This window comes from Falco cherrug, chromosome 6 (assembly GCF_023634085.1).
Source record: "Falco cherrug isolate bFalChe1 chromosome 6, bFalChe1.pri, whole genome shotgun sequence".
NCBI classification, from domain to species: domain Eukaryota; kingdom Metazoa; phylum Chordata; class Aves; order Falconiformes; family Falconidae; genus Falco; species Falco cherrug.
The window spans coordinates 79,297,746-79,557,973 of record NC_073702.1 but is presented as its reverse complement, the minus strand read 5'-3'; the positions used below and the strand labels follow the sequence as shown (position 1 = coordinate 79,557,973).

The 260,228-nt window shown below is 42.1% G+C and overlaps 9 protein-coding genes and 2 long non-coding RNA genes across 23 annotated transcripts; 5 read left to right on the top strand and 6 right to left on the bottom strand.

Annotated features, from left to right (window-relative positions):
- Positions 1-3,725: 3,725 nt before the first annotated feature.
- TTC13 (tetratricopeptide repeat domain 13) lies at positions 3,726-46,021 on the bottom strand. 4 transcript variants are annotated; one of them, XM_055713919.1, is made up of 23 exons: positions 45,787-46,021; positions 42,220-42,314; positions 39,245-39,320; positions 36,363-36,433; positions 34,167-34,232; positions 32,022-32,114; positions 30,802-30,918; positions 29,891-30,001; positions 27,441-27,523; positions 24,720-24,861; positions 23,237-23,411; positions 22,630-22,786; positions 21,423-21,553; positions 20,951-21,083; positions 20,358-20,450; positions 16,173-16,256; positions 14,604-14,688; positions 12,171-12,280; positions 10,658-10,793; positions 9,872-9,951; positions 8,640-8,718; positions 6,625-6,704; positions 3,726-3,876 (listed from the first exon to the last, which is right to left on the bottom strand). In XM_055713919.1, exons 1-23 carry the CDS (start codon positions 46,004-46,006, stop codon positions 3,753-3,755), a joined length of 2,541 nt encoding a protein of 846 aa, XP_055569894.1. In that variant the 5' UTR covers positions 46,007-46,021; the 3' UTR covers positions 3,726-3,752. The 4 variants fall into 4 exon arrangements, with proteins under 4 accessions (XP_055569894.1, XP_055569895.1, XP_055569896.1 ...); XM_055713920.1 differs by having other exon boundaries at positions 12,171-12,277; XM_055713921.1 differs by lacking the exons at positions 36,363-36,433; positions 39,245-39,320.
- Positions 46,022-46,186: 165 nt separating this feature from the next.
- Positions 46,187-61,221, top strand: ARV1 (ARV1 homolog, fatty acid homeostasis modulator). Of its 3 annotated transcripts, XM_055713555.1 has the most exons (6): positions 46,202-46,338; positions 48,594-49,145; positions 55,990-56,109; positions 57,779-57,932; positions 59,805-60,029; positions 60,499-61,221. In XM_055713555.1, exons 2-6 carry the CDS (start codon positions 49,029-49,031, stop codon positions 60,603-60,605), a joined length of 723 nt encoding a protein of 240 aa, XP_055569530.1. In that variant the 5' UTR covers positions 46,202-46,338; positions 48,594-49,028; the 3' UTR covers positions 60,606-61,221. The 3 variants fall into 3 exon arrangements, with proteins under 3 accessions (XP_055569531.1, XP_055569530.1, XP_027662619.1); XM_055713556.1 differs by lacking the exon at positions 48,594-49,145 and having other exon boundaries at positions 46,187-46,338; XM_027806818.2 differs by lacking the exons at positions 46,202-46,338; positions 48,594-49,145 and adding an exon at positions 49,164-52,124.
- FAM89A (family with sequence similarity 89 member A) lies at positions 61,067-89,131 on the bottom strand. 2 transcript variants are annotated; one of them, XR_008732736.1, is made up of 3 exons: positions 88,810-89,131; positions 84,626-85,051; positions 61,067-61,445 (listed from the first exon to the last, which is right to left on the bottom strand). XR_008732736.1 is itself a non-coding variant. In XM_055713557.1 (2 exons), the coding sequence occupies exons 1-2, from the start codon at positions 89,059-89,061 to the stop codon at positions 84,893-84,895; spliced, it is 411 nt and encodes a 136-aa protein (XP_055569532.1). In that variant the 5' UTR covers positions 89,062-89,131; the 3' UTR covers positions 83,028-84,892. The 2 variants fall into 2 exon arrangements, 1 of the variants encoding a protein (XP_055569532.1); XM_055713557.1 differs by lacking the exon at positions 61,067-61,445 and having other exon boundaries at positions 83,028-85,051.
- A 25,041-nt stretch (positions 89,132-114,172) lies between these two features.
- On the top strand, positions 114,173-150,578 carry TRIM67 (tripartite motif containing 67). 2 transcript variants are annotated; one of them, XM_055713984.1, is made up of 10 exons: positions 114,173-115,470; positions 121,602-121,697; positions 125,685-125,807; positions 127,057-127,167; positions 129,400-129,553; positions 136,202-136,347; positions 139,271-139,409; positions 140,466-140,769; positions 148,018-148,180; positions 149,681-150,578. In XM_055713984.1, exons 1-10 carry the CDS (start codon positions 114,541-114,543, stop codon positions 149,744-149,746), a joined length of 2,232 nt encoding a protein of 743 aa, XP_055569959.1. In that variant the 5' UTR covers positions 114,173-114,540; the 3' UTR covers positions 149,747-150,578. The 2 variants fall into 2 exon arrangements, with proteins under 2 accessions (XP_055569959.1, XP_027662625.2); XM_027806824.2 differs by having other exon boundaries at positions 114,174-115,470; positions 129,400-129,559.
- Positions 150,579-151,832: 1,254 nt separating this feature from the next.
- LOC129736338 (uncharacterized) lies at positions 151,833-158,768 on the bottom strand. Its single transcript, XR_008732799.1, has 2 exons — positions 157,855-158,768; positions 151,833-157,763 (listed from the first exon to the last, which is right to left on the bottom strand). It is a non-coding gene; the product is annotated as an uncharacterized LOC129736338 (long non-coding RNA).
- Positions 158,769-158,967: 199 nt separating this feature from the next.
- C6H1orf131 (chromosome 6 C1orf131 homolog) lies at positions 158,968-171,655 on the bottom strand. The gene is made up of 8 exons (XM_055713988.1): positions 171,528-171,655; positions 171,208-171,351; positions 171,053-171,168; positions 168,436-168,492; positions 167,243-167,338; positions 161,039-161,125; positions 159,981-160,030; positions 158,968-159,309 (listed from the first exon to the last, which is right to left on the bottom strand). Exons 1-8 carry the CDS (start codon positions 171,586-171,588, stop codon positions 159,180-159,182), a joined length of 741 nt encoding a protein of 246 aa, XP_055569963.1. The 5' UTR covers positions 171,589-171,655; the 3' UTR covers positions 158,968-159,179.
- On the top strand, positions 171,641-193,536 carry GNPAT (glyceronephosphate O-acyltransferase). 2 transcript variants are annotated; one of them, XM_055713987.1, is made up of 16 exons: positions 171,641-171,887; positions 175,180-175,368; positions 177,723-177,899; positions 178,725-178,854; positions 181,410-181,537; positions 181,993-182,068; positions 182,662-182,813; positions 182,904-183,034; positions 183,719-183,942; positions 186,433-186,678; positions 187,378-187,457; positions 189,959-190,099; positions 191,024-191,123; positions 191,217-191,310; positions 192,539-192,600; positions 192,900-193,536. In XM_055713987.1, the coding sequence occupies exons 1-16, from the start codon at positions 171,651-171,653 to the stop codon at positions 192,941-192,943; spliced, it is 2,211 nt and encodes a 736-aa protein (XP_055569962.1). In that variant the 5' UTR covers positions 171,641-171,650; the 3' UTR covers positions 192,944-193,536. The 2 variants fall into 2 exon arrangements, with proteins under 2 accessions (XP_055569962.1, XP_055569960.1); XM_055713985.1 differs by having other exon boundaries at positions 175,177-175,368.
- Positions 193,537-193,692: 156 nt separating this feature from the next.
- On the top strand, positions 193,693-199,707 carry PDCD2 (programmed cell death 2). Of its 2 annotated transcripts, XR_008732796.1 has the most exons (7): positions 193,693-194,024; positions 194,105-194,356; positions 195,555-195,740; positions 197,113-197,228; positions 198,501-198,617; positions 199,271-199,511; positions 199,604-199,707. XR_008732796.1 is itself a non-coding variant. In XM_055713980.1 (6 exons), the coding sequence occupies exons 1-6, from the start codon at positions 193,724-193,726 to the stop codon at positions 199,430-199,432; spliced, it is 1,134 nt and encodes a 377-aa protein (XP_055569955.1). In that variant the 5' UTR covers positions 193,693-193,723; the 3' UTR covers positions 199,433-199,707. The 2 variants fall into 2 exon arrangements, 1 of the variants encoding a protein (XP_055569955.1); XM_055713980.1 differs by having other exon boundaries at positions 199,271-199,707.
- Positions 199,708-202,017: 2,310 nt separating this feature from the next.
- Positions 202,018-212,405, bottom strand: TBP (TATA-box binding protein). Of its 3 annotated transcripts, none has more exons than XM_005440252.4 (8): positions 212,143-212,405; positions 209,734-209,977; positions 208,748-209,088; positions 207,445-207,532; positions 205,306-205,397; positions 204,011-204,178; positions 203,599-203,693; positions 202,018-202,695 (listed from the first exon to the last, which is right to left on the bottom strand). In XM_005440252.4, the coding sequence occupies exons 2-8, from the start codon at positions 209,785-209,787 to the stop codon at positions 202,616-202,618; spliced, it is 918 nt and encodes a 305-aa protein (XP_005440309.1). In that variant the 5' UTR covers positions 209,788-209,977; positions 212,143-212,405; the 3' UTR covers positions 202,018-202,615. The 3 variants fall into 3 exon arrangements, with proteins under 3 accessions (XP_005440309.1, XP_055569957.1, XP_014136251.1); XM_055713982.1 differs by lacking the exon at positions 212,143-212,405 and adding an exon at positions 211,574-211,659; XM_014280776.3 differs by lacking the exon at positions 212,143-212,405 and adding an exon at positions 211,008-211,279.
- Positions 212,406-212,544: 139 nt separating this feature from the next.
- Positions 212,545-219,257, top strand: PSMB1 (proteasome 20S subunit beta 1). The gene is made up of 6 exons (XM_005440254.3): positions 212,545-212,704; positions 213,741-213,848; positions 215,290-215,371; positions 215,809-215,938; positions 217,471-217,577; positions 218,981-219,257. The coding sequence occupies exons 1-6, from the start codon at positions 212,604-212,606 to the stop codon at positions 219,164-219,166; spliced, it is 714 nt and encodes a 237-aa protein (XP_005440311.1). The 5' UTR covers positions 212,545-212,603; the 3' UTR covers positions 219,167-219,257.
- Positions 219,258-219,388: 131 nt separating this feature from the next.
- Positions 219,389-248,649, bottom strand: LOC129736337 (uncharacterized). Of its 2 annotated transcripts, XR_008732798.1 has the most exons (6): positions 246,432-248,649; positions 246,229-246,331; positions 241,693-241,879; positions 235,454-235,517; positions 229,893-234,893; positions 219,389-229,506 (listed from the first exon to the last, which is right to left on the bottom strand). It is a non-coding gene; the product is annotated as an uncharacterized LOC129736337 (long non-coding RNA). The 2 variants fall into 2 exon arrangements; XR_008732797.1 differs by having other exon boundaries at positions 219,389-234,893.
- Between the last annotated feature and the right edge of the window lie 11,579 nt (positions 248,650-260,228).

The window sequence follows — 260,228 nt, the reverse complement described above, 5'->3', positions numbered from 1 at the left end:
CAGTTCTCCAAGTCATCACATACCAGCCCAGTTATATAATCCTGTTCGTTTTGTTAAACTTGTTTGAGAGTGTTTGACTTGAGCTCGCTTTCTTTCTTAGTCATCTGTATCACGCCCAGAGAAACAAGCCTTTGAAACACGTATACACACACACACACACACTCATGGAGGCGTAATCCATGTCACACCTACCCTCCTTGACCTCCCATTAATATCATCTTTTTGTCTGTCAGCAGGGGGCTGGGTATGAAGTCAGTCTGAGGAATAAGAGAAAAGAGGGGAAGGAAACCTGGACAGCTGTACATGGTCTACCTGTCCAGGGAATTTTCTTCTTCCCCACCACCCCTTTTCCGCTACCTCTGGTCTAACCCCTGAAATAAGAAACCTTTTATTTTATGGTTCTATGAACTGACTGGTCAGTGCCAACAGAGTTCCCCTTTGACAATGAATAATACAAGATCTATTAAAAAAGCAACTTACAGGCTTAAACAAAAGAGCATACTATTAGAATACAACCGAGGCATAAGTTAGGCATCTCTTCCTGGCTACCGTTTCCTTATTAGGTAGGCAGAAAATAACGATTCCTTTCCTCCATAATGAAATCTAACAGAAGTTTCTAAAAATTCTAGAGCTTTAAATAGAAGATACCATAGAAACAAACACTGCTTATTTCTAGCGGGGTAGGGGAAGGTATTCAGGCACAAGAATGGCAGGAAAATACCTTTGTCACAATTGGATAGTAACAATTCAATGAAAACTCCAGCCTCCTTAATCCTTACTTGGAAAGAAATGACTGCTTTCATCCTTTACATAAATCCTGACCATGAAAATTTAAAATGCATGTTCATTAGTACCAGACAGACAGGTGGTCAGATGTGCCTTTATTATGGTTTGGTTAATGAACCTTAGGTCTGCATATGAAATTCTGCTTCTATTGTTGGGTTTTGGTTTTGTTTTTTTGTTTTTGTTTTTTGTTTTTTTGTTTTTTTTCTGGTGAGTGTTACTTGCTCAAAATTATACTCATCCCTCCAAATGGTTAGCAACACTACAAAGTGCATTAGTGCTCATTAATAGCTAACAACTTGATTTCAAACAGGTATTTTCTATATATTTCCTTGCATTTTGCACACTCATCTGTTACACATCCCCTGATCAGATAACCTATGCCTGAACTTACTTAATAATTTCCCCTGGAAACAAGCAGGAGAAGGGAAAAATAAGCTTTATGAAAAATGAGCTCAGACACGGGCATACCATTTACTTTCCGTTATTTGCAAAAAAAAATGTTTATTTCTACAGTTTGAGATAGCATTAGACCATTCTTCCCTTGGCTGGGATTTGGGTCGCTACTTTTTAATGAAATCTAACCATGTTATCACTGTAGCTCCAATACAGACCAAGAAAACTTTGAGATAGATTCTAGACCTAATCTCAGACATACCAGAATCAGGAGTAAAAAAAGAAAAAAAAATATCTAAAAAAACCCTCTGCTTCCTGTTCCTTCCCCTGCCTTCATACAGCAGTACTTCTGCTGTGGTTAGTCTGGTAACAGTACCATAAGTTAGCATGGCAACAAGTTAATACTGTAACAGCACTTTACTCTTAGGGAGGAAGAATTACTACACAGAGTAACATTTGTTTCTGCAATAGATGGTAAAAGATGTTAAGTGGAAGCAAAGGACATTCTTTCCCTACCCATGTACTCTCAATATGCAATCTTAGAATGCAGGAAAAAGTTCCCACAGGTATATATGCACCACTGATTTAATTTTAATTGGCAGCACACTTTTGAGGTGCATCTCCTAATTTTCTCCACTTACCACGTTTTGGTTCACAGTGCAGAGAGGTTTCAGAATACAAGTTGTTTCATCCAAAAGACATCCAAACTGGAAGATGCCTTGCTAACATGCACTCCAAATGCAATAAGCAGCCAGTTTCTAAGCTAGACAAGCAGATAAAAGTAAAGCCTCTGAAATACATATCATGTGGGAAGTGAGCTACTCATACTGGGTGGGATGCACTGCTTGCTAATGTAGGCATAGTATGCATCTACTTTCTGGGATTCATTTTCTATCTCTGAAAATCCTTCATACACGTAAACACTCCGGTCTCTAGGTACCCATAGATGTCTTATTCTGCCAGTGATCAAGGTGACAAATAATGAAATCTAACTTTAAATCAACAGGGCTTTTCTTACAATGGATGTCAGTATTCACAGCAGCTTCTAACTTAACCTGTGGCACTCTGCCCTCTCTCCCTCCACCAAACTCAAAACACACAAAATAGAGAGTCCACTTGGAATACTTGTGTGGAAGAACCAAGAAAAGACCCTCCATTCAATAAATCCAACCTGTTTTCAGTTCCGCTGTTAAAGTAGGTCACCTATATCAACATTCTTGATGTCTTGCTGCGTTTTTTCTTCCTGCGTTAAAGAGGGGACTGAGAGAGCCCTGTGCTGTAGCCAGAGAACAGCGATCACACTGCTGCTACTGGTACGCTTGCAGTATGTGGGATGTTGTCCCCTCTCCCCTGGGAAATAACTTATTCTTTAGCATATGTTGTATTACATGGTTAGGCCAGATATTTACAACTACCCTACAAGGCCCTAACCTCTGGAAAATCGGAAGCAAGCAAAGTAAAGAATAGACTATTTGCATAAACGATGACAGCAACAGAATCACAGTTTAGATCATCAGTATTAAACAAGTTAAAAGCTATATCTAAACCAGAAAAGTTTTGTAGATTTTCTGAAATGCTGAATATTAAGGCAGGAAAAAAACATTGATCAAAACCACTGAAGAAACCAGAGATCTGCCCCACCGTTGCTTGCTGTTTCTGAAATCACTTAACCTAATAAAGAGTATTAAAGTCACTGAGCTCAAGCTGAAATGAGTGTAATTCAGTCAGAACTCACCAGAAATACCACCATCACTATTACAATCAGAAATTGGTTCATGGTGCTATCCGCGTTGTTTGAACTGAATTAGCCCTGCCCTGCAGGAAGCCTGCCTTCCCAGAACGCTGCCAGGCCCTCCCAACAAAAACAACTCAAGGAGCTAGCTTGCCCAATATACTGTCATTGATGTCTCTGCCAGCCACCACCACCAATGGGTACTTGGAAAGGGAGACTGATGTAGAGTTGCTGTGTTTCTGGCATTTACTCACCAAGAGCCTAACTCCAAAGATGTCATATGTTTGTTTGGTTTTGTTCCCAAACGATATTTTCCTGAAACCCATTCTTTTTAAGCTGACATCTGTTCCTCACTGGATTGCATTACATGAAACGCTTGTGCATTTACCAATTACTCACACATGTACAGTTCATGAAGTTTCCCATGCAGAAGACAGGCTTGGAAAAAAAAAAAAACCCAAACCCAAAACACCCCACAAATAGGAAGTAGTCTAATGGTATTCCCAATGCAGATTAAAAAAAAATAAAAAGAGAAAAGTAAATAAATTTTCACCTGCACTATGTTCAGACCATAACTGTGATCAAGTTTCTTAGTGCTCTTCAGTGTGGCCCCTGAACAACTGTATTTCCTGTTAAGAGTATGTTTCAATACAAGAAATCAGCTGTTCTGTTTCTTTTTTCCTTTTTACCATTATTGGTCACAGACAGACTCTTTTTATTCTAGTGATAACTAGTCAAGTAAGTTTACTCTATTAAAAACCAAAACAAAACCGTTCTGATCATAATTTCCCCTTCAAAATAATTTACGAAGCAGTACCTCTTGGCCTTTTATTTGTATAAATCATACAACAACTATAGTTTTTTTTAAACAATGAGACGAGTCTGTATTTAGTACTTCAATCATCGTTCTCAGGGTTGGAAATGTCTCCGATACTGATGGCAGGCTCTTGTAAGAAGGTGAAATACTGAAAGAGAAGGTAAAAAAAAAAGTTACTTATCTTTTTCTGAGCTTTATGATTTACCTGGAAGTTAACACATTAGCTTATACTTCTCTTCATCCTCTTCTCCAACAAATCTGGGACCTGAAGTCAAGAATCTGTTGCCCACAACCAGCTCCTGCTCCTCTGACTCCTCACTCGCTATACAGAACAAAGATAATGACTACATAAAAGAGCCTTTGGAAGTGGCAGAAGTTAAAGCAAAATTTTATTGCTTTAAGTCTTCAAGTTTTACTTGCCTTACCCGCTATTATTCTTCTAACACAGACAAATTAGCCACTCAGGTTGATTACCTTCATAATATTACTTCAAGTCCTTTGTGCTGTAGTTCTACAGATATTTTTCTCAGCATCATGCAAAGCCAACTTCAGCAATTTTCGCGACTCTCATTCTTGCCCATTATACATCTCTCATTTGAGACAGCAATACTATTGGTGGGACTATGCTACAAAATGGTCTCAGTTAGAAATAAATTTTGGTTTTAACAAGCTTATTTTAAACACAAATCACTTCCCTGATCTGGTTTGCTATGGATTCCCATAAATTTCAACAGTACAACTGAGAGGGTCAGAAACGCATCAGTAGGGTTCAAATGGCTTAAGCTGACTTTGCTCTCAAGAGAGCAGTTCCCCTTTGGTAAAGTTATGTCTTAAGGAAAAAAAAAGAAGGAAAAAAAAAAAAAGAAAAAAAAGAGACACATGAACAGAGGACTAAGAAAGAAACTGAATATATAAATTGGGAGATTTACAGTAAAAAATTGTGGGAACCATAAATATTTTGTATTTCCAAGACAACCAAGTCACAACATTGGCGCAGACTACTTTTAATAAAAACCACAACTTGCTACACTGTAGGTTAAAAATCTTATTCCTTAATAAATTAATTTGACTGCATTTACATGTAGATTTTTAGCCTAAGCCCAACAAAGGTGCCCATGAGTCTTCTTAATAGCCATCTTCATTCAGGAAGGATTTTATATCTATTGAAACTTACCAGGGTGAGAACCACCGACAGGGAAGTTAAGCAAGGCTAAGCAGTATGAGATATTCGGCACTAACAGCAGCTGCAGAGTTCCTCAGGCTCTCAGAATAACTCGGGTTGGACCAGACCTCAGGAAGTCTGTGATCCAACATCTTGCTCAAAGCAAGGTCAACTGCCAAGTCAGACCAGGGTGTCAGGGTTTTATCCTGTCAGGTCTTGAAAATCTCCAGGGATGAAAAATGCACAGCCTTTCCAGGCAGCCTGCCCTGCTGCTTGACTACCCTCTGGGTGAAAAGATTATGTTCAGTCTGAACCTCCTTTCAGCTCATGCATGTTGCCTTTTGTCCTCCCACCAAGCACTGCCCAGCTCCATTTTCTTAATACTCGCAGGTACTGTGAAGCTGCTGTTAGGTCAAAGCCTTTTCTTCAAGCTGAACAAGCCCAATTAACTCCTGATAAGGCACGTGGCTCCAGCCCTCCGACTATCTTGGTGGCTCCCTACTGAATTTGCTCCATTTTATCATAGTCTTTAACGCAGCTGCCCCCAAACTGGATACAGTATTCTACGTGTCGTCTGAAGGGCTGAGCACGCCCTAAATCTGATTATCCAAACCAGCTTTTTACCCATCTAGCTGTCCATTCATCCAGACCATAATGTGCTATCTTGGTATGAGAGTATTGTGGGTGTCCCTCCTGAAGTAACTAAGCAACGTCCATTGCTCTCTTATCCACAAATGAGTCATTTTATCACAGAAAGCGATCATATTGGGTCTCACAACATTTAGTAAACCCATATTGACTGTCCCCAGTCACCTTCATATACCCTGAAATGCTTTCCGAGAGGACCCACTTGATGACTTTCCTAGGGACCAAAGCAAGGCTGACCAGCCTATAGTTTTTTTTCCCTGGGTTGTCCTTCTGGCTTTCTGGAAGACGGATACCAGATTTCCTGTCTTGCAGTCACCAAGGATGTCCCCGGATGTGCACCACCTTTCACAGATTACAGGTGGCCTTGCAGAGGATATCGGCCAGATCTCTCAGCACCCTTCAAGTGTTTTGACCCCAAACTAAAGGATACTGAAACTGATTTTTTCTGGCCTGATTTTTAGATTTTGTATGGGGAATAACTGCTAAGGGACAAATGAAATGCACCAGATTTGTAACATTGACAAGGAATCAGTATGTTCAGTATTCAAAAATCAATTAATATGAAAAACAAAGTTTTAAAGCATTGTACAAAAGTTATACTAAGTAACATAATTCTGTATATTCGTAACTGCCATCTGCTTTGAAAATACTTATTCTCCAAATTAAAATAGCACTAGAGGATAAGTAAGTGACTTTTGATATATAGTTTGAAGAGATCCATGAGAATGGGAAAAAGTTAAAATTTTCCCTCATTCAATCACCAAATTTACTAATGATAAAAAAAGTAACAACAAAAAGGCAAATCTGACCGCCAGACAAAGAAAGTATTAACCCAAATAGTTTATCAGAGGATAACACTCACATTACTGAATATCTAGTCTACTAACCACTCCGTTAGACTAGAAATATATTACTCTGTGTGTAAACTCAAATCTTTTCTTATCAATTCCTAAACTGTTAAAAAATTCACTGAATCATTTAATAAACTTGTAATTTCCAAGTACCTTTTTTAGTATAAGTTTACATTTTACATATAAAGTCTTTCATATTTTATTTTCCCATCCCCACCTGAACAGAAAGACTTACCTTTTTAGATTCATCCAGCTCCTTGCTATCTTGCTAAAAGCTTCAGACCCTGGTGCTGTCATTGCTTCAAAATCAACCAGCTGAAAACGCAACAAAATAAAGGTCTTAAGTTCTCTCATTTCAGGAAGTTAATCCTCAAATATTCTTAACATATAAATTAAACTTTCAAAATATAACCTTCCTTTTGTGAGAAAATCCAGGGTTTTTTTTTTCTTTTTTAACAAGGTGTTTATATTAATGAGTTAGTGCCAGAAAATATTGACTGTCTTCAACCTTTTATGACAATGTTCAAATAAAAGGGGGATATTTCTCATTTCTACATACGGAATTCTGCAAAATACCGTATCACATGAGTGGTAGATTTATATTGAACTTTCCAGGCATTCTGTATTACTTCTTTCCACAGTGGGTTTTCAGACAAGTTTGACTACATATAGCCAAGAAATGTGTGCAACTTCGTATCTACAGCTGAAAATAAGTTTTCAGCAAAACAATGTTTTTCAGTTAAAAACCTTAGTTCACTAGTCCTGAAACATTTAGGCTGACACATTTGTAGTTCAGTGAACTTTGCCTGAATGCAAGGAGGGGTTCTGAGAGCATGCTACCTACATTCTTGTAAGACAGGAGTAAGCTTACTAACTAGTCTGTGCCCAGACTACTTTGTCCCTCATCACCAGTTTGAGAGTCAGCATGCATGCCAGGCACTAAAAGTCTCTGTGTGTTTGCACACTCCACCACAACCAACACCAGAAGCTACACTGGCCATGGCTACCGACTAACCTGCCAGGCCATTACAGGACTCTTGACTACTGGGCATCTTTGTCTTCAGAGCAGTCAGATAATACATGCTGTCATAAGCTTGGGACCAGACAGAAATACCCTTCTAAGAAATCTGGCAAGAAAAACAATTTCCCAGTTTCATTCAACTGGGGAAAACTATTTCTTCCAGCTGGTGAAAACTGTTCTAAAAAAAAAAAAAAAAAAAAAAAAAAAAAAAAAGTTTTGTTCCAATTCAGGCACTCTGTTTCAGAAAAAAACCCTCAAATGTAAAAATGTTCACAAAGCTGCCTGTAGTCAGAAATCCTGCGTTTTAATAATGCTGAAACTCTGCTTGCCTGCATAAAATCAGACAAAATGTACTACCCTAGTAAGTCCTAAGAAGATCCATGAGAAAACCCACCTAAGTCTTTTACCTTAGCTTGAACTCCCACAGAATGGTGAAGATACCAGCTTAACGGCATCTTGTTCTTAAAAGCTACTAGCTCATTGTCCTGAAAGGACAAACTTCGTTGTTTTCAGAAATTTCTAGAACAAAGGGAAAGCTGCTCTTTCTTCAGTTATCCACACAGGGTATTTTCTTCAACAACTTCGATTCTCACTGGAATTTCACTGATTCTTTGACGATATGTTAAATAGACAGAGGTGCTCTCACTCCTTTCATACGGAAAAGGTAACAGCTAACAGACCAATAGTTGAATACCCTTTATTGAGCAAGGTGGTATAATATTCAGATGTAGTCACTCAAAACTAGGACTTATTTTAAATTTAGCAGAATACAGAGGGGAAGGAAAAATCAAGAAGAGTTGCTAATACATTTCTATTTACCAAGCCCTAAATGCTCTGAAGGACACTGACAGCAAAGAGAGAAAATTTCTGCTGTGTGCCAGAAGAGTCATTAATTCTGCCCAAGTATTCTCAGAACCCTTCTCAAAGTGGAAGAAAGCAGCTCGGCACACTAGAAATGCTTTAGTTACAAATATGTAATTACTGTGGGACACAAACTGCTACAATTTGACTAACCAGAATTATCCCACATACTATATCTAAATCTCACTTACTGTCATAACATCAATGAAATTTTCAAACCTCTCTCTGGCTGCAAGACACCATAGTATGCAGCTAATCCATCTCCAGTTAACAACTGTGGAACTTCTGTTCATTCTTGCAGCTCCTTCCTCACGTTTACAAGTGCTACCTCCTCCATCAAGGCTGAACCAGTGTATTTTGATACTTGCCTTTCCTTTAGGGATTTTTCCTGATACTTCCTTCCCACTTGCCATTAGTGCTCCCATGATCACTGAATAAGCTATCACACTAAAAAAAAAACATCAAAACCAAAGCAGTACAGTAAAAGTTTTTCCACAGTGCCATTTTAGACTACAAAACAAATACAGTACTGTTTCATAGAAGGCTAGTAAAAATTACTGTGCTAGTTACTATTTTAGAAATTTAAACAAGCATGAAACACTTAAAAAGTGAAATCACTGTTACTTTGCAACACCACTGGAATGAAGTTATGATCCTATGGAGTTTAACTACTGAAAAGCATTGTTTCTACAGTAGTCAGAACCATAATTTCAGACTTAGGAGTTCTTAAGACTCCATAGAGCTAAAAACCAAAGCAAACTCCTGTTCCCAATGAGCTTAGCTGTATCCCAGAGAAGCCGATGAACTCTACTGCAACAGAGCTAGAGGCGCTGTAAAGCTATTCAGTTATTTAACTTTTTCTTTATTTAACTTAAATTTCTAAAAATTGTGAAACTCAAGACAGAATTTCTGTTAATTTTTACATTCTGTAAGATAAAGGCAAAATCTGATTATAAAAAAGTCTCAGGATTTCTTTAAATTTTGTTTTCTACTGAACTATGTTTAATAATAAGATCAAAGATCTTAAGTGCTTTGTGGAACAGGGATTCATAATAGTCTTAGATGTAGCCAGGTTTGAATTAAACTAGAATTTCAGTTAAGGATATCTGTGATATGCGGGGCTATTCTAGGGTTTCATCTGGTGACCCTAACAGTTGCAAAAAATTACCAAAATCATTTTATTAAAATATACTAAAATATAAGTTATCTCAAAGTAAACTTTATCTTAAATATATGTTTCAGTAAAGCTTCTTGAGTGAGATTACAGTGGTGTAACATAATACGGATTAGGAGCCAAATCACTGCAATTTTAAAATGACACTCTTCAATCTGTGAGCTGAAGTCTATAAACACAGACTACTCAAGATTTTCAATATACATGCAGCTCCAAATAGTTATCATCAGCAACTACAAACTAGCTTTTAAAACAGTACTAAGTCAGTACCCATCATCACAGCACCACAAGATGAGCGACTGTGCAGGACAAACAGCTCAACCCAGAGCTTTTTTAATATTAAAAAAATATCCTAAGATACTCCAACAAATTGACATTTTACAGCATGCATCCAAGATAACAGACATGATCAAGACAATCACTAACCTAGATCCTCTCGAAAGTGGCATTAAATTATAGAAGTAATAAACTAATGACAGGATCAAATTGCAAACAGCATCTACTTCCTAAAAGGAAAAAAAATAATTAAATAGCCAGGTAATACACTACGAAGAAACACATATAGGAAAGTGTTACGGTACTGTGATAATTTTTTTTAAAGAACCATTTCAAATGTGAAAAAAGTCAACTTGAGAAGATGAAGTCTGATTAATAGAAGTTTAAGCAAATTATTTTGTTACATCTTTAAAATGTAGGTGAAACAGTTCACCCACACTGTGTTAAAGGGTGAAGAACGGAAAGCACAAGCTCAAATGCAGTCAGATTCTCATTGCAATACAGATCAACAATGTGTTGATCAAAACCTTCACAATTCTAGTGCTTCTCATGAATTCTTGTTACTTCTGATCTTATATGTAGCCACCATGAGCCAAATCCTAAGCAATACTTTATAAGGATGATGAAACAGTGAATATAGACCCATGAGAAAAATAAAGAAAATAAGAGGAGAGAGAAAAAAATAAGAATACACTGCAATATTGAGACCTTGTCTGCACTCTCCCTGTAACTGCAGCAAAGCACAGCAAATCTTAAAAGTAACAGGATTATGGCAACTTCCTATGGTATTTGTCATAAACGTGTTTAAGTAAACAGTCAGTTTTATTACTTAATATCTCTGTCAAAAAATATGAACCAGTGACTGTTATACGGAAGGTATAAAAACATAATAGAATTTTATCAAGGAATCCATAATTTCTATTAAAACAGCCTTACCCCCAGCTCTGCAGACAGAATTAGAATTTTTCCTTTAGCTGTTAGATCCTTATATAGCGCATCTATTTCTGCATGATACAGCTGTGTTCTCTCTTCTGTTGTCTGGGTTTCTACTGAAAATAGTATGTTCCCCACTCTATGAAGTGGGTGAAACAAAAAATGAGGTAAGACATTGCTGAACAGAACTCGATGCATAACCTAATATGCAGGGTAAGTTACAGAGGTACAGATGTTAAATACCACATCATAACCTTTTTCCTATCATTTTTCCTTAAGCAGGAGATTATGCGCATTGCCCCCCTTTTAATAAAAAAGAAACACCTAAAAAAACCTCATTGAATTAAAAACATTGTCATGTTGTAAGTTTGTCTGAAAGAATACATAAACATTGCTGTTTAATCACAGATGAAGTATTTCTACTGAAGAATACCTGACAAGCATTAGTGTTTCACTTAAAGCATAGTAAAAAATTAAGAAATATGGAATTTTAAAAGATTTTCATGGGCTTGAGATTTTTGTACTGAGTGTAAAGTGTAGTTTTGTTAACTTTTAGACTACCAAAATTGAACTGTTTTGGTATAAAAGCATAGCTACAAATTATGGATCAAAACAGACTGGCTGATACAGAACAAATTTTGTGCAGAACAAAATTAGACTGTCTTACCAAGACCAAAATATTTTCCCCAAAATGGTGAGGCCATATATTTAATGCCTTTTCACTGTATATAGCCATATGACTTAGAATGTAAGATTGAAAACCAAGAGATATGTTAACATTTTAGAAGAGAAGTTTGGCTTCCATGCCACTCATTGGAAGCACACAAGTTTTGGGAAGAATTCCAATGCATAGACTTTTAAATCCCGTAAGTCCAAGTTTTTAGTTAGTAGTAGGACAGCACTTCAGAGCTTCAGATTAATGCTCATTCTTCAGGAAGACAAGGAGCCAGTATCCATAAAGTGAGAAATTTACTACCACACCCAAAGAGTGGCCCAAAGCCTGCTGTTTATATCCTCATACATTCGGGTACTATCTAAATTGATATTTGCAGATAGGTCTGCAAACATTTCAAAAAATAAACATTAAAAAAGGCTAACAATACAAATAGAAGGAAGTCTCTTCCATTCTTAGATCACATAAATTTCCATTCCATTTAGGATTTTTTCAGTCATCAGAGCAGATAAGAGTCTCACAACAAGAAATGTATTTTGATATGGATAAAGACAGAGATTTTCCCACTTCAGGCACTTAATCATATAAGCTGAGTAACAAGGTCTCTCCTCACTTTTGTGCTATATATTAGAGAATCATCTCAACTGGGCCTACTCCATCAACATTATCCATATTCCCTCTTTGTTAGGGAATGCAACAAAAATCAGAAGTTCTCAAATGAACCAGTTTTTCAGTTATTTACAAAACCCACTTTATGCAAGTAGAAATGGCATTTGAGAAGATTAGCTGCTAATACTTCATCATTAATTAATGTACTTGAACACCTGAAAATAGCAAACGTACTTATCTCCTGTTATTGTGATTGTGAAGCCATCATATTCTTTCCCTTGATCCTTAAGGCTGGGGACTTTTGTGTTCACAGTAAACCCATCTCTTGTTTTACTGTTAAACTGCTTTCAAAAGAAAAAAAGGTAACATTAGTGTGAACAGAGACAGACTGCCTGCCTAGCTATTGTTTTGAAACACCTAAAAATACATGGAGCAAAAATGAAAATGGGCAAAATGAGGGAAAAGAACAAAATGTTACTGTCAACTATATTATTTCATTTATTCTTTATTTCATACTGAAAAGAAATCAGATATTGAAGGAGGCATATTGACATTCAACTTTATAACCATATAGGGAATATAAAGTGGCATTGTTTATGAAAAGCAATTGTACATTTGAGCTGTACAGATTTCTTCCCAAACTGCATGTTGATAGCAACCTTTTGGTGTAACAATGTAAATGCAAAAGCAGGGATTAGAGAGCCTGTTTTATGTTTACACTAAGCAGCCACATTAGTCTAAGTATGGATTCCAGAATAGAGCTCACAGCAACGATTTCTTGACTGTGATCCAGTTTCAGTTAAAGTTCATCATCATCAGAAGGAAAAATATCGCAAAGTTTAAGAATTTTACAAAGCTACATTATCTAAGTGTACTACTGTAGCCAAAGAGTTGTATAAGCCAGGTATTGAAGTAAAGCCAAGAGCCCAGCTTTTGATATTCAACATTCACCAGCTACACCAATAGCCAAACTACATCAGTATTAGCAGACTTTCATTTTATTACAGGCACTATTAATGACTATTATGCAATAGGATTGAATGAATTACTCAGGCTACTATTTATTTTAAGAGAGAACTTGTGATCCAGGATGTTTTCTTCAAAGAGAACCTGCATTTATTTTAAAGAAACAAATTTAAAAGCCTCTAACGAAAGACAGCATTCCACTTTGATACAATTTGGAATGGGATGCAGGAGATTCAAACCAGAGGAAAACTTAGAGGTTATGACAACTAGGAAGAATATTTGCTGCTAATTGAGACATTTATTTTGAAGTGTCATGTATAGTCCGCTGTTTATATATTTTCATCATCCTCTTGAAGTAACCTATATTTTTAACTCCACTAATAACATTTTTATGGTCTACAATTCCACAATAGCCATATTAGGTGACCTACAGGGACCTATTTGCACATTTGTCTGTCTGTAGAGAACACTTCATTGTCTATCCACTCCAACACCTACTACCTGTTCATCACAAGTTTTTGTTTAGCCTCAGTCAGCATCAACTTGGCTTTATCTTTCAAGGACAAGGACAATACAGGAATACAAAAAGGACCTCCAAAATTATGGTACGTCTTGGAAGACACTTATGTTAGTAATATATATTAAAAAATATATAGAAAAATTTAGTGCTTGAGCCACGTAGCTTCTGTAAAGGTATCTGTAGTGCACAAGTGAGCACTACTACTGCAAACAAATCCAAACCCAGTCTATCAGTAGTAGCAGCAATAAATCTCCAGAGAGCTCTGTTCTATGGCAATCTGTCAGCTTTGCTTAGATACAAAATTGCAACGTGGACACACCCGATAAGAAAGCAATGCCTTTGTCTTTATTTAGAACGACTTGCTTCCCATTTTTGTTGTAGTCTAAATAAAATCCTGTCCAATTCTTAAAAAAACAAGCAAACAAAAAAAACCCACAACAAACAAAACCCACTTTGTAACACTGTTTCCCCAAATGCAAACACTTACACACTGCTCATCCTAGATGAATTTGGGGAACTCAGGGGAGAGAGGCAAGAACTTTACTTAAACTTAGCTCAAGCCTTATGACTTAAGTTGAGATAAGAGTATAAATAACTTTGCACATCATATATCCAAGGTTTTTCTGAAGACCACCACCCAGCAGGTTTCCCCATTCCTGACATTCTTCCAAAGCACCAAAACAAACCAAGATTTCATTTCAGATTAGCTATTGTTCACTAAGGGCAATTATTTCCCCCTGCCAGCCCTACTATGTAGTGATCTGCACCAACAAAGCTAAGGTAAAAAGAGCTTCCATGTTCCTACTCTCCGACACACACCTTCAATTTTCTCCTTCGTACTGTACAGACATACCGCGAGCCCATTATGGTGGATCTGACCACAAACCCTCCCCGCTGATAAAGCTGGCTTCAAAGAATTACATTCAGTGTTCTGTTTTCCCATCATTTCTTTACCAATTCACAGCTAGGCAAAGCCTTGTCAATATACATCACATATATCAAAGGGAAAGTCATACCCTAACACATGCAGATTTGAAATAACACGAGTTATTTAAAAAAACCTAGTGTTTGCAGTTACTCATTTTAAACTTAAGCACAATGGTTATATTCTGAGGAACTGGGTAGCTCCCAGAATAAATTTTGTTATTTTCATCATATTTTAAAGTTTTTCTTTAATTTACCTTCATTATGGGAAGAAGATCTTCTACTTTATGTACCTTTTCCAAAGCTTCTCGAACCTCTAATAGTCCTTTTGGATTATTAGCACTGGAAAAAAATTAAATATGGAATCACAATGGTTGAACACATAGCATTTCTGGAAATCCATCTAGCTTTAACCTAATTAGCCATAGCAGAGTAAGTTATTGAAAGTTATTTAATTATTTCTTTTCTGAAAATTAGTTTCTTTGTACTTGGCCACATGCTGTCTTGCTCTTCAAAAAGTAATTTCCTCCTATTTTATGTCAGCTTTTTTTTTTTTTTGGCTTCAAACTTCAACTTCAGGTTTATTTTAGTCATTTGCTGTTGGCCACTGCAAAGCATTAAACTGTTTGCATGAGTGCATGTGAGCAAGGGGTTGCTGACGAGGAAAGACAGAAGATGACTAGTGTTAATGTTAGAAATAGTCTTCTCAAAATACATGCATCTGTGTAGCCTCAAAGGTATGTAAATACTATCAGATGCAGGCACAGATGGTCCATGAAGAAACCTATTGAACTAGTGCTGTAATACTTTTTTTTTTAATTACTGTACACCTAGATTTTAAGAACAGAATTCTTTTCAAAAAAATCACAACACAAATTGCTCTGGCTTAAGATCAAATGCTGCTGGCTCACTCCAAACAAACTTTCTCCCAACAGAAGAGGACAGACTTCCCAGTTACTACAGAACTTACACATCTCAAGCAACTATCATAAATTTTCTAAAACTTAAATGTTTTCAACTGTTATAAGGATTTTTTGCACTTTCATTTTTTTTATATTTAAGTAGCATAATGAGATTGAAAAACAGAACTCAATATTTAATAAAAGTTACCAGGCCAAAGAAAAATTAGAGGGTTTAAACCTCAAAGTTTCTTAATTTTTAATGTTATCAGAACACTGTTGCCACAAATGATCCACAGGTGGGCAAGACATTTTACTCATAAAAATCTGATCACAGTTTGAAATAGAAGCCAACATCAATTTTCAGCTTGAGTCACATTCCTTCATTCAATATTCTACAACTGTCTTCTGTTCCTGGACAAAGTCTACCAACCCATCTACGTAACAGGTAGTAAAGATTCTCTGCTCCTTTAAAACTACTTGTCAAACACCAGTTTCAATTAAAATTACCTTCCATATATTCTTTTCTCTTTTCTCCTCACTCCTACTATTTAATAAATTAACCTCAATATTCACAGAAATTGTACTCCATTCTACCAGGAGGAAACAAAATCTTTAATAAAACGCATTTTTAGAAAGAATTGAGACACACTCATGCCAAAACTGTGGCTACAAATTCAACACTGTTAATAGTTTTTAGGTATACTGTAATTCACAATGGTTTTTCCTATTAGTTAAGTTTCTTTACATAGCAATAGACAAGATTTGCATTTCTAGTAGGAAATAAGACAATTATAGATACTAAGAAAACTAGAACTTACTAAAATAAAGAAAATAGCCCTCAGATTTTCTGAAATGAGTATTATGTAAATTTCAGATCAATATTATCAGGGGAGTGAAGCAGGGAGAAAAATATCAGTAATTTACCCATGATAAACAAGGATCCTATCTTTAATAAAATGAAGAATTTTCTCAAAATATTCCAGGTACCGCATGTTAATGACTTGTCCCCTACAAAGAAAAGGAAAGGTTTTTTTCAGGTCTTGTTTTTCAACCCAACATTCCAGGGCTAAGACACAAATATTACTTACTCATTAATATTTGAACGACTTTTATTCACAGATGCTTTGTAAATTAAAGGAATGAACGAGAGGTTTGAAGTGATGAATTGCCCATCCCCCATTTTAATATAGCTTCTGCAGTGAACTTGCAAACGCTCAGTGCTGTTGTTCTCTGATAAACTACATTTCATACATATTTCCCCATTTTCAGTGTGCCCATGTCCAGTAAGTCTTATCTAAATTATAATTATCAATTTGTACAAAAATGTAATCTTTCTTAGTTATCTGCACTTGTAGATATTGCAGAACTAGGACAATTCTCAATCTGCACATTGGTTTACTTTGAGAACTGACACTCTTCAGTTTACCATTTTTTTGCCAATACATATGCCTATCTGTTCTGACAGTCTACATACATTTTTCTTTATTCACTTATGTCCCTCTATTAAAGCAATTTTCCTTTGACTCCTAACAATTACAAGTAGTAACTGTTAAACAAAAACATCAAAAAGGTGTTGTTTTTTTCCCTTGGATTACTATGGGAAAAAAAAATAGTAAAAACTTGAAACAGTAGAAACCTGCTAGGATTATAGCCACTCTGAGAGCAAAAATTACATACCATTATTGCTTTTGTAGGAGTCCTTCCTCTTCTCCCAGTCTACAAAACAAGATTTTATAAAGCAAATGTTATCGCTCTCTGACAAAGCAAAACCACTGTCAATCACAGGAAGGTGTGTACACCTAGCTTAATTCCACTCTGCATGATCTTTGCAGCTTAAGTCCCTGTCTAATGTCTCACTCTACAGTCTCACACTTCAGTAAGCCTAGTCTCAGAACAATGGCAGAATCAGTCTTTAAAAACTGAACAGAATTAGAACACATACACATATCTGCACATAGGAAAGGGAGGTAGGGAAAGCGGAAGGATGAAGACAAATGTATATACATAATTTGCCCTTGTTGTACGTCCCATCATTTTCCATCTGTTTTAAAAAAATATCTGTACAACAGGCAGAAGCGTGTCAGTATAAGAAACTGGATTTTCCTTTAGTGGCATCGTGGAAAATACATCAAAACGTGACCTAGCATTCTGTAAGGACATCCAGAAGCAGCAGTACCAAGAAAAGACTTTTGGTGGGTGGTCATAAGTGATTTGTGCTTATTCCCACTCTTTCTCCTTGTTTAATAAACACTACCACCAAGAATTCAAAAGTAGCAGTATTCCAGAGAGCATCTTCATTTTTTTACATAAGAATATTGAGTATATTATTAATGTTTAGCTGATCCCAAATCCTTGTTTTGCCTATGAAAATAACTTAAGCTTTCAAAAACATTTTCTCCACTTTAAATGAAACTTGGTAGCTTCGATCATTTAAGCCAGAAAGGAGATAAGCCAAAGTTGCACTTGTCTATAGACCCACGAAAAGTAGTGACAGACAATACACTTGCACCTTGAGAATATTAAGATCTGGAAGCCCACGAAACACTGCAAAGTGCAAGATGTTTCTAATACACCTTTAACAAGAGATCCCCAAACTGACTCAAAACAAGAAAAGGTTTTGTTTTCTGAGACTCTCCAAACATCTTGCCTCTCTGGAAAAGAATCTTTGATCCAGTAGTCACCAAATGCTAGTGTCTCCGTGCAAAGATTCATTTGACAGGAATCACTGAACAATAATGGACTTTAAATGCAAAGAATTCTGAGTAAAGAAAAAGGTTAACAGATATCTAATTCAAGTATTTTTGCACACAGAAATTACTGGTGTACAATTTAGATCAAACAAAACCTAGAGACAGCTTGAGCTCAGCATGACAAGATCTGTTACAAATACTAGAAGAAACTCAATTGCTATTGTTACACTTCTTATTTGACTGAACAGCTTATTTGTATATTTAATGACCATGAAGGCTGCCATTTGTCAGCCTAAATAATCTACTGTTACACCTGGTTTTCAGGTAGCCGTGCTACAGAACTTACGACTAAGGCTGAATTCTTTATGAGAATAACTTTGAAATTATAAACCAAATATAAAGCAATGTGTTTCTTCCCGAAAAACAGTCAAAAGACCATAAAGTGATCTCAATTACTAACAAAAGGGTGTCAGCTTTGTAGTCTTAGTATCTTCATTCAGCAGCCATTTTACAGTTGAGTAATGCAAGAAGGACATTATACAGATCTGTATAATCCATGAAGAGTAAGCTGTCATTTAGAAATCACAGTGGACTAGAACATGCTTCAAAAGTGAAATAAAATAAACTTTAAAAAACCTATTACCACTTCATATACTAATTTCATTTATCCCTCACCTCATGTGAAATCATCAGCAGGGAATCCAAAAGCAGAAACAAATCACTACAGCAAGGTGACCAATGAAAGCAGCTACTGCTTGGAATGCAGAATGATCAAACAAATACAGGTTTCCAGAATCAAAAAATAAATGCAATCACTATCCGGTACTAAAGTATGATTAAATCGTGGGGCAGTAGTATGTAGACTGCTTCCCGAAAGTCAAAGCTGAACAAACCCAAAAGACTAGAATTAGATTCACTGTGTGCCTACCATTCTGAATGTTCAGGAAGCTTATTTCAGATCTCTATGAAATCACCAAAATAGCTGGAACAGTAAATCATGAGTTTTGCTAGCATTCTCTGATGAGAGGAGAGTAAGTACCTTGGCCAGTGAAAAACAGAGTTGCTAACACAGAGATCCTGCACAGGGACATATTTCCCTAGATTAAATGTTATTTTCAGCATGGTAATCAAGTGTTGTGACATGAATGTCCTTCTGCCAGCACAGGTCACCTAGGAATTAAGCTTTTACTCTCCAATTTAAAAGTAAACTAGGAAGAAATAGATGTATGGAAAGCATCTTTGTCTCAAAGTACAGATAGGTGTGGCTTCTGCTGTGTTGTACGTGTGATAAGAGAGAAATGCAGCAATAGCAAAGATGGATGGAGCTTGGAGCCCAAATGTGATACCTAGCTTGAGAGAAGACAGACCTGAGCATAAGACTGTTCAAGAGGCAGCACATCCTGCAAGGCAACTACTGATCTGCACTGGAGTTTGATGCTACATTGTAACCACTCCCTAAAGTAAAGCAGAGGCTGCTGGTGTCCTCTGTGGAGTGGAAGGCAGAGTGTCGACTCATTCTCATCAGCCTCTGTATGTAAACATTACAGTATCACTTTTTCTCTGCCTGAAATAATTCTTAAGTCTTTCCTTACCCTCCTTTTTCCACACAGCTTCTCAAAAGAGAAAGAAAGAGATATAAAAGCAGAATGACAGACCGAAGATGCAATACTTCCCATGGGGGGATGGGGGTGGCTAAGGTGAAACCTGGCTACTAAACCTATTTACTTACACAAACACACTTTGCTCCTGTGATTGACAGTGATGTGGCCACATTGAGTCTCTCACTTTTACCGCTTCATGGGAGGTAGCACTGTCATGACCCACAACACTGAGTCTTGCAGCATGGGAGAAGATGGAACGTACAACAGTGGTTGAATCTTAAATTTTACCTTTCTTTGGAAGTGCAAATGTTACCTTCCACAGGTTACTTATTTTGTCATTTTTGCTTTACTTTGGTCTGCTTTGAAAACAACTACAAGAACTATGTTTTTCCTCTCCACTGTAAAGTGCTACTAAAACTAATTAAACAGCATTGTTTCATTAGTGCTGCCACTATCTTTGAGAAGCAGCATTTGCAAAAATTACAGCTGTGATGAACGTAATCTAATCTTCACATTTAAAGTAATGTGGAGTTTAAAACAGCATGTAAAAATATGCATCTTCTGGATCCTAGTTAGATCTTGCTATAACCCAGCTGTACAACTGAAATCCAGGAAAAAAGAGGAAATGTCACAAAGGAAAATTTGAGGTGCACAAAACACAGATGTTCCATTAGAAAATATAAAATAAATACTAAAGCAAAACAATAAGCACATATACATTCAATAAATACTGTAATGTGCTGTTTCATAAACAGCCAGGAAGTTTTGGTACAATCCTTTAGTGGATGTGGGAAGGCTGTTTGGTAAAACTCTCGTACCTGATTAAGTTAATGTGATTATTGAAACCTCTGCTAAGGCTTCGGGCAGGCATTTGGTCCAACCAAAGCACAGGCTGGTCAGGGTCAGCTATCCTACAAGGACAGAGAACATTAATATTGGCACACATTTCACTCCATGTAATATTTTTAACTGAGCTTTGTTTAAACAGAATAATTTTAGGCAAAAAATAGAGTTCAGAGACTACAAAAAAGAACTTTTTATTGAAATGCATGTACAATTTTGCTAAGAAAAAACCCAACCCATAACCATTTTATGTTGCTGGAGTTCAAAACTGTTTGTTTTTGTCAGCCTAAGCTAAAAGGTACCCTAAGGTCTTTCACAGCTTCGCCTCAACCTGAAAATGCTATTCCCAACAATTTCCCTCTCTTAAAAAAGAAGAAAAATTGAGTATTTTCAGAAGTGTACTCCCTGTACCTAAACCATCCTCTCTTATCAGAACACTTCCTAGTTAAGTGGCAGCAAGTGTTCATTTTCTCCTCTATGACTTCAGCCCTCCGGTTAACTGAAGCATGCATCATTATTACAACCAACGTAAGGCTTGCTCTCTTTTTTGGTTTTTTTTTACCATTACCTTCGCCACTTCACAGCAATATCAAACATATCTCTCCACTGCATCAGTCTGGTTTTCCCATTCATACGAACTTTTGAGTTTGCCCAAGTCCGCTGCACAGCTTGCATTACTTCTAAAGTGGCCAATCCCATTGCTGGGGGTAGGGGAGGAAGAGAGGGGGGCAAACAACAACACGAACAGAGAATCAGTTAGAACCAAACATTCATTTCTGGACAGACCAGAAAATTGAAGCAGCAAAGCGATGTATTTCTAGGAAAAGAATTGCCAACATCAATAAGATATGGGAAATGATCATTTCCAGTCCCCAATTAGGTCAAGAAAGTGCTGACATAACGATTATTTTAATTTTAAACTTTTTTATCTGACTTGAAAGGAGTGTAAAATTTGCAGGTAGCAAAGATACAGCATTAAATTATCACCACATTGACTTCCCCCCTGCCGCCCTCAAATTTACCAAGTATTTTCAGTATACCTCTATGTATTCTTTTATTTGGAAGAAATCCTGGTGTCTCATACTGCATCATGGAACCCAGATGATCAGCCACACATACAAGTTCTTGCACGTCAGGCTTATAGCTTTCAAAATTCTGAAATAACACATCTCTTACAGAGGAGAAAAACATGCATCAGACATAACTTGCCAACAAAAATCCTGAAAGTTGTAAAACACAGATTTGTTTGTATAATAATCAATATCATTTGTGTGAGAAATACTTCAAAACAGTATAAGGAACACTCATTCCTCCTCCCACACCACTGAATACACACGGTAGTTACACTTAATATCTCAAATAAAATTCCAGTCTTACCGAGTTCAATGGTGGATCTTATTACTGTCACAACTAGTATTTCATCTTTAGATTTCCTCATAATAAGTGATACTAAATAAAGTTCACAGATAATATGCTGTCCTTCAATGTTACATTCACCCTGAGGAATTTTAACATTAACAATATGTATAGAAACCAGAAGCCTTATTCCATAACTTCTCCTGTAACTCTGTAAAAACTTCTTGTGCTAAAAAGGTGGATTCTAATCTGTATACAGAAAAGCCATAAATTTTTAACTCAGCAATTTTTTACATAGATAAAGCGAGTACATCTAGAAACTAGCTTACAGCAGGAGAAATTGCTGTATTTCCTTTAACTACGTCTTTTGAAGCCTAGCCTATTAAATCCCATGCTTTGTTGATTGAAATAACCCTCCTCCTAAAATACTGGTTATCTAAATTACTGCAGAGAATTTTTTTCCCAGTGAAACCCAGCTACCATTAAAAATCTATTAAGGATCTAGGAAATTAAACCTGTAACAAAATAAAACCTCAACACACAACAAGAAACTGTAATAAGGGTGCTACACAATGCTACACTGAGCATCTCAAACTTATCAGCTCCTTAACATCAATTGAAAGAAAAAAAAAAATAGTTTATCAGTAAGGCCATAGAATAAGAAACAACATTATGTGAATATTATTCAGGTGAAGACAGAAGTGAAGAAAATCACCCCAGGCTTCATTCTTTCTCTGAGCTAAAGCAACTCCAATCCCCTATGACTTGAAAACTGTTTACAAACCACTTTCATATATTAAACTTTTATGCTGCAATGCCTCAGAATAGCACTTTAAAAAGCCAAACTGAAAAAAACATTTGGAGTAGTCTTTCAAAAAAAAAATTACTCACTTTATATGTGGCTGTAACCCTGGCTGTTCCTCATAATTTTCTATAAGAAAAGGAAGATTTTTGGCCCAGTGGTCCTTGAAATTTCCAGGAAGATCTATATCAATATTATACTCTGCAAGGGGAGTATCCAAATGTGCATGCAAGTATCTAGAATACTCTGGAGTAAAGAAATAAAATTAAATACCGTTTGCATAATTAGCCTTACTACATAAAACCAAAAAAACCCAGATTATATGTCTGCCGGTTATCCAACATGACTTTAATTTAAAGTCATTACTCTTAGATAATTTCATTTTGCTATTAGCTAATTTACAAGACAGAAATAAGTCTATTTCAACTAAGTACTCTTTACCATTACAAAGAAATGTATATTTCATTTGTGGTCCTAGCATTTAATTGTATGAACAAGTAAGAATAACAAAAAAATATGAACAACTAAAATCAGCATACTTTTTTTTTTAAACAGACATACTCAACAGTGCTGATGAGAATGTACAGAGTTTTCTTTAAAATGGCCATAACTACAAGCATACTTGCACTCTTAGGGTTCTCAGAGGATTTAAGAAAATAAATTAAAAAAAAAAAGAGAAAACCAGTTCCAACTTACCTCGGAGGTATTTCACTTTCAGATATTCTGGGCTGGCCTTCTGACCGGGTAGTGGATCATTTAACATAACTTTAGTCTGAGCTTTTATACCTTCATAAAACTGTCCCATTGCAACATGGCTGAGACCTTTCATGTATTGGCATACTTCATTGTATGGTTCTAGCTGTAAACACCTCTAGGAGATGAAAGAAACAAAGCACCCATAAATCAAGAGAGAGAATAGGTGTCTTCAAATAAACTAACCTATTTGGTCAGAAGACCGCATGGAAAGATTTACTGATTATTAAGATCCACTTCCATCGCAATTTTCTTTCAAATAAGGTGCTGAGCACTTAAATTGCTAGCAAATACAAGAAAAAAAAATATTTTCAGCTTCATTAAAGGGGGAAAAAAAAGAAAAAAGGAAGTATCCATGTAAATAAGCTTTTGATCACACTTTGCTAGGAAGATAGATCATGTTTGCTCTAATGATGTTAGCACTACATAAGTTTCAACATTAGTTGAATTAAATTAGATAAAACATACTCCTGACAATATTAGTAATGTCATTTTTAGCTAGTTCAATATATATATCATGCCATTTCTACCATCCATATCTTCACTAGTTCATGTATTAGTACACCTCATTATGTTAGTCAACTATTTACTGTATGTTAAACATAGAAAATTCATATTTATCATTCAAAAATTAATGTTCTGATTCTTCTAGCTCATCATCACGTCTTTAGAAGAGCATTGCCATCTTAAAAGTTAAAGTATCTTTTCAATTACAGCACTACCTACAAATCATGTTATAGAAGATGAACACATAGTAATTTACACAAAGTGTTCTCCTTGGGATAAGCACACACATTGAGAACGGGATGTAATCCTTTCCACAATTTACTTTGTTCCTTGTTTTAAGCATACGGACATATGATTTAACATATCCTTTGCTGTTCTGTCTACAAAATGAGGAAGTTATTTACTTTTGTTTACCTATGGAAACACACATACATTTACAAGCTCAATGAATCTCAACATATTCTGAGTTTTCAAAATAAAGAAAATCTCAGAATAATTAGATAACTCTTGGAACTTTGTATGCTTACTTTAAGCTTAAAATTACAAAGACGACTGCATTCCTTCTTCCATCAGATTTAGAAAAAGCGTTACATTTCAACACAAACTAAAAGTGTTAGCAAGAACACAATTACCAGTTTAAAAAAAAAAAAAAAAAAGATAAAACGTTTCAACCAGAGCTTGGTTTTAGAAATTCATAAAACAGAGGAAATACCTTTGTTTTAGCAAGATTCCATTTTAATTTCAAACTTTAAGGTTTTATGTATCTTTTAAGACAGACTTCACAAGAAATTAAACTTAGTTCAAATGCACATACAGATTCAGCATGAAAAAAATTGAGATTTGTCCATTTTAATGCATTTGTTGAATACTATTCTTCGTTAAAACATCTTAATTTCGTATTTACTTAGGGCCTGCTTACCTTAAAATTCTTTAGGGCTTCATCTAAGCTCCCATGATGATAAAGCATCATTCCTTTGAGCTGTAACGTCTGAACATGATTTTGATTTAGCAGCAAAGCCTTCTGGAAGTTTTCTGTAGCAGCATCGAAGTTGCCAAGTTCTCTAGGCAATTCCATCAAGTGGAAAGTGAAAAATATAGAAGGCAACAGTGACAACGGAACTACTTGTTACAAGATGTTATAACACATCCAAAGGGGATGTCATTAAAGAGGAACACAGTACTAGTGGAAAATTTCTTAAACAAAAGCAGTAATTCTGCAGCTGTTCTTCAGTGTAATATCAGAACATCCGCAGAGTTTTTTCACACCCAGAAATGTGTACTCCAAAATACAACCCCACAAGATCACAAATCTTCAAAATCCTCAGTGGATACAAACCATAAACACGCATGCCTATGGTATTTCTTCAGAAACTAAACAAAAATTTCCACAGAAAGCATTCTTGGAAAACACTACCTATCACAGGTCTTTTTCACTTCCAAATATAAACACATTTTAAAAAATAAACTACCTACTTAAAGGCTGAATAAGAAGAAAATCATACAGTCTTTGAAAGCTGAAACTAACTAAAACCATGTTGACTGGAATTGCTCCATGTGCAGGACAGCTCTTAGTAAAAATAGCCATGGAGAAACTATCATTTTAAAAAAAACACCTTATTTTTTCTTTAGTTTTTTTATCCAGTACACTGCTTTTAAGTTTAAGATCATGGAAGTTTGTCCGCACCAAATAATATTAGATGAAATTAATCCAAACAAGAGCAACACTAGAAAAAAATACAAGATTTAGTAGATTTAAATACATTTGCCAAAAAGATTTTTTAGGCAGAATAGTGATTAACTACAGCTCTTTAGTTTTAAGTAAATGCACGAACACCAAAGTCACTAAATTTGAAGCAGGAATAGGTAAAATGCTGTAACTCGCATTGCACAGAAGGACAAATCAGACTAAGAATTGTAAACCTCCACTATAAAAATAATTCTTTAAAAGGTATTTTTAAGCATTGTCTTTGAAACTTATTTCATACAGAAGAGAGAGAGCATGAACTTAAAATACAAGATTTTAGAAAGAAGAATTTGACAGCTGAAGTTAACAGTGCCCAGGAGAAACGAGATTATTATTTCTGCCTGTTTTAAGACCTGAGTGTTCATGGGAAAGTATTTCAAACTTATCATAGCTGGTGACTAGTTACAGTGAAGAAGGGAAAAAAAAAAAAAAAAAAAAAAAAAAAAAAGGGGCAGAGTTATTCCTTCTCCTATTATTTCCTGAGGATCAGAGAACTATTGGAGGTAGAGGACAGTGAGAAGGAATTAAAGCAAAAAACTTAAGCTTCTTAGGAATACTCCTGTTAAAGTGACTTCTGCTTTGTAAAACAACAATACAGTGCAAAAAGTGGCATTTCAAGGCTGGCATTTTTCTCTCCTTCAAAATAAAATTTCTTCTGATTAAGGTTTCTTGGGCACAGGGTAGAACAGCTGATTAACTAGAGAGGCAGTTCCACATCCAAATACAAAAAGTTAAAGTATTTATTGGGAATGTAAGGCAGCATCTGCCTATCTTCCAGGCTAAATTACTTACTATTATTTAGCACCTTAAAAATATCTACACACCCCAGTAACAAGTATCACAGAAAAACTCATGAGAAAATTAGTGATTCTACATCAAGTTCAGCATTCAGATACTGTAGCAACCAAGACACAAGTCCACAAAGAAAAAAACCAATTAATTGACACTGCCTTCAGTGAATATTGCAGGTTCTGTATGCTGCAGGAAGCATAAAGCCTGATCATGTAATGCTTGCACACCAGCCCTACCTAACTTTAACCCTTGCTACACAAAAGCCATTTATGTTGCAGCAGCATCTATGCTATAGATCAGTATTTTCCAAAAATAAGTATGTAAAATAGGAAATAAAAAGCCAACAAGACACAGCAGGTTGGGAAATGAACTACAATGGGCAGAGATATTCAGTTGCTGATTACATTATGTTCTTGTTATACAAAAGCTACGTATACTTTTCTCCTTAGTAATTACCTGCAGACCACCTTTAAAGTAATACATGTTATTCAACTATAAAATAAATTTTATCTTTAATATGAATTTTAAAAAAGAAAAAAGTGACTAGTTACCTTACTAAATAGAGATTGATTTTTTTAATTATTTGATTAATAGGTAAGAAACTACATGTCTGTATTAAAAATACCCTTTTAAAATAAAATAAAAAAAAATTAGCTAAATTCTTAGAACTTAAATCTCTTTGATGAAAGTAATTGATATAGGATCTAGCAGTTCTATAAGCAATACACACTGGGCAATGAGTTTCATAAATTTAAGTAGCACAAAAATCTCAGATGGCCACTAATGAGTATATTAATCAACAGATCATATTAAATGTTTCCATATTTTAAAAATCCTTTAGCATACCTAAAACACATCCTACTGAAACCCTTTGAGTCTGGGAGATTCAACGAGCTACTGGAGACTGAATTTAAAATACAAACCAAACCTAGAAAACGTGTATATTGAACATATCCTGACATAGCCATACTGGCTGTGGGAGCTACCAAATACACATATGGTTCTGCACAGTTTTGTAACAAATGTGTAAAACTTAAAAAGTGCATTTTAAAGAACACAATCAGATAGAAAACTGACGTTAAAACCATTTCCAAATGCAATTACCTGTAGGCTTGTCCCAGACTTTTATATGCATCTATGAAGTCTGCTTTCTGCTTCAGAGCTTCTTTGAATGATTCAATGGCTTCCTGCAGAAAAATATCAACAGAAAAATTCATCACTTACTGCATTCATTTAATTTTAGCATCCTCAGTAGTTACTGGCCATGGATTTACAGTTATTCATGAAAACCTTTAGAAGGAACAAACAAGGCATGAATTTATTACAAAATCTATGGAGTATTAATCACATAATAAATGAAATAGTGCAACACTCTTTATGGTAATGACAGATTTAGCTGGAATTCCTTTGTCTGATAAGCCATGGGAATGAGTGATTCTTTTAGCATTTTAACAGAATTCAGAGATGAAATCCCTTCAGAGTTTGCTTTCAAAGCTCAATCTGGTCCCTAAGGCAAAGCAGTCTCTCCTTACAGTCTTCCTTCTTCATTTGCAATACACCTCAATTTTTGCAGTCCAAAAGACTCCTTCAAATCTGTACTCTGCCTTTCACGGTTTTACTGTGCTCTGTGCTAGTTGCACAGTTAGCAAACACCCCTCGGAGGGATTACAGAGTAAGTGATCACCTTCACACAACAACAAAGTATTGCTGCTGTGAGGAATACAATGTAATAAAAATAACATAGCTAAAAATAATTACATACATAAGTTCAAACAAATCTTCCTCTTCAAAGGATTTGATTGAGAACTCAGGTTTTTAAACTCGACTGGCTATATAAATTGGCAAACACAGTACTGAGACTTAGAATTAAGGAAGGAATAATCAACTACTTTGTATTATGAAGGAATGCCTGAAAAGTACCTTGAAGTCTATAGCTCAAGAAATTAAATGCTGTAAGGAAAGAATCATTAATACCTTTAGCCAATTCAGAGATTCTTATTCAGAAAAACTATAAAATATATTCTGAGCACCACAACATGCACAAAAGCATCTACTGAACAAAACTATAAGATAATCACCTACCATTATTGATAGGCTCACGTCCTCTAAATTAAAACCAAGAAGATTATTCCCCCAAAAAAGATCCAAAAGCAACAATCTCTTTTCACTCAAAAATGAAAACTCTGCCACCCTCATCCCAAAGCTCAGTTTTCAGCAAGCCTACTAAGACCTAACAGACGATGTGTACAGCCTTTGTCTAAGAGGCACTCAGAACCTGACTGGAAACTAAAATATACCTGGGGAAGAAAAGCCACTCATTCACAATCTCTCAGGACTTGAATATTAGAAAGGGAAGACACTTCCTTTGAGAAAAGAAATTGGGGAGGAGGTAGTGGTGGTGCAGAAATGTGTTGATCTGCATATCAGGGAAAAAAAAAAAAGCTTCTATTTTGCAAATTGAGACATTTATCCTTGTCAGTTATACTTCCACCATCACTTTCTGGGCTTTCTCTGCTGTCTACACCAAAATCAGAATTTCAATCAGACTATTATTTGCAACTAACGCGTTTGACTGCAATAAGGTACAGACAGTAAGTTCAATGACAGCCTGAAGTTCTCATAGTATACACTGAGAGCATGGAGTTTGGGTACTAAGAAAGTGGAGAAGAAGCCTGTTTGCTAAAAAAAACAAACAAACCCAAACATGCAGTGATTGCCTAAGAAAGATACTGGACTGAAACTCAGGAGTCCTGGGCTGTCTCCGGGTTTTGTCAGGATTTCTTCATACATCCTTTAATGAATTTGAAGCTCTTAACGGAGGTTAAAAAAAGGAAAGGTTCCACTTTGTTGGAATTTAAGAATCACAGTTGCATCCTCACTTTTCAGACAACTTGTCTTATTACTCTCCCCTCAGGAAAACTGCAGCGATATCTCTAAACACTTTACAAGCAAAAAACAGGTGCAACATTATCACACGTAAAACAGAAGGTTTGAGTCAGAAAATGGTGAAACACTAAAAAAAAGCATGGGAAGCACTTCCCTGCTGTTTTTTAAATCTGAGGGAGAAACTATTTTCCCCCAATTTATATAAGAGCATTTCAGAATCAACATGTAACTGAAATACACATTCACAGATGCAGGGCTTTCTATCATCAGTTTCCTTGATTACCTTCTAGTTCATTTGAGGAATTTAAAATTATTTTCCTGTTTATCACACCTAGGGAGTCTCCATTTCGTGGAAAGCAATGTTGAATATAACCATACAGATATTAGCAGAGATGCCAAATACAAACATCTTCCAAAGCACTCCACAAACACATCAGTTATCACTGATTTACCAAGAACCAGCAAGACCAGCAGTATTTACATGTCATACCATTAAGTACTACAGTCAATGGCAACTTTTCATTTTGCTTGCACTCTTTTGCCTTCAAAAGTCTCCCTTATGCAATACAAAATATGTATCAATACCAATGATATTTCTGCTATTTTATATAAGTAACTTGGAATACAGGGTATTGTTCTACATGAACTATTATTTAATACAGCCTTACCTTCAAAAGTCCTCTGTGAAAAAACGTTAAGCCTTTATAAAGCATAGCTATAGGCTGATTTTTGTTCAGTTCCAATGAGCGCTGAAAATCTTCATGGGCTGTTGCGTAATCCTGTGATAAAAGTAGAATTTCGATGACAGAGGAAACATCACACAAATGAAGAGGAATATATACACCTTTATTTTCATAAAAGTACAGAATTATGTTCTACATATGAAGTCAGTCTCAGGGCTAAGCAGCAATGATTGTCAACTGTCAGTCAGAATACCAAAGACTAAGGAATGCACAATACACTTCCAACTTTTACAGCAAGCTCTATATAAAATATAGCAAAGTAAGTGAAAAAATAGGTGGAAACAGAGTGAAATCAGAAGAATAAAGTGGGAAATCAGCTTTTTAATATTCATGCTATCTTTGAAGACAAAGTTACTTATTTTACATTAAGGCATAAGAACAACACGCACCGATCACACAGCAAAATATTAGCATTCTTGTAGGGGATTTTTGTGTGTTTGTTGTGTAGGGTTTTTTTTAAAGTATATAGAGCAGTTACCACCTTGGCCATAACTGTTTTCCTGCTTAGACTGGCATTTAACAATACTACTTAAATGCAGCTGTAGGTTATAAATCAAGTCAAATTCTTTATCCACATCCTACTCCTCAAACACACAAAATCTGAGATGTGCATACAAGGTACTTGCCCTCTGATTCACTGCAGATGAAATACTTGAAGAATACCTCTGAACTGTCAAAGGTCAACTACAGCAAAATCAGGGCTTTTGTTGCTATTTTAGTTTTTAATTTAAATAGGAAAGAAGCTCTTAAACAAAAGTAACAACTGGCAAAACCAACAAAGTAATCAACAACATCCACACAACCAAAACCAAACAGAATCCCTAAAATCCACTAACCTCAGATATGAAGTAAAGGGTACCTCTGTGCCTGTAGAGCCGTGCTGATGGTTGCAGCTGAATAGCTTTGGTGAGATCAGATAATGCTTCACTGATTCGTCCTAGTGGGGACAATATCTAAGAGTATAAAACAAATGCATAGTTTAGAGCAAACAGGCTGAATAGATTTGTTTTAGAAATATGAAGATTATTTTTTTTTCATGTTCAGCTGCAACAGAGTAACTGTATTTGCTAGAACAGGCTGTAAAGTTCTACTATATAATTTTCAGTACTTACTGCTTTTTAAACCCCTATCAAAGAGAAAAACTGAAAGCATTTTTCTCCAAAAAAGTATCAGTGTACATGAACATAACCAATAACATTTGCAGAAACCTAGTATTCCAAATAAAAACAAGTCAGCCCAAGCAAAATACTCTATTTCAACACATTCAACTGAAAATCTAATTAAAATACTCTCAAACTTTTCTATTTTGAACAATATTCTCCCCAATGGAAAATGGTCTACTTTACAATTATTTGAATGCCTTTCATATTTTAGAGCAAGATTATTATCAAATGTATTAATAAATCATTAAAAACATGAACATTGTGAATTACAATTTCATATTATGGCAGTTACCATTATACAGTATGCTGACTTTAATAAATATTTATGCTTTTGGTTTGCCTACAAAGCTGCTTCTTGAAATCCATTTTCTGTAATTTAGTTGGCAAAACAAAATATCGTTTTCAAAATGAAAAATACCTGTGTATCTGAATGATATTTAACTTATATGCATTAAAAATGAAACCAAACCATGCGTTAAAAACTCATGCTTTACAAGTTCAGTGTTTTACCAACTAGTCCTAACAATACATTTACTAAGGTGACACTAAGTGCAAACAGTAAGGTCCAAGTGACATTTAGGTTCATTTTATTAAAAAAAAAACAAAACACCAAACCATACATGATCTTGCTATATATATAGTATGTCAAAAACTAAACACTTAGACATAATATATGCCATTCTATTGGCTATAGTAACTCCATATGGTATATGTTTCATTTAAAAAATCCCATTCCATCAACTACACTGAGAGCATATGTGTGTATCTTAAAAGGAGGAATGTTCACAGAAAAACACAGGTAAGAGCTTTAGTCATTAAATCACTGAAGAAATACTTGAGAACACTGTGTAATTGCACCTTCTCCAAAAATCTGAAAAGAGAAAAACACTCACTTCTGCTCGCTGTTCAAATACTTCAGGATGATCTGGTGCTAGACTAATCACCCTACTGAGCTCAAACAGAGCGAGTTCAGCATTTTTCATATCCTGAAAAGGAGAGAAATGAACAAGGTAAACAACTGTGCATACTTACAAGTAACATACCATGAAGTCTGAAGGACAACAAGATTACCTAAGTTTCTGCAAGCGTATCAGTTCAGATGAAAAGCCCTTCACACCTTTGCTAATAAAATTAAGATGCAGTATTGTACAAACAGCTAAAAAACCACCCCCACCTATCTGCTATAAACAAGAAAGCTAAACTTTGCTTGTACACATCATCTTTGTGCTGTAGCTCTAATAATTTAATAATATAACAGAATAAAAATTAGGTTTACAGCTCCACAGATACCTGTCTTGGCAGCCAAGTGTACCCTCACTCACCAGTGTTTTCATCAGTACTATCTGTAACCTAATCCAAGTAGTACTGGTGAATGTGTTGATGCCATCAGCATCTTGGCTAAGTTTTTACGTTGTCCTCAATAAATCGTAGGGTAGAATCAATTACTTAATTGGGAAAAAAAACCCAAACTGCTTATATAGCAAGTACTAGATTAGATTTCATTGATCTTTTTCAAGGCAAAAAATTTTGCGTGTTTAATTAACATAATCTTTTTGTCTTGGAAGTGTCACTCGCAGAAACTTTTATGAAGTGAAGCTGCTTCAACATCTAGCTGAACTGAGGAAACAAACTCATGCTGGTGTTTAAAACATGCAAATATGAGGGACTTCAAGCTCCTCACAGCACCACTAAATAATTAAATATTTTGCACAAAGGAAATTTTCAAGGAGTTATTCAACTATTCTTTCTTCTAGAATTCCAGCAACCATTCAGTCACAATTCAATGAGCCACAAACTCCAACTACAAGGACCATAGTCTACTTCTAAACTTGTATTTACTCAGTAAATTGAGCAGCCAGCTATAATTAAGTAATTATTAAAAAAAAAATCCAAAGTTAAATATCAAGGTGGTATATGTATCAAGAGGTGCCTCAAGAGGCAAGCAGCAATACAAAGCCCATTGGACTGAAAGAGCTGATGATGCTTCCAAGCTGCAATAGAAGACTTTTGTTTCCAGATACAGACTAGATGTGGAGACAAATTCAGTGGGACTTCATAAACCTGCCTCTCACAGGCAAGATACTGCCTGTTTTCCTATTAGATAACTCTTTACAGTGGCTGTAGCTCCCAGCCTTACTATCCACCACCCACAGCTGTGCTTGTATCATCTTTTTGCACCCTTGCTTCATGCTGCTTTGCTTCCGCAGTCTCTTGAATGAAATGTACCCATAGCTTGAGCAGTATGATCCACTAGATCCCGCTATGTTATGGGGCACCTACCAAGGGATGAACACATCATTATAGTAGTGTTGTCTCACAGAGTTCGTTATACCTGGTGTGGAAAAACCCAATCTCACACACAGAGCTGAGATACTATTTATTGCACGTCTGCGAAGAGATGGGTGCTACATGGTAAATCCACAAAGCTAGCGTGCCTCTTAACACATAGTAAAGCATTTTATACACTTTGAACAACTGTTCATAATTACATTTAGTGACACTTAACTCTCATCGGTTCTTATGGACCTCATCTCCATTTAAAGGTACAACATTCTTTTTTTTCCACCCCATGTTCTGTAGGGAGGGAGCTTTGTTAGTAGGGGCTTTCTTTGCTCCAGGGTAGATTTTTTAGTATGCTCATTAGAAGAGTTCACACATAGTTCAAGTAATTTTCTGTTTGATCTCATTAACCATTTAGTTCTCCTCGAACTCATAATGTCCCAGCTTGACATATTTATGGTGTCTACTCCTTCTCCCAAGGCCATGTTTTGTTAACTATTTTAACATCCTCTGTTTTCCAAATTCTTTCTTTTTTTCATTATAGATATTTACATAATTTGTCTAAATTTCAAGTTTAACAACAGACTGACCTTCTATTAAGCACATAAATGCAAGCTGGTTGACTACAGTAGAACTGCATAAAGACTTTGGGATGTACCTATCAAGTCCTAATCAGTCTAGCTCCTGTAAAGAGTCCTTCTTATAGTTTGGATTCAAATAATTCAGTCAGATATTAATTTAAATAATTATCTGCTTACATGTAGTCCTTTTTTTCCATATGCTATCCCTCGTCCATAAATTGCACTAACCAGCTCCGGTTCTTCCTGTTAAGATTAAAAATGAATACAATAATCAGTTGTGGTTGTTCTGGTAGTGGTTTTGTTTGCAAAAAGATATCTCTCTCCAATATGTATTTAATTCTTACTGATATTAAAAGTATTAAGCAATGAACAATCACAGCTGTCAGGTAAGGAAATTGATTGTATTATACTCCATACAACCATAGCTGTCCAAACTTCATTTCTTGTAACCTTCTTGGTAATTTTATGCCTTCTTTTGTCTAATGTCACTGAAGCAGTAATAAACAAACACAATTTTCCATTCAAAGCTTGTTTTGTTTGTAATTTAAATTTGAGATTTAAAACTGGGAAGCAGGAAGTTGTGACATCCTGATGAAATTTGTGTTCAGGCAGCAACTAAAACCAGAGGTGTTCTGCCAAAATAGTTCTGCAAAATTCAAACAAACTTTCCTTGGGTTAGATTTAAGTCCATGACTTTCCAGCCACCTAAGGGGAAGCATCTTAGATAGGCAATCTATTTCTTGTTCAATGTTATTTACTCTGGCCATTGTTTCCCATCCAAATTTGAAGAACTACAACAGCAAAACTGATCTTCTTGGCACAATGCCTATTGCAGTCAGTCTCCCTGAAAACCAGTCAGGAATCACACCATCTTCACACCTGCAAGCAACACAGCTGTGCTACAAAAGTTTGTAACATAGGCCTCCTCTCATTTAACTGGGACAACTGCCAAGAAAGAAATTCTTTCCTCCACAAAACAACAGATACGTGCCACACCAATGCTGACAGCTTGCCAGACTTGAGCAGATTCCAAGTGTATGCTTGCCAATGTCAATTTGAGGTAACTTCCCTACTTTTAATACAGTGGCTAAGCAAGGCTTTTTTGTTCTGCTAAAAGTTTTAATACTCACTTCATACATATTTAAAAGTGCTTTACAGAAGACAGAGTGAATAATTGTAACCAATTTACAGCCTTTCAGGCATACAATAAGCATCATATTCATTTCAACTCAGATGTGTGCATTGCAAAGATACTGTATTATAAACACACTTCTCACAATATCTTTCTACAGTCACTGTATCTTGCTTATCTTCACTCACATTAAGCTTCCTTCTTAATAAAGAGAAGGCAGGAAACAAAGTCCAGTGGTTTTTGAAGCTGGATTTCTCATTAGGGTTAAAAAAAAATATATAATAATTCCTCACATTAAAACCAAATGAAAGACAGATATCACTAAACATCTAAAACAAACAAACGAAAAAACCCAACAAAAAACATTCTGGTTCTTTGATAAATTCCCTGGAATAATTCCACTGAGTTGCCACACTTTCACTCAATTTAAGTACAGGCCATACGACATCCGAGTTAAAAAAAAAATATATGCTAGTATTTGCAGTATTGCTTTCAGTTTGCGTTTGTGTATTACAACCAGTTTAGATCAAAAAGCAGGTCCGTGCTTCTGATAGTTTAAAAGCTTCAGCTAAAGCTGATTTCAGAATACTGTATTTTCATGGCTAAGAAACTGAAACTATTTGGGTTGGTTTTATTTTAGAAGTTGCTATCTTTACTTCATAGAAGAAGATTCAGAATTCTTTACCTTAGTCAGAAAAAAAAAAGTTAAAGTATTAGTTATATTTTACTTATATATTAAACTCATCAAATGCTTACCACAGAAGACAGATAAACCCATCATACAAAAATCACTTAGCACTGTGAAAGCAACACAGTACTTGCCACTAGCAGTAAGTGATCTCTGTCAGGTTTTTTTCTGATATTACTGGCAACATGGTAACCGTCACCCAAAAAAATCCACATTAAAATGTCTCAGCCTACACATTAAGAAAGCAATTAAAGGAACTTCAATTTTGCACAGGTTGGATTTCTGAAAATGCTTTGGTTTTTTTCTTGTCAAAAGTGCCATAAAAAGTTTATTCCTACAGATGAGAAAAACACTCACCAAATAACCAAGACACTGAATCACCTGATTTTAAGAGTATGCTTATGTTTGGTTAGGGAAAAAAAATGAATAATAGAATAATTACTCATATTAAATTCCTTAATTGAATCTTTCAATTAAATAATTTTGAATAAAAGTGTATTGTAATATCCAATTTCATAAAGTGATTTTTTAAGGTTCCAAACAGAGAACTCACCTGCAGCATTGTTGAAAAATGTCGTATGGCTTCATCATACAAGCTGTTGCCAATCAACACGTAGGCAATTGCTAACAAAACATTACAAATGTAAATAAAAAAGCAAAAAACATCTGTGGGGATTTTTTAAATATATTTTTTCAGTTTCGTTGTATTTAATACAAGTTCCTGCATTGCACTGAAGATTTAAGAAGTCAAATGATTTCTGAACTGCCACTGAAATGACTTCCCTCAACCACTACCTACCATTTATTAATTGCTCAATTCATATTGTGCTCAGCAGAATTGTTTTGGGGTTTTGTAGTTTGTTTATGTTTTTTTCTCTTCTTTTTACAAATAGTTCAGGAAAGGCTCCATGTTTGTTTCTAAACTACCAGGAAAAGTACCATGATCCCATTTAGTAGCCCTAGTTGCTTTCTCAATTATATGTGAGCCTGGCTAATACTGGGTAACTTTTTTTTGTTAATTCCATTTAGAGAACATCTGATTTTACTTGTTTGTACACATTTTGCTAAACTTCATTAGCTCACAATAAGTTTTTCCTTCATTTGAATTATCCAGAAAAACCTCAACTAAAGTGATTCCATTAAAGATTTGAAAACTACAGAATCTTTTCCCATGTTAAAATTACGAAAAGCTTTAAAGTTCTTTCATATCCTTCTGCTCTGGAGTAGAAACCAAATGTTTGAAAGAAACAGACCATTGTTTTAGAAACATGTTCCTGTAATCTCCACAAGATATAAAAATACAGTCAAGTCACAAGACAAGAAAGCTGTGGTTGCACTTGCATGACTGAGGTTCAGTTCTCACAGCTGAATATCTCAAGATTGTTTCATTTTGCATGTTTTAATCTCTCACAGTTCTTAACTCTGGACTAAGCTCTGTCTACACTGCCCACAGAAAACAAGTATCTTGCAGACCAGAGCTGTGAAAGTTAAACTAAAACTTTTCCCCAGGCAGTTCGCACAAATGGCTGACAGTGGAACTAAGAACAGGAATTCATCGTTCCCTATACTTCTAAAGAGTTTTAAGACTCATCCAAACAGAATGGAAGAGGCACTTATCAGCTTAATTATTTACTCAAACATGAGAAGTGACAAATAAGCCAGGTAGAACAACAGTATTTTTAAAAGGACACTGACACTTAACCTTCCTGCAGGCAGAGCCACATTGTTGTTTTGGCAGTGTTGCTAAGCTCTGTTCATTAAAGAAGGAAAAAAGTTAAATGAAAGAGAAATAAGACATATATTTAATCCAAAGATTGTCTCATTCTTGGAGCATTCCTATTATGCAGAAGGCAGTATTTGTGTGCAATATAAGCTTTTTCCTCAATACAAAAAAAGCTTCACTTGGTACAGATATATAGCACTGCCAATGAAGGAAAGAAAACTGGCAGGGTGAAGGATAGGTTGAAGAGCTCTTGAACTTTCCTCATTTCAGTATCGTCCAAGACTACACAGTTCTTAGTATCATCTTTACAGCTCCAATCCCCAAATACAGAACACTTGACACATAAAGACAGTATTAAGGAAAAAAATGGAGGAAGCAAGACAAAGACGACACATGGTCTTGCTGATAAAGAGTTTATTCTGTTACTCCAAGACTCCTGGCAAAACACAGGAGGTCGTAAGACTATGTCTGTAAAACTATTGCAAGTTATTGGCAACTAGTAGCTGATATAGCATCAGCTTCTTTTAAAATAACATCTTTTAAATCTTTTCACCTTTAATTGAATACTACAAAAATAAAAATAAGTACTTTATTACAAAAAAAAAAATCTAGGAGTTAACAATTGTCCATTAGCCCAAGTATTTGGGTACCAACACTGTTCAGAACACCCCATTCACATTTTTCTTAGAACAACTAAAAGTAAAACGCATAAACAAGAAGGACCCAGGCTCCTCACATGACATACTTGAAATAAAGTGGGTAGGGAGGTGCCAGCCTACAGGCCAAAAATGAGGAAACAGACCTTCCTTCTGGCATAGTCTTCCAAGGCTACAGAGCAGATACTAAAAGCATCAGACATTTTCTGTTGGATGGAATTTCAGTATTTGCAGGATTTTATGAACATATTTAAGTATGCTATGAGCATGAAAAATGATTAAGCTCCCAAATTTTCCTGGGCAAATTTGTGAAGGCAGAAATTATGTCACAGAAAAATTGCTGACAATTTAAAACAATCATTTTAATTTCATTAAGCAATTTAATGAGTACAGTCTCCCTTTGCTTTTATATAACAGACAGTCTGCTGCCTTCTTTGACATACATCCTTAACAATCTCTTTGCTGCCTTATAGTATCCTGCTTCCTACAAAGGATACATTTGGAGAAGCAATGCAAGTAACTCCAAGTAATTTGAGAAAAGTGTTTCCCATTGCTTCCATTTTCTGCAGAGTGTGCTTTGAAAAAATGTCAAGTAGCAGCCTGTGTAAGGACATAATTCAGAAAGCCTTCCTGCTGTTTATAAGTGTTTATTGGAAGAGTACATAGAGAGGGGAAGACTAATCCAAGATCTACGCTTGATAGAAAGCATTGGTAAAATCTTCTGGGTGTTTTAATAGTTTTAGTCATCAATAATGACAGAAAAAGGGAAGGAGGAAGTAGCTGAGACTGTTTAACAAGATTAATCAAAATGGTTTTTGGACACCTGCTTAAGCAGTCATGGTGAAGAGTTCTAGTGAACAAAGCAGAAAAGATTTTTAGGAAGAGAGATACATATTTTCTTTGCGTGACCAGAGAAAACTCACTGTATTTTCAGGCTTACTGGGATCACTTTAAAATTAATGCATCACTAAGGAATCATCAGTTTAGTGTCAAAACATTCAGTGCTAATAATTAGCACGTAATTCACCTGCACAAACCTTATGTACGGCATCTTACCCAATTCTTCATTTGTGTTGTCATTATCAGTAGCAAATGGAAATCGTTTTTGCTCTGCAAGCAACTTCGCTTGACTCTGTAAAACATCATGGTTTTTAAGTGTTCAGCAAACAATAGTAAAAAATTTAATAGAAAACCTGTGTCTTAAAACCTTAAGAGAATGCCTTAAATTAAAAAGTTAAGAGTAATGCGATTGCTTTAAGGTAACTGAAAACAAAATCATTCCCAGTTCTCCACAAAGAGAAAAATTGCCCTTCAGTCAGGTGCTGCTGTTATCCTCTCTAACACAAGGCTAACCAACCTTTGAGATGAATGGACATTATCTGCCTTTTACCAGTGTCTGATGCTATATCTGCTTAACATGAAGTTTTGGAAATCTTTCTAAGACACATGCTACTTCATATGAAAGCTTATACTCTTTACTGCATTAATTATTCCTTCATCTCCTTCAAAGGGTACTACAAAAGAGTAAACACTGACAATGAAACGCTGAAAAGAATATTGCTCCAGAAACAAAGGTTAACCTTAACTTAACAGTGCTGTACTAAATTAAAAAGGCTGTCCTTTTAACAGTGGCTTTGCCAGTTACAGACTTTGTTCAGCCAATTGTAGCCTCATCTAAGATTTCTGTTCCTCAAATAATGTGCCTACAGAAACCAATACTGCCAAAGACAACACCTCAGAAATAAATAGTCTTCATTTTCACAAGTATTTTCTATAGACAGCTGTAAGCCTACCAGAGCAGTTTATGTCAGAAAGGTATAAAATGCTCATTTAACTAATAGGCCTTCAAAACTGTTTTAGGAAGCAAGAAGGGGAAAACATTACTTCTGGTACTGCTCAGTTCTCTTCCTTTGCTTCAGCTAGACAGCACATATGTACATCTTTAACTTCAGAGAAGACAGTTAAGCACCTTAAACATCAGAGAATATATTTAATTCATCATTTCCTCTACTAAGAGGACTGCACTTTGTCCTTCTCCCGTCTGCTTTTTTTTTGCTTGCTCAGTCAAAAGTAGCCTTGTTACTTGTCTGCATGACAGATATTTCAGAGATCTACAAAAAGCAAAAAGCCAAATCTCATTGCACGGTTTCTGCCCTCTTCATCCAATAATCTTAGGAATGAGAAAAATTATGATCTGCTCTAAAAATTTGGGTATTTTGTAGGGTATGAATGTTTAGCAAAATCTTGTTTTTACTGCAACTGGAGATCATGTATGAGCTCTACATTACCCTGTGACATTCTGAGTATTATTACTCCACCTACCGCTGCACCTACAGTAACAGAATGGAAAAGTTCTTTTATTCAAGGAAAAAAAGTCCTTAAAAACCAGCACAAAAATGGGCAGGGTTCAACAGGTATACCAGTTGGAAGACTAAATCTACTTTGCAGACCACATATTCATAAATCACACACCTCCAAACACAACCTTTTTGCATCATTAATGGCCTTCAGGTAATTTTCAGAAAGTGATGGTCAGTTTTTAACTCTGCAAAACATATTCTGTAATTGTCTTAATGTTAGAAAAAAAATCATTTTTACTGAAGGACAACCTCTTCCTTGGTGAATTTTACAAAAAAAGGCCTACACTTCTTTGTCTGCAGACATAAGATAACATATAGCAAGACTCTACGCTGGGTACTGGAAAAGCTATAACCAAAAGAATCTGCCATTACATTAACACCCTATGAGTGACAGAGCTGCATGTGACACTCGGCAGGAAAAATACCACAGTTTCCCCCGCCTTCATCTACCTTGTCTGTTGTGTTATCATAGAACAACAGAACACTGTTTGGTTCTTGGGGTGGTGGAGGAAGGGGATACATACTTCTTCAACAAATTCTGAATCCAGTTAGAGGTTAGAAATCCTGCAGCTCTAGATGCAAAAATGGCAAGTCATTCTGCCTTCAATAAATGAGAGAAGAATTTTCACCACAACACCAGTTCCTGATAGGTTGAATTGTTGCTTTCTTCAAAACATTTTTTTTTTAAACAGGGAAATTTCTTATAAACTAATACACATTTTGCTTACTTAGAAAGAATTGCTAGTACCCCTAGGCTAGACTAGACAGAAGGTCTGACTGGTATCTGAAGAAGTAAGGCCAAAGAAGAGTATTCAAGTGAAATAACTGATTTGGTGGAATTGCAGTAGAGTAGTTTTGTTTCTGAATACCACCTCTGGAGAAGTTGCTTCAAATTACAATATTGTTTCCATGCCCCCTCATAGCCAATAATTTCCACAAATTTGCCGAGGCTTCTTTGTATAATCACATGTGAATTATTTGAAGATTTTATATATCTGTGACTCTACTGGACTGAAGAAGTAACAAACAACCTGTGTTCTGATGTAGACTGATGATCTTGAACAAGATCAATAAGTGAACAGTAGCGTTGCAAGAAAACCCAAATTCCAAAATAATTCTCTTAAAGTCTCCCTACCAAGAGATACTCTCCTTTTGTTGGAATGTTCTCCACATACCATGTCTGTATTACGTTTAGTGAAATATGTTCTGAATTCTCTATCATCAGTGCCCAATGTTATTCCTGCAGTGATTGCAAGTCATCACTCCTACTCTTACACGCATTTTGTGGTAAACCCCCTCAGGTAGTTAAATTGGGTAAAAACTAACACACCTCTCCCTTTTTCAGCCATAGCCCCTGCACACCTAAAACTAAAAAATTAATTGGGAGTCTAATCCAGGTGACTGTTAGCTTTCAGTGGAAACATCAGCTTCAATTAGATGAAACTGCTGACCGCCCTAGAGATTCATGATGGAGTACTACGAAATCATACTTTCATGAGCAACTTCAGTTCATTCATATTTAAGCCTCTGGGGACCTATGCCTACTGATCAATAGATTCTATCTGTTGTTATTTGCCTGAACTTCATTCTAACTGGTTATGCAGCTAAAGTAATCTGCAACTTCAGCAATCTATTAAAAATTATTTTGTAATTATATTCTTGATAACATACCAGAATTTTTTCTGTGTTGAGAGAAAGCACAGATTCACAAGATGAAGATGCTCCTATGTCACAATCTGATTCATGGAAGTGCAAAAATGATGAATCTGGGGGAAGAGAGAGAAAATACTTTTATGAACTCAAAGAGTTACGTGTATGTTCTATTATAACATCTCACATTTCCTCACGTTCATCTGAACAGCTTCCCCATTGGGCACTCCACAGGGCAGAGCTTTCATGAGGTGCTTTCAGCCCACAGCACATCCAAACAGCCAGGGAAGCAATAGCTGACACAACTGCTTTTATATAATTAGTTTTATCACTACTTCTGCTTATGCTTTTGGCTAAAGATACATGAAGGGAAAAGAAAAAGTGCTGGAAAAAAAAAGGGGGGGGGGCAGGCAGGATAAAAAGGGAGGAAGCTGAAAACAAATAAGAAAAGTTTAGGGTAAACATGTCCCCATTTGGCATTATGATTCTGTTGTTTGGCCCAAGAAATTAAAGATAAAATTATCATTCCAATCCCAGAGAGGAAAGTAAATGGAATGGACCATAAAGAGTAGGGAAAGAGCTACTGCTGGAAGTCTAGGAAACAGAGGTATAAAGACTGTGAAAAGCAGACAGAACAGTAAACCATAATTGACTGAACATCTGCAAAGGTCCCCATAGGTATGTTACCAAGAAGGCCATTACAAAAATGTTAAGATTGACTGAAATCTATGAAAAGCTAAACACAGCCTGTTGGCATAGCAGAGAAAAAGTGTAATAAATGAAAGAAATACAGAAGGAACAGTAATAATCAACAAAATCCCCAAGACTGATAGACTATAGAAGTCCCTATTTTACCTACATGGTACTTTTAACTGCTACCCCAAAAGAATTATTAGCTTTCAAATCTTCAGATAAAGCTTCTATTAACTTCAAATATTTCAAGAGTAAACAAGAAAAAACAAATCTCTTTGATTCCATGTCAAAAATACCGAATTTTATCATCTCCCCTAATGTTTGTAAATGTAAGCTTGATGCCAAGTTTGAAAGGCTGGGGGGCAGTACGTGTTTCCAATTCACTTTTATAGCAGTGCTATTCTCATATTTTGATTACATAATGGTTGCAGTTACTTACTCCCCATTTCTCACAAGTACAGTGCTAAAAGAGAAAAAGAAACAGTCTTCTTTAAAGAGACGTCAAAATGGCATCTAAAATCATTCCCTGTAAATAGAAACTTGGAACTAAGTTGGGCAATAAACAATAACTGGTGGGAGAAGTTTTACAACAGAAGGAAGAGGGGCAAAAAGCAGAAGGTCAAAGTTTACAGTCAGACAGTTCCAAAAGAACAGTGTCTCATCACTCATAGTTTCCAGAAAAAAAGTTGCCAGTAAGAGGTTTCAACACTGCCCTTTGCTCTTCACCTTGGCCAAACCCTCCCGTGCTACGGCAGCATTATTAACACATTAGTTCTGTGTTGGTGCTTGGAAGTCAGTGACAGTTAAAAGCCATTTCTGTGGATTCACTGAGCAGTATTTGCTTCACAAACCAAAACAAAGTGGTGCATGCGCAGCCTAGCCTACCTCCAGGATAACTTCCTACTTAATAGCAGGAACATAGGGAAGGAAGTTTTTACTAAGGTGCCAGGGAATAAGAACAGCCTGTTACAATCTTACAAGGGGAAAAGGACCCTTCAAATCTTGCAGTTCTTGGGGCAACAATCTCCTTTACTCGTAAGGCAGAATGGATCTGTCTTTTTCTCCAAGTTAGATGCAGTCAAACCTGTACCACTCTGCCTCATTAACAACTTTATGAAAATGCAAAAACACTAACCAGAGAAATTACCCTGGACCCTACAGCAGGCTACAAGAGAAACTATCAGAGATAAAAACATTATCAGCTTTTGGGAAAGCTGTACTAAAACAAAGACTGAGAGCTTATGGGATTTTTTTCAACTGGCAATTTATTTAGCCACAGGATTTCCATAGCAAGGAGTGAACTGCTATACAGCTATTTCAGGGGAAGTATGCTGTTCTCTAATTAAGGGCTATCTTACCACCAGTGTATGCAAAGTGTCTGGGGTACCTGATGATTTAAGCAGAATTCCTTATATCAATCCCAGTTACACTGGTCTCTTTCAAACAACAACCACCATTAAATCTAAATTTAATCTTCCAAATACACTTCTGAAGGAGTATCCTGAGTCAATCATTCACGTCCAAGTAACAGAAGAGATGTAATCAAATGCTTTGCCATTTATTAACTTGTAGGGTATACAGATTTTATCTCAACACTGAGTGAAAGTACTTTTTGTTTTATGCTTAAGCTTGAATGATTTGGAGCAATGGTCACCTGAGAGAAATGCTAAATCAGATTATGAAAGTTATGTACTGTAGCTTTCAGCCACTGTAGCCACCTAAAAAAAAAAAAAAAAAGCAGCCAAAAATACCTACTTGACACAGCTGATAGAGATAAAAACCAGCCAAAGAACTTTAAGCTGTCATGACATACCGGGGGGCGGCGGGGGGGGGGGGGGAAAGCAGATGTAGGAAACTCATAACAAGCTATTTCTATAAAGTTTGTAATTTTGGTGGATTACATTAACTGTATATTGTCCTTAGGGACCCACAGCAATTGTTGATATGACCACAGGCTTTACGAAATAAAGGTAAAAAAACTAAAACCCTGCAGACAACTATGCAGACATGACACATAACTGGTTATTCTCATATAAATAATTTAGTGTTTCTATTGTATTGATAAAACCTTTTTCTTCATCTGTATTACGGGTATACTGTGATCCAGACTGGTATTTTTGTATTGCACGTTCACACTATGCTTGTGATCAAAGAATGTAACAGATCACTTAATCACATGATCCTGTTGCAACGGATCTTTAAGAACATAGAAATAGTTTTAACTGTGCCTGGATTACAAACTGTCAATTAACTTGAAAAAGACCAGAAGATCTGCTGCTTGAACTTGGTGCTCATCAAGAGAAACAGCCAGTTCACCAGCAAAATATATATATATAACTGGAGACGAAAATGAATCACGCCACATTCAACGCAACAATACGAGCACAAGGTGTCGGCATGTGTGTGTCCCACCGAGCACAGGGATTAAGCAGCACGCCGAGCCCAGCAGCCGGGCTTGGCAGGTTGGCGAGTGGGACCACAGGAATCCTGCGGGATGGCACAGGCCCTCGCTTCGCCCGTCCAAGGGCCGAGGGCTCTTCCCCCGCTCGGCGCCCCGGCGGCCGTCTCTGCTCCGCACCACACAGCGGTACAACGCGACCCGGCGTGCAGCTCACACACAAGGTGCCTCACTCCAAGTCAGCGGAACCGCCGCGGCGGCACAGCCCCGCCGCCCCGACCCCGCGCCGCCCCAACCCCGCGCCCACCCGTGGTGCCTCAGCGGGAGGCAAGGCCCGGCCGCGCTTCCCTCTCCAGCTCCCACCGCCGGGGCGAAGGGAGGCAGCGCTCCCACACCCCCTCCCCCGGGCTCAGGGCTCCGCGGGGCCGCCGGCCGAACGGTCGCCGCGCTCCCGCCCCGGGGCTGGGGCGGTCACCATAGCAACGCCCCCGACTCACCGCACTCGGCAGAGTACTGCTCTGCCCACTCCCCCGCCGAGCCACAGCCCCCCGCCGGGCCCTGGCGCTGCCGGCGCAGCTCCTGCTTTAGCAGGGACAAGGCCGGGTACTGCTCGGTCAAGGCCAGCGCAACCCGGACCAGGGCCAGCACGGCCAGCGGCACCCACAGCCCCCTCAGCGCCCCGCAGCCGCCGGCAGGTGCCATCTTCCCAGGGCGCATGCGCACCGCTTCCGCCTCGGCGGGGGACGGGGGCGCCCCCCCTGCGGCAGCGGCAGCGAGGGGGGAGCCGCCGCGCCGCCCTCTGGGACATGGAGTTCCGCGCAGGTGCCGCCCTGCCGCCGGCTGCAGCAAAAAAACACAACTCCCAGAGCGCACCGCGGCCCGGCTCCGCCCCGAACGCGGAAGCGAGGCTGTCTGAGGCGCTGACAGGCCGGCGCGTGCTCTCACCTGCCATGGCGGCCGTCGGCGCCTACCGATGCATCGAGTGCAGCAGGGAGGCGGCGGAGCTGTACCGGGACTACCAGCGCGGGGTGCTCCGCATCTCCATCTGCGTGAGTCGTCGGTGGCGGGCGAGGGAGGCCGGAGGGAAGGGGAGGGGAGCGAGGGGGAGGCCTCGACGTCAGCAGGCGGCGGCACGTGCTGCCGTGCCCGCCTGCGCGCGGGCGCCCCGGTGCGGCCTAGCCTGGCTCGCCGCGGCCCTGCGCCGGCCCCGCGGGGCTGAAGCTTCCCCGCTGCCGCCGGGTCGGGCCCTGACGCTTTCCGTGGAGCTGGGTGTAGAGTTTCCGTAGTCCCTGCTGCCTACCGCCGTTTCCTCCGGTTCCTGCAGGGCACCGGCACTGTAGCGCTGGCCTGGGTGGCCGCTGCGCGCCTGCACGCGGGCCTGCTGCTGTGCTCTGCCTTTTCCTCTGTCTTTTCCTCGCTGGAAGGCAGAGCTGAGGGAGGCTCCGTGGTTAGACAGCCTCACTGCAGCTGGGAGACAGCTGGACCTCACTGTCAGGCGCTGACTGAGTATTATTCGGGGTACGGGCGAGGACTCGTGCGTTGCTTACCCACCTACAGCGGCTGTGCTTTCCATAATGGTACCCACATGTTCTGGGTTGTTCGCTGCTCTCCCTTCCCACTCTGTCTCTCAGAGTTCATTTTTTTCACACTGTCTTTTCGTAGTGTTAAAATAAATTTAATGTCTCCTATGTTTTTTTGGAGATTTCATAGCTGCAGAAAAAAAAAAACCTTTTTAAGAAATGTTTTCAACTATTTTTAAATTACTGTTTTCAATTTTTAATAGGGTTTATTTAGACTTGTCTCCAGTGGTTAGTTTTTACTTTTTCAATGTGTGAGAAATTGGATTACTTAGCAGCCTATATTTCAGTGTGGGCGGGATTTTGCAGATCATACATCTTGACTAATTTTTTCTGTGATTTTGTTTCACAGCATCCTGTCTGCCCCTTACAAAATTGCAGAAATCTTGTGCTTGAACCAATTGTTGAATATTTTGTATGGAACTACTTGTGTATCATTCAAACTTCCTTTGTGGTTGTTTCCCCCAGTTTTCTAGCCCTTAACATTTTGAGAATACTGATAGAAGATGAGTTAATTTACTAACCATGAAGCTATAAGCATAACAGATGACCAGAGAGTTTTGTATGAAACCTGTGGTGAATTCTTTTATGACTTTATAACTTTAAGTAATTCTAGCATTTATTAGATCAAAAATAGAGATCATAGGCAACCAGATCATTGAGGCCTATGGTCAGTTGATATTTGGAGAAACAGGGGTTAGCTCAAGCTGAAAGACATACATGTTAGATCATAGCTTGTGTTATCAAGAAGAGGCTGTGGAAACAAGATACACATAAACTACTGATGATGGTAGAAAGAGCTGATTCACATCCTTCTCCTTTCCCAGCCCAGCAGTCAGTGAAAATGGCTTGTTGCTGCAGACCATAAACCAGCTGACAATGTACACAAAAATCTCTGTAGGCATTTCAAAAACTGGAGAGATCAGCAGTTTTCTTAGGTGAAAGACAAAGTAATAGAAGTTGATTTCTGCTGGCTTTAGACACGCACGCTGCATGGAAAAATAGATCTTTAGTTGCTTTTTTGTGTTGATGTATCATGTTTGGTAATACATATGAACTACATCAGATCATTGGTAGTCAAATCATGTAGTCAAAATTCATCATTGATACATGGTAATCATCAAAGATACATGATAAAATGGTGAATGGTTTCCTTTTGAGCTCTTTCGTGTGGAGCTTCAAACTCATCTTTGAAATCAAGGGCAAGTTGGATACAAAAAGACAAGTTTTAAGGCTTATGGGTGCAGCCATATCACATAAGATTTAGCACAGTTTATCAATTATTTAGCACAGGTTACCAATTCTGGTTATTAATTTGGCTGTGATAATCTCTAAAGCAAACTGGACGCCAGTAGATGGCACTCATTCCTCTTAGCATTTAACCATTTGAGGACTGAAGATCCTAGTCTTCCAGAGCTGTGGCATCCCATGTAGAATCAAAGATTTACAGCGCAGTTGCTGTGTTAATCACAAATGCCAAACTCTTACAAAAAGTAAAGAACAGAGTAAAAGAAAGGTCAAAGAATCGTATGTTCCTAGCAAACTGGAATTTTGTCCACCTTCCTTCCTGCAGGTCCAGATCGGTACCATTTTTCACTTGCTTCTACCAGTCTGTTTCCTCTAAATTGTGTGTTATCATGGTTCAGCTTCAGTCCAAGTCCTAGTTGCTCTTACATGGTGCACATCATATCACCTCTAAGCCTTTCTCTCTATTTTTGGCCACCCAGGAAGTCCTGAGAGTCAGAGTGGTTCACATGAGGAACAAGTAATACGAAGCATGTTAGTAAGAAACACATTAGCTCATAGTTTATGAAGTGGAGATGAGAATGCTAGAAGATTGCCAAGATCAGAAGATTCCTTCTGTTGAACTGATTTGAATTCAGCTTTGTCTGTGTATTGCAGGAAAGTGCTGCCGTTGTCTCCAAGACCTCTTGGGTTTCTAATAAGGCAATTCTTGTTTTACTTCGTCCTTTTAATCTGGAAGGATAGTTTTGTCACTGCACTGACCCTCTGCAGGCATTCTACTTCATGCAGGCAGTGCAGTGCTGTACTCTAGCCAGAGACCTGAAAAGCTGGTCAGCATCATGCTGCTGACAGCAAAAAATAGTCAAGTACAGAATGTCATTTGATACCCTTCATAATCTTTCACGAGCAGTATTATAATGCATTTGTCAGTATTATGTATCATCTTAACTGAAAATAATGATAGCTTAGAAGTCTTCTCCACTTCAGAAAATACGAAGATTCCACTTATCAGCATGAAACATCATTTATATCAGGTATTTATAAAACTTAAGAATGTAGGCCTCTAAAAACTTACAAAAAGATGAAGGTATTTAAGAAACTTTGGTGGTCTGAGGTGAAGATTAGAAGGTGTGATCACCCAGCCTGGGAGCAGTTTTCATTTGTCTTTGTGGAATTAGAGCACCGAGTACTTACTGCTACTCTTCTGTAGCTTAAGAGAGAAAAAGTGAAAGGTACGTAGAAAGTTTGTATAGATGATACTTAAAGTGAGGCCAATGGACATTGTCTAGGTAATTTTTTTGTTAAAAAGCTTTAGGATACTTGTGTTCATTCCCATTTTCAAGTAGTACATGAAAATACTGACACAATGAGGAGAAAAAAACCCCATCAACCCAATATTTGTTCTGTATAATATGCAACATTAAGGGCCCCAGAAAATTAGGAACAAGCAGAACATTGCCAAAATCATCACTGCTTTATACTGACCTACAGACTTGCCCTAATCCTAGTTTAAAGTTATCCTTGATGAGTTAATAAATCTGCATTTAAAAGTTCTTTGCCATTCTCAGGATGTTCCTGTCATTCAGCACTCTTTGGAATATCATCTTGAGGTTGAAGAAGTTAAGTTCTCCCAACAGCGTCTTCTATCTAGTCTTACATTTATTTTTAGGATGTGTTTAACCTGATCTGGGTGTTATTTTCAGGTGGAAGACTTAAGTTTGAATGTCTAAGCAAAATACCACGATTTTGTATTCTGTTATTAATCTGTTGAAGAGATGAATTGATTTTTTTTCCAGAGGCAAATATTAAAAGCTTCCATTAGGGAACATATGTTTCCAGCCCACAGTATTAAAGTACAGTTTTGGAAATTCAGCCTAATATGCATGGTGCTGCTTTAGTTTAGTTCCTGCAGCATTTGTTGTTGCTCTCAAGGTAATTAAAAGTTTCTTTGAGCTCCATGTTGTGATTTTAATGTGGGCAAGCATTAAAGACCAAGTGTTACTGTCCACTCTGGAAATAAATTTGCAACAGATATCGAAGAAACTAAAGAAACATTCTTCTATCAAACATAAAAGTCCATAGAGTAACATGAAGCTGGAGGTAGAAAGGCTGTGTCTTTTGTTAAGAGCTCTGGATGTTAACTGCCAAGAATTCTTCAAGTTCTGTTAACTTCTTTTTAATGTTTGGTTTAATGAAGGCCAGTTTCAGCAAAAGCCTAGCCCAGACCTCTGATGTTGTGCGTTTCTTCTTGCTTGACATTCACATTTAGTGAATGAACCTTTTGCTCATCCTGCACATATTGTGCTGTGGAAGTGCCATTACAAGAGACAGGTGGAGTATTGCTCCTTAAAAAGAACTTAAAGGTACTTAAAAATGGATAATAGAATTGAGAGGAGACACCTCCTCAGGGAGACCTGCTCAATATGCTTTTTCTTCAGCACGGTACCTGGGGTGGTGGGGTGGGGTGTGTGCGGTGTGCAGGCATGTTAGGATTGCCTCATTCAAGGGTGACTTCTGGTGGTCACTTTGCAACTCATGGGTCTGGTTCTAGTCCTATGCTGTGAACATGTTAGTGTTTTTCCCTATTCCAAACCAGAAGTGATGGTAAAAGTAAGTGTAGGTCGTTCTTTACAGAGGAGGTTTCTGTTAATTATTTTGAGATCCTTAGAATGTAAATGATCTGTAAGTAATACAGTAAATCTTCACTGAATATGTTATAAACCAACCATTGACAACAGTAACGAAAGATACCGTTCAGGTAACATTGCCACTTTTAATGCTATAGGGGGGAAAAACCCACATTCAGCTAACCTGGATTAAATACTGCAGTCAGAGTGCAATGAATATAAAAAGAAATTAGCAAACTTGACTTACTCAAAATAAGAAGGAAAAACATGCACATTTTTTTATTTGGTTTTAAATTACATATATGTTATTTTGTTTAAAAATAAAGTTTAAAAAATATTAATTGTTCCAGACCTTTACAAAGGGAAAGAAATTACTGATTGCGATATGTAGAGCCTCAGTCAGGATCCCCCTCGTGTTTTGTAATAAGAAAGCCAAATTGCCTCAGCAGTGCACACTTCATTTAGCTTTTCTGCAATTAAAAAATAATTGAAAAGCTTTTTTATTGTAGCAAGGCAGAGAGACTGTAAATGCTTTGAATACAAAGCATTTATGCGGTAAGGTAAAGAATCAATCGAGAGTACAAAGATCATCCTAGAAAATAAAGACTGTATTATTTTTCTTGTTTACGTAACTCAGCCTACAGACAACTCACTACTGAAAAATGTATCATATAGGAAAAATTATAAAACAGTATTTTAAATTTTGGTTTTCTGAAATGAAATGCATCTGAGACTTCACTGCTTTGTTTTTCAGCTTATTATGACACTTAGCTGCATCCCTAATTAAAAACCCATTCCTGAAAGCAGCACAGCTAATTACATTTTATTGTTTAAGGGTGCGACTGGGATTAAGGGCACTGTTGCAAAATGATGGGTCTGTGTGTTAGTTTGCTTTATGATCCTACGTAAATGGACCTATGTTCATGTTGAAGCTATGTAAATGCTGTTAGAATTTGCTGTATTTGTAGTCCAGCAAGAAATTATAGCTTAATTTTGCCAAACTTCAAATCCTGGAGAAAGGAATACTAAAATGAGGCTATTTTACTGGTGTGCAAACATACTCCTGGTGTGGCTTTCATGGTATTTTTAGTTCAGGATGAAGCTTGGTTATTTAACATATATTTTTATTTTCTGTCACGTCCTATGACTTCCTCTTCAAAACATTTTTACCTTCCACCACCCCCATCACAAAATACTGTTACTTAAAAATTCAGTTACATTTTAATGTTAGAGAGAAGACCCTCAAAAAGTATTGTTCATTTACTTTAGGAACTTTGCCCTTCAGTGACAGTAGGTATTTCCTCAAATATTTGTACACTTTATTGTATTTGGCATAAGTTTGTGTGCTGTGTTCGCAGCTGAGTATCTTTGATGAACAAAGAAGAGGTATGTCTTCTGAGTAGTGTTTTATAAAAGGCTGCTAAACATCCAGTCAGAATTAACATTTCAGTAGTTTGTCTAATTTAATGCAACTGAGATGCTTAAAAACATGTTACTTTCCTTAACTGTTTTGAATTGCTTTGATGAGAAAGAATCTGATACGCTATGCTGTGAAGAACATAGTTGTACTAACTTTTTAGTATTTTTTTCTTAAAGCTGCCTTTGCTTATTTTCTTAAATAATGTTTTTAAGGTAACTAAGCAAATTTCTAAATTATGAAAATGGAAGTGGTTTGTTTTTTTTTTAAACAACAGACAAGCATAGTAAAATATTACTAAATATTTGATCAGTAAAACAATTCCTAAACTAATATCCATTTAAATTCATTAGAATATTGAAATACATTCAACACCCTTTTTTAGGGTTGCACAGTATCTATTGAACTTTTGCGTGTCATTATCAATAATTTGTAATTTTCCTTAAATTTACCAGTTTAGAAGAAGATGCATAAATAGAATTTATGGTGTTAAGCTTGACCTTTCTCTTCTGCAACATAATCTGAAAGTACCTTTTAATCAAAGTAACGTCTATTTTTTCAAGGAAAGATACCACTGATTTCCTATTTCTGATTGTCAGTTACATATTTAAGGAAGAAATTAAAAACTGGTTAAAAACATAGAGAAATCTAGTTGCTTTTTTCAGTCATTTTAAACTGGTTATGATAACTGAGGCATTTCTTCGAGAAAGCCCAAAGGAGGTTGAAAAAAACTCGGTTTTGTTAAAGATGTGCCTTCTTCAGTCATGCTGAACCAGTTGTTGTCTACAGTTGTGCAGAACTGCAATTGGGAATGAGACATGAGCACCATAGTTCACTGTAAACTGCCTGCCTAAAATCTTAAAAGTAAGCATGCAAGCAGTTCTCCATAGCTGAGCTGCTTGTACTGATCTTCTCTGAAAGTTGGTGATTATCGATGCCCATAAAGTTACATTACTTTAACTAGATAAAACTATCTAGTTAAACCTATGTGTACTTAAACTGTATTAACCCTTGCTTGCATTGATTTTGCCTAAGTCAGGCTCTAGTCACAAGTTTGCTTCCTAGGCATTTAAGGTTAGTGTCATATGTTTTAGTAGTACAGCTGGAAAAAAATAACAAAAAAGGCAGGTATGGAGAACCTAGAGGTTCATCCTAGAGGGTTTATTAATTCTGTAATGTTCTCACGGTATAGCAAGTGTCATCTCATTTTGTCGCATTAGTCTATGGCAGTGCATATGTGAGGCTTTTGCCGTTAGTGGTTTGTAGGTCTCACGAGTCCCTGAATGAACTCACGCTGGCTAGATCACTGGCTGGATAAGCACAGAGGACGTTTTCTTCATACAGTCAGGAGTCAAATAGTGTATATTAAGAACAGGACTCACATGCAGCTCTAGAAGACAGTTAGACGTGTGTGTCTGTGTATGAAAAGTCCTTGAAGTTGGCTGCTTTTTTGTGATATAGGATATTTTCTTTCACTGTTGAAGTAGCACAAGAGAAATAGGATTCTTAAATGTTTGGTGGTGGTGTACTGAAATACTGAATTAAACATCACAGCTGCAGAAGATTCGGTTGTGGCTGCCAGAAGCCAAGAGCAGAAGACTCATTCTTACGGGTGATGCCACTATTTGTGTATTCATTTGTAGCAGTCTCCTTAGATATCTGCAGTAGAGTTTCTATATAGTTGATTTTGCCTGGAGGGTTGGTCTGATATATTTTAATTGTATAAAATTCACGACAGCTGGCAGTGAAATTTTTTCAGTACCCCTTAACTGCAAGTTTTTTGGTTGCTGTTTGGTTGGGACCCTCCACTTGAAAAGATCATTCATTACTCTTCTCAGAAAGATTTTCGACCCTGGTTAAAAAATGTTCTGTTACAGGAGAATTTGAGACCTTCAGAAATCCTGGGGTATGTAGGCTATTATTCATCTAACCTTCATGACACCATTGTATTCAAGAATGTGCTTGTGTGAATAAGCCTATAAAAAAAATCAGTTTTCCTATGCTACATCAACCCAGAGATTTGACATATATAAATTACCACCTCTAAGAATATCTGTTCATGATTTCCCCGTAGAAAGAAATTAAGCAAGACATTGCCTTCAAGTTGCAATTTCTATTTCACTCTATTAAATCCTGTAGCTGTGGTCTTCTGTTAATTATGTCCTTTCTTCCATCTCACTCACTTTAGTTTTAACCCTATAAAACTGTTTGACAATTGAGTCAGTTTTTTAATTCATTGCCTCTAACTTGCATACTGTTATATACAGTATTTTCTTTTCTAAATTAAGCGAGTTTGTTGGGTTGGTTTTTTTTTTGAGCTAGACCAAGAGAGAGTTATTAGTGGTGACAATGTGTCCTAAATACTCTATTCTATTTATACATTTGTTTGGATGTTTTTCTTGGTATGGATATTGGGACTTTGAAGTCAATTTGACAGTAAGATTTTGCATTCTCAGATACTCCAATAATAATTCTGGCAAATAGCAAGGCAAAGTTAACTTTGGACACAAGGAATCCCTATAAAATAGAAAAAAGCTTTGTTCCTTCCTGGGAGTTTGTCTGTAGGTGTGTGTTGTCTCATACTGCATTTTTGACTGTTACAGCATTTCAGAAAGCTCTATGCATAGATTTCTCTTCTGGCAGTGCACAGCTGTGCACTCATTAAAATGAAAATAGAGATTGTTTCTATGACTGTTGTGCTCGGAGCACGGCAGCTAATGTGAAGGCCCAGGGGAGCAGCACTAGCTGAGGACACATTGGGAGGAAGCAAGTAGCTGAACTGGAGGATCTGCAGCTGGAGAAAGCTGACCTGCAGGCGAGCACGCTTCTGCAAGTGCATTTTTTGGAGCTGAAGTGGTTGATGTGATCAGCTGCTCCTCCTTCTCAGTTCTCTGCTAGAATGAAGTCTTAACAAAAGGCTCATCTAGCAGACCGTTGTTATTTAATCATCCTGTTGAAACTTAGTATAGTAGCGTTTTGTTAGCCCTTCTCATTTAACTCAAGTCAAGGAGCAATCACCCATCCTGGTAAGTCAATAAGTCTGAAGGGGGTTGATGGCAAGCAGTTCCCAGTGGTCTGGGCGAAATAACCTCTAGGAGGCACAGCAGGAACCAGCTGATGTATTGGGGAAGTAATGATCTACTGTCTTACTACTGTTCAGTAGCAACCTCTGACTCTTTGGTTATACCTCTCTGTGAAAACTACTTTATCAGTGTTCTGAATGTATTGGTGTTCATTCAATAATGGAAAATTAGTTGAAACATCCGGACAATCTACCCATATGGAAGAACAATGCAACAGCAAAAAAAGTTTACTGTCTTCTTGAAAGGAAGAAAAAGGTAGAATAGGAGGATAAAGCATCTCTGAAAAGAAGGAATTGATAGATGAAATTAATTTTCTTTCAAAAAAATACAACACACACCCCCTCTCAAAATACCCAGTAGATGAGCCACGATAAGTTAAACTTTAACAAGGTACTGGTTCGTTTCTTGAGTCCTGGAAAGGTGGTTTGGTTTTTTACATCTGTAGGGCACAAAATGATAACTAGGTACATCCTTGCATAGTTTATTATTTGTGTTAATCTGAAGCTGGTAAAAATTGATAACGTATCTTTGTTTTATAAGGGAAGTCTGTGTGTCAATTGCAGTGTCAAGGAGGGGGGAAACATTTTTTCTGTATGAATTAAAAACCTATTGAAAAGGAAGATTATGTTAAGGAAAGACTAGTAAGAATTGAACAGCTAGATCGGATTTATGCAGTTTTGCTAAGATTAGAGGAACGTTTCATAAACTGTCTTCCCTCCCCTCCTAATTCTTGTTATTTTATGACTTTCAGAAATCCTGCCAGAAACCTGTGGACAAATACATTGAGTATGATGCTGTTATCGTCCTGATTAATGCTATTTTATGTAAAGCACAAGCATACAGGCACATTCTTTTCAATACGAAGATAAATGTAAGTTGCTACGCCCCTACCCTGTGACTTGGTTAAAGGTATACTTAGATTTGGTAAGTCGATTGTAATAGTTGTAGAGACTGTTCTTCTCCTGTCCTTTCACCAGTTCCAGCAAGCTGAACCAGTTATATCATGATCAGAACACATGAAATCTCAAACTCCAGCTGCTACTAAGAAAATTACTGTCTTCACGGTGGTGATGCCACAGTACCAGCAAACACAGCAGCTATCTTACATGTTAAAGAGAAGAGAAGGAACTGTATGGAACTGTTCATGCAGTCCTCTACACTGTCTAATTTGCCTGTCATGTTAAATGATGTTAAAAGGGTGATGTGCTAAATTACATTGGAAGAGAAAGATCTGATTTCTAATTAATTTCCAAATTATGTTTCTGTTAGAAACAATTCTTTTCCAAAATGAGCTATAGTAGTATAACATACCATAGTAATAATACCAACTAAACCTACTGTACTAATTTCTCATTACTTTCTTCGTGAGTAATTAACCATGTCCTCAAAACTATAGCATTATATTATGTATATATATATATATATTACAAAAGTGTAATATAAAGTGTTGTTGATGCAGAGTTACATGGTCAACTTGGTTGTGCTGGCCAAGCTGGAGTGTAAAGGCATAGCTTTTTTGACAGAATTGCATATTATTACTTTAAGGATTGATTTCCCAGGAGAGGGAAGATAATCTAGAGCAAACTATCCAAGCCAAAGTGTATGTTGTGTTCATGTTAACACCTCTTGGCCAGTCCAGTGTTAAGCAATGTAGATAAATATAGTCGCCTCATCTTTCAAGCATAAATCTGACTAAAGATTTTGAATTAAGTCAATGCTTCTGAAGACTGGTAATGATGTTTTCCATGAGGCTTCTGGAAGAGCTATTCCGTCTGTGGTAATTTCATGTATTCAAATAAATTGAGTTGAATTTTAAGCTGGCTTGACCTGTGCATGTGTGTGCAATTGGCAGAACTAGTCTCTTAATGGAAAAAGTATGATCCACACACAGAAATTGCATTGGTTTATTTAAATCTGTGTAAAATCAGAATTTATTCACCACACACACAAGCTTATAGACTATTTAATGTGGAAACACGTTAACTGTGGGCCCTCATGACATCATTTTTGCAGTCACTTCAGTTGTTTGGTTATATTGCTCCATTTATTTTTGGTACCTCACCCTTATCTGAGCTAAGAAATGTTTTTAGTATAACTATGCTACCAGTTTCTTCTAATCGAGATTGTCCCAGGGTAAAAAAGAAACAAGGCTATTTAAACAAGTTCGCTGAATGGAGTAGTTGCCCTTAAATTTAAATTCTTGATAGTATAATTCTTCTAGCTATGGCACAATTTTGTTTTTATATTCCTAACTGAGGCAGACTTACCAATTTCAAAAAAGCGTAGGGTAGTCTTTAGAACCCACAGTTCTATAGCTTTTTCTGTATGGAACTGTTCATGGGAGTTTTCTACACCCTCAAATTTGCCTGTCATGTTAACTGATGTTAAAAGGATGATGTACTAGTGGTTCAACAGAAGTAATTTGCTTATATTTCTAAACAAAAATAATAAACCTACAGAGCTTGTTTGTGTAGAGATGTTGAAATTTATTTTAAATACCAATTTCATACTAATGCTTTTATTATTCTTTCATTGACCAGATTCATGGGAAGCTCTGTGTATTCTGTTTGCTCTGTGAAGCTTATCTCAGGTGGTTGCAGCTACAGGATTCAAGCCAAAGTACAGATCCAGATGACTTAATCAGATATGCCAAAGAATGGGATTTTTATAGAATGTTTGGTATAGCTTCTTTAGGTAAGATTGATGATTAGTTCACGTCACTATCTACTCTTTAAGTATTGAATAACTTCACAAGTTTTTCAACAAGTCTATATTGCAACAACTAACACAGAAATAGATGTCATGTGCAACTCAGTATGGTTAAATGATTATACGCATGCTCTCTAATTTGCCTTCATTTAATGCAAATGCATATTTTGATCCTGATTGCAGTGCAGACTTGTATGATCAGCATTATATATCAAAACATTGAAAAGTGGCAATATTCAGAAATCTTCGTCTGAATTAATTTACATGATTTGAAGACCAGTGTAGAGCTCAGCCTTATTCCATATTTCACGTTGACTTCAAGGTTCATTATTCATTAAGGTGATACAACATTAAGGGTGATCCTTACAGAAGTAAACAAAAATTGGGAATAGCTGTATCTGGGGTTTTTAAATGAATACACAAAAATACAGAGCAGTGTCATCACTGGTAAAAAGTAAATACTTCTGTGCTCCAAGACTACATTTGAAGGCAGGTTTTTGGTTAATACTTTGTCCTGGTTTTGGCTGGGATGGAGTTAACTTTCTCTTAGCTAGTACAGTGCTGTGTTTGGCTCTGATGTGAGAACAATGTTGATCACCGCACTGATGTTTTCAGTTGTTGCTGGGTGATGTTTCTACTAAGTCCACAACTTTTCGGTTTCTTTGGCCCTGCCAGCCAGAGGGCTGGAGGGGCACAAGAGACTGGGAGGGACACAGTTAGGACGGGTGACCTGAATTTTAAACTGGCTGCCAAAGGGATGTTCCATACCATATGACGTCATGCTGAGTGTATAAACTGGGGGAAGAAGAAGGAAAGGGGGGGGGCGCGACACGGACGACACACACTACACACAACATTTGGCATTATGGTGTTTGTCTTCCTGAATAACCGTTACACGTGATGGAGCCTGGCTTCCCCGGGGATGGCCAAGCACCAGCCTGCCCATAGGAAGTGGTGAATTAATTCCTTGCTTTGCTTTGCTTGTGTGTGTGGGTTTTGCTTTACCTATTAAATTGTTCTGATCTCAACCCTTGAGTTTCACATACCTTTCCGATTCTCCTCCCCATCCCTCTGGGTGACAGGCAGTGAGCGAGTGGCTGCGTGGTGCTGGGTTGCTGGCCAGGGTTAAACCACGACATACTTTCATTCTCATAGTTTTTCCTCATAATAGTGTTTAAATCAAGCCCTCAGACTAAAACTGGTATTTCCCCAAGATATTTGGAGTTTAACTTCAGTCATTGATTTTTCTGATGTTGCTCTAAGCAGGTTTTCATAACATGTCAGTAAAAACGTTGGAACTCATTTTTCAGTAGTAATTCATCTATTACAGGTGTGGTGAGAGTTGCTTTGACATCTGCATTGATTTCAGTGTTACACAGGGATACAGTGTCAAAAAAAGTCTAATAGCTCAATGATACTTTTACCTTAGTGTTCTTTCTCATGCTGGATAGCAAGGGTTCATTGCTGGTAACCTTTTCAAAGGCGGCAAGTATTGACTTTTTTTACAGGCTAAAAGCCAGTTGGAAGAAAAATCTCCTTTTGTTAAAAAGGAACAGTAAAGAGGTTCTTATGCTAATCTTCCTGTGCTATATCGTATCAGAAATAATGAGTATGACAAACCTACAGATAGAATTCTGTGATAGAATTATTCTGATACTGAATTAGTTTAAGTAATAGTAATATTTGCCTATTAAAATGAACACAGGAGATGGAGGACATGTTCATATTTGCATACGTTTTTTAAGTAGTGGTGGCTCAGTTGCATTTGGGACATGCCATTTCACTGAAATTCATCCAAAAAAGGACTTGATTTTGGTTCTTTATTCTCTGTTTCCCACTCCTCTTATTTTCTCTTAGAACAAACTTCATTTTTGGTTGGCATTTTTATTACCTTATGGTGGATGAGACCTGAGATGCTGAAAACAAAGTCTGACTTCATTTTACTTCTCAAAGCACTGCTGTTGTCCAGCTATGGAAAGCTTTTGCTAATTCCAGCTGTTATTTGGGAACATGACTACACTCCTTTGTGCCTTGCGTTTATAAAAGTATTTGTCTTGATATCAAATTCTCAGGCAATTAGAGGTACGTTTTTGCTTTTTATTACTACATCAGTTGTATAGAATGTGAGAGTGCAGCTGTTAGAGAAGTCATTATTATTGCTGTTACATTTTTAATTGGTATCAGATATGTGACTGAAATAGCTCTAGCTTAAAACTGTCTTATTTAGACTAATAGAAAGTGAATGAAACAAACCACTATTAAGAAAAAGCACCTCTTATCTCACCGTAATCTCTTAGTATATGCTGTATTGTATCCATCAGATCCATCAGTTAGAATTTGAGACAATTCATTATGGGTCATTGAAACATAAAATAGAATTCTTTGTGTGTCTGGAAAATTAAAATTTCATGTTAATTTTATGCATGGCATGGAAGCAGACTTTTAATAATTTGTGCGATTTCTTATACATACAAATTAATGTGAATTCTCACATGCTTTCTATGATCTTCTTAAATGGTAAGTGATAAATTTGTTCTGTTTTCTTTTTCAGTTACATTGAACTTGAATCGAATGCTCCCTTGGTTGGCCATCTTCTTTGGATTAATTTTCGAAAATGGTGTGGTCTACTTGTTCCAGAAAACGGGATGGGATGTTTGAAACATCAGCCTGGATCTAAAGAAAAACCAACAACGTGATCATTGTTTTTTGAAGAATGATCTGTACCAGCAGGCTCCAAAGACACTATTTTCATAGTGATAAAGAAGGTGATAGATAACAAAATCTTGCATTAGTAGTGAATGTAGACAGTTTTAGGATAAGTTAAAATGAGAACCTTTGGAAGTTTGGCTCTTCATGTGGTGAGCCATAGAACTTCAGCCTTAGCTTATTTTTCCATTAAAAAATCTGAATGTGCCACTATGCTAATAGCTTTATAAATCTGGCTGCATAGCTATGGCTGTAACAAAAAAGATATACTTAAAAAAATTCAGCACTGCTACCAGTCACTGAATTTTGGCAGAAAGAGGAGGATGAATTGTTCCCTTAAGCGGAAGGAAGGGAGTTAGTGGAAAAATGTAAAAGCTAAAATTTATATTTCCACAAAAACAGATTTTCAAAGATAGAAGTGAACATGTGCAAACAGTTTATTAGAGAAAAGGCAAGTATTTCAGAGTAAAACTACAGTGGGAAAACTAGGTTGCATTCTCTGGAATGTCTATGTAAACAATCCAAAATAATAAAGTATCTAGTTCTAGAGTAATCTCTAGGAACTATAGTTTTAACTGGCTTGAGATTTCATGTGATCTCATAAATGCTGCTGCTTTGTTCTGAAAGCTGAAAAGAGTGAAAGGACTCAGATCCCCAGCATACACGGTTGTTTGGGATACTGCTTCTTCGGCATTTTTTAAGCCACATCCCCCGCAACCCCGCCCTCATCTGGCAGCAGGTTTAGTGGAAGCAAAAAGTGAAGTATGAGGCTGCTCAGCAATAGAGTAGGACCTGTTAAAACAAAACAAAACAATACAAAAACATGTTTAGGCCTAAATTAGTGAAGAAACATTTATAGAAGTTCTGTACCTTTTTTCCCAGCAAAGGGAGGGCTAGATGGCCCACAAAGGAACTGACAGCATCAGTTTCTGCAAGACAGTAATTGGGGCACAAACCAACTTCTTTTGTGCAGACCAGTTTCTGTTATGTTCCATTCAATGTTTAATTCTTCTGCTTCAGTTCTGGAAGGCTGTACTATCTATAGGTACCACTTCCGTTCTTCGTTTTCCTCAGATGCAGTCTCCTATCTGTGTTTTGCAAAATGCATCAAATAACATTTTGCAACATCTTCAAGTTAATTCCAAACAGGTTTAGAGTATGTCTAGCTTATGACCACAGAAGACATCACATTTGTCTGATGCAACTGTCCCTGCCACGGTGAGTTAGGAAAGCAGGTATTTGCTGATCCAGTTTTAATAGGTCAGAGGCTTATACCACCCACTCATGTACCATTTGCGTTACACTTCACATCTTTCTGAGCATGTAAAGTGGGCAAAAAATGCAGACTGCTTCCTCTTTAAGTACTTGAGACAGTTTAACACTCCAACTCCCCCAGCAAGCACATAGTTGTGAAGGTGTATGAGGGATCCACCTTGCTACTGGTGTGAATCAGTGGCCAATTAAGTGTAGGTGTGCTGTTGCTCGCTGAGCAGCAGCTTTGGCAACACGGTACCTAGAACATACTTTGCTTTACATAATCAGATTTGGGGATATACACCACCCTCAAAAGCTTTTTGAAAAACTATGTTGCCAAAGGTGCTTTGAGTACTGCTCACCTTCCTCCCAAAACAGCAGTACACAGCACTGAAATAGAGGCTGCAGTTTGAGAAGGTGCAAAGGCAAACAGCAGTAGCTTTTAGAAAAGTTTCAGGGATGCTGGTCTGGCTTGCTTTCATTTTCCTCCTTCACTTTCTGCCTTTAGTTTAAGAGGGAATGAAGCTGTGCTGGAGCAGACAGGATGGCAGAAGAATATGTACTAGGAAAATGCTGATGCCTGCTGAGCCAAACCCTGTTTATTATTGTAGCTGTCATCTGGCTTTTACCCAGTTCTCTGTTCATCTTGGTGCAACCTCAGCATTGCAGCTGATAAAGATTCTCACCACTCTTGTATTGATTTTGTACGGCCAGGTTTTGGTAGTGGTGAGGCTACAGGGGTGGTGTCTGTGAGAAGCTGCCAGAAGCTGCCCCCATGTCCGATGGAGCCCATACCAGCCAGCTCCAGGATGGATCTGCCACTGGCCAAGGCTGAGCCCATCAGCCACGGCTGTAGCACCTCTGGGATAACATTTCAGAAGCGGAAGATGTTGCAGTGTGACTGGGTGACTGCTACAGAGAGGAGTGAGAATATGTGAGAGCAGCTCTACAGACACCAAGGTCAGTGCAGAGGGAGCAGCAGGAGGGACTCCAGGCCTGGAGCAGAGGTTCCCCCCCAGCCCGTGGTGAAGCCTACGCTGAGGCAGGCTGTCCCCTCAGCCCCTGGAGCCCACGGAGGAGCAGATCCCACCTGCAGCCCGTGGGGACCCCACGCCGGAGCAGGGGGATGCCCACAGGAGGCTGTGACCCCGTGGGCAGCCCGTGCTGGAGCAGCTCCTGGCAGGGCCTGTGGCCTGGCAGAGTGATGAGCCCAGGCCGGGGCAGGTTTGCTGGCTGGGCTGTGACCCCGTGAGGACCCACGCTGGGGCAGAGTGTGCATGAAGGGCTGCATCCCATGGGAGGGACCCACGCTGGAGCGGTTCATGAAGAGCTGCAGCCTGTGGGAAGGACTCGTGTTGAAGATCATGGAGGCCTGTCTCCCATGGGAGGGACCCCAGGCTGGGAGGAGTGTGAAGAGGAAGGAGCAGCAGAGACAACGTGTGATGAACTGACCACAGCCCCCCATTCCCCGTCCCTGCGCTGCTGTTGGGGAGGAGGCAGAGAAAATCACAAGTGAAGTTAAGCCTGGGAAGAAGGGAGGAGTGGGGGGGGAAGGTGTGTTTAAGAGTTGATTTTATTTCTCATTATCCTATTCTGATTTGAATGGTAATAAATTAATTTCCCCAAGCTGGGTCTGCTTTGCCTATGATGGTAATCGGTGAGTGATCTCTCCTTGACCTTGTCTCGCCCCACAAGCTTTTAGTTGTATTTTCTCTCCGCTGTCTGGCTGAGGGGAGTGATGGAGCGGCTGTGGTGGGCACCTGGCATCCAGCCAGGGCCAACCCCCCTGCCCGGCTCTCTATGTCAGTCATCAGGAAACGTATTCTTCCTACTACCAATTTTGTTTTTCTAACAATGTAACAACCATGCTTTGGTTTGTTCCTCTTAGGTTAGATATATTTATTTTTTTTTAATTAATCATATGTATCATGGTTATACACAAAAGATTTCTCCCTTGTCTGCTCTGGCACTGGTTTCAGGCTCAAGGCTGAGTAGATCACGTGTAAGTGACTAATGCAAGGGGAAGTTTCTGCATGACATGTGATGTAATATTTATTACCTAGTCAGCAGCAAAAATGTAAATACAATGTATATAAATTTGTTTGGGGACAGTTTTCTTAAAGTTTAATTTTTAAAAATTTACTTCAGGACATTTTCTGACTTTTATTCAAAGACCTAGCATGGACACAAACACATTCTGAAAGAAGTAGGCTTATCTATTGTGTCATATATGGCAATAATGTATCAGTTACGTGCTCTGTAATGCTGTCAGCAGCCACCACTGTCCTTAGGCAACTTTGAGGATGGAGAAGAAAATTAAGAGCTACAGAGCTGTGGAATGAAAGCAGCTGTGCAGGTTTTCAATCTTCAGAGGCATCCTTATTGTCTAGTAATGTAGCACGTTCTGCCTTGTGTGGTTTTAGGGCTACTAATTTACCAGAACTAATGTGACAAATAAATACACTAATGTTTCATAAATCTAGGGGGAACTTAAGGATGCCCTCTGCCTGGGGGAACACATGTGAGTGCATTTTTGATGCCTTTGGAAAAGGGTCCTGTACGGTGCTGCAGAGAGAACTGAGACTATTTAAGGTCTTGCCTGCTTAGAAGTCATCTCTCAGTTTTATTCCTTTTTGTCTTTTGAGCTCCTCTTCTTTCATAGACTCTTTGTAATTGAAATAGTTATCTGCGATGGAAGAGTTACGACAAGCAGCCTTCCCTTTCTATGTATCTTCAGTTGCTTCATCAACTTGCGGGAAAGGATTTACTTGGGTTAAAACTATAACAGCCTGCAAATGAACCCATGTAAACTCTTTGAGTTTTGCTTGGTATCAAAAGGCAGATTGTGGCCTATGGGAAATTTGTGGGCCTATGGAGCAAATTCCAGAATTCTGTTGGATGAAATGCAGAGAAAAAACAGTGACGTTAATTCAGACTTGGGTTGAGCAATGGTTTAGTGATTGCACAGTGGGAGCTGGGAACTTTTAACTGGGTCCATAGGTCAGGTAACAAGTATTTAGAAATCACTCTATATAAAATTGGAGAATTAAGAGTATAAGATAGGAAGGGTTAACAGAGAATGTTGGTGTGTCAGGCAGACTTCTACAAAATTAGGAGTTGAGAAGGCTATAAAAACTAAGGGGATAGAACCTCAAGAAAAATTAATATGCAAGAAAAGATGCAGTATAGATGAGTATGAGTGTGTGATTAAGCAAATACCTGAATGTCCTACTCCTATGTTTTCAAAGGGTGAACATGAAGGAAGAATATTATTTATTGTAGACATTTTTGTAATAGTCTTAAGTGATAACGTGAAGTGGCAAATGATGTCTGCTAAACAGTCAAGTCTATGGGTTTCCCTAGAAAAATTAATGATCATCTCATTACTTTTTCAATGGTTTGCTTGCCATCCTTGAAAGTACACCTTTATACACATAATTACCAGTTGTACAGAGCTAGAATTAGTCACTGTGAATAGGAAGAGCTGTAGAAGAGCAGAGCTGCTCCCTTCAGTCTGCAATAGTGTGCGTTGCATTAGGGTTTGCGGGTGGAGGCGAGGGCTACTACCCTGTGACCTCGTCCAAGTACAGACAAGCGAGTCCTTTCTTCCACGACAAGTTGTATCTCGGGCATATAAACTGTCATTTGTTAGCCCAGTCTGCACCGTACTGAAAGTAAAATAGGACATCTGCCCTGGAAAACTATTAGCAGCTGATTTCTCATAAAACAAGAAAGCCATTGTTTTTCAGGAGCTTGCATGCTTTTGCAATTCATCAGCTCTCCCCCAGCTGGGTAGTGTTAAGCACCACAGTGCCATCTGGAGTTGAAAAGTAAAGCACTGTTGTTTCCAAGACTGGAAGGAACATAAAAGCACTCTTAAGTAGGAATTCTTTGATTAATTTTTGTGAAATCACAAATTCAAGCTTTTAAAATTAACATTCATTTTCAGTTTGGAGAAATGTTTGAGTGAAGTTGGTGATGAAAACAGGTCACAAAATACTTGTTTGGGTGCCTTGGTATCGAGGTCAATTGAATATATGCACCATGAAAGCTACAAAATGCAAATTATTTTAGCACAGCATCTCTTTGTTTAAGACATAAACAGTCCTGCAAGCTGGGATTATTCGGAGTAGCCTCGCTGACCTCAGAGGAAATTCATGTGGCAGAAGACACAGTGAATGCATTCCTCCGCTGCTAAAAATCAATAGGAATTTTGTTGCTGAATTAATTAGAAACCCAGGTTGCTGCAGTTAGAATTTGCAGGATGGTGTGTATAGCAAGATTCCCGTTTTCTTTTCTTATAATGCTGTTCTGACTTTAGTCTTTCCAATAATGCTTACTATATTACTGAGGTGACTAGAAAGAAGATCTGAACATGAGGAGCTTTGTAAAATCTTTTTCCTAAACACAATCTGCTGCCCTAAATTTGTAAAGCTCTTTTGACCTCTGTATAGATAAGTGGCAGGTCTGCAAAGCAGCTAGGAAATACTGTCAGTGATGTTTTAATTTCTATTCATTAGGATAATAGATACTGTTTGGGTTGGTTTGGGTTTTTTTTACTTCCTAGGTAAAAATGAGGTTTAAATTCCTTACATAGTAGCACGAGTGTGAACTCATATAGTTTGTACATGTGCTGGCTGCTGCAGAAATAAATCCAGATGACCCCCATAATTTCTTATCATCTCTAACTGTAATTCTGAGTACATTTTTAGGCAAAAGAACCGTTGTCCCTATGCGCCTGCCATAGCTATCTGAGCAGAGGAGCAGGAACCTGAGTTAAGACCTGAATCCTAATCCTGGCTCTAAGACCTACTGCTGCTGCGACCTTGAGCAAGTCATATATGTGGCTCCATAAAATGACCGTACTTCCACCATCACAGGATTTGGGGGAGGATTAATTTGTTCACGTCTGCTTAAAAAGATGAAAAGCATTAAGTCCTCTCAGCTGCAGGTTGTTGGGACTCAGTCAACACCATGAATGTCAGATATTGAAACATACATGCCAGGAGCCAGAGAATGTGAATATTGAAGGTGATATATTTAAAGTCTTCGCTATGTTAAGGGAAGCTTCAATTGTGACCTTTGCTGGCATACACTTCTACAATATATATATCTCTGAAGACTTTTAGGGGTATAGACAGCAAATCATTAATCCTTTATCGTGAATTTTAAGTTACTGTAGCTGCTGTGTGCCAAAATAAACATTAAATTAAAGAACTTAGAGAGGAGGGAGCTGGCCTATTAACTGATCTTACTTTCAGCTATCTGAAAGGAAAATTAAGGTATCTTATTTGACAGTTTGAGGCTTTGAGGTAGAAAGCACAGGTAGGTCTTGCATAAAAAATCTTTTTTTAAAATATTACAAACCATTGGTATCTTTTCAGTAAATGAATTCAGTAACATTGCACAAATTTAAACAAGAAAACAAAATCTCAACAACAAAGAAGTGTTTCTACTTGCCTTGCATTCTCTTCTCAGAACTACTAATTCACTCTGTAATCATTTGTGGGTGTACCTTTGTAGTGATGCCCTGCCACGCATGCTGTAGCCCTATCTGATGCTGTCATACATGCATCACTCCTAAACTTTGATCCCTTCTTTGGTCTCTCACTTCACTTCCAGTATAAAGCTTTGGTTCTAACCTTCAAAGCCTGAAGGTTAGGTTTATGATGATTTAAATATAATTTATTTATATTTGAATATCACTGATTTATCATGTCTTTGCTACAGCAGACATAGCATCTCTTTCTCTCAGTAGGACTACAGCGTTCTTTTGATCACCAGAAATCAAAAGCCACAAAAGTAATAATAACTAGGAAGAAAACATTGTCCATTGAGAGCATCCAGTGCATAATAAAGTGCCACATACCAGCACCAGAAAAAATTACTTCGACTTTGTAGGATAGAGTGCAAAAGTGAATGGATCACTTTGAGCATACTAATTTTTTCAACAGGAATCTCAGTTTCCCTATGAGGACGTGTCTCCTACTTAATAGTGTGGAAATGGCAGGTAGGTTGCACAGATAGAAAAACACAATCCATCTCTTACTCATTCTGTCCTGAGAGAGACGAAAAGCAAGTTAACTTAATTAACTTTGCTGTGGCTGAACGCAATGGTAGGCATTTGTTTCTTTACATAACCATGGCAAGACTTAGTTTGTATTAAAACTCAAATCTCTTCAAACTTTATTTTACACTCCTTTCATTTTAAGTGAACTTTCCTGTAAACACTTTCCTGCTTAACTGAACTGTGCAGTTTATCTAAATGTGTATGTGTAGATAGGTAGGAAGGGTCCATCCTATTCTTAACAGCCTGTGCATTTTCTGCCATATCCATACATGAAATTGTGCCACTTCTGACCACAAAAAAGTCCTGCACTGAAAGAAAAGGCCACCGGGGAGAAAGGCACCTTATCCTCACAACAGTTTTACTATTGTACAACAGGACAGATTGTGTCAGCTCAAAAAAACCAAAACAAAACAAAAAAGTTGTGTCCCTGATAAAACAGCATCAGAAACATGTACAGATCATGTCTTCCTTCCCTCATTGTTACTCTGCTTTTATTTTTAAAAAATGCCAGCATGGTGATGCTAATCTAGTTCAGCTGCAGAGGCGCCTTGGTAGAAAGTTCCAGGAGGTGTTTTTAATCCTCTACAGTATGTCCTGACAGAGGATGGCAAAACAGGAAGCCCTCGCGTGCGGATCCTTCCTCACTACAATGGCAGGGTGGAAGGTGCCGTCTGTAATTTCATGCTGTCGTACCAAAAAGCACTGGCTCCCCAGAACTCCTTGCAGCAGCTGCTCCTGAAGGCCCAGCTCTTTGTCCTAACCTGGCAGCTGCCTCTTGCCACCACCCATGGGAACAGTTTTGTTTTCACAGAATCAGCTAGGAGTGAACTCCAGAGGTCATCTGGTCCTTCCCCCAGCCATTGGGCTGGACGGGCACTCCTGACAGATGATGTCGCTGGCAGGCAGACATCCTGGCTCTGAGAGACCAAAGCCGAGCCACCTTTCCTAAATTAGGAGACCTGCCAGCTCCTACTGCGTCATACTTGTTTTTCAACTATGAGCATCTGTTCAAGCAATACTATATTGTGAAAATATAAGATCTTACTTGAGGAATCCATTGGGAAGATGGTGGCTTGATCTTTTATTAAGTTTGCGTCCTCTACTTTTATTCTCCAGGTTGCACACTTCCAACTCCCTGCTACCCCATGCAACAGCCTTGCTAAGCCAGCAATATGAAAATCCATCAGACAGATTCCTTGGCTGTAGGACTAAAAAGCCTTTAAGACTTATAAATAAATAAGGCAGCCTGGACCTCTTCAGATCTACTACAGGCTTCTTGTAAGGACTTACACATTGGGTTACACACAGTTAAGTTGTAAGAAAAATATGATCACTGCCTACAAATGAAACATTTAATTCCGAGAATGAAAGAATGGGCATGGTGAATTGAGATCTGTTCCTGGAGAATGAACCCATCTGTACAAACTCCCTTCTAATTTGCAAAAGAAATTGTAGTGTAGATTTCCATAGTCAGCACACATTTAAGCAGATGCTCTTACAAATTAATTAATGTCTACAGTAATAGTGAGATATGCTTTGCTTCTCTAATACTGATGGATGTATTCTGTCCATACACAACTGCATTTGAAAGCATGGAAAAGAGTAATTCTCAATGAGAAGTTACATTGAAAGCCTAGAACAGTCCTACATTTGCAACAAAAACAGAAGGACTTTTTGAATGACTGGCTATTGTAAGTGGAAAAAGTCCTATTGTGTAACCACATAAAGCACTGGAGACAAGACAAATCTATTTACATATGAAAACTCAGACCTCAAGCAAATCCCAGGGAAAAGGGCGTGAGACAGGATAAAACAAATGCATAAACCATAATGCCGCCTTCTCCGCAGAGATTACTGCAAATTTCTACCTCTCTCCTTTATCATTAAATTTTAATCCTTCATGCAATGACGGTCCCCAAAATACGCTAGAACTTCCTTCAGAAATGTCTTTCCTCTTCTAAAAATGCACACAAATAGAAGTATAAATTATATAGTGGATAGGTGCTATGTATTCCATTTCCTTCTACAGGTTATATTATATGATACAAGGTATTTAAGGAAATGCTTTGTTAAGGGTTAATCATAGATTAACAGCAGTATCGTGTAGGTTAAAATAGTAAGATCAATTGTTAGCAGCAGTGAAAACACAGGCACAGCAGTAACAACATAACCAAGTCCGTTGTATGACTCTTTCCATGATTGATTTAGCCTTCAACTACGTTCATCAGTAGGTGAAAATAAATGTGTATGTTGAACAGTAATAATCAAATAAGCCTGTCAAATGATTATTGTAAGATATAATGACTTTGATGATTTTGAGTCAAGAAGAGAACAGCATGATCTGCCCGGTCGACAGTTGGATTGAATGATGAGGATCAGCCGATGCATGAGGACTCAAAGTACTTTCCAGCTGACCAAGAAGAACAGAAGAATCAAAAAGATGATGAAACTTTAGGTGGACTCTTATGATTGGACTTTAGGGATTATGTAATTGTTTTAAGAAACCTTAAAGACGTAAAATTAAAAACTTCGAGTTGCCACTCATTGAGGTGATGCCCAACTCTGAGTTGTGCTTAAAACAAGCCTAGAGAAACCTATTCGACTTGTGGAAATTCATTAACAGAACTTGGCAGCCCAGATGGGACTCTAGGACACGAGAACTCCAATCTGAGGCTGGTGATCCTTCAGGGTAAACCCGTTACCAACACTCAACTGCTGGCAATCAAAGGACCAGGTGAGTCCAGAGTTCTTGGGCACGGGTTGATTCAGACAGATTCACTGAGCGGGTGCTCTGGTGTTTATAAACTTGCAGATGGAAAAGCTATAGCTGGTTTAGAATCTGGGAAATACACCTGGCATTGAAAGGGGGACACCCCTGGCTGGGGTTCTGGAGAACTAGAAGAAAATTACTCTGGCACAGCGTTTGCAGAAACGGAGATTAATTATGTTGTGCTGGGGGAATGGCCATTCCTAACTAGAACTAGAGGAGGAGGGCCAGTGGGTGCATGGCCCCACGAGGGAACTTTTACAGCTCATATCCTCGAGGATACTGGAAGCCAAGATATTGATTATCGGTCTATTTGGTATAATTGGACACAATCAAGAAAGAGATATATAGACAATCAAATTGTTAATGGAGAATGTCTAACTCCATCAGCATCTAGGGCTGATGATGAGCCAGAATTTTCTCCAGGATGGGTTGGAATGTAGCCAGTGCGGTTGGATTACATCCCAAACCCTCAAGCAGGAGCAGGGGCAACCTCAGTCACTGCTGTGGTAAGACATGAGCCCTGGACACAGGGAGATTTAGTAACTTGGCAAGCAAAAATGCCAAGACTATGAGATGACGCAGAAAAATGCGCCCAATTGTTATCTGACATTATAACAGATTATTTTCCTAATTGGAATGACATCCAAACTTTCCTCTGGGAATTATTTCAGGCTGAAGAAAGAGAAAAAAATTTTACAAAAAGACAAGGAAATTGCTCAAAAAGGACAGGCTCAAGGATTACAACCCTGGTCTATTTAAAATCCAAATTGGGATGTTGCAATTACTGGTGGAATAAATGCTTATCGAACTGCAACTCAACAATTAATTGAAGCAGTTCGGCAGGCTGCGGAATGCGTTACAAATTGGACTAAAGTATTAGAATATAGACAGAAATTGGATGAACATCCCAGTGATTACTGGATCCAATTAAAAGCTACTGTATTAAAATATGGAGGAATGACGCGAGATAAACTTTGAAGAGCTTCTCACCATCAGTGTTTTTGTGGATCAATCTGCCCCTGATACCAGTAAGAAACATTTGCTGGAATGGCAGGGTGAAAGTTTGAGTAAGATTTTAAGTATTGCATCCTTTGTATATGATGGACGCGCGGAGAAGAAACAAAAACAAGAGGAGGAAAGGTTGAAAAATAAAACAGAAGTAGGAAAGGAAGGAGAAAGAAAGAAAATACCCTGTTAGCCACAGCAATCACACAAAACTATAGTTTCAGGGGAAGAGGTCAGAAAGGGAGAGGCCACCCTCCTCTTGTTTCACCATATTCTAATACTCCCAAGTGCTTTTATTGTGGCAATTCAGGACATATACAGTGGGACTGTCCTCTCCGACCCGTCAACCCCACAGGAGAACCACCAACTAACAGACTACCACAACCTCATTCACAGTGAAGGATTAAAACTTTGGTTTACGATGGCCACATCACAGCAAAGGTAAATGGCATTTTGGTTAATCTTCTTGTGGATACTGGAGCTACTTTATCTTGACTCGATTTTGAAATACCCCAAATTTCTACTGAAACCATAGTAACAGATGGTGTGATTGCTGGGAGGAAATTATACCTTTCTCCACCTCTGCCTGTGGTTTTGGGAAATAAACTAGTGTGGGGAAAATGTGTAATATCTCCTGAAACACCAGTATCTTTGCTAGGACGAGATCTGTTAAAGGAGTTTGGAACACGTATATCACTGACACAAAAAGGGATACAATTCATAATGATGGGAGCTGAGCTTCCCTAATAAAATTAGAAAACAAAACCCAGAAAAAAGAAAGGATTCCCAAAGGACTGATTGATATTCCTCCTGAGTTACAGTGCACCTCTGGAGATGAAGATGGATTATTAAAATCTGCCGAGCCAGTGGTGATCCAAACAAAAGGAGGGACTCCACCCTTGATTAAACAATATCCCATTGTGTCAGAAGCGATAGCAAGTATTGGAAAACAGATTGAAAAATTTTTGAAAAATGGGATTTTGAAAGAATGTAGAAGTCCTTGTAATATTCCTGTATTACCTGTGAGTAAACATAGATTAGATAAAGATGGAGATCTTGAGTATCGATTTGCACAAGACTTACATGCTGTAAATGAAAATGTAATTTCCTCCCATCCTGTGGTACCAGATCAAAGTCTGATTTTAACTCAAATACCTGCTTGGGGACAATATTATACCATTTTAGATTTGACTGGAGCATTTTTTAGTATTCCTATTGCTGAGGAGAGCCAGGTGATTTTTGCATTTACTCGGCACGGCAAACAATTGCCTTGGACTCGATTACCACAAGGATTTACAAGTCCCCCCACTATATTTTCCCAGATTTTGAAAAATTATTTAAGAGATTTAGTATTTCCCTGTGCATCTGAATTAGTACAATATATTGATGATTTGAATTACAAGTAGGACTAAATCAGAGTGTATTTGTGACATGAGGTATTTATGTAAACAATTAGCTGCATAAAGTCACTGCGTTTCTCCTTCCGAGCTACTATTTTGTCAAATCCAAGTAAAATACTTTGGGTTCCTTCTGAGCCCAGGAAAAAGGGAAGTGGATCCTGAGCAAGTTAAAATTATACAAGAAACTCCCCAGACCTGTCACTAAAAAACAACCACAGGGAATTTTGGGACAAGTGGGATTTTATAGACTGTGGATTCACAGTTTTAGTAAAATTGCAAAGCCTTTACGTGAGGCTACACAAAACGAGGAAGCTGAACCCTTGTGTCGGGGTCCCGAAAGAGCGAGCATTTAAAACTTTAAAAGCTGCTTTGTTAAATGCTCTAGCATTAGGACTTCTGGGTGATACGAAACCCTGTAAATTATACTGTGATGAATCTAAAGATACTGCCCAAGGAGTTTTGGTACAAAGATTAGGGCCCCGTGAGAGAGCAGTCGCTTACTTTTCTTCTTCCTTAAGCACAGTGGTTAGAGGTTCCCCTGTCTGGGTTAGAGCTACAGCTACAACAGCAGAAACGGTGGGACAATCCAGATCAATAGCCTTAGGACAGGCACTAACTCTTTGTGTACCTCACAAGATTGACATTTTATTAAAACAACATGCAGAAAAATCACTTTCGCCGCAAAGGGCACATCAATATGAATTAGTGCTCTTACTGGCTGAAAATTTGAAATTGGAAAGGTAAAAAACTTTAAATCCAGCAACTTTGTCACTGCAACCTACAGACGGAGAAGCTGATGAACACGATTGTGTGCAAATTGTAAATTTTATCAGCAAACCAAGAGATGATTTGAGAAATCTACCTTTACATAATCCAGAGAGAAACCATTTGACCAATGACTCTTCTTACTATGAAGAAGCAAGGTGTTTTACTGGTTTTGCTGTTACTACAGAGGTAATTGTTTTAATAGCTATCCCTCTGTCTGCCTTGATGGGAGCTCAGGGAGCGGAGGTTGTAGCCCTCACAGAAGCCGCTAATAAATATGCTATAGAAGAGGGGGTGAATATCTATATGGACTAAATACGCTTGTGGGGTGTGCCATGCTACAGGCGCTCTATGGAAAGAACGCAGGTTTTTAACCTCTGCAGGAAAAACTGTCACTCATGGAAAACAAAGACTTATTCGAGACTATACAATTACCTAAGGAAATTGCCGTAGTTTATGTAAAAGCACACACGGGGAAAACGGATGCAATCTCGAGAGGAATTCATCTGGCTGATCAAGCGGCAGCAAAACAAAGTACTGTTACTACGGTGCTAACTTTACAAGAAGAAAAATGGACTGGAACACCAGAAAAAAAGTCAACTGTACGAATCTATCGAAGAAAGACCAACACGGGAACTACTCGGAGCTCAGCGAAAAGGCACGCAACAGACATTAAACAGAAAGCCACTGCTTCCTAAGAGGTATTTCTTTCCGCTTAGCCGATGGTTTCATAAAAAGACACCCAGTGGTTCAGAGAACTTCACTCGGAGAATACAGCGCCTCTGGGCAACACCAGTCGTCTACACAGCAGCCCGAAGAGTCTGTGAGAGCTGTAAGCTGTGTGAACAATATGCCTCCCTTTGTATTACTGCACCACCAGGTAAAAGACCTCCTGCTACCTTTCCTTTTCAAAAAATCCAAATTGTTTATGCTGAAATGCCTAAATCCATGGGATATGCTTACATGCTAGTGACTGTAGATCAAATATCCGGATGGGTAGAGGCTTTCCCCACCTGGAAAAATTATTCGAAATCAGTAGCCTAAAATTTGTTAAGGAAATTAGTTCCTAAATATAGGGTGCCAGAAGTAATTGACTCCAATAGAGGGGCCCACTTTACAGCTGCTATCTTATTCCAAATTTATAACACATTAGCAATCAAGAGTCAACTCCATACTTCGTATCACCCTGAATCATCTGGACAGGTAGAAAGAATGAATAGAACCCTGAAAAAGAAAATAATTAAAGTTTGTAGACAAACAGCATTGAAATGGCCCAAAGCCTTGAATTTAGTCCTATGGGATGTACAAAATCCACCCCGAAAGCCCCTTGGTCTCGCCTTGGCTGAAATCCTTTTTGGAAGAGTTCTTGCAGTTCCTGGAACATATGTTCCTGCAAAACCTAGTCTCTTGGAAAGAGATGAACAAGTGATACAGTATTTATTGTATCTACAAAATTCCTTTGCACAAATGCAAAATTGTGCTTACTGGTATCAAGGTGTGACACCTGAAATTCAAGTCCACAAAATTCAACCTGGAGATAAGGTGTATCTTAAAAACTTTAAGGCAAAAAACAGGTTTGAGCCTAAATGGGAAGGACCATACACTGTACTGTTAACCTCTTTTTACGCTGTTAAAGTCGCTGTGAAGGACAATTGGATTCATTATTCCCATATTCACAAAGATACTGAAGAATGACATGGTATTGTGTTAATTTGATACTATTGTTATGCAATTTGTTTGTGTTTTTTGTTACTTGTCCATCACTTTTTGTACGCGCTGCCTTTTGGTATCAAGATGCCAGTACCAATCAAGCTCACGTTGCATATAATGATGTGTCTTGTTTTCTTGAGGGACAAGTTGGGGGTTTTCAGATCCACTCTGGGAAATTCTTTGTTCAGAGCATCCATCCACAGGCCAGAAAAGGAAACCTTATTCATCCAGTTGGTGATTCTTTGCAATTCTGTGTCAGGGTATGAACTGATCTTACAGATCAATGGGATTTTTGGACCTGTTCTACTGGGTCTAGATCCAAACAGACCAATCCCTACTGGCCAGCCTATGGTGTTTCAAACATTGTACTTACATACTACATTCACACACAGAATCCCCAGTGGGGAAGTGGAACGTGGTGTTACGACCATCAAATGTGGGGAATTTACAACACTGGAAATTGGTGCCGTCATTGATACTATCTATATGACTATCATTTTTCTTATCAATTTAGGATTATAGTACATAATTGGAACCGGGCTGATCTTGTATCCTTACCCACACACCGTGGTAGGATGCCATCTCCCTTAAAACACTGGCAAAAGAGAACATTTTTAACTGACAATGAATTTGGCAGTCAAGATGACTGGCATCATAACATGCATGTGTCTCTCCTGTGCTCCTTCACTAGAGATCTGAACCTGACTGAATGTTGGATCTGTGTTTCTCTCACAAAAACAGTCAATCAAGGGTTTCAATTAATTGGTATTCCCCTTCCTAAGACAGTTAATTGGCATAAATATTGGTATAATACTTCTTTTTCAGATCAGTATGAAGAGCAGGTAAGGGATATCTCTTTACCAAAACTAGGAGATTATTCCCAAGTACATTGCATCTCACGCTGTGTACCCTCCTGAGTAGGATCGCTTTTTATGCAGAAATCATACATTTGTAGGAAATTGGACAACTTGTCAAAATACATCAGTCATATCTACAGGATTAAAATTTAGTTGGAGAGCCCCAGAACATTTAGTTTTGTGGTAATTTGGCATATAAAGCTCTACCTTCAACATTGGGAGGAATTTGTACTGTCATCAGACTTGGAAATCTATCCAAAAACTGTTTCTAAACAGACTTGGTATAGAACCTTTTTGGGGAGATTTGAAAGAACTTAAATCCTCTCATTGAAAGGCCAACAGGTTTTCATTCATTTATAAGATGGTTAATACCATGTTTAAGAGTGAGCGAATCAGAAAAAACAATTCTGAATATATCTGGAGAGACTGAAAAATTAACAAATTTTACAGCCCATGGATTACTAACATTACAGAAATAAGTTACAGAGCTCTCTAATAATTCAAAACCGAATAGCTCTGGATATGTTGTTAGCTTCACAAGGGGGAGGTAACAGTCTTGAATGTTAGTTGCTGCATGTACACTAACTGATCAGGAGAATTGTTAACTGAGGTTCTTAAGATACGGGAGGTCAGTTCCACAATGCAACAGGTTCAAAAGATGATACATCATAGGGATTTTCAGACACTTTTGCCTGGTTAATACAGATTTCCTAACCTATCAGTCTGGTTAAAAAAAAAATGTGGTTATCCTCTGTTTAATAATTATAGGGTTTGTATGTGTATTTGTGATTGTACAATGTATGACTGCTTGCTGTACTAAATTGATAAATCATTGTCAATGACAAGTATATAGATATATATGATCATAGATAGAGATTGTAGGGATGCAATAAAACAAAAGGAGGGAACGTTAAAGGTTAATCATAGATTAACAGCAGTATTGTGTAGGTTAACATAGTAAGATCAATTGTTAGCAGCAGTGAAAACACAGGTGCAGCAATAACAATATAACCAAGTCCATTGTATGACTCTTTCCATGATTGATTTAGCCTTCAACTACATTAATCAGTAGGTGAAAATAAATGTGTATGTTAAACAGCAAGCAAAAATCAAATAAGCCTGTCAAATGATTATTGTAAGATATAATGACTTTGATGATTTTGAGTCAAGAAGAGAACAGCATGATCTGCCCGGTCGACAGTTGGATTGAATGATGAGGATCAGCCGATGCATGAGGACTCAAAGTACTTTCCAGCTGACCAAGAAGAACAGAAGAATCAAAAAGATGATGAAACTTTAGGGATTATGTAATTGTTTTAAGAAACCTATATAAGATGTAAAACTAAAAACTTCAAGCTGCCACTCACGGAGGATGGCCCAAGCCTAAAGAAACCCATTTGACATTAATTAACATGCTTCTCCAATTTGGGCAACATGACTCAGAAAGAGCAAGAGTAATTTAAAGATACAAGACAAGACTGTGTATGATTTTTACAACAGTAAACAGAAGGAAAAGGAGTATCCGTATAGACATGCTGTGTTCATACAGGATAGAACCCAAATGGTAACAGGACTTTGATATTCTAGTGCTAGGACAAATTAATTTTCACCCTGATTTGATGTATTATTTTTCTTTCAGCTGATTCTGACAAAATGTCTTTCCCCTACACCAAACAACTATTTTAATAGTTTAGTAAGTTTACCTTTTGTGTAATGTAACATACAAAAAATAATTTTATTCCATAATATGAACAGTCTATGTGATTTAGTACTAATGGAAGCAGTTAGAAACGTGGTCCTGTTTAAATTTGTGCTTTACCTGTTCAAAACTTTGCATCACTCCTTGTTAAATCACCTCTGCATGCCCTGCTTGAACTTTCCAATATCTTAAGCCATCCTAACTAAATTGTAGGCTGTGAGGGCTTTCAAAACAAATAATTAATGCTACAGGTCTTTGTTCCATTCCAGATTGAGTTAAACTGAAGAGACTGTAAAGGGTTGAGTTCAGAGGGAAAACAACAAAATGCATTGTCCCTATCGTCCAGGTGCTTTTATAAGTAACAGCCTTATGCTGCCTTCTTGTAAATGATTTAAAAGGTTCTGCTGCTTGACAAGTCGGAAGAGTTTAAGCAAGAGTTGGCAGGGCTCAGACAGGCAAATTTATTGCTTGTGACAGTGCCTGGTATCCTGAGCCAAAAATGAGCGCTCAAACTCTTACTGAAGTGTCTAGCCAGATAATCACTGGGATGCTTCTGACCCATCGAAGAAATGCTTGTGATTTCTGAAAAAGAGTAGGTAGCACTGCGACGAGGATTGAACTACTTCTGCCTACATGAATTTAAGGTAGTGGTTTGACACAGGACTGAACTATTTATGCACTAACAATTCTAACCAGTCTGCTTCAGTCACACTTTTTTCAAAGTTCTAATAATCCGCGATTTGCATGGGATTTCTCCTCTCATTTTAAATTGAAGAATTCTCAACGATTACATTCTCTTGAAGACATTATCTTAATAATGTCTTGGCATGAATGCATTTAAAACCCATGGCAAAAGTCAGTGAAGAGTTGAAAGTCACAAGCCTGTGTATTTCAATAGCAAATGGGTTTGTCTCTTTAAACTGCATACCAACCTTATCTGAAAAATGTAAATTCTACTGCTAAAAGCACATTCCTCTGAAATCAGACGTGGGTTTCATTACTCAGGGCTGGTTGTTTCTGCATTCATCTAATGATTTTTCCTGAACTGAAAGGATGAAAGGGAGCCAAAGTAGTAAGGGAAACAGACTTCTGCAGTGAATATTCATCCCCTCTGAAGTTTCTGTGTCATTTAAAAACAAATGACCTAACTCACTGCTGCTCATCCCGAGTCATCTCTTTGCTAATCCCACTGCTTCCTTACAAGGCATAATTGCCCCACAAGCTGCAGGCACCAGTCCAGCACACTTCGCCAGTACAGCCTCACCTAGAATTTAATCCACCACATGTGCCCTGAAGCGCATCTGGATTCTGCAGGCCCACCTCCACTCTTCTAGACAACCTGAGCTCGGGAGAGTTGGTCACCATGGGCAGGCTGCATCTGCACCGATCCCCCAGCTTCTCTGAGCTATGGCAGAAGCTAGTCTCGGAACTAGGTCTCCTGGATGTTTGCAAAGCTAGCTGTGGAGTTGGGAGTTGCCAGGATCATCGGAACAGCCAGTTAGGAAGCTTTAGCATGTAGTTTCAGGAGCTTTGAAACTTCCAGAAAATTTTGAAATCGATAGAAGATGACTTTGCAAGTAAGACAGAGCTTTTAACTAGCTCGCTAAGAAAACAAACGAGTTATTTCCTTAGGTCATGCAGCATTGTCTGGAGTTCAACTTAGTAGCTTCAAATAAACCAAAAATAACAATGGAGGGGGAAAATGTACTTCTGAGGAGCTGTTTTCTGAGAAAATGCATGTAGTTATGAAATTGAATATGAACCTTAAACTGCTGTGGTAATGTATCCTCTACAGGCAGGCAGCACAACAGGAGTAAATTCTTTTGAAGTGGCTGAAGGACACAAAGCTGCACTTTGGAGAAGAAAAGACCTGTTGATATGGTTCCCCTTGGCGCACACCCGATTAGTCCTCCCATTTCACATTCCTCCCCAGCAGTCAGCTGAAGGACAGTGGGGGATTTAGCTCCCCTTGCCCTCACAGCAACCTAATTCCCCCAGCAAAATGAATGGCTTTAGCTTGTCAGCAAGGCAAATAAAACCCATTCTTTCCAGATAAGCAAAACTGTGTACCTGCAACAAGTGACTGTAACATTAAAAATACATGACAAGTAGTGTATACTCAGACTCTACAACAGGTTAAAAATGGACGTGAAAAATCCCCCAAGCTGTCAGCAACAGAATTAAGGAAACATGGGATCTAAAACAACTTGCATCCCCAGACCTCAGCATCTCCTTTAAAACTGTGTGAAGTTCTAGCCTCCAGAAACCATGACATCCCCCACCACAACACTCACCCCCTCCAGCATCCCATTTAGTCAACACCTGAGGTCTTCCTGGGCCCCTTGCTGTACCCCCAGTTTTCACCCTCATTCACTAAGCATGTGCTGAAGACTCTCACCTCCTTCGCACACCACCCACCCACCAGCACCCAGCACCTTGGAAGATACAGCACGTGCCCCAGCTGCTGCAGAGCTGCCAGCAGCCAAGCGAGCACCCAGGTTTTGCTTTCTGGCTGCTGGGTGACCAAAGAGAAATCAAAAGGCAAGTTTGAACCATAATCCTGTCTCTGGAAACCGCAATAAGTCTCTCTCCTCCTCCAGCTGCTATTTTTTTATAAGGTTTGTAAAAGCAGGGCAACTTTCAAACTTCAGTCCTATCAGATGTGGTTTATAGCAAACAGACTGACAAAAAAATACATGAACAGAGTCATTGCATAAGCTTTGTTTCCTTAGGGACTAAATACAAGGCAAAACCATAGGTTTGTAGATAGGTACTAAGTAGATCAACTTTTTTAAGAAGATACTGGGAGCTTTGCTACTCCCTTTACTGCATTTAAAATTTTGCACACTGTGTTATTTACAAGAAAATGTAAGCATAATTTAAGAAAAAAAATCAACTTATTTTAGAAGGTCACACAAAATTATTCGGTTACCTATAATTAGGAACTAAACTAATTACAAATATAGTATTTTTTGCATAATCGTTCTCCTAGTCTTCCCATTTTACATGGCTGCACTAAAATTTGTATTAGAAACTCAATGTCAGCCAAGCACGCAAGTCCAAGCTACCCATAAAAAGAGCGTAATTTTGCCCCACCTGTTTTTTACAAGTTACTCAAATGATCACTTACTGCCTTTCACACATTACAAAGCAGTACCTTTGAAAACATCTGTAGTGTTTATTTGAACACTTCTTGTATCTTGGTATAAGACACCATGCAACTGTTCCACAATCCTGGAAATAATAAGAGACCAAGCAGCAGTTCTGATTTCAGGAAAAAGATCCCTGCTTTGAAGTCCATCCCTACTAAAACCGATAGTGAATTCAGCAGGAGCCAAAGCTGAACCTAAATGCTCATCAGTTAGAGCTGCCAGAGCATCAGCCACTCTTTCTTTAATATTTTTTTCTAACGACACCCACTTTCCCCAGAGCAGAGCACTTCTTCCAGACTCATCTCTTTTTCTAGACAAACAACATTTCCAAGGGACTGGACTGTAACGTAATTATGACTGTGTGACTCCACAGTTGTCATAGCAATAAAATGAGGGTGCTATTTTGTTAAAAAAAAAAAAAAAAAAAAGGTATCTTCAAATATAGCTAGCACAGACCTAATAATTCCTTATTACTAACTGCTTTACCACATCTGTAGGTCCTTTGGAGAAAGGCCACTGAAGAGTTACCCGTGGTAGACTACTTTCTGAACTCCTGTACTCAGTTTTCCATCTCCAAGGAGCAGGAACCTGACTATCCTTGTTACCTTGCAAATCTGTCTTTTCCTGCACCTGCTCAGTACTGGCTAAGCTAGCTGTGCTGCATGAGACTGCAAGATTTATGTGATATTCACTGGGTAAGGAACTTTTGAGCTTCCTTTGCTATAACCTTAAAAGTTATCCTTAAAAGGTTATGTGTAAATCAAATTGGGGTTACAGTGTAAAAATGGGAGAAGTATGTTAGTATGTGGTTTGGACCAAGGGTAGCAAGCTTTTGTAGTAGCACAGCTTGTTCCCTCATGCACGCAATCAAACTCTGACTTGAAGCTGCATGTAACAATTACTCAGTATTTAAGCTCCACCAAGCACCTCTTTTTCAAAGCAATTTCCCTACTTCATGCTATTACAATGTGGTAAAGAGATACAGCTCACAACTGAAAGGCCAGACACAGAAATCTGCCTCTGAACAACTGCTTACTGACTTAGTAACAAATTGACTGCTTTTAAAACCTTTGTCTAGCTAGCCAGCCTTCACAGTGTTTGAATTTACCTTAGGAATATGGACTTCTCTCCCATGCAAGAAGGTGTTATTAAAAGGGACAAGGTGTTGAAAATTTAGCAAGTCCTAATAATCCATCCTTTTTTTCTGGTGCCGATGATGTCATGGAGTGATGCCTTGAGACTTTTATGCTTCTCTTGGTACAGCAAATACCAGCCAAACATGCCACGTTACCCTACTCACAAGCATGCTGCTTTAAAATTAGAAACATAAATAATTTTGCTTTTTAAGTTTCATTAAGAGAAAGTACTGTGAATTTTGCTCAAGTTCATTCTCACCAGTGGGACTATTACTGAATGGCACTGTGTAAGGATTTGTAAAACAGAGTATTTAATTCTAGTAGTAACAGGATTTTCTCTGTTGAATTAAAAAAAAAGTAACATCGGATTAAGAAAAAGAAGGAAATTCCCATTCAAAACACAGGCAGGTAGAACCTTTTCCACTGTAATTTAAAAATTGATTGCTTCCATCCAGGGATGATGACTAGTCCTAGGTTTTTAAGCGGGAGGTTGAGAAGGGGGGAAGGGTTTGGACTCACTGAAATGGTAAATTAAAATACACACAACATTAAAAAGTTATGCTAAACATCATGCTTTTTATTTTTTGGGAAAGAGCAAGAAAATAGCAGTACTTTGACAGACTAGAAAAAGTCTCATCTAAATACCAAAAGCACAGCAAATTATATTCAAAGCCGATACATTCTTAAGTCAAAGCATAAGTTCTGTGTACGTACATGTGTACATATACGTATATACACACATATGTACACAACTTTTTAAGTATTGATGTAGCCACTTGGATTACCTCCGTTCGCCTTACCATTCATTTTAGTTTTGGGCGAGTGAAGTAATCAGACCAGGACTAACATGAAAAAAAAATCCAACCATTGCCACAGACTAGACCACAAACGTACACACATACACAATTACAGCACAGTCTTTACTCTTGTGGCCTTTAAATTCCACTAAAATAAGCCGGTTTTAGAGGGAATGCACAAAAACTCCACCCTGGAAGCCTCTTGGCTTTTATCACTGCAACATCCTAACCTTTGCTAAAAATTACAAGAGTAGCTACCCCAGAACATGATCTCTAATTCTTTCTGTAAACTGTATGCATGCCAGACATGAACCATGCAAAACCCCTTTGAGATTTAAGCCCTTGATTTTTAGTTTGTGTCAAGATTCAGGCACTATGCTTTACAGCAATCTTTAGAATTGAAGTTAAGAAATAAAACTTGCGTTGGGAACTGATTTTACTTAAAATAGGGAAGTGTGAAGACTCAGATAGTTGGCAACTCTCATTTTCCAAGCTGATTAAGTGTTACATGTACACACTATCAAATAACAAAAACTTAAGCAAGTGCTTTAGTAAGTTCTGAAAACAAAAATAAGTTATACTTCAAAGAACTAGTATAAAAAGTTTTAACATATGCAAAGTATGTGCTCAAAATACTTATTTTGCATTTTTAAAAAGAGCTGTATTCTACCTTACAGAAACAAAGTTCGCCCAGTATAAAATATTGCCATTTGTCCCACTGTGTCATATGAGAGGTTTCCTTATTCTTCAATATGATCAAGAACACTTGCACAACAGTTCATGTTATTCCAAGCCACATAGTGGCAGAGAGACTATGTTTGAATCTGTGCTTTTACTGTGCAGTACAGCAAAAGCTAAGCAAACCATTTCAGAACAGAGTTTAGCAGGTCAAAGAGCCATGTTGATGCGAGAAATCCAGACAATAGTATAAAAGTTAATGCCAAGTGGCAGTACCAAAAAAGTGAACTAGATCAACAGAAAAAAACCTGCTGATAACATTCACTATCACATGTACAGCTTGTAAGCTAGGAATAAGGAAAAGTAAAAATTAGCTTAAGGAGAAAAAAAAAAAAAATTTGAACTGTGTAAACAATCCACCCAGTACAAAACTGGATGCAGCTGGTAAGAGCAGAACTAGCTTAGTAGAGCTGAGAATGTGCGTGCATCCAGATGCCTGTTCAAAATGCATTTATCAATACCGTTGACAAAAAAAAAATATCACCTATAGCTATTTACACCACAGCAGAGGCTTCCCTCCCCCCTTACCACGTTATTACAGCTCAGGAAGTCACTGCTGTCTTCTACAATTGAAATTCCAGTTATAAGCTACCAACGTTTGTAAGTTGAAAACACCCACCTTGCAAATTAAATTGAAAACTCTTGTCAAGCATGTCTGAGGACTCTTCAAAAGTTAGAGTACAGCACTTTCCTCAAGTGGTATTTGCATGAGTAACTTGTACTGACAGCCTGTTAAAATAAGCGAATTTAACACAACTTGGGGTAGCTGTGTGTTCCTCCTCAGGAAGAGGGATCCATACAGATTCCAGTTGTTCTTGCTGAGGTGTGTTACAGGGAGAAAAAGACAAAAGAACCTCAGTCAGCCTGGAAGCGAATCTTCCTGCTTCTAGAAGTATTCCTCCTCTTCATCAAAAAAACCGTTTTCCAGAGCATACGTGCAGTCTGCATTAGTGTCAGCTTGGCAGGCACCTTTGTATTCTTGAATGGATTCATACAGGGAATACAGCTGACACAGCAATGACATATCTAGCTGCCGAAGGCCAACCTGAGGGGGGAAGAATTTAAACAAAGAGTATTACAACTGTGTTTTTACTGGCAGTACAATGCTCTATATCTTTCATTGCTTAACAAGAGGATCAAGCTTCTTTCCACCTTGAACAGTTATGAAATACGGAAGTATAATTCATTTTCTAAGGTGACAAGACTCCTCACAGGATAAACAAGAACAAGGAGCAATGTGAAGCAATACAACAGAATGTGAGCAAAGCATCCTTCAAGATTCTGTCTTGCTTAACTTCCAGTAAGCAGTTCACTCCTATCCGAAGCATTACAGATCAATTCATAAACTCTATATTCCTCAGCATACGAGAGACATACTTTTCCAGTAAATTCTGTGTCTTTCATACAGCTTTCTCATACAGTATCATAAGCTCTCTGTTTTTATTGGATTAGAAGTTACACATGGAGCTCTGGCTGGTTTTCCACTTCCTGGCTAAGTATCTTCTATTATTATTTTCTTTTCTCTATCAACATCCATAGGCATCTGACAGCGCTAGGTATGCCTAGCCCAACACAGCATGCTACCTGAAGGCAGCAAAACTGAAGCAGAACAGAGATAAGGAAGGCTTCTTGCAGGCTACAATGTATTTTTCCCATGCTACTCAAGCATAGGCTTGATTTATAATGAAGTAAACTTCTAAAATATTAGTAAACTTCTAAAATATTAGTTCCAGATAACAAAAAGGTTACCTTGTGGCCTGCATCTTTAGGTAAGGTACAGTACATTGCACTGCAAAGCAAAACAAAGCTAGTCATTTAACTCACAGCAGTTCCCCTCTCTGGCAACAAAATGGAGAGTTCATCTGATACTTCACCTATCCAAGTCAGATGAAATTAAATCTAGGTTTTGCCTTGCAGTAAATTAAAACCACTACCTAAATTAACATCTTCAAGAAGCAGCCATTTCTGCCTAAGTTTTCAAGTAAGTGTTAAGCTGACAGGCTGTTCCTTGTGAGCCTCAGTTTCAAAGTTTTTGCTACAACTCAGATTCAGAGGAAAAAAAAAACCCTGAAGAACCCAAAACAAGTAATAGTGTGAGCAGCCTTTTACCCAGAATGAGAACTCTCACCTCAAAAATCTCACCTTACATGTGTAAATTCTAAGGACAGATACACTCAGCACACAAAACCACAAGAAGCTAGTATGAAGATCTTCCTTTGGACTTGCTGAACTATCCTACCACCTCCTTTTTCTGAAGGCTGGAGGAGGAGGGGGGAAAAAAAGTATCATACACCACAATGCGATTCCAGCTCAGGTCTTTCAGGACCAACAGAATTACTTGGCGAGGTCATGATGTCCTTTACTGACCGAACACAACTTTAGGACAAGACATGGAACAAGACATGGAAGGCTGCACTAGCTGCCAGGAGGTTACAGATGAGCCCTTCCACCACCTCATATCTATGCTGCTTTTTTTACCCATCTCCATCTTCCTCTGTAATGGAACAAAACTTTCCTTCCCCTTGTTGTTCAAGCATGCACTCTGCAGGAAGTATATGCTACTCTTCCTTGCTCTCTATTCTGTAAGAGGAAACCAGCACTTGTGCAAATCTTCTGCAAAAATTTGTACAAAAAAACCCCAACAAAACAATCAAGACTGCAGGAGGGAAAATAAAAGGAGGTATCTGCACCACACAGACACACCCCCTCCATCTAGCCCGGATAAAGTATTTTCTCCAGACTTGTTAAGCTAATGACTGTTTACCTGCTCAAGAACGGAGTGTGAACATCAACCTTTGGAGGTGGCAGGCAATGAAGTTCGGCTTGCCCCACACCTAAACAAACTGCTCATCGCAGGTAAGAAAGGATGCTGTGAAGCTGGACTTAATGATGTGCAAACATAAGACCCACCAAGCAGACCTGCATCAGAGCTAAACGTTTGAAGGACAGGACTGCAGTAAAGAACTGTTCAAAGAGCGATTAGGGGCAAGTTGAGCCAGAAAACTCAACGTGGAGACAGACCACTGGTTCTTTGTTCCCTGAGGAAAGTAGGAGCATTTTCACAAGCAGCTCTCCCATTTCGGCTTCATAAAGCACTTCAGCTCTTTCTGTGAAGATCAGTTCTACACTAAGCACAATCTTCAAGACAGAAACTGCTGAGCAGAATTAACTTAGCAGGCCTTAACACCAAATAGTTACACTTCTTATTTCTGTGTAGCTGCCACTAGTGTTTAAACAAGAACAATAAGTCCACTGAGAAAAATGCAGCCTCTAGCTCTTCACAACTTTCAAGTATGATCCCCCAATGCAGCAAAAGCCTGAAGAAACGTCCAAGCCTGCTTGCACAAGCATACGGTTTTTAATCCCAGTAATCTGCACTTGACTCAGTTTTATCATAGCACCTACGAGACAACCTGTAATATGCAGTCGTGTACAATCGATTCTGTTCCTCAGGATCGCAGTTCTGAAGTGACCTCTCCTTTCCTCCCTCCACCTCCAAAGTATCTACATCCATCACTTTCTCATCTTTAAAAACTTGCAGACATAGCACGTTGCTTGATCATGCAGGGAAAGATGCTGCTACGCAATTCTTCCTCATTCACTACCGAAGATGTCAAACAAGTTCATTACTCAATAGAAATGCCACCTCTGACTGCTGCAAGAGTGTTCAATATAAATAATAAAATGCTATTAGCTACTTGATGAAAGGCAGCCTATTAGTATGCGAGAGTCTCTAATTTGTTGTACAGGCCACAAAAAAAGTACACCTGGAACAAAGGAGGCTGTTGCTTGAAAGTCTTTGATGTCTTCAGAGGTATTTTTCATCAGAAGTGCTTTATCAAATTATTATCAAGGATAACATAATATCAAAGGGGAAGTCTAGTTGCCAAATGACTTTAACATGTATCTCATTTGATTTTCCATCAGGAAAAACAGATTAGAGTTTTATAACGAGTTATCTTTGCTTTTTTGGGGAAGGATTACAACGACTAAGATTATATCCTTGTCTCCCCTTAGGGCACCGTAAGAAAATGCCCCGTCGGCGGATCGCCACTCGTGCTTCCCGTGCTCCAGTGCAATCCTCATACACGGTTTTAATAATATCTCAAACTGTATTTGAACTACTTGTTGAAACACTGGTGGCAGAGTAAGTTTCCAGCACACTACACCGCCCTAAATCCACAAAAAGGTCTTTCAACAGAGCTGCTTGTGCTCAAACAGCTTTTTACCAGGGGAAAAGCGGCCTTAAACCAGGCGCGTTTCAGCAATACCACGCTTTATATGTTGCAGAACACTAAGCGCACGATGCATAGGTTATTACTCGTCATTACAAGGGCAGCTGGCACCGGCAAAGCACCAACACCCAAATCAGAAGGTGCGCCAGGTCGCCCGGAGGAATTTCACTCATAACGCCGCGCTGCAGAACCAAAACAAAGCCCTGAAGAGCCACGTCTCGCTGCGCTTCACCCCAGCGGAGTGAATCAGTGCCGATGCTCTTCTAACGACAGCCTTTTAAAATGGGTGTCAGGGTCAAATGGACGCCACCGAACCGGCGCTCGGCAAGCGGCGCTCACCCGCAGCGGGGCAGCCCCACCACCGCAGCCGGGGGCCCGGCTCCCCCCGCCGCCGCCACCGGCGCCCCGCACGGCACCCGCACGCCGCCGGGGTACGCGGGGCTGCACCGCCCGGGCCCGGGCCCGCCCGCTCCGGCGGGCCGGCCCCGGGGAGGCCGCAGCGCCCCCCGCCGCCGCTCGCCACGTCTGCCGCCCCCGCCGAGGCCCGGCCCGGCCCGCCCCCGCTCACCATCTCCTTGCGGAGCAGGGCCAGCGCCGCGTCCAGGTTGGGAGGCTTGGGCGGCCGCGGCGAGCCCCGGCCGCCGCCGCTCAGTTCGTCCTGGATGCGGGACTTCTGCGCGTAGAGCCGCTCCAGGTCCCGCCAGCGCCCGCCCTGGCCGCCGCCACCGGAGGAGGAGGAGTTCAGCAGCCCGCTCAGGCTCTTGGGCAGCGGCGGCAGCCCCGCGCCGCCACCGGGCCCCAGCAGCCCCGGCCCGCTCATGCTGCGGCGGTGGCGAGCGACGGAAAGAGCCGCCCCGGCCCCGCTGCGGGAGGCGCCGCCCGGAGCCCGCCCCGCCTACGGGCCGGAGCGGGGGGGAGAGGCCCGGCGGGCGGGGCGGGGCTGGCGCAGGGAGCGAGCCCTGGGCGGCGAGGGGCCGGGCCGCAGGTGCCCGGGGGTGCGGGGCGTGAGGCGCTGGGCCCTGCTGCTCCGCGGCGGCCTTGTCTGAGGCGAGGCGTGCTGGGCCGCCTCCCCTCGGGCGAGCCTCCCGCCTCGGCCCGGGGGCTCGGCCCGGCGGGAAGCCCCCCGCGGCGGCCGCCTGCCCGCGGCTGGGAGAGGCGGGAGGCCGCCGCGGGGACGGGGCTGAGCCCCCGGGCTCGGGCCGGTGTGAACGCTGCCGGCGGCGGGTTGCCGCTTGCCCTGTGGCGTTGGCGCTGCTTCAGCCGCCGGTAACGGGAGATGCCCTCCCTTGCCCACCGGGGCGTTTCTCTTCTCATCCTCACAGCCGTGTTGCCTATCGACAGGCTTTTAGCTCCAAGCTAAACAACGCGTGGTGTGCCAGCTCCGTGAGCCCGCGGGGACGGGGAGGGCTCTCCCTGACCCAGGCTCGCTGCCCGGGCGGGCCGTTGCTCTGCCCTGCAGACAGGCCCGCAGGCTGCGGGGGGGACGCGGGCCCGGATCCCCCTGCTGCGCCAGTCTGCTGTGGCAGCCACACAGCCCCAGCGTGCCGACAGCCGTGTGTGTTTCTGCACCTTTTATTTCCTCCCCTCCCCCCCCCCCCCCTTTTTTTTTTTTCCTGAGTTATTTCTGTCTTGAGTCTCTTGAATAAACTACGGCCGCTTGGGAAGCAGGCCGTAAGGCTGGAGTTCGGGAGGCCACTGCCGTTGCAAAGCCAGATGGTTTCAGGGCGCAGCCCTGTTGCCTCGGCCCTGCTTTGTTTTGTGAGGTTTTCTCTTCCAGAAACAACCAGATGCAGTGATTTTAAGCTTTTACGCTGTTTTGAGTTCTGTTCCCATGCTCACATGGCTTTTTCGTGGTTTAAATGTAATAGAATGCTGTGACAATTGAAAACCGCTTGCAGTGGCGGAGGCTTTGCCGGTCTGTATTCATGTTTACACACTACTTTAGGGATTTTTCGGACAACCTGTTGTGCTTTTTAATGCATTGTACATTAGAATCAAGAAGATGCTCTTTTTTCCTCTGTGTGGCATGATGCCACTTCTGCCCAAGTCCAGTGTGAAAAATGAAACAGTGCTGATAGCTTTTATGAAACTAAAGGCATTTTACAGCCATCCCTACTGTAGATTAAAAGCGACAACAAACCCTTCGTCCTTTGAGGCCAAGGGTACCTGACAGCAAAAATAAACATTCCGTTTGCCAAGAATGTAGGCACTTTATTATCTTCCTGCTTATTGTTCTCCTCCTAGCCCACCACACTTTTTTCTTCCAGATGACAGCCATTTGGAAAAGCTTGTGAATATTCTTATTTTATCTAAACCAGCTTCACTTAATTATTTTTTTCAGCTTGCCTGATCTCATTAGATTCTAAGTGCATTTTCTTCACACTTGGATCCTTTAGGCACCTTGTTACCATATCTTCAGTACTGCAAAAATCTTTATGCTGGCTTACTGCTCAACTTTGTCATCTGGGAAAAAAAAGTTTTTGGGTTCTCAGTTACACTTTTCTCAGCTGGCAACCTTATCTAGCCTTCATTCATATTAAATTCATAACTATCCTTTAGAATTTATATCTGCTGCTTTATTTAGTCTGACCTAGTTACAACAGGAATAATTCCAGGATAATGGAAGCTGAAGTCTTTTCCAGTTATGACTTTTGGTTATGGAGTAAGCTTTCTTTAGTGGTATAAACCTCTCAGGTTTTCTTGGTTCCTAGAATTGAACTACAGAAATGTGTTACTCATCTAAACTGCCCTTTCCTAAGGACGTTACCTAAAAAAAAAAAAACCAAAACAAAAAACCCCACATCAAAAATATATGTAATTTATGTCATAAAGAGTTAGGAAGTGCCAGAAGAGAGATGTCCCATACCATTTCATTGCACAAATGTGTTATGGTATATTTTTAATTTACATATTCATACGTGATTTTCCTTTCCTTATACATTGGGAGGATACACAGTGCCTGTGTAAGCAAAATTTTGACAACAGGAGGGAAAGAATGTGTCTAGGACATGGAGGGTAGGTATGACAGAAAGGTGATCAGGACTGGGCAGAGCAAGGGCAATAGCTTCAGAAGGAAGCTGGAATCAGAAGTTACATGGAGGGACTGGTCTGTAGACATCTGTAACTATGTGTGAGTAAGTTTCACCACTTTAGGCATCTTCCAGCCAGCAATAATGTTTTTGTTTGCAAGTGGAAGCTACTTAAAGCAGAGCCCTGTTTCCCCTTTTCACAAGGAAAATGGTATGGAATTTTGAACTATTTTATGCCTAGTGTAAAGCAGTGAGAAGCAGTATGGAAATCCATGGAGTATGTGCATGTGGCAAATAGGCAGATACATTTCTGCAGTGATGCAGGATCTGATTCTTCTCTCTTGCTGGTTTTTTTTACACTGCCATCAGTTACCAAGTGCTGCTGGTTTGTGTTGAGAAAGGGAAAAAAAGAACCAAAGTCTGTACTTTCATATCAGAAATGCTGGTTCAGGATTGTAGGAAGGATTATGCTCAGGAGAAATAACAACTTGATCTCATAGTAAAGTTGGTGGGACTTACAGTTAAGGTAACCAACTATTTATTTTCCTAATGATGCCAAAATCTGGCTTGTTGACATCTCTGTTTAACCTTAGATCAAACTGTAAGTCTTCATAGTACATCACTCAGTGCTCTGCAACATTGGTTTTAAAATCTCCTCACTGACCTCTCACTTTATCAAATTGGATGGAGCAGTATCAGCTTTTTTTTCCCTACCTCTCCAGTCTCGTAGATGCTTCCTCATTGTGTGAACTCTAGCAGAAAGAAGAGTTGTCGTTTAGACTACACTAAATTCACATCCCTGCATGTGTCCTTTTCTTTGGAATTTCTGTTGCAATTAAGAAAGCAAGCCATTTTAGTGTTTTGTATCAGCTGGTAAAAGCAAATCCCCTCAAATGAAAAGAGAAAAAATGGTAGGCTTTAGGAGTTAATTTCAGTATTATGATAAAATTCATACCCATGAAAGAATCCAGCAGTTTTGCGTGATAATTATGTAATAAACAAGCCTCATGCCCACAGCTCTTAATGGCTCTGAACATCTTCCCTTCGCCTCCTTTTACTGTGTCAAAAATACAAAAGGAAAGAAGGACTTCAAAGTGCCTTTTGATATTTTTTTCTCCCATTCCTATGAGTTCAATAGCATTCTGATAAGCATTTGCCTCTTCAAAAAGATGGCTTGAGGGGGCATTTATTACTGCTGCTCTGCTGTTAGTTCAGTTTGTTAGCCTCACAACACTGTGCTGCTTATTCTTAACAGTACCGCCTTGACTTACAGTAACAGCTTTCCAGAATCTGATTACTGAAAGCAGATAGTCAGGGGATCAGAGCTACAGGCTTTAAGGGTATTTGTCTTATTATCCTAGTGACACTGAGCAGACCCTTTCCTTTAGTGAGATCTGCATCAGGGTCAAATCTGGAGGATGCTGTCTAAGCTGGGGCAAGGTCATGCGAGGTAAAAATGACAGGAGTTCTAAATCTGCAGGCAAAACTGCACGGCAGAAAGCACTGCTGAACAGGGATGGCTGAGGGTGTGCAGAAGAAGTAAGAAGGATTTGTGCTTGCAAAGTGAAGAATATTGCAGATTCTCTAGCAGTTTGATATCTGCCTTGAAGCATTTTTGAGTGAGGAGTAGTAGTCAATAATTTTTAAAAAATAATTACTTATTTGTCTGCAAAATGGTCAGTTGTAAGCAAGCATAGAAGTTTCTATGTGCTTTTATGTTCAACTAATGTTAATAAAGAGACCGTATTTCTTGCTTCTTTCTTCTGCGTTCTTCCTTAGTAAATGTATATCTGAGATATTTTTTTTCCGGGCTGAATACAGAAATTTGCTAAATAACGTATTTCCACAAGATAGATGTAGATTACACTGCTCGGGAGATAAACTCCTCTTCAGCTGTGAATGGCTGTAATGCTTGCTGGGGAGGGGGGCATAATTTTATATTCAGATGTACCTGTGTTCTTGAAAAATGGCCTTTCTCTCCCACAATGCAAGTAGACAGATTTGTGTCTGAACTAAACTGCTGAATAATGAAATGCAAAAGTGAGGCCATAAAAAACCCAATTCGTACCCTTCAGTTCAGCTTGGGCCAAGTGCCGTTACCCCATACTGCCCTCCGCCTGGGCGGGAGCACTGCCTGGTGGTGCAGCAGCCTGTGCTCCTACGCAAGCTGTCGTGAGCAGATTTCAGGGGGGCCTCTTCCTTCAGCAGCTGGGGCCGTGCAGGATGGATGAGGCTACAGCGATGCCTGGGAGCACAGCGTCCGGGAGTCGAATCGAGGCTGGGCCAAAGCTTCTGTGGAGCATCTTGAACGGACCTGGATCTCTTTTGTCTTGTGCTGAAATTGAGCCACCTCCAAGGCGGGACAAGGGCAATAATTTAACAGTGCATAACATTATTTCTAAACAGTTTAGAGGAGAAAAGTACTCTCTGTAATTGAAAGTTCATTTAGGTAGAGAGAATGTAATTACCTGGCACAGTTAGAGGAGCAAAGCTATTGTGAGTCTCTGATGAAAGCTGTCATCAGTTATTTAATGGCCAACAAGTGATTAGAATTTTTGTTTCATATTTCATACAAGAACAGCGCATTCAGCAGCCCAGTGACCCCTAAATTCAATGCAGGGGCACTTGGTAATTACTGACTCAGAGGCAGATGTTCAGCTAACTGAGCTATGATCATTGCTTCTTGCAGCATTTCAGTATGTGGCACCCAAACAGCAGCAAGACTGAGCCTTATTTAGTATGGGCAATCAACTTTTATAACGGTGTAGGCAAGGAAATAACTTTAAAATACTGTCAGTATTTAAGAATAAAATTTATTCCATGTAGCAAACGTAGCACTTGAAAATAACTTCTTGGTGTAATTGATGTATGATACCAGATTTCTACCCGAGGTGAACCTGTGAGAGAAATACTACCAAAGCAGTTCACATTTCAAATAGCACAAAACCAATCTGCCCCTCTTCTTTTCCCTCCTTTTCTATTAGAAATGCCCCTCTCAGGCCCTGCAAACTGTGTGGTTGCTTCTCTGACTCCTGCCCCAGAACTGCAGCTGTACCTGCCAAGAGGGAGGATGCTCCGTCTCATCACATGCCAAGCTCTGGCATGCTTCGCAACACGATCGCTCTTCTCAATTTATCGTAGCCAGACACCATTGTCCCAGACAGACACGCAGACTGAGAGGAACACATCCAGAGCACCGGGGGATCCAAAGGCCCAGTTCACCTTCCCTCCCTGAAGTCCCTCCAGCTTTTCAGAGTTGTTCTTCCTTGGCAGAGCCGCTGGGGAAGAGCTGTAATGCCAACAGCTGTTGCTGCCAGGTGAGAGTTGTGCTGGCGTGCAACGATCCCTGTGCACTCCTCAGGCACCTGTTGGATTGCTGGAGACAACTCACACATGTGGCGAGGTCAAGCCATACGATGATCCCGTCATTTCTTTGCCATTTTGCAGCTGGCTGCCGTCTGGAGGGTGGCACAGACAGAGCCTAAACTAAAAAGCAATCTGCGGTATGGGTTAAGGTTGCAAAAGGAAAACAAAAGCTAAATTCAAACCAAACAAAAGACTAAAACCCCCTGCGGGGGGAAATGCGACAACAAATGTCCACAAAGAGGGGAAACTGCAAAACCCAAACATCTGTGCTGGAAACGAGATGAGATCAAGCCGATTGCTGCGGCCATGATCAGTCACTGACAGGAACAAACAGGTACACAAACGAGCCGGAAGGGAAGAACAGGGTTTTCTGAAGTATTTTTGGCAAGTCTGAAAAAAATAAGAGTCATTCTGCCTGGGCAAATGCAGACTGAAGGATTCTCTGGCTTTCTTGGCTGAATTGGCCAAGGAAGATGGAAGCCTACAGAGACTGCTGAAATAGGAGCCATCAGAATACGATCGCTAACAAGTCCCACACCTGCCGTGAAAACGAACATTTGATAACATTACATTGTACAAACCTACTGTTTCATATGCTCTCATTTCTTTATATTTGTGTGCCACAGGAACTTGCAACTTTGTACTGATGTATAAATGTAGGTAATAGTAAAAAATACATCCGGAAAGTCAGTTGTAAGGCCCTTCAATAATCTGATTTCCACTTGCATCCCTAAAGACTGCTAATGAGACAGAAGTGGTGGAGATGTTTTGCAGCTCTTGAATTTACAGATCTGACAGGCAAAAGGTATTTGTTCCTTCTCACTCTCGTTACTCTTTCAACTTCTTTTCTAGAAACTGTGACAGGGTGAACCAAATGTAATTTATAGAAGGCCACAAACCCCTACAGTGTGAGAAGTAAGATTTGGAGTGCAAAGTGTACATGCTTTGAGTTCAACTTGCCATTTTTACGTGGTCACCTTTCAGAGTGCAATTGCTTTTTAATTAAATACGAGTTTTCAGAACTTTTTAAACATCGGTGACCTGACATAACTTTAAGATGTCTCACAATGCTCGTCAATTTTCAATGGTAAGCAAAAAGTAACAAGAACCAGCTCTTTTATGTTTCAATGATTAAGAAAAGTTTTAGAATAGACATATTTTTAGAATTGACATAATTCTGTCAATGCTCTGAAAACAGGTTGCTTGCATCCTGTGGCACTCATTCTTTTGATGAAGCCATTTATATTTACCAACTTTATTGTTGTTGAGTCATGCTTTGCTCTGATATTGCTTTGAGGCAGAGAGAGAGAGAGGTAGGATGATAATTTTATATAACTTAGGTGACCTGTCATAGATCAGAAGATAAACAAGCAATGATGTATAAATACTGTGATTTTTAAATAATTTCAGAACTTAAATGCTTTGCTGTCTCTTCTCTAGACTTGATTCTGGAAATGAATTACTTTTAATTCTCATTCATTTAATGAAATACCAGCAAAGCCCTAGCTAGTTAAAATTGCAAGAAGCATGCAATTTAAGATAGTTTCCAAGATTTTTGTAGGAAGATACTTCCTAGTATGTTCCAGAGACCTCTGGCATTCCTAAGACAAGTCCCACAGAGCCTGATCCAAATCTCATGGAAGTCAGTGACAGTCTATCCATTGACCTTAGCTGTAGAAAGAAATTGTGTTGGGTCCTTGGACTGAAATAAGCTCCGTATCAAAGGCCTGTGCATGTTCTGCTCATTGAGTAACCAATACTCAACCTCAAAAATGAACTTAGGTCAGTTTTCAGTGGAGGCAGCAGCCTGGTTGTCAAATGCACCCAGCGGCAGCGATGACTCTTACAGCTGTTCGTAATAAATGAACACAGCACGGTGCCAAATTTTTGAAGTCAGCACCAGATGCAACTGTATTGTCAAGGGAGGTATGGCCTCTTTAGCTTTTCATCCTGTACAGCCACATCTTCCTGGACTGTTCTGGGGGAAAATGGGCTTTTTGGGACTAGTGCAAACCTGTGACATAACAGCCTGGGATAGGTTCACATCGCCCTGTTGAATCAGCGCAGTGATAGCGTTTGGTGTCTCTTGCCCACCTCTGGAAGAAAGAGGGGTAGATTGAGCTGGAAACGGTTGGTCACACAGATCATTGTCTTAAAAAGCAACTGGATATCTGGGGTGTCTGAATGTTAAATGTTTCAGAAAAGGGCTGGTGAACAAACGTGCTGTCACCCTTTTTCCGTAGGGGCCTAGGTCCTTAAAGCAAAACTGGTTTGCCAAATAGAGTTGGGGGCATGCATAATAGTCACATAAATCAGGAAAAAGGGTGTCATTTGTAATACTAGCCTGTGTACACCATCAGATAGTTTTTATCACAGAAAATGTATGGAATTTGAAGAAGGATGTAATTAAACTAAATATTCAAAGGGATGTTTTATCACATTTCATGAATAGCCACCAAAATGTTGTGTTTTGGTTTTTTTTTTTTAGCTGAGGAGAAGCACTTAACATGTGTGGTTTACAGTTGCTACTTCCCATACTGGCAGTGACGTGAGACAACCTGAAGGACTGCAGGTGACCATGCCCTGGGTTGCTGGTATATGATAACATCACTGTTTCACTGCCAAACAGCCAAGCTGTGCAGGTAATGTGTCTTCAGTTTTGTCCTGATTGGTTTTCATGCTATTAGTCCTTCTTGATAATACAATGAGTGTACATTGGCTTTTCTCAGTTTCAATCTTCATCTTTCCTCAGGTCTTTTTGTTGGTTGGTTGGTTGCTTGCTTGCTTGGGTTTTTTTATAGCCATACGGCAATACCTTTACGATCGCAGACTGAAAAGCCTGGTTTGATATAATCACTCCTTTTCCTCAAAACTTCTCCTGAGGTGTTAAGTGCACTGCCACATCCATTTGAACCTCAGCGTAGCAGGACTGCAGCCGAGCAGTTGGGTTGCATAATGCACTTCTCTAAATCAACTTGAGCAGATGGGAAAGAAAACCGCTTGAGCTAGCGCAGCGCAACTCCCCTTGGGCACCTTTCAGATGGCAGTGGAAGTGCAGCCTGGCAATGCCCTACTGTCTTAATTTTGTCCTCTTGGATGATAGAGGCAGCCTAGCCTGAACAAGGGATTATTCTCCCCTGGCTCTTCCTCTCCTCCCAATTTATAGCACTGCAGAACTATATGATTTTAAACATTGCTCATATGGTAATTTTTCTCAATCGTCACGCATTGCTTCGTTTCCACTGGTATTTAGGCAAAAAATAAAATGATGGACAAATAAAAAATTAAACACTCAAGTGAAATATAAATAAGAACAATGTAGGTTAAAAGATAACTAAAAATAGTTGTAGTAGTAAGCCTTGTTTTATGCTTATCAGGTAGGGAGCCCACAGCTGTAAGAAGAAATTAGACCTTGTCAGTTTATTAAAAACCCATGATCACATCTGGTTAATTTATCAAAAACAGAAGGAAGAGAATAGTACTAAGCAAGGCTAAACACATCACTTAATTCAACTCCATGAAGTCATTAAAGTCATACCGGCATAAATTTATGTTTAGCTGGCATTACCTGTTCTCTGGTGTAGAAGCAAATGGTTATATAAAAACAGTAGAAAAATCAAGTTAAGGCAAGCTACATTTTAAGACAGTTTAAGCAGAATCTGTTGGTTTTGACCAAAAGCTTCACCTGCAAAACTTACTCATGTCGAAGGAATTGCATATATGAGTGTCAGTAGTGGTGTCATGGGTTTTAAAGTCCCTGGTCAGCTAGTCAGTGAAGGAGGGACATATCCATGTTCTGGATGGAGGTGCTGCTTGTTCGTGCTGCCTCATGCTGAAAGGGGGAAGAACTCAAGTCTGTTTAGCACCTTGGCCCCAGAGCAAGCCATGGCTGTACCTAAGAACCTGCCTGAAGGGCCATGAGAAGACCACAGACTTTTCTCCTGTCCTTGCTCTGATAAACAGCAGCAGTGCCTGCCCTCTTTTTCTTCTCATACTTCATCCAAAGACTCGGTTAATTTCCAACCCGCTTTCCTCATACAATTTATTGATGTCAGTGGTTGGGAAATTGCGAACCACTTCAAGCTTTAACAATTTTCAAAAAGACTACAGCCCTGTGTGCAAGGGTATTCCCTTATGTGTGTCCTCTGCAGCTTAAATTGTGCTAGACCTAGTTTAGGATGACAGCAATGTGGGCCAAAGAACTGATAAAGCTACAGAGGGTTTAGGGTGTCAAATACTTAAGAGGGACAAACACTGACTATTGGAGAGCCTGCGGCATCGAGGTGCTGAGGCAGATTTAACCCTTTCTAAGCGGACTTGGTCCTGATTGTCTATATATGCAACAGCTGGGTTTAACTTAACTTTGAATTGCCAGGCTTTAATTCCTCCCGGTCTCCTTTTTTCCCCCTCTGAAGCTCCCTAAGTTTTACAGCACTCTGCTCTGGATCCCCTTGCATCTTAACCCAGCACCGTGCATTTCCTTCACATTCCTGTATCTCCTTTAACTGAGTCATTCTGCAACATTTTGCTGCACTTCCTTGTCTTGCAAAGGTTGAATATATCTTTCCCTACCTTTTTGAAGCTTCAGTGTAATGTGAAGCACCAGGGGAGCCCTTCCGGCTTTTATTTTCTCTGCAGGAGTCCGTGTTCAGTTTATCATCTTTGCAGGATACCATGTGAACAGCGGAGTTCATGATTGACATGGGAGGCTCAAAAGGGCTATCGCTATCAGTGCAGGTAGAGCCGATGCATATTTCATCACTGTGGCAGGGGTTTCTATGGGTCTTGTGATCTTTACAGGGATCCTTATGGGAAATTCAATGAGGAGAGTCTCAGGAGAGATTGGAAGACAAGAAACAGAGGCAGCTTTGAGGTGGTTGTGTTGGTGGTGGAACAGAGAGATAATGACATTGAAAAAGCAGCAGTGAAATAAGAAAGAGGTTAAGAGAGAAGAAAAGCTTCTTTTGAGGCTAAGACCTCCGCAGGGAAGAGGGAGCAGAGTTCAGAGATCGTTGGGGCTTTGGCTGGAGCAAAGATAATGGGTTGGAATAAACAAATTTGAAGTGCATGTTTCAGGGATATTGCCCCAGCAGTAGGGTGTGGTGTGTAACCGGTGAGACAGTAAAGAAAGAAAGAAAAAGATGCAGCAAAAGGAAAGAAAAGTTTGCTGGAAACAATACTGAAAAAATAGCACCCTTAAAACAGTTACTGAAATGGTCAGAAAGGCAGAAAGGAGAAAGGGGAAAAGAGAAAAACAAGAACAGCCATGCTGAAATGTATGCAGGAGGGAGGGAGCTCCTCTCAAATTTCTGTTAATGTAGTGTTGTGGTTTAACTCCAGCTGGTAACACCACCCAGAGGGATGGGGAGGGGAGTCGGCAAGGAATTTAAAACTCAAGGGTTGAGATAAGAACAACTTAATAACTGAAATAAAATAAAACAAACCCAATAATAATAATAACAGTTATAATTAAAAAGAGGGAGAAGGGAAGAGGAATAAAATCCAAAGGGAAGAGAGAAAAGAAACCCAGTGATGCACAATACAATTGCTCACCACTTGCTGACCGATCCCCAGGCAGCGATCAGCAGGCCCCGGACAATGCCCCCTGCCCCCCCACCCCCAGTTTATATACTGAGCATTGTGTTCCATGGTATGGAATATCTCTTCAGCTTGTTCAGGTCAGCTGTCCTGGCTGTCCCCTCCCAATTTCTTGTGCCCCTCCAGCCTTCTTGCTGGCAGGACCTGAGAAACCTAAAAGTCCTTGACTCAGCATAACCATTACCTAGCAGCAACAAAAAACATCCGTGTGCTATCAACATTGTTCTCACACCAAATCTAAAACACAGCACTGCCTCAGCTATTAAGAAGAAAATTAACTGTATCCCAGCCAAAACCAGGACATGTACATGGTGAAGAGCTCTTATTTTTCCATTCACATCTCTTTTTGCACCTTTACATGTAGCTTTTCTGTGTTTACCCATATGTATGTGACTTATAAATGGGGTTACCCTGTTTTGCATCACCCCTGAGAGTTTTCAGAGAAGTTAAAGCCTCAGCAGAACACAGCTGTCAAAACCACCTGATGGTTTGCAGTGTGAGCAATCTGATGGGCAGTAACTGATGGACATTGCCAACACCTTCATTCTCAGCAGCTGGAGGGTTTTCTTGTTTCCTTCTGAATATACCTCAGCATTTGATTTTTGACTGCTGCAAAATCAATTCTTCCATTAAAAGCTGTTGGGGGTTTACAGACCATGTGCCTAGGTCTAACGTTCCATGGCTATGCAACATTCCCAGTGAAGACCTCTGCTATGCCGTGTCCTAGTCAGACAAGGACTGTGAGTAGCCTTCAGGGAAGGGTTACAATTTAATCTCTTTTCTCGGGTCTTTGTCTGAAGGAATATGGAAGGATTGGATAGATGGGGGATGTGTTTATTTCAGGAAATACTGTCTCTTCTTCTGTTTCTGAGAGGGAATACATTTGGCAATGTGTTATTGTCAAACTACATAGGTGCTCTCCAGAGAGTCTTGTACACAATGTACCATATCTGTCTGTAAGAGGAATAAACAGGTATATGCTGGTACAAAGCCAGGATCTGTAACAAGAGCTCAGCTCTTCACTGACAAGGAAAGTGCAAGTGACATTTGCGCAGGGCTTTGCAGCAGCTTCTCACACAGTATTACCACAGACCGAGAAAAAAACAGCCTCTGAAGAAACAGATGAAGACGCATTCCTCAGGGATTACTGCAGAGTCAGTGTGCAGCATCAGTAGCCAGCATCCCAAGAGCAGTAAGAGTCCTCTTGCCCAAGGCACTGCCACCACAAACGGGCAGCCTGCCTCTGTAAAACCCAGGGCGAGAGAGAGTTAGAGGCAGACCCTGACATTTGGAAATTAGTCACCCACCTTGTCTCGCTCCTGCTTACCTGCCTGCTTGGCAGTGGAGCAGGCTGGTGAAAGTCTTCCTCTGATCACAGACTGTTTGGAAGCAAACTGGCAGATCTACCACGGGAGCGTGTGTCAGCATTGCCTTCAATCAAAATGCTTCACTAAAAGATTCACTTAATAGCACAAAAAAACCCCAACTTGGCTTAATATTTTGTCCCTCTTGTCTTGCTCCTTCCCCTGGAGGAACCCTGCGCACACCCCAGTGAAGCAGGGGCAGTTTCAAACAAGCTTCTCACAAAAGAGCCACATTCCCCTCCTAGGACTCGTACCTGCCTCCCCTCAGTTCAGTTCCATCCCATGAGTTCTCCAAGGCACCCAGCTGATGTTCAGGATAAATCAGTTTCAATCCCAAAATCTGTTTTATGTCCTTATATAGCCCAAACACGAACTTGAGGCTCTTCTCCAAGCTGTTGCCCATCTCTGTGTTGAACACTGCCTTTGCAGAAATTCTTACCCCAGTTAATCACCTTTCCCTTCTCCCTCCCTGTCCCACTGTTTTCTCTCTGCCATACTACACGTGGCTCAGGCTTTTCCCATCCGCTCAGCCTCCTTCCCCGCAGAGGTCACAAGTCCTCAGGGTGGAAGAAGCTGCTGCTGAGAGGTGAGGAAGAGCCAAGCAGCAGTGAGCTCCTTGCAAATGTGAGTTGGAGAGGGCTCTTCTCAGCTCTCTGCTTGTCCGTCAGATGTGCTTCTTGTCAGTCTTGCAGCTCTTGGGGGAAAGTGGCAGAAGAGCTTTTTTCATCTCAATTTGGCAGGCAACCAGACAGTCGGGTAGGGCAGGGCAGAGGGGTGCATTAGCTACAGATTAAGAAACAAATAAATATCTGAAGTCAATGGAATAAAATTGCACAAAGCCAGAGAGTGACTGTGAGAGGCGGAGACTTCAGGCAGCTTTGCTCTGCGGTAACCTTCACCATGTTGGAAAATGGGCTTTTTTGCCATTGTTGTAATAGGAGTGTTGGGCTTGTTTCTTCTTCGTCTGACAGAGCTCTCTTTCTATAACTCAAATAAATTCTCCTTGGGAGATGCATTTCTGTACTGGAATAATTAAAATCTGAGATGATTCCCCCAAACTGACAGACAGTGTGGCATCAATCATGTCTGCCAGCAAGCCTTACTTCTGCTGTAGCAGCAGGAGCACCAGCTCAGCAGTGGTCTGTGAACACAAGAGAAGCAACACAGGCAGGGAGACGCAACGCTTTTTATTAGACCAAATGGTAGACTTGAAGGAAGGCCTTTGTATCAAAAGTTGCCCATTTTCTCCAAAAGTGTGTGCAGGCCTTAGAAAAGGCAAGATTTCTTCCTTCTAGCCTTGTGTTGCTTACATTACCTGTGCTTTGATCAGGGTCTGCAGCTCGCTTCAAACACTCCCCCAGGACATCTGCTTGTTTTAAGCACCACTGGCTGTCTCTTTTGCTATCAAAAGAGCTCCTTTTGCTAGCTTTTGATATGGGGAAATGCATCCCCCTGTAATCAAAGTGATGTTTAACTCATCCCTGAGCATCTGGAAAGAAACCTTGAAGAGCAGTTACTGGGTAAATGTAAAATACATATTTAGTACCAGCTGTGTAGGATGAGTAGGGGGGGTGTGTATATATGTATATAGTTTGTCATGCTGTATTTGTATTGCTGGAATATGAAGACAGCCACTTTTTTATATTACATATTCAAGGCATACTGCCTTTACTTTTTAAATAGAGACGTAAAATTAAAAAAATGCACAGAAAAAATAGTTTGCATTTCTTATTATAGAATGCCATTCAGCTGAGTGTCTCAGAACATCACAAACCCACACTTATTTAATATTTAGAGTGATCTTGTCATTATTAAGTAATGGACTGACAAATGGCTCAGTAAAAATATTTGAAATTTTAAATATTAAAGAGGAAGAAGCAAGTGGAAGGCAAGTGCCTTTCTGGTCTCGCTGGGGTCACCTCCGCAGCCTCTTCCAGAATTCCTGAAGACCTCTTTCCCCCAATTCCCACCCACCTTCTCTTGGTTGTGATGGAGGTACAGAAAAGCAGGCTGAAATTGCTCTGAGCTGATCAACAGGTGTGTCCTACGTATATATACTCACGTAGAACAGGTTTACATGCATGATCAAAAATGCCATGCGGCTGCTGCTGGCTGCCCGCCTGGGACAGGCACCATGGAGAGCCTACAGCCTCACTGAACCCCTGGGCAGATGATGACAGGAGAGATGAAGGGCTCTCCAGAATAGGGGTGCATGGCCTATTTCAGTGTATTTATAGCGTAGCCTTTCTTTGTTCTGCTCCATGTCCTTGAGGGATGAGGGTCAATTAAGTCTGAATGTCAGAGCTAGCATTGCTACCCACAGTCGTCGTATGAACAGAAACAGCTGTCAGCAACGCCAGAAATAACCTGACATCCAGGAGCAGACAGGACAGTGAGTAGAGTGGGGATCTGTTGTACAAAGTGGCATTTTGCCAAAAGAATGATTTCCCTGCCCCCGCCCCATCACCTCTGGCATTCACATCTGCAGTACCTCTGCAGCCCCTGGTTGGGGGTGCTGCTGTCACTTTAGCAAGCAAAGTCCCTGGAGACAACATTTCTTCATCCCACTTGGCCCACCTGAAGGGTGGGGTGTCAGGTCTAACCTCACTGGCTGCCTGGAGCGGCACAGGTGGGGCGGTCGGTGGCTGGTCCCCATGGCCGGAGTCGCCTGTCCTGTGGTGGGATGAGCCATGCTCTTAGGGTGAAATGAATCCCACCCTCCACCTCTTGCTTGAGGACTTGCACCGTGCATAGATCACAAATGGAGACTGGGTTTTACCAAATCAGAAAAAAACCACAACAACCCCACAGCATTCAATTTTATATATTCCAATTATTAGGAGCAAACAGAAACCACCACACTCTCCTCGTGCAAAACACTTGTGGTTCTGCTAAATGAGCTGCTGCAAACGTTGACATATTCCGCCGATTTTTTGTTACTCAGCAACTACGGTGGTGGTTCATCAGTGAAAAGGCTAAACTGAGTTTCCCTAGCAGAAAAATAATGAAAGAAAATGGAAAGCTCGAGACGTAGAATGGGACTGATGACACCCGTGGCATAGCGGGAGGGAAATGAGGAGCAAATGGAAGTTTGGCAGCCTGGAAAGGTTAGGTTGCAGGCAGAGCTCCTGGAAAAGGATCAGGGGGTCACCAGCCTATTAGGAGATCAAGGGAAGGCAAGTTGTGAAGCCAAATGGAATAATTTAAAAGGCTAGTGAGTGGGAGAGATGAGGATAGCACAGCACACTACTAGGGCAGAGATCTGCCTGATCTGAGACTGTTATAATCTTAATCTTCCCATTAACTGAACAGTTACGAAGATGCCAGCATATACTTTGAAGATACACAATTTCTGCTTGCAGTTGAAACTGGTTGAATCTCAAGGGCAACATCTCAAGCTAAAAAAATAAAATAAAATAAAATAATTAAAAATGAATGGTTGGCCAGATCCCTGCCGCTCCACCCCTGCAGGCAGGAGAACCCATCTCCATCGCTGCTGCCAGGTAGAGGAGCACTCATGCACAGCCGAGAGCGCTGCTCCTGCTTGAAGCTGCCTCTCCAGAAATCCATGGGCGCTCATCCATGGGAGTAAAGCCTCCTGTGCACTGATACAGTGCATATACAGCTGTCTACAAAAGGAAGGGAATTATTTTAGTTTCTCCATCTGCCTTAACCTATTTTTCTTCTTCCTCAGATTCTCATTAGCATCTTTTTGCCCCATCTGTTTTGTTGCACTCCTACTTTGTAGTCTTCCCTCACTATCTATTACTGGCTGCTGTCAAAGACAAGGTGGAACCAGGTTCATCGTCAGGCTGATATGATATGGCCTTTCTTTGTGTTCTTCCTTGGGCAATGGCTTACTAAAAATTAAATCATTTAGTAAAAGGACAAACTAAATAATCAGCAGGGGTTCTTTTTTCCTTGGGTAACACAAGAACACGTATGTTATATTTTGTTTGAATTAAGGCTATAATCATATACCCATTGCTGAAACTGTTATGTTTCATAAAGTGGCCTTATTATTTTCTGCATATTTTCCTTTGTGTGTGGAGTTTTTTCTTTCTATTAAATTGCATATCCGTGGAGGATTTGGGGGCACTCAGCCAGTCAATCCAATTTGGAGTTGGATGGTGGTTATAGTGGGCTAAGTCCCTTATCTGTCCCTGTCAGCTGTTTTACTTCTCTGCTATTGATGGAAACATAAAATTAAAAGTGGAATCAACTCAGAGGAGGCAAGAGCCCAGCAAGAGACCTAGGAGGGAAAAGTTGAGGAGGGAGATTCTGACTAATCTCTCTGCAGCTGGGATAATATGCTGGCAGTTTCAGGTTTAAATATGCATGCAGTAGACTAGTTATTTCACAAATATTGCCATTTCATTTATCTTTGTGGGTATCAAAGCAAGTATAAGAAGAAAACTGAAATCAGATTGGTAATGGTTGGGGGGTTTTTTGAGAAGTGGGTTTCCCACGTGATGTGTCCTGGGAAAGGATGAAACTCGAGGAATGAATAGGAGGCCTGAAAGTGGATTAGCCATTCCTACAGGACACTAGCAGAAGCATAAAGAGGAACAAGCCAGTGTATATACTTGATTCTGTGCATATTTCATGTTGCTTACGTGCTATGGTGGAAAATCAGCTCAAGCTATTGAAATCAGTGGTTACAGTGGTGCAAAATCAACATAAGAAAGAATTTGAATCTGATGAACCAGGCTGTCTGGTGTGACTGTAGGATTCATAGCTGTCTTTGTACCTTCCGACTCTGGACGAGAGAGGACCTTGCATTTCTTCAAGATCAGTACTTCCCAGTAGGCTAAATGGTGACAGCTTCCCAAGTCCCTTGATGACCTAGATTGCTGGAGGTGCGCAGGAGTCAGGTGACGGGGCTTTCTTCGTGCAAACCTCTCTGCTGTGCATGTATTTGGGGACTGGCATTAGGCAATACACTCTCACAAATAAAATCTCTTATGTGAGGGGTCCTCCCCAGGGAGGATCCTCTCTCTCTTATACCATATGAAAAAGAAAACCTCATGATCAGCATTGTACCCCATCAGCAGGCTGGTCCTTCTCCTGTGGCAAGGGAAGGAAAAGGACGACCCTTTAGTGCCTGAGGGACAGGCAAGCACACCTTTTTTCTCCTGAATGAGGGTTTCTTGCCAGTACAGAGGACTGGCGGGACAACCCCCACCTCTTTCTGTAGGAATCACATTCATCAGATCGCTTTCCTCTTGTCCTTGGGGGAGACAAAGGTGCGCCAGGGCTGGGCTCGGTGTGAGGTGGGGAACGAGCGGAGCATTGGAAGCAGGAGGTGTCTGCCTGTGAGGTGAGCAGTGGCAGAAGGGCAGAAAGGCTGCGATGGATGTCAGGAGGGGAGGGTGAGGGAGCAAGGGAGTTTCTCGGCAGCAAGGGAAGAGTGAAGAGTAGTGAGGGAAAGCAACATAAGGAAGAGGGAAGCAGAATCTCTGTACTTATTTAAGAATATTAAAAGATACTATCATAGATGAAAAGAAAACCTAGCAAAGGGAAAGAGAGGACAAAGGCAGAAATAAATTGTTTTTCAAATCAGAAAATGTAATGCTAAACGAAGCAATAAAATACATTGTGAGTGCTATTGATTTGGCTGACATCTATTTTCTCCCTGCTACCAGACAGCTCAACTAGCTGCTGGAGAGGGGCGCAGAAATGTCGGGTAGGCCAGGTGTTGTCTTGATAAAAAAAGGTGTATAAAGCTTGGCATCTCATCGACTTGCCTCCCTACCTGATTGATGCTGATGTCTCAGGCCACAGATGTTGCTCTTTGGATCTGGTACAAATTCCCAGTGCTGTTGCAAGGGGCCACTCCTCCCCACTCCTGTCCTTGTGTAGGCACGGACACCTCTGAATCAAGATGCTGATGCTGAAAAATAACTGTCGTGAGCTGGATTGATTCTTGTGGCTGTGTGAAAGCTACCATGAGCGCAGGAGGGGTGGTGAGAATGGGCAGCTAGGGGTGGTGGCAGAAATGACCTCCCTTTACAGTGGTGACACAGATTTTTGCTGGATAACAGTGCTCATCTCATCACCAACTGGCAGGACACGAGTCCCCATGCTCGTAAGAGGCCTCTCCTGTCTTGATTCTCTGGTGCGTGCAGTGCAGGAGTTCTTGTTTACTTAACAGAAACCAAGCTGAAAAGAGAAGGGGAAGCCCAAGGCAGCCCCCGTTTCTGGTTTCTGCAACCTGTCAGTCTGGCCTCACTCGTAACTATCACCTCCTACATTTCTCCCCAGTGAACCTGTTTTTTTGTCCTCTACCCTTTGTTTCTCCGTGCAGCTTCCAAGTCTCTCGATACTCGGTGCTCCTGGGCAGCACTGCAATAAATAGAGGAGGCTTTGGTCAAACCCACTAGAACTCCATGTAAATTTTGTCCCATTAGCTACAGCCAAGGCAGGTTCCACAGATCTCCTGGTCTTTCAAATATGCATTCAGGGCATGGTTTCTGGAGACCTTGTGGGAGGTTATGATCTTGAGCTACTTGCAGAATAGAAAAGCAAAGCCCATCCTTGAGCGTATTTATAGATCCTTCATGACTCAGGGAAATTTCCTCACTAATTGTCTTTTGCTAAACAGAGATAGCATTTTTTATCTTATGTGTAGTAAAGCTGTAGAAAAGCTACTTGGGCCTCCCTTCTTGAGAAAAGACCTTTCTCAGTGAGTCACAAATGGATCAGCTCCCTAGCCCAGTTCACAGAATACTGCCTGCCCTTTCAGGGACAGTAAGTCACTACCCCTTTATGTAAGGATTTTCTTTACATGTGGAGAGATTGCCACATGGTGGCAATTTACCTCCACTTTACAATTGTATATACAAGTACCTAACCCAGTCAAGCTTCTTTTCCAAATGTCTGCTTTCTTTCAGCCCATCCCATGCTCGTAGGAAATGCTGGTCCTTCAATGTTCAGATTACTTGCTCTTCCTTTGTTTGTGTTGGGGGTCTTTGTCCCTCTCCTCCCTTCCCTCCCACCCCCAATGCTTAGGATGCCATTACATTTTCCTATCTCCTTCCATCCTCCCTAACAGAAGAGACTATTGGGGCAGGTTTGAATTTTATATAATCATTGGCTAGTTTCTTAAAAAGCCGGATAAACTTATTTTCCTTACAGGCACGAGTGGGATGACCACAGGGGCAGCTGGGGAGAGCAGGGACCCACAGCAGGACAGTGCAGAGGGTTGAGACAGACCACAGCTCTGTGCTCAGGACTTTCTTATGACCCTCTCCTCAAGAAGGCACAGGGAACAAAATGAGGAGCCATAACCCAGCCTCTGCCGTAACACCTTTGAAACCAAACCAGCTCTGTCAGAAGTCTACACGCTTACTTTAAAAGAAGGGCAGCAGATGTGACAAGAACTCCCTATAATAATCGTACTGTGAAGATGCTGACTATGATCCCATTACCAATGGTGTTCTGAAACGGGTCCAAAGCAGTGCACAGTTTCCCGCTCTCCTTTACACGCAGCTGCTTAGGGTCCAGCACTCTCATTCTCTTGCCTCTCAGAACTGCAAGCACCCTTCTGAGGATGCTGCCTGTAGCAGCTATGGAAAGGATCTCACTCCACTGCAGGAACAGCAACAAAGAGAGGGCTTCTCACGCAGCAGAAAAGCCAAGATGTCCCTGGAGTGATTCCAGTGGCTTGCAGGCTGAGATATTTTTACAACATCACAGAAACACGAGATGTTATTTTTCAAGAGTCCTGATTGTAGGTTAGTGTCTGTTGTGCTTTCTTTGTGCTTTCTTTTCAATGCACATTTGTTAAGAAGTGCTGAAACTGACCTCTTACTGAAATTTGTCTGTGCCAACCTACCACTTTTTGTTGGCATGTATGTTTAAAGCAGTATTTTCCTCTGTATGGAATTTCATTCATAGATGGCAGATACAGGTTCAGAAGTGTGACTATTTGACAAGCAATGTTTAGGATCAAGTGTCATTTTTTGCTATTTAACCATTATAACAAGCATATACTCAGCACACAGTCTGAATAAAATTCCATTGTATAGAACTGTCCTGTGTTGTAAATTATATTTTTTGTGGCAGATTTACTCCTCTGACAGAGAAAATTCAATATGTAGCTGCATTTCTATTACAGATACAGTCCTCTGCTAGCCAACAGATAAGCTTTTTATCAGCAGCCATGCTTCTGTGGCACTCTTCTGGGCTCCTGCCAAGCTCTGCCTTCATTCCTTTCATGAACAGATCAATGTGCAAACATTTGAAAAACCTAAATAACATAGTAGCTACTTGAATGTAGGCTTAAAAAAAAACACCACCAAACACAGAACCAAACTGGTTTCAAAACTGTTACACCCACCTAATGTACCTCATGCAAATCTACAAAACCAAGGAAAGAAGGGAAGGAGGTAGCACAGAGCAACATTTCCAAAGCTTCCCTGCCCGATGGACCATATACATCAACTTTTTCTCTAAGCCACGGTGGAAGCCTACCCTCCTGTGCCTCCTTGCCACATCACCCCTCAAACAGAACATGCAATACCAGCATCAACTGGAACTAGTACTTTTGGGGAGAAAAGTCTGGTTAAGAATGTGATGAAGAACAAGCAGAGAGGAGAGGTTACAGTGTGGCGTGTTGTTTGTTACCCATAACGGCAACGCCAAGGTGGGTGTGTGGGATGTGTGTATTGATACACACGGTCACTGGTTAATGCCCCAGTCTGAAATTCAGAGAGAGATGACCAGCAGCTGCAGCTGCATTGTCTGCAGGGGTTGCTGAGGGCATCCTCTGCTGATAATTGAGCACCATACATTTATAACATTATAACGAGGCAGTGGGATTCTTCACATTACACCACCACACAAGCTGCTGGCACAAGCCCAGGTGCATTTTGTCTTCTCTGCTCTTGTGAAGTAGCTCTCTGTCCTCCTTTTTGCAATGGAATAAGCACCTGTGGAGATAAGATCTTTTTTTTTTTTCTCTTTTTCTCTGTTACCCTTCAAATAAGAGGATGTGTGCTAGGAGTGATGCCCTTTAGCGGGAGAGATGCTGGAATACTGGAGTCAAAAAGTTCCCCATGGGGAAACAGCAGTGGTAAAAGAAGAAAACTGAAGAAAGTGAAGTGACCTTGGTGGGCAGCTATTGAAAGAAAAAAAAAAAAAAAAGAAAAGAAAGAGGGAAAACTGGTTGGAAAGGTTTTAATGTGTGAGGGTAATATAAAATGTAAAAAGGTACCAGAAAAGGAATGGGAAAACAACAACAACAACAAAGGGAACAACAAACAGAAGGAGAAGGCATAAGCAATAAAGCAAGAGAGGCAAAAAGATGAATCAAATCTCTTTCCTTACTGAGGGGCTGTACCACAACCTGCCTTATCTTTTTTTTTATATAAATGTATAAATAAACTTCACTAGCTTTCTTCCTGTCAAGGGCGATATAAAAGGTGATAATAAGTTCTTACGGAGGGTAAATAGTTTAAGGGGATGATACTAGTGATACTGAAGTATTAAAATAAAGATCAAAGCCAGGATTGCCAGAATAGGGTTTCCAGGTTATCCATACATAGTTATGGCTCTAACGGATTAAAGACTTGTTTGAACATAAAAAGATGAAAAATGGTAGGGATCATCTCCATTACAAAAATGGCTTGATTACAAAACAAGGTAAAGGCCCAATTCTATCAGGCTCAGATCGAACAGTGAATGAATAGCTTCATTAAAATTAGTGGGATCGACTCGATGTGATCTGTTCCTCATCAGGAGTAAGGGTGTCCAAAGCCAGTCTGCCCAAGCTCAGTGGCACTTTGCAACGCTTAGATCAGTTTCTGTTCTGGCTTTTGGAGCGGTAGGGATGACAGCAGTGTTTTGACTGTTCACCTCCGTCAGCAGCAGCAGACTTGCTGTTACATAGATAAACATTTGTCATCAGGAGTGCTCTGCAATCTAAACCCATCAGAGCATTGAGCATTGTTACCGTAAGTGCCAGTTCCACCAGTAGTCTCCAGTGGCATGGGGATGAAGGTTTCTGCATTTGAACTCTACAGTCCCTTGGAAACCAGAGCTGTTCTGGGATCAGTAGGATAGGTAAACAGGCGCACCGGGCCACACAGCTCTCCCTGCTCTCAAAGCCATAGCTCTCCTGGGCACAGACATTTCAAACAAACTTCTAAAGTAGGTGAAAAAAAACCCTGAATGAAGTAAAAGTCACACTACAGTATAGAGAACACCAGATCACTTTTTCATCTCTGTTTCAAATGCCATCTATTATACTGATATGGTCTCAGGCCAAATCAGGTTTGTGAAGAGAAGTAAAGTTCAGTTTGAAAGGGAGTGGTTGTACTCCAGAGACAGTTTCTTTCTTGCCATTTCCCTCTGTAGTCAAGTGCAAACAGTTCTAGGATTTTACATAAACTTTAGGGTAGGGTTCAAAATGGAAATGTAAAATTCAGTGTATCAGAACTCTGGAAGTTGTAAACCCTGGCTAAAAAGCAGCTGTAAAGTGGAGCTGGTCAGGTTTGGGGTCCATACCTTTACATTTCCACCAGTTCCTGTCTGGTCTGTCCAGTTTTGCTCAGATGTCTCAGACCTGATGCTACCACTACACTTTACGATCACTGTCACCTTATACACAGGACAGGTAAAGAAAGAAAGGAAAAGTCCAGGAAAAAGCTACCATGCCTTCCTAACTATCTTCAGGATTATGGCTTCCAACATAAACTTGAAATCTGTGACTTGAATTCACCTATAGGTCTGCAAGAAATGTTTGGCATACAGCCACTCTCGCTGCTGACAGATGGTAGAGCAAAGAACAGAGCCTATGAGGATAACAACATTGCACCCACAGCTTTTCCTTGCAAGGCAGTAGCATAAGGTCGCTGTGAAATCAGTGGTGTTCCCCAACATTTCTTGCACTGCTGAGTTTTCTGGCTGGAGGTAGCCCAAACACCCAGGCGGCTGATAAACTCTCGATTTTGGCACAGAGCTGACATAAAAGAAGAAGATACCTAGCCAGAGACAGGCAGGTTTATGTGGGTCAGGGCTGTGTCTTTTATGTGCCAGAGGCCAAACCTGCCCTTCCCACCTCCAGCCAGGGAACTACAAAGCTTTCAACCCCTCGGGACTTCTTTCCCCCTCGGCTTGTCAAAAGAGCAGCTAGGCAGGATACAAAAAGGAAAACTGCTGCAAGACAAGAATGAAAAAATGGGAAGCTTTAATACATTCCTACTGTCTGTCCCCATTCCTCCTTTTCTACGCATCAACAGTTTTAATAATCTGGCAAAAGCAAAACCTGAAACTAGAAAAACCTTTCCTGCCCAGTGTCACTAAATGCTCATCATGTACTAAGAAACAGAACGATGAGAAGCAACGCCTTTAGTATGTTTCTCTCTTCTTTTTTTCATTTGACACCAGTGAGTTCTGCCTTTGCATTTTTTAAAAAGCTGCTCTAAAAAAAGCAGCTCGCATTTTAAAATGAACAAAAAAATAGGATCTGATTAGGGATCTGAACTTAATACAGAAGAGGCTTTTAAACAAGATAGACCAAAAAGAGAAGAAGAAGAAGAAGAAAAAGAAGAAGAAGAAAACAAAACAACAGTGAAACCACTCTTATGTATAACTGCTATGAAAATAGACCAGTTACATCCACGCTAAGCATTTGTAGAGTAAATAAAGCAGATGGGGGATTTCCCACTGCTGGTTTCTTTCTTCTAAGGGTGGTTATTTTCAGTCCATAAACTCTCGGCTGTCAGCCCTCATTTATCTTCCCAGCCAGTTTCCGCTGGGGTCAGGCGGCTGCGAGCCGGGCGGTGCGGGGCGGCGGGGCCGGGGCCGGGGCAGTGAGGAGCGACGGGGCCGGGGCGGTGCGGGGTGGCCGGGCTCGGGGCAGGGCGGCGGGGCCGAGCCCGGGGCGGTGGGGGTTGGCCGGGCTCGGAGCGGTGCAGGATGGCTGGGCTCGGGGCAGGGCGGCGGGGCCGAGCCCGGGGCGGTGCGGGACGGTGCGGCGGGGCCGAGCCCGGGGCGGTGCGGGGTGGCCGGGCTCGGGGCAGTGCGGGTTGGCCGGGCTCGGGGCAGAGCGGCGGGGCTGAGCCCGGGGCGGTGCGGGGTGGCCGGGCTCGGGGCGGTGTGGGGCGGCCGGACCCGGGGCGGTGTGGGGCGGCCGGACCCGGGGCGGTGCGGGGCCGAGCCCGGGGCGGTGCGGGGTGGCCGGGCCCTGCCCGCTTCCGCCCCTTCCCGCCGCGGCGTTTGGAAGCGCGCCTGGCCCTTCCCATTTAACCCCTTTGCGTTCCTGGCCTCTGCACGGCGCCTGGCGCTCGGTGCGCTCGGCTGCGCTCCGGCACGGGGGGTGCGTGCGGGAGAGGCGCGCTCTCGGCTTGTTGGCAGGCGTCCTCCTTTTTCTCCGGGGAGGGGGGGAAAGGGCTACTGGGCATAACGGAACCCCGCCTGCCTTCGGTCCGCTACCCAAACAATGGCTTTATTTAAACGTATAAAGACATCGCTGCAGAGAGTTCCTTTAAAAAATGTTTTCGCCGTCCAGAGCCGTAGAGAGAGCGACCACTTATTTGCTGGAAAGGGCTCCTCCCGCCCCCTCCTACTCCTGCCCTCCCTCCTCCCCCGCCTCCCTTCCCCATATATTATTACTCTATGCCACCAACGTTAAAACAGCCCCACCGCGCTCGCTGCCCGCGCCGCGGCCGGCCGGCCGCCTCTCCCTCGCCCCCAGCCGCCTGCAGCCGCCGGGCGGCTCCTCGGACCCGGCCCGGCGCGGCGCGGAGCTGTCTACCCCCGGCGGGTGCTGAACCGCCCGGCGCGGCAGCGGGGGCCGGAGCCCTCCCGGCCTCGCCCCGGCGTCCGGAGCCGAGGTAGGCGGCGAGGGGCGCTGCGGGGGATGGGGGGAGCCGGCTGCGACCCCGCGCCGCCCGCCTGAGCCTGCCCGCGCCCCGCACACAAAGCCGCGGCGCGGCCATGGAAGAGGAGCTGAAGTGCCCGGTGTGCGGCTCGCTCTTCCGGGAGCCCATCATCCTGCCCTGCTCGCACAATGTCTGCTTGCCCTGCGCCCGCACCATCGCCGTGCAGACCCCGGAGAGCGAGCAGCACCTGCCGGCCCTGCTCCACCCGCGGGGCCCCGCGCCGCCCGCCGCCGTCGCCGCGCCGGGCCCGGGAGCGGCCGCGGGCTCCGCCGCCTGCCTGGACTCGGAGTGCGCGGCGGGCGGCGGCGGCGGCGGGGACCACGCGGACAAGCTGAGCCTGCACAGCGAGACCGACAGCGGCTACGGCTCCTACACCCCCAGCCTGAAGTCCCCCAACGGCGTGCGGGTGCTGCCGCTGGTGCCGGCGCCCCCGGGAGCGGCGGCGGCTCCGCGGGGCGCGGGTCCCGCCAGCTCCTCCCTCACCTGCCCGCAGTGCCACCGGAGCGCCTCCCTGGACCAGCGCGGCCTCCGCGGCTTCCAGCGCAACCGGCTGCTGGAGGCCATCGTGCAGCGCTACCAGCAGGGCCGCGCCGCCGCCGCCGCCAAGTGCCAGCTCTGCGACCGCAGCCCGCCCGAGCCGGCCGCGGTGCTGTGCGAGCAGTGCGAGGTGCTGTACTGCGCCGCCTGCCAGCTCCGCTGCCACCCGGCCCGCGGGCCCTTCGCCAAGCACCGCCTGGCGCCGCCGCCCGCACACCCGGGCGCCCCCGGCGGCGGCGGCAGCGGCGGCGGCGGCGGCGGCGGCGGCGACGGCGGGAAGGGGGCGGGCGGCGGCCGCAAGCTGCCGACGTGCGCCGAGCACGACCTGGAGAACTACAGCATGTACTGCGTGAGCTGCCGCAGCCCCGTCTGCTACCAGTGCCTGGAAGAGGGCAGGCACGGCAAGCACGACGTGAAGGCCCTGGGCGCCATGTGGAAGCAGCACAAGGTGAGTCCCCTCGGCCGGCCCGGAGGAGCTGGGGCGACGCTCGGTGCTGGGGTTTGCTCCTGCTGGTGTCCCGGCATCGGGCTGGAGTTTGTGGCACGTGAGGCTGCTTCGCCTCCGTCGTCCTCCTGGACTTCTTCCCCCTTGGAATGGTGCTCTTAGGTCCTTGCTGACCGCCCAGCGACCCTGCAGCCTCTGCTCGGGGCTAGGCAACCCGCAGGCTCCCTGCCATGTCGGCCTCGCCGTGGCCAGCGCACCTCAGGCCCAGGCAGGCCCCAGCCGGGCACCTGGGATTAGCGAGCCCACCTCGCTGATTTGCTTGCCTGCCGCAGGGTCCTTGGCCATCCCAGCCTCTCACGGGTGGCAGCAGCTGCCTGCGAGGAGGCGGGATGGTCGTTCCTTCCGTGTGCCACCTCCCTGTCAGCCAGGACTCGTTGCAAGCTGCCACAACCATTTCCCACCACCTGTCAATGAGGGAGAGTGGCCCAGAGACACTGGAATGTTTTAGACATTTTAGACGGGAAAGCGTGATAAAGAGGATTGCGAGGCATGGTGGTGTCCCTCGAAGAGGCCTCCCCTCCCACTCACTTAACAAGGAGGCCAGGAGGAACGGCTGGAGGGACTTCCATGACACAAAGATTAGTGAAGAACCGCAGGATGGATGGGGTCTGAGGACAAGTAAAGGTTCTTCTGATTCACATAATGTCATGACCTGATTCACGCTCCCCTGCAAGTGATGCTCCTTAGGCCTCCCTGGGACCCCTGGGGAGACACTGGAGGCAGCTGCTTTGCCACACAGGGGGGTTGCCGAGGTCTGGTAGAGCTGCCGGGTCACTTGGCCATGCTCTTCTTGTTAAAAATTAGACTTTGCAACCATTTGCATAAAGAGCAAGACATGACCTTAGAAGCTGAAAGGGTGTATGAAGTTAGCTCTTTCTTGCTGAGAAGGGCGGACACTGGAAAAATGATTAGTTAAATAAGTATGAACATATAAAGGGGACTTTAATATCCCCGTGCCAAGAGCAGTCCTTTGGCGTTTCCCACTGTACTGGGGGTGGGGGAAGGACTTCCCCCACAGCTGTGCAAAGAGCACTTGGCCAGCTCTGCTGGTCACCGAATTCTCTTCTTCCCGTTCTCAGCTGCAGCTAGCAGTAAAGGCAGCACGGAGAGATCCTTTCAGACACTGCAGGAGAGGGCAAAATCATGACTGGTCTCATAGTCCCTCAGCCATGAAGTGGCTGAGCACAAGCTAGGCCAAGACATCTGGCAAGACAAAAAATTGACTGTTTTAAGATTCAAAAAAGGTGCCCCTTGGGGTGATCTCCATAGTTTGTCCATTTGAGAAAGACAAACGTTTTCAGTACGTGTTTCAGTCTGCATGCTCTGCCAAGGGCTCAGCCATCTCCTCCCTAACGTGATGGGTATTTGTGCATAGGAGAAGTTCCCCGGGCCCAGAAGGAGCAGATTACGAATTTACAGCTATTGCTGTTTATGGCAATGGCAGAATCCACTTCTGAGCATAATTATTTTAATGAGCAGGGACTGAGTTCACTGTTCAAGTGTGGCTGGTGTTTTGGAGAGTGTGAGAGACCAGCTTGTGCCATATTATGGTCTGCCATGAGTTAAAACCGTTTGATGCCTTTTTGAACAATGTGATAAACTCTGGTGTAATCAAAGTTCAGAGTTAGTCACTTGCTCTTTTTCCTAATGTCAAATATTGTCCAAAGAATGAAAAATACCCTGGAGGCTTCTATTTTTACTGTATTTTTTTTTCTAGGACTAAGGCATCGAAGAATGCGATTTTCCTCTTATTTACAGACTTAATCAATGTGAAAATTCTGTCGAAAGAAAAAAAATACTCAAATTTAACTAATTTGGGGACTCTAAAATTGTGCTCATGTGAATATTATTTTTCCTAGAGCAATGTGCTTGGCAGAAAATAAATATAATGGAAACACATAGCCAGACCGCCTAAATCATCAGGTCACATTCATTCAGATAAATTGTTTTGGAATTGGATGCTTCTGCTTAGAAATAGTTCTCAGATACAGCAATTTCTACAAGTTTATTACCTGTAGTTACTTTGGCCAAACCATAAATTACTTAGAATGGTATGCCAAATGTAATTCAAGTTTTATATGTTCTCTCCAGATGCTCCAGGCATAGCTTGGTAGAGGCAGCTGGAAGGGCTTGTCCATAAGCATTCTTAGCCCAGTAAATTTGGCAGACTAGTTGTTCACCATCAACTGATAAGCACCTGCTTATCTCCTTCTAAGGCCAGTGGCTGGTATTCTTCATTTAAGAAGGGCTGCCAGAGCCACTTACCCTCCTCTCAGGACACAGTTTCATTCCACAACAGCAAACTTCAAACATTTTTTCTACTGACTGTAGAACTGCTTTTCCAGAGGCCCTGCCGGCCTTCAGTCTCAGGATCCATTTCCATTCCACTTCTGTATTAGCCTTTTGTTCAAACTGTTTAACTTGTCTGTCTGGGCCTTACATAGTGAGAAATTCTTCACTCTGAGGGTTGCAAGGCACTGGAACAGGCTGCCCAGAGAAGCTGTGGATGCCCCATCCCTGGACGTGTTCAAGGCCAGGCTGGACGGGGCTTTGAGCAACCTGGTGTAGTGGAAGGTGTCCCTGCCCATGTCAGGGGGGTTGGAACTGGGTGACCTTTAAGGTCCCTTCCAACCCTAACCGTTCTATGAATCTATGATCTAGTGGCAAATTACAGAGTGTATAACCTTGTCTGTTCAGTGCTGCAGACCATGCAATGAAATGTGCATTTACCCTCAGCTGCACTGCTGGCATAAAAGCTGTACTAGATTTGTTGGCCCCTGTTAAGGTGCAGGTTCCCCATTACGCTGCTGTATGTGACTTCTACAGAGAAATTAAAAATGGTATAAAACAACAACAGGTCTCCAGTGGCATAAATCTGTGAAAAATCTACTGACTTGGATGGACTTCATTATATTCACTTGCATGAAAAGTGCATCTGGACCGGCAGTTTAAGGTTATTAAGTAAAACTGTGTAAGTCTTATGCCAACAGTTAAGTCTTTCTATGTCTTCATAGCAAGAACAGTGACACTGTTGTCAGATTTAAGTTGGTAGGGCTTTTGACCTGCTAGTATGAGGAATGATGATGGACGTTTTGCCCATTCTGAGTGGAGATCTCTCTCTCTCTCTCTCTCTCTATATATATATATATATCTATATATAGAGAGAGATATATATACCAAAAAGCCAAAAAAAACCCACAGCTGGATAGGCCTGTGAAGGACAGGCAGGCAGGCAGTTGAAGGCAAGTGCTGGCGTCCAAGTGTCTGCTTTTATTTGCTGGCTTAAAGAGTTGTGTTCCCAGAACCACATGGGCTGTTTCAGAATTCAGCGCCAGGGCAAGCTAGTCTAATCAATAGTTAGTCCACTACTAAGGAGAGATGGAGGGAAAACAAGTTAAATGAGCATGAACTGAAAAAGGACGTGGGCATTATCTGGTTCATTTTCTAAAATCAAAGGAAGCATCGGTCTTCCATACCCATCTGGATTTAAGTACTCACCCTTCTTATCTCTGTTCCTGTATTTGACAGAAGTAGAAACTCAGTATCCATCTCCAGCATCCACATTATTGCTTGAAAGACCAGGTATCAAAGTAGAGATAGCGCTAGGCAGAGTATCATTTTGTCAGGTGTTATTAATTGTCGCAGTTAGTGGAGCTTGCAGCATTTCAGTTTGGCTTCCAGTAAATATTTCTGCAGCACAAAAGATTGCTTTGAGAGTACAGGGCATTTTTTATGGCTTGGTTGGTTTACTGAGGGCTTAGTCATGTTGTTCCATTTGATTTTAATGGGAAGTGCATGACTAAATTCCACTGCTTTGTAAGGTATCTTTTACAAATGCTTGGAAAAACAAGGCTATTATCTCTAAGTGGGTTTCACAAATGGAAATCTGGTCTTCTCCTCAGCTTCACACTGCAGTTGTGTTAATGCAACCACAGGTTTTAATGAACATGGCAATTTGCTTATGAGCCCTTTGAACAATGACATCGTTGAGTTTCTATTGCAGCTTTTTGCGACGGGAGCATGCCAGGAGCCAGGACTGACTGTGCTAATTGCCGTCGTACATATGCCGGCTACAATTCGTATGCAGTGATTCAGTTTTCTGTGGCTGCTGTGATGCCAACATATAGCTTTTGGCTCTTCTTATCTGGTGAAGTGCACTTTGAGATGATTTCAGAGCTAGGGCAGATGTTGGAAAAGTGCACGTTTTACTTTTGTCAGGACCAGCCATTGATTTTGATTTGAAAGAAAGGATCCTTTGCCGACAATTTGGTCGGGCCAGTCAATGGCAGAGCGTATCTTGCTTTCACCACCTATTTCTTTCTTGCTTCCTCCCCAGCCCCTTGGTCATACACTGCTTCCACCTTGTCCTGTGTCAGCTTGACAAACCACAGGCTCAGATGTGCCTTGTGGATGGAGCACAAAGTGTGATCAAAGAGGGTGGGCTTTAAACTCTGGCGACAATGATCAGTCCATGGAGAGCTGATCTGAAGTCCCGATTGTCTGATCTGGCAGAAAGCTGGGACTCTTTTAAGGACCTGGAGTTTGCTTCTGTGAGCTCAAGCAGCATTCATATCAAACATCATCGCTTTAAATTTTTGTGCTGATGTGAGTTTGTGTAAGAGAATACCAAGTATCCAAATATTGAGAAACATACACAGTAATTGTCTTCCCATTACATTTGTTGCAAATGAGTTGTAGTAAAGCCAATTTTATTTTCAAATTTAGCACTAATGTTATACCTACAACTGGGCTAAAGGGGAAACATTTGTGTGAATATGACGAAAAAAAAATAGGTTGACTTCTTTCTCTATAATTCAGTCCCAGCTCCCAGTCAGGGTTCATACCCGCTTCCCACAGAGCCATGTGGGCTGAGACAGCTGCCTGCCTTGGAGCTGGGTTATGAAGTGCCCGCAGGGAGCTGCCTGGGTCTGCTCTTTGCTGTCCTGCATGAGTGAGCGAGCACAAAAGGAGGATGAGTAGGAGATGTTTAGGCAGGAGGTAAGCTCAAGCAGCCTGAAGAAGTGAGCTGTACCCTTTTTCAGGGATGGAGTAATTTTCTTCCCTCTGGCAGCAAGAAGGAAGCAGAGAATGAGTGGTGACTTGCCAAATTTCAGTGAGGTAGTTGCCAAGTCCACCTGAGGGGTAGACCCATGAAGAGGTCTGCAGGACACTCATCATGGGACCTATCTGGTCGCTCTGCTTTATGTCTGAACGGAGAAGTAACGCTGGATCTGGGCTTGCCATGGGCTGACAAGCAGAGCAATACAGTTTCCATAATCCCAGCCAGGTTTCCAGGGAAGCTGCGCTGGGGCTGCTCCAGTCAGACCATGGCAGTTCTGGGTCTGCGGGGGGGGCAGAACCACTGTTTCCTTCCCATCCTGGAAGTCCATTGAGAAGACTCTGGTTTGGTTTAGAGACCTCAGGTGCCAGCTCAGGGAAGGGGAGGTTAGGTCTTCAGTGTGGACTTATAAAAGACATATTCCATTTGTCTCACCAGTCAAAGTTAGAGGAAAGGGTTTTTCCAACTTTTCCAGAAATATTCACCCTTTTTGGGGGTTGGAGCACAGGAAATGGGAGCCCCAAAGGGACATTACTATGAAGTCTAAAAATGCAGATTTGTCTTTGAAGTCCTAGTCTCTCTCAGGTTTGGTAGGATCTACCACATTTATAAAGAATTCAGACTTTGATGAAAAAAACAGTGCCATTTTGGAAAGCACTTGGGGATTTTTCATCATGACAGACGCTACTGTGTAAGTGTAAGACTATTATCTCCTTATATATGTGGGTAGCTGTCTTATAAAAAGATATTTTGACTTACTAAGTCACTGCAATAAAGTGGAATGTACAGACACAATACTTGACTGCCCCCACATGCATATTTCACCTTTATTAAATCTTATTACAATAAAAATCTTAACTATTCTTTTCTAGCACAAACACTCTGTGCGTTAAGAGTACATGCGACAGCAAGTAAGCCTTTTAGCACATTATTAATCATCAGACCTAAGGATTAGTAAGAAACACATTTGCATTTTATCTCTAATTTTTTTTTCCCCTCCTTTTTTTCCTTGCAGGCACAGCTGTCTCAGGCTTTAAACGGTGTTTCAGATAAAGCAAAAGAAGCTAAAGAATTTTTGGTTCAGCTGAAAAATCTATTGCAGCAGATTCAGGTAACTGTAGAATATTAGCTGTTTTGGTAATACAGTAATCAATAGAACTGAGTGAATAATTTATTTGATGACTTTGTCTCTTGTGCTATTCTCATCTTTCCTGGAATCATCTAACCTTTCTTGGATGATTTATTAGGCAAAATTATGCATCAAATAATGCCTGCAAGCCCCTCTTAGCTTCTCAGTTGTTTGCTGTTTATTGCAAAGAAGCTGATATTCAATACTGGATGTCTGAGCTGTGTTGATTAGTATTTGATTGAATCCATCGGTCATGCTTCTGGGCTCCTTCCTGACTGCAATTGCTTGAATTGGACATTTAGGATAAGTTACCATTTTAACACATTTAAAATTTGCTACTTGTTTTTCATCTTTTTTTTTCTAAATATGTACTCGTATCTGGACAACATCCACTCAGCTTGTTTATTAGAGTACTTGTAGGAAGTAAAAAAAAAAAAAAAAGAAGAAACAAATGCTGCTAAATCGATGTGGTCATTTATTGAAGCAGAAGATATTTTCATGCCTATAATTGCCCAGCTTTAATAGTCAGAAAGGGCTCATGGTGAGTGCAGTAATTGAGGGCACAAACCCAAAATGAAACAAGTCCTATTTTCAACCAAATTTAGACTCATCAGTGCTGGAGGTCAGATGATCCTCAATGTCCTTTTCACCCTGTAGAGTGTAGCTGGAAGTGTGCCGCTGTAGTTTGAGCTGCACACTGCCCAGGAGTGGACACTTGTCATCTGCAGCAGCCATGCTCTGTGGCGGTGGGTCTCCTGTGGGAAACACATCATCTGCTCTCTGATGTGCCTGCTCTGCCGCTTGCTCATCTTCCATCAGCAAGCAAGTCCTGTGCCTGTTAGTCACAGAAAGCCAAAGTAGAAGCTAAAAAATCTCTATTTAGTTTAGAATTTAATCATTAAATTATTCCAGTTAACACTCCAGGTGATGAATTTCTACCGCAGATGCTGCCCAAGCTCTCAGGTTGCCACAGGGCAGCATGGCCACCCACCCTCACTGTCTTCTGTGGCCACGTGGGGAAGGGAACAAACTAAGACTGAGAAACTGGTAAAAACCCAAAAGCACATCTAACTGAAAGGAACCAGAGCGAAACCACCAACTGGCACCTGTCACGTGCCGTGTTTTGGACACAGTGTGAAGTTTCTCTCAGCTGACTTTACCTACTTAAAAGTTATGTAGCTCATGTAACCTAATCATTTAGGCTTCTTTCATTGTCCAAGGTGAAAGACAGACACCTCTAGGGAGCAGTTTTTCCTACAGGTATGAACAGCTATTTTAGGATGAGATAACTCATCCAAAACAGTAGTCTATCACCAATCTTTTCTTGAGTCACTAGCTCCATTAAAAAAGTATTTTTCCCTCTTGAAACCTAAAGGTGACCTATTACGACTGTTTATGACTATGCTGTAAAATCCTTTAATGTGTTTCAATAAAATCACTGCCAAATTGCTCTTCATAAGGGAGCTGCTTCAATTAGACCAAAAGACCAAGCCATTTATTTGATGCTGCTCATTGCTTAAAATGCTAGAGGAAAACTCAGAAAAGGAAATTGTATCCAGCAGTCACACTCTAACGTTTAGCTACGTCTGGGCACAAAGCTGAATCTGACCCTCACATTCTGAGCCAGTCTCCACTTGTGAGTCTGTATGAGGACATCAAATTTCAGCAAACCAAACTGCCAGGACTAATCAGCTGCAAATGTAAAGTAAGTAAACCAAGGCTAGGGCACAGCTCTGAGAGTCTCATTCACGCACTTTAACCCTTACTGGGCTCCCTGGCATGGTTTTCTCCCATGACCAATTGCATTTGTCCCAGGTGATGCTGAAGCAGCATTTGATGATAGCACACACCAGGGAATACTCCTGTAGACAGGTTTGGTACAGCCACATGATCTGAGGGGAAAGGGTTTAGACGTGCCATGAGCTGATCTGTGCCTTTTGGCATCTGGACCAAACCCCACCAGTTTATGGACTGTTATTTTCAGAGGAATAGGTGTAGCCTTCCTGCATAATTTATACCCAGAACCATGTATCTCAGAGCAGGTTATTTCTCGTGGAAGTCTTAAGATGGTTGCTATACACACACACAGAGACATTTACCCCTCAGCAAAAAATTCTTTAAAATGTATGTTTACACAAAGGCGTGAGCAATATGTACATTTTATTATCCTGACTCAATGCACAGCAGACCAGCCAGCCCTCTGCACTCTTTATCTACTCTCTGAGTTTGCCAGAGCTACCAGGAGCTGGGCTTTCATCTCGCCTGGGACAGTTTGCAAATTCATAATCTACTTTGCTTTGCAGATCTGTTGTTTCCCCCTTTTTTCCTTCCCTTCTCCTTTCTGAGGTCCCTTTTAAATCTCTTGGTCTCCTCTTTTCAGAAACTGCCTGCTCCTCATTGCCCCTGTTGCTTCCTCACTCCTCCTTGTTGCTGTCATTATCTGATTTTCACGTTTTCCCATCTGCTGTAACAATTTCATCCTTTCTCACTTGAAAGAGGCATATCGCCAAACACCCCGTTTGATGTGTGAACAGAAAATGAGGAGAGAGATGATGCACCGCAGCCATCTACTGAGTCAGGCTCTGTACACAAATCAGCACTTTGAGAGTAGCTGGATGGAAATGGGCGTAAGGGGGAGTTGGGTGTGATATAAGCCGAGGAGGGAGAGATGCAAACAGGAAAAGTCTAAGACAAGCCTGTGAACAGTAACTGAGCCGTCTGTTGTCTCTCCCCCATACCCATCTTGCTGGCAGGTCTAGGACTGCGGCCGGGACCTCTCAGGGAAGAGTGACCCTGCATCCCTCAGCGGCAGAATGGGATGCATGGATCACAGTGAGGGAAGGGAATACAGTGCTGAAAATTTTTCTCTCAAGAGTGAAGACAAAGCAAAGGAAAAGACAAGAAGAGAAAAACATAAATTAAAGAGCTAAGAGATTGTAGTGTTAGGGGCATGTGATGGCTTACCACAGAGATGCTTCTCCTTCAGCATGTGTTTAAAATCTTCTCACATTTAATGCTGTTGCCTTTTTTTTTTTTTTTTTTCTTTTGGGTATTTGGGAGGAAAGCTGATAGGGCAACTAAACATCTTCTCAAAAGGGGAGCCTGAAAGCTTTCTCCTTCTGGTTTCACAAACAGAGGGAGTGAGGGAGAACCTCCCTTTGAATGAGTACTACAGCATCAGTTACATGGTCAGAGAAAGGTATCCGCAGGAGGAGAGGCAGCTCAGGACCTTGTAATACAACTACTCACATTTCTACAGCTGCATGGGATTCTGTGGTAGCGTGGTTTGTTCCCCATTGATAGGGCAGGGGTTTTTGTTATGCTAAGTGGTACCCAGGCTCTACTCAAGGTTCAGTGTTGGATGCCTCGGATGCTGGCTTCTGCCCAGTAGAGAGTTTTACTACAATGTGAATAAAAACTGCCATGTATTATTTTTTTTTAAGCTAATCAAATACGTGTCTCCACTGCCAAGTGCTAGCTATTTTCAAAAAAGTACTTGAAGCCATACACAAATCTCAGGGCCTTGTACCTGATTAATTTCCTTGTAATAAGCCTGTAGACCAGATTCAGGCCCATAATTCTGTTCTAATTGCCATGGTGTAGAGCCAGTGATTTCAAAGTTGCTACAGTGGGATAATTAAAATAGAATGGAGCAGAATCTTCTTATGTATATGTATGCACTGTGTATGTTACGTTTAGCTTTTATATTATGTTGTACTACATCTGTTGTCCGGAAAGTGCCAGTAAATCAATGTTTTAAATAAGCCCATTTATGGCATAGCATCATACTATTTCATTTTATAGCATGCAGTTATTACTGGTACAGCTATAATGAAATCAGAAGGGCAACAGAAATGCTGAGGTCTTGAAAGGAAATCTTTTCTGAATAGAGAAACAGGTAAGAATGAGCATTAGCTTAAGCTGTAAAATATGCTTTCTTTGATGAGTACGACTCTCACCTTCTTCTAGGAGAATGGGTTGGATTATGAAGCTTGTCTTGTCGCTCAGTGTGATGCCTTGGTTGATGCGTTAACACGACAGAAGGCAAAACTGCTCACAAAGGTGACCAAAGAACGTGAGCACAAGCTGAAGGTGAGCAGAACTCTCATCGACTGCGCCTGGCTGCTGATACCTGGTATCGTTGTGTTTTGCCAAGTCCCCAGCCCACCACACCATGAAAATCCCTAGTGACCAAAATCTAAAGCCCTTTAGCAGGTTCAGTTCAGCAGTTTAGTGGAGCTGTGCTTATACGCTTAAAAAGAGGCGTATGCTTCGGCATTTTGTTGAATCAGGCCATCAGTCTTTATTTACCTGATAGTTTCAGGCTATCTTTCGGGAGGTACTTATCATTGAAATCTGTGTGGCTTGGATTCTGGGACCTTCTGCCCAAGTGAAATGTTGGGATTTTGATGTCTCTTCAAAGCTTTGAAATTCAGGCAAGCACCTCCAGAAATCCATGTACCTCTCAAATGCAGTAAAGGGGGCTGGAAAGAAGCAAGCTATAAATGGTTGAACAAAGTGGCAGTCAGGAAATGTTTGAATAGATACATTTCTGGAAATGTTGAACTGCATATGTGGTTTTGAGATATTATAGTGCCAGTAACATTAATAGTATCTAAGACAGAAGGAAAACTAACATGGCAAACAATGATTAAGATCCGCCTGAGATCAGCACTTAAAAAACCCCGTGCTTAAGAAGAACCAACAAGAACCAAACTTTGGACATACTGCTCACGGCGCAGCTAATCCTGCAGTCAGAGGCTGTGCTATGGAACACAGTGCTGTTAGACCTAGTCTACAGCCACGTGGCAGCAGAATCAAGTCTAAGATCTGGAAAAATGAGCTGCAGCTTTTTTATTTCTTAATCCCAGTCATGCATTCTTAAGCACAGCAAGATCGATGGTGAATTGTGAAGAGAATGGTAGAATATAATCTGCAAGAAACCACTCCTGCAGTTATCCTCTATAATATTTGCCTTTTAAGGGAAGGATTTTTTGAAAGCTCAGATTTTAGTGAAAGTGTGATTGTAAATGTGAATGCTGCAAATGCAGAAACATATTCTGTGCTCTTTCTGCCCTAAGCAAGCCTGATCTTTGAGCAATTAATCTGCTCTGAAAATTGAGATTCCCTGTGCACAACGTTTTGCCAAGCTAATTATCGGTATTTACAATACAGAGCAAGTGAGTGTAGCTGATGGAGATATGGCAATGGCCATATGGCAGCTAAATTAAGCATAGCTTTAACACACTCTTCCATTCGTTGCATCTCTTCTGAAATAATCTTACACAATTCATCGTAAGCTGAGGCAGTCATCAGAACTGTACTGATGCTTGTTTTCCAGGTTGTTTGGGACCAGATAAATCACTGTACACTGAAGCTACGTCAGTCAACAGGGCTTATGGAGTACTGCCTAGAAGTTATCAAAGAAAATGATCCTTCTGGGTTTTTACAGGTATTTTTCTTTCCAATGTTCTGGGGGAAAAAAAGAAAAGTTGTTAAAATTAAATCTAAAAAATGGACGGCTTTGCCAATTAGCCTCTTCCACCTCCGAGGCAGGTTCACTTTAGGTCCTGTTAGTACTGTGTAAAAGCTGAGATAGTTTGGTGACTGCATGAATGTCCCGGTGAAGGGATGGCTTCAAACAGCTGTGCTCTGACTGAGGTGTGGAGTTAGCAGTCATACCACTTACCTGACTGCTGATGTCTTTCCTCTTGCCAGCCCTTCCTTCTGGGCCAAAAGAGAGATGCTGTGCAGTTAATTATAATTTCTGCAGAATATTATTGTATTCTCATCTGAGAAACCCAACACAGGACCTCCCAGAGCTATCTGATCAATTTGGAAAGGTCTATGACTCAGCAGAGTACTACTTCTCCCCTTTTTGCTTCTCCCCTTTGCTTACCCTTTCCCATGTGAAACAATCTGTTCAACGTCTCCCCTGTGAGGAAATCCAGCCTTAAGGATTTGCATGTAGCTTTGCATCACTGGGGTGGTTGCACCTCACAGGGCTACAAGACCTGTCTCACAGCTGGAGGGTCCAGGTACCCCCTCTGCAAAATATGTCCTAGCCGACAGTTGCCTTCATTTGCAGGATGTTGTTTCTTAGGTGCAAGCAGTGAAACTGTCTATTGATGAGATAAAACATGACAGATTAATTATCCCACTAATTGTTTGCCTAATTAATTTTATTATTTTATTTTGCCCTGTTTGTTTTGTTGCCTTATTAATTACCTAAGAAGAAAAGTCCACCAAACAAATTGATCTACGTGTGGCTGTCAGCTGAACCGGGCACGTTGCACACATGAACGCATGAGTGTCAGGGGGCTGTCGCAGCATCCCTAAAAAACAGGATGAGAATTAGCCAACTTAAACCTCTTAGCACTCCAGATTGATTGTTACTGTCACGTCTGGTCTCAAGCACGAGTGAGTAATGTGTGGTGTATATTAATCTCAAGACTACACAGATTTTAGCAGGCTGTTGGTTGGGTACTGCAGGACAAATGAAACCTTTAGGTCTTATCTACTTGCTAGCTAGATGAATGCTTCATTTTTCATTTCAGCTTACTTTTCCTGTAATCCTTGTGGCTTCATTCTTTGCAGTCCTCTTTTATTAAAAAATACTTCTGTTTTTACCTTGTCCTGGTTTACCTAATGCTGCTTTCATAGATGGTTGCATAGGTGCAACCAGCAAACCAAATAAAAATGTGGCACTGCATTACTTAAAACAACTACTCCTCCAGCCGGGACATTGAAACACAGCCAAGGGATCCAGCACCCCAGTAAGTGACTCCAAGGTTGTTGCGGGGCTATGAGATGCTCCTCCACTTACTGCACAGACTGGTTAGGAGCTGTTGATGCAGGGGCTCAGACAGGAGTGTCTTCCAGTAACAGTAATGAGGAAAGGTACTTGAACTCCTGCAATGAAGGAAATCTCTCTCTGACCCACTCAAAAGAAAATTCTGCTCCCTGTGACTTACAGGAAGCTGACTGGGAGGGACTCCAGATATCCAAATGGCAGCTTCACTGAACTCAAGGACAGCCGAGTTCATTAATTCCCACAGAGCTGAGATTTCATTTCCAGAAGAGTCCATTGTGATCATCTTAGTCTGACTTCTGGGCTAATTATCTGTGGGCTGAGCTAGAGCAAAGCTTTAAAAATGACATTCAGTTTAGATGTAATGATAGAAATTCCATCATATTCTTCAAAAATCTGTCAGACAGCTTAGCACCCTCACTGTGAGAAATATACACCTTCTTTCCCATTTGATTTTTTTATTCCTTTCAGCTATCATCCACTGAATCATCTCTGTTGAATGGAGAGAACCTCTAGCATTTAAGCCTTTCTTTGTGCAAGTACTTTTTAAACAAGAGAGCAAAAATAGACTGTGCAGATCGGAGAACAGAGCGCAGAAGTATATGTGGCATTCAGAGGCATGATAAGTAACAGAATCTTAACAGGCTTTATAAATGTGATTTTTATTTTCCTACCCTAAGATGGTATTTGTTTTGAAAAGCTGAGATGAAAGGTCGTAACGTAAATGGACCTAACCCCAAAATGATGAGATCCCATCTCAGCTGTTGCGCTGTCAAATTCCTGCTAACTTTGTACTGTATCTCACAGGCATTCTGCCACTTTTAATGTGTGCATCTGCCATTTCATTGTAAGCTGGATGATACTCTCTTTCAGATTTCGGATGCTTTAATCAAGCGTGTTCAGGTATCTCAGGAACAGTGGGTCAAAGGAGCATTGGAGCCAAAAGTGTCTGCTGAGTTTGACTTGACTCTGGATAGCGAACCTTTACTGCAGTCCATTCACCAGCTGGATTTTATTCAGATGAAATGTAGGGGTGAGCTTTTATGATTTTCTTTTTTGTGTTTTTTTCATGCATGTGTTGAAACAGTGCTGGGAGGCATGGGGGAACTGTGGGAAGAAAGGAATGACTTGAAATTGCTGGGTGGTTTTAAAAGGTTCTCAAGCAAATTAACATTATCAGGTGTTTCCTGGAAAGGTGTGTTCACCTCACATGCAGTGACGTGAACAAGCTCAGACAGAGATACCAGGTGCAGTTAAAGATTTGAAAAGATAATGTCTTCAGAGCAGGGCTGTCTATCAGCTTTGAAGATCAAGAATACATCAGCTGCATGAAAACTTCATGCCATTTTACAGCATCCCTAGATGTAACATGGTTAATTCAAAACACCAGTTACCCCTATCTTGTCAGGAACAGCTGACGTAGTAAATAAATATACCCCCCCATACACATATGCTTGAATAGGGGAAACACACACCCCCCACCCCCCCCTTTGAGTTGTATCTGGACTGTGCTGCAAACAGTGCCCAGCTAAAAAAAGTATTGTGAGGCAGAGATTCACAAGGGGAAAGTAGCTCCATGGCTATACCCTCCCCTCATTCCAGGTATCTGAATGATTCTGAGGGACATACTAAAGGGAAAGGAGGTTAAAAATGTATTTAAAAGCAGAAGCTGATGAGCAGTAGATACCATTGGCAAAAAAGAAAAAAAAAAGTTAACATCGTGTGCTTGTAATGAGCTTGGTTTATATGGAGCAGGATGAGAACTGCATCAGAATTAGATAGATCCACAGACAGGCTAGCTTTGAAGGCTGTTGTGGTGCCTGGGAATGATGCCATTAGCTTCCCTTAGTGGTGATTCAAGCCTTAATTATACATGTGGGTGACAGGGTCGAGGCTGCCAGAAGTCAATGAATGAGTTAAGGATAATCATGTCGTGATGTTGGATGTGCTTTTTTTTGACTCCAAGCAAGCTTAAAGATTTCTGTTCAGTTTATCTGTTCTCTCTGGGCCTAATTCTGAACCTGAGAGACCCAAGATGAAGTAATTAGGGTGGATAATTTGGCCGATAAATATGTGGAAAAACAATGGATAAACAGTTAAAGGCCAAAGTCTGCTCACCAAGAGTGGTTTACATCTTGGCATAAAAGACTCTGCTAAAGTTACTCAAAAAACACCAGTGAACTGCTCCTTTGACACATTGACAGCCAGGAGAGTGGAGTCAAGAGAGAAAGAGTATCACTGATAAAACCACTCTGAACACTTTCTACACTTGTCTTTTTAAATCAGTTTACATTTAATGCTGGCTGTATTTATTGTTAAATATATTTAATACTAATCTTCCACTACTCTTCTTCATAAACATATAAAAAAATTAGTTAAACTATCCACTTAGATTGCTAATTAACCACATGTCAGTTGAGGTGAGAGCAGATTAGGTATTTGGATTTTGGACATTCATCTGGCTTTAAGCTTGAAGACTTATGAGACTTTAATTGAGCCAGAGTCACTGGAGCTTTATAAAAGATAAAGCTGTCTGCTACGCTCTCATTTATCAGACGATCGCAGTGAGGCTCTGGTACTGAGCTAGACACAGTCTGAGGAGCAGAGAAGAGGACAGGACTGCTTCTGCCCAGACCCATGCAGAGCTTACAAACACCCTCGGGCTTTGCTCCCCAGAGGCACCTTAAGTTAGCCCTCAGAAAGGGCTTTTCCTTGAGCTGTCTTGGCCTTGACCAGGGACTACCTCTTGCATGTCCAATCAGCTTGGTCAACACAACTGGCTTGACCATGTACACACCATGCAAAGAGTGGTGGAAATGGTGTTAAACTGGCCACCACTCCTGCAGCTGCATAAGCGACACCACTATTCCCCCTCGTGTCTCTGTGAGCCCAAGCAGAACAAGCGACCAACTGGTCCCAAGCTAACATTCATAGGTATTGAGGATTGTTTAGTATATAGAGGTGTATTTATATTTTTCAGTTTATGACAGCAAATCTATTTGCATTTGAACTGCTCAGTCTGACACTTTGGCATTTTTTTTTTCTGAAATTTTACTTATATGACCTCAAGCAGCTCTGCATTATCTTCTCTTGCATAATGGTCTTGCATCTAGACACACAGGTACCACAGAGTAAGCAACTCAGCATTTCAGCGCCCAGCACCAGACTTACTGGGAACATCACTTTGCTGACTGTGAGGGGAAGCTGGTGTTGCAGGGCCATGTTTTGCTATTTATCACCATCAGGACTTGTGTATTTCTGAGCCTCCAATTTCACAAAGAAAAGACTATGTGTCTCCTCACATCTGCTCCTCTTTCTTGAATCCTACCTACCCCAGTGCACCAACAAGTCATCAATCTTTGTCAAATGTTGGTGTTGAGGGGCGTGTTGTTAAGTCACCGTACTGGCTGATCTGATAAGAGTAGTTACATTAAAGACATCAGAGACAATCTGTAAAGGGAGTTTTGGGGAAATCTAGGAGAATAGGGGCCAGCGTGGCTGTTCTAACTGCAAGTTGTTTTGTTCCAAAAGCTTTGCGATGTAAGGTCTGTACTATTGTTATCGATGCTTAGTGCATGACTGAATTTCTTTTTTTTTTTTTTTTTTTTTTTTTTTCAAAATCTGGCCTCATTCAACCTCAGTGAGCTTGCATGGGTCATTTAGAGTGAAAGCATGCTTGTAAGTAAACATTGATTCACTGTGTTGGATAAAGAAGAATGAAAATGAGAACAAATCACATTACATTTGCTTTGATGACTTCTTCATGTACCTTATTGGTGGACTCTCTATAAGCCCATATCTAAAGCTCATCTCAATAAATAAAGATCAGGGGGTGTTTTTTCTTTTCACAGAAAGAAAAAGCAACTTGCTAACAAGTTAAATGTGCACAAATGTGATAGATGCAGAAGTAATGCTTAAGCAGTCATGTTGACCAAAGGGTCTCACTGATAGCCCTTTGGCAAGAGTCCCGCACTCCCCAGGCTAGCTGGCCTGCTGAGATGCGCACGGCTCTAGTAATTGCTGGCATTTTGAGCTTTCCCAGATCCCTTTCCTCTGTCCATGTTTTCTTTTCTCTGTTGCTTTTTCTGAGTGCCTTGGCACAAAATTCCTGGCCTCTGATGACTGGCTCAATCTGTACATCACATTTCCCCAGTTCAAGCTGTGGGCATAGGCAAATACATGTTCCAGGTCTGTTCTGTTCTAACAGCTGGAACTGTCATGCAATCTTGGTTTACTGTAAAATGAAGACTAGGTACAAAATAGAAAAAAGTATAGCTACTCTCTACTTTTCTGTACCACCTCTTAACACTCATTCATATGCCCCTTTTTGTCAGCAGCAACTCCTCCTCTCTTCTGGAAACCAGTCCATCAAGATTCCCCAGATACATCTGCTGCAAATCTTCACAGATTCTCCAGCCATGAGCTGCATAGCCCTGATAATGGAAGAGTAACTTAATCCTAATCTTAGGTTTTACACCTGGTTCTGTCTGCTCTGCATCATGGACCCAGGTCTTTGCCTGTGGTCTTTCCGTCTCTCTTGGTAACACTGTGACTCAGGCTATTACAGGGCTGCCCTGCAGTTTTGGAGGAGGGCCAAGTATTCGTGTTTCTGAGAGTCCCATTCCTTCACTGCATTTAGTCCTTTAAAATTAATCTGAGACGGAGGAGGGCACAACTTGCTTGTCAAGAGGACAAATAACAGACATCTTAGAGCAGCCCTACCATACCCTGAGAGGAGATCAGCTGTGAGATGTATTGAGCAATGTAGTTTTGAAACTGCTGAGTTGACATGAGACATCAGTATCACATGTTTTAGCCAAGTGTGACCGGCATGAAGCACTTTTAAAATAGCAGGACATCATTCAGATTCATTAATGGGTCTTGCAGGGCCAATGCAGTGTCATTTCTCCCTTTATATTTCTAATCTTTTCCTTCAAAAACTCTCTAGAGGACTTTAAGCTGACAAAGAAGTGGGACAACACTGTAATTTAACATCTAAGTCTTCTGTTTTTTTCTGACACTTAGCCTATATTTTTCTTTTCTTAGCCCTGTCCCATTGCTCTTCACTGTAAGATAGATCCCAGTGTCCTGGTTACTCAACTTGCTTCACACTTTCCTATGACTTTTACAACAAGTGTTCACCTTTTTTCTTCCCAGAGGGAATCTAAGATCCAGGCAAATGTCGTCCATCCACATCCAGGGGAGGAGGCAGGAGGGCAGGGACAGTGAGCATCATCCAGCGAAGCTGCACAGCTGTTTGGTGGGAGCTTCTTACCACTCCTTCAGCTACTGTAGGTTGTGCAGTTCAGACCAAGGCTGGCCCAGAGGGAGTAGGAGGCTGGTAAAGATTACTCACAAAAACTTAAATTTCCTGTGACACAGTAAAGAAACCCAGGCACTTCCCCATAGTATGCGTGACTCCCAGAAGTAGGGCCCAAATTCACACTGCCCAGGGAAGTGGGAACAACAGCACTTTACTGTATGAAATATATTCTAATCCTAGATGGCATTCCTGTTTCCGTAATTAAAAGGGACTCATAAAACACTTACCTTCCCCTAGAAATTCTGCTTTTTTTTTCAGCACTGTGCATTACATGAACAGTCCCTGAAAAAGCCTCCATCAGTGTTCCTAGGAATTTTTTGCAGAGTGTTGAAGAGGTTAGTGATGCTTTCAGAGGAGAGGGTAGGTTGTCCATTTTGCACTTTATAAACTTCAGGATTTGCCAGAGGGTGTCTCAGAAGTGGGGAGGACTCAGCAAACGCCTCCTGAGAGGGTTAACCGCTTAACTAAAGTGGCAGGATTGTGGATGGCTGATACAGCTCTATCTTTGCCCAGACTGACCAATCACTGAAAATACACAGGCTAACAAATACAGACAAAACCCTAAACTTAAAATGGTTCACTTAAAAAAACCCCGTTACCTCTGAATTCCTCATTTTCACATTTTTGACCCTTGTAATGTCACTTTTCTGTTACTTCTCCAGACACAGTGTTTCCTGGAGAAAAGTCTGAACTTTCCATGTGAAAAAACAAGCAGGTTTTTATTTATGACACACTCTGAATCATCCTTTAATATCAAGGAATGGGAACAAGGCTTTTTCTTCTCTTTTCACAGAAAAAACCTTCACGAGCTCATTTATAAAGCTCTTTTGTTTCAGACCACAGTCATTCTTCTAGGCTATCAACCAGCCACGTTCACCGAGGTGATGGATAATGCCACGGTAGCTTCTGCACCGTTTATCACAAGTGTGATGCTGATTTTTGTGTCATTTCCAAAGTGGGGGTGAAGCCTTAGCCCCATCACACAGTAGCATCCATTTTCCCACAGACTGCTTGGTACACAAAATGCCAACAGTCCTCTTTTATCCAGAGAGGTAAAATAGGATGAAAAGAACAGCTCAAGGGCTTAGCTCTCACACAGGCGGATGGAGGAAAATAAACTAGATGCCCAAAGCAGAGTAGATAAAAGAAAAGCAAACTGACATTGTTAAGAGCTAAGTCAGTGAATGCTCAGAGCACTCAGCTCCTTGTAAGACACGTCCGAGCTCTGCAGAAATGATCCTGAACGGTAAAATTCAGCCTTGGGCAGAAGAGCAGGCAGGGTCTATGCATCACTTACATCCCGCTTAACCTGTGTGATTCCAACAGTGTGTAAGATACGTGCCAAATCTCTCTAGAAGGCTGAATTTTCACTTTATAATTTCCAGCAAAGAGTGAACAGTGAGAGTTTAGTTGCATTTGGCAGAGAAGGTGTGGTGCGTGCCTCTTTCCCACAGAGGCATGGCTGAATGTTTTTACTCTGTTTATTTTTATTTTTAAGATGTTGGTCTGGTCAACCGTCTCTTGGTGTTTCCCCTGAGCATGTCACCAGAAAGGCATGTTAGTAACTAACTTCATACCTGTAATTTCTGAGAAGACAGAACCACAAGCAGTCACCTGTGGTGCAGAAGTTCCCTTTGCTACCCAAACCAAGGGATTTAGACAACATTTGCAAATGGAACAATTTTCTTCATCAGTTTCTTTTAAGTATGGCTGCCATAAAGATGACATATCCAAGGTGTTTTTGATGAAGGACTGGGTCGGGGTGCGTTAGGTTAGATTTAAAAAAAGAAAAATAAATCCCTATTGTGAAGAATTGTTTTCCTGCTGTCAGTGGAGTACAGACTCTATCTCGCCGCCATCCCAGGAGGGGTGGCTGCTCTGCTCTGCTGGTTAATAACCCAGTTCTTCTTTAATGAGCTGGGCTTCCTGGCAGCAATGCATCTCCCATGCCGCCCCGTGGCCTGGGACACCCCCTGCCACCACTGCTCCCTCTTTCCTTTTGGGGACAGCGGGTGGAAAATGCTCTAGCATGAGAAAAAAACTCTTCCAGCCAGTGACCCCTGGGAAGGGAACCAGACATGAGGTCCTCAGACTGTAGTTCTTACGAGGCACCAGAAGCATGTCCAGATATGTTTCTGTTTATGTATTTCAGCCAAATTATTTGTCTGAATACTGACATTTTGTTATATCATTTTTACTGCCTTTTGTTTCAAGGAAGGGAACGGACTCTCTTCCTACCGAATATTGACTCCTCTGTGAGGGGAGGGCAGTGAGCGGTCACCGTACTGCCCACAGCACAGACTGATGGGGTAGGGCAGAGTTACACTAACCTGTACCCAGTTCCTCTTACAGTGCCACCCGTCCCCTTACTGCAGCTGGAGAAGTGTTGCACCAGAAACAACAGCGTGACATTGGCCTGGAGGATGCCACCTTTGAGCCACAACCCGGTGGAAGGTTATATCTTGGAACTTGATGATGGAGATGGTGGCCAATTCCGAGTGAGAATTTCATTCAGCATTTATTTGTTTCTTTGTATGTGTTTCCTCGGGATATGGATTTGTGTCTGTCCTGAGGGTGGGGAGAGAGGGTAGGGAATATACAAGTTGTCAAAACATCCCTGCTTCTGTCACATGCATGCAGAAAGCAGTGCAGATGCTACTTGTTAGAAGGACCCCCAGCTTGGGTAAGAAGTTATTACTTGAAGTTATTCTCAGGGCTCTGGGAAAGAGGGCCTTGAGGTGCCCCTGGAGTGCACCAGAGCAGAAAAGCCTATACTGTTCTACAGGAGCTGAAAGTTGTTCATTCCACAAAACAGAGATTTACTTGAAGCCCCTGCTCTCAACTGTCCATAGCACCCCATTTCAACAGCTGAGATTCTTGGTCCAGAAATGCAACTCAGTTTTTCCTGGTTTTCTGAGTAAAAATGGGATCCTGCGTAAAAATATGGGATTTCTAAATCTTTTCTCTGGGAGTGAATGAGACCAGGCTAATGGAAGATTTCCACAGGCACACTACAATGGGGTTGGTAAGTATGGAAAGGCATCCCGAGTGATGCTACACCTGCTTGCTCCTGGCAGCAGGCGCAGGGTACTTATAGGCTCCCGTCCCTTCTCACCACATCCCAATAAACAAACTACAGAAATAATTCAGTCAGCTTTCTGCTAGCCATGTCCTGCTGGAAGCTGTGGCCTTCCTCCTCCGGCAGGCTTCATGCTCCCGTTGCTCCCGAACCAGGCTGGCCCAGTGCATTCCCTAGGGGTTGTTTCCCCTTGAAAGCATCTGGACGTCACTGTGGAGCACAGCTGCTGTCTTCACAGATGGGAAATTTTGCCAAAAACCTGTGATGGCATTTCTTTGGGAGCTGCAAGCTGGCGTCTCACTGGAAACCTAAAGTTTTCTCAAGCTGAAAATGGCCTGGCACTGTTCCACCTAAGGAACTGCCTCCCTGTGCCAAACTGCTGCACTTGTAGCTGGAAAAGGCACCTGATTTGGACACCCCTCAATAGAAGAGACAGCAATATTGGCAGGGCATTTTGAAGAGGGCACTATGTTTATGGAAGATCTCTTCAGTTCCTTGGTCCAAGTATCATTTCACATTGGTCTGAAGAGGCTGCTCTCCGCTACTGAAAGTGTGAGGAGGTACCTCTGTGAAAGGCTGCTGGGAGCTGCCGATGTAGTTGACATTAGTAGGTAAGAGTGTTATCAGTGCATGATGAATGAAGAGTTAGGAGCAAGGTGTTAGGAATTCCAGTGTCTCAGATAAAGCTTTTCAAGTGCTATTCACGTCTAAATAAACACTTGTGATTAAAAAAGATTTCAGGCTGGTGTGTATCCCAGCCCATTTGTTTGTGGGGGTTTGTAACTGCCAAAGGTTTTAGGACTTCCAGCACTACTGTGTCAAGGTTTTGGATTGAAAAAGATACAAAGCCATCTCAATCCTTAAAAATCTAAAGTGACAACTTCTCAGGGGAATGCTTTTCTTACTGCTGTAGAAAAATCCTCAGTTTTACCCATTGAAAGATAAACTGCAGGCTTCTCAGCGGTGCCATTTCAGTAAGAGTTTGCTGACTTTTTGTGAAGGATTATATATCTGAAAGCAATGGCACTGACTGCACTTTATCAGTGTTCAATGGGTGGATTTAAAGAACGTTTTTTGTCCCCCATCGTAGCAGGGAGCATCAATCTGAATAAACACAAGCAGTGAACAGTGGTAAAAATATGAAATGGATTAGAAAATGTGAGAGTTGTTCTACAAATACAACTTTTTTGCACAGACAGCATGTGTTATAACATGGAGATGAATTAAGCTATTCTACTAAAACTCTTCTTTCTGTCCATAAAAGTTCATCAGCTAACTCAGAACCCCAAGAGATTCTGTTATTTGTAGCAGCCACCATGGTAGCAAAGTGGACAAACACGTAGTCCACTGTAAACTTAAGTAATCCCTTTGTTATTCATCACATACTTAACTCACTTTAGGTTCATATCAAAGAGCCTTAATCAACAGGACTACTCTTAGGCACGTACTCGAGTGCCTTAACTGAACCGGGGCCTTAGTGCTCTGCTTAGTGACAGCTTTAAGCTCTTTAGGGCCTTTGCTACCATAAATCTATGGATTTCACAGAACTGGAGAAATCAGAGTTGGAAAGGAATTGTGGCTTTCAACCTGCTTGCCAAGACAGGATTTTTTCCTTTCCTGTAATTTTCTGTTCATTTTTCCAACAAACATGAGGTTTCTAGGCTTCTTTCAGTTCATCATAGATTCTATAATCTGACTGATCCTCTTCATTAGTCTGCCTAGATGTTCCTCCTCCTGAAATATTTCACATTACACAAGTGCTTGCCGTTTAATGAATCTTTGCAGACTTTTACAATGTCTCTGTTGTCTAGTTGCCGTTTAATCATGTGAGATATGTGATCCTAATTTTTTGGACATCAGTTTCTTCTGGCTCTGTGTTTGCAGGTTTCAAAATTATATTTTAACACAGGCATGAGACAATCTTTCCAACAGAATAATACTGTGTTTACTTAGGTTTTTTTATTCTTCCACACACTCCTTTTTTAGTCCTACATAAGTACAAGAATGGCCACAGTTGGCCAGACACTGGGACTGCTATCCAAAATAGTGGTTTCGAGTAGATGTTTAGGAAAAGAGGATAGAAGCTAAGTTCTTCTTGTGTTGCCCTTTATTGCTGTACCCTTCCAGCTTCATCTTCACCTTAGCATCTTCACTGCTAACCAACCCTGATGTCTCCACTGCTGTGGCTGTCTGTGTTCCAACAGCATAACTTCTACATCCCGGGAAGCAATGAGAAGCTATTCACTTGTGGCTTATATTTAGAAGTCTTAACATGTGATCACAAGGCACAGAGAAACAGTTAAACATGTCCCTCTTTCTCCTTTTTTTTTGTGAATGTTTAGGAAGTGTATGTTGGCAAGGAGACTCTCTGCACCATTGATGGTCTTCATTTCAACAGTACCTATAATGCAAGAGTCAAAGCTTTCAACTCATCAGGAGTTGGTCCTTACAGCAAGACAGTTATTTTACAGACGTCAGATGGTGAGTTGGGGTTTTGCCAGTTTCTAAGTGAAAAGCTGCAGGTCTCAGTGGCAGAACACTTCCATCCCTTTATACCCACTAATATCTTTGGTACTTACTGGCATGGAGATTTTGGATCATCTGAGCAGAGAAGCCAGCAACTGAGTGTGCGCAGGGACTGAGCTCTCCTCCTAGCACTTTCAGGGATTTTCCATGATTAGTAACACTTCAGGATTCAAATAATGCAATTTTATTTGGCTGTAGAAGTCTGGGGTCTAAGATTCTTATTTGCTTTAGCATACAGAAGTAGTTATGCAACACACGGGATATTTTTGTGCCACTCTGTCTCCACTTCTGCATATATCTTCAAAATTTGCCTTTTTCTTCACTACCACTTTAATTTCACAGCAAAGTTTGATAATACAGAGATGGGAATTCATACTTGTTCCTCTGTAATTATACTTGACATCCATACAGGCATTACAAGAGGTTCATCTTCATTAATGATATTGTAATGAAGCGAGAAGTGCATGCCATTATCAATTCCACTTTTATGCTGTGTTGCCAAAATAGGCCAGTATAAAATATTTATACTTTAAGAGCTTTTTCTGTTGGTTCCACCCCCCCCCCCCCCCCCCCCCTCTTTAATAAACTAGTGAAGTCAGTCCTAACCAGTGCAGACACAGTAGAACTCCTTTGGAGGTGATTCTGAACCAATTCACCTCTTGTGGGCAGTTTCCGTATCATGGAGAAGCCTTTGTCCCCTCAATGACTTTCTTGTTACCATGTGAGGACAGAAAGTCACTGCTTTTTGCGGTTTATGTTCAGAGGAACAAGCACAGACAACGTAAAGCACTTCTGAGCTGAAAACCAGCAGGGTACCGGCTCAAAGCAGCTTTGTGTAGCTGCCTACAGGAACGAGGAGAGATTGTCTTTATTGCCTTTATATTGTCTTTATATTGTGCAGGGGGGTCTTTAGAAAGGCAGAATCTCATCCTCCTGATTTAAGTAAAGCAGACAACACTCGAACACAGCCCATTCTGCCATAATCCTGCCTTTCCTTTTCCCCTTCCACAGTGGCGTGGTTCACCTTCGACCCCTCCTCAGCTCACAGAGACATAGTGCTGTCGAACGACAACCAGACTGCCACCTGCAACAGCTACGATGACCGGGTTGTTCTTGGCACAGCAGCCTTCTCCAAGGGTGTGCATTACTGGGAACTGCATGTGGACCGGTATGACAACCATCCGGATCCAGCCTTCGGTATTGCCAGGATTAATGTTGTCAAGGACATGATGCTAGGCAAGGACGACAAGGCATGGGCCATGTACGTTGACAACAACCGCAGCTGGTTCATGCATTGCAATTCTCACACCAATCGGTAAGCACAACTTGCACATTTTTCTCATTACTGATAGTTTTTTCTGCTTTGCATCAGAGGAAGGGGTCTGAGCAAGCCATCTAGTCTATTCTCCCTGCCAAATGTAGTTATCTTATTCCTTCTCAGAAATCCTAGTGACAGGGATTGCACCTTTGCAATCGGTGTGAGTGTTTGTTAGCCTCAGTGCTCACATTTTTTTCCTGAGATCTAGCCTAAATCCCCTCTGCTGTGATTTAAGCCCATTACTGCATGTCCCACCCATGGTGTCAGCAAACAGGAGTGCAGCGCGCTGGGATGCAGGATTTCTTTCTCATTGCTGGAGGAGCGCAGCGAGAAAAATGGTTGATTTCCTCAGGAGGAATCTTGGCTGCAGGGTTGCACAATAATTAGGCAAAGCACTGGTGATTCCCAAATGCAGGTGTTATTGCCAGTCCTGAAAGCGGATTAAAGGTAATGCTGTAGGTCACACCTCGGGTGGTCTGGACACAAGGGACTGTTTGGGAATGAGGACTCAGGGACAGCTTCTGTCCAACTGAGCCATTGTACTGAAGAGCTTTGAAAAGTGTCTCAGCTAGTACAACCGACTCACAGAGGCGAGGATTTCAGAATGCCCCCGAGCATCATTACCAAACCCTTCTTCCTCCCACCACTCAGAGGCTCTGTATGCTCTATGCAGCAGAGCGGTAGGGAGACATGTTCCAGCTGAAGCTACCGCCAGGGATGGATCACACAGAGACGTGTATCAGCATAGATCCAGTGTTGTGCTGACACAGTTGCATGGCTTTCAGCGCTCATGATAGTTACCTCTGCCTAGTGCTGGCTGTGTTTTCTTGACCTGATGCTGGACTGTGTAGGGAAGACATGATCAACTTCACTTGAAGCTCCCTGGGGTAACACCAGAGCAGAACTGCACTGCTCCCTCTCTACGTCCCATGAGAGGGACGGCCCAAGCTGAAAGTCAGCTGGGTACTACGGGAACCAAGACCCTCAAGAAGATCTCTGCTGAAGAGCATGATTCAGGATCCTAAGTCCCTTGTTCGTTCTGGAAGATGGTGCATTTGTATACCTACTTTATCACGATGGGAGACTGATGTATGCATAAAGTGACTGACCAAGGATACGTAGCAAGTCTGTGGCAGAGCGGGAATCAACGTCGATTTAGTTTTCTACTGATTGTCCCAGCAGGTCTTCCACACTCACTAGCTAAGGTGTTGTTTCTGTTATAAAAAATGATTAAAAGAAAGGCTCGCAGTGGTTTTTAAAATGCTCAAATGCAGGTAGCGTCTCCTTAAAGAAAAGAGTTCATGCCAACGTGCACTGTGTCCTACAGCTGGTCGCAATGTCTTCTGATGAATAGTCATTTATACTCTAATGCATAAGTATACTGCAATTGCTGGGAATTTTTCTTTGAAGCATAGTTTGAATTTGCAGTTCATTACAGACAGGTGGAAGAACCTTGTAGCTGGATCAAAAGCTATCTGAAGTCAATTGGAGTATTTCCCATGGTTCCAAAGACCTTAGATCATGACCTAAGACAATACAGAGTAAAATAACATCGATATAATAAATATATCAAAAGGTTCTCTGTCCCTTTAACATCTTGATCCGATTTAGGGCGGAAGTAATGTTCAGCTGTATTAATTTTAATGCTCTGTGAAACAGCTTATGTTTTCTGGAAAAAAGCTGGCAACCATTCTGTATACTACTGTCCCAGAAACCTATTTTACGGATTTGGTCTTCAGCACGCTCCTCCCGGCAAGGAACACATGAGCTAAGCAAAAGCTTTTTTTCCGGGAAGGACAGACAATGGAAACACTTTGAATTTCCAACCATCCTTCTTGAACAGGAGAACAAAGTGTTTTCTGGTGATGACAGTTTCCAGTTTTTACTAGGTAAAACACAAAGGCTTTGCAGGCACATCCAAGGCATGGATAGACCCATGGAATATCTGTTCAAGTGAAGTACACTTGTAAAGGGCATGTAGTCTTATGAAATCACATGCGCTTCAATGAAATTAGGTCTAGCCATTATATTTTTAACCGTGACAGTCAACTAGGTCAGTTTTTTAACTCATTAGCTGTAATAGTCTTGGGGAAACAGTTATTGCTGCCTAGTTGTTTTTCCCCACTGGACACAAGTGCATGACAGCACAGTATCACAGCCCAAAGGAAATGTATTGTCAGCTTTTAGCCTCTCGGATGGAGACGTGATGGAGGTTACATCTTAGCAATCATTTCCTGCCTCCTAATCTTCATGAGAATACATTAGGGCAACAAATAAACGACTAACTTAAAGGATAAGACGAGGTGGAACTTGAAAGACCTGTTCATGGGACCTGTCACGTTTAGAGCACTTTTCTGTACCTTTCACTCACTGCATGCAAAATTGGACCTGACTATATCCTTAAAAACTAGCATGACTTCTGTAATGCTAGAAGAAGAGGCATGAACAGAAGACTAATGCTATCAAACACAGAGGGAGCCTTTGAAAACGGGTTCAGCAAATTGGTTAAGAAAAAACTTCAGGGCAGGGATATAGCTTTGTGAGGTACCTTTCAGCCTCACTGTTCCTGGAAGTCCGTGTCTGGGAAGGTCATGGAACAGATCCTCCTGGAAGTTGTGCTAAGGCACATGGAGGACAGGGAGGTGATTCAAGACAGTCAGCATGGCTTCACAAAGGGCAAGTCCTGCCTGACCCACCTAGTGGCCTTCTATGATGGAGTGACTACATCAGTTGACGAGAAGACAAATGTTGTCTAACTGGACTTCTGTGAGGCCTTTGACATCGTCCCCCACAACATCCTTCTCTCTAAACTGGAGAAAAATGGATTTGGTGGCTGGACTGTTCCCGTGGATGAGGAGTTGGCTGGATCCAGAGAGTAGTGGTCAACAGCTCAATGTCCAGGTGGAGATCTGTGACAAGTGGTGTCCCTCAGGGGTCCATATTAGGACTGGTACTGTTTCATTGATCTTCATCAGCGACATAGACAGTGGGATCAGGTGCACCCTCAGCAAGTTTGCAGATGACACTAAGCTGAGTGGTGGATGGGACTTGAGGGATGGGACGCTATGCAGAGGGACCTGGACAAGCTCAAGAAGTGGGCCCGTGTGAACCTCATGAGGTTCAACAAGGCCAAGTGCAAGGTCCTACACGTGGGTCAGGGCAAGCCCCAGTATCAATACAGGCTGAGGGATGAAGGGATTGAGTGCAGTCCTGCGGAGAAGAACTTGGGGGTACTGGTGGATGAAAAGCTGGACATGAGCGAATAATGTGTGCTCGCAGCCCAGAAACCCACCTGTGTCCTGGGCTGCATCAAAAGAAGCATGGCCAGCAGGTCGGAGGAGGTGATTCTGCCCCTCTGCTCCATGCTGGTGAGACCCCTCCCAGAGTACTGCATCCAGCTCTGGAGTCTTCAGCACAGGAAAGACATGGACCTGTTGGAGCAAGTCCAGAGGAGAGTCACAAAAATTACCAGAGGAATGGAACACCTGTGCTATGGGGAAATGTTGACGGAATTGGGGCTGTTCAGCCTGGGGGAGACCTTATTGCAGCCTTTCAATACTTAAAGGGGGCTTATGAGAAAGATGGGGCCAAACTCTTTAGCAGGGCCTGTTGCTATAGAATAAGGGGTAATGGTTTTAATTTAAAAGAGGGTAGATTTAGACTAGATATAAGGAAGACATTTTTTACAATGAGCGTGGCTAAACACTGCAACAGGTTGCCCAGAGAGACAGTAGATGTCCCATCCCTGGAAACACTCAAGGTCAGGTTGGATGGGGCTCTGAGCAACACGATCTAGTTGAAGAAGTCCCTGCTCATTGCAGGGGGGTTAGACTAGATGACCTTTAAAGGTCCCTTCCAACCCAAACTATTCTATGATTCTATGAAATAAGCAGGTCACACCACATGTCATGTGCCCGTTGCTAAGAGGCACTGGCATTCATTGCAACTGATCGGTTCCTTGGCCAAGTTCCCAAGGGCAGGAGTACCTGGTGCTACAGGCAATACTCTAAGCCACTAAATGGTTATGTAAAGGAAGAGATGGAGGTTGCACTGAAATGTTTTATGCTGAGAAAGAGTGGGAGGTCAAAATCTAGAGAATTTGGAGTGCAGTCTTGAAACCACCTGTGATCAGGAGAGTCTCTTCACTAACTTCAGAGATCTCAAGACCAGATTTTTTTAACACAGAAATGTTATAATTGACTGAAAAATACTGTCCTTGACAATAGACGTGGTAAAGTTGTTAAGTAACTGTAAAGCTCACGATTAAAATACTGTTGATGGGGAGTTAAATTAATTCTTCAGTTTAATAAAGTTTTCACGAATCGTTAAGCTGTATTTGAAGGTTAGTACTGTTCTGAATTCCTCAAGCCAATCCATGCAGTCCTATTCTGCACGTTGTCCGAGCTGCTTCCGAAAACATCCGACAATAACAGGCTCCACTGCCACAGGCAATGGCATGTTTCATGGTAGCCAAGTTCCCCTCTCTGTACTCTGACCTTCCAGGCTCCCGCACAGCATTTCCACACTCGGGACTTCACGTTGCACACAGAAATAAAAACTTGCAGGGCTGTGGGAAAAGAGGTGTGAGAAAGTGGGATTCACTTGAAATAATGAGTCGTATGTATCTTCAAAGCTGGGTTATCATTTAATGAACGCTAAGTATTTATTGAAGAAGCATCATAACAAACAGTTGTGTTTTCTTTTTACATGGCTTGCAGATTACTAGGGGCCTATGGTATAACTGTCATTAAGTATTATTGTCATTAAGTATATATGTCATTAAGTGTATTTAAAAAGTAATGCATTTTAAAATGCATTACAGCAGCTTTTTTACATGCTGCTACAGAAGTGTACAGGAGAGAGCAACATCAGTTTGAGTCTCTTGAGCTGGCTGGCTTCTTTTATTGCATCTAAGGCATTTATTAGAAAAATGATCCTGTAATACTGTCTAAATGATGTACAGAAGACTGCGGAAATGCCTTGCACAAGTTTGCTCATGAAACTTTGACTCTTCCACATCTCCTCCTGAAGGAAGTGGCCATGACAGCAGTCCAAAAAGCACTGAGGTCCTCAAAGTACTGTTCCCAAAGAAATCCTGGGGTGCTCAGGAAGAGCCTCAGAAAAAGTCCAGCCTCCCTGGTAGCAGCCTGGATACTTGCCTGGCTAAGTGCCCCTGCTTGCCTTTGCCCTGGCTTCATTCTGTGGGAGCTGATTGCTCACCGTGGGGACGTGGCAGCCGAGGAACGGGGCAGTCTGCCTGCTGAAGTCCTGCAAGGCTTGTGGTGGCAAGGAAGGGAAAGGGTCCCCATCGCTCTGCTTTGCCCCCACGCCCCTGTGGCTCCTGGAGGGGCCTCAGCTGGGTCCTGCACTGGCCTCGGCTGGGCTCTGCAGGCAGCATCTCTCTCCTCTTCAGCAGGGCTGTCCCCGGGGGCTGAAGAGGAGTCATTCAATGTCACTGTGCAGCACACAGATAATTAGCCCACAAGAAGCAAATTAGCTTTTCATATAGGAAAGAGCATAATAATCTCAAAAAAGCAAATTTGCTGTTTCTGTTTCCCTAAGAGAATCAATGTCATTTAAAAGGATGTCATAAAATCTATTTTAAAACACTGCAGGATATAAAACATGGTGCCCTACAATCAAAGTCGTTCCTAACCAGAAAGAAAAATAATCTATTTGTAAATAGCTCTAGATCATAGTACTGTTGCTTCCCACAATCTCATGAATTTTATGATTGAGTGCTTTTGATAAAAAAAGCCTAGATACTGAGATGCTGAGGACAAGTAAGCATCTTAACTTTTGTTGGAAATTGACTTTATGGTTTTGGAGAAGAGCTCAAAGAGAAACCTATTAATGCTTATAGGACCAGAAAGCAAATACAAGGAACCTGAGAACAGTAAAGTTTGAAATCTAACACGTCAAGGCCAATTCATGATTCTCAGCTATACTATTAGTGCTTGAAGAGCTTTAAATGGAGAAGTCAGGATAGCATTCTATACTGTTATGCCACAGATAAAACGCCCTTTACCTTCAGAGGAAATGCCATGTGCCACATTTCGTCTAAAGGAAACCAGTTTGTGACACCTAGTGGACAAGATGACAATTTCTTCCCCGCACTATATTCTTCCTAATCATATTTTGAAACCCACACCCCCCCCCTTTTTTTTTTTTTATGTTTTGCCTACCTATTGTGATGAATTTTATGTTAAAATTGAATTAATCTTGTGACTATTGTGTGCCTGAGGGGAGTGCGTGGGACAAGAGACAGCTGCTTCCTTTCCTACTGCAAATTATTTTTGAAATCTGATTTACCCTGAACAAATTGTGTCAGGCTGTAAATCCATCGCAGAGCCCCCCTGATATTAGCAGAGTAGCAGTGCCTGTGGCCAATCTGCATATCTGGTAGATATTTTTGCTCAGCACTCTTTAAAGTAATACAGGGTTTGACTAACCCCCAAATCAAAGTGCATTAATGTCAAATCGCTCGAGCGTGTAATGGCTGGCTGAGTCTGCCCTGGCAAGCTCCTATACCATGGTAGTTCCCAGCAGCTGCTCCTGACACAACCAATTATCACTGGTATTAATAAACATGCCGGCACACTTGAAGCAGCTCGTGGTCTTATAGCTGAGCATCTTCTCAGTCAGGGAGCGCCGCTCATCCCTAACCAGCCCCACCTTCCCTTCTTCCCCGAAACCACTACCTGTTGTACTGGCTCCCTGGTCTCTGGAAAGCCGGCTCCCCTTAGGGGATGCCAAGGTGAGTACTTGAATGGGAAGTCTGAGTCATTGAGCTGTTAGCAGGCATAATTAGAAATGAACACCTAGGAAACCAGCTTTCTGCTTTATCATCCTCTGCTGTGCATCGTTTCACTATAGCAGGGATGCCTTGAGGAGCTGTGTCTCCAGGACTGCTGTCCTGCATGCTCAGTACTGACCTCACCTGCTCACCCTCCCGTCTCTCATCGGCCGATGGGACTTGTTCACTCTGAACCCCATTTTCAGCTCTTAGGTTATAGCTGGAGGAGAGATGGACCTAATTTCTCTTTAGGATCCCCCCACTCCCAGGAATACGGCACATCTATTTCAGATGAAGGTGTGGATCAGTCATTGCCAAATGCCACGAGGATAATTATTTCACCGTGCTGCTCCACGCTCCCTTTGCTTAGCAAGACAGCTTGTCATAGAGAGAGCAGCAGCAGCGTAGCGCTCTGCCTTCACCAGCAGTGTGGTCCCTTTGTACCCTAGGACTGAAGGAGGAGTTTCCAAAGGTGCCACTGTTGGTGTCCTGCTGGATCTGAACAAGCACAACCTGACCTTTTACATAAACGGGCAGCAACAAGGGCCTCCAGCATTTGAAAACATCGAGGGTGTCTTCATGCCTGCACTGAGCCTCAATCGAAATGTCCAGGTAAGTCTTCTGCAGCTCAGTCCCACTCACCCTTCTCACCTGAAGGAGAATGTATGCTACCGGCCATTGCCACTGGGGCTGGTAATGTCACCTGTAGGTAGTCAGTATGGATAGGGGCTCCTGCCTTCCAGGCTGACACCTGGGCTACTAACACTTCTTGGAAAACTGCATTTGGCCTTCTGCCTTGCCTCACAGCTGTAAAAACAAGTAGGAGTACCGGCACATGATAATTCTAACACTTATTTTGCTGCAATGCTCCACTTGGAAAGCAGTGGTGCTAAGGCTTCCTCAACCTGTTTGACTAGAAAACCATGAGTATGCTAATTCCTCTTAGATCTTATGTTTGGAGATTGTTAACTTTGGTGAGAGACAGCAATGTGAGCAACACAGTGGTAAGGAGAGCAAAGACAACACAGGTCAGAGAATTAGTGCAACAGAGAAGACCCGGTCAGCCCATCATTCCTGCTCTTTCTGAATTTGGGAGATGCTCTCTGTTCTCAAGAGGATCTCCTCTTGGAGGAACCCTCTTTAAATATGATGTATTTTTACTTCAAGACCACTGCATATGGCTAGAAACAGGACGTGGTGTAAGGGAGAACCTATGAAAACGCCCAGGAGCCTCAGACTGAAGAAGTCAGCTTAGGTCAGGTAGGACCAATGCAGCCAGGGTGGAACACTCATCATTTAAAACACCCAAACCAAAACCAGAAGCCTTGCATGTCTTATCAGTACATGAACATTTAGCATTCATTACTGGTGACATCCAAATCTGTCAAGAAGATTTCATAGCTTTGTTCTATTTGATGCACCAACGTGGAAGACACGGGCGGTTCTCCGGGCACCTCACTGCTATATTCAACACAGATTTTTACTCACAACTATGTTTAGTTTTAGCTACCTGCATCCTTTTAAGTGCCTGGCTTGCATTTCTTACCACAACCGAGTTAAGGCAGAGTGTGGCTGACGTGGGGGCAGCGGAAAACTATTGAGACTAAACTTGTGTTTGCTGTTGAAGGGTGCTCTGGTACGTCTGTGTGGGAACCCTGACCTTGTAGGACGTCAGATTACAGAAGGAGAACTAAAATGTCTCGTGCTCTGTCCTGCCAGGACAGCAAAGATAAAAGGGTTTTCTTCTTTTGAGTACACGGGCTCCACTGTGTGATCCCTGCCCTGAAGCGCTGGGGGTCCCTCACACAGCGACACCATCCACCTTGTGTCTCACCAGCAGCACTGCTGGAGGCCTACAGCTGGTGGCTGGATTTGGGAAGAAATTACAGACACCTGGCTTCTAGACCTCGGGGTGTTCAGACGGGAAGGGGGAAGGAGACTTGTTTATCTCAGGCACTCAGTATCTCCTCCATTAATACTCTTAATGGCTTAAACCTGGACCTGAAGTCCCCCAGCCCTTCCTCTGTCATTTGCTTGCTCTTGGCCGTCAGGAACGCTTTCTGCTGAGGATGTCCCACTTTTGAATCTACATGTTATTTCTTCTTTGTGCAGGTGACCCTGCACACAGGACTGGAGGTGCCACAATGTGTAAAACAGCCCAAGTTGCCCAACAACTAAAGAAGCCCCTGCCGGACCCTGCGCTGGATTCTGTAAGCTCTCTCAGTGTGATGTGGCACTTCTCAGTAAGTCAGTAAAAAAGCATTCTCTTCCCGGACTTAACACATTGTACAGCGTGTTGCTCACCGAATAATCCACTGGTTACAGCTAGCCCACTCCATTTTTCATTTAACAGCCATAGCAAGCATACCCACTGACCTGGCACCCAATTGCAGATGGGTACCTGGGCGTATCTACACTGTATTGCATACGTATGAACACACATGCGTGCACACACACACACACACGTACATTTATAAAGCAAAAGGTTAAATGAGTGTATTTGCTCTCTCATGGCTGGTTTTCAGCTTGGATATTAGGTGTGCCGGAAAAAGTGGGTAAGATTAAAGCTGAGGGACAATGGCTGTTGGAGCAATTTACCAGTGGGTGAACTGGATTCTCTTTGCCACCTGAAGTCCTTAAATCAACGAAGCATATGTTTTGACAGCTGAAGTGGATGCTGTGTGCTCAAGAATTCCTGGTTGTCCATTACATTCAGGGGCTCAAATAACCATTAATTATTCCTTCTGGCTCTAGACTGCAGTAAGCTATGGGATAACATCCCTTTAGAATTCAGTGGCAGAACTTAACGAGAATAAGATTGGTTTCCAAGCACTGCCATGTAGTAGTTGTGCTCATTTTAGCTAACACCATGATACATGCAGAATTCAGATATGAAAAGTAGAGAAAAATATCCTTGACACATTTTAGTGTTTTTTATTTAGGTGTGATTGTGGAGACTATCAGACACAGAAGATCTGATCAGCACAACTTGAGAAAATGGTGCAGGGGAGATCCCTGCACATGTATGACATATATGACATATATGACACATGTAAAGTATACCACGTAGAGAAATGCTGCTTTCTAGCCTTGATCCTGATAAGCCCTGGGCAGCTGTAGTTCCAATGTAGCTTTGAGATCAGAAGCCTTAATTTTCTATTAGATTAGTGTGAGCTAATTAATGTCTTGATCGTAATGAAGCACTTGAGTGAGAGAGATTCGTAGCATTAATGTGAAATCCATCCCTAAGATTTTTGCTGGATTGGGACAAAAATCTTTTGTAAGACTTAGATATCTGTGTCTGGCATCTCCCATGGAAACAAGCAGCTGTTTCAGGTGCTGGCTGTGGCAACTGGAGTCTGACTGACAGGGAACTTTTCCCACAGCCATGGCACTGTCACCTGCACGCTGTTGTCAGAAAACACGTTGATTCGTGTGTGTGCCGCTTTTCCTCTAAACCCAGTTAACATGTGCATGTGTGTGTGTGTGTATAGCAGGAATGTGTAAGGACAAGACGCAGCAGACTGAGCCCATGACTTCTCAGGCTCTGTCACTCAAATCCTACGTAAGCGTGCTATCAAACAAGAAAAGCATAAACTCTTAAATGCCATCAATGTACTCTTTCCTTTTTTAAAATCCTGCTGCTTATACAAATTTTCCTCTCCAAGCATACGTATACGCACATGCATATTGTTATCAGACATGTAATCATTAAACCTGAAAACAAATATTCTAACCAAAACCCAGCTTACTGCCTTGCATTAAACTACAGCCACAGGACAAACAGCCCAGGCCTGTCTTTGGGCAGCCTGCCAGCCCCCAAGCATCCTGCTGCAGGTCCACGTCTGGTCTCTGGCCGGAGCACATCACCCAGGTAATGCTGAGCGATGGCAGGGCTTCCCTGTGGCAGAGCAGCCGGGATCCTCCCTGGGGTCATCCCACCTCCCAGCCATTGTGGGGAGGGGGAGGCAGCCCATAACGAACCAGTCCTGGGCTATTGCACAGACAAAAAGCAGTCTGCCATCATGCTGCCTTTGACCAACCAAGCATCCTGGAGCCCACCCCTCCTGCAGTGCACCTTCAGCGATGTCAAGACTGAAATAGGAAATAAAACCAACGACGGGGAAAAAATAACGTAAGCGTTTAAGTGGGAAAGCAACGGTACTTCTTCCAAGTCTGGAATAGATTGTATTAGTACACTTGTAGATATTGGAATAACTGTGCTACACTCATCTTGGTTTCTTAAAGAATAGTAGAGACCAACTGTGTCATAAGTTTCAGTTTTATTTAATACCATATGAACTCACGCAGGATTTTCTAATTAGCGGGTCTGTTTTAACCTACCTCAGCTAGAACGCTACCGGACCCCGAATTTCCTTGAGTGTGCTCTTCCACGAACCTAACAGTTGTAATCACAGCATTGGCTTTGGGTATTGCCAGTCAGAGCAGTGTATGGGAATACTGTACATAAGTTGCACATAGTTTTTTTATATTGGGAAACATCCCGTGATAATTTTAATACAGAAGGCACTCCACTTTCACTTGTATTAAAAACAAAAGGGCATTGTTTGTTTTGGGACTGAACCTTTGTCTTTACTCCCAACTTCTGTGAAGGAAACTCAAAGGGATTTACATCTTTCCAATCTTCAACCATTGCCAGATGTTTCAAATTAATTCTGAATGGGTTTTAGAAGTGTTTGCAGTACTGTTTCGGTTTTCATAGTTGCTTTGGTATTGGTTCCTGGTGTGTTATACTTTGGGGAGAACACAGGGAGTGATACAGGTTACTAATTTCTAATGGAAATATGGACAACAGGTAGGGACATCATTCAGAGCTGTAAAGAAGCTTGTTTGTTTTCCTCTACACATTCTAACATTCATAGAAGTAGGGTACAGACTGGCTACACCATTACAGTCTCCTTTTACCTTAGTGGAAATGCAAGTAAAATAAAAGGAATACAGCTAGAAGTAGTTAACCTGCATTAGTAAGACTAATTTAGCCTAGGTCAAAAATAAACAAAGTGGTTGTACACACATTCAAGGACTTATAGCATGACCCATAGCAATAAACCAGTTACCCCAATAGAACGTAGTCTTATGACTTCAGCTGGATACATTTCGGTAGTTTAATTAACAGAAATAATGCTTAACTAGTTAGAATTACGCTAGGAAACTACTCCATATGTGAATATTTATGCAGAGCATCCAGATGGCAGTGGTCATCTGAAATAGGGAGAATAGAATTTTCCCTTTGCAGAACAGCATCAGGTGGGGAGAAGTGGGGCACTTCCATCTCCCTGATCAGGCTGGAGGTAGTTTGCTTCTCTGCAGGTGACTCCTCTGAGGTCTGTCTCATTATAAATCCAGCAGTTTGCATGATCTTCATCTACAGCATCTCTTGTATCAGTTTTGTTTCCTCCAAATCCCTTTTTTAGGAGGGAGTCAGCCTTTAACACTATGGTCCTTGCAAAAATCATGTTGCCGACTGTCCGGGGGGAGCCCAGAGGACTGAAGAGTAGCATAGATACTCAAGGGGACCACTCTGGATGCTCTTGCTTCCTTGCGATTCCTCGGGGTATTTGTGCAGAGAGGGTCTCCACGCTCCTCCAGCACCTGGACCCACACAGACCTGTCTTTCATGGGACTCCTCGGCTCCTAGATGCCAGGCTGCTCCTTATAAGCAGGAGAGCAGAGCCTTTTGCTCTGGATGAACCCCATCCACTGTAGTACAGAACCCGCTCATGGTAGTTGTAAATTGACTTAATGTTTAAAAAAACCCCACAACCCAACGCAAAATCACAAACCAACCAACCCTCCCCTCCTCTAATAAACTTCACAAAGCCTGACCTCTGCATACACCAATTTGGAACCTCTGCACAGCTGCTAAATAAACACAGCAGGCAACCTTTCTGTCCTGCAGAGCAACAAGGGACTCCTAGTTTTCATCTACCCCTGTGAATCCCAACCTTAGCCTTTGTGAACCTTCCTCCTGGCTTTCTCCTCACAAATTTCCCTGCTAATTTTGGTGGGAACAAACAGAAGAAACGTGCCGTCAGGAGCATTGTCAAACGTCCCAAGGCGTGCAATGCTATGCAACTTCCACTCCCTTATTTTCTCTCATCAACTCAAAGAGAGCTCACAAGAAGTTCCTTTCCAAGACTTAATGTCAATATGAGCACAGGCCATGCTGACAATCCCTTACTGCTTCTGCTGCGGAAAGGTATGCGCTATAACATAAATGTCAGTGAGGACAGTAGCATACTATGATGTATCATGAATTCGGAAAGCAATTTGGCTTTTAAAAACAGAAAAGATAGGCAAATAGCATTGTCACCTCCTGTACTTGCCTAGTCAGTTAAGATACATAGAAGAAAATATATTGGACTGAAGAAAATATTTTTTTTTTAAAAAAAAGCATAAGCTTACATCTAGCAGAGTTAAGAGGAAAAGTATTAAATGTAATTTATTATATGCATAATGTTCCATTGTCTTGTAAATAATGCCATGATAAGTGTATTGCCGTAGTTTGTTCTTGGCTGGTGATAGAGTTCTGTCGTAGTGCTATGTAAGCTTTTATTTTTATTTTGTGGTTGTATTTTTTTTCCCCAAAGTGTAGTTAGTAAAGATGGCAGAGAGCATCCAATATTCTGGTTTCCAAGTTGTTCTAGAGCAAGAAAGAATGTGAGATGCAGCTTTTTTTTCTTTCTCACATAATATCTCCTAAACAAGGTAAGAGAGATGAGATCAAAGCTAAGCTGCCGTTACCACTGTATGAAAAACACCGTGTTTGCAACTGCCAACAAGAGGTGGTGCATTTCTGGACCACAATTCAGATTACCTGTTTTTGCGAGAAAGGATGCCAAGTACCAACAGTCTGGCAACAGCAGCTTTCTGGTGCCATCTAGCACATCCTTTGCTCACAGAAAGATGAGGAAAGAGCTATTAGACCTAATCTCAGGCCTTACCAGCTTTGCAGCGTTCTGTTTCAATAACAAAGTCAAGAATTCAACTTTGAACCAAGCCAGGTAATATGAAAACCCCAAGCATCTTGGCTAGATCAACTTTGGAAGAAAGACTACAGTTTCAAGTCCTTCAACAGGTTATGGTAACAAATCAACCACATTGCAAATGTAAAGGGCACTTGTCACTGAAAATTACTAAACTAAAATGGAGAGTCTTTTTTTTTTTTTTTTTTTTTTTAATTAAAAGTAAGCTGCTTCTAGTTTTTACTGACAACATTTCTGGCAATTCCTCTGCCCAGCACTACTGAATGCTGCACACACACAACTGGCTGGAGCAGCAGCCTGAAGCACAAATCCATCATAAATAAGACGCACTTGGTCTTCTTAGGTGCAGAAGCCCATATGCAAGCCACAGAGACTAGATGTGCAGGGCTCTGCACCTTTGCACAATACAGAAGGCAGACGCGTGTTTTACTGACAGAGACACTCAGCAGCATCTTCCCCTTCTGTTAAGTGACCTTTTTGTTACATTTGTTATTGCAAACAGATCCAAGCAGAATTAATTACAAAATTAAGTTTTATGCTAATTGGAGGATTTCTCACGTTTCCTTGTGAAGCAGTAGATAGAAATATTCCTGAGTTCCGATTGCATTCCTTCATCCCCCACTTCCCTTAAATGTTGTCAATAAAAACACTAACCTTTCTAGGTAGCATGGTGAGAAGACATTATGTGATGAATATTAAAAATAAATGCATGAGGTAAATCTGCTGTTATTTCTGATTGTTACATGAAGCATGACTAAGACTAATTTAAATGTTGGCAACCAAAAAAGTGCAAAGGAATAAGTGTTCACATCTGGTTAAATGAAAGACGAGAAGTTGTTTTGCGTTTTCTTCTTAACCATGACATTTTTATTTTATCGTCATTTCCCATAGCTTATACGGATTTGGAGCTGGTGAAATATACATCTCTGCTGTATGTGTCTGTCACCAGATCAAGAGGAAAATACAAACTTTTTATAATTTTGTACCTGTAGCAAACGTTTGTATTTTTTGAATTGGAAACAAACTGCTTTTTGTCTTTTGGTCCGACTAAAACTTTGTGTAGTATTATTAATACCACCCTTTTGGAAAACCTGATGTATAAGTTTATGCTGTTTTACAGTTTCTAAATAAATTCTTAAAACATTGCCAACAAATTCAGCACCAGTACCCAATTTATTATTCCAAATTATTATTAAAAAACATAATGTCATAATGTAGATGAAGCAGTCATGCAGAATGCACGCCTGACTCTAACTGTGGATACCTGCTTTGTTACCACAGTCAAGAATAACACAGTAGCTGCAGAAAGTCAGGAGTCCTCAAAGCAACCATCTGTGCCTTAACTTCACACATACACTGGATTAAGTGGCGTGAAACACCTTTCTTCGTCAGCACCACTCTTGTTAGCCCTGGTGCGTGTTGGTTACTGAGGACCTGGGGGTGAGTTATGTAGCTCAAATCCATCTTAGAGACTCTGGGCGAGTTCCCAGTCTCTGCTTCTGACACTGGAGCAAGCAGAGCCTGGAGCTGTGACACCAGTAGGATCCGACTGGAAAGACCTTTGGGTAAGTGTAAAAGCCAGACTGGGCAGAAAGCTTGCCAGGGCAGGAAAGACAAAACTTTGTGAGATGGTTTAAAATGACACGTCCTCTTGCAGCTGCACACATCTGCCAAGCAGATGCCTGTGAGGGACTGAGCAATGCTACAGAGGCAGCACACTCAGCCCCTGCAAAAAGGCACTCGTCGAAGCTATGCAACCTTCATAAATACCTGTTAATAAAGCAGAATAAAGCATGCCGACACACTAACAGCAGCGGCAGGGGAAGAAACAGAAACCCAGCCAAAACCATCAGGAGTAAGTGTGTGGAGACACCATCCATCATGACCTTTTTTTTTTTTTATCTGCAAGAGACAACAACTTGGCATCAACTCCTCCATGGCAAAGGGTCTGACTGGGAGGAATGACAATTAGAATGGGTTTAGCATGCGGGGAAATGGGAATAAAGCTGCCACAGGAAAAGGCATGCGAAAGAGAGCAGATGAGAAATGCTTGCATTCTTCCTTTATCCCTCATTCCTCTTTTTCACTGCATGTAGAGGACAAAATAAAGATGGTCCCTGCTCTGCATTGCCCATCATCAATCAGTTGTTCAGTCAACACTGGCTTTTGTTTATCAGTACATGCTCCAAAAGCAACACAGCTTGCTGCTTGAACATACACTTACATACTCTGTTAGTAACACTCACCAGCCCAGAGAAACACAAGGTAACAGGTTGTCAGCAGTTTTGTTTGCCAGACGTCAGCTGTTAGCATTTCTGTTAATGCATCTAGTAACAAAATAGGACTGAAGGTACCATGCCTGAGAACAGCACCTTAAAAGGATGGCCAGCTCAAATCACCTTGGGGATTTGATATCGAAAAGCAACCTATCACCATATAACAGAAAACCTTTCATAATGCATACACACCGATGTTAAACAAGTTAGGAAATGCAAAAGTGTGAGTAAGCTTTTGGGTTTTTTCCCCCAAGCTTTCATGTTCCACTGTCAGCTTGGCATTTCAGTTTTCAACTTGTATTTTAAGAACGGATTTTTTTTTCCCAACTCTTCTTTAACTGACTGTACAAGCTTGAGACCAGGACTACAAAAATTAAGACACTCCACTCTGAGCAAGTTTCACTCCTAAATAGCTTTTGGGAGCTGTGGATGTAGAAGGTGAACCCTTTAGATTACCAAAGCTGATTGAGGACAAACTCACACAACACATTATACCCAAAGCCAGCTGAACAAAACTTGATCTAGAAGTGAGCAATGAGAAACCGAGCTCAAGGGTTAACCAGGAGTTAAAAAATACAGGTCATCCCACAACATCTGTTGCCTCAACAGGTCTCGATGCTCTGTACTCAACTGAGTGATTATACCTTCACACGCAATCGTGATTTGACACTAAGTTTGTAACCAGACAGGATTGTTAATTCCTGTTTGAATCTGCAACGAATACTGAATGAGAAGAAATCAAATTATGCAATTATGAAATGGGACGACAGTATTTAGCAACCCAGCTCTGCACACCCCTCCTCCTCTCACATGGCTCCAGAAACACTCCCACTTTTTACCTGGCTCTCGTTCCCTCCGGGCGCTCTCCCTCCGCTTAGTCCTCACTGTGTTGGCAGGGCTCTTCTCCAGGACCTGAAGATAAGGTGGAAGGTGTGGGGGTAGAAGCACACCAGAAAGCATCCCCTTCTGGTGTGGCTCTCGCTGCCCCAGAGCATTTGCCTACCCCGTGGGGAGAGCAGCCTCCGATGCTGCTCTCTGGGGAGAGGACCGTGCTCCTGGCCTTGCTGCGAGCTGACACAGACGTCCCCGCTCACACACGGTTACGGATCACCCCACCTAGGCTCCCAGGTGGCAGCCAGAAAGTGTGCTTCGCCTCCCCAGCCCACAGCGGTACGCTGAATTTCACCAATATGCCTAGAAGTTTCTCCATTAAGGGCTGTTTTCTTTTGCCTATACACCTGTTTTGCTGCTAGAGCTGTTCAAACAAGCTCCAGCTAACCTTATATATAAACAGCATGAACTTTTCCCTCTGTCGTTTAATAGTTAACCTTATTTTTGCCTCCCCTAAAACATTCAAGTTTCTTTAGCTTGAGGTTGAAGGGAGAGGACGTTTTGGAAGGTTACTAACCACTGCCACTTCTAATGAAAACACAACCTTAAAAACAAACAAAAAACCATTTTAGCTACAGAGGACAAAACTGTTCTTTCAGAAACACCAAATTGCTGAAATCCAAATAGCACTAAAACTTTAGTTTTGACAAAGAGTTCACAGAAGAGCCTTATGAGGCAGGGTAACACTGATCAAAACAAACATGGGTTAACCGTGAACAACCACTAGCTACCGAGTGTCTATGCCTCATTTGGCTCAGTCTTGCGTGGTTCTGTTTTCAAAAACAAACCAACCAAGCCACTAAACCAGCATTTGAAACAGTGCTTAACTGGAGATCTCTGCAGAGGTATGCAGGTTGAGTCTGTAACTCTTACCTGGGACAAAACTTCAGAAAATCTCATTTTCATTTCAAAGCAAATAATTTTGAAACCTTTAAGAGGTTTTCCTGGACAGGAAAACTGTTATGCACTTCCGCTATCCACTAACAATTCATAAAGATACAGAAACAGGTGTATGCCCCGTAAACATTTGGAGAATACCTACCTCAGGTTCAGAGAAAGTAAGTTATTGCTTTTTCCTTATCCATTTCAGATTGAAAGCAAAGAGCTATATATTTTAATTCATTAATTAATGGATTACAATAATATTTTACTTTGAGCCAATAAGCTGATTCAAGAAAGTTAAATGCTTTCTTTAGCATGTATTGACTAATAAAAATACCATATGTAACATTCTTAATAAAAAGTGTTATTTTTATTTATAAAATGGTAAATTCTCATATTCTCCCCAAGGCAGAATGGAATACAGGAAATCCTGCAACAGAGAAGGTAAAAAAAAATCAGGATATCTTGGGAAGACAAGAGGCTCCATAAGTCTGTGTTGGTAACAACACGAATTCTGTCTTATGTGTATTGTCCATTTCGCTCTGTATCGTAAGTTCATTTGATAACTTTAGATGATTTAATTTTCTTTATGTCATGGCTTTGCAGAATCAAGGTCCCATCTCTGAATTTTCCAACTTGTCCTGCAGGCCAGATGCTAGGCACCGACTTCTTCTTTTTGGCCTTCCTAAAATAGGAAGAGGAAAAACAAAAAGAATTAAGAGAAACAACAGAAACTCATGAAATCACTTAATATGGTGAAAAAGCCACCTATTTATGCAATCAGCATTTGGTATTATGGAATATCAAATCATAGCAGGTTAATGACACCAGGACATGTATTATCTGCATAGCCATTCAAAATTTGCAGCACATTACAGAACAATTTACATTTTAAAAAGTTTCGAAGCACAAGGGCTCTTGGTTAGAGAAAGGATAGAGTACGATCCAGTGAACCTGCTACACTATGATTAAGAGTACCACTTCACCGTTCAAGCCTCTATTTACTGTAGCTTGTGTTTTGCAGAAATTGTTTCTCAGGGCAAATGCTCTGAGTAAGTGGCATATCCTGCCTGGGTCCACGCAGAGGGGGTTCCATCCATCTCCCCTCCAGCTGCAGTCTTAGACATATCAGGGCAGAACTGACACATTTTCAGTTAAGCTGCATAACTAAAGCCTCTGAAACCACTAGACAGAGCAACATCACCATTTTGCGACTGAGTTCTGCACCGGGAGAGGTTCCTTCCACTGTGATCTGCACGGCTTCTGGTATAGGACTGTGCGTAGTTACACAGGGGAAATACACTGCGGAGGTTATACAAAAGCAAGTTAATTTTAACCCTGTTAAAAATGGCTTACCTCTCCTTCTGTTCCTTCTTCTTCTTCTTAAGAGAATCACCTTTATGCTCCTGTTTTTAAAGGTACATATTTTAATGGAAAAGGAACAGAGCATCTTGCCTAAACAAACATCTGCACACAAAACAAGCGGCAGCCTTTGCTTCACGGAGCAGCAGGCATTTAAAGCAGGTTGGGAGACCCTCGACAGGTCAACTGATGCCATGTGTTATGGAGGCACAGCTAGGAGTGCCCAGAGCCCTTCTTGTCACCTCATGGGAAGTACAGCCCCCTCCTGACCCACACGCTGCCCCTGCCATGTGAGCAGGCACAGATCCAGCCACACAAGGAGAGGCTTTTACTTCTTGGGCGTGTGACAGATCCTTTGGTCAAAAGATGGACTTGCTACCAGGCAGGTGTGCTTAGTCACCTGAGTGTACCTGTCAAATGACAGGGTTCAGTCATGTCTGGTCATGCACTGGGTGCACTTCGAGCCACATGACAGAGGAGAAGTAGGTCCCCTGGGAAAGAGGGTGGCAGGAAACAGGCTGATAGAGCAATTAGCCACCCAGCAGCCTGCTCCCACCTACATGAGGAGGCTCCATGGCGGGCAGGGAGTAGGCTCAGAGCCAGACAGGCTGCGCTGGTGGATGGATGCAACAAAAACCTCACCCTTGCTTTATAGAATGAGCAAGGTCCTAGATGGAACTGTGCTGATATAAAGCCAGCTGAAGATCTGGCTCTCTGTGGTTAGACAGCACGCAGCAAACTTTTATTGAAGGCCATTTTTTTGCCCCCTTAGAAGCAAAGGAATAAAACCCCCAACAAACGAACTGCTGGTTTTGTGTCAGTCTATCAGCCTCAAATGACGAGACAGTGAAACCCACCACAACACAAGCTTGACTGTCTGCTCTTCATACTGCACACAACCAGCTTTTACCGATGAGGTTACTCCTGCTGGAGCCAGGAACCCACTCCATGGGGAGCAGCAGCTGCCAAGCTTGGGCACTCCTCCTGCGCCTGAGGCATTACCTGTCAGGCTCTTGCATGCTGCCTTTTTATATAGAAAATTTCACACAAACCTTTTTCTTCTCATCATCCTTTGCTGTTTTTTTCTCTTTCATTTTCTCTTGGTAAGTCCTGTAGTTCACATGTTCCTTTCTGGGGGGCTGCAATGAAGATTGAGTGGGATACAACTGATGAAATTTTCAAATAGGTTCAGAAAATATTCACATACTTGCATAGACAATATTTTTCAGGTGGTGGTGGAGAAACATTAGAAATGGTTTATTTATTTTGGGTGAGAGGAAGGGTACTTTAGGGACATAAGGTAGACACATAGAAACCATATTTTTCTTGGTGGAGACAGAAGAGGGGGATCTTCATGCTCTACATCAGTCCTACAAGATTTTGATATACACACTGAACTAGAAAGAAAACCCATACCCCTCCCCATCCCCCCAAAAAGACCTACTTTTAATTAAAAAAAATAAATATTTTATTTAAATATTATTAAAATAGATTTTATATTTTTTTTACTGATGATAAACAAAACTAAAAAGCCTTCTCCACCTTTAACTCACAGGGAGAGTGAAGCTTTAATAAGCGAGCTCCTCCATCCAACAGTTTAGTTTTGAATGGCCTGACTAAAACTTAGTAAAAGTTGTTTTCCACCCCAATCAGTCACATTTCATCTATACAACATCTCTGATAACACAACCATACTAGTTTTCCAAAACTTTAATACAGAACAGAAAATGTAAAAATAAGGATGACGTGGGAGAAGCCTCAGGGCAGGGTATCTTGTGTTTTACAAAACCACTGCCAAATCCCCTCGGGGTTTATTTTACCACTTTCCTTCACCGTAACAGTCAAGTGACTATAGAGGATGGAGACAAGGGGTTGTTTGACACTGATAACGTGGAGCTGTGATCCTGCAGCAAAGAAATAACTGAGGGAGTGCGAGAAGAAACCTGGAGGAGACAGAAACAAAGGAGGAATGTGGTCTCACCTCTAGAAGACAAGGTGACAGTGTGAACAGCAGAGAATAGCCTATAGTCAACAGTGGCTGGGCGCGTGGACAGTAGAGATTGACCAAGAATAAAGCTTTTAGTGATGCGTGTACAGAGCATAAACTTATAAAAGCTGTAACTAACAATAAAGGTCTTTGCTTCACCATCCTTGCAAAGTCCATGCCTCAGTCGCCACAAATGGTGACCCTGATGCGGGGGTCAATAAGCTGCAGACCATAAAGCGGTCGGTGGTGATGCCCAGCTGAACTCAAGAAAGCAGGGGTACAGAGAGCTGTTCGGTCCGGACCTCGTCACCTCTACAGGTGAGCAGTTGGGGACAATATGGGTTCACATGTGTCAAGGGAAGAAAAATTGATATGCGACATAATGATGAAAATACTGGAGAGGGGTGAAGTATGACGAAGCAGCTGTGAAACTTTTGCTTGCCTGGCTGCGCAAGCACGGACTCGCTGTGGATGCCACAACAGCATCTCGCACTCAGCTTTGGGAAGAAAGAGGAAAGACGCAATTTGATGCGGCATCAAAGGGAGATTTTACGACAACCTCTTCTTTGACAATGTGGAGCTTAAGTAGGAGGCTTATGGAGCCCCGAACTGGTGGCGTAGCCTGACCGAACCAGGATGTACAGAAATTCTGTGCACCTATCACCTACAAAAAAGGTGAGCAGTCAGGAACAATTAGAGGGAAGTTATCCCGAGATCAACAGTGCAGCCTGGACATATTGCAACAGCTGCTTGCAGCTCAGCAACGAGCTGAGACGGGTCTGCAGCTAGTGACTCTGTTAGAATGGATCCCTGACAGTGCCGGACTTTCCACCTGATGGCACTTTGCAAATTCCTGCCTGGAAAGCGGTCGGCAGAAGATTGCATGATGCTGCCGCAGAGAGGGACTCCGCAACGGGAACGTATTTAGCACCCTGGTGGCAAATTCTGACTATTCTTCGCCAAGTGTGGACTAATTCTACTAACAGTGCTAAACCAGGGGAGGCTGTAAATTCCACTGACAGCATGGCTCTTCTCAAGACACCATCAACAATGTGGTGACTCCATCTGCACCTCCTCTGCCCCCAAAGCTCCTGTCGCCGATTGCAGCAACCCTCACAACACAGGACCAAGTGTGAAAACAGGACAACTCAGACAATGATTCCATTGACACTGATAAACCTTTTGATCCAGATCCTATAAATCTTTAAAAGGAACCAGACCCTTTTCCTCCCCACTCCCGATGCACTGACTGTTTTCGGGGAGGGTAAAAGGGGGTCTGGGGGATCACTGGCGGGAATGCAAGCGGAAAGCACTTAAGTGAGGGGATTTAGGAGTTGCAATGGCATGTCCAGTATTTCATCAGCCAAATCAGCCTCGAGAGTGGCAGCCTGTGCAATATGAGTCTGTTAAAGAGTTAAGAAAAGCAGTGCGAGAATTGGGGATTCATAATACATTTGCTGTGTCCCTTCTTGAAGCAATGGCAGAGCCTTATACACTCACACCACATGACTGGAGGTCATTGCTTCACATGGTACTAACTCCGACGCAGTATATGGTGTGGTTACTTGATTTTTGTGAGCTATGTGTAGTGGCCTTGATTGAAAAACCTTAATCAGGGAATTGCTGTTAATTATGAGCAGTCGGCTGGGGAAAATAATTATGCCAATTCCATGACTCAGGCAAGGTATCCCAGGGACAACTATTTGCCAATTAAGGAGGTAGCTATTAAGGCAGTCCAGATACTGGAGTCTGGGCAAGCCTCTAGAGAGTTGTTTGCCACAGTCTTGCAGGGTCCTAAAGAGTCATATACTAACTTTATTGATAGGCTCCAGTATTTTGCAACAAGTCAAGCATGAGAAAACTCAAGAGTTGCATTTAAAACAACGAGCTATGATAATGCCAATGAAGACTGCAAGTGGGCACTGCAGCCCTTTCGCAATTGCAACCCCAACACGTGTCAAATGTTTGTCACACAGAACAGCAGCCAGTAACTCGCAGGCTGAGTTCTGGAATGCAGCGCAACACATTTTTGCTTCTCTAATCTCTTCCGTAGGAATAGTACACACTCTTAACTTGCTTAGTAAATTAGGCTGCTAGCTTGCTACAGAAAGTAATACTACAAACGCTACTTTTTCTGGCTTATTAGCAGATGTTGATTCTGTCCATCATGTGTCGCTACAGAACCGAGCTGCTATTGGTTTCTTATTGTTAGCACAGGGACATGGGTGTGAAGACTTGGATGGGATGTGTTGCATGAATCTGAGTGACCACTCTGAATCAATTCACAAAAACATACAAAACTTAAAAGCCTTGAACAAAGATCTGCAGCAGAGCCAGAGGTGGGATGCCTTTGGTCTCTTCTCACAGCTGGGAAACTTTGAGCCACGGATCAAAAGTATTGTAGAATTTATTATAATTGCCTTAACCACCTTACTGATGTTTGCCTTATGTCTCCCCTGCCTTTTTTCCTGTATTCAGCGTTTAGTTGACCATAGCATGAATCAGGTCATGGTCACCCAGCTACATACAACCTTTGCCTTGACGCAATTAACAAGCAACAGAGAGGATGACGATGCCCCATCGAGAAGCAGAGCCTGGCCCGTGGCTCCGCAGACACAGAGCTGGCAGAAACCCTGCTGTGCCTGCGCCCCGTTCTGCGCCAAGAGCTCCTTCCTGGGCAGTGTTCTGAAAGCGGTGTCGGCAAAAGATGCTGATGAAGCCACTGGAGGTGGAAATGCCTTTACCAAGGACAAACCTGCCTTGACACCAAAGCCAACAGAGCCCGAGACCAGTCTGCTGGAGAGCATGAAGGAGCTGAGAGCCATGGTCCCCGATGTTGCCATGCTGAGCTTCCGCATCCAGGAGCTGGAGCAGAGCAAGTCCAAGGCACTGCAGACAGAGAACTCCAACCTGCAGCTCCGTCTGGAGACGGTGACATCTGAGAGCCAGGAGAAGATGGACACCCAGGCTGCCACCATCATCAAGCTGAACAGGGCACTGAGTGGCAAGCTAGAGTGAGAAGGAGCTGCAGGACGTGGTGAAACAGCAGGAAGACAAGATGATGCAACACATTGACCAGAGTGCGGAAGTCACAAGGCTGAAAGAAGAGGTCTCGCAGCCGAGTTGTGTGCTCCAGCGCACAGAGACAGAGGCCAAGGTGGTGTGGGAGAAGGTGCGAGCGCAGGAGCCCAAGGTGGACTCTGCCCATGTCCAGGAGACAGTCCTGCTGTGGCAGGAGTTGGACAGACTACAACTGCTGCTCCTGGAGAAAGAGAATGAGAATCTGCTCTCTCTGACAAGTACCTGGAGCAGATCAGAGGGCTGGGGCTCAGGCTCCAGCACATCCAGAAAGTGCTGAGGACCCACGAAGAGATGGAAGAGAAGATGAAAAGGTCCTGTCAGCTGTCCCCGACATGGCAGCGAGCTGCCAGGAGCCCCACTGCCTGCTGCAGTACTTGGGCTTGAAGCCAGGCACTAGCAGCAAGGAAGCTGCCGAGCCGCTGTAGCCTATAGCATGAAACCTTCCTGGTTTTAATGCTGTAATTATTGACTAAGTAAAGTTTTGTTGGCTTTCCAAAAAAAAAAAAAAAAAAAAAAAAAAAAAAAAAAAAACCAAAAAAAAAGTGACTTTAATAAGACTTAGAAAAACAACTGTGAACATAAGAATTTTCTTTCAATTACTCTTCTGTTTCTATAAATATGCACTTTCATCATGCGTGTTTTTCAGTTAAGGGGCAAAATGTGGAAACTAGTTGTTAGGATGACAACTGCAACCTAATCTAATTCCAAGCAATTTGAGCTAAAATGAAATTCATAATTTATGAACAAAATTCAAATGGAGTGCTACATGTATATAAATGCTAGAACATAACCCTATTTTAGTGTGACCAGAATTTAGCATACAACTGCATCAGCATATTGACAGAATACTTTTGAATTATTTCTTTTTTTTTTAAACCTCTAAATTGGGAACAACTCAAGGTGAAAAGACTTCAAATCCTCAGCTGTTGCTTCAGAAGGAATAAGTGTTCTTTGTGTACAGGTGAATTTAACACAGCTGAAAATTTGTATTGTGTTAAAAGTCAAATATCTGTTACACCTTCATCACCACCACCACAACCTTTAAGGTCAGTAGGAAAAGTATTCTGTACTCCGTTACAGCAGTGAAACTTCAGCTGAGCTGCATTAGTTTGTGTATTTAACTGCAAATCCTTTGGTGAAAATGAAGTTGTCACAGAAATTAGACTTTAACCTGAGTAACATACCATTTGATACCTTGTAAGCAAGAAAGATTGTGTCCCAACAGCATGCCATTCCCTACACTTGTGCCTAGAGTTATACTTGAGATCAGTTTGCGTGTGAAGTTTAAATTAATCACACAGATATCTCAAAGTCCACAAAGATACATTACTGCTTAGGGTATTCTTGCAGTATAGCAGGTGCAAAAACCAGTTCTAAAGTAATGATCTAAAGAAGTGTTTTCTCTCAGGAACACCATTTTTTCACTTCTAATATATCATGCACAATGCAACATAATATCCCTCCATAAAGTGTCTTGTGGATAGAACGGTTTCTGCAAATTCGTATTAGAAATAAATGTTTGTATTTTCACCTGATGAAGTTGCCTAAGCTAAAGGATCATGACCTAGGCATTGTTACGAAACTCAAAGATAGTGACAACAGTGATGGAGAAGAGTGATTTAACATATAGTTGACTTATGGTTCATACAAGACTATTTTACACTGGAAAAAAGGTATTCATTCAGAGTTGTGGATGTACTGCATGTTCATGTAACAGGTTATCTGGAAGAAAAAAAAGAAAAAAAGAAAGGAACAAACAGTCTACAGTCCACAACACGTTTAAATAAACTTTTGTAATTGAAAAACTAAAAGGGAGAATTATAGAGGATGGAGACAAGGGGTTGTTTGACATTGATAACGTGGAGCTGTGGTCCTGCAGCAAAGCAGTAAATAACTTTGAGGGAGTGTGAGAAGAAACCCAGAGGGAACAGGAACAGAGGAGGAATGTGATCTCACCTCTAGAAGACAAGGTGACAGCGTGAACAGCAGAGAATAGCCTATTGTGAACAGCGGCTGGGTGCGTGGACAGTAGAGTCTGACCAAGAATAAAACTTTTAGCGGCGCGTGTACAGAGCATAAACTTATAAAAGCTGTAACTAACGATAAAGGTCTTTGCTTCACCATCCTTGCAAAGTCCATGCCTCAATTGCCACAAGTGACCACTCAGCACAAACCAAGCAACAATTACCTTGGCTCCCAGCATGATAGCACGCTCCTGTTCCCATACACGTTGTTCCTGCTTCTTGTAGCCAGTGATTCCAAACTTGTGCACTTCCAGACGAGCCTAGAACATTACAGAAAATTGCAAGCATTTCACTATTTGTCCTCCCTGTTGTAAAATAACACTTGACAGACCACAACAAAGTCATACTCCAAAGAAACCCTGGCAAATAGCTAAAATCAGCATGCTATAAAATAAAACTGAGTTTGGAGCTATACTACAGGACAGTTAACCACTCTCCATCTAATCTCTGTATGGTAAAGAATGTCAGGGAGACAATTTTTAATTTTCTTCATTTCACACAAGGAATAGAATGGAACATATCTTCTCCATATAAAAATGAATCATATGCTGCACAAAGAACAATGAAATGTGCTACCCACAGCACCCAGTGTTTACAGAGCGTCCTTGTTCCTTGGCTGCAGAGCACTTAACCAGTGAGAAAAACAGATGGGTAGATGGTGAAGTGGTTTAACTACACACATACATACAGAACACTCTGGCAAAACCCATGGTGAATTCATAATCTTTTCAAAGTCAGTAGTTAAATTCCCACTGTTCTCAGCAGTACAGAGCTCCACGCAGGATCTCCAGTGAGAGATTTCACTGGATCACAGCTCACCCCTGAGCAGAGGCCAAGCATATAAAACAACGTGCACAGATCTGTAAATGAATTGGTATCTAAGAAGGCCAATGCTAGTTATGGTCATATAAGAACAGATGAGAATAAAAAGACAAACGGAAAAAAGTCATCTGCTGTTTCAAAAATAGATGCCAATACACTTTTCTTCCCTCCCACACAGGATCAGAAATCTAAGATTAACACCACGGGGTTGAAAGAGCTATGCTGTTATTATGAGTACTCACATAGCTTTACATAGCTAACATATGGCGATCCTCCTCAAATTGCCATTGAAAGATCAGAACGAAAGGCCACAGAGTTCTAACACACCTCTCCACACAGCGCACTGGACAACAGCCAGCATGCTCCTCCTGCAGCGTGGCATGCAGCCAAAATTACCTAGCAGGAAAATCTCACCTACAAGAGACAACCCTTCCTGGAAACGTTTCCCACCAGTCCCACCATAGCTTCCCCAAGGATATAAATACACATACCTGCACACTAAAACAGTGAGATTAGATAGGTCCTGCTGACTTACTTTTTCAAAGTTGAATTCTTGTTCGTTCGCATTTTTCTCTTCATCCACTATTTTGGTCTATAAACAAAACATTTTGAATTAATATAACAAGTAGCACCAGTTCAAATGCTAATTGTGATAGTTTTTTGGAAAGCAGCGAAATGTAAAATGAGTTGTAGGGAAGAGTATACTTTAGAGCTTTCCAGCAATATCTTTCTCTAGCTTTATTACCTGGATTTATTAAAGGAGACAGTCTCAACGGCACTTTTAGTATGTAGGTATTACTGGGTCTTACTGGAACAACCTTGTACAATTTAGAGGGTACCTTTATAGCACAGTGCATATAGCTTTGTCCTGCATTTTCTTGCTTGGATGATCTGCTAACACTTAAACAGAGTTTCATAATTCAGAAAGATATTAATAGATGCAATTAGTTCCTATACTTTCGAGTATAAATTACATTTTATAAGACAAAAACTGCCACATGTGAACTATGCATCACATGTATTTCTGTTTCCAAATCCATACCAAACTGTTAATGCAGGATAGGACATGAACTTTTAAGTCATTTTGTTTGAGACAGAGAGCACAGTGGTAATTGGGCATGTACTGATAGCTGGTAGCAACACAGAACAATCTTAATTTGCAACTGCATGGACAGGCATATCCAGCTTTAACTAATGCAAGAGAAAAAGCTCCAAAAGATACACTGTTAGCAAACAGCAGACCCCACAATGCTGTTTAAAGAAAACACTTGCTCAAAATGAGATTAGTGAAAACTGCATCTTTTCTACACTACGATTTACACAGAGACCTTCCATCAGCCGTTCTCAGTTTACAGAGGAACTCTCCAGGAGGGACAGACCATATCCCAGGAAGAAAAAGCAGTACAAAATCTCCAGGGAGGGCTCCACACCTGCTCGATATGGGAGTGAGACACTTCAGAGCAGTAATGCATCCCCCAGGGTTATTTTAGATTGTGTCCAACTCCTGATTTCAGGCAGGACATGCTGAACCTCCTCTCTGAGCGGATGCTCTGCCTGCAAGCGTGCTGATGCAGGCAGGCAGCACAGGCAGGGAAACTGCAGTCTGTTCAAGAGCATTTGTTTGTCTTCCCCTGTTTGCTTTCAAGGGCACTATCCCCTCTAAGGAAGCAGGAGTACTACCTATATGTTAAAACTGAACCTGAATGCTTTTAATACATTTCCTTTTCACTCTCCAGGCCATTAAGTCACATGGATTCACAGGATCAGGTCCCAGGGTCACACCAGGGCTTCCCTCTGCATCTGCCAGAGCTAGACCCAAACCTCTCGCAACTCTGCAAAAGCTTCTACACAAAACTGTCCATTTCAACCACAAACAAACCTGGTCGTTTTCAGAGCATTTTACTAACAAGCCTAACACCAGTCTTTTCAGGCTGAAAAATTTAAGTTGTAAAAAGCATAAGAAAATAGATATCTAGGGCAATTTTTAGAGGAAAACATGCTGGAAAAAGCACAGAAGTTTATGGTTTCAACTAACTGCTTGGTTAGACTCTTGAACTTCCCAGTTCTAAGCAGTCAAACCCCAGATACCAGTAAGTCTCCCTGAATTCAAGACTGCCATTGTGTTGGCTCATCGGAGCTTATTTTAGGATTGGGCTTCTGATGTTACAGCCATGAACATGACTCGAAGAAAAGAAGCAGAGAAGCTATAAAATCTGGAGACTAATCAACCCGCAAGGTACCCTCTGCTCAGTGTGGAAGGCTTCCAGCCAAGCCTATCCAGGCCTCTCTGTCGAAGCAACTCGGCTTCGGTTTTTGGTAGCACAAGGGCATTCAGCACCAACAAACCAAACCAGAGTTCTGAGATCTAATGATGTCACACACACACCCCCCCCCCAACACCAATCCTCCAAGACGCCTGTTGCTTGTCAACAGCCAAGCATTGCTGTGATGCCAGAGAAGAGGAGAAAGCACGGGCACCTCGCACCCGCACCTACTGACAGGCACAGAGCAGCGCTCCCAACGCTTAAGCACAGAAGGAGCCGAGAGGCTTTGCTTCCCGTTTCATTCACTTCTTGCCATATTGGTTGTCCTATCCGCAGGTCAGTTTATTTTGTTGGGATACACCTATTTCAAATACAGGATACTTATCCAGACATCTTCTGAGATAGGGGGGGAAAAAAATAATAAATCTTCACCCCCTGCCCGCCCTGGTTCAGCCTGCCCCTACCTGTAGCCCTGTTGGGAATCAGCAGGGCTGGATGCCATCGACCTGGGCACAGATCCCCGAAAGATCCTGGATTTCCAGGCAGCTGTACTAACAAGAGGGAAGAAACTATGTACGGGAGAGGGAACTATGGAAGGTATCTCGCAATTTACGGTGGCAGACTGGGGAGACAGCAAAAAAAAAAAAAGTCCCAAACATGCAGAGGGGTTGGTTTGGTTTAACAAGCACCGGAGAGGGGCATCCCAGGCCAGTGCCGGCTCCACCTCAAGTCGCCGATGTGGCTTTAAAATAAACCCTGCGCCGTACAGCGCCGTGTGCTCAGCGGCTGGTGCCGCCCGGGCCGCCCGCCCCGTTACGGGACAGCGGCACCCGGCCCGCGGGAGCGGCGGAGGGGACCGCCCGGCCGCCCATCCGCCCCCGGCCCTACCTGGGCACCGCCGCTGGGTGCTGCCGCGGGGCTGGGCCGCCCCTTCCTCTTCCTCCCGCGGAACACCACGACCTCCACGGCGGGCGGCGCGGCGGAGGGCGGCGGGACGGCGGCGGGCGGCGGGACGGCGGCGGAGGGCGGCGGGACGGCGGCGGCGGCGCCCAGCTCGGCTCGCAGCTCCCCGAAAAAGTCGCGGGCTCCGCGCCGCCCACCCGCCGCCGGCTCCGGGCCCGGGATCCGCTCCGCCGCCGCGCCGGCCTCGGTGTCCGCCGCGGCGCTCCGAGCGCTGGGCTCCTCACCTGCGGGCCGCAACACACGGCGCGGGTCAGCTGCGCGCGGCCGCCATCGCTCCGCTTCAGAGTGAGCGCGCCCAGCCCCCCCCCTGCCCCGGCCCCCCAGGGAAAGCCGCGGCGCCGCCGGCTTCGGCGCAGGCCTCTCCCCGCCGGCAGCCCGCGGCGCGGCCCCGCTCACCCACCCAGGTCGTAGATGGCGCTGAGCACCGCCTCCAGCCGGCGGCACGGCTCCCGCGACCCCATGGCTGCCGCGGGGCGCCGGGCGGAAGGACGTTTGGTCCCGGGCGGCTCCCGTCGCCCCCAAGATGGCGCCGCCCATCGCGCGGTCCCCCCGCCCTCCGCCGCGCCTGCCGCAGCGCGCCGGGCAGCCGAGCCGGGGCGGCGCGGGGCCATGGGCGCTACGGGAGGCGGCTGCGGGCGGGAGGCCGCCGCGACGGGGTAGGGCGGGGGAGCGGGGCGCGGGGCGGCGCGGCGCAGCTCGCAGGACCATGGCGGCGGCGGCGGCGCCCGGGCGGGCGCGGCGAGGGGCGCCCATGTACTCGGTAGGCAGCGGGGCCGGGGGGAGGGGGGCTGCCCGCCTCGCCCCCGCGCCCTGGCGGTGCCGTTCGCTCTGAAGCGGAGTGACGGCGCCAGGCGCGACCTTCCTCGCCGGTCTGGGGCCCGGGGGCCGCGGCGGCCGCGCTCCGCAGGGAGTTCCGAGGCTTGTGGTGGGTGTGGGTGTGTGGCCCGCAGCCTGCCCGGCCCGACCCCGGCGCGGGGGCTGCGGGGGGCGCCGAGGCCTGTCCCGGGCCTTGCGGGGGCAGGTGGCGGCCGGGCGGGACCGCACGTTCCCCCCTCACGACTTCACCTCCCCCGCCGCTGCGCACCCCGAGCCCGCGTCCCCTCAGCTGCTTCCCCAGCACCTGTCGTGTCGCGACAGTCACAGCTCCCGATCCCGAGCGCCGCTTCTCCCCCCGCCCCGAGCGCCGTGAAGCACCGACCAGAGCGGTGGGGCCCACCTTCAGGGAGGTGCTGGCCGGTGGCCGGCCTGGCAGATGGTGGCGGCGGTGGAGGGGCTGAAGCGGGTTCTCCTGCGTTGACACCAGTGACCTTGTTTTCCCTCTGCAGCTCCTATGCCAGCCCCAGACCAGGAGATTTGGGTGTGGGTGCTAAACCCCCCTCTCTGCTTGCATTTGGAGGGGGGACTGGGGGAGGAGGGAAACAGCTGGTTTTGCCAGAGGTTCCCAAACTTATCCCCTGTGCCTCCTTGGCTGTACGCTGCTATCCCAAGCACGATGATCGTGAGCACCCATTGTTTTATTGCCGCCGAAGGTTGTACGGTGGCAGGTGTGTTCCAGGCTCCTGCTGTGTTGCTGTTGTGCTTCACCAGGGTTGCAGGAACAGTGCGTGTAGCTGAATTTTCTGATGCCAAGGTCACCAACAGCACATACTCTGTGTGCTCTCTACCAGTTGGCAACTGAAGCTGGACCAGCAGCTCGGCTGTCATGTGTAAAAGCACCGTTCTTCTTTAGCGGTTGGTAAAGTGTGTGTTTTGGCTCCCTCAGCACTACTCATGGACAGGGTATGAAAATAACAATTGCCATGGAGAGCAATCAGTTGCACATCAAATCTGGAAGGGTCAAAAAAGTAGCAGAGAGGTGACTTTTCAATGGGACATGACCTTTGCAAAAGCACTCACCAGAGCCGTGTTGGGGAACAGCTGTAGCAGCGCGGTGACTGCTGATGTGGCTGATGATACCCGAGCTGAGTGCTGGGTTTCTTTGTCTGGGTTTTGTGTAGTTGCACATCGCAGGATTTAAACTTTGGTAGTTGACCTAAATGTTGCTTAGATTCTTTGAGCAATGACTTGTCACATACTGATCTAAGCAGGTGTATATATAGAGCCACCTAATTTTTCTGATTCTGTTCTGAGCTATCTTTTTTCACGCTTACAGAGCATAAGGGATTTTATTTTCTGTTTTATTTTTAATCATGGGGGTTGATAGAAGGTGTCAGTGTCAACAGATGGCTAATACAAACTATTTTCAGTCTTAACAATCTCTTGCAAAACACCAGCTAGCTGAAAGCTGTGGAATAAAGATTGAAAACTGTAATGCTAAATCTTGCAGGGGAAAAAACCCTAAAAGTTTTAAATGAATACAGGCCTGGGTTTAATACCTTGTATAGGATTGTTTTAAATGTGCCTGGAGAGTTCATTCTGCAGTTAACTGTGGGACAATTCTCTGAAGTACAGTAATGGAAAGAAAATTTGGATGTTTTCCCAAATGGTACCATAGTAGAAGGATGGTATCCAAATTTGACTCTACTGTGGGGGGGAAATATGAGAAGGTCAAACATTACAGTAGGATTTGTGTTCCCTGATAAAATGAAAATGCCTTTTGATACAATTGAGACTTTGAAGGATTTGTTGTGCTTCTTAAGTGGAGGTATTCCCAATTTGTGGGATTTTTTTTTTTGTTTTGTTTTGCCAAAGTGTCTTGATGAATGAACAGGAACTAAATGTTTGCTCTCTACTTTAAAATGTCAGCTGCTTTGATGGTGTTGCTGATGTGGCTACGGTCAGCTGGCAGTGAAACCTGACTCCCTCTCCAAAGGTTGAAAACCCAGCTGCCATTGCTGGGCATTTTGCTTGTCTGTTCCTGGTGTTCCTCCATGTGTTTGCTGGCCAGGCTTTCCTCTCAACATCAGAAAAGGTCGTTGTAAGAGCTGATGAAACAACATGCTTTATCCTTCATTATCAGGTTGGTTCTGCACAGGTTGTGTATAGGGAGAGGAGGCAGAATGAATGAAAGGGGTGCCTGTGCTACCCTTCAGGTGGTGCTGTAGGGGAAGACATAAGCATTTTTATTTTTAGCATCTTCTTCTAATAAATATACTTGATCACAACCAATACGTCTATATTTATGTTTCACAGAGGCTTGCTGCAGTTGCCTTCCTTGTCTGGTGGCTATTGCTGATGTTTTGAAGTTCAGAGAAATACAGTTTCAGTTATGGAAAGACTGAGGCGTCATTCATACGAACTGTGGTGTTATAGGAGATAATAGGAGACATCTCTCTCCAGCGCAGGGGATGCCTACTGGCTCAAGAGGAGTTTTGTCATCGAGATTTCTGCAGTGGGGTGGATCCACAATTAATTCTTCACGTACTGTTTGCTTTCCTGCTTAGCAGTGGTGTTGGTTGCTTAGAGGCTGTGTTCTCTTTTTACCTATGTGTGCACCATATTGCGTTTTGATCTTCATGTGGCTGATAATGGTTCTTTTGGTTTGTTCCTGCCTGATTGTGTTTTATGTATCTTACGTGCAAGCTTGGGGCAGGCCAACACAGATCACTAATGTCCTTGATGCAGCTAAAAGTAGCAGGGATTATTTTTTTGTGTTCATGATTGTGTTTTTCTAATATCATTCATGGCATTGTCTTCATGCAGCTGTGAGAGTTGGAACCAAAGGTGTTTTAGTTAATACCTATTAATCATGGAGAGGCTGGAGGCAAGGCACTTTAACTTTCAAAGCCCAGGTGTTCTCTTAACTTCTTCCTGTTGGGCAGAATTAAGTAACATGTGGCATAGGGTGATTTGGGGATCTTTGAGGTTGGGAAGGGTTGGGGGTTTGTGTTGGCTTTTTTTTTTTTTCTCTCTTCTTTTTAGTTTCTGCAGTGTTGTTCCAAGCAGGTAATTGTTCATGCACTGAGAGTGTGGAATGCAGGCTCTATAGAAAGCTAAAAAGAAACCCCAAACACTGCGAAAATGTTGCATGCCATTACCTTGGTACTGCAGCCAAGCAGACCACTGAATGGCTCGAGACAGTGTCTCATTCTATATTTGTATGTTCCTAGCAGAAAGAGCTCACATCAAAGAAAAGAGATGAGTTTGAAGATATCTTGGAGGAAAGACGATTGTCCAGTGACTTGAGATATGCGATGAAATGCTATACTCCTGTGATCTACAAGGGACTTTCACCTTGCAAGCCAAATGCTATCAAAAGTGCTGTTCTCCAGTCAGAGCAAGTTCAATATGTTATCAAGCAGGTGAGTCTGGACACTGAGCTGTAAGACGAGATAAATTGAGCACAGCCAAGATTTCTGTGGCAGCAGGGGAAAAAAAGATTATTGCTGACCTTGTCAAACATGATAGCTGTAGTTGGAAGGATGGTCCAAATAATCAGTAGCTGAAGAGCTGTACTCTGTTGGCAGGAAAAACAAATATCAGTTTACCGTGGACTTGCCACTAAAGCTGTTGGATAGCTCACTGATGAAATAGTGTTTTGAGTTTGTATATACAACACTTCACCACCTAACCTATCTAATGTGCTTGGCTTTCCCCCTGCCCCCTCCTCCACTGTCCTTGCCACAGAACAACACTGTGAAAGTCATAAACACTCTTCTTCTTAATAGACATTTTTGTACCTTGAGGATGCCTTGTAGGGATTTAATAGGCAAGTGGTATATTGATGAATCTGTCATAAATGCTACTTTCCCTAAAATGAGGGTTAAATTTCACAGAGAATTCTTTGAATTAGAAACACTGTCTGAGACGTAACTATTTTTGTTTTGAGATGAAGGGCAGCTGCTACTTTGTAATGAATAAAATATTTTATAGTCAAACTGGCTGATATTTTACATTGTGTTGAAATGGCTGAAATAAAAAGTGTGTGTTAGTTAGCAGAGTAACTATTTTCAGTATTGATGGAAAGTAATTCCAGGCCAATAGAAGTATATATGATGGTTTGGTTAGTCCTGAGTGAGTGGCTACCCTAAAATTTTTCTGTTGTTTTTGTAAATGGTCAGTGTTACCTATGATACATCAAAACCTGTTACAAAGTGACAGACTACACCATGTTCTACAAAGTATATAGCCATCATGAATTGCCAAGTAGTATGAAATAAAATAATAAAAAAAAGAATCTTTCAACTTTAGAAACATTAAAACATTTATTGAAAGAAAATATTTTACAAAGGATTTGATAGGACATTTTTTTGATGTTTTCTTCTGAAGTGCTGCTTTTTTGATGGAAAATTGTTTTCCTGGCTAGTGTCAAGTGGTTGAGGGTGGTTAGCAGACCTGCCATTCCAAACTAGTTATCAGCTTTGCACTAGAGATTACTGGAAGTATCTAACTGAGACTGCCTTTGGCAATATGCCCAACAGTCTATGATCAGTGGGCCTCCTGTCTGGGCAGGGGTTACACAGGCGTAATAGAATTTGTTCTTGTTACAAGTTGCTGAGGTTACTAATGTTCAGTATGTGAAATTAAGTGCATTTGGTTTAGCTTGCTCTATATGACTAGTCTGAGTTTTTGATACCTGATTTTGGGGTGTAAGTGTTTAGTTCTGTAGTGGGTGTGCACTTAATTCACGCAGGATCAGCTGTGTGGTAAGCCTTTTATTGGTGAATGAGAACAGTATCTCTTTCCCATTTAAAATGGTTAAAATAATCAGTTATAGCTACATGTGGAAATACACAGGATGAAGGGTAATGCATTTATTAAAACACGATTGAACCAGTAGATATGATAGTAAGGTGGTATATGGAGGTAGATTGGAGGAGATGGATTTTCTCGTATGTCACAAAATAGAAATAATAGGTAAGCAGTGCTGGTGTTTAAACAGCCATGCTTTTTTGGAGGCTTTTTCTTCTGCCATTCTCTTTCCTCCATGTTCAGTTAAAGGCATGTTCCTCACTCCGTAACAGTAAAAGACTAACTTGCCCATTAAATATTTCTAGAATCAAAGTATCAAATAGGAGGGGCAACCATTATTTAAATCTGTTTTAAGAAACTTCAAAAGGGAGTAAGCATAGCAACAGAAAAAGGATAACTGATATGCAAAGTTTGTAGAGACAGTGCTTTGTATGCATTTCAACTGACCATTGCCAAAGTAATACATTACAAAGAAACTGAATGGTGATAGGGCTGAGGTTCTTCAGCCAAGTCTTAAAAATCTAACCCAAATGCACTTGAAAGTTTTACATTGTGAATATCTCTGCAAACATAGGTTTAATTTTATTAGTCAAAGAAAGTAGCATACAGCCGTCTTCAGACTGATAATATAGGAAGTGTTCTTTGAACTTAGGTCTCCCATGAAGATGCTACAGGCTAAAACATTCAGTTGGTGTGTTTGGGGTGGGGGAGGAAGTTGTTGCGCACCCTGCCCCCCACCATTGAGATCTAAGCTCGTTCTTGCTTTTTGAACAGCTTTAACTTGGCTTTCTCTTGTTGGCTGACGCTGAACGGATTCTGTATGATTAGATGCATGCCTATCACAAAATAAAATCTTGCTGACTACTGCAGTAGTTCTGCCATAATTGTTGTGGCACATAAAACAGCGTGCATGAGCAAGGAGAAGGAAACATCTCACTGCTATTTTGTTTTTGTTTCTCATCAGTTAGCAAAAGAGATGGGAGAATCGCCTGATATTATTCAAGAAGAAGCCATGGAAATCCTGGATGAGATGGGCCACAGCATGCAATTAGGAGCTGTCAGATTTTTTGCCTTTACTCTGAGCAAAATATTTAAACAGCTTTTCCAGAGAGTTTGTGTGAATGAAGAAGGAATGCAGAGAGTGAGTACTGAGGGAGGAAGTTATATTTTCATACCAGTCACTTGAACAAAGACTCTAATCTTTGCACCAAGTAACAAATATGAAAAATAGCCTTTGGAAAAAAAAGACTGCATTTGTGTTTATTACTGCATTTCTTAGTAAATGGATAGGGGGAAAGGCAGATGATACATAAGTATTTGAGAGGCAAACAGTCAGCAGGACTTCTTTTACATTTTCCAAGCACTTTGTGTGGTAAGGAATGCCTTGTGTCAGTGAAAAGAGTTTTTTCTATCTGCTATTTTAAATTTAGTAATGCATTTAGCTGAATTGGGGTTGAAAACTTCATTTTATTTGGCTGAGTGGGTTGGCTGTTCTGCAAAAACCTTCGTACGGCTAAGGGTGGTGAAACACTGTGTGCCTCTGAGGCAGGAGATGCTTTAAGTTTGCCTCAGTCTTCCAGAGAGCTGCTGGCCCCCTGTTTCATTGCATTCATTCATTGTTCTGGAGGGTGTAATGCTTCTCCTGGAAGACAGCAATGTCAGCCCTGACAGCCCTTATTGGGTTTCCCATCCCTATCAGAAGGGATTTGAATTAGACTATCAAGTAGTGAGGTGGCTCTGGCTTTTGAATCTTGTAATGCTTGTGAACCACAGGTTGCTAGTCTGAAAACTACTGCTCCAAGTTTCCTATGGTTCTGTGCTGAAAAAGGTATAGAGCATGTGGACAGAGAAACCACCCTCAAACAAATCAGCTTCTGTTTGCCTTAAAGCCTGTGAAGGTCTGTATTTGCAAATTTCAACAGTCAATAAATGTTGGAACAGTATTGTTTGTGCTGGTTTTTTTTAGTTACAACACGCCATTCAGGAGCATCCCGTTGTACTGCTGCCCAGTCACCGAAGCTACGTAGACTTTTTGATGCTGTCTTACTTGCTATACACGTATGACTTGGCTTTGCCTGTCATTGCTGCAGGAATAGGCAAGTATGTTCTTTTGATGATGTTTTCAGGATTCAGAGAATCAGTAGCAAGGGGTCTGGTAGCTGCTACTATAAGTAGTTGTGTTTAACTTCTGTTCCAAATATGTCTTGTTCAAACCTCCTTGGGTGAGACACTTAACAGTGTCTGAAAGCTTCTCATTGGTGCCGAGTCCAATCAAAGATTATTTTTTTCATAGCAAGTTCACCCAGTAATACCCCGTCTATAGATCCAAGGCTGGGGCAAAGATAGATGTTGTGAAAAAGACTTCTATATTGCTTTTTTGGCCTGGGAACAGGCAAAAACTTGCACAAGATGTACTGTGTATGGAGAATCTTTTGTGATATATGGTTTCAAGTGTTGTCATAATAACCAGATATGACCCTTGCGCTTGTTGCTGATGCAGCTGATTCCCTTGAAGCATTGGCAGAACTCTGTTACGTGGAGTGCTGAGAGCAGAACTGGCTGGGAAAGGAAATTTCACATCAGAGGTCACAATTTTGGACATACTTAATTCTAAAGCAGATTAAGCCAGTATATTTGTGGAGATCAATTCCTGAAGACTTTAACAGTAAATGTCTTCTGAGTTAATGTGCTTTTTGAAAATCTGGACTCTGGCAGCACTTAACTGAGAAACCTCATCTTGGAAGTCTTGGGTATCAACCAGGTCTTCCAAGCAGGCAGACAGCAACCTTAGGTCTGGTGCAGCACTGTAATGTGCATAGGCAAGCTAGCTAAGGTCTGGGAGCCTGCTGCTCTCCTGTAGTCTGCTTTTACAGAGGTTAGGAAGACCAGCAGAAAATTAGCAGAAGCTGGGAGAATGTGCTTGCTAGGGAAGACAAGATTCTGCCGGTCTTTGAGTTAGTGCTATCTTGCCTCTGGGTGCTGCGGGTTAGATTCTGGTGTAATCAGAAGTTGATGTCTCATAGCTGCCTTGATCAAGGTGTTGCAGCTGCTTACCTGTCGCATATTGTTCAGAATCTGGTCACGTGCTGCCATAGGTATCAGTGAAATCCTTTGCTGACTTTTGGATTAGACCCTTTTTGTGTTTTGGGCCTCAAAACAGTATCTTAAGATACTATTAGTTCATCTTAGAGGGATTATTTTTTTAGTGATTAACATTTTTTCAGGTGTTTTGGGGTCAAAGTTCTTCAGAATTAGGGGCTTGCAGCCTGATTAGACTGCTGCACATGTGTAGTATTTTAAATTCCTCTGGAGAAAACACAGTTCCCTATGGTTGTAGTTGTATTTACTGCATACTGTGTTAGAGGTTCACAAGATGCGGTTTACAAACTCACTCTCAAGTGGTACCTGTGCTGAGTGGAGAGACGCTTTTCTGATATAGATGGAAAGTGCCTCTGCTTTGTCAGTTATCGCTTGGCTTCAAGTAGGATGCAGATAGATCTGTGGGGGTTAGCTAAGGGAAGGTAAACAGTTACCAGTAACACCAGAGTACATGCTCATACGGTGCATTAGCGGGAATCTGGCTGGTGCTGGGATTTGGTTTCTATCTCAGGTCTTGGGAGCAGGTCAGATTAGAGGCACAGAGCTGGTGAGGTGGTGTGGGCTTGAAAGGATGCATTTCAGTCCCATTTTGTGGGGTGGCAGTGTGTGGTGGGGAGGGGCGCTGAGCATGGAGTCAGTCCCGGTTGGGTTGTTGAGGACATGGCAGGAGGGTGGGATACAGTCTATGTTGTAGTGAGAGAGGGAGGGTGGTGGGAGATTAAGGGAAGAAGATGGACCTCTGCACATGGGAAGCTCTGACAGCTACTATGGCTGCCCATAGTCCTGTAGCCAGTTTATTTTTATCTATTTTTTTCATATATTTTTACATAGATATCTATCTCACATACATATGTGTGTGTGACATATTATATGACATCTTCAAGGCAGTTATTGTCACTGTTTTAGCTGGAAATGTGAATTTATTTTACCGATCAAATATCTGTTCTCAAGTGTTTCATGGATTGAGGTGGCAAGGAGGTTGAAGCGGCACATGGCCAGCTGATGTGTAGACTTGTTTTAAATGCTTCCCTAATAAATTTGTTAACATTTAAGTGTTTCCTGGTTTTGACAAGTGTTGACCATCACTGCTTAAAACTAGAAAACTAAAAACTTCTAGCCAGTTTGGTGTACAAAGTGATGAGTCAGAATCATAACTAACCAGTTACACTATATTATCCTATTTAATTTCTGTGTCTTCTAGGATATATTTAGTGGTAACTGATTTTTCTGAAGGTGAGAGAGACAATTACTTCAAAACTTAAGTATTTATTATGGTTGAGATCTGGCCATCTAAATTATGAAAATAAATTGCTCTAAGTGAATGCTGCTTACCCAAAAAAAAAGCAAGCATATTATAATATGCCATTCACATTCACATAAGTCTTGCAGACAATCTGAGAGCAAAGAAAGGTATTTGTAACAACAGAATTCTTGGAAGAGATCTTTATTCTGGCAATTGGATCAGTGTATATATAGAAAGTGATTGATTGTGACAGCTGATATTAATCAATAGGTTTTGTGTGTGTGGTTTTGGTGTTTGTTTGATTTTCAGATTTCCTAGGAATGAAGATAGTTGGTGAGCTGCTACGAAGGGCAGGTGCCTTTTTTATGCGACGTTCCTTTGGTGGGAACAGACTCTACTGGGCAGTGTTTGCTGAATATGTAAAAACGATGTTAAGGGTAAATAAACTATTGAACTCTAAAAATGTATGCTTAAGAAATACTTGTTGGAATGATTCATGTGAAATATGCATGATATTATAGCTATGAGGTTGAAAGTCTTCACTGTGATCTGATTAAATGCATTCTACCTCAGAATTACTGTCGGTGAAGAGCATGCATGCACTCTGTTGTTATTATAGTTCAACAGTAGGTACTAAACAAATTGCTGCTCATCACTTGCTTTGGATCATGTGCCTGTATCTCATGACAGACACAGTATTTTTGTTAATTTAACTATATGGTGTGTCAAATGCAATGGATGAATATGAGCTTAGAAATTACTGAAGTTAGATATGCCTGGCTTCCATTAAAAAAACCTTTACTTACATTTTAAGTACTTGAAACTATTTACAGGCAGTAAAGAAGAAAAGTTTTTTTTCTGACCAGCTTTTCTTTTTATTTTACATTTGAAGAGTGGCTATGCCCCAATTGAATTTTTTCTTGAAGGGACTAGAAGCCGCACTGCCAAGACTCTGACTCCAAAGTTTGGTAGGTTTGTTGAACACTTGGAACTTTTTATGATTCTTATATTTTCGTTAGTGGCTATGTGCCACTAACTAAGTTCTTCAGACAGGAAGGGATGTTAAAGTGGTGGGAAACTGGTGAGGCCTGTCAGAATAGTGGAAAACACTATGCTTGGAATTCCAAGGCTATACAAAGAATGGCAATACACGTCTCTAGCACTCTACTGCTTTCTCTCCCTTTGCCCTGTTGTGTACTTAATTGCGTAACTCTTCGCCCTTTTCTTTCTAGAAAATAGGTGTCCCCTGACCAGCAGAGAAATACTGTAAGCTAACTGTAGGAGTAATGGGCAGAAGAAAGATGCTGTTTGAGTGCAGAGCAGCACTGCTGCAAAAAGCACAAACAAGCTGTCCAAATGCATTGCTTACATTTGCCTTCTGTTTTAAAGCTTGAGCAATGTTTTGTGCTTCTGCTTGATTGACAAGAGAACAGGCACAGTGCACACCTATAATCAGTTTCTAAAATTTGAAGGTATCTTTTTCAAAGTTAAATTGCCGTTGCTTTTCCTTCCTCAAAAAAGACAAATGGTTCACTTTTTTCTTTTTTTTTTCAATTTGCAGGTCTTCTCAGCATTGTGATGGAACCATTTTTTAAACGTGAAGTCTTTGACACGTACCTTGTTCCCATCAGCATCAGTTATGAGAGGATATTAGAAGAATCTCTCTATGCATATGAACTCCTGGGAGTCCCAAAGCCCAAAGAATCTACATCTGTATGTAAATTCCTTAAGAACAGAACATAGGTGGATGTATATACACCCTGTGGCACCAAAATTTGAGTTTTACTCTTCCCATTTTCATAGGGGTTGTTAAAAGCCAGAAGAATCCTCAGTGACAATTTTGGTACCATACATATCTACGTTGGCCAGCCGGTATCACTTAGAACCTTGGCATCTGGGAGAATCAGTCGGTGCCCATACAATTTGGTTCCCAGGTACCACATCTTTCCGTGGTGTATGCCTAGGAAAAGCATTTGTTTAGTCCTCACCTATGTAAAATAATGAAGATATTCTCTTGTACTTTGTTTTCAACTTCTCTCCCCTCCCCTCCATCTGACTATTCAGACCGCCGAACCTGTTTTGTCTGAGCAGAGGTTTATCGTGCTTGTGATTGGGTGTTTCTGAAACAGGTTGTTACTTGAATAGCTTTGCACTGTGACGAGAAGATGCCATTTTAAAATTTAATGTGATACGTGAGCCAGGCAAAGCTCTGTTTTCTGAGAATTTGGTGGTTTTGCCACTTAAAAGTTCTGCCTTTCTCTCCCTTCTTGCTTTATTACTGCAAAGTGTGTTATGTGATCATGTGCCAGGGACCTGTAGTTATGACTGGATTGGGTGGCTTTTGCAATTTGTTATATAAAACACAATGCTTTTGAATTTTATTTCGAGATAGCAAGTGCACAGCATCAATACAGAGAGATGTGTTTCAAATAGTGTCATGAAGCTACTGATGTTATGCTCTGTACTTCTGTTCTACACAGGACATAGAATCACCCTCCAGATGTTAGGTGCTGTAAAGTAGTTATAGATCCAGGAGCAATATGGAAGAAATAAGGAAGGGTGTGATTTATATTCCAGTTTTTGGAGCGCTTGACCTTGAATTGCATTGTTCTTTTCAGGCATCTTCCCCAAAAGCCATCTGAGGATATCCAAGAATTTGTCAGTGACGTAGCTTATAAAATGGAGCTCCTGCAAATAGAAAACATGGTTTTGAGCCCATGGGTGCTAGTTGCTGCTGTCCTGCTCCAGAATTTGCCAGCCATGGATTTTGAACTTCTAATAGAAAAAACCCAGTGGCTTAAAGGCTTAACTCAGACTTTTGGAGGATTCGTTGAATGGCCTGGTATGCAGAGAAAGTGTTATTTCTATTCCTTCTGTTGTTTATGAAGGATAAATTATATTTCTGTGGAAGCACTGTATGGTGACAACTTTACAGCATGTTTTCTCGGAGTTGTAAATGGATTTTAGGATATGCTAAAAAATGATGCTAAAACCTGACAGGTTCTGACTTAGCCTGTAGAAGATAATACTTTGAAAAACAGTTAGGTGGAAGCAGAACAGATATTTTAGTTATATCCTGAGGTGTGGATGAAGGGGAAATTATAAGGTATTTCTATTAGAGCACTGAGATTTGCCTAGTGTCTGTCTTTCTGAATGCAGCAGTTAACTTGCTGTAATGCTATATTTATTGCTTGATACTGACTATAGTGTAAGTTGTTACTGTGGCAAAGAACTAGTGGAAACAAATGGGTGAGAGAAAATCAAAACTAAGTTGTCTATTTATTTTTAAATTCTGCTTTATCCCCAGAAACACTGATGACACTTGGGTAGAAGGCTTCTTTGGTCATTTTATTTATATATTTACATACACACACACACACTCTTTATATATGTTATGTATATGTATATATTGGCTTATGAAAGGCTGATTCTCCTTCCAAACTATCTGAACAATTGTTTTAAACTTCTGTCTGTGAACGAAGGTGACACAGGTAACTAATTTCAGAGCCTTAGGACATTAGTAGTAAAACTAGCAAAGAAAAAATAATGTGTAATGCAAGTATGTTTACCTTTTCACTGTAGGTAGACTTAAGCTATGGATCTTTGCTTTTGTAGTTGTGTATAATCAGGGTTCCCTCTCACTACTGCAATAAAGAAATAGGAGCAGGCTATAGTTATAACAGAACTCCGTCATTTCTGGAAAACCACTTCTCCTTTCAGGGGTCTGCACTGCAGTGAATGCAGACAAGGTCTGCTTCTGCCAAACTGGTAAAAGGAAGAATTTCATGGCAATATTTAAACGTTGTTTAGAATCTTACCGTACAGTAAACTGAAAAACATAACCACATTTGGGTTTGCTTATTTATTTTGTTTATTTTCTTAGCAACAGTGAGGAAGCTTTCACTTTAGTAGAGTTGAGATGTAGTCAGGGAATAGCAAATAAGCATGGTGATGAAATAGAGCAATGACAACAACTGAGCAGATTTTGTTGGGAGTGTGCTGGCCCTGCTCTAGGCATCAGTTGCCTAGAAACAAGAGTTTGTTGTTTTGTTTTCAATGGTATTCAATTTGAAAGAATAAATACATTTTAAAGGCTAACTTAGCAACATCACCAAGTCAGCAACTACACGTACCCTGTCCATTCCTCTGTCTCCAGACAGCTGGTTGTTTCTGCCTTTGTCATACTGGTTGGTTGTTACAAGCAGAACATTTGCTTGGCTGTTAGAAATTTTATCTTAAAAACAGGAACTGCAAAATTACTTGCTCAGGCTTCTGCTTTTTACTGCATCAGGAAACTTGGGAACTTGAGCAGAACTGGAACAAAGTAGGCTGAAGGAGCAAAGAAGATGCAAGGAGATTCTATGTGAAATATATGTTAAGGGGAAAGAATACAAAATTATGGTTTTTTTCTATCAGAGGCTATATGGATTTGATACGCTTGTGGTGTTGTGAACATGTAAAGTGTATTTTAGTGTTCAATAAGAAGTTTTTATTGCTTCTTTCCTTGCTTACCAGAGTTCACATTTGTCACAGGGAATGTTTTGATAGTGTTTAAAGTGTAAAGTGTTCTAAAAAGGTGACTGTATTTTCAAGACTTGAGATGCTGCTCTTTATCTGAATAAAGTTTGTGGTGTGTCACACTGACAAAAAAGCCTGACCAAAGCCCAGAGGTTTGTGGAACTCACGCCTGCCTGCAGAGAACTTTGCTGTTAAAAAAAACCAAACCCCACAACAAACCCAAACCCGCACACTTCCTTGCTTTAGGCATTTTAAAAGGGTTGTCTTATGAAATTAGAAGAGGTTTGGGTTTAAGTACAGTCTGGTTTCTCTTTGAGCAGGCATATAATGTTAATGATACTTACATTAGGATTTCTTTAAACTTAATTTGGGGTGACGCCTTCCTTGTATGTGAGAACTGAGGAAAAACATTACCAAGATTTGTGCATCTGATTCAAAACTTGTAGTGTCAAAAATGCCTAAGCAGAAGTATGGTCTCTGTTTCTTTACCGATTAGTGTGTCTATCCTCTTTTATTTGGAGGCTCAGAATACTTGTTCCAGAGACAAAGGAAGTATTTTTCATTGTTAGCAAGTGGAAGAATTTAAAGTGCTTTCATTAGAGAAATGTCAAGTATTTTTCCTCTCCCCCATCTCATAGTATGCCTAGGCTGCCAGTTCCTGGTGTGGATTATTTTATAACGTTTCTCTAACAATGTTTGATTTAATAATTGGTCTTCAGTGATAAAACTTCATGAAATTCTGGTGCATTTTAGGCTGTTTCAATACCGTTATGTTCCCTTTTGCATCTTCCTGAGTGTTGCCTTCTCCTGCTAGATAACCTGTGTGCCAAAAAAGCAGTCATATCTGGCCTCACCCTGCATTCAAACATTGCTCGGCTTGTCAATGGCCACGTGGTCCTAAATGATAAAGGAGTGGAAGATGGAGCCGTAGGGGAAATCGTCTTTAAGCGTGCTCTGGCCATCCTAATGTGTGCCACCTACAGAAACCAGCTGCTGAATGTGTTTGTGCGTCCATCTCTGGTGGCAGTTGCCTTGCAGATGACAAGCAGCTTCAGAAAAGGTATGTTTGGGTAGCCCTGAGTCTGCTGGCTTTGCTCCTTGTGCTGTCAGCTGTGAGAGGAGCATGAAGTTCCTGTGACAGCTGGTGGGAGCTACCTGAGACCGTTATACTCTGGATAAGGTCCCATGACATCAGGTGGATGTGTTGGGAGGGGATGGGGGTATTTTACTTGCTTTTTTTGTTTGTTTACCCTTTGATACTTTTGAAAGCAGGTATATTGTGTTGAGAGGGCAGGGTTAAGAAGAGCTGATCCCAGTTCCTCAGTGTCTGACTTTGTTGGAGTTGAGCAGACTAGCACAGCTCACACTTGCATGCAGTACAGCCAGTTTGCAGTCTTTCTTCTCTTCCCACTACTATTTCTGAAGTATTTCAATGTTTTCCAATTCTTGGCTCTTAAAGAAACTTCACAGGATAAATACCTTAGTTTTGTGCAGCATCTGATTACGTGGTATTTAATGCATGTTCTGAGAAGCTACAACTCCCTGCTCTTTCCTTTTGGTAACAGTTGGATCAAGTGCTTAGAGTGCTTGGATGTTCTGTTGCAGTGGTTTCTGCTGTATTACGTATGTATGCTTTTAACGTCAACTCCAGATTTTATCTGAAGTGGGTACTCCCTTTAAAATAAGGAGTAAATGGCTTTTCACTTACATGTTTAAAATTATGTTTTTATACAACAATACTTTACAATATTTTTTTCAGAGGAAGTCTATAGCTGCTTCAGCTTCTTGAGAGATGTTTTCTCTGATGAATTCATCTTCTTTCCTGGCATTTCATTGAAGGTAAAAACATGCTTTATACAAAAATACTGATAGTCAGTAACACAGCCAACTAAAATAGCATCTGATATCAGGGCTTTGCCAAACAAGTGCTTTGCGATAAACACAGTGATATCAACTTGATCTGTAAGTGGGAGGGAGAACTTAACAGGGGATCATTTGGTTAGTTGCAAAACATTGTCTGAATCCACAAGGTTGTGTATGCAACCTTTTTTTTCTCCCTCTATTCCAGTAAAAAAATAAAAATCCAGAAATGGCTCAATTCTGAACAACTAAAATGAACTGTAGCAGAAGTTTGGCTTTTTTTTTTATAAAGCTACCAGTCTCCTAGCACAGATATAAAAATGTACATAAAGCAGTCTTTTAAATGAAGTGTAAATACTGTCCTGTTGCTCTTTCAGTTATGAAAGAGAACTTAGGCTGTGAAGAAAACAGTGTTAATGTAGATTTAATTTAATTTGGTCACAGAGTGGGTATGTTCTGTCAGTGCAGAAGCAAAACAGTAATTTTCATTGAGGGTACACCTGGATAATTTTTCTTCAAAGCTTTTGCAGACTGTGCGGCAGAGGGGCACTGCTGCTCTTTCGGAAGGTTAAACTATAGGTGTTATACCAATTAATGATCAACCATTGTATGCCCTTGTTACCTTTGACAAATAGAGTACGCAGTTCTACATTTAAGTGCCTGTTGTCCTCTGGTTGATTATACCCCTTCTAGGGTAGCTGTGATCAGTTGTTTTGTGTAGCTCCACGTGTGTGGTCTGTGATGCAGGGCTACCAGAGAACTGTGCCAACACCCAGTGCCTCATCGGTTAGCGCACGCCTCTGCACCCGCCTCTACCCACCGCTCCTCAACTGCACCGCATGGTGGTATCTGCTCTGTAGCGTTTGTGCAATGGCTCAGGTGCCTCTTATACCCTGAACTCTGAAGGTTTCGATGTCCCTGTGCATTAACAGGCTTATTTTTAATATTTGATGGTTTATGGTTGAGCCCTTTTTAGCTTTTTATTACTGGCATTTATCTCGTGTAGATTCAAATAAGTACATTGTGAGCACTATGAGGTGAGTGCTTATAGTAGGGCTTGATTTACATTTCTGCAGCCAAAATCTTCTACAGAGTTGAGGTGATGCAGCCTGTGAAGGTTTTTGAAGGGCGAACTTTCCTGATAGCATAAGCGTCCTTCTTAGAGTCTTATAGAAGCTTTAGTTGCAACCTGTTTGCTTGAAAAGAGTTTCCCATCGTTTCACTCGCCCCATACAACCATACTCCTATGAAGCCAGTATTATTCCAGCATACTGCCTTCTTGCAAGGCTCAGTACATCTGCGTGCTCTTCTAACACAGCTGGACCCAGGCAAGCTGTGAAAACTGCAGGCAGCACTTTGCTCTCTGTAGGACTTGGCGTGTCAGTTTGTACACATCCTGCTGGGTCAAAGCTGGCTCTAGTCCAGCCAGCTTGAAATGCAGGTGAGCACAAGTTTATTAGTAAAAAAACTGGTTCAACGTTACACCCAATATAAACTGGTAAGTCCACGTGTAGTTTTTATTTGGATTTAAAACTGGTTAAACGTGACTTTTATCAACACTAAGGCCAAATATCTGATGGTGATACCTGTGATCTTTCCTGCATTAAAAAAAGAGAGAAGTATAATTTTCCTGAGACTCATCAAGACTTGCAAATTATATTAAAATCTTACAGATTTTTATATAGAAGAGAATTTGGCCTTTTTTTTAAAGGCCGATGGGCACTGTTATGTTTAGTTTTCATTGTTAGCAACTGTTGCCTTTTGCAGCTTTTCTTAAGTACCAGGACCAAGCAGGGAACAGGAAGGTGACTGGCTATGACTGACTTTACTGGAGTCAAATGAAGGAGTCACTGTAATGTTGAGGGATCTCTTAGCAGCCCACCCCTCTAGTTGTCCATGTGTCTGCCATGTCTGTGTCCCACCCTCTCATGTTCTTTGTGTGTGTGTGTGTCCTGTGTCCCCTCCCTTTTTATGCCCATGTTGGCAGTAAAATGGTTTTGTCATTGACATTTCCGTAATTTGTAACTTTTGGCCATTGTGTTGCCTCTTTTGCAGAGGGCAGGTCAGTGAACTACGTTATCGTTTATCACAAACAGTGGACATGAGATAAAGGCAAACCCTGACTTTACAAATAAATAAAGAACACCCACAGAAAAAACCCTAAACCAGACAACCTGGCCCTATTCTGACAAAATCCTGAGGGAGCTCAGGCTCGCTGTTACAATACCAGCCACAAGCTGTTTTCTTTGTTCCTAGGCGTGTTGTGCATTGAGATATGGCTGTGTTTTAGAACATGTTCCCACTGCCTTTTTATAAGGGTGGTTTTGGTATATAGGAAAATGTTGATTGGAGTCTCTTGAGGACCAAGTTCAGTAATAAAAGTGGTGTCCTGTTGTGGTTTTATTGTTGTTGATTTTGTGGGGAAAGGTAGCTGCACTTACTGTAGATGTCAGAACTTCAGTTACGGTTCTCTCTCCCAGGATTTTGAGGAAGGATGTTTTCTACTCGCAAAATGTGATGCCATTCAAACAAGTCAACAGGAAATCTACCCTACTGACAAAGGAAGTTGTATAGTATCTTTCTTGTCAGCTATGTTTAGACCTTTTGTGGAAGGTTATCAGGTATGTTGTTGTTCAGAAAATTATCCTTTTTTTCTTCCTCCTGTGTTTTACAGGGAAACTAGGATAGCTGTGATACTTCTGCTGTATAAAGAGTGACTGTTTTTATGGCTGGGGAGTGCAAGAGCTGAGAAATCGCAGTAATTAATATCTTAAACCACCACCCTCTCCCTAGGATCCTGATTTCAGCTTTTGGCTCAGACTCTTCCAGTTGACTAAATTGTAATGTGATGGCCTGTTATGGATTTATAAGCTTCATGGGGAGTGTGCTGCTATCAGGTTCATTGCTTTTTCTTATGAGGAGCTCTTGCTTAGTTCATTTTATGTGGGCTGTCCTGCCAAGTATGGAAATGAGTTTGCATCTCGTATCTAATAGCTTTTTGGGGAATTATTAATGGCATCCGTATAGCTCCTTAAATAGTTTTGGTTTTCCAAGTTTTTAATAAGACTGAACACTTAGATTAAGCAACGTAATAAGCAAAGTATGCAAAAACACAGGCTAAAATCTGAGATACGTCAGCATAAGATTGGTGGTGCTGTAGACATTTGAACCTAGTGGTATCTGTTAATGATCGGGTGTGTGACTTGGGCTGAACTTGTACTGATCTGCCCAGGTTTTCCCAACTGTAAAACAGCTATTGCTTTAAAAAAATTACACTGTTTTTGATTGTGAGAACAGGAATGTTAAACTAATGTCTAAGGTAACTATTATAGTAATACTGAATCTTATTTATTTATTTTACTTAGGATTCTCATGCCTGTTAAACAGTAATAAAAATTCCAGGTGCTCTGTTTAAGGATACCTTTTGAGTTCCTCTCCTGCCCTTTTCAAAGTTTAACAGTAGTACTTATGAGGACATGTCTGAAATTCATAACAAGCTGACAATCAAAAGAAAAGAAGTGCTAATTGTTTTTTTTTATCGTTAGCTAATTTTCAGATACCTCTCAAAGGAAACAAAAGAAGCCTTCACCGAGAAGCAGTTTATACCTGGAGCACGCAACTTTGTTTTTCAACTTCTTGAGAAGGGTGTGTACAGCCGTTATAAAATATGATTTTGCAAGTGTAGCCTGTTAATGGACAGTGATAAAGCTTTCAACTGTGTTTCTGCTTTCTCTGTAGGGAATACGCAGTGTTACGAAGCGCTGTCTTCTGACATGCAGAAAAATGCCTTAGCAGCTCTTGTGCAACTAGGTGCAGCAAAGAAGAAGAAAATGTAAGAGCACTGGCTTTTTGGTGTATAGAAGTCCGTGTGTGGTCTTACTGGCAATTCTTAATGACTAAGCTATTAGTATGAAGCAGAACAGTAGAATCTCAACTGCCTGAGCACCAGTCAACTGAAGGCTGATTTGATTTACCTGAGTCGTGGTGGAGACCCAGCTAATTCCTTTCTGTACATGTTTTAGAAGCAGAGGTGCACCACACACCCCCACCCCCACCCCCACACACCCTTCCCGGTGAAAAGACTCCTGTGGGACCCAACAACAAAATGCATTAACTCGCTAGCAGGCTGTTCTGACTCCCTTTTTACCTTTTGGTTTTCAAAGTTTCTCCCAAGGCTTTGGTAAGCAAAGAGAACAGTCTTGCTTATTTTTAATAAAAGAGTTACTCTGTGTGTTACAGTATGCCTCATCAGGCAATGTAAGCAATAATCAAGGATACTACTAATTTGGGGGGGGGGGGGGTCAGCACTAACATCACAGAGCAACTTAACTGAAAGCTTAGTCATTAAAGTCTTTATATACAGTTCATAGTTTATAGACCTAAGATTAAAAAACAGGTATTGTTACACAAAAATGCAGTGACATGCATTCCTGTTACCAAATGAATTTGTGTTGTGGTGCTTCTTAACGGTGTTTAGAAGTATAACTATGGGAGTCCCTGATACAACAAGTCCCCTCATCGTCTTGAGCGTTTCACAGAACGTAGTTGGCAGCTGATGACCCTGAGCTATTTCCTGAACAGAGGCATAAGAAAATGTATCAGTTAAGGCTTGTAGCGCTCTTGGAAAGTGCTCAAAGTACTGTTGTAACATCCCCTGCCATGTCACTGTGCTAGGTGTAGATGTCTGTAAATATATTCCCCTTTCAATCAAGTGCAACAGAATTTGGTATCAGCTGAAGATTTGGTGCTGTTTTGCAAGAGTCTTGAAAATTACAGGACTGAAAACAAACAAAAACTCTCTTCGTGCAGTTGTCCCTATTAAAAACTGAGGGGGGAGAGAGACATGGGGACTTGTGAACAAGAGGAAGGATAAAGAAACTGTAACTATCCTTGAGTACAATCTGATTAGAAGTCTGCCATGTCCTTAAAATTGATATGTATGCTGTTAGGATGAAAAATTTGATGTAGTTACGAAAATGTTTAATTCTGATTATTTATGTAGAAATGACCGGAACAAGAAATATTCATTGAAGAAAAAAGGGTTTTTCTTTTAACTGTAGGTCCAATGGATTCACTTACAATGTAAATCAAGAGGCTGTTAATAAAATCCTGGACATGTTTGGTAAGTGTTCCCTAATTAAGTTGAAAAGAGCTTCTCAAATTACGAATTACTTTGGACAGTGCACATACATTAGATGTAGTGGTTTTTCCCTAATAACTGGTTCCTTAGATTTATCTATATAACAATCCTACTGATATTTTCTTTACAATACTTTGTGTCATTGACTGCAGCTTGGAATCTCCCTTTTGTATTTGAAATATGAAGCCGAAGGACTGAGGAACATAAAAAGTAGTTTAATGGAGTGGTATTTACGGCATTTTGATGATAAGTGTGTACTTTTTTTCTTTCTCCCCTGTTAGACGCTAGGATACCTGTACAGAAACCTGTGGCAGCGCGACTCTGAGTGGCTCCTGATGCTGCGACGGGACATAAGCGGCTGCTGAGAACCCGGACCGCTGCGGCCGGAGCAGGGGCAGGGGGAGGCGGGGGTCCCCCTGCCCGGTGAGCGGGGTGATGTTTTCTGGCTGGGCAGCTCTCCCTTACCACTTACAAACCGTTGCCGTGAGGGTTAGAGTTGTATTTGTATCCTCACTGTCGTTTTGTTTTTTGAAAACAGATTACACATTGTCCTTTTTTTTTTTTTTTTTTTTAATATATATATATATTTAAAGAGATGTGTAATGGCTACTTAAATGCATTTTTCTAGACTTGGAAGAAGGAACGTGATTTCGAATATTTCATGGATGTGAAAATGTAACAGGGAATTAAAAGACTTGCTATTAAAATTAATATTTAGAGAAGTACGTTGCTGGCTGGCTACATGTTAGCATAAGGCTCTTGGAACCGAGAGCGCAAATCAGATCTTGGGCCACAGCCAGAAGTGCTGATTGCGTTGGGTTTGTTGGTTGACTGTGGGGGTTTTTTAGGCAACTCGGCATTACTTTAATTACTTCATGAATGTTGTATTTAAAAACTGAATTAAAGCAGCGTCGTTAACCTGTGTGTGATCTCTCCCGCTGGCCTCCCGGGGCGCCGCCTGCCGCCCTGCCCGCCGCGGCTCCCTCAGCGAGCCCCGCCCGCGCCGCGCGGGGGGAAGAGGAGCGCGGGGCCCTTGCCCCGCCCACCGCGCCCGTTGGGGGTGGGCGCTTCCGGCGCGCGGCGGGAGCCTCTTTCCGCCGGCAACATGGCGGAGCGCGGCGTGGAGCTGGGCTTCGCCGAGGCGGCGGGGCCCGACAGCGCCTGGCGGCTGCGCAGCGCCTACTTCCCCAGCAAGGTCGGGGGGCGGCCGGCGTGGCTGGGCGAGGCCGGGCTGCCGGGCCCCGCCACCCTGCGCTGCGGCCGCTGCCAGCAGCCCTGCGCCTTCCTGCTGCAGCTGTACGCGCCGCTGCCCCACCGCCCCGACGCCTTCCACCGCACCCTCTTCGTCTTCGCCTGCCGCGACGCCGCCTGCTACCGCCTGCCGGGTCCGCGGGGGCCCCTCTGCGGTGAGGCGGGGGGCGGGGGGGCAGGAGCGGGCTGCGGCCGCCGGCGGCCGCCCCGCTGAGCGCCGCCTCTCGCCCCGCAGTGTTCCGGAACCAGCTGCCGCGGCGGAACGACACCTACCCCGAGGAGCCGCCCCCCGAGGAGCCGCCGCCGGGCCCCGCCGCCGCGCTCCCCCGCCGGCTCGGCTGCGGCGCCGCGCTCTGCCGCGTCTGCGGCTGCCTGGGGCCCCGCGCCTGCGGGCGCTGCCGACGCGCCGCCTACTGCGGCCCCGAGCACCAGGCGCTGGACTGGCGGCAGGGGCACCGGCGGGTCTGCGGGCAGCTGGCCGCCGGAGGTGAGTCGCGGCCGGGCCGGGGTCGCGCTGCGGGCCCGCCGTGGGTCCGTCGCGCCTGAGGCGCGGGGCGCGCTGTGGTGGCAGGCGGTGAGGGCCTGCCGAGGGCGGGAAAAGGTGGCCAGGGCTCTCGCGTCCTTCAGGGTTTGTCAGGAAACCACCAGCACTTCTTTCAGGTGCTTTTCATCCCCTTCAGCGTTAATGAGACATAAGAACGTGGGACCTTTTTTGTTCGTGGAAGGTTAATTTAAGGCGCACCTTTGATCTCTTGCCCTATGTCATAAAAAAGTGAAAGGATTTAGACCAATTTTTTTCCCTTTGCAGGCTACTTTTAGAGACGGCTTATTTGTAAATTGTAAAGGAACATGCAGAGGGGGTGCCTTCACAGAATCACATCAGTAGGTGAAAAGAGGAGTGTCCATGAGGGTGCTGGTTTAGGGACCCTTTTCTTAACCCATCCTCTACCCTGCCCTCCTGTCTCATCCATATGTTTGCTTGTTTGCTGGTTTTTGAAGAGACAAGTACAGAGTATTTAAAATATTTTTTTAGGCTGCAGAAGCATCCCATTAACAATGGGGCAATGAAGCTTGGTGCATGCGATGTATCACCGATCATACATTGTGGGATACTAGTCCCAAAAACTTCGTAGGAAGTGGAAGTAAGCAGAATAAAAAGCCGATTTGTTCAAGTCAAGTTATGGGTCAGGCATTTAAAACATTTAATTGATACAGCAGAAACCTGCACATAATTAGTACTGTTGTTACGGAAGATATACTTGATGCGTTTGTGGAAGCTGCCTACTCACAATATGTAATGGAAAAGTAAGAAAACTGGTGCAGTCTCAGGGCACCCGATACACACTTAATTTGTGTGCATGTGCTGGTTAGAATGAGCTGTGTGCAGAGCTGTCACACTGCAGGTTTTGGTTTTTAAAATGTAGCTGCATTTAAACAAAAGACTGTTTAGTCTGTCTTCTGTAGACCTTGGATTTACAGAGATTCAAAGCAACATGTCACCTGTTGTAGTTTTCCTACTGTCCCTAATATAAAATGTTTCTTGCCTTTAAATCAGGCCCAGCAGTGATGTAAATTGTTCTCGCTCATGCAATGTTTGTGCTATATTTTTCCTATGTAGCTTTTGTGGAGAGTGATGCAAAGTATGAGTTGACGTTGTGAAGTGGAATCTGTTTTATCTTTTGTAGATGACTCGGAGAGTGCAATTCCAGAGCATAATGAATTCCTATTTCCAGAATATGAAATTTTGATAGAACCTGAGGAACCAGAATTTCCTGCTGATGGCAGTGTGGATTCTGATGATGGTGAAGAAACTGTAGATACATCAAAGGACCCAAAAGAACAAGAGGAACTCAGAGCTACAGGCAGTGCAGGTAAGAATGTAATTTTGTAAACGTGTACGTCTCTAATTCTTCCTAATGAAGCCAGTATCACATTTTTAAAATACTGTGATTTTTAAAGCGTTCATTGTAAACTCCTGGTGACAAAAGGCTAAATCTACAGTCATTTGTTGATGCAAGTTTTTTGCAGACGTCCCATAATGGAAGTCACTTTTAGGGGAGAGACTTACTAAGCCCCAATCTCAGGAACTGTTGAAGCGGCTGTTGCTGCTGCTCTGTGGTGTACGAAGACACGGACTCTGGTTGTGGTGCAACCAGAGACACTTCATGGTACAGAGAAGGTCATATTTATATCTCTGAGCCTGGATACAAATTCCAGATGTACGGACCACCAGGCTCAGGGCAGAAATCATTCATGCAGTTACACAGCTATATATCACTACAATCACTACCTTTTGGCTACTAGATAACCACGTTTATCTTTCTCACTTTCCTTCACAATACCCAGTTGTTTTCTCATCTCCTGTCAGATCAGACATTCTCTGTCCTCCCCTCATACATGTCTCTTCAGACATTCTATCCTCCTCTCCCACAGTGAAGCTGCAGGTAGCTGGGCATTGAGCTGTGTCCCTGTGTGCTTCCTGCAGGTAAGGAACAACTCAAGTGGGAAAAGCAGGGCCCTGAGCACCTGCTGCTGGATGCTGTTGGAATCAGGAGATTGAGTTAGATGTTCTTGGCTTGACTTGGTTCAGTTTGTCTTAGTTTATGGAAGATACTTAACAAAATCTCCTTGTCTGTGCTAGAAGAAAACTGTTCTGAGACTATTTTAATTGACCTTGAATTATGCAGCTGAAGTGCAGGCCGCTTTCCTCCTGCTAATTCATGGTGTGTTTGCAGTTTACCACGCCAGCTCTGAACACACCCAGGCTGGAGAGTTTGTGGTGTTAGCAGGGAAGGCTGCTGAGTTTCCAGCTGTCCCTTACTGTGGTCTAAAGCTGTCTCGAGTCTGCTCAGTGCCCCATGTCAATGTGAACATTGGAATGTAACAGATGCACTTTTCAGTGCTAGAAACTTAAGGTCTGGCACGTGCATGGCACGAGTGGCCTTTTCCAGATGTCACGTTCTGAAGGATCAGAATTCTCAGTGATACCAGCTGGGAGCCATAAACTTTATTAACTTATTTCCAGCATTCCAGTACTAACATCTATGTATAAATTCAACTCAAACTAGTAAATGGATCTGTGTGTGACTGAATTTTAGTATGTCACAAAAAGAAGTTTTAGAGTGATGTGTGCCAGGAATAATTCTTGACAGCAAAATGCACTTACAGGTGCAATATTGTTTTTTATTTTTGACTGTCTTGCATTAGCCTGTAACCTTTAGGGTTTTTTTTTATTTTTCTTAGGTGAAGCATTTCAGTCCTTGGATGAAGAGACATTGGAAGCGATGGCAAAACAGGAGACTGAAGAAGACAAGATCTTCCGAATGTTTAAAGAACGAGTAGCTGCTGAACCAGAACAGGTCAGAAGATGGGGCATCCTTAGAACTTAGAGGTTCTGGCACAGCATCCTGCTGCACCTGCAAAATATTTCACTGCCTTTTATATACCTACGGTTAGAAATGGCAATGGGGATGCCTCCTCATCCTCTACACACCTTGACCAACATACCCTTCCTTTTGTGTGGAACTTGATTCATGCTGTAGTAAGAATTTAGGACACCTGCTTATCTGTCCCAGACAGAAGGTGGTCAAGGTGAAAAGACACGGAGAGACTGAAGCCGACATGGTGGAGGGAAGGACTGGCCATTCTCTCTAGTGGTTTTACCAAAGGACATGGTGAACCATTGCACTCTTCCTCAACCTTTGGCCCTGTTGGCTCTCCTTCTCAGCAGAACCAAAACTGCAGAGAGGAGCTCTGTCACTGTCACCAGCTGCATGGCAGGGGTTGGTTTGGCTTGCTTTTTCTTTAAGGTTGAAAAAATTAGTGATGGCTTTAAAATTTCAACTATTTAAAACAAATCTCTCCCTGTGCTATTTCTTGCTAACACAAGAGGCTGAAAAAGCCACCTTGTAAAACAAAAGCATGGTTCCTTGTTCCATTCAGAAGAAACATAGGCCAAAATCCATGAAGGTGGGTGGAGGAAGAAGGAATTCTCTCCATGTTTTACCTGGTAGCTGAGGGGTTAAGGTGCATACCTAGAAAGGAGACCTGGAGTCTGTTCCCTCCCTGGGTGGGTTCATCACCTCTCTCTCTCTGACCATCCCCATGCTGACTGATCTGCACAAGTGTCCTTTTGTTGATAATGCCTGATTTGCTATGTAAATATTTTAGATAGTAACAGAACAACAAAGGATATGAGTGTCTGAAAATACCTCCTGCTTGGATGTTGGGGCAGTCCTCTTACATTTAGATGCAGAACAGCAAACAGAAAGAGCAGGGTTGCATTCCTGACTTTTTTATACACTTCTATGTGCTAATTATCAATCTGTTCTTCTTCCATCTCAAGACTATAAAATACATGACCTTGCATTTCTGGATCCCTTAATTAGAGAAATAGAAGTCATTGCAGTTTATTCCTGAATCATTGGAAAAATGCTGTATGAATACTTGCACGACTCAAATAGTTAATAAAACCTGTGATTTGCAACTGATAGACTTTGCCATGGGTATTACTTACAGGAACTGACCTTTTCCTGTGTACTGTCTTACAGCTTTGTCTGTGTCAGTAAATACCAATTTTATACCAAGATGAAAAGACAGTCTTGCAAACTTAAACTTCTGCTCTATTTCAGATTATAAGATACTGCAGAGGAGGAGAAGGCCCAGTCTGGGTATCAGGTGAAAATATTCCTGAAGAAAAAGATATCCCAGATTGTTTATGTGGTGCCAAAAGGGTTTTTGAATTCCAGGTATGTAAATTCATTTAAATACAGGTAATGTAGTTCAGACTTAATGGGATCTAACTGTATAGGTGTTGGCTTGTCATTACAGCAAGGTAGGTGCTACAGGTCACTACAAACTTAACTATGCTAAATTGTACTGAGCCCTTATTTACTACTGTAACTGCTTTTTCCTAGCAGACTTTCACACAGAGAAGGTAAGTTCCCATCTTGTAATTTGCACCTTCCATAAAATGGTGCACTTGTGAATACAGAACCACCTCTTAAGTAATAGGAGTCTGGTACTATCTATTTTTAAAAAGGTAAGCCTTTGAAATGTGCATTGGTAATACCTCTGGCTGGAAGTACTGAGCTGTAGAATTTTTAGTGGTAGAAGCATATGTATGGTGAACACAATGTCATGCAAAGGCAAAACATAGCTATGAAGGTAATTTCAAATGGAAGGTGGTTTACAAATGTGTAAAAGTCTGGTTCCCTATGCGTCTACTACATTGCTTTGAGAATTCAAAATTTGTTTTCTTTGAGCTGCTGTGTTACTTACTATCTTTGATGGATGTTGGTGTAAGAGAACATAAATGAATGCAGGACCCATCTTTGGGAAGAGACACAGGGAAAGGGTAGAGCGCTATGGCCTGCCTCTAAACCTTTGTTTTTCCTTCAAGATTATGCCACAGCTCCTGAACCACCTTCAGGTTGACAGCCTTGGAGAGAGCATTGACTGGGGAACACTAGTGGTGTACACCTGTGCTGACAACTGTGGTGAGGGAAGTGAATACCTGGAAGAGTTCATATGGAAACAAGACTTCTCTGCAGGCTCTATCTAAGGTCCCTTGAGTTACTACGTTGCATCATCTAAACAGAATACGTGCCTTGTTTCAGTGCATCTCTGCACTTTGCAAACAGGTAATTGAACTAGAGTCACTGATAACTGTGTATGTTGTAATAACAATAAAATTAAAAGTAGACCTTGACAGCCTCTGTCTTATCCTCCACAGGAGCTTTTACTTCAACCTGTCAACGAAGCCAGATGCTTTTGTTCAGTTAATTTCACTTCATATCTCAGTTCTGAATGTTTAAATAAAGATGAAATATTTTTGGATTGGTCAAAGTATCTTTGGTTGGCGACTGAACTTCAAGAACTTAGATTGTTGTCTGTCAGGATTTTCATTGTGCTACTAAAAATTGACATTAATTCACAGAGAAAAGCAGACTACTGTAAGATCACTTGAGTGCTTATGCTCAGGAGGTGTACAGAAGTCAGCCAAGACAAAGCTGTGTAGTGCTTCACTGTGGAACTTAAATCCACTTCTTTCTCAAAAAGTACACTGAATCTAACTCGGCAGTTCTTACATGTTCTGATGAAGTGATTATTCAAGATAAAATGCACAAAAATTAATAATGTCAAGTCAGATAAAATCAGATAAAACTCAGATAACTGAGTTGAACTGTTTCTGCATAGGACTGTCGGGTGCAGAAGCAGTTTGAACAAAGCCAGCCATAGCAGAACATATTTGTCTTGTAGCAGCAGATTTTCAAGCTGAATTGTACCTTAAGTCTGCCATCTAAGTACCCTCTGCAGACATTCTTCTGGTATTGGAGTGGCATATAGCTGAGAAAAGTGAAACCATAATGCTGGATTAACTTCAGTAGTTGCTTAACTGCTCCTCTGGCTGTAGCTACGTTTGCAGAAAAGGTAAGGCTTTTTCTCTCTCGGTATGAAATTGTTTCATATTGCCTTATCCTGCTCAAACCATTCACATCTGCTTGCCGGTGATTCTGAAGGCGATTTTATGAAAGCCCTAGGCCCACTGTTGGTGGTTTTTTCTATTTATGTATGTTATTATGTTGGACATACTCCGCTGAGCAGGCAGGGAATGCTTCGCCTATAAACTTTTGTCATCACATAATTTCTAAAAGGGTAGCTTTAAGCTTTGGTATATGTCACGGAACAGCCAACAGTATCTTGAGTCACTATAGTACAGCCTGAATGATTTTGTTGAAAACCATTCCACAGTTACTTAAGGCTCCAAGTTTTCTTGCAGAGTTAAGAATTTTGCAGGTAAGCTGGTTCAGGGTCCTGCAAAAGTATCGACATACAGTTACGTTCAAGAGCAATGAGGAATGTTCGCTGTTTCATGGCAGACAGTGGCGTGGCACTGGGGGCGTTGCAGTGTTTGGGTATCCTGAACTTACCCTGGCAAAGCTACATTATTAAACCAGCAGCTTTCTGGTAAGATCCATGAAACCAATTATTAAAATGCTTGGAGAAAGGCTGGTGTACGCCACTAGAGGGGGAGTAGAGAAGACTAAAGATTAAGGTTGCTCAGGATTTGTTAACAGCAGTGTGGGAGAGGAGGATGGAAAATGTCTGAGGAGGGTAGAGAAGAGAGATGTATGACAGGAGTATGAAGAATGTCTGACCATTACTGGTGGGAGATAAGATGTATGAGAGGATAGAGAATGTCTTGATCTGACAGGAGATAAGAGAACAACTGGGTATTGTGAAGGAAAGCAAGAAAGATAAATGTGGTTATCTAGTAGCCAAAAGGTGTTTGCATGCTTGTAGTGATATATAGCTGTGTAACTGCATGAATGGTTTCTGCCCTGAGCCTGGTGGTCCGTACATCTGGAATTTGTATCCAGGCTCAGAGATATAAATATGACCTTCTCTGTACCATGAAGTGTCTCTGGTTGCACCACAACCAGAGTCCGTGTCTTCGTACACCACAGAGCAGCAGCAAGGCTGAGACAAAACTTCATTTTGGCTGGAATGAAACGCCAACTTAGTAAATAAAGAGACTCTGGTTACATTGGGTTAGTTTTAGATAAAAGCTGTTTGAAAGAACGTGCAAGTCAGAGAAAGGAGGTTACTATTACTGGAAACTTACTTGAGGAAAAGAAGTTTATTTTTAGTTCTCAGCCCATTAAGCTTCAAGCACAGTTCAGAGGGAAGATTATGTACATACTGACTGCAATTGGGAGGGCTTTGACATTCTAGAGGAACACTAATATAGTGAGACTGTTATAGTTGGTAAAATACAAAAGTAGTAGTTAAAGAAATTCTAAAAGCTAAGCAGGGATCTTTTTTGTTCTAATTCGGCCAAGTGTAGCTATTTAAGACTTGCATAAATCCCACCTGCTGAACATAAGGCAACACATACTTGAACACAAACCTCTTTAACTGGTCATCCATCTAGTCTTAACATACTAGAAATATTCAAGCTAGATGTTGCCAGGGATATGAGTGCTGGTAAGCAAGCCAGAGCACTGTTAGGATTCTCTGATAAATGACAAATTGCTTGTAGTAGTGCATGTGCTATTGAAAAACTCGGATTAAACTAAAAAAAGTTTTCAATGTAGTTCACTCTTATCAACTGGGTAATTTTAAAATTCATTAAGACAGTTCCCATAATTGTATAAACAGGGTTTATTGTACATGTGGCGCTGAAGGAAGAAAGAGAAGGAAGGTATATATTATATATATATATGTACAGTGAGCCATTTTCATTAGAATAAATTTATTCTGTCTTGCTTAATACTGGAAAGAGGGAATGTGTCTGGCACCAAAGAAATTTCAAATTGAAAAAAATCTAAAAGCTTAAGTTCTGAAAATTATAAAAACCATGGTCTTATGGAAGGAAGTTAAAACATATATACATGGCAATTTAAGTGGTTTATACACTGAGTGACACAGTTGCAGTTGTCTTTTAAACCAACTTACAGATCTTCTATCAATAGAACTGGCATTAAAACTATTTAAAAGCTAGAATATAAATAAAACTTGGAGGGACTGCTCCAGGAACAGCCCAGTAAAGCAAGTCACAGTAACTCAGTAGATATAATCAAGAATACGGTTCCCCTTGAGCATCAGGGAAGTAGGCACTAACTGGGAAATAGTCCAAGTCCTGGTGTTGCAGTTTCACTGAAGTCCATCTCTTGTTACTGCTGTGCCATACACAATACCTTTGAAAATATACCCCTGATTTCTCTAAAAGATGTAGAAACTGTTACGTTGTCTTTCTGAATCCCTTTAAAATAGGATAGATGTTTTCAAATGCTTCATAGATTTCTGCTCGTACTTTAGCACCTGGAAAAGGAGGGTACCTTTCACCAAATAATTTTAGCTTTTAGAAGGTTTATTTGAATGCAACTGTATAAAACCTATGTGTATTCATAGATCCCTATTTTTAAGATTTTTTTTTTAAATACACATTTCATATACAGCATACATTACTAGCCTTCTCGCTGTTTATTCTGGTAACGGGTAAAACTTTGATTAGCATCTTTGTGCTTATGGGGTTTTTCTATACATAATTTCTGCAGGAAACCCAACTACAAAGCACAGCTCCACAGGCTGTTTCTGCAGAAAGGCCTAACTGGGGGAGAGTTTTTTGAGAGTGTGAAAATCTGGGGGAGCAAGGTCTGGCAATGAGACTGCTGCAGAGCCCTGCCACCCACCAGACTGCAGGGACATGCTCCTCCTTTTGTCTGTGAGTCTTGTGGGGTTTTTTTTCCTCCACAGTAAGACTCGCAGGAGGGGAAAAGGAAAGGTGTAGGTGGAGTGCCTGAGGTTAAGGAGGTCCTAGAGCTTGGGTATCTCTCCTTCTTTGGCTGCTCTACCAAAGGAGAATGGCAGCAGCCTCCAGCCAAGCTGTCAAAGAAGTTAGCTCAGTCACGCGCACCCAGCCCACAGAAACACTCAGCTTTCCCCAGAAACATTACCTGCGCTCTTACAGCTTTTTGGGGACCTGCATACTTGATTAGGATTCACGTTCATTGCTTACATGGATTTAGCCAAATTTGTGGTTTGCTTTGTGCACTCATCCACAGAATACTGTACTGTTTTTAGTCAGTACTGGGATTTTAGTCAGTACCGGGATCTCATCTCTCAAAGAGTTCCTAGCAGCTTACGTACCTCTGGTATCATTGTGTGTTCTCTGTAATGCAGTCTAAGTCTAACCTGTTGGTGTAAGATAGTGTCTTCACTTACCAGTTAAAACCACTTTTCCAGAAACAAAAATAAGCAGAACAATTCTTGGCTTGATCATTCTGTAGATCAAGCCAGGAAACAATTCTGGCTCGTAGCTGTAAGAAAAGAGAGTGACAGTGTTTAAGCATGCTTGCAGACACATGTTCCAGTCTTTCATCTGCAGGACTGCAGGAATGGGCAGAGCAGATGTACACTTGGCTGAAACTTGGAGAGAGTAGCAGGGAAGATGATTCTGATGGGTTCATATTGGGCAATCTCAGTTACACCCAAGGCAGTGCAGCAATGGGAACAAAGTGCAGTTTTCCTTCTGGTGCAAGGGAATAATTTGAACAGATGTCACTGTCTAAGCTAGTCAATATGTAGCAAGAATGAAACATAAGCAAGTGTTTTGTTTTGTTTTTTTTTTTTTTACCTGCTGAACTGCTGGTGTGTGAGTACCAATCCTTCTAATCTGATGGGAAATTTCACATCACAGCTGCCCACCATGTTCTGAATTTTAAAATCCAAAAATTTTGCAGGAAAACCCAGTTTCTGAACAACTCTTGCATACTTCCTCGCTGCCAGTCTGGATTGCTCCTCACTGAAGTGAGAAAAAGATATTATTGCTTCAGTAATACTTAACTGAGGAAAATGGCATTAAGCCACATATACATAGCTGGGGGGGGGAAGAAGTTTTGCATCCAAAATTAACAACTAGCACTGGTTTGCATGCTAATTTTGGTACTAGGATCCTGAAAATAATTCATGTTGTACTCACTGTTCATGAGGCAGAAAACAGTAAATTATAAATCCACATATTTCACACACTTAAAATATTAACTCAGGTCCCTCTAATGGCATGTGAAAACTGTAACTTAAGTTTTTGGTGTAAAACAACTTTGAGCTACTACTGGTAGAAAATGTGTATTTTTATAAAAATGTGTGAACTGCCAAAATTCACTGTTTGATTCAGCCCAGGCATTCAAACGCGGACTGAGCACAACTGCACACTGTTGCAGAACTCAGTTTGCTTCAGTTTTGTAAATGGCTGAGGATGTGGTTCCTCCTAATGCAGAGTAAGACAACTTGAACTTCAAATGTCACCAGGTAGAGAAAGCATTTCCTGTATGGCTCTATCCATTCATCTGCTCATTAGCTTATTCCTTCTGGATTCCTAGCAGACTTCTTCAGAGCAGAATTTCTCTCCTGCCCACTGCAGTTAAGCTTATGTTTACTTTTCAATTCTTACACTTCAATGATCATGTTAAGAACAGATCAGACTACAGGGAACAGAGACTTGGAGCTCTTGGCCTGTGATGAATGAAACTGTTCAAATATAAAATCACCCTTCCTCTGCCACCACCCCTACAGTTTAAGCAGTTCCGGCGCTTAGTCAATGAAATTTTTAAATTACTAAGAAAAAAAAAAAAGATAACTGTAAAGCCAAAAAAGTGAATATAATAACCTCCGCAAATTAGTTTATCAGGCTGTATGAAAGAGCTTCAGAAACAGAACTACCGTTTTCTCTTTCAGTCATGAAAAGACATTTTGTGTAGAAATGTATATTAGTCTATTTAAAATAACTGGGGAGCAAGCTTAGTTGTACCTCTACAACTCTGGTGTGTATATATATATACAAATACTGCATACAGATAATAGTACTTCTAAAGCATCGTGGTACAAGAGAAAAGACAGCCTGAATTGTTTGCTTGTAATGCCTAAACGTACCTTTTTGCTCCTGTGCACACCATTTTTCCAGAGCTGAATATAAGCGCAGTAGTACGTGGTTCTCTTATTCTCATAATAACAGCAGCGAAACGCTGAAATGTGAGCATTGAGACTATTAGTGATACATTGCTGTAATCATTACGTTAAAACCAAATTTGCATAATCTAAGTAGCAAGTTAACCTGTAACGCAAAGAAATACTAAGTTCAAACATAATTATGGATCAGTTAAAATTTACTTGAAATGCTTAAATTGTATGTAGCTTCAAAGACACACTGAGATGTAGTCAGAGAGAAAGAGTATTTACCATTGCATTCCTATTTTACTAAGCTCATCTCTCATTACTGTACATGCAACATATAAATAATGCTAACATTTGCAACAGAGCAAGAGAGACAATCTTAAAAATAATTAAAAAAATTCCTCCACGTGTCTTGAAATTTGATCTGTTACAAGCAGGATGATGGAAGGCTTCTGCAAATATTTTATGATCTCTTGTTTCTGTGTCTTAAAAAACTGGACAGCGTTAGAATACCTATCAGCAAACAGAACAGCTGGAGATCAAAGTTCTGTATAAACATAAGTCACCTCAACTTCGTAGGTTGAACAAGGCAGCCCAGTTAGCCTTGGCTTTTCATTCTAAGTACTGTAACATCTCTGCCTGCATTTCCAAATATTCTTAAACTCTTTGAAGCAAGAGAAACTGGTAACTGATGCGGGCATACAGACACACAGACAGACCCCTATTCCTCTGTTGTATTTAACTTGGACCAGTTCACTGTGCAGTCCCATACAGTTCTGTTCTGTCAGTCTGTTCTGCTGACAAAACCAAGGTGGTAGAGTGATTACCTAACAGCACATTTGTCAAAATACAGCTTAAATAATACAGCCAAGCAACACTTTTGACAGAACGTACTGACTAAACGTCAGGAGTGTGTTACATAACCCTTCTTTCTCTCTGCTGTGGAAAACAGCATTTTGTATTGATTACTCTGTTTTACACAGCCACCTACCCCTACCTTAAGAGTTACCATGGCATGCTCAAATTTTTGCTGCACTAGTATCTTACTCACATGCAGTTATGTAACAGCATCACTGATGTAAACTTACAGTAACAGTTATTTATCACAAATGCCTGCATGCCTGCTTTAATCCTTGAGAGCAGAGTTCAGGTAAACTGCACAAAGTCCCAAATAGGAAAACAAAAAACCTACCACATCCCAGGAAAACTGCAGCCTTTCAAACACAAGTCAATTCAACTACACAACATGTAAACTTTTATTAGAAATAAGTGTCCAACTACTGTGGCTGCAAAGGTAACGTTTCCAAGAGAAGCCACCCAAAAGAAAAACAAAGAGACATAATTTTCTTGATTCAGTGCTCCAGGTCCTCTGCTGTTCAAAGTTTCCCAGGCTAAAAAAATCCCACAGTTTAACAAATCGCTATTTAGAAGCAGCAGGCAACTTAGAAGTTGACATGCAAAAAAAAAAAAAATCACTGTCATTTTGTTGTTCCACCAAATCCAGCCATTGGAAGCAAGGAGATAGCAGCAGTACTGGGGAACAACGTGAAAGAACAGCGCTCAGAGGGGAAGCCAGATGATAATGTACAAAATGAGTGACTGTGCTGCGACCACAAGAATTCCAGGGGAGCAGCCAGGTGGAGGAAGCCAATGCATATACAGAACAACCGTGGCTCTGGCAGGAGCCCAGGAATTGAATTCTTCCCTCCTTTCTCCTTGTTGGGAGACAGGGAACAAGACTTTGCCGTCAGACATTTCACAGGAATACAAGAAACGAATTTTGTGAGCACTACAAAGAAACACCCATAGGAATAGTAGCAGAGGCCAGATTCACAACAAAAAACTTGGCCAGTGTATTACACTGTTGGTTAGGCTGTTCCTAAGTATGCTGTGTTCTTTCTAAATCTACCAAATTATAGCCTGGTGTAAAACACAACTACATCAGTATAATAATACTTTTTACTAATTTGACAGGATGGTCTAAGTTTATTAAGGATTTCTTTAACTATAGTATAAAACTGCATCTATGGCAGGAAGGTTTTCCATCTACCAACTACACCCACAACCCGTGCCTTTAACATACCTGTTACAGGATGAACTCCAATACATTTCTCTTACCTTGGGATTATATTCAGCATTTCGGGCACGAAGCGCAATAGTTTTTAGGTCAAGTTTGCAACCAAGATTCACCGTGGACACAATATTCCTGAAGACAGTTCAGAGACATACATTAAAAACCCGATAAAGAATGCATATGTCTTCCTCATTTTCAGCAAGCTTGATTAATTTGATTTTTTTTACTTTTTTTAAAACTTGTTTCTCCAAATAAGTTTCAATAGCATCTTTCCTATTGATGTTGAGAGCCCCCACCACAATCAGGAAAGCTGCTAGAAACAGGAGACGATGAAATAACAATAACACCATCTCAAATTTTCGTTGGTGTGCCCTTCAAGAAGGAAGAAGAGGTGCAGGACTAAGTGGGAATAACCAGGGGGTAAACCCATTGCCAGGTGACAGGATAGCAGGTCTCTAGAAAGTTTTAAGAGAAGTTCCTAGAGCAAAAATATCTTTGGAAACTTGTTTTCTGGGAAGACCCTGAAATCTAAAGGTCCTCAATGGAAAGAAAAAAAAAAAACAAAAAACAAACAAAAAAAAAAAAAACGAGGAACTACTCTTTCAACCATTTGTCTCTGTGCCTTCCATAAATTGCTGTAAAAGTCTCTTTAAAACTAAAGCTCAGTGAAAATACTTCCATATCAAACCCCAAAACTAGTTCTAAGGGTTTTTTTCCCCCTTAAACAAACTCAGCTGTAGCCATGAACTAGAAAAGGGAACATGGAATGCTAAGTAGAACTGTGGTCTAGCTCCTAGACTAGCAACTAGTTTCTTCCCCTTTACACTTCTAATTCCCTTTCAGCTGTGATAGTTCCTGTATTCTGCTTTAATATCTCACTAACAAAGTTCTATGCACAGTGATGTGCAGCTATTTGCTTTTCTGTGAACAGGTCACAAGTATCCAGTAAATTATAAATGAGAATAATTTTCTAGGTATACATGTTCTGAAATACCCAATTATCAATCAGAATACTTTATAGCTAAGCACGAGGAACTAAAGTGCATAGAGTTAAAAGTTACAATGGTGCTAAATGAAGACATACATAACAACCTCCACTGGTATGCTTAAAAGATTTGACAAGAGTTGACAAATCACTAAGAAACTATATTACTAAGTGGTTTAATAACAAAGCTAAGCTAAAAATAGAAGCAAAAATTACTCATATTGTTGGTAGAGACCCACACAGTCTCACGATCTCCCTTCCCACCAAAATGCAGTACTCCCATTTCTGATGTGGCCTTGGTCCTAAGTCTTTAAAGGGCTATCTGAGAAAGGACACGCTGCACTAACACATGGGACACTCACTGTAGCTGTGGCACTATCCCAGAGCTCTCCGACGCTGGTGTTGCAGGAGTTATGGGAGTCATTGGAGTCATTGGAGAGGTGTACAGAGGTGTGGTTCCCGGTAAAGGGGCTGTGGTAAGAGTCTGTGAGTGGAAGAGCTGGGGAGTTTGACCAGATGTTCCTTGCGTTGCTTGCTGTGATGTAGATTGCTGCACTGCTTGCTGCTGCTGCTGCTGCTGCTGCTGCCGCTGCTGTTCCTCTAGGATGGACAGACTGTTGGTGCTCTGGACAGGCTGTGGTGTCAGTCCTGTGCCATACGGCATCATCGGGCTAAAAATTGGAATTCCTGGAGTCATTGCACCCTACAACAGAAAGCATGAAACAGAAACTACAGATCATGTTGACTCCATTTTGGTTTTAAGAGAAAAAGGTTTCAGAAGTCTAAAAATCAATGTAAACCGATCCTATCAAACCTGAGGCACATAGTAGTAACTCGCTAAAAACAGAAAATCCTTGGAAATGCACTTCTTCTACAGATTAAAATATTACCTCTAGGTATCTGTCAGTTCTAGCATTGTTCACCTCCAGCCAGTGATGCTGACACGCTTCTCACACTACTTTGCGCATATGTCTCAACTTTGACCCACAATTTAACTTGCAATTGTTTGAACAAGGACTGTGGCCATCATACCAAATTCATTCATAGCACAGCAACAGTCCATTATGTATGTTAATTTAAAAGGCAATCACCAAAATTACATTAGTACTTCCAACTCATCAGTCATATTTCAACTTAAAGGAACCCCATATATCTGTGTATTTCTTACACCTCTAGATAGACAAGTTGATGGTTTTAAAATACTGCTTTATATTAGTATTATTCAGTACCTAGCAGAGTTCTTCAGATCCGAAAACAAAAAGCTGAAGTTACGGAAAACACTTTGACAAAGAAATTCACATCACAGTTGCATATTCAATCAGTTGCATATTCAATCACTTGTTCTTACCTGAGGAGAGGCTAAGCCTTGAGCATAGGGTGGCAAGCTGTTGTTCTGATCCATGATTCCAGTTATTTCTTTGGTGAGGCCAGAAGTATTTCCTTCAATTAATTTAAATTAACTTTGAATCCTAGAGGGTTTTTAACCCTTTAAAACATTCCAGCAAACTAGCTTTTTAAGCCAAGCTGAAAGTGGTAGGAAAACATCAGCTCCAGAGAACTGTGTGTTATGAGTCTAAAATGCTAATCAAAGCCTGAAAAGAGAAAAAGTAGTATCCTGAGAATATAACCTAAACAGAAAACCAAACCCAAACCTATCAGCTGCTGAGTTAGGTAAGAGACACCCACATAAAGATAAATATATCATTCGCACACACATGCATGCACACACGCACAATCCATAAAAATAACCTTTTTCAGGCACACTCGACAGAAATGTTGCAGCATGCTTCTGCTGAAGTCTCTGGCAGGTAACCTGGCTCACATGAGCAGGCTTCTGCCTAACGGAACCCTCCTACACAAACAACTCAAGCTCTTAACGCTCATTCTACTCCAAGCTTTTCTTTAGCTGGAAAAGAACTGATTTTTTAGAATTTAATTCCCCTGACTACTAACCAAAAAGCTTACTGACACATTGCTTCTAAGTCTCTTTCTGACTAACATTTGGGCTTCCGAAAGTATCTTTTCTTCTGTGGGAAAAGCATCGCTGGTCAAATCGGAACTAGGAAAGCTTCTTCCATCCCCTTCCATAAAATAAGGCACTAACAGATTTCAAACAACAATGACATGCACTTTACGAGAAAAAAAGAAATAGGCGAAAGCCAATTTCAGGCACACCAGTGAAATGTATAGTTTTAAAAAAAATAATAAAAAATCATCCACACGTCTGTTGCCATGTTGCGGAAATAAACAACACAAGTGAAGAATTCAAATGTTACAGCTTGATATCAAATATTTTTCCATTAATTATTTTTCTTAACTAGATACCTATTACCCAGAAATAATCAAGGTCATTTTTAGGCCAGAGGCAGACCACCTCAAAATTTGAAGAGAGCCTATTCAGTGTGCAGTTTTGTTGTTTTTTTAAGGTATGACTGCTCAGAATTACAAGAATATTTATACTGCAGATGAAATGGCATGCGTTTTCCCCTGTGACCACAAGATATTATCATCTTTACTGTCACCGAAGGTTATCAAACAGAGCATCCAGGTTTTACAGGTGGGAGAGAGGAGTGAATTAGAAGCCTGAACATCACCCTAGAAGAAATCAAGTCAGCTCCTCACCAGCCCAGCTGTTCAAAGGCCCGGCAGCAGCCGTGCCAGGACCCGCAGCCAGGACCCCACCTACGCAGCGGTCCATCGTGTGACCACCGCACCGTGGCTCCGGGATCCCCGCTGCCAGCGCCCGGGACCCTTCCGGCGCGGGGCCCGGGCCCAGAGGCAAGGGCCGTCCCGCAGAAGGCCCCGAGCGTCCCCTCAGGGTCTCTCCCTCGGGACGCGGCAGCACTCGGAAGGAGCCAGGTTCGGCCTGAGGCGGCCCCCGCCACCCGCCCCCGGCCGCCCCAGCCTCGGCCCCGGCCGCGTCACCGCCCGCCCTCCGTCTCAAGGCTCTGCCGGCTTCTCGTCCCGCCAACGGCGGCCGCTCGCCCCCCCCCGGCGCGCCGGAGCCCCGCGAGGCGGGGGCGGCCGCCACCTCCCCGCCGCCCCGCCCCCGCCCTCCAGGCCCGGCCCGCGCCATCGCGACCCCGCAGGCGCTGGCACCCGCCGTCCCCTCGCCGGGCCGCGGGGCGGGCAGCGGCCCCTTGGAGAAGCGGGGCGGGGGGGGAAGGCGGGCGCGGCGCGGACGGTACCTGCCGCTCCCGGCGCCACCCCGCCGCACAGCGCCCGCGGGAGCCAAGCTGCGCCCCGCGCCGCCGGCGCGTCCCGAGTACGTCACTTCCGCCGTGCGCCCACACCGCCCGCCCCGCCGCCATCTTCAGTGAGGGCGAGGGCAGGCCGCAGCGCCTCCGGCCCGAGGAGCGGGGTGGGCCGGCGCCTTGCAGGGGTTGTGGGCCTCCAGCAGTGCTCAGCGTCGGCACGCGTGGCTCCTGCGCCAGGCCTGACCGCCGGCTCCTGTTCTGGAAGTCGGTGGTTCACCATTTTGTAGCTGCACAAAGCGCTGCCCCTCACTCATTGCCGCAGAGCCGCACGCCCCGCAGTGCCGTGGCTTCGCGGTTCTCAGCGCTGTCTATGCACAGCTGCCGTAGAGACTTCAGCAACGGCAGCTTTTCCTCCTGGGCAGAGGGACACGCTGCTCCTCTAGAGGACACAGCTGTTCCCTCCCCCGCGCTTCTGCCCTGGCACCTCCGTGGTTCTACCCCAGCCTTCCCGCCTGTTCCTACTCGCCCCACGGTGCCTGGCACTGCACCCCATGTCCCACCTCGAGGAGCTTGGGTGCTTCCTCACCCTTCCTCTTCTCGATGTTTCTCAAGGTGCTCCCCCCTTTTCCCGCATAGGGGCTGCCCTGCTCCCTATCTGCCCAAACACAAGGGGCTCTTCGGGTCACCTCACCGCAGCCGCTATCAACCCGCTCGCTTTCTCTACAGAAGATAGGGGCTGACAGCGCTTGAACCGGGCAAAAACCGCTGCTGCGCGCCCTGCCCGGGGGACCCCGCCAAGCCCAGTCTGGCAAGGGCACCCAGGGAGCCCACAGGCAGCCGCGCACCGGGGTGGGGCCGCCACCAACGGCCGCGCCACCAGCGCCCCCCGCCGCCCGCGTGGGGCTCGACGTCCTCCAGAGCAGAGGAGAGGCCGCCGCCGCCCTCCTAGAGCGGTAGAGCACCACTTCCGGCTCCGGGGCCGCCATTTTGCCGTGAGACAGCACTGCACTGGGCTGCCGGGATGCTGTCCACCGCAGCTTACGCGGACTTCGAGCCTGAGATGGGCTACGAGCTCGGCGCGCCCGTGCAGTACCGCTTCTCGCCCTACACCTTTAACGGAGGGTGAGGAGTCGCAGGCAGGGGGTGGGGAGGTCTGAGGCACTTTCTTCCCGGGGGAGGGGACCCTGAGGAGAGTGCCGGTGGGGCTGGGTCTTCCTCGTCTTACTCTTGCCTCTTCTTGGCACTCCGTGAAGGTTTGTCTCCACTTGCGAGCGCCTCTTTTTGTAGAGAAAGAGTGGCAGCACGGGGGAGAGCTGGGCTCGGCCTTGGCCTGGGCCGAGCGTCCCGCGGGTTCTTGAAGCTCTTCAGGCTGTTCTTGCCTGTCCGTGTGGCTTTTGGCACAGTCGGGCTCCCTGAACTTTTACGGGTTAAAATGAACGCCTTCCTTTCCTCTCGGGGTTGTTTGTTTTATAGTGACTTAGGAAACGTATGTAACGGTTACATTACCAGCTTTTAAACCTGTACCTGGGTTGAAGGCTGCCTTGTCATAACTGTTCAAGGTAGGTGATGTTTTACAGACACTTACACCGAGTTGATGACAAGATCTGGCCAGGATAGCATTACTGGATTATTTTTTTTATGATGCCTAACTGCTTTTTAAAGGACATCTCTTCGTTACTTCATGGTAGCGCACATGTGACAATCACAAAACTAGTTACTTGGGAGTAAATAACACAGGATAACATCAGATTAAAAAAGTGACTGTCATTTAAGTTTAATGATACTGGTCCTTATACTTGGCTGGAGTGGTTTTGCTTCAAGAGCCAGACTGTTTTAGAAGGGTGAATCTTGCATTAGCAGGCATCTAAAATTGCTAGTCTGTTGAGTCTGGTTCTTGCATTGTATAGAAACTCTGTTTTACCAAGTTTCCGTACAGTTATTACACAAAATTGAGAATCATGTACGTGTATTTTCTTCAGTGTGTCTTTCCAGTCTTGAGTCACGTGTAGGGATGTGCATAGTGGGAAGCTTAGCGAGAGATAGAAGATGCTTTACAAAATGTGAGTCTAGGTATAGAACTACCACCTAGTCTGTTCCTCTGTTGCCTAAGAAAATATTTGTACTAAAAGTCATGATTGTATGAATACTCTTCTTTAAGGACTGTGTTGGCGATTGCTGGAGAAGACTTTTCTATTGTTGCCTCTGACACACGACTGAGTGAAGGTTATGCAATTCACTGCCGAGACAGTCCAAAATGCTACAAGCTGTAAGTCCAGATCTTTTAAGAATTAAACCAGATGAAAGCTCTTTTGTATTGTTGGGCATGTCACCTGCCTGAAAGGATCTATCCTTTTCTTTAAGCAGAATTCTCAGAAAAACAGTAATAAAACTGATTTTGGAGCCATGGTGACCCTTGATGTAATGCAAGATGTGATGCGATGTTGTAAATGCAGCCAGATTTCTTGTTGCATGCTCCTGAAGTTAGCTGGTAACAGAACATTTTTAGCATGACACAAGGCTTATTCTAAGCTGGGTATTTTTTTGCCTGGAGAATCAGAAGAACTTTTGTCTTAACTGTAGCAAAACTTAATCCTGTGGTAACTTGTTCTGCTTCATCAGGACACTTGGTGTTGGCACACAAGTGTGCCCACTGCTGCCAGTTGTACTGTGTCTCTCTAGTCAACCATCTGGCACTTCAAAGAGGTGTTTGTTTTAGGAGAGATAAACCTGTCAGTAGTTCCATTATTGAACTTCTTATGCTCATTTTTTGTGTATCTTGACTCACCTAGATGGCATCCCCTTGGTTTAAAATTTGTTTACATTCTTTTGACTGTAGCAGCTGCTTACCTAGTAGGTTGTTATCAGCTATGTAACAATTTTTTGGTGTATGTTTTTTTTTTATTATTATTATCAATGACACGAGATCATACGAACTTATGTTTCTCCTGGCTAGCACCTTACTACATCTTTGACTCTCTGATACTGTCTCAATGGAAATTACTGTGGTACAATCTGCATAGTGTATATGATGGCTTTGTGTAATTCTGCTGACAGGCTGAGACAAGATTTCAATTTAAACTGTTTTCAGAATCACTGCTTTGTGTTAGTCTGTAAGTGTGTGTGACTGTAGACTCTCACTAATTCACTAGAATTTAAATTTCAAACATGCGCTCCTGTAGTTAGTGTTCATGAAACATTTTGAAACTGAGCAAAGAGCTAAGCTTCTATAATGCGTCCGCAGCCAGGTAACTTCTGTTGTGCTGACACAAACCCACCTACAGCATAAGTGTTGCATAACCATCGTACAATCTTCATGCAGTCCTCTGGCCACATGGGGTAAAACGGGGCCGAGTGGTATGATGTAACAGGCTCCCCAGCTCAAAAGAGCTCCTCTGGCAAGACTGAATGGTAATAGCTAGAGTTGGTGGTGCATGAAGAAATTAAGAATTTCTTTTTGTCAGTCTTGCTGTGGAAGTCAGTGGATTGAAGGAAGATGTCTGCATGGTCCTGCACTTGAGTCCTCTGCAAGATGTAGGTTGTAGTTGCCTTTTATGCACAAAATATCTGTTACTACCTTTTAAGCAACTGTTTTTGGTAGCGTTAGAGAAACTGACAATACATTTGGTGTTTCATAATAATCTACTGTGTAATGAAGTCGTATAGTTCACACTAAATCTAAAATCACAACAAAATTTTATGTTTTACAGAACAGAACAAACGGTCATTGGATGTAGTGGTTTCCATGGTGACTGCCTTACCCTTACTAAAATTATTGAAGCAAGATTAAAGGTAGATAACTAACTTACTGTATTTAGAAACTTAGATTCTTAGTGTTGCACTTGAGACCAATAATATGGTATGTTTTAAATACAATTTTTGCTGGTTTTCTTCAAGTGTTTGTATCCTAATTATATAGCTAGTTAAAGATCAGACAGGGGAAATTGATGCTGTGATCTTACTAAGTGTGACGTCACAAATTTAAAGAGTGGCAGAGCTGGAAATGAGACTATTAATGAGGTGACATCTATTCTTTGCCAAACTTTGGAGAGATGTTAATTTTTGGCTTGTAAGAAGGCTTAACTTTTAGACCAGTGTGTTTTCAGTAATCATGCTAGTTAATACGCTTAGCATCAGATTCTTCTGTAGTGAGGTTACAGAAAATGTAATTGATTGAGTATAAAATTTAGTGTCTGACTTCCTTCTTGGACATACTGTACCACTTCCAGATGTACAAGCATTCCAATAACAAGACCATGACTACTGGGGCTATTGCAGCAATGCTGTCTACAATTCTGTATTCTCGACGTTTCTTTCCTTACTACGTTTACAACATAATTGGTGGACTTGATGAAGAAGGTAAGGCTTTAAACAAAAAGGGAAAAAAAGGGTACATTTCTGTGAATGGAGAGCTATCTTTTTAAGTCTCGGGTATACTGAAGGAGTAACAAGGTTTGTGTTGCTATTCCTGACACCTGCCTTTAGGCATTTTCGTACCCTAGTTTCTGCTACTAACTTGGTCTTCCATTTCTGAAGGTCTGGAAGTCTAACTATGTTGCAATTACTTGATTACAAGTGAGATCTGCTAATATTGGTTACCTCTCATACTTTACTTTAGGCTGGAACACTTTTTTAACAGCGTTGCTGGATTTTTTAATTAGGTCTTTAAAGGAGATGTTAGCAGTAAAAGTGTATATATTTTACTCAGGCTTGTGAGTGTGGTAGAGGTTATTAAGTATAAAGACTGACTTCAGAGACAGGTTTTTACAAAGATGTTTTTAAATGTTAACTAGCCTCTAATGAAAATCATGACTTCCACATCGAAGTATTTTAACATACAGCCCTTCCAGGATTTACTGGGCTCTTGTCCAATGATTTGGTTGAGTTGCTAAAATACTGTGTTCTCTGGCTTTGAGCAGGAGGTGGTCGTGTTTGGGTAATTTGAGCCATTCCCCCGCAGTTTGTTGCTACTGTTATGTTGCTTTCCCAGCCTTGTTAAGACATGTCTACGATACATGGAGTCTGGAAAGGGATTAAGTCTGCGGGGCGCAGTGTTGAATCTCAGATCGTGAGGGTGCTGTAGCAATTGATAAGAATCAGAGCGCAGGTTTGTATGCAGGGGATAAATTTGGGTCCAGCAAGATTGGTTTGTTTCCATCTGGTGTTACTTTGTGGATCTCTGCGAGCTTTCTCAGGGCTGTTCAGCTACTGTGCTGTGCTGCCAAGCGCACAGGCCAGTTTATTAAATTCAGTGCAGCCTGTCTGAACAGAAAGGCTGAGCTTGGCCACGTGCTGCGTTTTGACTGGCATGTCCTCATCAAACCCTGCTACTTAAGAGCTACAGTGCATCTGTATCTTTGATATTGGTGCAAGCTAATAAGGTTTGCACAATCTGGCCTGACTCCAGAGGGAAGTGCATAAGAGACCAGAGCGTCATCCCTGGTTCCAGGAAGGCAATGCAGAGGCATCCGAGCATACTCACTGGAGGTAATTCAAGAACTGTATCGTTCAAGAGCAATGACTAAACTGCCTCTTTGTGCTAGCTCTAGAACCAGCAGAGCTCTTTGTGCAGCACTGCAGTCTAGCACATCCTCCTGCTTTGATTATTCTGCATCAGCACTTTTTCTGTGGTAAGTACTGTAGAAAACATCTGTTAGAGCATTGTTATACCTTAAATATTGAAAATAACCTCGCGTGTATCACCAAGCCACAACCATGGTGAGCCTACTTTACAAAGCATTGTCTGAACATACTGCAGTGTTATTTGGTAGAAGTTTGCTGTGATATGCAATACACCAGAGGCTGCTTATGCAGAGAGCTAGTTTTTTATATAAATGCTTCTCAGTGTCGAGAATCTTTCTGGATTATGATTACATACTGCTTTTTTTCAGGGAAGGGAGCAGTATATAGCTTTGATCCAGTGGGCTCGTACCAGAGAGATTCTTTCAAAGCAGGTGGATCAGCAAGTGCCATGCTGCAACCCTTGCTTGATAACCAGGTAAAATAGTTGTTTCTTAATGCCAGGAAACATTTGTGACATTCAAATTAATGGAGCTTTACTTCTGGGGAATATTACTTTTGAGGGAAGGTTTAAATATATTAGAGGTAGGACCTGTTAAAGCCACACAGTTCATTAATGTATGGACGACCTTCTCGGAGAAATCAAAAGTTTTGTTTTAGAATCTAGTTTTTAATATGCTACAAACAGTGGACTGCATGTTTAAAATTCAGGTAGATGTTTTAATTAGGGATTTGTATTACCCATGGAAGCTGTTTGGGCTTTTTTGTTTTGTTTGGTTCGGTTTCCCCCCTAGTTTATAACACAAATATGCCTGTTACTTAGCATGAAATAATAGTAAATTAAGAAGACAGAATTAGTAGATGTATGTAATACCTATTATCATTTAACATACACTTGTTTAAAAGTCTTAAGTTTTGTGCAACTCAGACACCATTTTCTAAGAATGTTTTTACATAAAACTAATGGAAACTTACTCAATTAAATCTGTCTACAAATACTTGAAGAATATTTTCATATTTGGTTGAAGCTGTTAATCGTTGAATGAGAGAAATACCAAAGCATGTTTTACTCATTTAATTCTTTGACATTGATGTTGGAATTCAGTCACTTGAGCCTGATGTCCACACAGCTTTTGTGCTTAAAAAAGCAATAAGCACTCTTAGTTCTTATCAGCTGAGAAAGGAATAGAATCTTTTTTTTTTTTTTTTTCATTTAAATGACTTCAGGTTCTCAGCTTTGACTTAATTTTGAAGTTTATTAACTGACGAAAATAAAATATCTTCTGCAGAAACAAAATTGTCATAAGTAGCTTTTTATGGCTTATAAGTTTGAGGCAAAGTGAGCGACCCTTCCCCTCCTTTTCCTGTTCTGATGCTTAAGTGGACACTTAAGTTTATCAGCTAAAATACACTATTTAATAGGACCAGTTATGCTCCAATATAGACTGTTATATTTGAATTCTAGGTACATTGAGGAGTATTTGCTTTTAAGAAATGTGCCCAAGTACACATGACCAGAGGAAAGGGGTTGTGTGCAGTACTGAATCTGCTAATCCATTAAGAAGTTTCTGAAGAATTAGATCCGTTCAGCTCTGAACATTCATTGCAATCTTGTATGTGCTGAACGAGTGGGAGGAGCAGTGCTGGCTGTACACTGCACCGGCTTCTAGGTACTTTTGTAAGATTATCAGCATTGGCAAAGTTCTGATCATGCAGCTGTAAACTGTGTGGAGGAACGCTTTTGCTAGATTTCCTTTTCTAAAACAGACCAACCATTTCTTCTTTTTAAGTTGTCTAAATCTGCTCATTCTAGTGCAGAGTCTGAAACAGCTTTTGCGCTAGATGGATCTTGCTTTAAAATGCATTTTCATCTTTTCTTAGATTGGCTTCAAGAACATGCAAAATGTGGAACAGGTACCTCTGACCCTGGAAAAGGCTTTGCAGCTGGTTAAAGATGTCTTTATTTCTGCTGCTGAAAGAGATGTGTACACTGGGGATGCGCTTAAGATTTGCATTGTCACAAAGGACGGAATTAAAGAGCAAACTATCCAATTACGAAAAGACTAATTCACTTCCCTAATATACATGTAATCTATGATGTACAATTTACCTGTATTATGAAGACATTTGTCTTATTAAAATTTTTCAAGAAGTTTGACTACTGTGATGCTGAATATTTTCTGTCTTTCTTAGAAGTGATAGTGGGTTTTAGAAAACAGCAGTTCATGGTAAGGAAGCAGCTAGGAGTTCCGGGTCAGCTTCATTCATCTCATCTTAATCTAATGATCAATCTAATTCCAATGTCAGTTTAATCCCCTTCTCACAATCCCTTCTGCTACAATACTGTGGGAGTTTAAACTTACTAAAATTTAGGTTCACAGACTTTATTGATAATGCTTTCAGTTCAGCCTTGATGTAGTGAGAAAAGCACTTGTTCTGTACGTGCTGCCTTCTCTGCACTTCATAGCTTGCTTTTCCGATCTCCTTTATCTCTCTGACATGCTATCCTGACATTTGACCTCTCTGTACTTATTTACAGAGACTATAAATATGAGTCACCTGAAAACAATTTCTCTGTACAAGAGGGAAGAATGTTAAATGGAATCTTTAGAGTTTAGTCCTGGACTCTGCATCTGGGCTCACCTCTACACGTTTCTGTTCAGTTAATGCTCAAAATCTGAAGCATCATCCTTTTCTAGTTACTGATAGAAAATAACTTAGTATGGACATTCCTGAATGCCTTTTAATGTCTGCGGGCTTTGTTAGTTCTACTACTGCTTTTGGTTCTTGGGGTATTGCATCAAGTGTAGACTGATGTGCCCTATCGCACGCCACTTGGCTTGAGTACTAGGACCTTTAGAAAAGCAGAGCTGCGTCATCAAGGGCAAAATAATCTTTTATTGCCCAGAAATCCTTTCATATTCTGCAGCTGTTTAGAAAAGGACACATAAAATACCTCATTGCTTTAGGTGGCATACTTGTTCTTGTAAAAAACAATTTTACTGATGTGTTTGACCTTACAGCAACCTTGTCTCCTGTTTGGACGTGGCTGACTGCTTTCAGTGCAGCATTTCAGGTGCTGTGCGTTTTTCTTAGCTCTGGCTAGTCTTCACCAGCGATGGTAGTCTCAAGCCTTCTAGACCGTTTAATTAGTAGTTTTGAACCTCAGCAGTCAAACAGCTTGTGCATTTAAACTGACTTTAGCTTTAGTTCAGGAGATCCGGGATGGGAACTTGGAACAGCAGCCGTTTCCCAAAGTGTTCATGAAAACCCTTGCCCACTGGGTGCCACTGTTGGGCAAAATAAGGAGGGAACAAACACCTCTGTCCTGGGTGGTTTGGCAGTAAGAAAGCAGCACAGCCCTCAGTCTGAATGACACTGGGGCTGAAGTCACTTGTCACACAAGTCAGAACATCCAGACATGTTCAGGTAACTTAGTGGGGTGTTTAACATTATTTGCAAAAGTCATCTTAAATGGACAAGGTTAGTTGTGTAAGTGACTGTGTAGCTATATGCTGTTCTATACTTAGCAAACTGCCCACAGTGCAATAACTCTAAGAACGGAATTCTTGCGTCTGTTTGAAGTACACATCGGCAATACTAAATTAAATACATGCTCTGCTACTTCTATGAAATTTAATTAAAGCACTTGAAGCTGAGCTATTTTTGATACCATGTTTGTGTTGAATTGCTCAAGTGTTTCACAGTAGATTAACAGCTTTATGCAAAGTTGGTGAATTCTAGTGAAACTAAATAGTGTACAAGTTGCAAAGAAAAGCAGCTGAGGGTAACAAGCCTTTGGGGACAGGTCTGCAATATGCAAGATCTAAACAGTGAAGGGAAGGGCAACAAACAAGGGCACTAATGTGTACCTGCATTAATATAATGTTCTCACAGGATGCAGATGTGTAGATGCAGAGGAACTGCAGTGATTCAATTAAAAAAAATTTTGATAAATTAGCATGCTGTTGTATTTAAGGGTAAAGTTTTACATCCAAGATAAATGAATGCCTGACAGACTTTAGGAATAACTTGTTTTAGTTTGAGGTGTCCAGGCTTGTCTCTGTACGTGGTTTAGGAGAAATATGAGGTGATTAGAGCGTTCAGGTCTCATTTGCAATCTCAGAGGAGATACAACAGCAGGTACAGGGGATGCAAGTTTTCCTGCCACTGTGTGTCAGTGCTGTCCTGCTGGAGCACTTGGTGCAGATGAGATATCCATTTTATATCCTTTTCAGTTTTCCGTTTCCCTGCAGAGTACATCTGGCTGAAGAACCAGCAGGGGATGGAAACTCTTTCACAGGCCCGTTGGACTCAAACCACCAAATTTCTTCTACAGAAGAAGGTAGCACTGCATTCACTCCCTCTGTGGATGGGTTTGGGACTAGTGACATGGGAACGTTTGTTTCCCAGTTTGTTTTTAACTTCCCAGTTATGCCCTGCCCTGATATCATCACCACTCATGCTCAGAGTTGGGAGTTGCAGGAATGGCAGAAGATGTGTGAGTACAAAAATGTTCACGGGCTGCTCAGCTAGAAGTTGGTTGCTCATTAGTATTAAAACATGTTTGAAAATTACAGATGTGTCTTCTAGATAAAAGGCACCAAGAGGATTTTTGATTAATCCATCAAGTTACTTAGCTTTGTGAAGATCGTCATCGCCTAGGGCTGCAAGGCAGGAGTGCCCTGACTGCCTGCAACTCTCCGTAGTTCTGTGCTTGTACTTCCTATGTATAAATCAGGTCAGTAGTCATCTCGCACCATGTCTACAATGTAAATTAATAGTTTATGAAGCACTTTGAGCACTATCTGGTTACAGAACTGTCTAGGCAGGTAGGCTACGGAGGTACGGCTAGGAAAACAAATGCAACAATACCACTTAGGGTTGCTAGAAGCAGAAGCCTGGGTTTGGCAGATCTACTTGGCCAGCGATTAGATGTCTTCAATATAATTTTATGTTAAGAGAAAGGAGGGAGATGGAAAATGTTTATCTTGCAATGCCGTTTCTTAATGTTAAACCCGTTATGTATGTCTTTCAAAAGAGAGCTGTACTGCAGCATTGGGCTAGTCTTGGAGCGAGCGCTTCAACCACCTTGTTCAAGAACTTGCGAGTGACAGTGTATTTAATGAGCGATGCACAGTAGCGGCAACAACTAGCTCGACTTCATCTGCAGCAATACTAAGGGCCACCTTAAGATGGCAATAGTTAGTTGCTAGCACAGGTTTCAACATAATTACGGTGTGGGTAAAAATAGTCATGCATACTTTACCAGTTTCCCACTATAATGTGCTTTGCGGAACTGTTTGCTGGGGAGATGGGAGGCTTTATTTTGATTTCAGCCAAATGGCAGCATACTTTTGCTTATATAAGGACTGTACAAGGTCAGAATTGGCCTTAAAAACTAAGTTTGTAATAAAGTAGACTGTGCTTTATTTTTGGACATGTTTTCAGCAGTATTGTTTATGCATTAAATCCATTTTGTGTACAGTGAAGGTGGCTTGTTACTATGAAAAGTTAAAAGTGCTTGATGGGACAAATACTGCACATATGCTTCTAAAAGTTTAGTTCACTATTAGTCATTTGCTGTATCAGTCAAGGCTAAGTTTAATTTTCGTTTAACTAAAACCAAGACTTTCTTAAGGCTGAATCATAAAATGTTGTTTTATAAACCAAATACTGAGCTTTCTCACTCTAGGATGACATTTTTCCTTTTACAGTGAGATATGTCTAACACTACATACGTCTCAGTGTGATGGGAGTTAGGAGCAGTATGCTTCTGGTTTATTGCCATTTCCTAAAAACGCTGTTTAAATGGAAATTATAAAACACTATTTGAGGTATAGCAGTTTGAATTGGTCCTACTGCAGCTTACTTCTTTACGTTATATATTAGGGGACATAGCTGTAATTTCCCACACTTGAAAAACTTTTTTTTGGTAACCCAGGTTCATCCATCCTGGAAAGCAAGAGAAAGCTGCCTTGGTGAGTGATCTCAATTTAGTGATTCAGGATTTTACAAGTCTAAGCTTGGGGAGAAGTGGCAGGAGCAAGTGGAGAATGATTAAAGCAGCATTCATGTGAATCTGATCAAAATAAAGTAGTCCTGGATCTCTCCAGTCTAGTAGAAGATAGTTCTAGGAGCATAAAGTAATTGCTGCGTTCTTCAGAGTTCCTGATCGGGAGTCAGGAGCCAGCTTTTGAGTAGAAGGGATTTGGAAATGCAGCTTTCAAATTCCTCTTTCTCTTTCTTTCAGACATTGCTTTTGTTTAGTGTGAATGTCCTTTGCTTTCAGGCCATTTGGGGCAGTCGTAAACCAGACATTATGGCACAGGGGCCTGAAGTTAACTAAGATTTGTCTCCAGCTCTGCCTGCGCAAGCCAAATTCCTTTTGAGATCGGGTTTTGTCTATGTAAGTGCAACAGAGTTGAGACCAGCCTTGCAGCCTTTCAACTCTAATATGTAGTTAGTTTAATTGTATGGACCATTTTATATGCGCTTCCTTTTCTCAGCAATTTCAACAAAGTATTCATAATTACAAAAACATGGCTTAGCAGAAAAACAAACAAAAAAATCCTCAGTATCTTTCCTGTTAGGCTGTTCTTGGCCCTTTTCCTAACAGTTGCTGGCAACGTTCTCCTTCACTGTTCATTTCAGAGGCTCAAGTGGGGGTAGGGATGGACTTCACTGTAGCCTACAATAATTAATATTCTTTGGCACAAGACACACATTAAAGGGGTGCTGGCAAGAAAGTAGTCATGGTACCAAAAATTCAACCAGTCCTTTGCACTTTAGATCAAAGAACCATAAAACAGGAGTTAAAAAACAGGATTCCCATTTTTGCTGAGGAAGAAGAACAAGATGTGGAAGATAGCAAGTTGTACCACAGTGTTAGAGATACTTCATAGCTGGGGTAAAGTGCTTTTGGCTTACCTGAGACCTGACTTCTCTTTTAGGTATTTCCATTACTTACCTTTCTCCAGCCACACAAGTTTGGTGATCTCCTTGGTGGTTCTACAAGAAGTCACGGATGTGCTGATTCACCTAGGTGGCCACCCAGGTGTGGGTGCATGACATCCTGCAGTGCCTGGCCCACCGAGGTGGCTTAGCTGAACAGGGTTACGACCAGGCGCTGTGAAAGCTGGCTGCAATCAGCTTGGCTGTCAGGCCTGGTGGATGATCAAGCTGTTGATCGGTCTTTCAATGTTATACTCTCATACTGGAGACCCTGGGTAGCCCAGCTGAGTGCCTCTTCTTCTCCATGACCCACCTGGGCTGCTGACGGAGCTGTACCCAGCTGGGGGCACCTGGGAGGTGAGAGATGCTGTAGAGTGGCTTCAGGAGTCTGTCCCCTACCAGGAGCCTATCCTCAAACGTCCCAGTAGAAAACATACTTCTGTTTGTAGCTTGCTTGTGCAGCCTTTGCAAAGAATGTCATGCACTGAGATACCAGAAAGTTAAGAGACCTGGGGTCAGGGGGGGAAGAGAAGGGGAAGGCTTTTCCTCAGATTTTATACAAGCAACCGTTTTGGAGAAAGCTGCATTCCAGTGTCACTGCTTTATGCTTGATCTGAACTTTTCTTGACATGTACCCTTGAATGCAGAATGGTTAACACAATCTCCATTAAGTCCCATGGCAAACAAACATTTTGGTGCGGCTGGTATTTGTTTGCTAGTTGCAGACAAGTCGATCTCATTAGAACTGCATTTACAACTTTTGCCAAACGTTTTGAAACTGGTTGACATGTGCAACAGCTGCCTGAGCTGGAATGGCATTCCATTCCCTGCCTCCATCTTATTAGCACAGGGGATGGCTTGATTAATGACAATTAGATGGGATTTTTGAAAATGAACGATAATTTGTCTTTGGAAGAGCCGTGCAGTGTGTTTTCATACTATGATTTAAAATAAGCCACAAACTCTGGGTTTTTTTGGCTTTTCACAAAAGCCAAGAGAAGTGCTCACCCTGAGCTAACCCACAAAATTTGAAGTAAAAACATTTTGAAGGGTGATGCAAAGTGTTTTCAGCTGGTACTTAGTGGGACTTTTACGTTAAACTGCTCTTTAAAAACCACGACCAAACAAGTTGCCAATGGTGACACTTAGGTTTTTCTTGTACAAGTCCAATGTGGGGATCTCTGTGCCAGGTAGGGGAAGGAAAACCTTGCTTCAGTGCAGGCTGTTACATCTAAACCATCAAGTGTGTTTTGTTTGTCTCTACAGCCTTTGAAGTCAGGGGCTATAGTGCCCTTCACCTCTGTTAAGATATTTCTTTATCAAAGGGACACTCTCCATCAAACTCAGTGAAGCACCAAGCAGCCAAGATGCTCTTGTCTGAGAAGCTGGGGAGTCACAGTGGCCAAAGCAGCATCTATGTGCAGGTGTTCACATGCCTAATTTAACCCATAAAATCCTTGCACAAACAGTTAAGAGAGCTTTATGTCAGTTTAGTTTAAACCCCTCTTTTAGTTTAAGCCCATTGTTGGCAGAAAAGCTGTACTGATTTTTACTGTCTCCACAAACATGGAGCTCTGAGCTCCAATTCATGCTCCTAGGTAAATTTAACTGTGGTGCTAGAAGTCATCATTGCGGTTAAAATTAAAAAAGGACACTGAATCAGACTCATGAAATAAGTGAGGTCCTTTTGCCTAGTTGGCTCAGATTAAAACAATGCAAGAAATAGACTTCTCAAGAGAAGGCACTTGCAGTGGCTTAACTAATATTTTGACCTGCAGAGATAGAGGTTTTTTTCATAAACTGTTTCCACTCAAAGCCAAAATGCATTTTGGAGCTACTCCAAGAATTTAGTTTCTATTAGAGACTACACAAATCTGCCCTCTTCTTGCACCATTTCCTCCTCACGTTCTTGCTAACAAAAAGAATACTGAGGCTGAGCTATCCAACAGAGACGAGTGGATGGCCCTTGAGTGTCCAGTTCGAGATCCCAGAAGTAGTCTTGACTCTGAACTGGAGACTGAAAACCACCTGTTTCTTGATTTTAACTGAATTGCTCCAGCTACGGTCTCGTTTGAGAGCAGGTCAAGTCAGAGGTGGTCTGATACGTTCAAGCTTCATCTTAGAAGCTGTGGAACGGGTTCACAAGAGACACAGTTTCCTGCTGACCTCTGCATCCACATCGCAAATCACATGCAGGCGCTTGGTCAGCCAGTGTGGCTCTAGCTACGGTGTTGGACTACAGGATTGCTGCCTTGTAAGCGCTGATTGTAAGTTTTAATGAGACAACCCAATTAGATGGCTTGACAGACCATCACAACAGTGACGCAGCCGTGCTCAAACCCCATTACAGAAGCAGCAGCATTTCAAAGAACCGCTTTAAAAGAAAAGTCACCGAATAGCTCGCACACAGCCCTGCAAACAACAACATCACCCACAGGCTGTGCAGAGCACGGGGAAGAGCTGTGAAAGTAAAGGCAGAAAGACCAGTCAAAGGAATTAATCTAAATACTGATATTCCCTTTCTAACACTCAGCATGGGCACAGCTTGGGTTTCAGGTACCATCTATGGAATATAACTGCTTTACATACCCCCCACCATATTGGTCTAACAGTGCCTACAGGTCTAAGGTGGCCTTTGCAAAAATACACGTGTACAGAATCGCTGGTGCCAGGTGGTGCATTATGTTATCCTACAGATACTGACTGGTGTACAGGACTGTATTCACAGATCCTCCCACACCCACAAGGCATTTCCTACCCAAAAGCTCGAGGCAGTTTTTATCACCCCACGCCCTGACTTCAGATGATCAATGGATCTTCATCTTCCAGTTGGGAATCGTTCACACATCACCTGCTCTCCCTCCTGGTTTGTACTAGGAATCTGGCCATGCCCGCAGCTTGCTACTACAGGCAAGCTCTGTGAACCCTCAGCCCCAAATCACTTGTTTTCAGCAGGTTAAGCCCAACACCTTAAATGTCATCAAGCCACGAGCCAGCTAATGGAGTGTCTGGGTGACACTCCCAGGACAAAACTCCCTTTGCAGAGTGCGCGTTGAGTGATTCTCAGCAGTTACAATGCTCTCCTGTTGACCAAAAGTGAAGCCAAAATGAAGGTCCAGCAGGCTTGGCAAGGCCCGACTTGTCAAACCAGGAAGCATTTTTCACAGCTTTTTCTTTCCGAATTAGCCCCTTTTCTTCATTTTTACGTATGGGTCAAGAAGGATCAAAAAGTAACAAAGGAGAGTATTGAAAGTTGCTGGCTACTGATACTGCCGTGGTTTGTCAATGTGACTTTCCCTAAATTAAAGGCCCATAAACACACGCCACTTGAACTGCATGACTAACACATCACTGAAGGAAATCTCAAGACCTGAGCTGATGCCGAGAGGAGCATTTATTTGTTCATCTCACCCACAAGAGCAAAGGAGACCCCTACAGTGCTGCTGTAGTACACAGAGAGAGATGCAGGCAGCGGGGGCTCACACGGCTGTGTGGAACATCTGCTCTGCCCTACAGATGCTGTCCAAGTCTCTGTTCCCAGCCTACTGCTAGTCATTACTCAAAGACTTATTACACAGACACCTCCTTCACCATCAGCCCTGACTGAGCCCTGTCCCAGTAGGCTGTTGGTGGGAAGATTCCACTGAGGACTGGGAGGCACCACACTGTGGTTTCAGTCTCAGATCCAGTAACAGTAACGTAGCTGGAGCTGCAACGCGGGCCACCACAGGCTGCAAACTCCCTGCCTGCTTTTCATGTCAGTATAAATCACTTGACACCATGTGAAGCAGCGCTGCCAGCTCCGACAGCCTCTCAGGAAGATCCAACAGACTACAACATGTCAGTGGGAGCTTTGCCTTAACAAGTCCAAATCGAGCTACCCCAACCCTCGCAAGCAAAGAGCATCACTTCAGGAGGAGAACAGACGAACTCTGCAGCCCTGCAAATGTGGCCGTATTTGTTTCTGTGGGTTAAAAGTCCTGTCGAGCAACAGGCCATTAACACATTGCTAGCTAGTTTTCAATAAACTGGTGCCCAACTACTGTGGCATTAAATGACGGCTTAGTGCCTAGTAGCATCAGTGAAATCAAAGGACATCCCACTCGTAGCCATCGCGTGGTCATAGATCCGGAGGCTCCGGCAGGCACAGCAAGATGTGATAGGCTTCAGGGCGAGGGAGGGAAGGCAGGGCAACGTGGCACGGGGCAGAAAAGTTGGTCTGCAGACAGCGAGCTCGCCGTAGGTGCAAGGCATGTAATGCGTTGGCAGGGTGGGAGCTTCACCCCCCAGAGCTGCCCTTAGAGCCCTCATCCCAGCCCCAGAGAAGGGGATGTGCCCTGAGAGCACGTTCACTCTGTGTGTGCATTGCAGGTGCCATGAGAGGGATGCAGTGGGCAGCGCGCGCAGTGACTGCTTCCGAGGGGCATGGGCATGGGAGACAGCTGAGTGCACTGAAATAAGCACCTCGATTTCCACACTCCATCCAGAGCAGCAGAGCCAGTGGCGGGTCAGACCTCTGCAGACATATGTCAGGGGTTAAATAAAAGCTAAACTGCTGTCAACAGCAAAGTGAGCCTCCAACTGTATGCCAAAACGTGGGTGCAGGTCTGCAGCGTGCCTCCCTCGCAGAGCACCCTGACACCTTTCTGCTGACAGTCTTTGCACCACTACTCAGGAGGCAGAAAATCAAGCCAAAACCAAAAAAAAAAAGCAAGACAGAAGAGAACCATTACAAGTGGCTTGCAAGGCCGTGAATTGCAAGATGAAAACCCCAGTTGTAGTGACTGCATGGTGAGGCCATTCAGTGAAACTCAACGCTGCAGAGGAGGAGCAGGGCGATGGCAAGTACCGCAGCGTACAAGGCTTTCCTTGGTGACAACTTTGATCCCTATGTCCACCAGTCAAGTGACTGAAATATGAACTTGAGATAACACTGAGGCACAGTGCAAGGCTCTGAGACCTTTCTGCCCACAGCCTCTGCCTTCCTGTTGACGCGGGCACCCACACGACAGCGTGTCACGATGTGTCAAAACACAGCGCAGCGTCTCAGTGCTCGATGCGCATCTCCCCTCTGCCCCCCGAAACGGCCTGAGTTCGTCACAACGGCTCAAGAGGGAGCAAGGCTCTCACAATAGATGGCCCTATTTGTGTGCAAAGGAGAGGGGCTGCCGCCCGGCCGCAACCCTCGCATCTGTAAGGGCTGGAGACAAGCCGCACAGATAGGCAGAAATCAATAAGCTGGCGGATCAGAGGGCCCGGCGGAGGAGCTGCTCCATGCACATGCACAGGGGCCGAACATCTGTCAGGCAAACAAAAAGCAACCCAAGCGGAACAAAAGAGAGGATTATTTTAACTCAAGTTCTTCTTCAGTCTCAGCAGGCAACGTTCAAGCCGTCCTCGTATTCAGACACTGAGGCCTTATGGAGTATGGGCTGTCCGGGAAATGCCAAACACTGTTACCAGAAGACAAAAGAGGGGGGGAAAGAAAAAAAAGAAGAAGGAAAAAAAAAAGTAGATATGGAAAACTCAGACTGTCTTGTTGAGTGCGATCGAGCAGGGGGAAGGTGGAGGGGGCACCGATAAAGGGGTGGAGGGCAGGGAGGGGAGGAGGACAGCATGACGACGCGATGAAGAAGTTCATGGCAAATCTCCACAGCAGCACTCGAAAACAAAGCTGATCGTATCGGACATGCTACACAAGCACAGAACACTGGCGCGCTGCTACGGGTTCACTAGGCTGCACCCCAGCTCCCCCCCTCATGGAAGGGCAGGGTCACCACAGACCTCCCACCAGTGAGAAGTCAGCAGACCTGGCCCTGCACCCCAACATCCTCCTCACCTGCAGGGAGCCCAGTGTCACCCATGAGCACCCGGCACTTCTCGGGGAGCGAGGGATTTAGGATGAGCTCAGAAACAGGCAGACATGCCTCTCCCTTGTGCTTGGTGTTAGCGGACGCGGATACTTTGCAGCTTGGTTCCTCCAGTCCAGCTGTCTCTTCTAATCCATACATCCTATATGTGCTAGAAATAAGTGGGGGGAAAAAAAAAATTGTGATGAAACAGATGAAGTCAAATCAGATTTGGGCTTAAGATGTCAGAAACCTTCATCCTTCTTGAAAGAGAAGACTTTTGTCCTCCAAATCATTTCACAATTGAGAGCTGCCTGTATTGCATTCATGTGCTGCTGCTCTCTGCCCTCATGCCACTGTTGGCTTGGTGCATTTTCAAACTTAAGATTTATTAGGGGGACAAAAAACCCTGGGTTTTGGGTTTTCTTCAGCAGTTTCACTGTATGTGAGCTGCCTTCACTGCTGAAAGCAGGAGCTGTTGTGGATAAAGGTGAACTTGCTTAGTTGAAGATTCATACTCTGACCTTGCAGCTCTGTGCCACGGGTACACCCGCCTGTCAAATATTAGCCCACAGTGTCCTGCAAAACAGGTGTATGTCTCAGCCTTGGAAGTCACTTGCCACAGAAGACATGGGTTCTTAGTGGCGTTTGAGGGAGTATGGCACAGGTATTTTGAACCAGCACTGTTTTATTACATTGTGTTTGAGGTGGAGGAGGGATGCGAACTGGAAGAGGTTTTGACTTTGGCAAAGCAGGCACCTGTGTTAAAAAAATCCCAAAGTAACGACTGGAAAACAAAGAAACCCAAAACACATACATAGCTTCTGCCTTATCTTAGAAGCTCCTAAATTTCCCTTGCCAGAAGGAACCTTAACAAGAGTAAGCCCCATATATTTTTTTTTTTTCACTTGAGAGAGGGAAGGAGAGGGAAGGACTGCCTCCCCCATCCTGGGAAGGGTCTGGGCTCTCAGGCCCAGCTGCCCACAGGCAGCTTCCTGAACACAGCCTCTACACGTCAGGGAGCAGTAAGTAAGGCTTCCAGGGATTTACACCACCTGTGTATTTTGATCACATGTACCACCCACTCGAGATGAACCAGAGGCAGCAGACAAGGGGCTCTGTCAGCAGCTGGGGACAGGCACAGCAGCCTGGTGCAAGCAGCGTGTTCCTCCATCACCAGCAAACAAGGGCATCTACCATGGACACAGCACCTCTTTTCCCCAGGAGATTTGTTCAGGTGAGCCATGAGCATTCTCATCCTTATAGGCACAACAGTGACCTCCACCAGCCACGGCAGATGCTGCAGACCCAGGTACCTTCACCACACACAACCCTGGAGACTCCCTAGCGTTTGTGGAGAAGACAAACAGAGGTTCAAGCAGCAACAGTCGTACTGACTGACACTACACCACGGATCTGGCCACGGAGAGCACACCCAGCCCCCTGCACATGTCCTACAGATGTGCACACATACCTGGACTGTCTCTCCAAATACTGAAAGGGCTCACGAGCCAGAAAGATCAAACTCTCTTCCTAAAACAAAGCAACTCATATGCCAGCCTGTGGTGTCTCCTTATCCAGGTTTCACCAGTCCTGAAGTTGTCACCTCTTCTGCAGGGCTACAGGGAGTCTAACCCAGCTTCCCACTGGGAGACCCAAACCCAGGAGCACAGTCTGCTCCCCACCGCTGCTCTTGACCCGCCTGGGTTGTTGTTGACTTCCCTTAGTCAGCAGTTGCTCAGCTTATCCTGGATGCCTCCGCTCTGCCTGGGCTGCAGTATTTTGTAAGTAGTATTTCTAACCAGCTGCTTGGTCATATCTCAGGAATTTCACATGTCCCCTATTTACCTTCTGCAAGCAGTTCTAATATAGTCCACCAATAGCAAATCAATACCTTCTTATCTCACAGTTAGGATATTACTCATATTTGCCCATAGTCAATGGTTTTCCTTAAAGCTAAAGCACCCGAGTTTCTCTTGCTCTTTTTTGTTACTTTTTGCAAGCCTTGAACCACATGCAAGTACCACCCTAAGCTATACAAGCAAATACTTCTATAAAGCTGGGCTTTAGGGGGAGGGTGTTAAAACAAGGGGTTTGATGTTATGTTGAAAAATAATAAAAAAATAATACAAAGCTGATCATTTACAGGAAAGAAAACTGTTTCATATGAGGAACAGTATCCTCATAAAAAGTTTTATGGTAAGGGAACGGTATAGTACGTTGTGCCATAAAACAGAGAAGATTTTATCCTTTACTTCCTACCACAGAAATCTGCTCGTGATTCTCCCTGCACAGTGGCTCCTCCAGAAGCTGAGTAAGGACCAAATGAAAAGACAAGAAAAGAAGGTAGTAAAAGTAGTAAAAGTAATGCAAAGATATATTACTTTTGCATGACATTTTGCCACTTTGCCTTTGGAAACTAAGCATGTTTGATGTGTTTGATTTTGTCCTTGTCTACCAGCAATGAAAGAGAACCCACCTCATCAGTAGGATCTTTTTTGGAGGGGATTGGTTTTGAGTCAATCAGGCTGCGAGAGGCTCTTGGATTAGGAGCTTTTGGAGGGGTCTTTACTTTTTACGCACAGAGTCTGACATGGCCAGTTCCTTAGAAAAACAGGTTTTGGGGTTGTTTTGATGCCTGTAAGGTTGCTCCCTAGGCAAAGATGGATATGGAAGATGCAAGCCAGTGACAGGGAGCCTGGTCAGCAGAACGCACTGGTCACCTGGGGGTGGAGACTGGCAGAGATGTGCTCAGAGACCAAACTGGACCTGTCAGTTTGATGATCCCCATTTCCTCTGGAGTCACGGAGCACCCTGGTGCTTCCTGCAGCCTGTCACACTCCCTGTCAAAGCACTTTCAAGTGAAACATTAGAGAGACAATGCCAATATGTGATGTTAGTATGGCTTTGCAGACTACTTGACCTGGTCCCTTAGACTGCAGCTTGGAAACTCCTGCCTCAAGTGCCTGGAAGAGAGACAGGACTAACCAGTGACTCTCAGACAAGCAGCTGTGACACATGCCATCACAGTAAATTAACGGTGGCCACAGTTTTGACAGTTTAAGTCAAAACAGAACTGAACAATCAGAGCAAGTTTTTGTCTTGTGGCTGCAATGAATTCCCTGGTGGCTGCATGCGGCCACTATTATTGTATTTGCAAGTCACTGCCTTAAGAGAGGAGTTCTTTAACAAGTGAACAAATAACTCAATTAGAAATTAAAACAGTACCTTCCTGAGAGGAGCTCAGCAGTCTGTTCTCCCATTAGCAGCAGTGGGAGCTGCCATGCTCTGCACCTCACTGAGCGACAGCTATTCTCCCTCCTTCAGCAGATGACTCTGCTGTAACCGACAGCTTCATAATGTCATTCCACTTTCTTTCTTTTGGGTACCATTTGCTGATGTGTGGGAATGTGCTGCTCTTTGGTCAAGTTTCAGCTGAGGAGAAAAATCCAGTTACAAAAACCAGAATGGAAACGGTAAGGGAGTGGAGACCAGATTTAAGAGTTGATGAGTGAATTGTTTGTTGGATAGCAATTATGGAGCACCCACTCTGTGGCTGAGCTTGCTCTGTAATGGAGGGAGGAAGATCAGTCACCCTAGAATCTAAAACTAGTCAAGAAATAAAACTCGCACAATTTGAGGGTGACAGATTTGCCAGTCTGAATTATGTGAGGAGTACAGATGTAATAACTTTCCTCCAAGGTAGGAAAGAGAGAGAAAATTGTTTTTATTAAATGTATTCAATGGCCATGGGAAGCCTTCTGCAAGGAAGAAAATGTCCTTTGAGTCTATGCAGTGTGGTACTGAAAAACAGAAGGGGTGAAGGAATTGTGAACAGCTGGTGAGTGGCAGCCCTGTGCCAAAAGAATGAAGTGTGGAGGAGGGGAAGAAGCAATTTAAAAAAAAACAAACACACCACCACCACCACCAAAAAAGATCTAAAATCCTAACTTCAACGGTAAAATAAAAACCCAAACAGAAAAACAAAACAGAATTGTTGGGAGTGTACTGTCAAACACCAGCTTCCCATGGACCGTTAAGAGCAACAGAAGCCATTGTCCTCTGCTGGGGATGGGAACCATAAAAAATAACAAGCTGGGCTGGGAACATAACTGCAGCGTGCTCTCACTCGCATTTCTCAACGAAACCCAACACAACTCTCTCTCTGTTGAACTCTGCCTAGCTGGGGAGATGATCTGTGAGCACTCACCTTCCTTTAAAAAATCCCAACAGTTAGAACGTAATTAGTTCATTAAGGCTCTTGGGTGAGAATGAATGGCCCCATAGCAGGGTGGTGGGCACATGGGACAGTGCATGCGTGGGACAGGGACCCGCAGCCGAACACGGAGTGCAGCCAGCTCCAGGGCACGCTGGGCTGGGGCAGTCGCAGGCAGCAGCACACCCCAGCACATCCCGGGCACACAGCTGGCACCGGGCTCTGCTCCGGGGCTCCTGTCCTCTCACAGCTGTGCTCCTGCCAGGAGGAAGGAGAAGTTTATGCCCAGCCTCAGGCAAGGCACGCTGACTTTCCCGGTGAGCTGGCCCCGTGGCACACCATCGTACAAAGTTTGTCCCTGCCTGCCTTCCCCTGGCACGTCAGTATTTCGGAAGTTTGGGCACTTCTGCAGAGTAGGGGCTGGGAGGAGCTGCCTGCTCCCTCCAGATGTCAGGGAACTGCCCATGGCCGAGGCGAGCTCAGCATATGCCGGAGGACCACAGCATAGCACAGCACTTGCTCCATGCTTGCTCCCCTGTCTGGGCTGCAAATCGGGTGATATAATGCGCAAAGATGCTTAAAAGTAGGAGATGATTTTTGAGGAAGGAGAGGTTAAGCAGATGAAGACTCTAACTGAGCAATAACAGTGATATGTAGGGTTGTGACGGATATGGAGAGGCAACAAAAGAACAGTTACTCACCATTTCCCACAATACAAACACTAATGGACTTCACCTGAAATGATGTGATGACAAGGTCAAAACAGAGGAGGTACCTGTTCTACAAAGTATCAGTTATGAAACTTTGGTTTGATTAACAACAACAACAACAAAAAGACAAGACAAATCTAGATAAGAATAGTCCAAACATGCAATTCAACGCAAAGACATGGATACAACCTCAACTCAAAAGTCCTTAAATCACAGACTGCCAGATACCAGGAGGATACAGAAAAAGAATTGCCTCTCTTTGCTGACCCTATTCTTGTACAGCACTATTGACCACTGTTGGAGGCTGGAAAGATCTTGGTACTGAACCCAAGAATATAGTCTTGTTTTCTTGTATTTTTAATTTGTCCTTTGAAACTTGGCATACTCGGTGATTAAAAATGAACCTGTCTTCGAAACAAATACATCCAAATCACAGGTACCCAAAGCGCTATGTTAACCTGACCGCCATGTTTTGACACTCAGAATATTTAAACTTTTATAAAGGATTCTGCTTATGGATGGGCTCGTCTTGTTCAGGGCATGATTGACAGGGGTCTATTTCAAAATACCTCCCATTAAGAAAAAAAAAAAAAAAAGAAAGAAAGAAAGAAAGAAAGAAAACTACCTTAATGGTGAAGCAGGGAATGACAGCAGCAGACAAAAGGTCGTTGCTTCTTTGTTCTTCAAATCTGAAGAAAATACACAGAACTCCATTGTATAACTTTTTCATGCACAACATTGTATCCCTTGACCCCATGCACATCTGCAGCCTGAAGTCCTCTGTTATCTCTGGATAACAGCTGTTCCATCACTGATTATTCATCAGCTCCATTTTAGTCTGCTTAAGGTGCTGTGAAAAGCCCCCAGGTTGCCGAGTTTGCTAACATGAATTCAAGATAAAGCCTAAAAATTGCTGAAAAACATAGGATAAATAAGGGGCAAATCTTACAGGATATTTTGTTTGGTTACCTGCACTGCATAGGCCTATACTTTAACATATGGGAATTGCAGAATCTTTTAAAAATCTCATAGAATCCCTTAGTTCTCTCATCTAACTTCTTTACACTTTTTATTTGGCTTTGGACAGCAAAATGCAAGGGCAAGGAACACATGCAGTCAGTACTAGAGAAACAAGCAAGCCCTTCAGACATGCGATGTGCAGGAGCAGAATTTGCAGAACAATTAATTAGTGAGGATTTCCAGTTAAAAGAAAGTAACTGAAGAGAGATGAGATACGTGCAAAACCCAACCCCTTTGAATGCAAATACTCCTTGATCTTTATTTGGGGCAGAGGAAGTAATTTCTCTTCTGTCTTCTCACACTTGCTATGGAGACCACAATTCAGTATGCACCTCCTCCCCAGGTAATTTATCTTCTGGGCTCTTCCACACCCCCACACCCCCAATCATTTTCCACCCCACCACTCCCCAGTTACCAATGCTCATATTCCCACAAGGGTGCTAAATCCCATCAGTCTCTCTGTCCAAAGGATAAGGATGGGAGAGGATTTCTTTGATCTCCAAGACTCTTTCATGGGTCATTTGAGAGGTGAGGATGGAAGAAGGTGAAGATTTCCAGTTTATCAGCAAGGTGTTGATGGCCACCAGATTGCTGGGAACATAATAGAAGAATTCCTGTGTGTGGGGGGGGAAAAAGTATAAAAAAGGTGCTTTGCAGGCCAGCACTAAGTTGTTAATGAGCTCCTGGTGTAAATTCATAGGGTGCAGGGGATGTACCGAAGCAGGTGGCTCTGCAGCGACAAGCAACCCCCAGTTATTGACTGACTTCTAAGTTGTACAGCTCCTGTCCCTGAAATACCTGCGTGCACAGTATGTAAGTTTAGATTAGTGTTACAGAGTCCACAACGTGCTAGGCATATTTCCAGAAATACGAGCCCACCTTACAGACTGTAAACGAGACAAAGTGGTTTCTCTAGGAGCCCCAGAGGAGGCACAGGCTATTTTGCAGAGTGGCCCTGAGTCCTGGTACTGGTGGCTCATTTGCCTTGTGGCCATCTGTAAAACGGGCTGCTCAGAAGTCACCACTCTTTGATCTCACCAAACGTGAAGGTGCGACACATACATGCACAAATGTTGCAGGTAGCTGCAGTTTGCCTGTCGTAGCTGTGAGTACTATAGCTCAGGTACAGGATGCCAACACCTAAGTCTACTGAATTGATACAGAGGGAGAGAGTTAAAAGGTACATATTCAAGCTTTGTTCTAAATTTCCCAATTTGGTTGCAAACCTGACTTTTTTTCACGCTCCCAACTTGCCTTTTGTCTCTTCCAGTCCATCTACATCACACCCCTTGCAATTGTATCGCACTCTCTTTGTCCATATGCCAAGAATTTGCTGAGGACTTACAAAATCCTCGTTCCCAATTGTTTACCTGTTTTGTACAGCATTTCTGCCTTTTTCAGAAAGCAATTCTACTATTGCCTCCTTCTGTTAGACAAAATTATGCAAATTGCATAGTTTAAATTGCTGTATAATGGTTGATCAGCTTTTCCTTATTGTTTGCCATTTGTTACACAGGATTTGCGTGCATTTAAGAGTTTTATGTGTTAATAGTTATTTAAGAGGCTTAGCATAGCTAATACCTTCAAGCAGCTCTGTCCCTGCAGACTACAGAGAAGTAAAAGCTACCTCTGTCATCAGTGGTTTTAACTCTGAGAGTTTTAAAAATAGTTTTAAAAGTCTGAGTGGCAAAGGAGCTGGGGAGAAGATGCAGTGACTGCTGAAGTTGTTCGGAGAGTGTGCTGCCGTTTACCAAAACGATCCCGGTCCTTCTTCCGATAAAAGGAGCTACAAAGCAGACCCAGCTCCCACTGGTGGAACAGGCCTGGCAGGCTGCGGGTCTCCAAATTCCGTGTTGTTCGATGACAGCCCGTTTCTACTCATGTACATGCAAAAACTTGGATTCGCTTTGGCGTGAGCGTAGGCTCCTATTCCGGCTGGAAGCCGGTTGCAAGCGAACACATAGGCATTTCCTCTCAGTTGCCAGATCCTGTTCTCGTTAACATGTTGCCAAAGCATTAATCATATCTGAAACCCCGCGTGCCCCTGAGCAGACTTTCCCTCCCAGCTGCCTCATCCCCATTCCTTGATAGACAGACTTTCATCTCTCTCCCACTCCTTACACATCCTTGATCTTTTCCAAGAGCGGCAGCCCACCCCCCCCACCCCCCCACCCCCCCCCCCCCCGAGCAGGCAGGCTGGGAACAATGAGCGGTTTGCTGCCACCGAGCTGGCTTTTCTGCTCCCTGGCTGGCCGCGTAGCGGAGGCCACTCCAGTGCACTCAGCAAAGCACACAGAATCCATGCAATACCTACAGCTTTTCTGTAAGCAATTAACTGAAGAAGTCAGGTTGGGTTTTCTTAAACAAATTAGCCTTTTAGTATTGAGTTATACACACCGTTGAGAAAACAGAGAGTAAAGTAAATATGTTCTTGAAAAGCAACCCTTCTCCCACGCAGCCCCAGAGAGTAGTACTCACACATTTGCCCACTGCAAACAGATGGGCCATTTTCTTGTGTCTCTATTAGGTAATAAGCTCAAGCTGTGAACAAATAAAGCAGAAAACACCCAATATGCCAATGTGTTAATTTTGTCTTCCTGTAGGTGTCCCTGTCGATTGCAAAAACAAGTCAGGCCCAACTTTTTCATTTCTTATTTTTTGCTAATAGAGAAAAAGACAAGTTTTTCCTGGACAAAATAAACTGACCATTTTTCACAGTAACAGCTATATAAAAGGTGTTGATTAAGCCACACGTGAGAAACAACAAAACCAGCCCTAACAGCTCAATAGTCTGTATACCTGTTATCTTTTTAGATGGATTCTCCTTTAAAGCGTGCATCTCTATACATGTTCCTTACCAACCCTAAGTTTTAATATACCCAGAATCGAGCTCCCTAATTTGCATATGAATACACACAGAATATATAATTATGTATCCTTTGCATGGCCTTTATTGCATGTGGTACTTGGGGGTACCTCACTGGGGTACAGCTCAGGACAGAATCTGGCTCAGGCTGCACAGACCTCATAAACAAGTACCATGTACGAATGGTTCATCGCTTTTATACACCAGACTGTTTCCATGCTTGCATTGGAACTGCCAGGAGGTTTCCACACAGAACAAAATGGAGGATAACAACCTCTAAAGAGGTATAGGTATTAACGAAAACCAACAAAGATTCAATATTATTTTTTCCAAGGTTCTCGGTCCAAATCTTCAGGTTTACTTATTTTGCCTAGAAAGTCTTTGTCCTTGCAGGGCTGAATTCATCCGCCCAAGGAGGAGCAAGTGCTGAGTGCCACAGGATTACTTCCCAATGCAAATCCAACAGTTCTTAATGCACTCAGGCCTATACCCTAGAGATATAAAGGTGCTTCTCTTTCTTTAAAGTCTAACCTGATTAGAGTCACTCCTATGACTCTTGATTTACCACTATCAAACTACCTCTCCTATTGTTATAACCTTTCTTTCTTTCATGAAGGCTCTTTGGAAGCTTTTCACATACTTGTTAAATGCTCTTGGTCACAAAGCCTGCTCAAAGGTCCCTTGATCATGTCATTGCTATGGTGTAAAATTTAATGACTTTTACAATGCGTGCTGTACCCTGGCAAAGTGAAGCCTTTTCCCACAGTTAACAGAGGTGGAAGGCCTCAAAAGTAGATTAATAAAGGAGGACAAAAAAAAAAAAGAAGTGAATTTTCATTCAAAGGAGGAAAATCCCTTTTTCTTGAAATGCAGAGAAGACAAGCTCAAACAGTTCTCTAGTATGTGTCAGCCAGGCACACTATCTCACTGTTTCAAAAGATAAATGGACTGACTTGGTGAGGAGGGGTTAATAATAGTGAAAAATAAAGCATTTGCAGTTTGCTTCGTTTTTCTGTTGGTGGTTATAGATAATATCTTGTCTCCCTCAAAGAATCAAGGACATGAACAGCTTCTTTAATGCTGAAAACTGCTGTGGGATATTGTAGGGCTGCAGATCACAAAGTTAGTTCTTACCCTTATTTGTGTCCTTTTTATAGGATTGGTCACCAAATGAATGAGGTTATCCAAACCAGAAATAAGTATTAAAACTAAACAAGCATATACTCAGAGCATACTCCCCTTACCCCCAGAAGAAACCCTCCCACACATCCCTTCCTGGAAAATATGCCAGACTTTGTTACTCCTGTTGTATCATCTAAATAAAGGACTTTGATTAGCCCTGCTTTTTCCAGATCCTTGTTAAATCCTTGTTTGTGACAGTACAATAACAAGGCTGCCCTGGCAATCCGTTGCTTCATGCTGGAGATTGTGGAGTGCCCCTTGGAAGCACAAGCCTCTCAGGAGAGCTCGGTGGTGCTACACCATCTACAAGGTTTGAAATGCATGCAGCAAAGCAGGTGCACATGCCTGATATCTTTCTTGAGTTCAGCACCATCCTCCAGCGACCCTGTTGATCAACTATTTTACCCGGTGTCAAAAACTCAGCCTAAATTTCCCTTCCCCTCAGTTTCTGGGGCACGACCTGTTCATTGGTATTATGCTTGTCCGTGAAGCTCCTGCTCCTTCCTGCCACAGCTACAGCAGCTTCCTTCAGCTTCAGGTCTTCACGTGCACGTTCTCTCCTGAAGCCAGCGAGCCAGGACCAACAGGGCTCATGGCCATAGCTGCAGCAGGCACCCCCAAGGTGACCGGAGAGGGTCTAGATGTACCTGTTCTTATCTTTGGTAACTCACGCCCAGTCTCAGGTGCCCATAAAGTCCTAGTTCAGGTCAAGACAGTCCCGAGTGGTTTCAGTCCTGCCTATTCTGTAAAAGGGGTGTCCTGCCATGTCACAGAGTGATCATCTTCCACTGGCAGTTGTGCTTGCAGCTATATATTCTGCTAAAACCACGCTTTCATGGTGAGAGCTTGTGTCCTGCCTAGCAGGGTGATTTCATCATACTGTTACCGTGAAAGCTGTTTGTGGGGAGCAGCTTCCACAGCGGCAGCACTGCCCTGCCCTGGGGTGCAGGCAGCGTGCATCTGGGGAGATGTGACCTCTCTGTTGCTTGAAGGGATTCCCAGTTAACCAAGCAGCAAGGAGAACAATGGGAGCAGAACCCTTTTGACTTGCATGGGTTTCATCTTCCTTTTGCTTCCCTGGGATTTTCTAAGGCAGGCTGTGAATACTGAAGTGCCACCACTTGCACTTAAAGACTTTGCAGGTGATAGTGCGATGCTTGTTCACACCAATATGAGAGGAACCCCACAGCAGGAAGTCAGCTCTTTCAGACCTCTTTAGAAACGTGTGATAATCTTATAGTGCATGAACACTTTCTCCCTCCCCTCTCTCCCAGCCTCTAATTCCTCTTAAACAAGGCTATGTTAGTCTCTACGTTTTGATGCTGCTGCTGACGCAGCTCTCCTTTCTCTAAATTTGCTCTGTTTCACACCTCACTATCCCGTATCATTGCAATATTCAGTGCTTTGGGAACAGGTTTATGTATTCAGTCTACACCTAGCCTGCTGTGTTGCACTCTTCATGACGCTTTTTTCCACAGGCTTTGGAAAAAACCCACATTTGGTGATAGATATGCAGGCCTTTTTATATTCTCTTTTTTTCTTCTCCCCCGTCGAGCCTTGCCTTCTCTGTAAGGATTGGTCCCTATTTAAATTTTGCACTTACACATCACGTTCATCCTGTTCTTACTATGTTCACAGCCAGTCAGATATTTTTTTTTAACACAACTTTTTTTAACCAAGCACCCCAATTCTGAACATTTTTCCAGTAAAAAGGAAAGTCCTAGGTTCAAGTCCCTCTACGAAATGAGTTAATGTCAATTTGAGTGTGACTCCGCATCCCATAGGAGCACACTTACCACCAAAATGATGTTCTGTGGATGTATTTGTTTCAATTACCAATCCACCAAACAACCTTCGAAAGATTGCTTTATCTTGATGTGCAATAAAGTTGAAAGACATGAGAAGAGTTTCCTGGCCAGCTCAATTTATATCGCTGTAGCATCTGAGTGTCTCTTGCAGGCTGATTAATTAGCTCATGCAATCCTGCAAACAAGGTAGTAACATGTCAGCTTGGGTTTAGAATTGGGCAATTCTAAGGACAGAGGACAGGTGAAGCAATTTTCCCAAGGTCACACTCAAAACAAGAACGTGCTCCCCCACACTCTCATGCCAGACAAATACTCGATCTCCAAACTTACTGTTTTTAGTTAAGTACCTACCAATATCAAGCCATCACCTGATATCAGAGCACTGAGACTCACCGAACCTTTCAGTAAAGCTGTGTACAAACGCTAAATCCTCACAGTGTCCATCTGGAGTAGCGGTCACTATTTTGTCTCTTCTGCAAATTGTGACGTTGGAGGACATATGGGAAAGATGACATGACCAGAACTGTGCTGAGAATCAGCAGGGAAATTTCTCTCATCGTCCCCGTCCCCCCACATGCACACGTTGGGTTCCCTGTAGAGGACACCAGGTTCCCAGGCTGCTTTTCATTTGGTTAAAACATTGGATGCTAATACTTTTGTGCACCTTAATAATCCTGGTGAAGATCAGTGTTTCCCTCTTTAGTGCAACTGAGGTGCGTTAAAACCCACCAAGATTTACACACCACATGTGGGCCTCTCTCAAGAAGCTCAGCTGTAAAAATAATTCTCATCACACCTTACAAAGTTGACCGTGGTTGGTGTTAAACACAGCAGACAGACATTTGGTGAAGTGTACTCCTGGACAGGACCAAGTAGTCGTTAAGCACACTAAGAAATGGTTCTCTCATCCAAACAGAGGCCACCAAAATGGTTTTTGAATAAGAAATCACTGGGGTTTCTTCACCCTTTCATCTTGTCAGGAAATCTCTGTGAACTTCCCTCCTCTCCGTTTGCTTTCCTTCCCCTTTCTCTTCTGTCATTTACCAGCCGGCCTATTTTCTTCAAAGTATGCTCTAAATGTCACAACCACCAAACAACCACAGCAAATAATGGAAATGCCCTGGTAACCCTTCCCAAAGCACTTATATACCAATGCTGAATAATTTGACCTGCTGTCATTCTTGGGAGCATATTTCACGGTAGTGGCAGAGGAAAGAAAATGGTTTTAAGATTTTGTTCCCTTTTCTTTTGGTTCTCTTTTGCTGTAAGACAGCTCTACAAATGCAAACTAGAAAAACCCTACAGCCCAAACCAGACGCCCCTCAGAAGGAGTGTGCCAGCTAATACAGAATGAGGAACGTTCCCCTTCTGAGTGCTGCTGTGTGTGTTTCACCGTGTCCCCCTGATGATAAGAAAAGTCCTTCAAAGTCCTCAAGGACCTCTAAAACAAATAACCTATAATAATAAAGGGCTTGGGTATAGCGAAGATGGGCACATGTTTGAACGCAGGTTTTCACGTGGCAGGCACCACCTGTAATACAGGATTTCATGCAGAAATCCAATTCTCGCTGCAGTTTTTAAAAACCAGGAGTTTTTCGAAGAGCCCGAGAGAAATGTTCTTTTGCTGATTCTTTCTAACATATCAAAAGACACTTGCTCAAAAGGCCCACGCTAATAGGCATTTAACTGTTTAAATACGTTAAGATACCCTACTTGACTAATCCTGGGATTTCTGTATAATTGCATTCAGCGTTGGTTAAAGTTCTCACCTCCCAAATGACTTATTTCTATCTGTTTCTTTGATCACTGCTACAGATGAATTCCATGGTATTTTGTATTCAAGACATGCCTGAAGTAATATCCTCAAACCAGCTTCTACCCAAGACCAGACAACAAATATTTAAGCCAGTGCTTAAGCTTTGAAGATGACTTTATTGCAGTCCCAACAAGACCTCTGGATCTAATCTATCTCAGGGCTTTGGTGGCTGCCCCCTTTCTCTTTCACAGGGACAGAACAATACTGAATGTGTCCTCTTCCTCGCAACACTTTCCCCTCCTTCCCTTCAGGCCTTTCACTGTACCTCATTTGCCTTACCCTAAGCAAGCAACTCTGACCTTATCTTCTGTCCCTAGAGAGACACCTCCAGCCTAACCCGAGTTACTCACCCTGGCTGGCAGGTCAGGAGTGAACCGAAAGAGGTGCTCAGCTCTGTTCCCAGAGGTGCGGGTTCGGCGACACGCTTACCTGTTCACCACAAGCTCCTTCTGACCTGCTTCGCAGCTATGGGAAACCAAACAGCGGCACAGAGAGCAACCAAACCAAAGGCTGGTGCTCCCCTGGACATGGTTGGGGTACGCAGGCAAAGGAAATTCAAAAGAAAGATCCCCTCTACAAATTAAGCTACCTATGCAATTAGGTAATGAAGAGACAAATTGCTTCTGGGTCCCAGCTATGAAACTCGAGGACTGACATAACCCACCTGCCTGCAGACCTGCGTCCAGGTCTGCACTGGGAACTCCTCTCAGACCAGCTATGGCAGCCAGGAGCTGGAGGGAATTCCTTCCCTTACCACCATGATTTTGCCAAGAAAAGCCCCTGCTTAGGTACAACTAGTTGAGCAGAAGGATCCATCCCTAATTCTGCTCAGAAAACGAGCAGGGTTGATACCGGCCAGAGGCCATGACGGCCAGTAGCTGGCGGGCTTGCCAACACGGTTCAGGGAATAACTACTACTCCAAGATCCTCTCCAAAGCACAGACAAAGCCTTGCTCTCCTGGCTGTGCAGTCGCAGGAGCTGCCTCCCTGACCACGCGGCAGCATATCCCTCCGGTTAGGCAGAAGCAGCACGAGCAGGAGATACTTGCACATCCCGTCAGCCCCCTCTGTGTCTTACACAACTTCTAAGGAGACAAACTGGTCTTGTGGTTGATGGCACCGGCTTGTCTTTCCAGAAATGTATTGCTGCAATACCCACGCTACTTGTGTGCTGTTGCCCTTCATCTTTCATCTGCTAAGTCTGTGGCAAGGACGATCTGGGCATGTGTAGTGCTCGGTATGACACAGCTCCCCCATCAGCTGCAGTTTCTGAACCCTCACACACACAGTGGCTAATGATAACAGACCCACTGTCCTCGGTGTATCAAAATAGGCAAGCAGTTAAAAGTTTTAAATGCTCAGCTCTGGTTTTTGCTGAGACAATGGCGAAAAGGTCAGTGGAGTTTGAAGGAAGGAGGCCAAGCCCTTCAGCAGTGCCCTCACCCACCTGCCAGCCCTGCCTCCTCCATTTTCAGGGCAGCCTCTCTGGCTGTGTGTGTGGACCTTTTCCCTCAGCCTATAATACACCAAAGGTCATAACTTCCTAACCTGCCCTGTTGGCTTCCCCATGGGATTTACAAGCTGGCTCCTTCTGGTGATCTGATTTCCATGTGTATGAGATGAGGTGAGAGCATGGCCATTTCAAAGCCTCGGAAATGGACCTCCAGCACTGGGATGCTGAAGGAGGGCAGGGGAATCAGCATGAGAATGTTATCCTAACACCTTGGCAAGAATGGGAGCCCTCACACAAATGTTTATTCAGAGGCAGAGGGATGGCCTAGCTGGGCAGCATTTTATTTTTCACTCTTAGGAGTGTGAAAGGAGGACGCGTAAAGAAATTTACAGCCTGCAGTTGCCCCTCCTGAGACCTAAAAGATGCTACAAAGTTGTGGGAAAACAAGAGGCTGTTAAGATGAGGGAGGGAATCTACCGCCCACAACGAGCTTAAACCTGCAGCTTGTTCTTTGACTATGTCTGGACAAAATTCAGACAGAACGTTGATGTCAGTAGATGGATCAGAAAAGCGATGGGATTTTACCCAGCTTTCAAAATCAAAGAGGATCCTTCCTGCCTGTGGCTGGGAACGCTCAGCAGCCTGATGCGATATGGCCACGGAGCTGTGCAAGGGGTGAGATGTCTAACTGGAGAGCAGCAAATCTGGTCAAGTAATGAAAGTTACCATCTGCCTCGCAAAAGCTGCGAGTACTTATCTGGTGCTCTTGAAAGAGCACATGGCATATTAATTAGTGTCAGACACTAATGAAAGGCTAGCCCAGTGATTACTGCTGAAGCAAAGTAGTGGCTGCTCCTGCTGCTGCTGAGCGCGCGGTGCAGGAGAATGTAGAGAAGGGTCTTGTGTTTGGGTCCAGCCTGACCTGGTCTCTGCTGTGCCCGGGAGCTGCCTTCAGCTTCCAATAGCCCCTCTCTCTCATCTCTTCCCTCTATGAGAGCAGGGCACATGGCTTTTCACATTAACGTATCACACCCTTCTCCTGGATGACTATACACATGGGTTACTTCTAAACATGTTGCCCAACTTCAGGAGACTTTTGCAAAAATCAAGCCTCTTCTGCCTGCCATACCTACAGGATGGAGACCATCCTGTAAGTATATTTAACATACACAGGATGACAACCAAATATAAGTGGAACAAACCATGTCTAGAGAGGTATAATTCAAACCCAGAAAGCCCATTACATTTTTCTGACCTGAACACTTGCGTGTCCTAAGCGTCCTCGGCCATGGAACTTCAGCCCATCCCTCTGTACTGAGCAAGGCTTTCACTTTGGAAGGATGATAAATTGCTGTGCCCTGGTGGAGATTAAAAGCAGGTAAACAGACACCATGGCCTTGACCTATTTCTCACACATTTCACAAAGGTGAGTTCACCCAGTTTCTAAAGTTTACCTACCTGTCAATGATAAGCAGATTACATTAGTTTCCTGTTTTAACCACCAGCCTCTGGCTACCTTGTGTTCCAGGGTCACGCTTCTCTGCTCCAGATCAGTGAGTCCATCCCACGAGTGTCCTTCTGACCAAAGCGGGACCAGCTGAGGAGGAACTGAAGTAACAGGTTAGCACAGCAGCTTGACCTTACTGGCCAACCTTTGAGGGCAACTGAATGAGATGAACAGATTCATCTGTACATCAGAACATGGTGGCACATACTTCTAGCTTGTGTTAATATGACTAGGATTAACACGAGCCAGGCCACCTTTACGGAGCGATGTGTTGGCAAGCGACAATTTATTATTTCTTTTAGTTTTCAAAATAAAAGCAGCCCGCTTTGTTAAGTCTACAGGCACGAGTGCCCATGTTCGGCTGTCGCAGCAGACTATTTCTAATCAATACAGCACATACTTTCACTTCATGAAGAAAACCAGCTTGGTATGTCAAAAGCTTTTGGAAAGGCATTTGTGTCCCATAGATGGTAACACTTGCAGACTGCCTTATTCGGAAGAGTAACAGGTCCCGGAGAGAGATTTCTAGTGAACTGGCGGAGGTCCGGGGCTCTGCAAGAAGTCCTCTCTCCCTCCAGAATAAGACTGCAGGAAGACAAACTGGTTTAATCCTAACACTGTCTCTCTGAGGTGCCCATTTCAAAGCAAAACCAGCACTTTCCACGGGCAGATTCAGCTCCCAGGTGAACTGAAAAACCCTGTGGAAGAGACTGTCTTTCCTCTATCTTGAGCAGAAGCCAAGGGAACAACGAAGCTAACCGGCGTGGCACTCACCTCAGGTAGCCAAGCCACCAGAAGTCAGGTTTCCAGCTCATGCCAGCTCTTCAGGCTCCTCTTACAGTCAGAGACAAAACAGGCACCTGTGGGAGACAATCTTCCCACCTATTTTAGGAGGGGCTGAACTGCTCTCTAAAAGTACCTGTTGCATCCTGACTGGCAAGAGGAGGAAGAGAGACTATCAGCTTGGATCTGCAGCAGCCCAGCTGTCAGCCCAGCTAACACTGGGTGAGCACCCTTAGGACCCTTAGGCATCGTAGGTTAGATGGTCCCAGTTAGCTGATGGGAATCTGCGCCAAATACCTGTCAGAGAGGAGTTTCGCCTTTTCAGTATTGAAACCCTTCTAAAAAGAATCAGAAAAACATAGCAGAAGAGATTAGATCATCTCGCAAGCTATTTGTTGGACACTTGTATTTTAAAATTGAATCATTTTCAGCTATGTGATGGTAAAACAAGAGCAATCAGAAACAGCTGCAATGATTTTAGTCAAAGGACTAAACCTTCCAGCCTGGACTAAGATCTTGCACACATGCTAGCCACTCTGGCTAGCGCTAGACTCACCAGCATCTTGGAAGATCAGACGATAAGCTTGCACATCCACATGGAATTTTCCGCAACAGCCACAGGCAAAACTTATTTCAGTGATCCAACCTCAAACTTCCTATCGAGGCGTTTCAATTCCCGTATTACTGAAGGCAGAGCACAGCTGGCTACTGCTTTTGGGGGCAGTAAAACTGCATGGAAAATTCAGGTTGTAGATTTAAAACACTCAAATAAATATATATTCAAATATAAATGATAAATTTAAAAAAAACCCTGAAATAAGAAATAATTAGAAGCCTTAAGACCCTCTGAGTTCCATGCCTGACTGGCAAGAATCACGTGCAAACAAATGATAGTGAACCTAAGAAGTATTATACATTATTTGCAATGTTACGAAGAAACATTCCTGATTTCTTTATAAATTATCAAGCTCAGGCCGTATCTGAAGACAGTGTCAGGCAACCTGAACTGACAGTCTGATCTGGTGCAGCACATCCCACTGTTTTGGTTTCTTCTTTTCTTCCACCATCAATAGTTAATGTTTGATGTGCAGGGCACGGGGATAATTATCACTGCATCTGTTTTCTCTATTACAGACTGCATTTTTAGCCATATAATCACTTACAATTGGATGGAGGATTCTCAGAGTGTGTTTACCAAAGAAGTGTATTGAGAGGCATCTGTTTCATTTAGTATGGAATGAAAAAACAAAAAAAAAGTAAAAATTGAATACTTACCCTGGAGCAATGCTGAAATTATGCTACATACTGAAGTCCAGGCTACTGCTCTATTAAATCAATTTTTAATGCCTTCTTGTTAAATCTACTAACCTTTCCTGCACCAGACATGCCCAGATTTCATGAGCATCCTTGCCAATACTAGGAAGCAACTGATGCTAACCAAGAATAGAATGCAGCAAAATTTAATTCCCAGAGTAAAACCAGCTTGTATTTTGCACTGTTATAATAAGCAAACTCTAATTAAGTGTACTAAGCAAAGCCCTGGCTTGCAGAAGCTCTGCACAGACTGCAAAAGCTCCGAAAGGCAGAAGATGCCTTATTTGACAGCTTCTGCTAAAGAAAATAAAAATAAATACTTACATGGAACATTCACATAACCCCTTGCTCGTTTCAGAGTCTGTGGTTTGCAGATCACTGCAGACAAACTAAAATTGCAATACTTGGCTAACTGAATTCCCACATATCTGTCTCAAAGTCTTGTTGTTCTTTGAAGATGAAGGAAGCTTCAAGTATTAAAACCATGTTAAATCTTTTTGAGAGAACGTGACAAGGTACTTTGTCCTTGTAGGGAGATGGAAAACCAAAGATTTGTAATTTTTGCCAGCTTTTCCTGTGCTACTAGTAAAACATCTTTGTACATGGAGATACTCTCCTTTTACCTATCTATTCTCCTCTTACCTCTCATCTCCCTCCCAGCTCCTGGCAGAGTAGCTAGTAGAGAAGGACCTTAGGCTGCAGAGCACAGACATCCAGTATTTGAGAGATGACACTTCACAGGTCTTGAGCATGTCTCAGCTGCGCCCCACGCTACACCATTTAGACTGCTTGTAGAGGTCCCCGCATCCAAAACCCGAAGGATCAGGCAGACTAAGCTAAAAGCACCTTTTCCTCTAGGGACACTCAGCCCTTACATACCTGCACATGTCCTGTTGCACCTCTTTGAAACTGTGATAAACTACTTCTTTCCATCACTGCCTCCCAGAAGCAAATACCAAACAGGTTTCTGATTGCTAACATTTAATTACCTGATCCAGAGGTTGCTTTGCATGGGTTTTGCATTTGCATTACAGCTCTGGGATGTACGGTGCCTTCCACAGCATCTGGAACCAACTATCTATCTATCTGTCTATCTATCTGTCTATCTATCCATCTATCTATCCAGAGCTACCAGTGTTAACTGGTGTTAATAAAACACTGCATAATACTTCAATATTTAGAAAACCCAACAGCATGAGGTGAGATATAAGTAAAAGCACATGTTCCAAAGTCATAAAAATGACCATCAAAGATTGACGACTTGCTACTCTCTCAGCTGGCTGCTGTCAGTGTGATGAACTAAGCAATTCCATTTTTTAATGCCATGTAAATTATACTGCTGTGTTGTGATACATCAATTAAGTTCTTTGAATAAATTAATCAGAAAATTCTGTAAGGATGCTTCTTTGCTTTCTAAAGGGAAAAAATAATAAACACAAACCCAGGCTTTGTGTTTATCTGGTGGTTTGTTTTCCTCTGGAGTTAATTCATGGGTTGAAATCTCCATGCATGTATATTCACACATGTAAATAGGGAATGAAAAGCTTAACATTCTGTGTGAAAGGCCTCAAAACACTTCTCATAATTTAACTTAATAGATGTTAGCAACATGCCAGCTAAATAAAGTGCCTTACACACATTTAGATGAAGCATCAGTTTTGCAGCTGACTGACTACTGCTCCATTATTTCTACTAATTACATATTTATCTGCCTTAAGGAGCAGTTTTACTATTGATTCAACTAGAAACAGCTTGCACAAAGCCAAAAATAAAGCAGCATTATGAAGTCAGACTTTTACATGCAAATACAGGACCCAGTTAGTAGGGTATAAAGCAGCAGAATCATGTAACTTGACCAAGAGCTGCACCACCTCATCACACAACCAAAATTGCTTCATCTCAGCTTTTAACAGGAAAGCAAAGAAGTTGGTTGAAATCAGATGAACTTATGAACAACATGGAACATGAGAATGTGCTCCGGTTAGTGTAAACACATCAGTGCTACATAAAAGAACAAGCGTCAGATTCATGAATGCCGAGTATCATGGAAACTCTCATCATGACATGAAGAACTCGGGCCCTTTGTAAGGGAGTAATGCTGTGTTTTCAACAGAACCTAATTTCTCAAAAACTCATGGACTCTTCCCTCTGCTTTAGTACACACAGAATGAGCTGAGATCAAAACATGGTTATGCCTGAGCTTTGCTGTAGCATGACTTACGTTAAACTATCATGAACCAACACCCTTCCTACCTAATCCTTGATTGCTGCATCAAACTTAAATAATGATTTTTAACTTCAATCCTGAATTTTATTTATTTAAATTAAATCATGATTTTTAATGCTTACAGCTTCTCAGGAGTGGCTCTGGCTATCTGAGAAATGAGCGCAATCCTTATCTGTTGCCCAGACCTCTCAGATGCTGGTTTTGCTCAGCCATCTCCAGGTATAATGTGCTTTCATTAACTAATAAAAGGTGCATCCTATCCTTTCTCTCCCCTAAGCAACCAGAAAAAAAAACAACCAACAAACCAACAAAAAACCCCAACACACCCAAAACAACAACAACAAAAAAAACCAAAAAACAAAAGGAAGCATCATCAAATGTCAGGGATCTAAATCTCACCGGGCACGGGCCAAAACACTGATGCTGAAAGTCTGTGGAGTTGCACTGATTTATGCAAACAAAGAGCCTAGATGCTAAACTGCTGCAATGGCACACCCATTCTCAAAATTGGTCCCTGTAATTTTCTTCAAAACTCAAAGCCCACAGGGGAACATTACAGCCAGGTCAGGCAGCAAAAGTCAATTCTTGCTGGTGCTGAGGGAGTGGAAGGCTTCTTTAGTGTGTTTTTCTTCCTTTCTTTTTAAAAATTAATGTGTTTAGGCATTTTGTCATCTAGCATATGAAAGGTATGTGATTGCTATATGCAAAGGGAGAAAAGGTATATATTGTATATAGGTGCTGAAAGCGTACACATGCTGTGTGAATAACGTCCATACATGTCATATATTTTCAACACAGGAGTGTTTCTTCTGGAATAATGAACAGAGCACTAGTTGATGGGTGGGACAGAAAAGTCTCCCCATCCCCTTGCAAAACCAAGTGTCGTCTGTACTGCATTCTGGCAAATAATCAGCATTAATGCCCTTAAACAATGTGTGCTTGAAGAAAAAGGATGGATGGATTGAGGGAGGGGAGGTTTGTAAATATTGCTCACAAATCATTCAGTACTTCTTTCACAGTGCAGTATTAAAGCCAGACTAAATTAGCAGTCCACTTCCCCCGCTCTCCTTCCCACTCAAGTCATGTCTGTTTACCCTCAGTAATGACAAAACGTAGACAACTGTCTGCTAGGACTGTGGTGACATTGGCACACACATACCAGACAAGCAGAATGTTGTGGGAAACAGAGATTGAAGCATCTTGATATACGAGAAACAATTATCATGGGAATTGTTGTTTCTCAATGCAACAGCTATAATAAATAGTTGCCATATGCTAAGCACAGATGCCTCCTTGAAAAGCAGCCCTGTGATGGCACAGCCCATGTTCTCCAGAGTCTGGGGCTTTGACGAAATGATTGGCTTTTTGCAAGCAGAACTGCTGCCCCAAGGAAAGGTATCTCAGAGCAGTGAAATGCTTGGGGCTGGGGGGGGGTGGTGGTGGTGTGTGGGGGGGGAAAGGCTCAGTAACAGCTGTGTGTTTTGCTGGTGGGTTTTGCAGGGGAATCTGAAGCCGATCCCTTCAATCAGGTGGGAGAAACTGGGATGCCTCTTGGTAATATGGATTTCACCTCTGCTTGCTTCTCAAAATACAGATAAATGGAGAGGCACAGAAAACCTTTTTGGGGAAGAAGTACAAGTTGCCTGCATTATGCATGTATCAGAACTGCAAGAGGATTTGGTGCACTGCGGGGGTCTCAGGCTTTGTTTGATTTCAGGACTTATGGCGGAATGCATCACATACATATATACATGCACACACACATGTGCACATACGCATGTATCTTCACCCATATATCACAAGATTGTTCTGTCAATCTAGACAGGAAAAAGTTATTTTTGTAGCCTGGGAAGATAAGGAAGTGAATGGAAGACCACTGGGGTTCTTCCACCTATTTCACTATCACGTCACAGGAGGTTTGTGCTGTTTAACACAGCAAAACAAAACTAAAAACTAACAGGTCAAAATAAACCAGGCAGACTGACTTACACAGTATCCTGCTGAGGCTGGCAGGACTGATGCTATTTTCTCACCACTCCTGGTTTTGCATCTTTCTAGATCCCAAGTTCTTTAAGACCCTGTCTTCTCTGCAGTCAGGAAACCCTACAGGCATATCTCCAGCCTTTCCCCCTGCACAATGCGAGGGCCAGACTGTCACAGTTAAATGCCTAAAAAGGCAGAGAGCATCCAGACTCAGGACCATTCAAAGTTTGAAGGTACATAACTACCAGATTTCAGTGAGAGTCAGAAGGGCAGATTTTTCTGAAAAGAAAAAAATAAACCTTGCCCGTATCATCAGGCATCAAAAACTTTTTTAAAAAACCCTGCCTCTGTTATTCTTTAAGATTTTATAGCACTCAGCAGTCTTAGCCGTGGCACTATGCTACAAGCAACTGCTGATAATTTCTACTTCTTCACTTGTACTAAAACGGGATTACAGTCTCAATCTGGTCATCCAGGCGTTATTGTAACAGAAATATCTATTTAACACTGAGGACTTCACTGCCAGCACACACAAGAACTGACACTTCAACAGGCTGCACCAAGTGAGAAAACTGGTTGAAAGTCTAAACCTGCCAACGATCTGTGTGCGTGTGTGTGACTTTAAGAACATGGCAGGGCATATATTTGGAAAGCCAGCTGTAAACCCCTTAGACAGGCTTTGGAAAAAGCCAACCCATCATGCACAGCAGATGCTGGCTTCATAAATGTCACAGAAGGCAATGATGTAACCCGCTGTACTGTTTGGCTGACATAATTTACGTGCACTATCATACAGAATGCTAATAGTTTTTTAAAATACATTTTTTAAAGTGCTACCTAAATTGATAAACATGTTATAAAAATCTTGGATAGTTTTTCATTTCTCATATGATTAGCATACGACAGTGATTAACAGCTACGAGAAAATTCCAATAACTTCTCAGGTTTTTCATTCATACAGTCCCTTTCAATCAGAAACTTTATTTGAATTCGTTTGTATGCTTTGTTAAGAACTGTAACAATGCCAGGAACTTCCTTATTATTATCCTATTTATGCCAAGGATTCTGATTGCTACCCCCAACTCCCATCCCAAATTTAAAGGAAAATGGAAAACTGTTAAGGAAAATTAAACCCTGCCGAGTGGTTGCTATGCATTTTGAATAGCCCTTTTGTGCATGTATTATACATACATACATACTACATGAACCTTTTATTGGCTAAATTTGTATCTAGTGTATGTTTATTAAACAGCTAAAAAAAAGAAAGCCACTGTTAAGAGGCTGCTTGTTTTCAGCTCTTGCTGCATTTGCAAAAACACTTACAAGATAGCTGAATAAAGGACAAATGCTCAAGTGTTAAAGATTCTTTTTTTAGCATATGAAAACTTTACGGCTTCACACTTGGAGTTCTCAGAAGTTCCCCTGTTTCCAGGATCTTTTTGGGATCTTGCTGAAGCCTTTGAAACTATTTTTTTAAAGCTGACCTATTGGTCGTTAAAAACAACAACAACAAACCAAAAAACCCCACCCCAAACCAACAGGATTTTCTCGCCAGCCTTGCTATTAGGTATTAAAGATATTGTACAGCAATGACAACATCAATGTACGTGCTATTTTAACACTGAATTCCGCAGCACTGTTTTATCTGAGGGATGTATAGACTCAGTCCCCGCTGCTGCCCCTGGCTGCTGACAGAGCAGCCTTTTCAGTCTCTCAGAGCTGAAGAGAAGGAATGAAATCCAATACTGGCGCTAGCGTCTGCTTTAATTTAGACCTAGGATTTGAGGCATTCCGCAGTCCTTACTTAAACTGTCCCCTCACAACTTTTGTACTGAAATCCAGGGAAGCACCAGCTGGAGCAGGGACCCCATTGGATTCAGCCTGTAGGTAATGCCGTGCAAAGCGAACTCGTTGCTGCAGTGAAGCCGCCCTCAGCTAGCGAGGCACAAGGAAGCCATTTAGCTTGACAAGTGCTGCCCAACAGTGTAGGTCAATACATGCAGGAGAGAACTGCATCCATGTGAGGAAGACAGAAGTCCAGTCACTCCAAACCGGAATTTAGCTGCAGCGCGCAAGCTGGCACTTGGCAGCTGTGAAAAGAACCAGGAGACATTCAATAAGAAGAAAGAGTCAGGACCCTGGCTTCACAGTTATTTGAAGGAGAAGTTCAGGCACATCAAACAGTGTCTATGATGGACCTGAACTGTGCTTGCAGAAGGTGGGAAGCTTTCCTCCTCTTTTAGTCTGTGCTCATTAAGGAGGGCAATTTCCTTCTGCTTCCTCTGGATGAGGAGGCTCATTCTGGAGATACTTGCAAGTGAAAAACCTGACACTCAGATGAAGGGAAGGGTTAGAAAACCAGTAGCTGATGGAGTTAATGACAAGAGGTATATGCTCCCGAATGTTAAATCACAGTGTGCCTGAGGGGAGTGACACAAAGCACTCTACAGAACAGATCAAGTTGAACAGAAGGCATTGATCTCCACAGTTACGCATTTTGCCAACCCCTTCTACAGCTACCCTGCCCTAGCCTCCCCGTACAGATCGCCCCAGCTGAACACGCTGCTCAACTACCAGCACATCAGAGTACGTTTCAGGAGCTAAGAGTTAAAGCTTTTAGAAAATAGCAGCTCCAAATGGTTTCCTCATTTCCTCTTACAAGCTGAGGCTGAAGCGCTTTTACAATCACTGTTACGACACACTGCCTGCAAGGAGTTATCCAGGAATCTCCTGGGCTTGGACTCTAAACGTAAGACAGTGTCTCCACCATTCCTCAAGACCAGCAATGAGAGGCGTGCTCGGAGCTCACCCTGCTGCACACGTCCTCTGAGCTGCCGCGGCGGTGAGGCGAGACAGCCATCACACCCATGTCTCACCAGCCTTTGGCTGCCACGAAAGGACAGGTATGTGGGGCACCAACATGCCCCGCTGTGGTCCAAATGCCACCACAACGGGAATCCTGAGGGACTGAAGGGCCAAAACAAGACAAGTACAAAATTGCTAAGGATGTCAGTAATTACGGTTGCCACGGCACTTCTCTATGGCCAAAACATTGTGACATTTATTCCATCATCTGTGAGCACCTCAGATTATTTATTTCAGGTGTCACATCTGTATATTCCTGTGGCAGACAAGATCTTAGCTGTCCAGCCACCCGTGAGCAACACCTCCGGCTCACATCGCCTGCCCGCTCGCGGAGCCTGAGAGGAGGATGGTGACGGTTTCCGACTCTCCCTTTCTTTCACCTCTTCTGCCCCAGGGATGGTCTCTGGTGGACAGTGCAGGCCGCGGGCAGCACAGCTCAGCCTGCCGGGCACAGCAGCTGCCGTCAGCTCTGCCTGCCGACACCTCTGATTCAGGACAGGCTGTTCAGCTTGAGTCTGGAGCATCAAGAGTTCCTGTAGAGGGATCTTCATCTAATTTCCTCCGGAATAGTCTTAAGTGTCTTCTTGTCCCTTTTACTCTTGATTGTTTGCATGCCGGCTAAATTCTCAAGCTGACAGCAGCTACTGAGAATCTGGAGGTAACTTCAAGTATCTCTTTAACAGGGAGAAATTCCCCCTATGTTCCTCAGCTTTACTTTACATAGACTAGGCAGTTGCCTTGGCTAACTACCTTAACTGTTGTGCTCAAAGACAGATATGGTACCTGTGTTTGACTCTCAAGTTTTCTAAGGCACAGGGGAAAAAGAAAAAAAAAAAAAAAAGGCAAGAATAACCAATGGTTTCAAGCATGCAATACATGTTTTAAATAGGACAAAACCTCACATTTAAAGAGCTATGTCCATGTCCATTGTACCTCACTACCTTTCCAAAGGAGATAAGCCATTAGAAAAAGTGACCTTCGCATCCAATTCCCAGATGGACACACGGCCAGATAAGAAAGTACTCAACGCATCAAGGATTCACAATTGCAATGAAGTCACCAGGAGCTGACAGAACATTACTGCACAGAGATAAGAGTCTGATGTTCAACAACCATATTAAGCCAAGTTTACTGAAAAAAGGTTTGTTCAGTAATTTTCTGCAAGGTTTGCCTACCTTCATGTATGCACAGGTCCCTTAATGGCCTTTGAGTTAATTAGCTAGTTTCCACCAAGTTTGATGTAGGTTAAAATTACACTCCAAGATATTAAATTCCTGCAAGTCTCATGAAAATGGACACCTGGGTTGAGGAAGGTGGTTCTGTTTGTGTCCCTATTGAAGAAAAGTCTTTAGCAGAAGCTAAACCTTGCTAGGTACAAGGAATCCATATGGGAGACATTATGAATGTCTCAGTCATGGGGAAAATCCTCCACTAGAGCCAAAGCTTTTTTAAACACCTGAAAATACAAACACAAAGCAGAAATCCCACAGAGATCATGCTCCTCCAGGTCCTCAACTCTTGCGATCGAACTTCTCATGTTAAAGTTCTAACAAATTTTCTTAGGTGGATGATTCCCAGGTTTCTCTGTCTTAGTCATTACGGGCCATTTAAAATATCCAAATCAAAGGAAAAATACGAAGTATCATACAGGCGGTCAATCTGCTTTATTAATCAGATTATTTATTCTGTTACCACTTGTATGTCTATCTGCCTCTTCCACTTACTGTCTAAATGCAGGTAATCAAAGAAAGGTGAGCAGGAGAACTATGCTCACAGTGTTCTGGATGGGCAATTGCTTTTGAAGGTGATATTTATTTCATTTATGGCACTACCAAATGCTGCTGGGGGCATTTGCAACCACATGAAATTTAGCCAAATACATTGTTTTGCTAAGGATGAAATGCTTCGCAGGAACACACCCATTTCAACAACTTTGTGGTCCAGATCTGTCTAGTCACTTCTTATTACATGCAGAGTGAAGAATGAACTGAAAGGTTTGAGTTTTCAAGGCTATATATATGAAAATCCAGTGATGAGGGAGTTACCCATCTGGTTTTGAAGGGGAGCTAGAAAAATAATAGTAATATCAGAAATTTATGTGAGTTGAATAACACAAAGCATTGAATGAAAGCATTTTGTTCTGAGAGGAACTCATCATTGCATTATTTTGCTCTTGTGTCTTACTGAGTCACTGAATTCTGCCCTTTTGCTAAAATTTCACACCCTCTGTTTGGTTAAGGGAAGTCAGGGATAGCGTAAAGAATATCTGTATTCCTCCTCCTGTTAATGTTTGATGCTCACTGAGGTGGAAATACAGCACTCTTCCTCTCGATCGATGGCTGTGGGTAGTTAAGGGGCATCATTTGAAGGCCAAAATTTGAGTTAGGATGGATTTATCTGGATGAATCAGCAGACTTTTCATTATCTCTACAGATTGGCTGTTTTTACAGAACTTATCTACGTGGTTTAGCAGTTTGATGACAAATGACTGCTGTCAATCTGGTTAGCTTTGCTAAGATGGTCACCAAATAAATGAAAACTGAATGCCACGGTATCAGTTTTCATTATACATACACTCATTCTGTTGATGTTTACACAATGGTGAACTTCGTTGCTGCCTCCGATACACGCATCTTTTATTGCAGATTCGAAATTTTAGCATCACATCAGTAAGCAGTCAAGAGAGGAGGAGTGAACATCTTTGAAACAACACAGAAACTGCACACACTTCACACCATTTTGGAAGACGAAGCTCTAACCTAAAACCACATCTGAGCACGCATTTGCAAATACTCTTCTGAAAGCTGCCTAAACCTGCAACCAGATTCTGTTTTGGGATATTGCCAAAGGCTTGAACAAAACCGAAGCATCAGAGATTCAGGATTATGATAATTATCAATAACCATGGCCAAAGATAGATCATTTGGGATGTCATTGGGTCAAAGGAGTAAGGCAACAATGGCTGAGAAGGGAGAAACTTCTAGGAAAATAAAGGAATAGGATCCAAGGAGTACGAATGTGTCTTCCACCAGTAAAAAGCCCAAAACTTAAAAAACCCAGCCCCCAAAACATTCCTGCTGCAGACAAAGGACTAGTAATCGCTTGTAAAATGCCATACGCCATGTGCTGGATGCACAAGTAAGGAATATTGCAAAGAATGAGGATCTTTGCCATTTTCAGTAGAGAAACTGTGACAGCAAGAGTTCATTAATTACTGGTGGTGCTGCTATTTGTATTTTAAAGCAAAGGCAGTGAAAATAACTGCACTGAAGAATACCAAACAGATAATCCAAAATCTGAGTATTCTGCAGGAAAAAACCCTTTGTATGCCAAGTGATCTTTGCATTTATTATAAAGTGTCTTTGTCAATCCAGATATAACAACTTTTATCTCAAAGCGAGAGTTCTACTGAAAAAGAAAAGAATAAACCAATAAATAATATTTCAACTGAGAAACAAAACCTTTGGAGACTGAGAGACCAGGTTTGAAGGAGACACTAGGTACATATCAGCCAGGGTGACAAAGGGAAAACAGACCACGTATCCAGACAACTTGTTGATGGATATGCTTGCCAAAGATAATTTAGTGCCGAACACAGAGCTGAAAGCAACCAAGTAAAAAAATCAATAGGCATCCAAGTGGTGCTGTGCAGAGCAGTTTTACAGAGGACAGCAGACATCAAAGTATGCAGTGAGAGTGAGCTGTGGCCTTTTCAGTCCTCAGAACTGAATTAAGTCAAACACACATGGCTTCTTCATACAATGCTAACAGGATAGAAGGAAGACTTAAGCCCATCAGCAAGAACAGAGCAACGGATAAACCTCTTTGACTAAGACTTAGTTTATTTAGTCAGATGGGGGAAAAAAAAAAGATCCACCAAAGCCCCCCTGAAACCACCACTATCCCATCTGTCTGTGTTATTAACAAAGACTTGTCCAAAGGCTGAGTGGTATTAACAAGGCATCTCTGCTCATTTGAACTATATGAAGGTGCAGAAAGTCATAAAGTTAATACACTGTTAAACATTTACCAGACAATAACGACAAAAGGTGGTGAGAAATTCAAGGGGATCCACTTGATAAAACCAGCCTTTATATCAAGAACACAACCACAGGCCACGAAATCCAAATAAGAGACAAATTTTTCTCTTGTCCCATCAGCAAGTCAAACCTCATCAAATTCTTGCTTAAAAGATGTGTGTGTGTGTGTAAGGTAAAGTACATCACATCTCTATTCAGCTGCGATCCCCTCTTTCTTCCTAACCAGAGGCGGCCACAAGACAACAGGACTTCTCAAAGTACCCTTAAAGAAGGAAGATGTGTGTTATATTGCATGCTCAAACAATGGGTAAAATCCAGCAGAAACATAGATCTTGGCTAATGCATGAGAAAGTCAGAAAACAGACACAAAACATCACTCACTGACAGTCATATAATAGCAAGTTCCCCTGGGACTGACGCATGCAGAGTACTGATTGGCCTGCATGTCTTTTTGGGATGCAATGCTGTTAGTGTTTTTTCAGACAAAGAAAAACTGGGAGCCCTAGAACTCATGCAAAGAAAATGCTATTATCGAT

Excerpts from the sequence above, each read along its gene's own strand:
- TTC13 (XM_055713919.1), bottom strand. The coding sequence starts at position 46,006 with ATGCGCCCTGGGAAGATGGCACCTGCCGGCGGCTGCGGGGCGCTGAGG. Across the intron at positions 24,862-27,440 it reads AGTCTGGGACAAGCCTACAG|AGAACTTGGCAACTTCGATG; the intron begins GTAATTGCATTT and ends GGAATTGCCTAG. Across the intron at positions 8,719-9,871 it reads CCACTTTCGAGAGGATCTAG|TGTGATAGCTTATTCAGTGA; the intron begins GTTAGTGATTGT and ends TTTTTTTTTTAG.
- ARV1 (XM_055713555.1), top strand. The coding sequence starts at position 49,029 with ATGCATTTGTCAGTATTATGTATCATCTTAACTGAAAATAATGATAGC. Across the intron at positions 57,933-59,804 it reads GTTTGGTATAGCTTCTTTAG|AACAAACTTCATTTTTGGTT; the intron begins GTAAGATTGATG and ends ATTTTCTCTTAG. Across the intron at positions 60,030-60,498 it reads AAATTCTCAGGCAATTAGAG|TTACATTGAACTTGAATCGA; the intron begins GTACGTTTTTGC and ends TTTCTTTTTCAG.
- FAM89A (XM_055713557.1), bottom strand. The coding sequence starts at position 89,061 with ATGAGCGGGCCGGGGCTGCTGGGGCCCGGTGGCGGCGCGGGGCTGCCG. Across the intron at positions 85,052-88,809 it reads CCCTGCTCCGCAAGGAGATG|GTTGGCCTTCGGCAGCTAGA; the intron begins GTGAGCGGGGGC and ends TTCCCCCCTCAG.
- TRIM67 (XM_027806824.2), top strand. The coding sequence starts at position 114,541 with ATGGAAGAGGAGCTGAAGTGCCCGGTGTGCGGCTCGCTCTTCCGGGAG. Across the intron at positions 115,471-121,601 it reads CCATGTGGAAGCAGCACAAG|GCACAGCTGTCTCAGGCTTT; the intron begins GTGAGTCCCCTC and ends TTTTCCTTGCAG. Across the intron at positions 125,808-127,056 it reads AACGTGAGCACAAGCTGAAG|GTTGTTTGGGACCAGATAAA; the intron begins GTGAGCAGAACT and ends CTTGTTTTCCAG.
- C6H1orf131 (XM_055713988.1), bottom strand. The coding sequence starts at position 171,588 with ATGGGGTCGCGGGAGCCGTGCCGCCGGCTGGAGGCGGTGCTCAGCGCC. Across the intron at positions 171,352-171,527 it reads CAGCGCCATCTACGACCTGG|GTGAGGAGCCCAGCGCTCGG; the intron begins GTGGGTGAGCGG and ends TGCGGCCCGCAG. Across the intron at positions 167,339-168,435 it reads AAGAATTCAACTTTGAAAAA|GCTCGTCTGGAAGTGCACAA; the intron begins GTAAGTCAGCAG and ends GTAATGTTCTAG.
- GNPAT (XM_055713985.1), top strand. The coding sequence starts at position 171,651 with ATGGCGCCGCCCATCGCGCGGTCCCCCCGCCCTCCGCCGCGCCTGCCG. Across the intron at positions 171,888-175,176 it reads GAGGGGCGCCCATGTACTCG|CAGAAAGAGCTCACATCAAA; the intron begins GTAGGCAGCGGG and ends GTATGTTCCTAG. Across the intron at positions 191,311-192,538 it reads GCAGCAAAGAAGAAGAAAAT|GTCCAATGGATTCACTTACA; the intron begins GTAAGAGCACTG and ends TTTTAACTGTAG.
- PDCD2 (XM_055713980.1), top strand. The coding sequence starts at position 193,724 with ATGGCGGAGCGCGGCGTGGAGCTGGGCTTCGCCGAGGCGGCGGGGCCC. Across the intron at positions 194,025-194,104 it reads TCCGCGGGGGCCCCTCTGCG|TGTTCCGGAACCAGCTGCCG; the intron begins GTGAGGCGGGGG and ends CTCGCCCCGCAG. Across the intron at positions 197,229-198,500 it reads TAGCTGCTGAACCAGAACAG|ATTATAAGATACTGCAGAGG; the intron begins GTCAGAAGATGG and ends GCTCTATTTCAG.
- TBP (XM_005440252.4), bottom strand. The coding sequence starts at position 209,787 with ATGGATCAGAACAACAGCTTGCCACCCTATGCTCAAGGCTTAGCCTCT. Across the intron at positions 207,533-208,747 it reads GGGATAGTGCCACAGCTACA|GAATATTGTGTCCACGGTGA; the intron begins GTGAGTGTCCCA and ends AACTGTCTTCAG. Across the intron at positions 204,179-205,305 it reads GTGTGCACAGGAGCAAAAAG|TGAGGAGCAATCCAGACTGG; the intron begins GTACGTTTAGGC and ends TTCTCACTTCAG.
- PSMB1 (XM_005440254.3), top strand. The coding sequence starts at position 212,604 with ATGCTGTCCACCGCAGCTTACGCGGACTTCGAGCCTGAGATGGGCTAC. Across the intron at positions 212,705-213,740 it reads CCCTACACCTTTAACGGAGG|GACTGTGTTGGCGATTGCTG; the intron begins GTGAGGAGTCGC and ends CTCTTCTTTAAG. Across the intron at positions 217,578-218,980 it reads AACCCTTGCTTGATAACCAG|ATTGGCTTCAAGAACATGCA; the intron begins GTAAAATAGTTG and ends ATCTTTTCTTAG.